The sequence below is a fragment of the Drosophila albomicans genome, chromosome 3, assembly GCF_009650485.2.
Source record: "Drosophila albomicans strain 15112-1751.03 chromosome 3, ASM965048v2, whole genome shotgun sequence".
In the NCBI taxonomy this organism is placed as follows: domain Eukaryota; kingdom Metazoa; phylum Arthropoda; class Insecta; order Diptera; family Drosophilidae; genus Drosophila; species Drosophila albomicans.
Window position 1 is genome coordinate 826,318 of NC_047629.2, and position 255,260 is coordinate 1,081,577.

Here is a 255,260-nt window from a genome sequence, read left to right on the forward strand (position 1 = left end):
TGAACCAAACAAAACGGAGGCACACGAAAATGAAAATGAGAATAACTAAAGAGCCAGCACACAAAACTCAGCCAAATGGGCAGTACTGATAAAGACAAAAACAGAGACACAGTGACAAAGCAAAGAAAAATAGAGTATTATTATTAGAGTATGGTTAGGTTTATGTGGATCAAAGGAACAGGAGTCTTCCTAAACATGAACTTTTTTACATTTTTACAATGCATTAATAACTGTTCGTTTCCTTCAAATATCATTATAAAAATTAAAAAAACTGAACTAACATTTTTAACCATAAGTTTATTTGTTCCCGATCTACTATATTGCTATATTAAACCCCAACTCTAGTTTAATACTATTTGCTCGCTTTAAAATCAAATTTGAAAAATATATTAGACTTTTATTTGGTGATAAGTCTTGAATTTTTATAAATGAAATGCATATGACACATATTCATTATATTGATTCACGATCAATTATATTTTTATACAAATCTGCAGTTCAATCGCTTAAAAATGAAGTCAGAAAACTATTATGTTAGATATTTTTGCTTCGAATGAAATTTGCATTTTTGAAATAAAGGTGGATTTAATTATATAATTGTTACTTCCCCTCAAATAAGTTAAAAAGGATTAAATTGAAATACTCTACTTTTAATGTAGCCCGATGTATTGTATTCTATTATAAATCCAAATATTCTAGTTTAAATTTAAAAATGATATCATATATTTTATTATAGATTTGGTCAACGAATAAATCTTCCAATTCTAAAACTGACATGATTTGTAGATATTGCATTATATGCAAGCATATTCACAAGGACATCCCCTCTATCTATGACTGAAGCGAGGTTCTCTCAGCCAATCTGCTGCCCTCAGCTAATCCAACCATACACATATGTGGGCGTATGTAACCATCACACATGTACATGCACCCTATATACTACTACATGTGTGTGTGTGTGTACATATGCGTGCTTGTGTGTGTGCGAGAGAGAGCGAATACGGCCAACAAATCGAAATGTTGCAAAAAGTACTCATATGTCCCACACACACACATATACGTGCACATGCACATGCTAACCCTCCCCCTAAAGCAACGCACTCGTGTGTTTGTCATTTTCCCATAGAGTTTTTCATTTTTCTCTTTTTTGTATTTTGTTTTTTTTTTTTTTGTGGACTGAAATCAGCGAGGTTAGGGGTTGGTTTTTCCGACCATCGAGTCGTTATATTTTTTTCGCATTTCTCTTTCGCACACATGCCAGAGCGAGACACACATATGCATATGCGCTGCCAGTACGTATGTGTGTGTGTGTGTAATATGTTGTGTATATGATTTTACATTTTGTTTTTTTTCCGCTGTTTCTGGAGCTGCGCCAACGTCGACGGCAGCGCTTATGTAAAACGCAGTCCGCATGCAGGGAATTGAAGGAATACAAGGATTACAAGGAATAGATAACATACTAAAAGGCGAGCACATGCGAGTGAGATAGCAATAGCGACAGCTACAGCAGCTGGAAAGGCAATAGCAACAACTTTAATAATAATAACAACAACAACAAACAGTTCGGCGCTGCCAGCGTCGCAGTCTCCGCCAGATGAGCAGAAGAGTTGTGTGTATGTGTGTGTGTGCGGCAGCAAAAAAGCTTTACATGTGAGCTCCACACTCAACACTTACACACACCGACACAGACACAGACAGACAGTGCGACAGAGCGCCACGTACGTTAGTTACATACATTCTATATACACATACATACAAACATTATATCCTTCAATATGCGCACTTTCTCTCACTCACACGCTTGCTCTCTCTCACTCACTTATTCGTTGGGTTGTTCTTGCCAGAGTGCTTTCTCTCTCGCTCTCGCTCTCTGACTCGCATCAGCGGCTGTTGTTGTTGCTATTGCCACAAATACAACTGGAAAGCAAAAACTCAACTCACAGCTTTGAGTTTTCGTATTTTCCATAAGCTGGTGCTGGCCAAAAAGGATATGTCGACGCTGGCAGCGCTGCTGGCGCCCCTTTTATGAAAAATGTTACACTCACGCGCAGTTGACGCCGACGTCGCTGCCAACGTGTGACAACTGCCGCTGTATGAGTGTGTGTGTGTCTGTGTGTAAGCGTAAACTCCATGTGAGCCAACGAGGCATTGGCGTCAACGGGGGTGGGTGACGACTCAGTTGTTGTCGTCGTTGTTGTTGTTGTTGTTGTTGTTGATGATGTTGGTGGTGGCTATTACTCTTTACGAGCGAGCAAAGCTCCACATGCCACGTATGTATGTATATGTGTGTGCATGTATGTATGTTTGGATGTGTGTGGGTGCGTCGCTCTTTCGTGTCGCTCTTCTTTCGCATTTGTTTTTTTTTACGTTTCGTTTTTGGTACACTTCGTGTCGAGGCCACTCGGTTGCTGTCTGCTTCGGCTTTGCTACGCATGTGTATGCAAATGTATTTCGTATACCGTGTACTGTGTATGTATGTATACGTATAATAAATTTTTTTGGTATACGTGACGTGCGAGGACGTCGACTGGTTCTGCTGCTGCTGTTGTTGTTGTTGTTGTTGTGATAAGGCAAAAAATATATTTTATATGACGAAGGAGTAAAAACTTCGTCGCGTCGCTGCCAGCGTCGACGCAAACGCAAACGCAGACGTTGACGCTGGCGTTAACATTACTCGTGCGTCGCATCGTTCCGTTCTATCGTCCAGCCCGAGCACCGAGCATCCTCATGTGTTTCGCATGCTGTTTGTTGTTTGTGCCTCGCCTGCTCATACGTGTGCGCGCACGTGGGCGGGAAGGGGTGCGGGGTTGGCGCGGGGGTGGTGGGGTCGCGTGTATGTGACGCTGCTGCCGGCGTCGCCGTCATCGTCGTCGTCGTTAGCGCTGCCATCGCCGCCTTTGGCTCGCATATCTGTTTTTTCGGGCCGACTTCATTTGAATTAGTCGCTTCGTGACGTTTGAACGGTTCGAAACATACACGCGACCGCAGGACACACACGTACACACACACACGACTCGAGAAGATACTAAGCGAGGCGTTACCGTTACCGTTACGATCTCATTCCGACGCCAAACCGTATACCGTTAACTCTTTTTGAGAAGTATGTGATACAATTTCGAACGCTCACATGTGAATGGCAAAAAAGACTATTTCTGAGACAGTTATCTGTGTGCGTTGCCTGAAGATGGACGTCTTGTAATTCTAACGGCATTTACAAACACTAACAACAATAAATAAAAACAATTTTTATAACTCTTTCGGAAATTCAATAATTAAATTAAACGTGAAATGGTAAATAAAAGTGTTAAAAAATATATCTAAAACTAACAAACTTAAAAAAAAATAAATTTAAAAAATATTTATTAAATTTATTTATTAAAAAAAAATTGTATAGTAATTTCTCAAAAGATTTCACATAATGAAATATAGTGTATTTAGTTCATTTTATAGACATAGAAAAACAAACTTAATTTCTTGATAAAATATTAATTTAAAAAAAATCAATTATTAACTTTTTAAAAGAAATTCTACTATATAAATTTCCAGAAAAAAACATTAGTAAATATAAAAGTGCGCAAGACAAATGAATTTTAAAATGAATTTAAAACTGTTTCAATTATGAACGGATTGATATGTATTATTGAAAAGTGTGTGTTTTGGCTATCGCGCCTATCATAAAATGCGGATTTTTCAAATGAATCGCAAACAATTCCTTGAAATTTGTCAACCAAATTGAGACTCGATCCCTCAAAACAAACATAAACGCACATTAAGGTTCTGGTTTATTGCCCGCAGCGTTTGGCCCACAAATTTATCTGTCAGCGGCCATTTAATAGCAGTTCAAAACCTGTGTGCCAGGACCTTTGTCCAGCGTTGTCGAGTACCTGCCATATTATTTACAGGCTGTGTGTTTATTTACTTCAGTGTACATGTGTCAACACACACCTGATTATCACCTGCAGAAAATGGGAAATTGCGGCGTGTCGAATGCGAGAGCAAGAGCAAGTTGAGAGCGAACACTGATCCTGCCCACACAAACACAAACAGACACAGACATGCTCACGCACACATCATATATACATATATGCAAGGGTGTGTGTGTGTGTGTGAATGTTTTGAGGGTGCGGACTGTGAGGGCTGCTCTCAGATTCTCCCTCTATCTCTAGCTCTGTTTCTAACCATATCCATATCCACATGTGAAGCGTACTTTCGACTTGCTGCGTATTTATTTGCATTGCTTTCAGTCAGTTTGTGGCAAACCCTCGACGGTAACGCGCAGTTTCTGTTTGTTATCGAACCGAACGCAGAAGAAGAACCAGAACTTTAAACGTGTGCGATCTTCCATTTATTGTGTGTGCTTGAAATAATAATACAAATAAAACATATGTGAACTGCAATAAAGCGAAAATAATACTCTATTACAATAAGCATATCTAATTTCAAATTCACAATTTGTGATTCCAGTGCTAAGCAGTGCTACGAATTGTGCCATAATTATGCAAAGCTGATCACAGAGACTCAAGTCTATTATTCATGTTTTAATACAAACAGAAAAGAGCTTCAAAGAGGATATTTCGAAATTAAAGTACGCTTTGCTTACGATATTTAATGGTATGTTTGATCACAAAAATTTAAGCTTGAAAGGATTTAACTGAAATGTAGTGAAATCTTATCAATGTTGGCCATTATTTTATAAAAATTATTAGAAGAACTAATTTTCATAATATTACTTTAATATAAATATACTTTTATTTAAAGTATTATTTATTTCTGATCGTCTACAATTTAATTCTCAAGATTTAATGACTTGCATTCAAATTTTAAATTGAAACTTTGCATCATCTCCTCCACATTTGTTAGCATTTTAAATCTGAATTGACTGACTTACTTTGACATTAATTAAAAAGTCGGGTAACTCCTTCCATCTCACTCACCATCTGCCGCAACTCAGGTGGCAAGCAAAGTGTGTCGCTTTTAACGGCGCTTGAGAGGTAAAGTGCGAGTAAATAAATAAAAATGTTGCCTTATCTCCAGTTGACAACCGCAAATGAGTTGCAAGATAAAAAAGAGTTGCTTCGCGCCGCTTGCCACATGCCGCATAGCTGCTAATTGCACATTGTTGCATTCAAGCGTGCGTGGGTGTCCTCGTGCCGCATCCTGTCGTTGACTGGCAGCAACAGCAACAGCGACAGCAGCAGCAGCCGCATGTGTTAATATGCGGTTTGGGTCTCTGGCGCCAACTTGCAACCGCTTAACCGCTGCAAGATGAAGACGCTGCAACAAACTGCAAATAAAAATGTTTATTTTGTTTTTGCCCTGCTAAAAGTAAACTTTTTTAATTTTGCATCCAACTGTCGTCGCTGACAGGCAGTTGGAGACATTTTCTCAGGTCCGTGCTATGGGCTTGGGTTTGGGGTTAGAGATTGGATTTGGCATTTGACTAGTCGTGTCTGACTTCAGATTTTTCATTGCGAGGCAGCTGCCGACTCTTTTAAAAATTCACACACGCAGCGTGCAACGCATTGTGGACCGTTGGAAGGGGTGCGTGATGCGCTGATAGGGGCATGCCACGTCACACCAAGCTAGACAGTTGCTGAATTAATTAGATGCCACGCACCGAGTCGCAAAAAAAAGCTTAGCTCGGTACAGTGGTTGCAAAACAGTTGTTAATTTTCAATTTTTTTATTTTTGTTAAAAATATTTTTAGCGACTTGTTTCAATAATTAATATCGGATTACTATGAGTAGCTGAAAAAGTTAAAATAAAAATAAAAGATAAATTTTGAGGTCTATTAATGATAAAAATAAGCATAAAATAAGCAAATTAAATTTAAAAGTTCAATTAAATTATAAATGGAAGCAAGAAATTTAAATTCATACTTAAAATATTAAAAATAAAAAAATTGCTATAAAATAAATAAAATGAATCCGATAAGTTTTAAACTAAATCGAGTTGACTTTCCTTAATTAATAATCGAATATTAATTTCACTAGCTTTAAATTACAAATGAAATTTCATTAAAATGGATCTTCTCGATGCAGAACCCACTGTGCACATGTTTGTGTGTGTCTTACCAGTAGATAAACAAAAACACAGACATACTCATATAGCCAGACAGACAAACAGATAGAACAGAATAAAACAGAGGCAGAGACTGAGATGAGTGAGCCATTATCACACATCACACATCTGCATGTGATGTCCTCAAGGATACGCGACACGACACGTAGCCGACTGTGATTGCCTCATGTTGCTCTTTGTGCTGCCTCCTGTGCTCTTAGCTTTTGCTGTGCATTGTTTTGCTTATTGTTGTGCTTGGGATTTGCCGAAAATGAGGCACAGCAATGGTGGAGGGAGGAGAGGGGGTTGAAAAAGATGATATATGCCGCGACTCATTAACATATTATCACAACACATACACGAGATGGCATATGTCAGGAGTACAGAGCTTGAATATATTATACAACGCATTATCCTCGAGCTTAACCTGAATCTTTGCCTCCATCACTGACTCCATCCTTCTCTTTCTCTCTCTGTCTATCTCTCTTCAGCAGACTGTGAACGAGGTGCAACAACTTTGAAGCACGTCACGTGAGGCAACAACGCGTTTGCCAGGGCATGTTAAAGGACGCCGAGGAGCTGATAAAACGCTGCAAACTGACGTCGCTGCCGTTGGCCCTGCACATGAACGACTACGGCCGCCAGGTGGCGCCAGCGCCGCTAGCGTTGCCACTGCCGTTGCCGCTGCCCCTGCCACTGCTGGCGAAGCCACCGACGACGATGACGACGACACCGTCCAGCATGGATCACCATCATCACCAGCAGCAGCATCATACTCATCATCATCATCAGCTGCAACAGCATCATCATCAGTTGCCGCCACCTTCACACAGCCAGAGCCACGCCCATGTCCATGCCACACCGCCCACAACGCCGCCCACGCCGCCACCGTTGCCCCTTAACATGAGCCAAACGGCAACAGCCACTGCAGCTGCATCTGCCACAGCAACAACAAATGCAACAACGACGGCAACTTCTATAACAACCGCAACTGCAACGTCGAGCAATCGATCAACGCACAGTCCGCCTGCCACGCCCACCCCTATTGGCGCCAATTCGACTGCTCCCCAGGATCATTACAGCTTGCGCTGGAACAACCATCAGAATCACATCCTGCGCGCCTTCGACGCCCTGCTCCAGACTAAGACCCTGGTGGACGTGACTCTTGTCTGTGCCGAGACCTCGATACGTGCCCACAAAATGGTGCTGTCCGCCTGCTCGCCCTTCTTTCAGCGTGTCTTCGCCGAAACCCCCTGCAAGCATCCTGTCATCGTGCTCAAAGACTTTCGTGGCTGGGTCGTCCAGGCCATAGTTGACTTCATGTATCGCGGCGAGATCAGTGTTCCCCAGCAGCGTCTGCAGACGCTCATTCAGGCGGGGGAATCGCTGCAGGTGCGTGGCCTGGTGGAGAGCTCGGTGCCTGAGCATACACCCACTCCAGCCGCCTCGCCCGATGACTTCAACTTGCTGGACACCTCGCTGCTCTCATCCAGCTTCGAGGACGAGTCACCCTCGATGGTGCGGCCAGCAGCGGGCAAGCTAATAATGCCTTCTCGACTCTTTGGTAATCCGGCCAGTGCGATGGCAGCGCTCAGCTTGCGCCGCAAGCGGGAGCAGGAGTCGGAACGGGAGCTGGAGAGTGATCAGGAGTTGGGTGGCAGTTCGCCGATGCCACGTCGCAAACAGGCGCGTCCCAGACGCAGATCGGGTGATATGCCTCATGACTTTGCGCTGAACAAGACATCGGAGACATCGCTGCCAGCGGTGGACACAATTCAGGCTGTGATCAAGCATGAGTTGCGGGACGATCAGGAACCGAGTGATAAACAGCGTGATGGGGAGGATAGTCCCATGGGAGAAGAGGACGAACCGCCGCAGTCCCAACAGCAACAACAACAGCAAAGTAATGAGCCTGAGGCAGAACATGAAACGGAGTTGGAGGATGTCGAGCGTGGAGATCGGCAACAGGATAAGACGGGGAACAGCAATCAACAGACCGAACATGAGATAGATGAAGAGGACGATGAGGATCAAGCGCACGATCACGAGCTCGATCACGAACAGGAACAGGATCAGGAGCACGATGATCATGAGCACGATCACGATCATGAGCATGTGCACGATCTAGTTGACGATGAAGGTCCCGAACAGGACGACGACGAGGACGAACAGGACATCGAAGAGCTTATACACACGACCAACGAGCTGCGTCGCCAGGCGGCCGTCGCCGCTGCAAATGCAGCAGCCATGTCCCCGTGTCCCAGCGATGGTCCCGAGGATCTGTGCACCACCAAAAAGGACAAGGACACCAGCAACTCGCACTCCTCGGACGGCGAGAGTAACAATAATAATAACAACAACAATAGCAGTAAACTGCAGGACAACAATCAACGCATCATGTTGTCCCTCAAGGATATCAGACAGCTGAACGCCAAGCCAAATGCCACATCGACGCCCAGCCACACGCCCAACTCCTGCACACCCGGCAACGGACTGCTGTCGTTTCCTCCACCTGGTCTGCGCCCACCCGGCCTGCCCGACAGTCCACCCTGTCACATGGAGGCGTTAGAGGCGCAAATGCATGCCGCAGCCGCTGCTGCTGTGGCAGCTGCTGGCGCCGGCGAGCATCCGTTCCATCACATGGAGCATCAGATGGAGATGTCGCTGGCTGCGGCTGCCGCTGCGGCGGCGATGCATCAGCGTGAACCGCGTGATCCTCGCGAGACGCGAGAGCAGGCCATGCAGCGGGAGCACAATGCATTCGCAAGCAATCTGCTGGGTCCCATGGGACTGCCACCTTTCGGGGGACACAACGGGGTGCCGCTGGGCGGACCTGGGTCCGGATGTCCGGGTCAGGCGCCGCATGAGCGGCTGGAGGAGAGCATGAATCGGTTGAGTAAGGAGTTCGGCAAGGAGTTTGGCAAGGACTTCGGCAAGGAGTTCGGCAAAGATTTTGGCAAGGACTTTTGCAAGGAATTCGCGCCCACATCGCCAATGAGCTTGCCCGGACACTTTAATCCACCGGATGGGCAACCGCATCCGCCGTCGCCGCTGCCCTTTCCCGGCATGTCCTCGGCGTTGACGCTGACGCCGCCGCACAGTAAGTACAAAAAACTTTTTTTTATCGTTTGAGGTCACTGGGTTAGCCGGATGTCCATATCCTGGCCACATCCTGACCTGTCTAAACACATTACGACTGTCCACCTCCCCCTTAAGCTGTTTGCGTAAAAAAAATAACAGACGGAAGTCCCAATATCGCAGTCCTTCTGTTTGCCTTCACTTCAGTGACTCCTATGACTACTTGACTGCTTGACTCCTTGAGCCTTGACACAGCGACTTCACATCTAATAAGCTGCAATATACTGCATGCAACATGTGGCAATCTGTCTGTCGCCTCTGCACTGACAACATCAAAGTGCCAGTGACTGCAACAGCATCCTTTGCATTCGTCATGCATTTATCGTTGCCATGGCCTAAGCTGTGGCAAAGCCTTTAAACGTATTAGGGTCTTCGACAGTACTTTTCCCAAGTACTTCCAACTCCCCACACTTCATAGCTGTTTGCCACTTTTTATTTTTCGCTTTTCATGTGTCATTTCCTCCAATTTAATACAGCCTTTTGTAAAATTTTTTCTTTTTTTGTTGATTCAAATAATACTTATAAAATTTGTTCCCCATATTTAAATTCCTGAATTTCATATATTATTTTCATCCTTGGATTCTTCTTATATTTTCTTAATTTCGCTTACATTTTATTTAAGGGCAAAATTTAGGCAACATTTTAAAATTCACATTTGCTTTTAATGCATTTGTCATAATTACTTTCTATGCTCAAATAATATCATTAGTTTTATATTTTTAATTTATAACTTTATTAGAGGTCTTGGCCTCTTTCAGTTCCATCATCCTCAGACAATTGTTTCTAATTAAGTCATAAACAATTCTATGCTGTTGACAGCTCATAAGAAATATGGAAGTGCAATTGCAATGTGGCGAGTTGCGAGTGCAGCTAATAATTTGACAGTTTAGTTATTGCCTCAACCCTATAGAGGCAAACTATGTGTCCCAGTCACAACAACGCTGTCTGGGGTAGAAGTTGTCAGCCACGGAGCATGGGAATGGAAAGGAAATGGGAGTTGCATTTGCGGTTGTTGCAAAAGTTGCAAGTCGCAAGTTGCAGTCCAAATAAATTCAATTGCGGTTTATATATGATTTTTTATATTTATGTCACCCGAGGCGAGCACAAAGGTGCAAAGGGGAGCCGGATGAAAGACGGCAATGAATGGGCTCAAGTCGCAGTCGAAGACTCAGTCGCAGTCGCAATCGGTGGCGTTGCGTGCTAGAAATTTATGTTGTGTCTGTGGCAACATGTGAGTGTGGCATGTGAGTGTGTGCCACAGTTGCGAGTTGAAACTGTCGTCAGACGTTTAGCCAAATGACTTTTAAGTTGCCACACAGACAACTCGCCTTGCCTCTGCCACGCCCACACAGTCAACAGCGTGTGTTGCACGTGTTTTGTTTAAAGTATGCCACACACACAAACACACACAGACTGTGCTGCAAATTTAAACCTTTTGGCAAACAACTTTGGCTTCGTCGGCGGCATAAATAAAAATACAGAGTCGCTCTAGAGTCCTTAGTCCTGTCTTCGTTCTCCCATTCTATCATGCTCTATCTCGTCACCCAAGTCGCTTCCCTTTTCGTATAAAACTTTGCATATAAGTCGCGCGATATTCATATTAATAATATCCGTTTGGGGAGTCCAACTCCAGTTCAGCCAACCTCAACCTCAGTCGTCGTCTTCGTCTCCGACGCGCACACAGGATATAAAATAAATTAAGGCACAAAAATATGAAAAATTGTACGAAAATGCCGAGCAGGAGTCAGAGAATCAGGGAATCAAGCAGGCAGTCAACACAGGAAGCGCAATACCTTTTAATGCGACAAAAATTTCTGCCAACATATCAGGGCAATCCAAAGAGCGGAATGAGTCGCATCCAAAAAAAAATACCGAAAAGGGAGGCCAAGCAACTCGCTAACTACTGCAAACAGGCTGCAGGCAAAGAATGCCAGCCAAGGATACACATAGAGCCCAAGTCAAGCTAAGAAATGCAGAAAGTTCATTGCTGACAATGATGACTATGCGAATACTCTGCAAATTGATTAAAGCAGTAAACTTTCTTAAATCACAATTAGAAAATAATTAACTTTTAAATCGAAAAAAAAAAAATGTTGTTGCACCGAGATAATGAGTAGTTGAAGAGCTAAAGTTATTTATTTAAATGAATATAACAGACAGATATAAAGTATAACATGAAGAAAAGGGCGGAACAAGCTGTATTGTTTAAATGAATCCAAAATATGGTAGACGGCAACAGCAGATGACGAACAAAAAGATCGTTTGGTAAAAGTTAAATTTCTGATCTAATGTGTTCTACAATGTCCTTTGAAAATGTTTGTCGCATAAGTCTCCACAAAGTGTTAATACCACATCTTCGTGCAGTCAGTCTAGTCAAACAGAGGAGCTTGCAGACAGGCGTAGAAAAAGATTTACCAAAAAGAATGTGATTTATTTTTTGGTAGTCACATTTCGGCGTGAAAATCATTGAACTAATAGCATGTGACATGTGGGTATGGCAATGAGTGTGTGTGCGTGTGTGAGTTGTGTGTGGTTGTGTAAGTCAATGGCTGTCTTGTTCTAGACCCCTTGAGGATAAACGTGAAAAGAAATCCGCACTAATTTTGCTTGCCATCAAAGCGAGTTTGAAGACCGAAACAAAAAATAAAGAAATGGAATATTACGTATACGCAGCGAGTTGTAATGTCTACTCGAACAAAACGCGGGAGCAAACAATACGCGCTCGTTATTTGTGTCATTATGCTGCAGATACAACAACATGCCCCAACAGATACAGATACGAGTATGAACGAATATCCCCATTTATTCATATGCCAGCACATTGTCTTGTGATGTGCCTTGAATCCTGAGCGCGTAGTTATGAAACAGAGACAGAGACACTTGAAGCTGCGTGGATTTCCTTGCTTATCCTTGAGCATCCTTTATGCTGTCGCCGCCTCATCAGCGCTTGAATTGTTTCACTCATGTGAAGGAGTGCACTCCAAGCGTAAAATATTAATAGAATAATGACGTTGCCATTGTTTACTATTCGCATCCACAAGCGCAAAGCATTCGCATTCACTTGGCACACTCAAGTCTCGATGGTGAATATGTATGCGAGTGTCTATTCGAGTCTGAAGCAATTCGCTAGCTGGGTAATCAGTGAGCTGGAAAATGACTCACTTATGGAAAACTTACAATTGCAATATGCTTTACACAAATGAAAATTGCATTCAACCTATAAATAGCAAGACAAAGACTTGAATACTCTATCGAATTAGCTTATAAATAAATCTATCTTCTCTTTCACAGTGTTTGGCCTGGATTCCCCGTTGGGTTTGTTTCCCCCCGGCATTGATCCTGGCAAACTCTACAATCCGCTGATGGAAATGAGCGATCCACGTGACATGCCTGGAGGTCCGCCGCCGTTTCTCAAAAAGAAAAGTAAGTAACTTAAACCTGTATAATATCAAATGGTAGCAAATCGACGACGAACTTTAAAACAAACAGCTAATTAACCTTCTGTGAGTTAGCTGCGAACTCAGCAACGAGAAACGAGAAAGGTTCGAGAATTGCCATGTCGTCTCAATTTGCCCTCCGCGGATCACTTCGTGCCTTACTTCACACCTGACTGATTGAACCCGTTGATGGTTTTGTGCCATGAGTTCAACCAAGAGTTATTCTGCTTCTTTTTCGCTCACGTCTTTGTAGGTGTCTGCTTTTTGCGATAGACTTAGATCGATCAGTGGCAAAAAGCTAATGATAGATCTATAGTATGATGATACCAAAAATCATGCATATCCTCTTACAGATCCAACTCAAAACTATTGTGATTGCCTTTCATTCCCATTCAGTACACATTGAGACTGCGATCACCAGTGATCACTAGTGCGATCATGTGAGGCGGCAAATTTGTTTTTGTGGTTTTCCTGTGCTCAGCTGGGGATCGCGTATAACAATTGTGTTTGTTTGTTTAGTTTAGTTTTTTTTTGTAGGCTGTTTTCTTTTTTTTTTTTTTTTTTTTTTCTTCATTGAACATGTGCACCTATGCATATCGTAAAGCGACGCTTTTCCAACCTGCAACAGCTCTCTTGATTGACAAATAGGCAGCTCCATAAATGCATTCGATTTTCAGCGTTGCTTTTGTTTCTTCTTTCGTTGTAGTTTTTCTTTCGATTTTTTGAAACCTCAAAAAGTTAATAATGTTTTTGTGTGTATGGGGAAATAATATATCTAGTAATATGTAGCTTAGAAATCAATAAACTGTTGCGCTTGATTGTCATGTGATTGACAATTGGTAAAGAGAGATCGTTCGATGATTGTTAACCTAAAGATTGATCCATATGAGCCAAGTGCTGTGTGTTTTGACAGATTATTTGACAGTCAGCTGGCGTTGATGGGTTAAGTGCTCCACCTTTTTTATCGTTTTTTTTTTTTTTTTTGGAAAACGCTTTTTATGAATGAAAGATCACTTAGTCTGGGAACTGTAGATAGCAGGCGCCATACGAGTGTGTACTTAAGTTCCCCACGTGAAGTTGAGATCGCTCGTTGATCTTTTGCATAAAAAAGCCATGCAGACACACTTTCAGCTTGGATCACATTTAATTGCTTAATTTTCTCATCAATACAACAAGAGGAAGAATCGTGATCAGATGTTTGGTTCGGCATGCCAAAGTGAAATACCAGAAAATACCACAACAACAGAGTTACAGAGAGATCTTCGGGCTGAGATCTCAGACTCATCCCGACCATGACAATCGCTGCTTAAATTACAACAACAACAACAGCTACAGAAACAGAAACAGTAAATAAAACTGTGCTAAAAAGCGCAAATCTGGCGTATAGCACGATATTCTTTATTGCGAATCTGGCGAAACGGGTTTGTGTGGCCACAATTGATAAGAATCTACACTTGGCTTAAACAGGCACTGCCTTAGGAGACGGGGCAGAGCAAAGGGCTAGAGGGGGAAGGAGCACAGCTGAGAGACAGAGAGAGGAGAAGCAGATTTTTCAGGGCCTGCATTCATACTGTTCGTGTGGGTGTGATTAACTGATTTGTTCACATTCATTTGTTCATTTCGCGATTGTCTTTTGCGCCGCTCTCTTCAGTTGTCTCTTTTTTTTCTATCTCTATCTCCTCTTCTCTCTCGCTGTCTTTTTCTCTCAGCTTTATGTTGTGTCCCAAAACGTGATTTGCGATTTGTTACAAATTCAAATTTCGCTTTATATGTGCTTTGCGGGGGAACGATTGGTGACTTGCCTTAGATGCCTTATTAGAACCCCTTAACAACTACTTCAACAACAACAACAACTACAACAATTACCACAACAGCAACATAAAGAGCAAGAACCTTAAACAATTGCATCATGGTCGACGGTTTCTGCCCTTGTTCTTGTTGCAGTTCATTGGAAAAAAGGTCAGACCTACGTTGTGACCTATTCGCGAAACCAAATTTGAGGCAGCAACAGCAACAATAACAACAACAAGAAGAGCTCATCTAATACAAATAATAGTCGTGTTATGTGAGGAATGCCATTTGGAAGTGATAAGAATAAAATAAGCCAATTGGTTAAGAGACTGAAGGAAAGTCACAAATGGTAACTCGAGAGCTTTACATTACTTCAAGAAATAGAATTTATTATTATGTGCTTAACTAAATTGTGCTTGATTGGTTTATTTATTCAATGAATAAGAGTTTTTACTTAAATGTTCAATTAATTAATATTTTCGGTTGCTCAATAAAGCATGCTTAACATGACGTTTATAAGGTAAAGCATTGCGATATTAGAGTCAAAGTATACTAAATTAATACACCTAAAATATACTAAAATACTCCTAAATATTCCTATTTCTTATATCGAAATACAAACAGATCATAAAGTAAAAGGAATCATAACAATCTACAATTGCATTTTTCTAGCTTTTGTCCTAGAAAAAGTAATAATTAATTTGTCTTACCTTCAACATTATTAGAGAGTTTATTTATCAATTTTTTTAATTATTATATTAAGCCAGTACAGTAATAGAGTACCATAATAATACAATTTTAGGAAAACTTCATTCAGGCTAAGCCTCATACTCATATTATAAAGACGAAAGAATTTAATTAGTAAAAAAAAACTAATGTCTCTCAGTAAGCAATATTAGTTTCTTTGACAATGACTTTCGTTTCGCTAATTTGATTTTCATATTGTTGCCCAGAGCGTAGTTTATACTATTTTCACTCTTGCAATTGAAAAAGAAAAGAAAATTTCATATCATCAGTTGAAAAGCGGCAATAAACTGTGAATTATCGCTGGCTTGAAATATTTTTGGATGCATGCTCGCACTCCACTGGCCATCAGCCGAAGGATTCGTTGTGGTTCCCCCCTGCTCTGCCAGTTGCCTTACTTTGTTGCATCAACCGCCTGATGGTGTCACACAGCGCCAGCAAGTGGAAGTTGCAGTTAAAGTTGTTGTTCGTTGATCGTTGAAAGCAATCTCAACCTGTGTCCCAGACTGCGACTTCGACTTCGACTTCGACTGTGTCTGTGGCTGCAGTTGAAGCTGCAACTGCGGCTGCGGCTTTGTGGCGCTCTCTCATTGTGGGGCAAGTCGATATCTATGGATCTAAATTGAGTTTTAGCGGCGCATGTGACGACGTTGCTGCATGCTCGTAATTTGCATATGGAAGAAGGCTGGGGCGAGGCAGGCTATAGTATGGGAACCTCCACAGCGTTGCAGCGTTGCAGCTTTGATCGCTCGCCTTTTTCTAGGTGCCACATGCAGCAACTGCGACTACAACAAAAGCTGCACTGGGTGTGTATGAGCTGTAGGCAAAGTGCAGACAATGGGCGACTCTTTCAGCGAAATTGTCTGGGCCAGCATATGGGGCCAGCAGATTGAAACATTAGCAGATGGTCGCCATGCGATAACCCCACCCGACTCCACTCGACTGCACTCAGGTGCCTTAAACTAATCAATCTCTCCCTCTCTCTCTCTATTTTAGTGCCACGCCCCAAAGGACAACACTCGGCGCCACGCGGTGGCCCGCCACGTTCGTGGACAAACACCGAACTGACGGAGGCACTGCAGCATGTGTGGAACAAGAAGATGACGACGTCGCAGGCGTCGCGCATATTCGGCATTCCCTACAACTCGCTTCTGATGTATGTGCGCGGCAAGTATGGCAAGAGTCTGAAGCTAGAGCAGCTGCGCAAGGACTGCATCAGTGGTCCGCCCATCGAGATGCTGCAGATGGGCATCAGCGGAGGCGGCGGCGGCAGCTCGAAGAGCGAGAAGAAGGAACGCAAGGAGAAGGACAAGGACAAGAATGGTTCAGGCTCCAACTCGGCCAATTCCAGTGGCAACAATGGCTCTGCCGGCAATCCAAATGCCAGCGGTCCAGGTGGTCCTCCACCCTTGCCACATCCCAACGATCTGGGACCTCTAGGTCCACTGGATCTGGAGCTGGGACTGCCGCTGGGTCCGCCAGCTGGTCCACGCAGCGGCAGCTCGGAGCCGGATCTGCTCAGCGGTCCCAATGCGCTGTTCAATCCTTTCAATCCGCAAGGCTTCTACCCGGACTTTGCCGGCGGCTTCCCTGGACTGCCGCTGAGCATGCTGAATCTGCTGCCGCCAGCTGAGCGGCATCATGCCGCGGTGGCCATGCACCATCTGGGTGTCAGCATGGATGAGGACTGCAAGTCGGTGGGCTCGAAGCAATCCTCCTCGCTGGACGATGACTTTGCGGCCTCCGGTTTGCCGCTGGCCTTGGAGCAGCGACGCCACAGCGAGGTAGGAAGCAATGGAGCGCAGGCGTTGGCGCAGGCGAATGGTGCTGGGCAGGATTGAAATATGTGGCGGGATTGGGCTGCCAACCCAATGTTCTTCCCGCCCTACGAGCTGGACGAGGCTGCCACCCACCACTCACCACCTGCCCCGCTGCAGCCACCGCCACCGCCGCCTCCGCTCGGTTGCCGTGACTTCAACTTCAATCCGAGCTTATTTATGGCACGACGCAAGCTGAAGCGTTATCGGGCCAAGCGCGTCCAGATGCAGATGCAGGCACCAGGAGCAGGGGGAGGAGCACCTCCGCCACCGCCTTCAGCATCAGCAACGAGACCACAGCTGCCTCCGCCGCTGCGAACTTAAATTGAAACTGTGAACATCGACATGTGAAAATTGAATGCAATATGTGTGTGTGTGTGTGTTTTTTTGTAAATGAATTAATTGTGTAGTTATTTATGAATTTATGCATTAATAATTATTTAGTTTTTATGCTAACGACAATATTCAATGAACAATTTTCATTTCGTTTTTATGATATGTATGTTTAATGTATATTTTTTTGGCTGGTGCTTTTAGTTCCTATTCCCGATTATAATTTCAAGTATTAATTTACATATTATACATTTAATTAATTTTTAATTTTAAGCTAAGTAACTGAATATGGCAAAGCTTACAAAGCATTTGAGGCAATACATTGAAATACATTTGAAACTTTGAAATGATTATAATTTATTCGATATTATGCTTAATTATATATTAATTATTGTATTTATGTAAGTATATGTAATTCAGAATGAAATAATCAAATCAAAAACATAACAATTGAAAGCTATTCGCATATAAGAGAGTATTGTAAATATTATGAACACAACGATAACCAAACCAAGCAGCATTAGGGGTATTCCAATTGCAAGCCAGGACACAAAGTGAATCGCGATGCGAGTATTGGAGACAATGTGCAACCCAAAGTAGTATTGGAATATTGGCATATTGATATTAGTACTTTATGTATGATATTCACGATGACTGTACCAAAATTTTTAATGTTATTCTATGAACCAGCGGCAATTATTTAGTTGTAGTTTAACTGTATTTTCCACTAGGCAATTTCTAACTGTATAAATCGCAATCGAAATCTGACAAAAATTCTTTAATCAATGCCCGACAACAAAATTATGATACGATGTCGATGGGTTCGCGCGTCATTCACAAAACATTGCATACATACTTCACGTACATAATAAATAAACATTATTTGTAGAAGTCGCTATGTAAGTGTTGTAACGTGTAACGAAGCTTGTTCGTTTTAGAAGCTGGTGTACTTGTAACGATACGAAAGGTGTACGCGATCGCTACGGCTGTTGTCTGGTCGGCTGGGAGTGGCTAAAGGGGAAAAATCCTTTCCGTTACATGCTTCCGTAGATTAATTACATTATTAATAAATTCGCGTACTTAAGGAAAGGGAAAATCGGGGAAAGACATACAAGGACAGTAAACAAAAGAGGTAAAGAGTTAGAAGGAAACTGGATGAAAGACAAGTTAGGGATCTACCTTCGACTTGGAGCACTTCTCCTTTACGTTGCACTCATTGGTGCAGACGCCCACCCTACCATGATCCTGCAAAGCCAATGGAAAAATCAATTTAAATGACAGGATCCCTTAGAGAAGCTCCTCGTTACTCAACCCTCCCCATACAAATGCTGCATGGTTCCAAATTTGCAAACTTACTCGCACATACTAAACATTATAACAAATTTATTTAAATTAAGAAACATAAAGAAAAGGCAAATAAACAAAAGATAACATGGACGGAATATGAAATAAAGACGTTGAAATATTAAAGCTAATTTAAATCTATTTCATAAATACTTAAAAACTAAATAAATAGATATATAGAAATAAATATAATTAATAGAAATAGTTAGCCAATATTTCGTATTGCAATTTGTATATGGATCGCTAATAATAGATAGTTTTTTATACACTATAAAACTATTTAATTAGGAATCCATATCTTTATATGGCAATGGACCATCGGCAAAAGCCCAGCCTTAAGAAACTTAAGGTTTCTCAGGCGCAGCGAAATGAAGCTGCCAGCAAAACAAATAAAGATAAACTTGGTTTGGTCTTTAACCTTTGCATTCAACAGATGCAATACACAAAAAAGCTCGGTAGCGAACAATACGAGAAAAAAAGCTACGTAGATATAAACAAAAAAGCTCACTTACAGCATTCTCCAGCGACGAAAGATCTTTCACAGCCGGTGATATGTGTGTGTGTGTGTTGTTATGTTGTTGTGGTTGCAGCTGTGGAACAAAAAAATTTAAAGCCCTAACCAAAAGCTTTCTACTCAAATGTTGATCTGAGCTTTTATGCCAGATGTTCCATTGTTTACTTTGCAAACAATTATAAATGTAATTTTAAAATTGCAAAGTTATGACAGAAAACAAAAGTATTTACGAACAAGACATATGTAGAACGACTTATGGTAACTAATGAAGTTCATTTACATTTGATACATAGTATATTATACAACGAAATCATATGTAAATTTACATCACAGTTTTTCTTCCATTCAACATATATGTATGAAACGCAAACAAGACTTCAAATGAACCAAATATATTACAGAGAAGCACTAACTAAGTGGCAGAAGGCCCAAAATGAACAATGTCGAAATACAAATACTGAACAACACAATCATCTATGGCACGATCATCTTCGGAGACATTTCCTCTGGTGGTCGCACGGTCACTGGCGCATATACCACATCTGGGGTAATGTTGCCGTTCTCCTTGCTTTCCCTCTTAGGGACAACTCCCAATCCAAATTGCGGGGGCGGCGGTGCGGTAGGGCTGTAAATCGCTCCTCCAAATTTGTGCCCAATTGCAGTGCTGACTCCCGCTTGCAGCTATCAGCTGATCTGCTGCAGCTTTCGCAGCAGTCGTGCAGAAGCTTTCAAAGCTTTAGTACAAGCTTTGTACTGCCGGCTGTCGAAGCGGAGTGGATGAGCTTTGCTTGGTGGCTTAGCTTCGTAAGCACCAACAACATCCAAAAGTACAATATGGAACTACGTGCCGTCTGATTGTGAAAGGAAAATCAGATCATGAATACATGTAAGCTTTATATCTGCAATAGTGCAATAGTTACCCTGCCTTTTTGGACGGCACCAGAAAATCTCCAAATTTTGTTCCCGCCTGTTGGCTATCGGCAGCTGACCGAAAAAAAGGGTGTTTTCACACACTTTCTCTATTCGCACTATGCACTTTTTATTTAACTGAATATTTCTGTTGGCTGAATATTTATGACCGTCGCACTTAATTCTCAATTTATATATGTATTTTTTTTCCTGGTGCGACTTGTCACAACCAATTCAGAAAATTCCTTTTTGAGATTGCATGACCAGCACGAATGAGAAAAAAAACTGGCTTGTCAATAGGGCGTTAATCTTTGATGCATTCTTAACTTCCCATTCTTTGACATTCACTGCCTCAAGATGCATCTATCGCAAAAATATTTTTGTTGTTGCCAAGCCCCACACACAGATGGCGCTAATAAATTTGTGCCAACAAAATACAATTATCCTAAAAGTTTCTACTAACATTAAACAATTATTATACATTTAACATTTAACTAACAAAAATTAGATTATTAACATACATAAACATAACTTTAATAAATATATTACATTAACTACTATTTTCTACATCTAGTGCCGTGGCGCTGGCATTTTTTCCTACTTGGCAAAAAAAAAAAACCTTTGCCTACTTTTAGGCCCACCAAATAAATGTTGGCGGTCCAAGCGACCACTACAATCCCCCCTGCCAAAATCACACTTTGGGGTCATAACTCCAAAGAGTGATACTCGCTTGGACGAATTTCCTGGCTACCCGATTCATTGTTTTATATCTTTAGCATGATATTTTCCAATGAATCGCCCTTGGGGTATCTTCTAACTCGTAATAACTGTTGCCAAGCTTACGCTTAATACGAGATTTTACAAAAGTTGGGGCCAGTTTTGCATTAAAGCCTTTTGCAAAATTACTCTGCTGAAAATTACGCCTATAAACTTCTTGACCAACTCTAAAATCTACTTCTCGACTTCTAAGATTGTACTGTTTTTCGTTTTGTTCGTGCTGCCGTTGTATACTCTGTTGTGCAGTTTTCCTTATTATATCAAAGGAATCTTCTCGATCAAAACTAACTGTACGGTCTTCTAGAAGTTCTAAATTTCGTAGAAGAGGATAGGTATTACCATTAACTATCATGTGTTGTCCAAAAGCAACACGATAGGGACTGTCATTGATTGCTGAATGTCTGCTGGACCGTAATGCGCAACTGATATGGCTAAGTTGCTCATCCCAATTTGTTTGATCGGGTCTAACGTAAGCCTTGATTGCAGCAATTACTGATCGATTTACGCGCTCTGACGCATTAGCTTGCGGAGCGTGTACAGCCGTATAAAAATGTTGCACATTGTATTTGGTGAGCAAAGCCTTGAACTTATGTGACTTAAATTGGACACCGTTATCTGATACAATGGTTTCAGGTACACCAAAACAATGAAATAAATCCTCTTCCATGAAGCGAATAATAGCATCAGTGGTGAATTTTTTTACAGGTTTTAAAAAATGGGTATTTGGACAAATGATCTAACACTACGAATATACCAACATTTCCGGACTTACTTCGAGGATAGGGTCCCAAGAAATCAATAAAAATCTTTTGAAATATTCGCTGCGTTTCTTTTACTGGAGCTAATGGTGGGCGTAACGAACGATTGGGATGTTTGGTACATTTGCACACCACACAACCGTTTACAAATGACTTAACATCACACACTAAATTTGGCCAATAATAATATCGCCGAATTTTTTCCAACATTTTATTGATTCCACAATGAGACGCTAAAGGAGGCTCATGACTTTGTTTTAATACCTCTATCACAAGATCTTTTGGAACCCACAACTTCCAGTGCAAATCATCAGCGACTTGATCGCCGGACGCGTGCTCTGCACGACGATAAATATATTTATCGATGACTTTAACGTCAGGTAGCTGAGACGGGTTTGATTTTATTTTGTCCTTAAGCTCTTGGTACTCTTTTGACTCGAACTGCTCAGACTGTAAATCTATCAAGGTATCCACACCTAAGGATGACAAATCTTCAGTGTGCACACGTGATAAGGCGTCGTCGGGAACAATGTTCTGGCTGCCTTTGCGATGAACGATCTTAAAAGCAAAACCTTGCAGCTTGAGTGCCCAGCGAGCCAATCTGGAGCTTAAGTCTGTTTGAGACATGAGCCACTTCAATGAAGCATGATCGGTATGAATGGCAAATTCATGCCCTTCAACATATGCTCGAAATTTTTTTACGCACATGATCGCTGCCAAACACTCCTTCTCAGTGACTGAATAATTTCTCTGACATCGATTCAATTTACGAGACATAAATGCGATTGGAACGTCATTACCATCCTTATCTTTCTGCATCAATACTCCACCAACACCTGAGTGACTGGCATCACAATGTATCTCAAATGGTGTAGCAAAATCAGGACTATGGAGTACAGGGGCCATACAAAGTTGCTCTTTCAAATTCTCAAAAGCCTTTTGCGCTTCGTCGGACCAAGTAAATGATTTTCGCTGCTTAAGGGTATCTGAAATTGGAGCAGCAATTTCTGCATAATTTTTTATGAACTTGTGGTACCACCCAGTGGTTCCTAAAAACCTTCGCACCTGCTTGCACGATCGCGGAACAGGAAACTCACGAATGGCTGCCACTTTATCGGGATCCGTTTGGATTGTACCATGACCAATAACATGTCCTAAATATTTAACCTCTTTCAGACAGAATTTGCTTTTCTCCACATTTATGGTGAGTCCGGCTTGAGTTAACCTATCGGCTAAAGCTCTCAACACTGAGACGTGTTTGTCAAATGACTCCGAAATTACCAGCAAATCGTCTAGATAAATGAATATTTCATTTCTCAGATCTGGTGGAATAACTTTGTCCATCAGTTTCGACATCGTCTGTGGAGCATTGGATAGCCCAAACGGCATAACCGTAAAATGATACAGTGGTCTTCCCGGCACTGTAAATGCGGTTTTCTCGCGCGCTCTTGGAGTTAGCGGAATCTGCCAATACGCATCCTTCAAGTCGATACTTGAGATAAATTTCGCCTTTGGCAACCTACTCAAGATGCCGTCAATGAGAGGCATGGGATACGCATTTTTGACTGTTATGTCATTCACCTTGCGACTATCTAAACAAAGGCGAACCTTGCCTGGCTTGCGTACAATAACAACTGGAGAGGACCAAGGACTTTCGGATTCCTCAATCACACCAAGTGCTAACATTCTGTCAAGCTCATCATACATTAGTTTTTCGATGGCCGGTGACACTGCATAATGGCGTTGTTTAATTGGTTTCGACTCGGTCACCTCTATGTCGTGCATAAGCCAGTTCGTCTTGCCTAAACCTTTTTCAGCAAATGACGGAAATACCTTAATAGTGGATACTAATTCCTTTTGCTGCAAATCAGTCAAAGGTATTTGTAATGGGTCATCGAAATTTAACGCTGCTAACCTGTGTGCACTTGCTTTATTCATTAAAAACAATGGCAAGAGATTAAAACTTCGCCAAAAATCGATGCCTAAATATAACTCTTGAGTTAATGACGGTACGATATACACCCATATTCTCTTGGATTCACCACGAAAACAGATAGACGTGTTAATTCGACCTACTATATTTTGGCTTTGGCCATCTGCAGTTCGTACAGCTGCACGTATCGGTTTAAAACCAATGTGCGTTTCTGCCAATTCTTGCGCAAATCTGCCACCAATGCAGCTTATGGAGGCACCAGTGTCCATCAAACCACTCATGGTTCTGTCAAATATGACGACATCAGCATATGGCCGCAAATCCTTACAACTATTTACCACAGATGCCAATAGTGCTCTGCGAGTATCTTTATTTAACTTAATGAAGGTCTTTTTACGTTTTTGGTCGCGTGACCGTGCTTTTACATGTTCGTGAACTTTCGACAAAGTCTGCTGCTCACGTTTGTGTAAGGGAATCGCTGGGATGTGGAGAAAGTCCGGGATATTTTCAGGAGTCGTTACACGATCAACTACTCCGTATTGGTCGCTTTCGATATTAGTTTGCGTGCACCTGTCAATGGTGCACGAGACCACCCGTTTTTTGACGCAGAACTTATACATTTTCTGCAAGATGGCCTGTACGTATCAGCATCACCACACCCATAGCAAAACACAGTGCGCTCGGCTTTGCAGTCTTGGTAGTGGTGACCTGGCTTTCGACAATTCCAGCAGGATATAATCACCGCCTCAACAGCAAATGATTCATCCTCTTCCCTGTCAGAGCCAGTAGCCAATTCCGCTTGCACTGAGACTTCATTAATCTGCGGGCGTGGACCAAAACGTCGTGTAGCTGGTATTGATCTAGTCGTACTTAGCAAAAATCTCTCTCGCTTCCGTACGAATTGCCGCAATTGCACTACATTATTGATTGGGACATACAATAACTCGTGCTGGACTTCGATTAAAAGATTGGCTCGCAGCACCTCTAACAATGACTGTTCAGACATGGGCTGTTCGAGCCTATCAGCCAGATTAACAATCGCCTCATAAAAATTGTCAAATGTTTCATTCGGCTTTTGTTTGCGATGTGAGATAGCAGTTCTAATTTCCAGGTCCGTTCGTCCGTCTGAAAACTGCGCTCTGAGCGCTATACTCAAATCAATCCACCGCACACGCGTTACACTACGGTGATACCTCCAAAACCACTCGCTTGCACTACCTTCAAAAAGATTGCTTGCATACCGAGCTAGCATTTCAAAATCACCACCTAGTGTCTGATTTGTTAGCGCTTCGACGCGATAAAGAAAATCCTCTACAGTCATGGACGAATGACCAGAAAAGCGTACCTTCCAGTTATAAATGGTCTGACTAATTCTATCAGGCCGTAAGTTGTGCATCTCTCGAAACTCTGCCTGCGGCGCCACCATCTCGGGCACTGGATTTCGTCTATCCACCCCATCTCTGTTAGAGATTCCAAACAGCTGCTCAAATGATTGATGCTGCTGTTGCCTGGCTGGAGACGATTGCCTAGGAGCAGAGTGAACTTGATCATTTCCACCTTGAGCCACTGAATTAAATGACATCCTGTGGAAGCCATCTTCGATCGCTTTCGACAACACATGCGTCTGCTGCGTCAGAGCGGCTGCCACCGCCTCAGCAATACTTTGCTGCAAGCTAAACATTGGTTGCACAACTGGTGCTGGCCCGGCAACCAATGCTGGATTATCATTACAACTCTGCTGTACTGGTTCTGGTATACCTGTCTGTATACTATTGCTAGAACCTGCGACTAACAGATCTTGCGCTACTGTCCTGCTCTTGGACTTTGATCGTGTTTGTATGCCTGAACTCTGAGCTGCACTTAGTTCTTCTGCCAGACTCAAAGTTGATTTGCTTAAAGCAGTCTTACAAATTGGACACACTTTACTATTTCCAGTCGCAGTACTGAAGCACACATGATGGAAATAGTGATTACATCCGGTTGCTAGCAGTTGAGCTGGATACTCTACTTCTTTTGAGCATACACAACAAAAAGTTTCTCCCCGCCATTCTTTGATATAGCGGGTTAGACTTTTCACTAACGGGTCTGGCCATCTTGAATATTTATAAATTGCTTACAAAAAAAAAAACTTATGAAACACAAAACAATATTAAATAAATAAACAGTACTTGAATTCAAACTCGAACAAAAAATATACCAATATAACATGAATAAATTTGGAACCATGCAACACTTATCGAAGGAAGAGTTGCTAACTAATAGTCGAAAGTAGATACTGAAAACAAAGAAAATAGGGAATCTGAAAAATTGCTCCAGATATAGCGGCAAGTTAAATAGTTCGAAACCACTTACTTGTTCCAAGCGAATATCTAGGAACAATATCCAAATACAGAAAGATTATGTGTTGTGATCAACACAAAATCGAAAAGCGGAAGAACTCCATTGTTTACTTTGCATTGATTGCTATGTTTCTGTCTAGCGGCAAGTTGCAGTTTTATCCGCAAGAAGACTTGGCTCCAGCTAAGACTCCACATAAGCACCAATACACTTTGGTTCGCTGACAATGTTTTCTCTCTTGTTTTCGCCATACAGCTCGTTTGAAGCTAGTATTTCTCTCGAAAGACAAGTTACACTGCAGCTTTCGTCATGAACATTCTGCACACTTTGCCTAAAGTTTGATTGTAACCATCAGGCATTCAAGCTCAAGATATTCACAACAAGGAAAAGGAATAGGAATGAGTGAAAAAGGATAGATGGGAGGGTATTTCAAATATTACTTTTTTTTTCGAAGACAGGCTAGCTAACATACAACAGTACAATAAAACAATTACGCTAACCTGGCCTCACGTTTGGGCGCCAAATAATATAATTAAGCTGTAACGTGTAACGAAGCTTGTTCGTTTTAGAAGCTGGTGTACTTGTAACGATACGAAAGGTGTACGCGATCGCTACGGCTGTTGTCTGGTCGGCTGGGAGTGGCTAAAGGGGAAAAATCCTTTCCGTTACATGCTTCCGTAGATTAATTACATTATTAATAAATTCGCGTACTTAAGGAAAGGGAAAATCGGGGAAAGACATACAAGGACAGTAAACAAAAGAGGTAAAGAGTTAGAAGGAAACTGGATGAAAGACAAGTTAGGGATCTACCTTCGACTTGGAGCACTTCTCCTTTACGTTGCACTCATTGGTGCAGACGCCCACCCTACCATGATCCTGCAAAGCCAATGGAAAAATCAATTTAAATGACAGGATCCCTTAGAGAAGCTCCTCGTTACTCAACCCTCCCCATACAAATGCTGCATGGTTCCAAATTTGCAAACTTACTCGCACATACTAAACATTATAACAAATTTATTTAAATTAAGAAACATAAAGAAAAGGCAAATAAAACAAAAGATAACATGGACGGAATATGAAATAAAGACGTTGAAATATTAAAGCTAATTTAAATCTATTTCATAAATACTTAAAAACTAAATAAATAGATATATAGAAATAAATATAATTAATAGAAATAGTTAGCCAATATTTCGTATTGCAATTTGTATATGGATCGCTAATAATAGATAGTTTTTATACACTATAAAACTATTTAATTAGGAATCCATATCTTTATATGGCAATGGACCATCGGCAAAAGCCCAGCCTTAAGAAACTTAAGGTTTCTCAGGCGCAGCGAAATGAAGCTGCCAGCAAAACAAATAAAGATAAACTTGGTTTGGTCTTTAACCTTTGCATTCAACAGATGCAATACACAAAAAAGCTCGGTAGCGAACAATACGAGAAAAAAAGCTACGTAGATATAAACAAAAAGCTCACTTACAGCATTCTCCAGCGACGAAAGATCTTTCACAGCCGGTGATATGTGTGTGTGTGTGTTGTTATGTTGTTGTGGTTGCAGCTGTGGAACAAAAAAAATTTAAAGCCCTAACCAAAAGCTTTCTACTCAAATGTTGATCTGAGCTTTTATGCCAGATGTTCCATTGTTTACTTTGCAAACAATTATAAATGTAATTTTAAAATTGCAAAGTTATGACAGAAAACAAAAGTATTTACGAACAAGACATATGTAGAACGACTTATGGTAACTAATGAAGTTCATTTACATTTGATACATAGTATATTATACAACGAAATCATATGTAAATTTACATCACAGTTTTCTTCCATTCAACATATATGTATGAACGCAAACAAGACTTCAAATGAACCAAATATATTACAGAGAAGCACTAACTAAGTGGCAGAAGGCCCAAAATGAACAATGTCGAAATACAAATACTGAACAACACAATCATCTATGGCACGATCATCTTCGGAGACATTTCCTCTGGTGGTCGCACGGTCACTGGCGCATATACCACATCTGGGGTAATGTTGCCGTTCTCCTTGCTTTCCCTCTTAGGGACAACTCCCAATCCAAATTGCGGGGCGGCGGTGCGGTAGGGCTGTAAATCGCTCCTCCAAATTTGTGCCCAATTGCAGTGCTGACTCCCGCTTGCAGCTATCAGCTGATCTGCTGCAGCTTTCGCAGCAGTCGTGCAGAAGCTTTCAAAGCTTTAGTACAAGCTTTGTACTGCCGGCTGTCGAAGCGGAGTGGATGAGCTTTGCTTGGTGGCTTAGCTTCGTAAGCACCAACAACATCCAAAAGTACAATATGGAACTACGTGCCGTCTGATTGTGAAAGGAAAATCAGATCATGAATACATGTAAGCTTTATATCTGCAATAGTGCAATAGTTACCCTGCCTTTTTGGACGGCACCAGAAAATCTCCAAATTTTGTTCCCGCCTGTTGGCTATCGGCAGCTGACCGAAAAAAAGGGGTGTTTTCACACACTTTCTCTATTCGCACTATGCACTTTTTATTTAACTGAATATTTCTGTTGGCTGAATATTTATGACCGTCGCACTTAATTCTCAATTTATATATGTATTTTTTTCCTGGTGCGACTTGTCACAACCAATTCAGAAAATTCCTTTTTGAGATTGCATGACCAGCACGAATGAGAAAAAAACTGGCTTGTCAATAGGGCGTTAATCTTTGATGCATTCTTAACTTCCCATTCTTTGACATTCACTGCCTCAAGATGCATCTATCGCAAAAATATTTTTGTTGTTGCCAAGCCCCACACACAGATGGCGCTAATAAATTTGTGCCAACAAAATACAATTATCCTAAAAGTTTCTACTAACATTAAACAATTATTATACATTTAACATTTAACTAACAAAAATTAGATTATTAACATACATAAACATAACTTTAATAAATATATTACATTAACTACTATTTTCTACATCTAGTGCCGTGGCGCTGGCATTTTTTCCTACTTGGCAAAAAAAAAAACCTTTGCCTACTTTTAGGCCCACCAAATAAATGTTGGCGGTCCAAGCGACCACTACAGTGTAGAGCAAGCATACAAAGTAAACATAATGAAAGGGAATCATATCTCCCAATTAAATAACAGTTTTGTAATTGAATTTGTAAATGAACCAACCAATTCTGGTGTTGGCATGTGACTCATTCCCCCGCGCATAGTTTTAATAATTTATAAGCTCAAAATATTTTAATTATAATTACAATTAAAGAAAATACAAAAAAGAAAAACAAAACAAATATATTGTCTAAGTTATACATATAATTAGTAAAGGTTATTAAATAAAAAGTTAAATGAAATCATTCATTAAAGAATAATTGCGTTTTAATTATATTTAAAAACAGAATTGAGATTATTAGGAAATTACGAAGCGGGAAATTGCTACTCTCTTGGCGCGCACAGTTAAATTAATATGTAAATCGATTAATTAATCGATAGATTGTGGTGGTGGACGATAGACTTATTAAATTAGTCGATGTGAATGGTTTGTGTCCAACCTAATAACAACGCATATGTGCATGTCTCTGCTAAAGCGCTTTAAGCGAAGACACGAACCATTTCGTTAAATCGTAAAATCACTCGAGCGTCGTCTCTTTCACACCTAGGGATGAAGTTGCGTGATTGACTACTTACGAATGACATGTGTTAGAGCAAGATAACGAAACATACAATTAATGTGATGTAGCATTCAGCTTATGCTACACAGCTCTTGGCGCGTTAAATCGACTTTTGAATATTTAGCAAATGCGTCATTCAAAATAAATGGCTAAGTTTTTCAAGTTCAATGGTTTAATATATGTGTAACAGTACAGTACCAGTGTACCGTCGATACAAATGCATTCTGTTTCTAATAACATCAAAGACTAACACAAATTGGAAAACTCAAATCAAATGGAATTACCTTTCTTTGACATTGTTCATTGATGTCTAGCTGTCTTAACATGTTGGATTTATCTGTTTGCTTTTGGGGGTATTTTACTGATTGTAATGGCGAAACTGGCTTTTGCAATGTGCACTCATAACTAATGACGAATCGCCCAGCACAAAAGTGTCAAAAAGGTTGTCAGAAATGTGGCAATGGTCAGCCAATAATCCAACTCTGACCTCGACTTCAAATGTGGAAAATGAACATCAGCATAGTTCTCAATCCATGCCTCTGGCTGTAGTTGTAGATGAGTGTGCTTGTTATATGTGCATGCGTTCGAGTATTTGTGCTTTGTTTCCTCAGTTTTATTGGCAAGTGCAGATGTATGGGGATCTCTCATGCTAGCGGCGAACAGCGAGAACATGGCTATCAGTTGTTCAGCTTGTCTGGTTGTTTGGTTGCGGCTTTTGCGGCGAGTTCTCCAACCATTTGTAACCCAGTTGCAATCAGACACACAGAAATGATACCTGCTGATACCTGCCTGCTGCAGCTTCCTCTCGCTCTCCGTTCCAAATCAAACTTCAATGCGCATTTGCTTAATTTGTATCGCACAGGATTGCAGATTACTGTATCGAGCAGGCAGGCAGTCAACAGACAGACAGACACGGGCACATGGCTAAGCGTCAGTCTGGCTGGCTCTCTGGCCTCGTCAGCAAGAACATCATCATCTCGTCGGGATGTCACTCAGATACCAGTTACCAGTTGCTTGGCCTTTCGCCTTTGTTGTCGACGCCGTCGTCGTATCTTAACATTTCTATGCAAATGTTTGGCATGCGACTCTATCTCTACCTCTCTGCTGGTGCCTGGTGGCTAGCCTCAATGCGCTGTGACTCAATTTTGCTGCACGAGTCATTCGATTGGCCATTGAACTTCAAACGCACTCAGTCAACGGCTCATTAACTTAAGCGTCCGAATTACAATGTGAGCTGCGTGGAGTCTGCTGCCAGAACTGATCTTGAGAGCAAAATGTCTCGAACTGCAATTCCATGTTTATCTATTGACACGACACAAAGTAACAAGTCTCATCTCCACTGTCATCCTTAGTTGAAGTCAATGTATTTGCATTGCTGGCTTTTGTCTTGTGGTTTTTCCATTTGCATTTGCTTTTGGCATCTCAAGTACTATTCTGCGAACTAGTCAGCCTTAGTACGCTTTTCAAATTGCACCAATCTGTATCTATTTTTCAGCGCCTGTCCATGGGCTCCATCAACATATCGAAATTGGCCCAGAGCAAGCAATCGCTATAAATACTAAACACGTGTCTGGCTTTCTTGCCTTTTGAGTGTTGCTCAACGCGAATCAGGTTCAGCAAGAACAAACAAACAACTTTAGTTTAGATCGACTAGCAAATACCCTTTTAAAATAAAAATAAAGAAATCTAAAAAAGAAACAGAGAGTTCAAGTCTCTCTAACTTAAATGACTCAAAAAGTTTCGTTGATGCACATGATACAAACTAATTGCCAAAAGTGTGATACTCTTTTTCAGTGATTTATTATGGGTAAAAGATTGTGTCTTGTTTCATGGCGCGTGTGTTTACCCCCCGAATGCAGTTATTTGTTATTTTTATTATATTGCGAAATGGGGATTTTGAACAACAGTTAAATACAGCTAAAAACGTGTGAAGTAACATAATAAATGCCAATTTACACTTCACTTTTATCTCTTCGTGATGATAAAGATAAATCCAAGGCAGTTGATGCTTTCTCATCTGAATTGATTCTTCACTCTAGTAGCAACCCCGAAAAGGTCTCAAGGTAATCGATAGCAAGTCAGTGGCTGGTACTTAGCATGCTCTATTATTAATTAGTTGCACTAATTGCAATCGTCCGACCTCATGTTGGGTGGCATCTGCAATTAGTTGCTAAACAAAGGTGACAACCGCAGCGCTCTGTGAGACGACGGTCACATTGCAAGACATTGACGACAGAGAAGCCACCACTCGCTGCCACCATCAGCATGTTGCACCAACGAAATGCGGACGATGCGCGCCGGCATGTGACATGCGGCAACCACACGCATTGACCCGCTGAACCCTCCTCGCTCCCCTTGAACGTGTGTGCACCTCCCAACTCCCACAACCGATTCGAGTGGCGCTAAAAATAACAAAAGCCTAAGCCCCAAGTGCAGACGCAGACACAGCCACAGCTGGTGGTAAGTTGGACACCAACAGCAACAGCAACGAGAACGAGCAAAGCTACTGAAATGGAATCTGAAATTGAAACAAGTCTCTCTCTCTCTCTCTCTCTCTCTCTCTCTCTCTCTTTTCAACGATTTTTCTCTGACATGTGCACTACAGTAAAGCCTCTTCACTACTTTGCCAATTTTACTTCCTCATAATATAAAAAATTATACTTAATGCTAAACACAAGTCAATAAAATATATTATTATTTCTTTAAATGTGAATTAAAGTCCATGATTATAGCAGTGCATATTTAGAATAAAAAGTGAGAATTATTATTTTAGTTACATTAAAATTAATAATTAATAATAATTAATAATTAATAAAATCACAGAATTAAAAATTCAGAATAAAGAATTCATAAACAAAAAAAAAATCCAAAACTAAATAAATACTACAGCTTTAAAGACTTCAGTTATATTTTTTTAATTATTCATCCTTTCATTTATTTTCTTCGTTTTTTTTTTAAACTTATTCGTATAAGTTATTTGCTTAAAATATATTCTATAATATATACATATCACATATATATATTTATACATTAACTGAATAAAGAAAATCCTTATAAAATTAAGAATTAGCTGATTTACTATAGAGTGTTAGAACCCTTTCACTTATCGACAATGTTAACAGGTAATATGATTTAATTTTAGAAAATTAAAATGCAATACTTAAAAATTATGTATAATTAAACTTTATTTTACAATAATTTTCCAATTAGATTGTACCAAATATACACAATTCAGTCGAAGGCCTAAAGAAAGAAGGCGTATTTGCTACTCTTTTTTTTTGTTAATTAAATTTTAGTATTTAATTACAGATTAGTATAATATAAAAATAAATAATAACAACAAATACACAATTCATTAGCAGAAATCTCGAATGAAGTACGCCTGCATGCGTTGTTAGCTAGTCTCCACTGTACTTCTCTCACAGCCGATGTGAGGCGCCTGCGTTTAACGTTCTCTGTTTGTGTTGCTCGCAGTTCACTTTTTGCTCTTGCGTTGTTTTCAGTTTGTGTTGTGCGAGCCGTGGAATCAGTTGCTTTTCGTATCTGCAACGAGTTGGATAACAATTCGGTTGGCGCTGCTGCCGCTGCTTTCAACGCTGCGTATCTATATCTGGCCCCGTGTCTGTCTGTGCATTTTGCTGTTGCTGCTTAGCAAGTCAGTTGCTTTAACATTCGCGAAGTCGTTTCTTGAATGATGAATATTGAATAGCTGAAGAAATATTCATTAGTATTCGCACTGATGTTTGGTTGAGTTATCCGCAAGCGAGCAACTAAAGCCAAATTGTCAACAAAGTATCTCACAGATACTCTATCCGTCTTCGTAGTCGTAGTCGTAGTCGCTCCGCAGCGCACTTTCAAACACAAATAAATATTCCAAGCGCGTGTGCACAACAACAACAGTGTCTTCTGAAAAACAACAACAACCAATTTATTGCAAAAAATGCAGCACGAAAATTAAAAAAAAGGAGAAAAAAACAGCTTTGAAAATTGAATACAAAAATAATATGAAATAAATAATACAGAAAAAATACTCAAAGAAAATACGCGACGTTTTTTATCATACCAAAAAATATTTGTTGTTTATTTATGTTTTGTGCTCGGCAACGCGCTTATGTGAGTGTGCACATCTCTGAAGTCTCTCTGTGTGTTTTCGTGTGTTTCGGTGTGTGTGTGTTTTATCTCTGAGAGTGGCACAAAACAGCTGTTGGTGCGACGACAACAACCACAATAATAACAACAACAACAACAACAACATCGAGAACGACCACGAGAAAAACAACTTCTTAAGTTGAGAACGAAAACAATTGTACAACATTGATATTCAAATTTAGTTTGAAATTCAATTTCCTGCACCCGAGTGACAGCTTTTAAGGTGAGTTTAAGAAACTTTATAAGATTATTGTGCATTCATTTTGCCGGTTAAAAATGTGCCAAATATTCCATTTACGTATTATGTGCTTTGCGTACTTTGTATTGTTATAATTCTGATAAGTTTGCCGGTTGAATTTGAGTCTCAGACAAGAGATAAGAGCACAGCGAGTCAGTCAGTGGCATTTGACGGGGTTCACTAACTGCAAAGTGCACTCAGCGAAAAGATTTTGATTCAATTGAAATTAATTTAGGACAAATTAATTTCAAAAATTATTTTTATTTGAAAACTCTCTCCTCTATTACTTATTGAGAATTCGTTTCAATTTACATTAATGTTGTTTAGATGAGAGTAAATCAGAAATTATTCTAACATCGCTGTGCATCTAGCACGCCAACTAACAACCTCTTCATAACAAGTAACAAAGTTAGCTTGTTAGAAAGAGGTATAGGAATAGGAACAGGAACTCGATGAATACACAGCACGCACACTTTTGTCTTTACTTTGCTGCTGCTGCAGAACAATAAAGAACACTTTCATCGTACTGCGGGAAAAATCAATAAAAACGCACGCGACCAGCCGCAAAACGAGGCAAACATCAAGCATAAGGCTACGGCTCCCCTCCACCTTCAGTCACCTCCTCGATTTCATCTCACAAAAAAAAAAAAAGTAAAGAGAATGAAAAATACTACGCTGTGAAAGTGAGTTCTTGTTGTTGCCAACGGCAATTGGGATTTGGCTTTTAATTAAACGAATCGCAGAAGGCAAAGGCAGACAAATTAACGAGACGCAACTTGCAAATCGCAAATATCAAGTGCAGTTAATACAAACCGGCGCCAAACACCCTTCGCATCCCCTTTATACTGCATCTCGTAGGGAAGTCATTGCCATTAACAGAAAGGAAAATCCAGCTAGCAACCAAATTGTGAGCGATAGTTTTGGCCTGAACAAAACAACAAGAAATGTGGAAAACGAGTCCAGAGTCCCGAATTGAGTATCTCTGACGCAGGCGCACAAGATTTTTCTCTCCTCCAAATATCAAGTTTTCCCCCCTCTTCCCCCCTTCGCTGCTGTTCCTGTTCCATTGTTATTGTTGTCCTATTTTTTTTTTCTTTTTCGTTGTAGCAAGCGAATTGTGTCGCTTGTGTGTATCTTTAGGATTGCATTGCGGCCCGGCTGTGCTCCTCATACCTCGCTCTCCCCTCTCAGCCTATATAAATCCTACTAATAGCAATTGCAATAACAGCAATTGAACGGGTTTTGCTTCGTTTTTTGTGCTTTTTTGGATAGACCTAAATGAAAATTGACATGAGAAGTGAGTTTTTCATTGAATCCGTGCAACAAAAAGCATTCAACTTGCAGCCGTTGCATTCAACATTTCGCCAACGCTGCTAATCTGCATATATCTGTATGTATGAATGCTTTTGGGGGGAGGCTGTGGGCGTGACACAGTCACAGTTGAAAACTGAACTTTAGCATTGAACCACTTAAACTGGCGCAAAAGTGAAAGCTGGCAAGCAAGAAAGTACAAATATCCTGGGTATCACATTTAAAAGTTATCTTTAAGAGAAATACTCTACACGTGGCGATAATATATAACAATATCCATAACTATTAATTGTTACGTGTCAGCTATTCATTAGCATTGTAATCTCAATTGCATTTGAACTCAATGCATTAACATCAACACAAATATGCAGAATATAAGGCAGGTTGATTACTGATTAATACGACATAGTTAACATATTACGACATCGCTGTATTAATCGCAGTTTAATTTAATATTATTATCCCTTAAAGATTCTTTCCTTCTTATTGATTATAGTTGCTCGACTATTCTATATTTTATATTCATTTAATTTTTCATTGCATTTGATTGCAATTATTGATATTTAATCGCAGATGAAGTTTATTTCAAATTTTTTCCACCCCACATCCGTAAATTCAATAAAAATCGAATAACAAGTGTAATTTTATATATTGAATGACAAGCACAATTAAAAAATAGTCTCTATGATTTCTGAATATTTGGTTGCGATAACATACAAATTTTAGAACTTTTTACTACTAACTGCGGATCTTAGTTGCTTGGCTAATTATCTGGTATATATAGAATGCAGTATTCAAATGGGTTGCAAGTATCTCACAGTCGAGTGTGCTCGATTTTGTTTACATTCCAATTATAGTCATTAATTTTTATATTTATTTAGAAGAGCATAAATTGAATAATGAAATTTATTTATTAATGTTTACTCTTACAGATTCTTGAATTGTTTATTTTATATTACACATTCATTCTCTTTTTCTGTACGTGGAAATATTTCATTATATATTTTATTTTCCTTCATTTAATTTGGTTTGCATCGCACTCTGCCAGAAATTTGTGCCAACTACTCTAACTCAATTTCATTTTAAATTTACTCTATTCACAATCAAGAATAAAATTGCTTAGATAGAACAAAAATACGAAAGAGCGACGTTCTTATACTAAATAAGTATTTATAAAGTGAATTATTTTTAGATCGCTGTTGGCACACGAGTTTGGTAATTCGGTCATTTCCTCAACTAAATATCTATTTTATTTGATTTTATTTATGTGAAGTGCCTGAATTTCATTATCAGGCTAAACTAAATTAAACAAACTGCAGGCGCGACAAGTTTATTGGGTCATTCGTGGCTGTTCATACATAGTACGAGTATTACAAGTGTCTATTGAGAGCATCCTCTCTCTCTCTCTCTCTTTCTCACTCTCCCTCTCTTGAACTGTGCATCTCTTTTCCTGGTACTGCGGACTAACAAGTGGCTGTTAGAGTCGAGTTCATATCTGAAGTGGTAGCTCCTTCAGTTTTTCATTCAATGGACACAAGTGGGTCACATTGAAATAATATTCTTGGCTAATATCTAGAGCGGATGTGTTTATCATACTCTGTGAGGCATTTGCTCGCGCTCTTGGCGCTTGTCTCTTCTCTCTAGTCTCTTGGCAAACTTCGGCTTACTCATCTATGACCATAAAAGACTGCGACCGAGAACATTCAGAGTGAAAATCAACAAATGGTCGGGTCAGTGGGCCAGAGAGGCTGCTGCACTCGAGAGGGGAAAGCATGAAAATAAGTTGAAGTGAGAAACACCATATGCGTTTCCACTGCTGAAGAAAGAAAAACTCTTGGCTGGCCACAAAGTGGAAAAGTGAAAATGCAATCCATGAACTACCTACTACACAAAAACAAAAAAGGAAAACAAACAACGAAAACAAAAGCTTCCGCATTGTTATTTTCATTGTCTCTATCAGCAATTGCCTCGCGGTCTTTGTGAATTGCGAACAGCATTGAGTATGGAATCCCTTTTGTTTTCACCAGACTTTCAAACAATTAATCTGTAATTTTACACGGCATTGCCACTGTAAGCCCTAGCAAATATGATGACGCTCTGTTTACTATCCGCACTCATCGTATCTTCACATTTTTATTATTTATCGAAGGTGCATTGAACTGCAGCTGGGTGCAATGCAAACAGCTGTTTATTAACTGCGACTCTTTAAACGCTGCACAGTTTTGCAACAAAGCTTTACAAAATTATCCCAAAGACAGTGCGAGTGAAAGAGAAGGCGAGAGAGAAAGAGATAGAAAGAGTGTGCGATAATTGTTCCATCGGGTCCAACTATCAAAATGCAGAAGCCGGTGCAGCAAGTTTTCCACTTTTATTTTCTCATATTTGACAACGCTTAGCAGTTTTTCACAGCCAGCGAGGAAGCAGAGTGGACTAGACAGAGATAGACTGACACATTGCGAGGGGGAAAGAGAGGGCGTGACAGTGAGGTTGTGTGTGTTTGTATCAGGGCGTAACTTCATGCATATTATACATACCTGATGTTTAGTCTGTACAAAATAATTTTCTCGCAGTATTTTCGCATATAACGTGCACGTTAGTCATGTCACAGTGGGGTAAATTGCAGTTGAACTGCGCAGAATATTGAATATTGACAACTATCTTTGAGATCTCGTAGAAATTTACGTTGTATACCAATTGCATTAAACTCTTTCCTATAATAGTATTTCTTAAAATCCTTCAAACTTGAAACTTAACTTTTTACAATTATTGTAATTAGTTCGTTTTTTATTTTATCGTTTCCAAATGTATTCTATTGTATATTGAAAAATAAATTATTTTTCTATGATGTTAATTATGAATACTTATTAATATATATTTAGTATTAATTTGTTTTATAGATTTTAAGACATCTAAGCAGCGATCATAGTATGATCATCTTACTTCCAAAATAACTAGTTATATTTTGTTCGATTTCTTCCACAGTAATTACGCCCTTAAAACTTAATTAGTCTGTAGCGTTGGTGTTCTGTCTAAATCCTTACATTATCTCCGTTGCGCATGCAATGTGTGTCCAAGTTGCAAAGCTCGAGAAGCTGCAAAGTTAAGAGTTCAAGAGCTGTCTCTATATTCCTTTCTCTCTCTCTCTCTCTGTCTCTCTGTGGCTCTCCCAACTCTGTCAATGTCTATGTCTGTCAGGCAAATCTGCTTTAAATTTTTAATCGCTTGAAATGTTTGTGTTATCGCAAGAGCCCTGTTCCAGGCGGGAAACTTACTGACTCTGACTCTCTCTCTCCCTTACTCTCTATACGTTACGTTACGTATACGTAATTTCATATGCAAGACTGTGCGTGTGAGGGAAGTATGAGTGTAAATCCATTGTGCAGTAAGCTTTGCTTTGCATTTTCGTGCCTCAGGCTTTCCACATTACATCTGACACATGCACACAAATTAAGCACTCGCTGAAAACGGAATATTTACTCTCCTTATACTATATAGTATTAATTGCCATCGGCACGATTTGCCGTATGCGTGTGGCCAGAGGTTGAGATTGGTTGAGTTGTTGAGCATAAATGCATTTTCATGTTAAGCATGAAATATTATGCATCTGCAAATTGCATTTTATATGCTAAAGTTGAGCCTAATTATTGGGTTAGGTCATGACATGACCAAGTTTTACACACTTGAATAATTAATTTAGATTGTGTCCATAAACAGTTAAGTAATAACTATAAATGTAAGAGTTGCTTTCTCGCTTTTCTATTACTCTTCAAGGTCTTCCAATATGTCGCCTTAAGTAATTCGTGTATGGCAGGCATAAAAGTAAAAATCTATTACAAATATAAAGTTGCTGGCTCATGAATATGCCAAAAGCATTCCACAGCAACAAATAAAGTCCAATGACTTCGACTCAATCATAAATCAAATAGGTAACATTATTTTATTGGTCTAAAGAGCATTTTGCCATGAAGGGCAACGCATCGCTTTGGTCAGGGTCAAAAGTGGCAGAAGAAACCAGTTTTCGTTTACCAGTTTCTAGAACCAAGTTCCGAGTTCACAGCAAGGGCAACAATTAAAATCAAATTAGCGATTAGCACACACACACACACACAGATTGATGTTTAAATAGCTTATAATAAAGATGTTTAGACAGTTGAAGAAACCCATTGTGATAAGCTTATCAGTTTCACTCACATCGAAGCATCGAAATACAAAGTTTAAGTTCAATGATTGTGCAACAAGTTTCTAAAGAAATACTATTAATTAGTGAGCAGCGGAACTTGGCGACAGCTCCACTGTGCACAGCGGCAGGGTCCGGGCTGTAATGATTTAATGTAATAAACAATTAATATTCGTTAACATTTTTATTAGAATGAACCAGACGCAGCTTGATTGTTGTTTTGCTTCAACTCAGCTCATTGTGTTTTTCTCATGTCGGAGACGCCCCAATGTAAACAAGAGGCAAGAGAGGAGAGGTGCCACACGCTTCCCACTTAATATGCATTCGTACTCGTATTCGACTCGACTCGACTCGACTCGACTCGGGGTACACGGGTATGCGCCATACCAAATCGTATTATTCAATACTTAATAAACCAGAACGTGACGATGACGTCGTCGTGGCTCGCCGGCCTTTTCAGGTTTTCGCCTGGCACTGCCATGAGGAAGTCTCACTCTCCGGATTCACATACTTCCCGCTCAGCGCAGCAGCTCGACTGGTCAGCTGGTTAGCTGAATTTCAGCTAGTTCAATAAATATCCGGAGGGGGAACCCTCGACGACATCTCACTAGACCCGACCACGATCATGTGCTTGCTTTACGCCTTTCACCGAGGCGAAGTGTCGACGTCTTGACGTCAGTCTCAGAGAGACAGACTGCAAACTAAACCAATCCAAACTGGTCAATGTCAATTGATATGTGTCGGCCATCCATTAACATATAATGGTAATTGTCGCTGGCTGTATGAAACGGAAGGAAATATTGTTTATTAAACGGAAAATTTGCAATTCTTTTAAATGAAACTCAATCTGATTACATTTTCTCTTATTAAGAGTTGTAATCTGTTGAATTATTTATACGCATAAGTATCAACTATGAATTGTAATTTTAATTCTTTTAAATGGAACACAATCTGATTACATTTTCCTTTTATCTGCATTCATTTGTCCGTAGAATTATCAACTATGAATTCTTAAGATCATTGGGAGACTGCAAAGTTCATTGCAACTTGATTTCAATTAAAATTGCATTACACTATTAATTTGCATTTGGATTTTTGGACTACATAAAACTAACCTAGAGTGACTTTTGCTTGCTTGACTTTACAAGTTGTGAGTCAGCACGCTAGACACTTGGTAATAGTGTAATTTTCAATAGAAGGCGTTTTATTTAAGTGAAAGTAAGGGGCACAAAGTCTTTCCGAACAAAACTAAAATTTATTTACTTAACTCTATAAAATTATTTTTATTTGCCCCTATATTTAGGAACCCTCATAATATAAAAGCCACAACACTGAAAATTTCATAATCACCAAAACATTTTTGTAAAATAATATAGCACAACAAATGTTATATCCAATAGTACGTATGAATATATCATAATGTATAGCTTATGGTATTAATTGTATCTGAATATTGTAGTAGCTAGTAGTATGTGTAAGCATAAGGCTAATACTTCTATTTACTATAAATTTATTCTTATTACTTTAGAATAACACTATATTTAGAGAAAAGATTGATTTTAGAAACTTATTCTACAAACTCAAAAATGCTTTTGGTGTACAAAATGTTTTTTTTTGTTTGCAATTCGTACGCGACAGTTTCGCCAGAGAATTACCCATTTATAAATAAGACGTATCGATAGTTTCAGAAATCATTCGATAGTTTGCTTGAGTTGGTAGAACTGTTCAAATAGAACAGGTTGCCAGCTCGTTGACGTAACAAACGAACGAAGAGGAAGAAACAAAAATTCACTAAAATATTGAGTATTTAAAAAACTTGCATACTTTTATACTTCAGTTCTAACACATTGTTTGCTTAATTTTAGTAAGTGCTAATAATCTTTACTTCTTTTCTGTTATTATAGTAATTTTCATAGTCAATTTAAAGGATTAATTTTTAGGAATTAACCACGTTAAATTTACCGTTCATAAAACTTGAACCTTTGTAAAAGTTCAAGTTGGCAATAAAAGTTCCGCTAGAAATGATTTAATGATCTGAGGTAATAACTTTTTGAAGCACTGTGTTTTATAGACTCCCCCATAAAGATCTATAAGATTAATACCTTTCGTCTGGCAAGCACGTCTTGGGGCAGATTTCGCTATTGCCAGCCACGTACTCAGCTATCGGGCACCTGGAAATCCAATTGCAAATCGCACACAAGTTTTCACCTCTATTTACTTTTCTCCTCACATAGAGTTAGTTCTCTCTCCATGAACTTCATTCATTTATCTGCTTCAACTGCTTACTGCTGAATGCCATGAGACTGGGCAGTTACAGAATGTAGGTAGACGCGATATAATGCTGATGATAATGATGATGATGATGGCTCATTACCAGGCAGGTGGGCGTCTACATAGATCTATAGAAATGCTTGCTTATTAGCAGTTAACGGTGAAACAAATCATTTGCTACAATAGTAACAATTACAGCTACAGCTACAGCAACAATAACAATAACAATAACATTAAAAGTTACAGTCGCATTACAATAGCAATTAAATTTAGCGCTCGACTAAAGCGGGGAATTGGGTTAAATGCAAATTTCTCAATTTATTTTTAGGTAGCAAAACAAATCGAATGCGAATAAACATAAGATATGTCAGATACTCGTATTGTGAGTGATTCACTTTCGCAGGGAGACACCCACTAACTGATGTCTCAACACTCACTCAACCATATGGATGAGTGTGTGTGTGTGTGTGTGTTTGTGTGTGCAGAGCGTGAAGTGTAAATTATGTTAATTTGAAAGCATTTTATGGCATAATTACGCAGCGGCGACGACTCATTAAATAACAGTTAAGTCAACAGCGCCGCGCTTCAAATGAAAGTAAAAATTATTTCGAGTGGAGAAAAGAATCGAACGGCATCAATTCGAATCGATCACCGACCGACTGACTGAGTGAGTGGGGACAAGAGAAAGTAAAGCATCAATTGGCAAATCAATGAAATTTCCAACACGGCGACACAGTCAAAGCATTTTAATTTTAAAATCACCCACGCCAATGTAACATGCAAATCAATTTCATTTGATTTATTGTATAAGCATCCAATCTCCCTCTATCTCCCCCAGTTACTATTTGATGTCGAAATGAATGAATGTGCAGTGTGCACTGATATTAAATTGAATGTTTATTGATGTAGAAGTGTGCTCTGCCAACCATTGTCTAAGCTGGCTCAGAGTCCACTCTATAGTTCACACGTAGTCCCTAAAAATGATTGTCAACAACACATTTTGCACGTGTTACAATTGTGCTAATTTTATGTGACTTTTTTGTAATTTCCTTGTATACCTTAAACATCTTAAACTTGGCTTTAATACCTATAATTATTGTATAAATATATTTGTGTCTTTAAATTGCAACTTACAACTTCAATATATTTGCACTTAAATTCTTGAACGTCAGTAAACGTAAACTGTATTGTAATACATTTTTCTAAATTGTGAAAGTTAAATCAGTACAATTCAAAGATACTTTTCAAAAACATTTCACGAACTTTTTAAACACCTGTTTTCTTTAGAAATAATCTATGCATATGTGACTTGCATGAACATTTCAATGGAAAGAATTGGAAAGTTTCAGAATACAGTGTAGATAGAGCTGCGAAATGGAATATAACACCAGCTTAAGAAATTCCCTCTAACATAACCTATCAATTTAACTTTTTTTACATTACTAGATAATAAAACTGTATATTGAAAATAATGTATTATGAATATTTGTTAGAAGAAACATTTATTGAATATTACCAAAAAAAGATAAACATAAAATTAAAACTACTTTCAATTCACAATTGTTGAAAAAGGGTATCTTTTGAGTACATGCTTCAAGATAGAACAGTTTGTTTACTTAATTTGAACGTTTCATTCAAGTTTTTATTAAGACACGTAAACTTGAAGCTAAGCAAATTATGTTAGTGTGAAATTTTACATTCATGTAAATACATTTTGCACTTGGGAATAATGCTTATTGAACACAGTGAGAATGCATTAATAGGAAACCTCTGACTAGTCTATTTTGTATTCTTTATATCAATTAATTTTTTAGTTAGATTACTCGTAACACCCCTTGAAGATTGAATAGTTTACTCAAGTTCAATTCTAGTCTTTAAAAATGAAAGCAAAATAATGTGTAAAGTTCGCAGTTCATAAACCTTTCAATTAACTATTTGCCAAGCGACTATTAAAGGCTCAATTGAACATTGTGAATAAGACCAGATATCAGACATTACTCGGTATTCACAATCAGTTGCCAACTGTGCTCTACAATATCAGTCATATGGCATTCCCAAGTACCCAATGGCACGACAAATCGCATAGCAAATCGATTTTTATGTTGCTTTGTGCTGCCTCCCTTACTACAAGCAACTAAAAACTAGTAGGAGGAGGGGTAAATTGAGAGTAGGGGGTGGCATGTGGGAAAAGAGACCATAAAAACTAACAAAACAGAACTGAAATCAAACCGAACACTTTCCGCACCCTGGAATAACAACAAGAACAAGAACAAAGCAAATAAAAGGAACGAAATAAAAAACACACAACGAGACACTCACACACACACACACACGCACACAAGCACACATACATACTGAGCAGCTGGAAAAGTCATTTAACAATGAACTTTAGACGAGAACAACAAAATGAAAATGTGAAACCGTTAAAAGTTCAAACGCCTTCAGCGTCGAGTTAACAACCCAGCCACAACGTCTATAACGCGATTCTCCTCACAATAAGCATCCCCTCCTTCCCTCCCCTGTGTACGTTAATGCGTATATAAGCGATATGGGAGCCAGATATATTCGCGACAAACAAACAGAGAGAAATTAGCAACGCATGTCGAGCAATTCGTCAACACGGCAAATTACAGAAATGTATCTACAAGTGCGTGTGCTCATGACCATGACGATAGGGCAAGAACGACACTGAGCACTGAACACTGAACTCTGCAGACTCAGCACGTTATGTATTTAATTTTTGGCAGCTTTGTCTATTGACGAACTCCCCCTCCTCTCTTTTCTCGCAGAGAGAAGGAAGCACGCGTTCAGTGACTTGGCTCAAACCAGTTGGCATTGCCTTCGCACAGCCACTGTGAAGTTTTCTCTGGTTTCAATCAGTAAATATCATGTGCACACATTCGAGTACTGAATATCTGATGAAGCGCTCGCTATCACTTGCCACTTGAGCTTTTAATTAATTTAAGCGCCAATTCACAATGCTCTTTCCCCAACCACGTTCTCATGCTATCTGTCTCGATATATCAACTTTCATATATACTAATTACTGTAGACACCGAAACTTTCTGACACTTTAAAATTTCATTTTTCTAAGTAATCATCAAATTAATCAAATTTGTAAGGCTTCTTTTTCGCGGTTAGGGTATTCAACTTGTGTGGTGGAAAAAATCTTATACTCGTGATGTTGTTGTTGCTGTTAGTCTGGGATTTTTTGACCGATTTAATTGCTTGTTGTTTGCTTTCGAGAGACAGTTGAATCTACTTTGATATGCACTTGCTTGGATTTTTTAGACTGCAGCAAATATAAACAAAAAAGTCAACATAACTTAACATTTATTAGAATTGATATATGTATATGGATGGATTTGAATGTTCTTGCAGATGTTCAACGAACTTTTCAGATGGCTAAGCAACCTCTTTGATAACAATCATATTGACACTCTGATCACACACACTGCGCATTGATAACAGCAATGTAAATATTGTCTAGGTAGAAGGTTTTTCATTGGAAATTGCGAAAACAGAGACTAGAGCACTGACAGACAGTTCAGAAATGAACTCAATCAATGCTGTGAGCCCAGTTGTTTTATTTTAAGTAATTTATTAAGCAAAACCAAATAGAAATATATACAAATATTTAATATTTAAACAGCTGTCTGTCTGGAACTCTTTAAACTTTAGATTTAAGTTAGCATAAGAAAACAAAATACATGCAGAGTAAATAATTATATAACATATTTGGAAAACACTGAAATGAAATTCTTACATCCTTTAAATTAAAAAATGAGAAGAATAAAGAAATAAAAGTAAATGATAAAAAAAAACAAGTTTGAAGGCTACTTCTCAAAATATACCAAAATAAAATACCAGATAAGAAAAACTAAACAAACTGCAAGATGTATTTGGTATATCAATATACTATTACATTAAAAATATACCATAGAGTACAAAATGTTCCAGATTGAGTGGAGGGTATAAAAACTTTTTAAAGTGTTCTTAGAACATCAAAGTTTATTATTTTTGCCCCAACAAATTCCATATGGCAACAGGTAATATGCATAAAAGAATCTATTTAAAAAGTGTAAACGATAATTCCTTAGAAAATTGTGCAGCCAATGCTATTTTTAGACCTGGCGCCTTTCGCAATGAGTCACAACAATGAACAGGAAAATTCGAATGAAAAAAAAAAAAAAATGAAAAGAAACGCCTTCAGTGTGCGTCAGATATCCTAAAGTTGCCACGAATCAACCACCAACGGACTCGCCTTTGGGTTGGTTTCATTCGCTGCAGGAGACGCATTTGCATGCACAGTAAAAACTACAACAACAACAACTACAAGAGTGACAACTACGACTACGAGAATAACTAGCAGACTGTGAGTCATTGTCGCTGTTGTCAGCTCCCGATGGTAATCAGACGAACTCCGCGACGCAGTGTTAATTAAAGCGACAAAAGCAAGAACGAAAACGCGACTGAGGAAGGAGAACTGGGGGATAGACAATATGGAGGGGGCAATGGGTAGGGGCTTAGAGCAGGGACCTCCCCAAAACGAAACGAAACGAAACGAAACGAAAGCACTCGAGACTCCTCCGCTCCTCTTTCCCAAGAATTGTTTTGTTGTTTTCTTTAATTTTGTTCATTGTTTTTCCAAACCAGCTGCGTGTTGAAGTGGAAAATGATCAGCGTACGTAGGCGCGTTTCTATATAGTGCAAAAGGGAAAGGGCAAGGGCGGGGAAAGGAGATAGGAGAGACAAGATGCTGCAGACGACTGACTGCTTTTAATGCCGCCAAGGGTCGCCGTCTCACCGAGCTTAAGAAAATATTTATTTTATTTGCTCTTTGCCCGTCAGCGTTATAATTAAGTGTGCGCCAAGGAGGTTAATTAGTATTGATTGTGTGAACAAATTTATTGTGGACACTCCCACAACTACATCACATCGCCATCGCCAACCCCATCCCCATCTCCAACACCAAACACGATTCTAAAACAGAAAAGCTTTAAGTGGCTGGCAAATGAGTGCATCCTCCCCGTCAGATGTTTCCCACGAGTGCAGCACTTCAGCCGCGATATCCAAAGCAATTCCGGTAATTTCTAAGTAAAAACACTCAACTTGCTTTGTATTGGAGCTTATGTTTTATATCGGAAATGGAATAGAATTTGAAAATTATTAAAAGCTAGCTAATGGAAGGTGTCATCAGAAATGGATAGAAGTTTCAAAAAGTAAATGCATCTACTATAAATACAGACATTGATTGATGCATTCCATACTATTCCTTGTCAGCAAGGCATTGCTTCGATCTATTTCTATACAGTTTCTCCCATATGGATTTCCCATATACCATCTTTAATTCATTAGACATTCAACTATCGTATTTCCATTGCCCTAGATGTAATATTTGAAATTATCTCCCCGTATTCAATCAAAACAATTTACGCAATAATGAAATGCACGCGAATAACAATTGCTCTATACTCGATGTTCTCTCTCGCTGAGAATATCATGGTTTGCTTGTAACGAGAAACCCGAGCAACTAATCACGATAAATATATGTTGTTTCTATTGCATCATTTGGAAATATGAGTACGAACATGTTTATGGATACTAGTTTATTTAACTTCCACTAATCTGATTTTATGACAGGTATTTGTGGCTGCTTCATTATCGATTATTGACTGCAATATGTGATGCAAAAGTGAAAGTCCAATGACTAGATAATGATACTACCCCAAATAAGTCTCGTCTGTGTGGGTCATAGAGATAACTTGACAGCTGGTTGAGTAAATATTTGATTAGCATTTAATGAGAATTATGAAAATAAACAAAACTATTTTAATTATGCGATTCTAACACAAATATAACTAAAACAAAAGCGAATTTAATATTTATTTATGGCACAACTTTATCACATGATCCGCTTCGCCGTAAATAAGGCATTGACAAACAAATTTATAGATACAAGATACAAAAGTGAGAGACAAGGAAGCATTTTTAGCAGACTCTTTCAACCAGTTCGCTCTGAGTGCAGCAAGCAGATATCTAAGATAAATGTTGTGTAGCACAGATCGAGCAGCCTTGCAAATAACAAACACATTCGAGTATCAGAGTATAAAGAATTGCTAACTGAACAAAAGCGAATGTTGATTTGCATAGACGATTAGCGCACAGATTGACAGTTTGACGGGGGCACTATAGGGAAATGTGTGAAATGCTTTTGTAAAAATATTGTAGAATTAATTATGCTGCTAATAATTACAAAATCATGGAAGCAACAACGCAGAAGTAATTTGTGCGTTGCGAAATATGCATAGAATTCGAATTCAATACCAAATGAATATCGATAAATTAAATAAAGTGTACACAGCGTCTCACTAATTGGATTCCGAATGCGATTTACGGGAATGTAAAATGATGTTGAGGAAGGTGAGGTGGGAGAGAGGGAGGTAGGTATAAATGACGTTAGGGAGGTTTCTGTCGATGATTAAATACCTCGTCATTCTATGAAAATCAATATTGTTTAACAATCTCAGCACGCAATTGAACAACAATAGCAGCAGTTTGTTGCCATGGCTATCTCACAGTAGATGGAGAAGGGATACATGGCATTGGGAAGGGGTTGATTGTGGGAGGGGGATGGGACTTTGGCTGGTGGTTATGGACATACACAAAGAGAACTGCCCACTAATTACCAAGTGCTAAACATTTTGACGCGCATTTCTCGCCTTGCTTCCACTCGCTTCTAATGTCTGTATTAATGTCTTTGTACTTAAATTAGCAAATGCCTTATATTCCTCTCCCTGTTTTCTTTGTTGTTGTTGCTGTTCGTTTGTTAATTGTGGCACGTTTTCGCAGCACATGACCACAAATCAAGCAGGGAACGTGTGAGGGGAGTGGAGTGTAAAAAAGCTATGCTATTAATCAGTCAAGTGTTAATTGATATGGTTAAATCGCATATAAATAGTCGAGAAACCTATTCACATCTGTTTTCACATGAATATTCGCAGCAAAGTTTATTTTGTTTTGCAAATATTACCTCAAGATCAGAAGCGCAAAGGTCTTTATTAGCCTCAAATTTAATGGCCTCTTAATTATTATGATTTTATGAAATCTATTCAATGCTAACTTAATTAGATTGCTTAAGAAATAATCTTGATTTGATTTGCCTAAAGGCAATCCGGAAGTAAGTGTGTTAAGAGGCTCTCAAATTCAACTGTATTTTCTAAATTATTACAGTGAAATCGCTCGTTATTCTTGGAATAATATGAGCTGGCAAAAACAAAACAATTAAGAAAGCTAGAGTCAAGTATTCTCAAATGAGAAATGACAGCTTCCCGATTTCAATAAAAGAAACACAGTAACACAACGATAAAGCGGTCTTATTTTTTAAATATTATATATCTAATAAATATACAAAAAAAAAAATAGACGAAAAACTGAAAAATACCATAAGGTAGCTAACGGATATAATAGTGAGATTAATTTTATCATTTACTTTCTAAACAACGACCTAAGTAAAAGGCCCTAAGCAATCATGTTTAATATAATTATTTGCAAAGCCAACTCAAATGTAACAGAATAATGTATAATTTAGTAATTTCTACCTACATTTCAAATTTTAAAATACAACAAACAGCTACAATAATAATGCAAATGAATTGCTTGGTCAATTTACTAGCTAAATAGGCACACAAGTCAAGGTTGAATGGGCATAACACTACGTATACGTAATAATTAAATTACATACATATACATTTAGATTGCTTTCGTAAATAAACAATTAGCACAGTGTATTTGATATTACTTTTGCATATGACATATTTAAATTGGTTTTTGATTATTAACTTATTTGTAATTTATTCATTTGCAGATTGACGCAGCTGGAGGCAATCGAAAATTGTGGTAAGTGTCAGAGCTGACTTTTATGGCTTTTGTTTGGAAAGTTTTTGGCATGGAAACGTGTTAGGTCATATATCATACTAATAATGTCAGCGGTTCTGACCTGTGGCTAATTAAAAATGCTATATCAATTGCTAGCCAGATGCAAAATTAAGGTCGCAGCTAATAATAAATGACGCTGTTTTAGCCATGATTAAATTAAGGCAAAACCGTTATGTAGCTGTCACATAAAATCAGTCGAAAAGTAATATTTTCTATTCTTTTTTTATATTAATAAGAAACTGAATTGCCGTCGATGTCTATTAAGAAGTAAATATAACTTTAAGAGTTCCATTGCGACAAAGTTTTCCGTGTTACTTTTACACACTTCTGTAAAAGTTTTAAGTATTTTTATACTCAGTCAGTCAATCTATCAAACTGTCAATCAGAACGTACAAAAGTACATTCTTTTAGTCAGTGCTTCCGGCCAAAAGTAACATGCTCTTTAGCAGTCAATATACTAGCATATGTTTGGTTTTAAATGGAGCTTCCTGCTAAGTAAAAGAGTGGGTGCCTCAAAAAGTGTAGGGAATAGGTTCTAAGGGCGGGTGGAGACGACAAAAGCGCGTGGCAATCCACGTGTGCTGTATTTTGTGTCACATTTGGGTTGTCGAGTGCTTGGGTGGGGCTTCGATATTCATGAAGATACCAGGAAATCCCCTCAGCAAATAAATAATAAATGAAAAGTAAATACGAAATGTACATGACAATAGCTACAAACGATTGTCGTGCCTGAAGTTCAAACGTAATTGCTATAAAAAAGTATCAATAAAAAAACATTAATCAAATTATTCGTTCATTTGTATTAAATAGTTCAGTCAACTGTCATACTGTCAGATACTATAATGGAGATTAGTAAACTCAAAGGTAATCTGTCTACTTGATGACTGTTATTGAATGCATTGTTCAACGATTTAAAACTACAATTATGGCACAATTTCAATCATAACTCGGTACTAAGTTTAGATTACACAACTTCAAATGCAGCACATTGGATTTCGACACAGCAAAACACACAACAATAGAAAAAATCAGATGCATCATACAAAGAGTCTCGAGACTGAATCGAAAAGATAACGTAAAGAGTGAAAAAGAGGCATCATTGTTTGGCCCACATCAACGACGACAACTGAATCTGTGATTCGAACTGAGACCAAGAGACTGGGAGTTGAAGGCAGTGCTTGTGGGTCGGCAACCTTAACCCAATCTAAAATTGAAAACGAAAATGAAAATGAAAATAAAAATAAAGCTGAAGTGGAATCTATGCTCTTATGCTTCGGTTCATAAGCAAATTGAGGTCAGTTTTTATTACATGCTTTTTGCAATGAGTAAATGAAAAGTTGCGCTGAAAACTGCCAAAGCATTACATATTATTTTGTACATGAAGCAAAGGAAATACATGTTAAGTTTCTTAATATGTACGTTATTTCTGAAATTGTAAAAAATCAAATCGAATAACTTGTGATATAAACTTTTTAAGGCATTGTCATTTACGTTTCTAAGATGGATTTTTACTTTTTCAGTTTTTTGTTACTTAAAACACAGATTTCTGGCATTTACTTATGCACACATTTTCCTGAACTAAAACTTAGTCAAATGTCAACAGTCTTTTGACTTTGACAAAGCGCACAGACTTGACAACAACTACAATAGGTAAACGTACAAGTCATCAGTAGTTCAGGAAAAATGCTTGCCATTGTTGCTATTTGAAAATCAATAGCTGACAACGCGCTCCTCCTAGCCACATTACTAAGGGCGTGCCAAAAGGGAGGAAGCCTTATGGCATGTGCTGTACTCCCAAATGCCAAGACACACTCACACACACACACACATTGTCAGAGAGCCATTTGCAGTTAGTAGTTTAAGTCTGAGTGCTCGTGTGAGCTTCGGTTCGTTAAGCACAGTGGAATTGACATAGCCAAAGTGCTGTAATTTCGATGAAACTGCGAGCATTTTATAACCGACAAAAGAGTTTGAATAAAATTTGTAAATGATTTTCTACATACTTTGCATAAAGGATTTTACAATTCATAACTTAAAAAATTAAAGTTTTTCACCAGAAAGAACAAAAATCTTAGATCATACTAAATCTAGATCCAAATTACAATAATTCTAGTTCGGCCATTCGTGTAATTCAATCGAAAAGTTCTCAAAAACAAATTTTTTGATTCTTGCTTTCAGAATGTTATTTCTACTCTCTGTGCAGATTAAGAAATATCTAAAGAAGTTAATCTTTAAATGTGAGTTTATTAATCTCAAAATGGAAAATTAAAATCGAAATTTTCTTATACGAATTGTTTAATTCTTATTTCAGCATTTTATGTTTTAGATTAAAAACTTCTCAAACTTAAGTTTCTGTTTCTGTGTTTCTGTGTTTATAAATCTTAGACGCTTGCGGCATCAAAGCATATTTTAAATTGGGTCAAGGAGAGAGTAAGCCAGAGAAAACAACTTGATATGCAATGATTTAATTTTTAAGCTGCTCAGTCGTTTTCTCACACTTGCCTGCCAACTGTCCTGTTAACGATATTTTAAAAGTTTTTCACCTGTAGCTGCAATCTTATGAACAGCTTTCCAAACGTTCTGCCTTCAGGCTTTAGAATATTTCGCAGCTACGCAACTGTCAATGTTCCTTTTACCCCCGTCACCGATCTGTTTTCGCGGCATTGCTGCTAAATTTAAAAGACAGATGTCAAATGTCAGGGCGAAGCATTTGCTGTGCACTTTTTCAGTGTCTGCACATGACGTCTTTTTATAAGCCAGAAGCCAAATCGAAACTAAAACAACTACAAAAGCACTAAAAGCTAAACGGACAGCGATTCTCCTCTCCCTCACCCGGCCCCGCCACATTCTCCCCCATCCACTAGACGTAAACAATTACAAGAAGCAAATAGCGGAAATCACGTTTTTAACAATGCCGACGCTCGAGTGGCCAATAAAGGTGACTGCGACTGTGGAATAGGCCTGAGCACAGTTTGGGGGATGTGGTGTGGTTGGGTTGGGGCTTGGTTGGTATCCAACAAACGCAGCGCAACGAAGCGAACCAAGCTGGTGGCGATCCAAGCAACTTTGTCGCTTCCGACTGGCAAACGGGTTGTGCTTGTGGGTGGATGGCGCACAAACATAAGGTGTTTGAAGATTTATGACGTCGTTTCAGCGCTAGCTTACACATGTTGTACCATTTACGCAGTCCGGACCCCAACCCAAGCTATAGAAACATTCCCAACCCCATCCTCAACCCCAGCCCCAGAATTGCCCCTGTTCTGTAACTGCAAAGCAAGAGAATAGGAAAAGCAGCACCGCTCTACTGCTCGACTACAGCATACCCTAGGTAAATACTAAACAATATTTTGATCGTAAATAAGAGTTATTGGAAATAGAATTTAGTTTTTGAAATATTTCTCCGGTATCTCTTTTAATAACTTACGCTACTTTAATGCTTGACTTTAGTATACCCTGTGTAACATATACACATGTGAATAACAATGTTAAGTACTAATAAACAAATAAGTGCAATACAATGAATACAATTATTATTAATTGATATAGGGTATAAATCAAATTAAGTAAGAATAAATCGTAAAATGTTTACCTTTATAAAAAAAAGATAATATATCATAGTATGCTACATTTTAATCCCAAATCGAAGAATTTGGAAAAGTCTTACTTAACCGGTATTTATTTGTGCAGAAGTGAGAACGAAATTCGAAAACTTGAAAATTTGTAGATCTCTAATACAATAGGTTCTTGAAACAACATTTTCAAGCTTAGCACATTGCTTCGGTTTCTGTATTAGTCTCTACTCTCAGAGACAAACAATTTGCTACAAATTCTATTTAATTGTCAAGCACATAAAAGTTCAATGCAAAAGCAAAAAATATAATTTCTTATTTACTTCGAGATAAAGAATGTAGAAATCGGTATGTTTTTAGAATGTTGTTTTTTTATTTAAGCAATTATATTCCTTCACTTTAATTAAGATTGACTTCAATTCATAAATTATTCAATCTGACAGAATTCATTCCTGGGTCTGTCTTAACAACACTTCATATCAGATCCCAGGGTAGCTGCAACATAAGTGAAATGTGTGTTGCAGTTGCTGTGTTATTATTATTGTGTTTGTTGTTGCCGATGCTAAACGTGACTATTGAGAACGTGATTTTTCCTGAGTTGGTTGTCGCCATGTGGCCAGCGTGTTAATATTTTCTTTTATATTTTTATGGATTTGTCTGCTACTGGGAGCAAGAAATTTATTATAATAATCAATTGTAGTTTTTATTGTTTTACATTTTGATTTCTCAAGAAGTTTTCCCCCACAGTTTGTCCACTAACTGTTTACTTTGTATGGCAATGCGACGCTTTTATTAGCTGAAGACCAGGCAAGACAACAAAGAAATCTTCAACTAGGGCTTCATCATCAATGCGAGGTCAAACACGTTCTATAAATATTTGTGTACCGCATTACGGCAGACAGTTTTCACAGTTTCTCCTCTTGGTTGCAGACCAATTTTGGTCGTCGCAATTCAAGTGCATTTCTGACATTGAGTAGGTGTGGCAGATATAACTAATTTATTAGCTAAAATGTCCACGCAAGTGATTTTTGTGCGGCAGACAACAAAGATGCCTAACTAAACGGCTAAGATGAGTTTTTATATGGTCTTCGGACAATGATTCAATTCTGAGTCACTGCTTTATTTTCATCTTGCATTATGGACAGACTTTTACGAGCTACAATAAATTTATGGCAAATAGTTTGGAAGTTAAGTAGTATGATTTGAATGAGAAATATCGAGTAAAGCATTTCAATATGAGCGTGAAATATTTATATTTAATAAGAATTCAAAAATAAACAATTATCAAAACTTTTTCTATATTAGATGTGAACAGTATTGAAAGATAATCAATTTTCTTGGATTTTACTTTATTCTTTTCTGATGTAAACTTCAATTGTAATTTATATGCACTTTATATGCCTATTGCAGTTAGTGTGTCCTTGAAAAGCATCCTAAGCTAAAAATTTGATATCCTTGGCGTAAAGTGTGCTGCATGGCAACAACTGCAATTGAAATTTCCCATTCGATAAAAACATTTTGTGTGCCATTTACGGCAGCTACTTAAACAATGCCAATGATGACATAGAAATGGTCTCCATGAGAGACGAGAGAAAAAGGAAACTGAGAGGACGTGATGAATGGCTGCGATGAGAATTTGCAGTAAAGTGACATTAAAATGCATTTGCCAAATAAAAAGCAGCAGTCGTCCAATTGGCAAAGAGCCAAGCAATTGCTTGCTGGTATCCCTATTTTGCTGAACAGCCCTCAGTCCCCCAGTTGGCAATTGGACAATTGGAGCTGAGGCGAAAGTAAAAGTACATGCATAGAGAGAGGGAACGCTTTTAATGGCCATCACGCAATTTGAATCTTTTGCAGCAGTTGTCAGTAATTAGAAACTCAATTTACGCCCCCATTCGAAAGTGCAATTGTAAGAAGAGTTCCACTTCCATTAATAGATTAGGCCAGCTGCTTTATTTTGATTCGACTTTGAGACTCGCGCATCTCTTGGCAAATTCAAATGACTAATCGAGTTCTCTTCCCATATACTGGCTTTGAACTTTTCAAGTTGCTCCATAAGTCATAGATTGTCTATAATTTGTAAAATGATTTATGAACGACTCCTAATCAAACTGGAGCACTCAAGCGAGTGTTTTGGGTATTGTATTGGGTGGTCGACTGTGGTTTGCGTTTCCGCACTTGCGGAAAACTTAAGAGGAAGTTTCAACAACTTCATTTAAACTTTTCATTTGGCCTTTTGCTCAAGCGAAGCGTTTTTCAATTTCTGTCAAAATAAAAACAAACAAAAACCAAAGAGCTTCATTCCAACCATATTTCCTGTATGCATTATTTAAAAGAACTTTACTGCTTGCTGCAGTTTATTTTCTGTTTTCACATCCCATGTAGGTCACGGAAATTGTTATGTAGAGACACAATCAGTAGTGGGTCGTAGTCGGGGCCGGGGTAGAGTCAAAAAAGGGGCGGAAGGAAGTCAACAAAGTCTGAGAGATTGTCTGAAATATTAAAATGAATTTCCAAACACATACGTATGTAGATTCTATCATAAAAGTGAGAAAAATTAATGAGCAAGCGATTCTTAAATATTTTAAAGAATAAAAAGTTGTTGAAAAATTAATCGCGCATAGCTGCTTAAGAGACAGATATTTATTAATTGACAAATTTGAAGAGCTCGCTTGCTAATTGGCAGCATTTTTTTCTTGATTGCTGAGGGGTGAATTGTTAACCAGATCAAAGACAATTAATTCTGCAATTAAGGAATTAAAGTCGTTAAAATATTTGCTTTAAAAGCAAATTCCAAAAGCACTTCGCAGCAAACTGAAGTTCAAGTCGAATGCAATCTCAAAATATGTCAAAGGAAAAGAAATGCGAGAAATGAGAAATGAGACGAAACGAGAAGAGACAGAAGAAAAATGTTTGGCTTGATATTTTTAGTAACATGTGTGTTTGTGGTGTTGTATGTGTGTGAGTTTCATAGGTCACATCGGGTATATGTGGGTGTGAGTGTGAGTGTAAGTGTAAGTGTGAGTGAGTGAGCATGTGGTGGCGTATGTTTTAAATTGGTTTCGCTTGCACAGATGTTGCAATATGCAAACAAGCGGAATATCAGTCACCGAACAAGGTGCCAGGCACTTGGTGCAGTTAAAACACAGATAAAGCATAAGGCGAGTGGTGAGAAACTTAAAGATAGTGAAAGAAAGACGGAGAGTGAATCATAAAACAGTCTTTTAGTGGAGTTTATACTCTTACAATTTCCCTGCTGGCTATCATAAGAAAAATAAAGAAGCAGCTGACAAAACATTTCTCAACATATGCACTCTAAACAAAACAGAATAAACGAAAACAAAAGTCATTGAAAACGATATAAAATTAATTCAGACGAGTATTCATTAATAATAAGCCACTGTGAAAGCAGAGCTGATAATTTTACATTTATTGCATTTGTTGTATCAACAAAGAAGTGATTGTAATATATACGCGACATATTCCCTTATGCATTTGACTCATCGTACAAAACTTTTTAAGCTTTTTAAGTATATCTGCAGACAATAATATACATGTGTTTTAAATAATTTAATCCACTCGCATTTGTCGTTGCGGTGCAATAAGTGCCTATATTTGACCTTCAGGAACAATGAAGAATGTCTTTTTTTACGCAGCATGAATAAAATTATTAATATTTATAATTAATGTTGACAATGCTATTTATGAAAATGCTATTTAGGAAAATCTTAATCTTAATCTTTTTAAGCTTAAATTTCTAAAACGGTAGAAAACAAATAATTATTTTCTACTATCTTTAGTGGTGTAGTAGTGTTTAAGATCAACATTTTTTAATATATGCGAATATGTTAAAGCTTATCGTTTATATACTTCTTCCAAGAGTTTATCAATCTGAAATTCTCAAGATTTTCATTATTTTTGTTAGAACATACTTTTCTTTATCTGTGTAGTATAGGGTAAAAAAACGTATTGCTAATCTTCAATATGAACATTATAGTATCAATGCCTAAAGTAAAGTATCAACTTTGCAAGTAAGTTCATTTCGTTAATTTGTGCTACGTTCGAAGGCTTTCTGCAGCTCGCTGCATTTGACAGCAGGCAACAGCCTGATATGTGCTAATATAGAGACCGAGTTGCAAGTGGTGCGTGAAGGAAGGGACAAGGAATCGGATGTGGCAACAGCAGCCAGTGGGCGGTCAGAGACTAACTCTGGTGCTCTGATCCTGACAGTGGCAGTCATTGGGAACAACTGGCAGCACAGCTTGGCGACATTTACAAGTGCCCACACACACAAATACAGAGAAAAATACATATATATACATATAGTATGTAGATGTATATGTGGTGCATTTCGTGCTGTGTATAACAGAGCAAAAGTTTCGCCCTCTCGGTCTCTGTGCACTTGGCAACACTTTGAGAACGAGCGTCGTTTAGCAAATTGAAATGCGTGTGTTGCAATAACATGGAATGAGGCGAAGCACTCGGAGCCAGCTGAGAGTGCGATGGCAACCAAATGGCGCAATTCTAATTGAATCGCGGCATAATTCAGTTATAGGTTCTTCGCTGCTTGCAACATGTCTAATTGTTTATGGCCACTCTTTGCTATTGCTCCACTGAATGTTATACTATATTTTTTTTGGTACAACAATCGTTATTCCGTTTGGCATTTCATCTACTATTGACGTAACAGGTGCATAAATTAAATCCGTAATCAGTGCATATTTCCGTGCTACCTGTTACACCTGTAATTTCTCTACAAATGAAAAAAAAAACCAAATAAATTCCTCTCTGTCTTTTGTGGTAATTGTATTGTTGGTTTTGTTTTCTTTTTTTTTTTTGTTCCTGCATAGAGTTCAACGAAATGCATTAAAGCCAACGAAGCGCATAAAAACGCATCAAATTCACTCGAATGGCAAAATGAAAACTTTTGAAAAACCCCACTTTGGTGGTTTAATAATAACAATAAAAGTTCCGTTGTTGGCAACACTGCAGTTTTGCAGCTTTGTTAACAGTAATTTAAATTGCTGTGAGCTCAGATGGCAAGCGGCAAAAGTTACTCGAATACATTAGAAAAGTTAAGATATAGTTCCGAAATGGTTACACTTTATATTGAGAATGCTACTGAAGTACGACAAATACAGCAGTAATGAATATCTACACTGAAAAAAATGTTATAAAATTGTCTTCAAAAAAAAGCGTTACGAAAATGTAAATCGTGAAATTGCAAATCAAATCCTGATTTCAAGAACATTTGGTATAAGACCATGTTCTTATGAATATAAGAAAGAAAAATGAACACTGTGCTTACGAAATACTTATCGCATTGCAGAGCATTTGTACCCAAGACCTTCTCTCACAGACTACAAAGAAAAATTAAACGCGACAGGTCTACTAACTGAGCTATGAATGAAAAACTTTAAAATAATATCAATGGATTCCAAAATTTTGTTACGTAGTATATCTAGTATTTTACATCTTATTTGGAGAATTTAATTTAATTTAATAATGTGATCTAAAAGAAATCTTTTTTTAAAAATGGAATTTTTAATTCCTGATTTAATATAATAATTAATAATAATACATTTTTTCAGAGTATAGAGAGCCTCAGAAGTTCCACAAATGCAACAGAAATGAATGTTTAGAGATTTATTTATTATTTTCTATAATTTTAATGACTCAGCAACTAATGCAAACAAATAACTTTGTCAAAGATAATATTCACATAAAATATAACTAAAAGCAATCACAAGAATGAACAGCAGCTAATTAAAATGCGGCATATGAATATATAAGTCTTCCTCATTGAATGCGGCACTCATTTCATACCGATTGAGTGAGTACCTGGCACACGTTTTGCATTTTAATGCTTAATATTCGTTAATCACATTTTAATTGCCGTCAGATATGCTTGAAGACTCGTTAAATGCTTTAGGCTGTGAGCATCCTTTAGATACAAAAAACGATTACAAGTACTCAATTGATAGAGAGCAACAATTCTTGAAGTTTTCAGTTTTCAGTTTCAGTTTTCAGTGTGTGCGCTTCCTCTGCTCATATTCACAAAATGCACATAAATTAAATATTTATTTATTTGAGTGAACGATAACCGCAACAACAACAACAACAGCACTCGATTTACATAGAAACAGCAACAACCGAATAAAAATAAACACACATGAAATACTCACACATTTGCACGAGTTGAGAGTATTCCCAAAATACTCGTATGCGAATTTATCATTCGTGTCACGTTTTTGCAAATCACGTTTCAGTAAATACACAAACAAATAAACAATATTGATGTGAGTGTACTTATAAGTATGAATGCGTGTGTGGATGTGTTTTCACATTCACATTCGGAATTGTCTATTTATCTCAGTGCTTTCAGTTTCTGTTTGTTTAGCGGAATTTATGCATGATATGTTATATGGTTTTTTCTATTGTTTTATTTGAAGCTTTTTAAATTATATATAAATTAAAATATACTCTAAAGAAAATAAACACAAACAATTTGCTTCAAAATGCAAATATTCTTTATAGAAATAACCTAAAAACTGCAGAAACTGATCTAAAAATAGAAACACCTGTGGATCTAACTAAATTAAGTGCTAAACAAAGAACTCATCAAATATGAACAAAATAATAGAAACTTTATTTATACAAATAAGAAAGCGAATGAACAAAAATTTCAAATCATCAATTAGTGTATACCTTAAATTAAAACGTTCATTAGTTCGTGCTAATATACCCTGTGAATAGATTGTTTAAGGGGTATTCAAAACATTTTGTATGGCTTATTTATTTGGATTGTGAAACCCGTTGTTTTTCTGGCAACGAGCCCAACAAAAATATCAAGCAAAACAAACGAAACTGAGAAGTGCAATACCGACAGAAAGATTATAAATATTTTACAAAATTAATGTAAATTGGAGAGGTGGTAAATTTACAAGTATTTCAATGTATTTATCAAGGCAAAGAAAGTCAAAAAGATTTCTATGAACAATACAGATTTCCTATGCTATAGAAATTGCTTCAAGGTGTCACTTTCTATAATAAATATAATTTGAAAAAGCGACGCAATTTCAAGATGAATTTATAATAATAATGCAATGGCACACCCAAGCATAAGCTTAAGGTGCACTCTTATATAGATTCACATGCCTGCGAGTTAATCGCAAAGCAATAAATAAATGATACAAAAATTGAATACCAAAATCATTTTTCACTTTTATTTTCTTGCGCTCCCTCGCCAGTGCTTCTCGCTGTCTCTCTCTTTATCTCTCTTTCCGACTCATCGTCAAATATATGTATGTACGCTTGTAGATATGCAAAAATTGACTCCAAGCACACTTATAACACTTTTGGCAGCAGCCAACGACACAGACAACAACAATCAGAACAGCTACACAGTCAGGGTCATTATCCTAAACAGGCAGCATGCGGTGCTCTCTGCGTTGTTGTTGCCTTTGGCAGATAGCTTGTCGGCCAAGTCCGCTGCTCGCACAGTTGTCCCCATTTAGTCGTAATCCCCTGGCAATGCCACTCCATCGATCGCTGCCCTTGTCCTGCCTGCGTTGCCGTGCCGGTTAGCCACATGCCAAGCCAAGAGCAACTGCGGCAAAACTGAAATAAAATGCAACGATGCATGCAAAATGTGCAACGAGCAATCGAAGAGCCATTTTGGCTCGACTTAGTCGACCTACAATGGGCGCTACAATTCACTCTCAGCTAGTTGTCAGTTAATAAAGTCGCCTCGTAACTCAAATAAATTTTAACCACAAAAAACTTAAAATACGAATATGATTTATCGCTTGGGACGAGTAGAGTATATAGCAACAGCGATGAGCCAGCCAAGTAACCCAGTCTAGTGCATTGAGTTAGTTACGAGCCCATAAATAGGCGTCAAAATAAAGTTTTGTATTCAATTGGTGTTAGGACACTCGATGGGTTTGTTGTTGTTACTGTTGTTGTTGTGGTTAGCAGATAGCTAAACAAAAAAAGAAAATGCAAATAAATTCATTTTTGCAAGACAACGAAAGATAGAGAAAGAATTATTACAAGTAGGTGTCCAAAGTTGTTTCGTTTAAAAACCAAAAAAAACTGGTTGCTTGCTCTTGCTCTTTGCCTGTCGGACCACTTTTCAGTGTCAGCAGCACACCCACGACTTCCAGCTGGCCATCTTCGTCCCTCGTGGACACCCAGTTGTCCCTGGCCAGCCCTGGGAATACACTCGTAAATATAATGAAATATTTAAATGCATTGCATTTCGCTGACACCGTACAGTTGCCGCAACTTTGCACACGGACATGCGGGGACATGGAACACGGCGGTGCATGACACTCGGATTGGGTTGAGGCATTGTGCATAATATTAATGGCAGCGCCTTTGCCAATGGCATTGGCCTTCAGATGGCGCTTAAATGCAGCGGAATGGCCAACGCGAAGGCTACGATGCAAATGCCTAGACAATATGCTATGCTTATGATTTATTAAATCTGGAAATTAAAAGAGTTGGGTAGTTTTCTACAAAAATATACGTTATGATAGTCTAAAAACTTATCGTCGAATTTTAAGAATTCTACTATAAACCGAGAGCTATTATGATCGTGCATATTTTGGGGATCTCCATCAGCTATTCACGTCTCAGTGTTAATCTAATCTAGAATAATAAAAATCTATTTATACTTGTAGCCGCTCAAGTGTTGTTCTTACTCGAATTGTACACGTATTAGTTAATTTAGCTGTAACCAAAACAAAGAAGTCAACTACTGTGTAATCTCGATTGTATATTAAAATTATAAACAACTGTTGGGTATTCAATAGAGTGATCGAACTATTGTTTTCTTTTGTTCTTGTTCACAAGTTACTTTTTTGATTAGTATTACTTTTGTGGTTGCTTGTCTAATACATATAAACTTATTTTATCGTTAAATTTATATTAAAGTGAATTTTATAATTTTTAAGCACAATAGAAACATTATGAAACATTTTCTATAAAAATAATGGAATGCTTACAAATAAACAAAGCGGGTTTAAGGCAAGTAGGAAAGGTAACCGCTGAGATTCCCGCTACCCATTTGTAATAATGGTATTATTCTTAAAATATACCAAATAAATATAAGCAAAAAGACTTAACATTTCGGTATATTGCGGTATATTGATAAAGCAATTAACCATCCGCTGCAGGAGCTATATTTTGGAGGATATATGTTAATTAACGACTAAAGAATGTCGGTCGAAAATTTTAGCAACAAAATTGAACGAATAGCTTAGTTCACTGATCGTAAATGAACGAACGAACTTATATAGTATTCAAAAACTCAGTGAAAACTCAGTATACCCAATATTATTGAATGTTAAACCTAATCAACATTTTCGTAGATTAAGGTAAACAGACAAAGCTATACAGCTTATTGACTGATCAAGAATTTATTACATATTCTATAGTGTCGAAGATATAGCATTCTTTTCTGTTCATACCATTCTGCTGTCTTAGCTTGTAAATCAGTGTAGACGTGATCTGCGCCTAATTCATTTCAATATCTCGAGTAAGGGATTCGTCAGCCATAAAGAAATCAATACTTGCTTGAGATAAGTCTATCAGCTGTGCTAATGTCTATTCATAAATACTAGACGGGATTCAAGAGTGTTTCCAATATGGCCGCTTATCTGCAATTAAACGACCGGCCCCACACTATGACTCTGTTAATTTCAATTGCTATTAAATGGATTTCAAATATATTCAAACACTCATACCTGCTTGTCGGCATTGCTATCATTTCAGTTGACAGACGACTTTGCTTGCCGACGGACAGGAAGCAACAAATGTTTCACCGATTTCAGTGAGACACTCGATTACGATTGCGAAGTTTACATCCGATTCTTGTTGTTGAGGAAAACACTTGAAAAATCATCCAGCCGTGTAATGTTCTGTCAGAGGATGCTGCTGATGGCCAGCTTGGTGCTCCTGTTGGGTGGTCAGCCTCATCTGATCGCCACAACAACGACAACCACCTTGGTGGCGGCCATGACCATTGCGAATCAGGATCTAGAGCGATACTTTCGGGCAGCCAATGCATCGCACACCTACACGGGTCATGTGGAGGAGCGCTCGAATATGGATACCTATACATTTGCCTTCCTCAACTGGTCGTATGTGGACACCGTGAATACCATATGCGAGAGTGAATTCTCGGAGGAGAAAGCACGATATGGAGAGGGCAAGATACTCAATGTGACAGGTCGTCTGATTCACATCAGCACTGCAGATGATGATAGCGACGATTTTGCCTGCACACCTTATATACGCGGCACTCGAGGTACGCCCCTGCCTGAGAAGGGCGTGCCTTGGATTGCGCTGGTTCGCCGTGGCCGTTGTACGTTCGAGGATAAAGTAAAGCATGTCCATCATTACAATGCTGCCGGTGTGATTATCTACAATGACAAGCAGGTCATGCAGTTGGAAAAAATGCAGATCAAGGTTAAGACTCGTAAGTAGCAATATAATACAAAAATTGATATATTATGTGTATTCAAATATGTACATTTTTTCCAGGCAACATTGCTGCTGTTATAACCTATCAATCAATTGGACTTGATTTGGCAAGCACTGTGGACAAGGGCTACAATGTAACCATTTCCATCATCGAGGGACGACGAGGCGCTCGACCGTTGGCCAGCCTAAACAAGTAAGTAGGCACATAAATATTGCTTGAACTTATTACTCGTATAACAAGATAACACGCTAAGACGCTTTAGGCGTGCTCGATTATGAGGCGCTGACGTATTTAAAACATTGGCAATAACTGCTTAATTGCTCCGTCCGTCCTATTTATGGTAGTGATAAAGTGCAGAAAAAGTGTAGCAGTAATTCTAAATACGTTCTAGTTATTAATTACGTATGTACTTATTAGGTGCGTATTTTTCACACTCAGGGCAAAAAGTGAACTACTTTTGCAATCTATAGTAAATAGTGGCACACGCAAAATTAAACAGATATTCTAAGAACGCAATTCACTTAGAAGCAAGTCATTTATGATTTGTTATATTTGCCAATTATTTTGCATATGAAACCTCTGCTGTAGCCTAGCCTACATTAACTAAATCTTTAAGCTACAGATCACTCATTTTTTGTCACACATACAAAAAAACCATATGTCAAAGAATGACACATATCCCCAAGTGGAGACGCCGGGGTTTGAACCCGGGGCTTCTCACATGCGAAGCGAGCGCTCTACCACTGAGCTACGTCCCCATTGAAAAATTCGGAGTCACATTGTCAAAGTTGATCCAGACCCTTTCTAGTACTCAGAAACAAGTACTTGGCATTCTTAAAAAAATCTGTTGATAAGAATAACAAAGATTGACCATTAAACCAATTAGCACAAATTTTCAGTTGATAGAAATTAAAAAGTAATTAACCCAAGCCAGTCTGGAGACGCCGGGGTTTGAACCCGGGACTTCTCACATGCGAAGCGAGCGCTCTACCACTGAGCTACGTCCCCGTGCAAAAACAAATTTCAATTGCAACAATTGATTATATCTGACCAACAACAGCAAACTTAAAATTCGGAATAATTTGAAAACTTTTTATAAGGAGATTCAGATTTTTAAAGATTTTGATTAAGATAGAAATTATCATATAAATTCAAAGATTCATAAATATTTAGAACAATAAAAATTTAGTCAAACGAAGTAAAATTAAAAAAAAATCAAAATCAAATATTTATTTAAAAACCAAATTACACTTCAGATAACATGGAGACGCCGGGGTTTGAACCCGGGACTTCTCACATGCGAAGCGAGCGCTCTACCACTGAGCTACGTCCCCATTAAATTTGTAAACGTCAAATGGCGTTCATAACCATTGCAAATTATTGCTGAAAAGATTGTTCCCTTTTTTCATTTTTATTCTTTATCTTTTGTGTACCCTTTTTGTTACACATATTATTTATGTGTAATCCAGAGCTGGCTGCAGCTTCCAGGTTGAAAAGTGCGTTGAGTTCTCTCAAAAAAAATAATTAATTAACATGGAGACGCCGGGGTTTGAACCCGGGACTTCTCACATGCGAAGCGAGCGCTCTACCACTGAGCTACGTCCCCTTGCTTATGTGGCATGACTATTGTCTTACATGTATACAAGCAGTGATATTCCATGCCATAACTCCTGCTTAATCGACCTTTGAAATATTGTGAACTGCTTGTCGTTACACTGCTTATGGACTGCTTTATGTATTTGATTAATTCGAATTTCTTTCTTGCAGAACTTCCGTGTTGTTTGTTTCCATATCATTTATTGTGCTCATGATAATATCGCTGGTTTGGCTTATATTCTACTATATTCAAAGGTTCCGATACATGCAGGCAAAGGATCAGCAATCGGTAAGTAATCTAAACAACGCGAATTTAATTAAAGTTAAATAAATGTCTCTTATTACTTAGCGCAATCTTTGCTCCGTTACTAAGAAGGCGATTATGAAAATACCCACGAAAACGGGTAAGATGACCGATGAGAAGGACATGGACAGTGACTGCTGTGCCATATGCATTGAATCATACAAGCCCGCAGATATCATACGTATTCTGCCTTGCAAGTAAGTGTCATACATTCTGTAAAATACATTTTACTAATTGACAATGATTTTTCTTACAGGCACGAGTTCCACAAGACTTGCATTGATCCATGGTTAATTGAACATCGCACGTGTCCAATGTGTAAACTTGATGTGCTCAAGTTCTATGGTTATGTGGTGGGTGATCAAATCTATCAAACACCCAGCCCACAGCATAATGCTCCGGTTGCATTGGCCCCCACAGGAGCAGCAGCAGGTGCTGCAGGAGCAGCTGCTGCTGTTCCGACTGCCTCCGATGAGGTGCCGGTCATCGTTGTGGGACTGCCTCAACACAATATTAGTAGTTTTAACGCTAGTGCTATTAATTACCATCAACGTAGTCCTAGTAGTAGTCAGCAGCACCATCAATCTGGAATTGCTGAACGCGGTAGACGCAATTCGGCTCCGGCGACCATGCCCCAAATCATATGCACTGCCAGTCGTCAGGTGACTGATGTTTAAGTTAAAACAACAACCCTATTTTATATATACATTTAAAATTTAAAATTTAAATTCCACATTCTACGTTTGCTGCGTACTTACCGTGTAAATATGCGTGCAAAGGTTTGGCACTGCTTGCGACAAGCAGTGTCAAGTAGTGCAAAGCAGTGCACGTTGTGTACTTAAAACTGACGCTGACCATAAGTTGAGTTGAATCAAAACAATCGTTGTTCTCTACACTTAAGACAATCAATTCTGAATGTATCTGGATACAAAACATGACTTGAAGATACATTCCTAATTGATCACTATTAGTATTGCCATCGATTGATTTGACAGCTTCAAACAGAAGTCTGTAGACAGAGGACCGAAGACTTCACAAAGGAAAATCCACGCACATTTAAAGAAAACCGCAGAGTTCTAAGTTAAATATACTTATTAAATTTAAGTTGTAAATTTAAGCGTACCAATTGTCGATAACAAAGAGAAGAACCGAAAGCAGAAATATTTACGAGTACTACAATAACTACTATTACTACAACTATGTATAACTATAACGATAACGATAACGATAACTATAACTATGATAAATCATGAGACGCGTAGATGTAGTAGCTGTAATATTCAATGCAAACAATTTAATTTGTAGCAAAATCAGTTTTGCTAGTCATTGGCAATGGCATCCAAGCTGTGCCACCCACACATAAAATAGATACCATACGATACATGATATATTCATATATACATACGCATATATAAACTCAGAACACTCATAAACAATCTTAAAAAGTAATGTCGAAGGTGCCAAAGTATTTGCTTTTAGCTTTAGTTGTTTAAACTGAATAATAAATAAACCATTAGTTATATTATTTATTTTAATTTTTCTTCATCTCTTCATTTTCATTTCAATATTTTTTGAACGGAGATTCGACAGATCTTAAAATTTCTGTATTATGTGAAATGTTGGTATGCTGAATGAGCTTAAATTGAGAGCATCATAAATGTTTAGAAATAGCTAATGTAATGCTTGATCTCCTCGAAAAGGGATCTTAAACTATTCGAACGCACAAATTACAATGGGAATAAACTATGGATGTTTAGATGGATACAATATGATATGTAGAAATGAGTTGCAGGGTTTCTGAAAATTGCTTAAGTCTAAGTAAAACATATCTGCGATTCAATGCCAAAAGAAAAGAATTACATTTGCATTTGTTTATTTTAGATTTTTAGATTTTTATTTGTGGAAAGATTTTTCACTTTTGATTTGAACATGATTCATCATTGAAAAACACACCCAGTAAATCTACTGCCCGCTTAAGAGTTAAATTGTATTAAGTGAAGTAAACGTAGGGCCTTAATTAGTTGTCGATTACAAATACCAGATATGTATGTACTCTAGTTATTGCTAAACCTTAAACAAATTGTGGACTCAAGCATATTTAAGAAACTACAACAAAAAAACCAAATAAATTGATTGAATTTGAAACCGCTTCGCTTGTTTTGCAATGTAGAAACAGCTGCTTATCATCCATATCCATATCTTATAGATGTTCCGTGGATCCATTTGCAATATTGATATCCGCATTCAGTAGCTTCTTCTTTTGCCTGCCCTCTGTTCTCTTGCAGTTCCTGGGCAGTGAGGAAAGTATACTGGAGTACGAGCCAGATAGAGCTGCCAATGCCACAAATCCTCAGACAGCAGTTATCTTAGCACATGAATCTGGACCGTCTCAGGGTCCATCCACTGCACTGGCCGATCTAATACGCAGTCGCGATTTTGTGATCGATTTTCCCCGCGTCTATGTGCTCAATACTGGCAGCGTGGTGGGTGCTAGAGAAACACTATTTCCGGTGCGTCTACCCGAGCGATCTCAGAGCTCCTTATCGCTGAGATCTCAGGCACGCGACTGGATGTCCCAGATGAGCAACAAGTTGGAGGAGCAGCAAGGACTGCGACGTCTGCGCAAGGATGAAATGCAGCAGGTAAGTTGTTGCTTTTATCGGTATACGGAATTGACTTACTGGAATCATTGTGGCACAGCAACTATTGAGTGCTCGAGACTCGCAGAGACAACGTCGCTCCCGCTCCGCAGATGGACGCTATGCCACCGGCTGCTTCGGACGCCAGCGCACGCCATCGTTGCAACAGGCTCCAGGCTTAGATGGACCGCAGCTGCAAATGCAAATGCGACGCACCAGCTCCACGCATACATTGCACCAACTGACGGATGCCTCCTATGCCCAATCCCGCCAGCGGCAGCGTGAAACTTTCGATTTTGCGCGCACTCGTCGTCGCTTCATTCGCCGTGAAAGCGATGAGATATCGCTGCAAACGATGCCGCGACGTGTGGCCACAGGAGTGGTGCATCCCATGCCACCCGCTGCACCTTCGCAGCTTCCTCAGCGGGAGCATGCGGACGCTGAGAGTGGCGATCACATTACCATACAGGTGAATGGCGAGGGTGTGGATCTCAATGATTAAAGTGATATTACATAGTACCTGAATAGTTCCGAATATACTAAACTATATATATACAATTCTACAATAGTTCTAAAGTATTACTCTATTGTAAATAATGTGGTCAACGAGAATGGGAACGAGATCTCTAATCAACGTTAGTATTATGATTCAAAATGGTTATCAGTTCAATAAATTTATGAAATTAAAAATAAAAGTACATCTTGAGTAAAAATTGGAGTAGGGAAATCCAAGACTATTCGGGGAATTGCAAACAGAATTTCTAATAACTTTAAATCTCCATCCAACTTATTGAATAACATTCTAATTAGCAATTGTAAAATTTCACATTGCATAAGCAAACAGTTATCCCATGCTTGAAATTTCTTCCACCATTGGCCAAGTTATTGTTTTAATGATTCACTCACCACATCACATGCGATATGAGTGTGGCAAGTCCCCCAACACTTTACCCTCTCCCTTAGAGTGCAACTCACATCGAGAGTTGGGACTGAATTCCATTTGGGATTTGCGCGTGCCTCGCTGACAAGCTGGACCCTGGACCCTGGACCCTATTCGCAGCACGAAAGTTTGGGGCAGACATCAAGGCAGCACCAGCAGCAGCTTTATCCGGCAAATCCAGACACTCGGACAGCTCAAGGGAGATCCCGAGTTCCCCACACCAAAGCGAAATCAGCAAATAAAACGAAAAGCGGAAAGCAAAAAGAAAAAAAATAAATCGAAAAGGAACAAGAACAAGAAAGCTGCAATTGGGTGCGCTCAACTGAAAGGCATCCGTTAACAATTTGTGTTAAAAAGAATAAGAAAATGAAAATAGAAAAAGATTTTAAAAAACTCTGAAAATAAATATATTTAAAAAAAAAATTATTTAAAATGTTTTTTATAATTCACCAGTGAATTTACATTGAATGATATTTCAGTCTTGATTAGAATAATAATTATCGATGTAGACCCCACACACCCGTTTTGGCCTTTGGGTGCCGGGTATAAAAATAGAGCAAAAGTTATGAGGAAGCCACGGTTGAAGTTTGCCGCTCATAACTGCGCAGCCGATGGATACCAAAAGGCAGCTAATAAGAATTCATCATGCAGAAGAAGAGGGCTCCAGCCGCCGATTGATAAAGGAGAGCGCAGAAGGGGAATGAAGAAGAGAGCAACTGAAGGGGATCGACTGGGTCGCCTGCACGCGCCGTAATTGCAACTCAACAGGAGGGCCGCAAACCCTCGGTTGCTGGATCTGTGGATCTGGATCTTGTGGTTCGGTTGAGCTGTGTTAAGCTTCAGAGAGCTGGCTCTCGGTAGGCAGCGGCCTGGACTCATGTTTATAAACTTAAAGTCTGTAATCACATTAGGCATGTAGCCAGAGAGCACAGAGTCGCTCTGCGCAGTGCTCTGCGCAGCGTTGCAGCTTTATCACCTGACGGACCTCTTCGACTTAGGTCTCTCCTCTGACCGCATATCTCACGATCGCGATCGATGACAGCACGTACAAATTTCTCGATTGCAACCTCGTCCTCGCCTTCGTCCTCGGCCTCGTCCACGTTCAAGTTGTTGTTGACGTCGTCGTCGTCGTTGTTGTTGGGGGCGTGTCGGTTGTGGGCGTTGCAGGGCACATTCAAGATAAAATGATTACATTGTAGGAAATGCCGCCTGGAGCTGAATTTACAGACTCATGGCAACTAAAAACAAGAAAGTACGAATAAGAAATCTTCATATAACTCAACAAGAAAAGTTCAACTGTGAATGCACATAAATATGTTATTGCAAGATAAGAGTTTAACTTATTAGCATCTGCTAATTAGATTACTCGAACAGTGCTGCTCATAATGTGAAAGTGCGGCCCATTTACAAATTGTCGCAAGCGCCATCTATCGACAATTTATTTATCTACTTTAGTTTCCAATTGCAGCCACTAGATGCGACACTGCAACTTGATTGTAACCTGAAGCAACACTGCAAGCGTTTTACTAATATCGTGTTAGTTTCGTAAACTGGTGTTGAATATATGAAATTCTTTAATTTAGCACATTAAATGTTAGATTCAACATATAATTTTAATAAAATGGTTAGTTGAAATAAACTAATACAGCTAAAATAAGTCCTTTCTTTCTATTTTATACCAAACCAATTTAAGCGAAGTTGCCAAATAATAAGTAATCTCTTTTAATGTACATCAAATCTTAAAATTATTTAAATTAGATTTCTTGGAATTCATCGTCCATTTTTGGACTGAACAAATTATCATATTGCATTGCGCATAATAATTTAATATTTCGTTAGTGAGTTCTTTGTGCGATTAACTTACTACCGCTAGACATCAGTGATAAGTACAAATTTGAAGCGACTGTGCAACCCCAAAATTAAGTCTGGTTAACCCTGCAACCAAAAAAATAATTAGACGTATGATGAAAACAATGCAGTAACTTATTGTTGGCAATGTGGCAAGTAGGAGGTATTGACGATGAGGCGCAACAAATTTCCCGATCGGCAGATGTGCGACTCCAACTCAGCCACAGAGCTCGAGCTCGAGATCCTTCTAAGGGAGATACAATGAGATTGCGTACGCCGTCGCTAATCTAAGGTAAATGCACAATATGCAGCATTCATTTACGAGCTATTGAGCCTCGGCATTCGGATCGAGCATATGCGCAAGGGATCTGCGATCCTTTCGGTCAAAGCCTGTGCCAATCGGAACTAATTGTGCCGACAATAAAATCATTTGCTCAGTGCCAAGTCGGACGTAGGACATGCGATGTGTGAAGTTAAATCCTATCACGGAGCTAATAAGTTAGCCAGATAGAGAGAGGAAAATAATGAGAGCGAGCGAGAGAGAAAGAGACAGAAGGGGAGTTGCAGGAAAGTGCTGTCCAAAAATCCCATTTTAGTGTCATTTTCGAGAGATTTGCGTCTTTTATTTTATTTATTGTTGGTTGTTTTAACGCAAATAGCAAACATCCCACAAAAAAAAGTAAAAACGAAATGCGACGAACGCGTGACAGGATGATCGCCAAAGGACGAACGACGACTATTCATAAGGACTGTGCGCAAAATGGCGATTCGTTTCGCCGTCTTGTCATGTTCGCCGAGCTCTGTCTGCAGCTTGGGTATGTTCCTGTCACCATTGTCAACCGATCGTAGTCTATTCGTCTCTTTCCTACTCTCATCTCTCTTCACTCTCAGTAGCTTGGCTGCTCGCACCAGTTGATCTTATAGTTATAGCTCGTACTATTTGGACACGGGAGAAGAATGAATCTAATTTGATATGGTACTTAGCATTTTAAATCAGTTTGACTTGCTTAAATGATGACGATGAAGAGTAAGAGTAAGAGTATCTGAAAGTCTATGCTGATTAATATATGTATTTGTTTTATAGTAAGAATTTTTACTTTTACTGATTATTAAATTTGATTGAACACAAGAGATTAACATAATAAAGTTCTCTAAATGACTTACAATGTCCTCAAATTTTTTTTTTGTATAATAAATCTTTACATTGAGTTTGTACTAAAAATACCATTAAAATTTAATATGTTTTTATGCTAAGGCAATGACTTGACAGGTTTTTGAACACAAGAGATTAACATAATAAAGTTCTCTAAATGACTTACAATGTCCTCAAATTTTTTTTTTTGTATAATAAATCTTTACATTGAGTTTGTACTAAAAATACCATTAAAATTTAATATGTTTTTATGCTAAGGCAACGACTTTCAAGTACTGACTTCAGGGTTATTATTGCTAATTTAAATTTTTCGAAATACATACTAAGTATTCATAATAAACATTTAAAAATAAATTGACTTTAAACAGTTTTTTCTTCTTTAAATAAAATTAAACGTCTAATTATATGTATTATTTTTTTATGTTACTCTTTGAATATGTTTTTATGATAATGCTTGAAAGGTTTTGCTTTTAAGTATTGTTTACGAATTCACCTTAAGCATGTTATTACTCGATTGGACTTATTGCAAATCAATATTTAATACTTGAAGAAAGTTTTAGTTCAATACACAAGATGAACATTGAACTAAATTATTTCTGTCTGACTTTTGTCCAATGTCAAATAAAACTCAAAACATAGGAACTAACAACGCTCAGCATCACTGTCTTGTTTTTCTTATTTTTTCTCGTAGCGTCTTATATTGTCAACAACAAGTAAAACTTACTTGTTACTTATTAACTTTAGCTGAACTATTCGACTTGGCCGTGCTCCAGGCAAGTTCATGTTACTAATTAAAAGCTCACATCGTAAAATTCGCTCTTTGACAATGTTCACTGCCCGCTCCCACCTTAAGCCCAACTGATATTCTCTGTGTATGTTCCCTTAAAGAGTGGCCAGCATTCTTTCATTGGGTCAACCATAGATGCACTAATGGAGAGTGTAAAGGGCATGCAGCAGATATCATCAATTAGAGGCGATGACGTCTGTATTTCCGAATCCACCCACACAACACACATCTACAGCTTTTCCTTGCGGCTGCATTCATTACCCAAAAGAGAAAATGTTCCTTTTTGGTCAACTGACTGCACACAAAGCCTGCATTGAAATTGGCATTTCGAGTTGGATGGTTTTTTCAATTTTGGCTTTTTCTTTAGTTGCACAAATATATGTATATCTTGTTGTTCGGTGTGGAACCGCAATCGATAAGGATTTCAAATGAATTTATTGTTGTGAGAGCTTAAATACTAATGCCTAAAACAAGGTATTTAGAGCAATCAATCGTAATCATAATGGGTATCAACTTTGCTAATCGGACGTCAGCAGAGTTGAGGACAGAAAGACAGCCACGTCAACGGCTAACGTTGCATGTACAGTGAGTGCTGTCTGTGCTCGCCGTGGGGGCAAGTGCAGCATCAGATACAGATACAAGTAACCGAAAGACTTCATCGCCAATGTGTGTGGACGGAGCGTAGTACGAGTAGGTTGATCTCTTGGCTTTCTGTGTGTAAGTGATTCAGTGATTCATAAGCCAGCCAGCTGCTCTCCTATGATCACCTAGGGCAATATATCTTTTGTTGTCCGTTCTGTTGATCATGTCGATTGCCTGCCGATATGAATATAAAAATGGGCGAGTATTGAGCTTATTTGTCGGCTCAACTACAAAGCATAAGTCTAACGGCAATTTACTAACTTTCAGCTGCTTTGATCACAGATCCACGATCATCGCAACTGCAACTGCAACTGCAACATCAGCTTATGATCTTGATCTTGGAGAAATGACTCTGTTTTTGCTAGTTTCATACAAGTGTCTATCTATTTCTAACTGTAGTCCATTTTAAAGCACATTAAATTCACATTAAATGTGACTTAAAGGCAATGAAAAATCTTTAACTAATCATATTCTTGAAGCTTTATATTATTGACTTGATAAGGTTCATTTAATTCCAGTTTTAGTTGTTCGAATTGATGTTAAAATCAATTATTAGTTGAATCCTATAACTCTCTACTTAAAGCAAGCGTCTGTCTAGGTTTTAGTAATTTATTATTATACCCGATACCCATAGGGGTTATAAAGGGGTATTTCAACTTTTAGAGCCCACTGGTATTGTATGTAACAGGCAGAAGGAGGACTCATAAAGTGAAGATTTTTATGTCCGTCTGTCTGTCCGTCCTAAATGTTATTGAGTAAAATATGTTGATACAAACGTATATTTGGTATATATTGTATATGTTGAATTAGTATTAGTATATTTCGAAAAATGATTGTATTTTTGGTATATAAATTTTGGTATATTTTAAAGGTAATCCACATTGATACAGTTTTTCACTTGATGCAAATGATTAGCTAGTGTTTCACAGTTGAGTCAACTCTAATGTAGCTTTCTTTCTTAGTTTAGATATGTCTTACATTAACATTAAAGGTGTCTTAAAATAATATTCACTTATTACCGTAGCTAGTGAATTCGCAATATAAATTTTATTGAAAGAGTTTTAGTAATTTGCTTCAATTAGTTTTAAACTGCAAGCAACTCAATCAGTGTTAACTCTCTGCTTCTATTCAATTCGATATGGAAAGTGCTGGATTTATTTAGCTCTACCGGATGTTGGAATGTGAAGCTGATTGCATAGTTGATAAGATGCGTTGTTAATAGATGAAGAGAGCAGCTTATACTGCATGACCAAGTGAAATTCGTTGCACCCAAGGGGGCGACAGGATGCTCGGCTGCAGACGACCGAAGGATTCTTGGTCAGTATGCCAAAGGAATGTTCGCTGAGCGATACGTATCTAAGATTGCGTCCTGCTTGCTTGGATAAGCTGTAAATCCAATAAAGCCAATAAATATTGCCAAAACTGTAGCGTGCTCAGCGCTTTGTGAGTGCCAGGATCAGAAGATCAGCAGATCAGTGCCGAACAGGTTGATGGTGCTGCCTGTTTCAACAAAGGTGCAAGAAATTGTGTCAGTGTCCTTTTGTCAGTGTTCTGGCACAACATGACATGACTTTTGGTCTACGTGGGCGTTTACTCGACTTAGCAGCGGCTTCAGCGTGTAATCCAAATTCAATCGGCTCATGTGGGTCGAAGTTGAAGTCGAACGCGATGTCGATGTCGAAAAGGGATCAGTGTCCGCTCTCACGCTGTAGTAAAACCTTGATGAGTTCATCTTCGAGACCTGCCCTTCAGCTCTTTCTTTTACCCGAGTCAGCTCTTGAACTTGACCGTTTTTAAATGTTGTTGCTTTTGTCGCCTACCCGGGACTCCCTCCCGACTGTTAACTACCGACTACCAACTACTATGTAGACTACTCTATGCCTGCTGAGTGCCTGTGCATGTGAATGTGGATGTGTGTGTGTATGTGTGTGCGGAAAACTAGAGAAACAAGTGCACAAGGAAAATGTGCCACACGCGCAACTCACGCTCACACACGCTTGGCCAAATAAATAAATAAATTGTAATCTGCTTTGGTGTTTGATTCGAATCAATATGCGGCCACGCCCATCCTGCGCTCTTCTTAGCCGACTTCCATTCCAAACTCAATGCCAATTCGCTGACTTTTGTTGGCTAAAACGAGACCCAGAGTTAAGCTTGGCCTGCGGCTCAGCCAACTCAACGTTTGACAACATGCCGTTTTCTGGTCTGGTTGATCTATATAATCGGATATTGATTTCAACAGAATTCTGCACATACACACACTCGCGCATACACACATATGCATTGTTCTTAGGTGTTAAACTTGTTGTTGCAGCCAACGGCTTAATAATTTGAGCGAAATAATATTTTGGTTGATTTTTGATTTTGTGACAATTTATGGATTAACTTTTTGTGACTTCTCTATTTATGTTGCCATTGTGTGTGCAAAAAAAAATTTTTTTTCAAATACTCGTAACTTATGAATGACATTTTTTAAAAATCATCAACCGAATAAATAGTTCACTTTAATATTCAAAAATAAAAGAAGAAATATAATTTTATCATTTAATTTCATTTAACTGCAACTATTAACATTTTACCATATAAAATTTACCATAAAAAAATAATTAACCAAATAAGTGCTTTATTTACATTAAAATGCAAAAATAAATTTAAAGAATTAAATATACATACATACAGAATTTCCGATTAATCCAAGCAGTATTTCAGTTTTAAATTTAAATTACCATATCAAGAAATAACTATTATATTTTTTTATTTGTACAAGTATTCATTCAGGGATAAAAGATGATTTCATCCATATTTAAAATATCTTTTTAGTTGGCAATAAGTTGTAATATAATCCTCAAATAATATTATTTATCCTTAAAAGTATATGTTTTTTGCATGCTACTTGAATAATTTGCTGATTAATAAACTGAATTTTAAGATGTCAAAAAAAAATATAAGATATATAATGTTATTATGTGGCATATGTGAATAATCCAAAAAATAAACTGAAACAATTTTTTTTAGAACTCATAAAAAAATATTTAAATTTAAAAAAATTTTTAAGTAAAATCTTTAATTTCCCTTAACATACTGAAGTTGTTCTATCATCCTACTCTTAGAACAATATTTATTTTGCAGGACATTAATTGGAATTTGTTGATTAATAAGCTGCATTTTATGAAGCCAATCTCATTTGATATGTCTACTCAAAATCAGAAATGCCACCATTGCATTTCATTTTGTATAGCTTAAAAGTCATAGAAATTTGCAATTCAATACGGCTGACAACCCTTGTGAATCTATATAGGGAATCATAGTTCATAGTGGAATCCTTGGTCACACCAAGCGTTTATAAGTGCCCAAAGCAAACATCCACCGAGCAGATCAAAATGAGCGTAAAAATAATCCATCTTCGCGCTAAGCAAGCTGCACAATTCCCCCTCCTGACACACAGTAGTAAAGAGGACTCTCCTAAGCGACTGCGTGGCCAGCTGCAGAGTGAGGCGGACTAAAAATAAAAAAAAGCGAAAAGTGTCAAAAATGTTTCACTTTGGATATGTTGAAAAATAATGGCAAAGCAGCAAATGAAACAGAATGGAACAGTCACAATCACAGTCGCAGTCGCAGTGTGTGGACCTTTTTGCAGCCACGATGTTTGCCACGCTTCACGCCAATTTGCTCGCCTATCAACGTCGACATCGCCATCGACATCGACTATATCCTCGCCATATCGCAGCCATGCCCAGCTGATGATCAATGGTGGTGGTGCTGATGCTGCTGCTGCTTCAAATGGTGGTGGTCGCTTCTTCCTATTTCCCGGATTCTAGAGTTGTCAATGCGTCTGCTTTACCAGATTTCAGTTTGGCAATTGCTTTTTCCACTACATCCCTTTTCCTGCCCCTGCTCCCCTTAGTTGCACTATCTCACTCTCTTCTTCCGTTGGGCCGCCATGAGAACCGCTTTCATATAATTCATTTAAATGATTGGGTTGTTTGCATTGTGTTTGAGCGAGCTGCGAAAACTCGTTTTTCAATATACTTCCCAGCGATATTTTTGCAAATAATGGATTCTGATTTTTCTCATTTGAAAATCCATTGTATTTTTCGATGGGTCGAAAAGTGATGGAAACCATTAAACAAACTCTCTAAAGTATAGTTTAGTTTTTTATTTTAGAAATGTAACATTTATGTAGCTAATATACTTACATTTTACTAAAAATTGTTTAAGCAGTTATTTTAAAACATTATTTTGAAACATCATTTCAAAATGTATTTGTGTTTAAATGTGTTTAAATTTATGAAAGTTTTGAAATTATATTTTATTATTTAAGAAATAAAAAATGTATTGCAATTGTAACCATTTCTTTGCTGTCGTGTGAAATTAATGTATTTTATTTAATTTTTATATGTAATGTTTGAATGATTAAAATAAATGTTCCAACTAAAATCGTATTAGTTTGTGTTGAATGACTACATAAATTTTAATATATTTGTAATAATGAGCTGAATATCTGGCCAAAGCGCATCTAATTGAAGATCAGAAGCCTTTTGAAAGAAATTACAAACAATTGACATAATAACAAACAACGAACGCGACGCGCCGTGTGTTCCAATCAAAACCTAAAGATAAAGAAAACTTTAAACGAAGTCAGAGTACTCGGTTACAATACTTACAATTATTGTACAATGTCAGTTGGCGCATTTGCCGGCAAAAGATCAAAGGGAAGTCACAAAAGCTGCGCTCTGCGAGAGGCGAGAGAAAAGAAAAATCACACAAATTTAACTGGCCAACACTCGCAGTAATACTAACACTAACACTAACAATAATAATAAAAATAAAAATAATAAAATATGTATAAGCCAAGGAAAAAAAATATGTAATAATAATCTACTGCAGAAACAGACTCTGTGGCGACTTTCCCAAGCTATATGCAAATACATCATTGCGGCTAGTTACCCTGATGGATGGTACAGCCAAATGGCCCATGAGTCATAGACGAAGACGAAGCGAAGACGAAGTTTCCAGCATGGAGAGCAGGTACGACACCAAAGTTACGGTTTGATCACAAGTTGAGCGTAAAATATGCTAAAGATCAGCGAGTGTCAGCAGCAGTGTGTGTATGTGTGTGTGTGTCTCGAAATGAGCGTAAAATGATCAAAGAATCTTCGCGCGCTATGCCAATCCATGGAAGAAGAACAGTCAACCAGTCTACACAGTCCACACTGTGTCCCATTCCTCAGCAACTCCATGGCGATCTCGCATATTCCATGGCTGGCTACGTGTGCGCATTTTGCAAAATAACATTCAATTTGTGCAACCTGATCAAGCAATTTCATCAACTGATCGAGCCATCGATCGCGTATTGTTGCAATAAAAGAACCTAGCGTAATCACATTTCCCCCAAAAAGGAGGTTTCCTCTCCCTCTCTTTCTTCTCCTGTCTTCGAGCAGATTTAACGCTCGCTTAAACTCTCGATCAGCAATCGCAGCATGTTCGCAGCTCAAAGCAGTTCGCCGACGGCTGTGCCACCATCAGTGATGAAATTACAATGTTGCCACTTTGATCATTTCTACAATTGGCCTCAACAACAACAATACAGATACAGTAAAGGCAAAAGCAACGGCAACAGGAAAATAACAACAACAATTTGGCGCAGACAGGTTGGCTGCCGCTTTCTAGCCAGGTGCCAGTTGAATTGACCATGAGTGGAGCTTGCAGCTTGCAGCATGCAGCACACAGCTGCAAACATTATAAAGTTGTTCCTTCTTTTTACTGTGCTTCTTATTGAATTATAGTTGCGACTTGCAACTACGTCATCAACAGGCCCAGACTCTATGGTACCACAGATCGCCTCGGGTGACTCTCCAAACTGATTGTTAAGGTCTCTGCTCAGCTCAGAGACGATATGAAGACATTGCAATGGTCAATTTACGTTAGCGCAACTGAACTGCATACAAGCAGACAACATTGTGGCAGGAGTTCTTTAGCTGAAAGTACCGTTTATTTATGAATTCCTAAAAATTCGACAATAAAAGAGTTAAAATCAAGACATACAATAATTATTACTTATGCTAGCCTAAAAGTTATAATCAAATCTTAAAGCTACAGTCGAGTATTCCGATTACCATATTCAAAAAGTACTTATATGTTTTAATATTCTTTCTAAATGAACAGATGACTCGAATCTCTCTCGAAACAAATCATATTTAATCAAAACTACTCGCTTAGAACATATCCTGATCCTATCCAAATGAATGCTAACATGTTAACATGCTAACAATGTTAATAGGGTTGATTAAACGTTGCTTAAACAATTGAATTGAAGCTAAAACTTAAATGAAAATTACCATTGAAGTTAAACATTTTCAATAAAGTCATTATTGATATAAATGATTTGAATAAAAAAACGACACAAGAACGTATATATGTAGTTGCAATGACACTATATAAATAATAGTCTATGTTCGAACGAGTTATGATATCCAGATTCAATATTTACTATAATTACACTTTGACATTGTAAAATCATTGCTTTGAAGAATGTTAATTAAGAATTTGCATAACATATATACTAAATTTATATTCATAAATTCTCCAAATATATAGTTCTAGCTCTGAGACTCTTTCATAAATAAGAGGACATGCCAACAGGCAGCTATTTGATCTAAAATACTCCGACTAGAAATAATAATTTGATTAAAGCAAAGATTGCATGCTTAAGACGTTTCTCTTGAGCTTCAATTCACACTTCACTTTAAATACTCGTAAACAAATATGAAAACGCGCTTGCCAAATTTTGATAGATCAACAAGATGGCTAAGTAGCCGAGAGACCAGTTTGTGTCTGTGGCACAATTGTGCGTGGCCAATTGCATGTGGCCAATCAGAAATGCAACCGTTAATTGCCACCACATTGCGATGTGGTAGCCGATCTCAACTAAATAAACATGTACGGTCAATATGACAGCCACAGACAATTTACAAGTGTTGAGGATGCTGATGAAATTTTCCGCTAATTTTTCACGTACTCATTCGCTTATTTGAACCACACGCCAAAATTACAAAAAGAAGAAGATGAAAACAGAAAACCACAACAACAAAATATATTTATCATATATTCATTAAAAATTATTTACGTATATTAAATAGCGCAACCAACAAAAAAAAACTAAGCCTCATCGTTGAGGAAGTGAAGGTGCGAGCGGGACAGCAGATATTTTGGGTGCAGCGAGCGTTGATAAAACATCAAGACCAATCTGATAAGGAACGCTTTAAATTCCGTTACGTAACGCAAATTTAGAGCATAACAATTGCGATGTGAGTGTGTGAAGGAGACAGATACTGTAATACGTTTGGTTCACACTGCGCTCTCTCTCTTTTCTCTGCGTTTTACCTTTTGGTGTCTCGACTGCGCTCTGCTTCCTCTTTAACACCGCAAAACGCCCAAAGGCGATTTACGCATGAATTTTGATCGATTCGTGTTGAAAATTTGATAAGCCTGGCGTTTGTGTTTGTGTGTTGCTCATATGAGCTATGTATGCAATAACGCCAGAAGCGATATGTTGTACTTCCTCCATAGAGGTGGGGTTAAAGCGTGAGCAAAGAATTATGCAGCAGGTGGCGGAAACTGAGAGGAACTCCCGAGATGTGCGTTATAAGTAAATATTTTCATAATCTAGAAGGTTCTTTTCAAACGTATATTTTAAGCTTTTAAAATATTTTAGCAAAATCAATAATGGACACTTAGCACTAAGTTTTATTTTAGATCCTCTTAAATTAATTTATGTATAATTGTAAATTACACTGAAAGGTATAAAAATATCTTATTTTTTATCTGTGATTTTATTTTATAATAATAAAAAAGCTCTGAAAAATTTATAGAATTTAAATATTAAATAACATAAAATTTCAAATCATACTGAAAAATTAAATTTTTTAATTTGTTTTTGATTTAGGATGTTCTTTTTTTAAGAATAATGTATCTATATTATCCACTTTTACAATATAAGAAAAAATACAGTTTTACAATTTTTATATCATACTCGTACAGAATTATATAGGATATACAATTTTAAATAGTTATAATTTTTAGTGAGTGCTTTGTACAACAATAAAAATTGACGACCTCCCTATATAGAGTGCTAGAAATATATTAGAATATTAATATTAGATAATTATATTTATAGGAATTGTATAATTATCTAATCTTAATATTCTAATATATTTCTAGCACTCTATATAAGGAGATCTGAACTGATTTTATTTATTAGACTAAATAACTGATGAACTGAAAATTAAACAAAATACAATTACCATATTAAAAAGATACATTACAGTACGGACAGAATTAAAAAAAAAATTCGTTTGGACTTTTGAGAATTAACTGAAATTCGAAATGCCAAAATGGTTCCCACAATTTGCGAACTGCTCGTATTTCAACCCGACCGCAATTCCACAATTATAAACGCCTTCACACAAAAAACAAAAACAGCGCGTTGCCTCGTTCATCATGGCGATCAGAGCGATCATCAATCAAAACGTGGCAATTGGAGACAAAGCGACTACATATTGCCGCCAGCTACTGTATACAGCAACAGCTACAGCTACAGCCACAGATTCAGCCAATATTCTCAGTTCTGGGCCACACAGGAAGTTGGCCAAAAACAAAATTTGCAGGCTACCGACTTGATCCCAGTGCAACTATCAAAAACACATAAATCACGATCAGGCGATCGCTCAACAACGATCGGGAGGCCTTTCAACAGTTTTGTTCAAAGTGCCGCAGTAGGAAGACACTTTCTTGGTTGATGTCCGGCTCTTGACTTGCCACACAAATTAAATTTGTATAAAAATATCGAAGTTGGTGGGCTCACAGAGCACAGGAGTTCTTGACTAAAGAACGCGGCAGTCAAAGGCAGGCTACTGTAAGGACAACGATGCCGAGCAATGAGATGAGAGAAAAGCGATCCATTATGATTGTCACAGTTGACACACATTATCACCCTTGTTGGGAAGGGCAGCAACCTGCGAAACCTGTCGTCGTTGCACAGGACCTGCCTGAGTTCTGGGTCCTGAGCCGGGGTTCAGGCACTAGCCCCGAGCGATATGAACTAATTGATGTTTTCATTTAGAGGCTCGCAGACGAGAAGTCTCAGCAGAGACGACAGAGTCAAATGTATTCATTCTAGGTGGTAAGTGCGACGCCCGCTGCGCACACATAATTGAGGGTCCTGTGGACAAGGGAGCTACCTAAACCACCCAAGAATGTCGTAAATAGTGCAGGTCCTACTCTCTCAGAGTCCCTCCCGCATTTTGTCAATGGCTTTGTCCACTCCTGTTTTGCTCAGCGAGAGAGCAAGAGAGTCGGCTCACAGGCTCTCATCTTTTTGCCAGGCCCACAAAGTCGGCATCTTGAAAGACTCTGACGATAACGTTGGTGGTCTCCTCTCTCTACTCGGGTGGCTCATATTTTGCGCATGTCCTTTTGTCAATTGCTCTATTTTGTTGCTTAGTGTCGGCTCTTTTTCAACAATTGACAATTTGGTAAATTATTTTCGTATTATCGAGTCCGCAGTTCGTGTTCTCAATTGTCTCTAATTGTTTAATTGTGAGCTCATGAGACAGGGCTTGTTGTGATCCAGTCACACACGGACAGGACTCTACTCTACTCTCGTCTTTGGTGGATCGGCCTATTGTTAGCTTGTCTGTTTAGGGGACATTGTGCTGTATGAGTTTGAGGGATTAACGGCTTGGGCTTGAACTTGTTGTGGCTCCTTGGACATGTCCACGTTCTTGTGTGTGGTCCACGTTTGTCACATTTCAAAAACTATCTGTAATGTTCTTAGCTCTTGTTGCCAGTATTGTGAGTAAGACAGGTATTTAGTTGTGTTAGCTTCTAATGAGATAAAAGTGACAGTAAAGACTTTTGAAATGAGTATGGAAAAAATTTAATACACTGGCTCCATACAAAACATTTCCAGTACTTCTAATCATTCCATTATTTAAAATTGAAATAGAATAAAATGTAATTTTTATTGATAGTAGTTCTTATCTCTGAAATAACATTTTTATTTTAATGCATGCCAAACATCACGCCACGAAAATAAAAAAAAAACGAACAATAACCATATATCCAAAGCAAGTCAATTTTTGTGAGTGGTTTTTGGAAAAAAAATCTTCAAAAATATAGACAAATAATTTTGTAAAGTAAAATCCTATTGTAACGCATGTTGGCGTTATTTTGTACTTCATGCTGTATTTGGAATGTATTGGAATATATGTTGGCATAGCTGTGGATATATTTCAGCATTTAAGGAATATACAATTAGTATATTACAACGATAATGTCATCGTACTGTTTTACACCTTGACGATTTTTTGATAAAAACAAGTAAGAAAGCAACAGTCGAGATACTCGCTATCCATTTTGAATCAAAGCAAAACAGCGCGGGATTATTCTTAAAACATACCAAAATACTAATAATAATAGTAAATTTGGTATATTAGTATATATTATATATATACTAATATACCAAATTTACTATAGAATGAAAAAATATACCATATTGTGAGCCAAAGCACCTGAGATCTCTAGTAAGTGGGCAAATTATCCAATACAAAAGTATTTCGGGAATCATAAATACTGTATATCGTCTCGGCTGTTGGCGCTGTTCAAGAATATATAGGGTGGTATAAGGCGTCACCTTCTTCCGCCTGTTGCATAAATTTCTTGCCGGCACAATGTTATAATACCTTTCTACCCTATGAGTAGCGGGTATAAAAAGTATTAAGTATTGTTCCTAGATACAATTGTTATGTAAATAAATTACTGCTCAATCTTAAAAAATGTAGAAAAAATATTAATTTCTGCAAATTATTAGAAAATATTATTTTCAAAAAACAAATACTCGTTCTGAATTTTTGATCCACTTTAAAAGTAACTATGATGACTCAGTTTCTGAGGTATTTATTCTCTACTTCATGTATGTATATTAAATTTGTACTATTCATAAAAAATAATTTCTGATATTTTCAAAGCTATTTTGCAAATAAAATAAAACAAACAAATAAAATAAATAATTCCAAATGATTTTCATCGGTATGTCTGATAATGCCCTCGTAAATCAATAACAAATGCTAATAAAAATAGAAAAACTAGTATGCTAATACTATAGATATTAATCATACCTGCCCTATCTATCGTCTTCAAAGAACAAATAGTGATTTGTAAATCAATGCGACAGCAAGGGGAAAATTCCATATTGTAATTGAAGAATGCAAGTGTTTTCTGAAGTAAATTTCCATAAAAAAGGACATTCATGTGTGCTGTGATATTAATATTTATTTTGATTTCTGCTTTTTTGCGCTTATTTACTAGAACACTTAGCTTAACAATAAACTTATTCTAAACAGTCTCAAGCTCTTACAACTACTTATTGATCAGCTAATGAAACAAAAACAAAGTTCAGAAGAATCTTAATCTACAAGATGAACTTAAAACTGGGAGTTGGATGCAGGTGCTGCTCAATGGCAATCTAGAAGCCAAAGTATGGATAAGCAGAAGCAGCTGGCACTACAGATGACTTCTGTTCAGCAGCAACGGACTGATGATAGCCACTCATGTGATGGTTGCCACTCGCGGTTGGTGGGAAGAAGGAGCCAGCGAAGTTGTAGCTATCCCAGGACGATGGATGATGCGATCCAGAGGCGGCAGCGGAGGCGAACTGCGATCTCAGCTGCTCAGCGGAACTGGCTGCAGTGCTGGGCATGGAGTAGGCTGCAGCAGCTGAGACGCCAGCGGAGCCAGCATAGCTGCCACTGTTGGGGGCCATGCCATAGGCGGAGTTCATGAAGTTGCCACTGGCGACAGCCTGCGATTGCGATTGCGACTGCACAGGACTGTGGGCAGCTGAGCTGCTGCCGCTGCTGCTGGCTGGTGACATGGACGCCACAGAGCCACCATAGCCGGCATGTGTCTCATACGCAGCACCAGCTGCAGCTGGCCACGACTGTGAACCATAGATGCCCATGCCCATGCCCATGTTAGGGGCAGTCGCGGCACTTGATGCATACGCTGTGTTTGTGGAGCTGGCACCGAAACTTGGCACTTGCTGGGTGTTCAGTTGCTTGCGCAAGCGAGCACGGCGGTTGGAGAACCACACCTGGACACGTGCCTCGGTGAGTCCTGTGCTCTGAGCCAACTCCTCGCGTGTGTACACATCCGGGTATTGAGTGCGAGCAAAGATGCGCTCCAGGGCATCGATCTGATCGTTGGAGAAGGTGGTGCGAGAGCGACGCTGCTTACGCTTAAGCTGCACGCTGGGCTCTGTGTCATCCTCGCTCTCGTCCTCGCTGTCAGCAGAAATGGCACCGCCGCCCAAAATGCCATCGATGCTGTGGGAGCCAGTGCCAGGAGCCGCTCCGAAGCCGGAGGTGGCGCGCAGCAGACGTGAAATGGAGCTGACCGAGGGAGCATTCTGTTTGTCGCAAACTCCTGCCTCGATGAGCTTGGCCCGGATTTCCCAGCTGAAGATGCCGGGCTGGGACTGCTTCAACTCCTCAATTCTGGCCTCAATGTCGGGTGTAGCAACACGTGGCTTGCTGCCACCAATGACGCCTGGGCGAATGGAGCCCGTCTCCTGGAAGCGATTGAGGATCTTGGAGACGCAGCCGTGCGAGACGCGCAATTGTCGGGAGATAACGCACGGACGCACACCAGCTGCGGCCATTTCGACGATCTGACGACGAATGTGATTGGGCAAAGGACGACCATTAATGAACACACCGCCAAGTTGATTGACGCGTCCTTGTCCTACAAGAAGCAAACAAAAAGAAAACATATGTGATTAGTGCTGGAGGATCTTCGATAGATAATCTGCATAAGCTTGAGAGGATCGTTCTGTGAGTCTGCATGTGTGTGGGCAATTAACTTTTCTTCCCTGCTCGATTGAGCGGCAGTAAGTAATCCAATTATGCAGAATGCATTGTACGGCGTGGGTCGAGGCTTAGTTGCGAGGATCAGTTCGCACGATCTATTGTTTTTTTTTTTTTGTTGGATTGCAAAATACGTTGGTCATTTGTCTGTCCAAAAGAATATAACAATGCGCAAATTGCCAATTTGCGTGGGCCAAAATTCTGCTGTGATAAAGAAAACATGAAACTACTATAAAGATGGCTTGGAAAATGCCGATCACTGTGCAGCTGTGTTGCCCATGTGCCCATGTGGACCATGCAATCAAATCAAACTAATAATCCAAGAAAGCTGAGAGACTGAGAGGCAGACAAACGAAGAGACAGACGGTCGGACGGACAGACAGACGTCCAGCTGTGCCAGCTAATATCAGCAGTGTAGTGAGCATAAAAGGCCGGCCCCAAAAACCCCAAAGACTGTAACTCAGACTGAGTTGTAGTTGTTGTTGTTGCTGTTGTTTTGGGGCGCTGACATTGCTGCTACGTGATATACAAGACCCCGAACAGCAGACGCTGAGCCAAGATCAAAGCAACAGAGCCGACCGACCTGACTGCAGAGTTTATACGAAGTGGAGACTGGAGATCGGAGACTCAAAACTGGAGGCTGCAGACTGAAAGGGAACAACAACAAAGCACAACGAGCGCGCCAAAAAGTCTGCAAAGTCTGGAATGTTGTTGTTGTTGTTATTGGTGCTGTACTGTGCTGCAAGTTGCGATCACAATCAATAAGTCAAAAAGCTGATCATGATTGCTAGCACAGCTAGTGAACGGGTAATGATCTCTCGTTTTCCAAACCGACGAGGCGGCGGCGAAAGCGCTGCCCCTCAGCATCATGATGATGATCGGGCACATTTTCTACTCTTTGTCTATGGTACGTCTTGGTCTGGTCGTTTTGTACTTGTAATTGTGGTAATTGGTAATAGAGCGATGATGATCACCGTCTTGTATACCATATATGTACATATGTGTATGATATCTATGTTGTCGCGCATGCTTACCTTGGAAGGGATATCCAGCGAAATAGGGTGTCATATTGAGTGCTGATACAGCCATGATTTATTTGAATTGGTTTTGGGTAATCCGTTTGTTCAGCCTATATAGCTGTTTAGTTGTAATGCACTAACACACTTCTCGAACAACTGCACAAATTTCTATTTCTATTTTTGTCAACGTATTTTTTTTCTTCAAGTTCTTTCAACTGATATTTTTCTGTTGTTGTTTGGCTAATGCGCATGCGTAAAACTGCTGCTGCTGTTGCTTGATGCTGCTCGTTTGCTTGACAGCTCGAAACTGATTTTGAAACGGTCAGCAGCGAGACTAAAACGAATTTGTGAGATTCTCAGACGACGACTGCGACGGCGACGGCAGCGCTGCTGCATGCAGAACACAAACAAACAGAAACAAGTTTTTTTTCTTGTTTTCGTTCACAGAACAAAAACAACAAACAGCATAACCCACGCAACGAGGGTGGCAAGTGCGAGTGAGATGGCCATAGGCATGCACAGCGAGAGCCCAACACAGACGATCACTACCACTCCAAGAGTGCGAATAGCATAGCACTACGTGTTACTCTGCTGCTCTCTCTCGGTGTGTGTTAGAGCAGTCGGCGCAGCTGCGCTAAAGAGAACCAATGAATACTCATAGCATGGCTGCAATTTCATGTAGCGCCGCCCCATTCGATCTGATGCCTAGACTTAGTTTGTCTTCTAAGCGAATTTGTATCTGGATCTCTCTACTGCATAAACATTATTTATATTCATTCGCATATTCGCTTGATTTGAAGTTATGCGCAACTAACTGCGCGACTCACATTTTGATATCTTTCCCAGGCAGTTAACTGTTCTTATTGTGGTTGTGGGCTTGCCTTTAGAGTACTTGTATTTTAAATTTCCGGTTAGTAGAGAGCCAAACTGCAAGGAGGAAGTCTAAATTATTTAAACTGTTTATGGCATTTATGGCTTTTGTTATAATATATGGAAAGAAAATACTTTTGTCCGCTCATTTTTCCACTTAAGTTAATCTTAATCACATTTATCAAATTTTGAGTTATGATATTTTATTGAGATAATCTGAGTTTGAGGACAACACTTTTTAATCTAATTTCACTAATCAATTCTGATTTGTCGGCCACTTTTTTATTGTCCACCAATATTTAATGTTTAAATATAGGACTTCAAAGCGCTCTCGCCTGAATATTAAATATTTGCAAACCAAAAACCATAAATGAGTGAAGAAGAAAACATTAGAAACAAAACCCCCCATCACTGACGTTGTTTTCGTTTTTTCTTTTGCCCTGCTTTCAAAACGGAATGCAAAAATATTATGCAGTGGCAGGCGACAGTAAAGGTTACCAGGATATTGTGGAATATGTGCCATAGCATCCACCCACATTCCACTGAGCAACAACAAGCAACGATGACAACGTCAACAGTTAACCTCGAAGTATCTTTATGCTCCCGTTGGGGCGTGGGATAGCTCACATTTTTTCCATTGTTTCCATGTACATAAGTTCCAAACGCCTTTGCAGATGCTTTTTGGCTAAAAAACAGTAAACGGCTTTGTTAGCACTCAGACATCATGGGCGAAGGACCTGCATTCCGGATGCTTTTAGACGGACATCACAAAATGCGTGAGTTGCGGCAGATACCAAAGATGATCTGATAACCACATGCGAGTGTGCAATGCATGGATTAAGGACGACTTGTCTGATGACATCAAGTTTTAGTTTCTAGAAATTACTACAATTTACTTTTCTCTCAAGTCTCTACTTACAAGCTCCAGCTGTTGCGAAATCTGTGGTAACAACACACAACAATTGACTTGGTTTTTGGCGTGTTAATTAAGTACAATCCCCACCCGCAAATGAGTCCAAGACTAAATGAATATTCATGAGAAAAAGATGGCCCAATATGAGTCGAAAAGTGGTTTTGGTTTGTTTGGGAAGCTGGCTAAAAGATTTTCGCACGAGCAGCAAAAAAAAGCAACAAAGTAAAATGACGAAAACTTAATTTCCTAGTGCATGACTTTTGGTTAATTTGAGGCTGGGCCTCTTGTTGTTTCTTGTTTGTCGGGGCGGTCGAAATCAAAGAACTTTGTCCATGTTGCGTATACGCCGCGTGTGCGCGCATGGAAATTATGCTTCGACTTCTATTTTAGCCCTGTTGTTGCTGGCCAAAAGCGCAGTCACCAAGGCAACAACAACAACGATAACAACAACAGCAGCCAGCTTGTTATTGCCTCTGTTGCCAGAGTGAGGCAATTGTCAAGTTACTCGTATTTCTCTCTGTGCGTACGTGTTCGCCAGTCGCATGTGGGTGTGGGTACAAGTATTTGTATGTGTATCTGTGCATGTGTGTATGTGTGCCATTTGGCAATAATTGTGCTGCTATTGTTTGGCCAGCCGCCACGCTGTGTGTGTGGCTTCGCTGCGGGGCAATCGCTCAAAACTTATGACAACCCAAACTGCTACTGTTGGCATATGAATCTGCGGCATTCATGTATCTCAAGCCGTCGCTGTAGTTGTATCTTTATCTGCTACTGCTTCTGCTGATATATCGGTAACGCTATCTGAATTTGTATCTCGATATTGAACTTTCGAATGGCAAGTGTACGTTCGCTCTTTTGTCTGGGGCTTCAAGACAGCAGCGCCCTTTGTCGGCGTCCGCTTATTAATATTTACACTTTCATTCCCTCCTCCTCCGCTAACCTCCTGCTCTATATTTACTGTGTTGGTACCTCATGTGTACGTTTTTCAATTCCTCGAAATAAATAAATAAATATATAGGCCTTGGCTTTAAGTTGTTACATATTTTTTGAACGTTCTACATTTTTTTCTCCATCTTCAGTTTTCTGTGGCAACAGTTTGTTTTTTTTTTTCCTTTTTTGTAACCGTTGCCACACGGTGTGGCAGAAGGGGACAAGAAATATTTGCCTAGCTGTCAGACTGAGCTATGCGAGAGTATCTAGTTCAAGTTGAAAATTCATTTGCAAGCCAAGCATGCAGCTGGAAAGTTATCGACTTGACTAATGGCTCCAGAATTCAATTTTTTATATTGGCTTTTGTCCTTTTCTCCTTGCGAAACTTTAAAGTACAAAAACTGAAAGAGAAAAAAGTGTCTTGAACTAAATATGATTGCTTTTAACAAGACAATATAAAGATAAACAAAAACTTGAAGATATAAATAAATAAATCGATTTATTAACAACCAAAAGTAATTGCATTTATAATTCAAAATCTACTGGTTAGTCTGGTCAATTGTGAAATGCAAAACTGTATATTTTGGGAAATTAAATGCAAAAAATTGTAAAAATAAATCAAATCGTTAAATCATGATGTTAAATGTCTTGAATAGAAAATTTAAAAATTTATAAATATTTTTTGAGAAATAAATTACTGTTAAAATACAGTTCTTTTTTCATTATTATAAATAAATATTCTTAAACTTACATTTTAAAATTTTAGTTTTGAACTACTCCTTAAAAGTAGTTAAGAGCGAAATAAATTGCCTATAAAAGTCGATATGCAGCTCAGTCATATGCTATTAAAAAGTATTTCCCCAAAACGCCCGACTAATGATACTTAAAACGTTCCCAATAAACTTCACTGAAAAATTAATACTAACGCCCATATGTCAGCTTAAACGAAAGCCCCTTTTGGCCCGGCAACAGCTGTTAGCTGTTGGCTGTTTGGGGGCAAAAGAAAAACAAGAAACAAGAAAACTAAATTAAAACTCAACCGCAACTGTTTACACAGCAAATGTTACCACAAAAGGGCGGCACGTTAAAGCCGCGCGGCTTCAGATCAAATCCCAGCGAGAGAGAGAGAAAGATGATTAATTGGATCGAGCTACTTGCCAGAGCAGAGGATCCACAACCGTAAGCCAGATACTGCCAGACTCCCAGACTGTCAGACTTTTGGTCAGCTGTCGGCCAAAAGGTGAGAAGAGTAATATGTACAAATATATCACTCCTTCGCAACAGTTAAAAATGAATTAATAATGTGTGATCCGATGACGCCTACAAGGGTCATGGAATGCCGAGTAGATCAGTTGCCAGTTGGCCAGAAATTAACTAATTGCAACAAGGAAGATCGCTGATCAGGTAAGAGCAAAAGTATATCTGGATGTCCAATCAAGTGCAGTTCGATTTGTGCGGGAGGGCACGCGCATCCTGGCCCCCATGATGTGGCAGAAAGGATCACGGGAAAAAGGATAGCTGCAGAGCGAGTTTGACTTTTATTCGAGAGCAAAACAAAGGATGCCATTATGTGCATGATCTGCGGTTTTCTCTTCTTCTCTTCGGCTCGTTCTTTGAGTCGATTTCAGTGTCTTGTGCACTTTTTGTTCTGCTTCATTTTGTCTTCGTTTGCGGCGCTTTGTCGGCAAGTCGACAAAGTCAAGGGCCAGTAGGACACACACGCCGTGACCACCGCCACCGTCACCGCCACCGCCTTCACCACCGCCGGTGGCGTCGTTGAAGTGTGAATTCTAACAGCCCGCGTCGGCGTTGGCGAGATCATCGTAAATAAAAATATTTGAACTGCAGAGCCGAAACATGGATCCTCGCTGAAATGTGGCGGATTCTTTGAAACAACAAAAAAAATAAGAGAAAAACAAAAGGATGACGATGATGATGATGAAGAACGCTCCTAATTGCCCTCGGCATTGAACGTAGCGCCTTCTTTTAACGCTTTCCTGCTAATTCTGGCCACGATAGACATCACTGATCCATGATTAGCACTCTTCACTCTGCATAGGGGCGTGCCAACTCCTTTTGAGCCTGCGGCCACTCGATCGCACCGTTATGCGCCAATTGCTTTTGAGCTATTCTCCACGTTGTTGTTGCTGTTGTTGTATTTTGTCGCTGCTCTGGCGTCAAGCCATAAAATTCGTTTAGCACCTGCCACTGACCCTGCCACAGCCACAGTCTCTGCCGCTGCCGCTGCCTCTGCCTCTTGAGGCGAGGTGTTATGTCAATGATTATAATTATAACGCCTGCACCTAGTATTTACCTAATGAAAGGCTTGCCGACACCACACCTAATCAATCTGCTTCAGATTGATTGCTAATATCGCTCAACTAAAACAGCCGCATTGCTTCCACGTTACGCGAGAAGAGTTAATTATGAAACCTTAAAAAGGAAGAGCACAACTGAATTTTTAGGTGATGAATGATATTAAATCTCTCAAAACTATTAAAGTGTTTTTTGAAGTGATTTTTACATCTTTAAATACTAAAACAATAAACTATTATATTTTTTACTTTTTATTATACTTTAAAAATTTAATTAGCTTCTTAAAATGTTTTATATTCGACAATATTCATTTAATTATATTTGAAACAGATATATAATTATTTCGATTACATATAAAAACTTAACTATTTGGAGCAGATTTACATTTTATTCACTTGTTATGCAAATTTTCATACCATTCGTATAATTATTTAATACAAAAGGAAGTATAAATAAATACTCAATTAAAAAAGGACGAGTATTAAAGAAATACGAACAGAAACTAAATTTCAAATGCTGAGCGAGATTTTATCTTGCTATTGACTTAATTTTTAACACAAGTATTAATTACTAAATTTTTCTCTCTTCTCAGCTCCGAGAATAAATATTCTGTCAATCCCTGAATCATTTTATTGATAACGTGCTCAATTATGCATGGCAACATAAATTCCACATAGCTTACATAATTCACATACATATTTATCACATTTTGATTACAACTAATTTGACATTGAAATATTAGCATGTTTGGGGAGATTGAAAAACCCAACGGATTCATTCCACTCCTCTCTCTTTCGCCCTCTCGTCGAAGACACCACCGACACAAGCATAAACCAAATAATCACGAAACGCAATCAATCCTTTGATGCCGCTGCTGATGATGATGCAAAGTAGTAGCAACCTCTACACAATCTCTATCTCTTTCGTGCTTTGTTCGCTGTGAAGTACTGAGTTTAGATATAGCTACAAATACATAAATAATAAAAATAAATAGACGCGCAGTTTTTCACTTTTGGTTAGCACCAAAAAGGCTACTCTCAGTCGCTTTCTCGTTTGATTTATTTTCCATAGTAAATGGATTTTCGTAATGCATTTTAGTTCTGCATTGAGTGAAGCGGCTGAAAGCAGCAGAATGTACAGCAGCCAGTGCCACCGTTCCCGAAATTATCGCCATAAAGTGCCATGTGAAAATGGGAAAATAAATAATTATCGAAAGGTTACATGGCTGCCATTTGGTTTGTGAACTTTGTGAATTGATTCTTCTACTAATTAAAGACGCATTTTCAGACACGTCTCCTAGGTTTTCACTGCCTTTTTCCACTCAGCCCCACCGAAATCGATTGGCTACAATTTCCATTTTTGTTGGTTTTTCAGAAACCCCATCTCAGCACTCCCCCTTCACAGACCCTCTCTTTCTCTTTTCCAACTTGTCGCTGCTGCCAATGCACCGGAGTGGCAATTGGCCAGCGTGATTTTCAATTATTCCCAGCATGCGGCAGGCAGGAGATTGATCGGGCGGCACATGTCAAAGCTGTGACCCAACTGGACTTTAGTTATTAATTTATCAATACATGATGCAGTCGCAGTTGCAGTTATAATAATTGTGGCATCAAGCCAAGTTTTGCCGTTAAGCCGAAGACGAAGCCGACTCGTGCCGACTACGACTTTTCCCAAAACAAATCACATCGGTTGCCCTTTAAAGTTTTCTTTTCTTTCTTTGCGACTTATTATGAACTCTTCTTGCATTCGAGAGCTGACTGTGAATAATTAAGTCTCATGTTATCTTTAGTCGATTTAATTCGATTTCAATTCGTTGCGCCATTTTTGCATTTAATTGATGTTATTTTTCTCAGAATTTGTAATTACTTTTCTAAAGATGCCGCACACTCTATAAAGGAAAATTATTCATAGGTATTATGAAATGACATTTTGATTTTATTATAGTTTCTAGCATCTAATAGAAAATATTTATATATTATTATTATTTATTATTATTTAGAAAGTCGAGCATACATTGCATTATGAATAATAGCAAATCTTTTCGGTATGTGTTTTAAAATATACCAACACAAAAAACCACAAAAATACCAAAAATATACCAACCACTATATTTGGTATATAGATATAGTACATTTCCTGGGGGCACAAAGGTATAATACCCTTCTACACTATGGATAGCTGGTATAAAAAATTTAAATTCAATTACTGAAAAGATTTACCCATTAAAATAAATTGTTATCTCGTATACTTATATCTTATTCCTTCTATCAAAATAATAATATACTATGTAGATTTCGAATTTGGATTGGTGGCGAAGACATCGTTTGTTTCGCTTTATTTATTTTTAGGATTGATTCAACACTTTGGTAACTCGAAAGTGATATTAAAATATTTTATAGTCAAAAGCAAATTAAGTTATTCAAATAAAATCTGGTTTTAGTGGGCGTAAAAAATCAATTTGCAAGAAACTAAATTGAATGATCAATTAACATATCGGCAATCAGACAGAAATCTATGATTATGGTATCTAAATTTGGATTTCGGAGATGCACAAGCTGACAATCAGTGGTCGACGAAAGGCGGCTAATTAAATTAGCATAATTTGGCAACACAATTTTGGGTAATTTTAGCAGCGCCTACCAGAGTAAGCGTATCGGCAGCTGTATTTGTAGCTCAATCTGTGGATGTTTGTGTATGTTTAGACTAAAGAGAGCTGCTAAAGCGATTGGCAATGCTATAGCAGGACATCCGCATCTGCATCCGCATCCAGAAGTTGACTAAGTTGGCGTATCAAATCGATCATTGGCACAGTTTGACAAGTCTATTTACTGGCCCTGTGGACTACCTGCCAGACATTGAGTCGAGTTAAGTCAAGTCGAGTCGAGTCGAGTTTGTAGCGTAACACTTACGATTTGTAATGGGCTCTAATCATGCGACAAAAGACAGGACCTACCGCGCTGTTGCCCAACAGGTAGCTCACTCTATCGTTCTGTCTGCATTTGTATCTCTATCTTCGTATTAGAATTTGTATCTTTTAGCTGTCGTTCTGCGGTTCGGGTGTTAATGGTTTGTTAGTGCGCTGCGAGTCCTTGAATGTTCTCTGTCTGCTCTTGCCAGACACTGTGTCACCTGTTGCGTGGCAAACATAACGAACAGCCACGCCTTCCGCCCACGCCTCTGCTCAGCCAGCCGCGAAGCGCAGCAATTATGACGCCTTAACCGCTGCCCTCTGCTCAGCGCTGCTCCTTTAATTTAGTTATCTGCTAAAAGCCGCACGCAATTTTCGCCGGAAATCGACAGTTGAATACTTGGCTGTGACTTTCGGCCTTTAGTCGGTGCCATAGATCTTTGATTTAAGATGCGCTGTTTAAAAACGCATTCGACTGCATTTAAAAATGTTTATGACCAATGCTATGCGATAAACACAAAAACGCCGACCGTCATCATAAATCTGCGAGAACTTTGCGATCGACTCGAGTTGTGCTTTCCTTTGCCTCTGCGCCTCTCATTCAGCATTGAGCTGGGCTGCATGTTTAGCAAATTACTCAACACTTCGACATTGATGCCTCCCAGTACTCCTCCTCGCTCCTCGCTCCTCGCTTTTTTGCAACAAGCCATTAAATAAATTATAACGAACTGCCCCGAAGAAGAACACCCTCGAACAGCGAACTCTGAATGGTAAGCAATTCCGATTCCAATGCGTTTGTGGCTTACAAATTACTCAGACCACAGTCAGCATGTGGGAGACGACGACGACGACGACATACAGTCTGCTGCAGTTGCTCCAAAGATATTGCCCGGAATCGAGGGGTGTTGCTGCATATGTCAGCAGCCTGCACAAAGCAATGCCGCGGGGAGTTGCCCTTGCCTGGGTTTTGAATTTATGTTATTGATGTGAAGATATATGGCAGACACTGTGCAAAACTCTTGCGATTCAGTGCGAAAACTCAGCGAGCAAGAAAACACTCCTTAATTAAGTAATTATAGCAACGATAAATATAAATATGTATTTTAAAGAGCAGCAAAATAGTTTAGTATTTTAGGTAGTTAAAACTAACACTGATAGTTGCAAAAAATGTACAAAAAAATGCGCTGAAAAATGTTGTGCTTGGTAATGAGTAAAATCGGGAAAGAAATATTTAGAGGGGCATGATTAATTGTGCGAAGAAAAGATATTACGAATAGTGAACAAGTCAAGTGTGCTCGACAGTGAGATACTCCTTACCCACTTCCAATAAAAACCAAACAATGAGAAATATGTTAATTCGTTAAAATTTACTGAATTAGCATTCTGAAAAATACTAAAATATACCAAAAGCTGTTTTTGGTATAATTACAGACTTTCGCATGCTATAAATATAAATCTGTATTAAAAAAATTTTACTAATAAGAATTCTATTTACTTTTATTATAGTCCAATGGATTTGAAAACTCACTTGCACTAGAATGGTATCAATAGTTATTGCATTAATAATTATTTGAAGTCGAATTTATTGATATTATATTCTGTCTTTTTATCTAATCCTTTTCTCAAGATTAAAATTCAACGATTTTTGCAAGGTGTAAAGTATTTGGCAAGAAGTAAACAGTTCAGTTAGATAACCTAACGCCTCAGTCCCTTTCTCAAGGCCCCAAAAGCATGATCGATGCGTGTGCGTGTGGGAAAATGAGCGAAATGCAACATACGATGATGCAGACAATGCAATTCGGCAGTATCGTTGAAGGTTGTACAGACAAATACACGAGACAAAGCCCCATCACAAATCCAAGAGAAAACCCCAAACGCAAACGAAAACGTAAACTCAAAATAAAAATCCAAATTTGTTTGCAAGTATTTAAAAAGAAGGCGAATGAGTTACGGATTTGCAATCGCTTAAGTTGAGTGCCAATCTGCAACAGGCCGCCCTCTGCCCTGAGGCCGAAGTCGACATCGGAGTCGCAGTCGCAGTCGCAGTCATATAAACAAATGAACATATGCAAAATCCATGTTCGAAACGCCACAAAAAAAAAAAAAAAAAAAAAAAACAACAACAAAGAGAAAAAAGCCAAATTCAACTGACGGGAACGCTGACGTTTTTAACGACTTGACACAGAGCCTTCAGGATAGAAAAGGGCAGCGAGAAAAGGAGAGAGGGGGAGAGTGACACAGGAGGAAGAGACAGAGGGAGGGAGGGAGATGCAGTGGCTGGACAAAGTGGCCGACAAAAGTCACTGACAAACAGATCTGCATCCGAAGAAGAGTCGAAGAAGCTGAAGATCACAGCTGGAGCTGACTGAAATGGCTTTGAAGCGCACATTTGCCAAAGTGATCGTAAAAATGCCAAGCCAAATACCTTGAGCACGTCAAGCGCGGCAATTAAAATTGAACTTTTATGTTACAATGACATATAGCCAGCCAGCAAGCCAGCCAGTCAGGCAGTCGCCACGTCAGCCAGCAGTCCAGCAGCAGTCCGTCATTCGAGGAGAGTCGAGGCGGTCAGCCAGGTCGGGTGACCCGACTTTCAAATGAGATGCGATGCAATAAGACGAGATGAGTTGGATTTGCAGCCACTCACTGGGCAGACAATCGCAGAGAGAGAAAGAGACACACACAACAAAGGGAGACAGCTGGCCAGAGACTGAGCGAAAGAGAGCGCTTTGGAGGTGCGTGTGAGCGGTCAAAAGATCAAACGCTAAAGCCGCGAACGCACTTGCCGTTAAGTGGGCTAAGACACTACTACCACAACTACTACTACGACTACTACTGGGAACGTTGCCAGCTCAACAACTGAGCAGCTGGGAACGTCGACCATGATCCAAGTTTTCGGCTGGACAATGTTTAAACCGCCTCAAAAGTTGTGCATACTTTTTTTTTAGTTTCACAATTTAATTGCAAATAAATTGAGTTTTTGGTACTTCATTTAAGCGAGACGTTTAACACTCACACACACACACACACACACAGCTTTCCTGTCGGCGGATTCATCAAAGTCAGCTAAAAGTTTTTTTCAGTTTTATGTTTCTACAGCCCCATTTTTAGCCCTTCACCGTCCTTGTTTACCTCCCCATTCGCAAACGTAACGAAATGACAAATGAAATTGAAATTATTTTATTTTTGTACTTTACCGGCAAAATTCCATCACATAGACATGGGATGACTAAATTTGCATAAGGCTCAAGTCTTGTGCTATAATGACAACCAAACTTTTTTTAGTTTAAGAAATATTTTAAGGGATAGAGTTGCAATTATTAGTCGTATATTTAATGTACTTGAATCTATTGTAAAGTATTCCCTTTGAAAATGACAAAGCTAATTAATATTTAAAATATACAAAATTGATAAATATATACTAAAATATACTAAAAAAAATATACCGGATATTCAGTTAAATAATTAAGACTCGACAGATGCATACGTTTTTGTCTTATAAATTTATTTATTTAAATTAAATTTTTCGTATACATTTCCTGTGGGCACAAAGTTATTCACATTTAATTTAATTAATAATTTACTTCACTATATTATTTTCGAAAACTTGCAATACTTAACTATTATTGTAAATAAAAAAGATAATGGCATTAACAGAATATAAAATCATTTAATATATTAGAAATTATTTATTTATTTTCAGCTAATAAATTAAAATTCTTAGTTTAGTCAATTTCTAATATTACATTTTTTTTTTTAATAATTATTACATTTGAAGATTTAGAAATAATTTACAAAATTCCTTAGCAAAGTCTTTTTTAATGCTGTAAAGTCAAAAGGGATATTGATTTATTGACAAAACAATTGCTGTACGAGAATAAATGCAATTCCAAATAAGAACAAGTAAGAAAGCTACAGTCGAGTGTACTCGACTGTGAGATACCCGCTACCCATTTTTAATAAAGGCAAAATATTGCGGTATCATTTTCAAAATATACCGAAAATACTAAAAAATACTAAAAATATACCAAATGGTATATTTGGTATCTCGATATAGTACACCATTCAAAATATACCATAAACGGCACAATGTGCCAGATTGTCGGCCAAAGCAACTCAGACCCCTAGTAAGTAGGCGTTTTTCCCATACAAAAGTATTTCCTAAATAACTTCGACAATTTTTATTTGATCGCAACCAAATTTTCAGAAATCATAACTACTATAGTAATTATTGTATATACCAAAATTCGTAACTCTAGCTTTAAAATTACACTTGTTATTCGATTTTTTTGATTTGCGGGGGCGGAAGTGGGCGTGACAAAAATTTGAAACAAACTTGATCTGCGTGCAAACATAACAAATGCTGTCGAAAAAAAATTATAGCTCTATCTCTTATAGTCTCCGAGATCTAGGTGTTCATACGGACGGACGGACGGACGGACAGACGGACAGACGGACAGACGGACAGACGGACATGGCTATATCGTCTCGGCTGTTGACGCTGATCAAGAATATATATACTTTATAGGGTCGGAGATGCCTCCTTCTACCTGTTACATACATTTCCTGCCGGCACAAAGTTATAATACCCTTCTACCCTATGGGTAGCGGGTATAAAAATAGATCGAGTTTCAATCGAATAACTGAATACAGGCGAAAATGTGTGAAAACGAATTGACTTAAATTGTTAGGAGTTTCCATTTAATATTAAACGTACAAAGCCCCCCAATTAGTGTTCTATAAATGAAATATAAAAAAACAAAAACTATCAATACAAAAAGAATAATCGAATTCCCTCAAAAGACATTATGTGAATGGAAGTGCTACAACACTGTTCCAAGTATCTATAATCTGCCAAGGAGCACATGTTCGACATCGTCAATGATTTACTAGTGGCTGTAAATTGTGTCGTCTTTTGAAAGTGAGAACTATGTTAGGTGAAGATATCATCATATGCGGCAGTTAAAGTTGAAGTGCAAACAGAGACAAATTCATTCAAGCTGATAGAATCATAAAAAACACTCGGTAACTGGAACTGGAGTGTCTCGAGACGTGTCCAAAGTGTCAGACTCAATTGGGATTCCCAAGAAAGGTGGAGAATCTCTCTTCACCTCTCAAACATATCAGACACTTACTTTAACTCTGATATTGTGTTTAGAGTTTGTTTATGACTACCGAATCGGTAAGGAGTAGCCAAATGTCCTTGCATCCTTACAGCTATTGCCACTTGCTGTGCTACCGTTGCACACCGCACCCCGTCGACAAGTTGAATGTATTCTGTACATCTGTTGGCATTTGCCTCATGCTAAATCCTGCGGGATAGCACCTCAATGTGAAGCGCAAATTTAGCATGAAGGAGTGAAAACTGTTTGTGTGACAGTCTTCGTGTTTGTCTAAATTTTGAGTTATTCTGGCTGGCAATCCGTCATGTGCTCACCTTGGGATTGTTCAATATTTGATGTTATTGCCAACTTGTCCATGCATTTGTTTGTTCTGGTCAGAATATTGTCAGCTACTGGCGGCGTTTGGTGATTTGTATACTTGTGAATATGCGCATATGAATATTTTTTCCAGGTTTTCGTTGACAGTTTTTCGAACGGTTTTTTGATGGATCAGTTACGGGAACTTCATTATAATATGTATTTCCCACAAAACTGTTGACTTTACTGTTAGCAAATAATCGAAAGGATTGAACGAGGAATTTCATTAGAAAATTCGAAAAAGAAGTATTTGGAGAAACAGTAACGGTAGTGACAACGGGTTCGGTATAACGCAAGCATGTACTTGAAAGAATTTAATAATATATTCCCTGAGTTATAGATTAATATTCGAAAAAAATTAAACAGGCAGTCAAATATAGACAATTGCACATTTTAAACATAATAGCAAATAATTTAGTTATTTAATTATTATTTATTTATTTTATTATATTTTTAAAAGTTGAAAAGATTGTTAGAGCTGTATAATAAGAACAGATAGAAATGAGTTCATATGGCTTCAGTAGTGATATATTTATAGGGGCGAATAATTTTAAGATTACAGTAGAATCCGGTGCTTATAGCGTCCGTCCGCTTATTTTGACGAAAACTCAATGACTTGGTGGGTCCCCATACAAATTAAATTGATTAAAAAATGAATTAGTTGTGTTTTAAAAACCTATGGCAACCATAAAATAAGCAAGATTTTATTTTTCAACTTTTGGTTAGTGGGTGTTCCGGATATAACGACGGTCCCTTGAAAGTCGCTATAACCGGATTATACTGTATTTGTATGTACGAGATTAAAAATAAAAACGAAAGCTATATTTCTATCGAAATGGATATTTTAATGTAAATATTTTGTTAAGTTTTCCGTATCGTTCTTATATAGATTTCTAGTATTATTTTAGGTCTAGATTATTATTCATTTAAATTGTTAAATTTCACTTGAAATATAAAACCATTAAAAACAAATACTAGGAATATAATTTATATGAGAAAAAAATTAATTTGTGTGATTTACAATTGTTAATAATTGTCTTCGTAGTCTTTTAATTCATAAGATTGTGTGTTGTTAAAAAAGTTATGAATTATGCTAAAACTCGTTAGCTAATTATCCAAATCATATTATTCAATAGTCGGCTACCCAATTATTATGCGTGAAATTCAATTTCCTGGCACGTGTAATAATGCGCAAGTCGAAAAGGAAACCAGTTTACGACACCCACAAGAGCAAAGAACTTCCGTTTGAAAAAAAGGACAACATAAGCAGAACCTCAAAATGTTTGACTGTTTATCGCTCTGGGAAGAGGTCGGAACCTCGCGGGCAGAGCCACGCTTGAGTAATTCCAATAATTGAAAACTGTCAATAGGCAAATTAGAAAATTTGTCATGTTTATCGTGACCAAGTTTTGTGGTTGCGATGTCAGAGGCAGGCACAACTACAGATGTGGAATTAATGGCGGGTTCTTTGCCATGTCCCTTGGCTCATTTGCATTAGCATTCGGAATGTAGATGAGCCATGGTGGGTGCATTCAAGTGCTCAGTGGTCGAGCCTCGTTTCGGGATTGCACAACGCTTCATTAGCACCCGAATTTTATGCTGATTAGGCTGGGAATATATGTTATGTGTACCTTACATTCGATTGAACCAACTGAGGACCCAGCAGGATTTAGCTCCAGTCTCAATTGCTGCAAGTATTTTTACAGACTGACGGGCTCATTCCGCTCAATTCCATTTACTCAAAGTGTTTATTTCAGATTCAATTTTGTATACGCTACACATTTGCATTTGGCCTGATGCCACACACAAACATATACACACATAAAGATAGTCTCTCACATTCACATACGAATACATTCTCACATACAACGGCCATTTTTCAGGGCTGGTTCTATTGGTTTTCCTTTGGCCAGATGCAGGCGGCGTTCGCATATGCGTATCCTTAATATGCGTAAACTTCACGCTTAATTCAGTATATTATGATGATGTCCTTTCGTTGCTCTTTGGCTTTTGTTTCGTTAGTTTTTAGTTTTCAGTTTTTGGTTTAACAATTTTTCATTTCAAAAACGCCATCGGCTTGGGCCAGGTGTGACTTTCAATTTTGAACTTCTATATCGAAATCGACTGCAATTAATGGCTGTTGATAGATTTTTATGTTTGTATATCGGGTAAGTCATTCGCACAGCTGAGGGTTGCACATGAAAATGGGTCTTTGGAGCTAAACTGACATATGTGATGGAAAGATGAACTCATTTGACAGTTTCAAGTTGGGCATAAAATGTAATTTTTGTACATTCTGAAATTAAATTGAACTTCGAAATTAATTTTTAAATTAATATATTTATTTTAATATTAAATTTTTATAGAAAAGATATTTATAATTTCAGGAATATAATAAATATAATATAATATAATAAAACATAAATATGAGTAATGTTTGTAGTTACATAAGTATATTAAGAATTATGAATCTTTTTAATTTGATATAGTGTAAGCACACTAGAATAAGTTAAATGATTTTAATAAAGCTTTTGTAAAGTAAGCTTTAAAGATATTTTATATCTTGCAAATAAATTTTGTATTTTGAGCGTCTTTCTAGAATAATCCATTTCGATAAAGGAAATCCAAGCCAATTATTAAGTGCTTAAAAGCAATTGTTACCCCATAAATCTGCCAGATTTGATAATGTTATATGTTAGGCATGCTAGCCAATTACCATCGTAGCCAACCCCATCGAAATGTATTGCAAACACAACTTTCAAAGTTTCTTATCTGCTAACGAAACATCGATGGTACAACAAGAGTAACAATGTGGTTAGATAAACAAAATGACATGATGTCTGGACAAAAAAAACGTTGCACGTAAATAGGCATAGACTTGCATTGTGCGTGTGTGTGTGTGAGTGTGTGTGTGAGTGAGTGTGGCAGGATAAGCCAAGCAAGTCAAAGAAACTGGAACCCCCATAAAACTTGATGATGACAAACAACAATGCGGGAACTACGCAATGCCTATGTCTATGTCGAGTTGCTCTTGGACCTAACCCAACTAACAACCCATCAAAATTGCAAATGAATACAACAACAACAGCAACCAAAAAGACGACAGCGAAGAAGAAGAAGAAGTGGAAAAATGGCATAAACATACACACAAACGTACACACAGACGACCGTGGGTGCTAAAATGCCAAGCGGAACGATTGATAATATAATGCGCAAAAGGTAAAATCGGTGGCCATGTGTCCTGTTCTATCCTGTGCCATTGCCATTGCCATGCCTTGTGCCCTGTGCCGTGCCAGCCGCCAGCCGCCGGCAGCCTTCACGCTTTAATTGGCTGCCAGCGACAAAAGTCATCCATTTATACAAAAGTGTCACATACACAAGGACAACAATGAAGGGCTGAATAGGAGAGAGCAAGCAAGAGAGAGAAGGAGAGAGCGAGCAGTTGCAACAGCCATGACAAGACTAGTGACAGCTGCAGAAAGATCGCTGATGATGCCGACGGGCAACGGCAGCGACAACGGGCAACGGCAACGGGCAACGGCAACGGGAACGGGAGGGGGTTGATGTTCTTGATTATTGTTGATATCAAAGCGCTGAGCACGAACCGCCCCAAAGCAGTCGGCCAATCAGCGTGCGCAGACAGTTCAGAGGCGTGCCGTGTGGTCGCAATTGATTAAAGCGCACACAGCGAGAGAGCAGAGAGCAGCGAGAGAGTAACGACTTATCATGCTCTCTCACTCGTGCTCGCGCTGTCGCTGGCAACTTTTTGATCGTTGCCATATTGTGGCGCCAGGCAGCGGCAGCAGCACAAAAGGGCGGACGCGAAAGCTGTGCGCAGCTCACTCTCTCCCTCAGCTTGTTGTGTTGTATTGTTTGGTGGGAAACCAGTTTATAGCCGCGATCTCATTGTCGGCCGCATTCGTCGCCCGGCCGGCCTTCGTTAATTTATGCCTTTAGTTGCTTTGCAAGTCTCGTGCTGTTTGATCGTTGCAAGCGCGCGCAATTCCAAGAAACGAGAAACCACGTCGCGTTTTCAGCATCCACTCGAATCATCGTCAACGTCAACGTCAGCATCGTGCCTCGCTTCCTTCCGTCGGAAATCGCGTGCGCGCAATTTACTGTTACAGCTATAGCTCTGGCTAGAATATAGTTATATTTACTATAGCTTTAGACCAGCATGTGAATTGTGGATTATAATTTGCATTTTTTCCTAATTATTGTATGTGTCCGTACTCGTATCTCTTTGTGTGTGTGTGTGAGTGCTGGTGTATGCTTATCGACCACATGCATCGACCCACTTAAGCCTTTGACTTGTGGTCCACGCTATTCGTACTGCCAAAAGTTGCAAAACATAGTTTCTAAGTTAACTGTTAAGCAAAACATTAAAAAATGGATATGTCCAGCGCCAACTCCTTACGACCTCTTTTTGCCGGTTATCCTTTTCAAGGTAAGCTATCATTTATTCTAACAAATATGCCATACAGATCAAACTTTAAGAGGTTTATTCTCAATCTGATCGTCGTAATATCTGATCGTCTTAATACAGATGAAATATTAAGCGGTGAATTCTCAATTTGGTCGTTATATCTTATCGTCTAATACTCTAACGCCTGATTCAGATTGGTTTAATTTGTTTTGAGCACTTCAAATGCGTAAAATTCCAAAAAAACGCAAAACCATGTCGCATTTGCGCAATTTTGAATTTAAATATTTTCTCATAATTTGGTTCTTGAAACGAGCTTATCACATGAAATCATTCACTTCATAATACTGGCTTTATTGATTTCCTTCCGAATTTAAAAAAAAAAAACATTTAACGCTTAGGTAGACTAGATATTGACACCAAAGTTGATCGGTTTGCTGGTAAATATGTATCTAGATAAACTTTGACTCTCCTGATCGTTCAAAGTTTCCTTCCCAACAGACATGCAAACTATGACCAATGAGTGTAAAAACTTTACCATTCTTTATAAAATTAGAAAATACGCCAATTACTCCCTGAAATACTTGCCAAGGTTGAAGGTACTAACTAAATACTTATACTAAAATTACTAATATTTAAAGAGAAAGCTATCATTCACATTAACTACAATAAAGCAGACTACATAACGTATGTATATGATTATGTTACGTTAATAGACACTCCATCTAAAATTTGTATATAAAACAATAACTTATATTCTCAAATATAGAGTAATTTATTAATTGGCTGGCTTGATTCATTACGCAAATTGACCCAGAATTGCCCCAAGATCTTTATTTAATCTAATAAACTGACACTCTTTTCTAATATGTACAGGCCAAGGACGCGTTAATCAACTCGGAGGCGTCTTCATAAATGGTCGACCGCTGCCCAATCACATACGCCTGAAAATCGTGGAAATGGCGGCCAGCGGCGTCCGGCCATGTGTGATATCGCGACAATTGAGAGTATCGCATGGCTGTGTGTCAAAAATACTGAATCGCTACCAGGAGACAGGCTCAATAAGACCGGGAGTGATTGGCGGATCGAAGCCCAAGGTAACATCGCCAGAGATCGAAGGACGTATCGATGAAATGCGTAAGGAAAATCCCGGCATATTCAGTTGGGAGATACGCGAGAAATTGATCAAGGTGAGTTCATAGTGCGAGGCTCTATTATTCTATTTATGTCTTTTATGCACCTGCGCAGGAAGCTATAAAAATGTGAGAGCGTAAATAGGATAGGGATTTACGCAGGATCCGCCCAGTAGCTCTAACCACATGACATTATGTCCATTCCTAGCCGCAATACAAACACAATCGAAAGTCGTCGGCTTACTTCCGTTTTCCGAAAAGTCACGTGGCACTCTCGGGTCCGACTTCTCCTTCGATGCCGAGTCCAGTTTTGAGTCCTGTTGCACGCCCGCTGGCTTTGTTTATGGCACGTTGCCAGTTACCGGTGACATCTTTAGGCCCTTTTGCATATGCCGTCTGCCCTTTTTGACAACAAAAAGCAACAGCAGCAACTTGACAATTTTGTTGTACAACAGCGACGACAAATTTTCGCAATGCCACCCAAACCGTTAACAAATCGATTTAGCCATGAGCCAACGCCAACAGTCTTCGTGCTGACCTCCTTTCCAAGCGGCACTGTTTTATCCTTATGGCACACAAGGTGTAATTTTATTTTGTTGTATTTTCCCCTGTTTCTTCCGGTTTGACATGCATCTCAACATGAAGCAACAAGCCCCGACGATCAGTCTATGATTCAGGGCACCTTGACTCGCTCTATACTCATTATACATGGTGAAAATTGTACTTCTTTTTATACCCGCTACCCATAAGGTAGAAGGGTATTATAACTTTCTGCCGGCAGGAAGGAGGCATCTCCGACCCTATGAAGTATATATATTCTTGATCAGCATCAACAGCCGGGATGATCTAGACGGACATGGGTCTGTGTGTCTGTCCGTACGTCCATACGAACACCTAGATCTCAGAGACTATAAGAGATAGAGCTGTATTTGTTATGTTTGCACGCAGATCAAGTTTGTTTCAAATTTTTGCCACGCCCACTTCTGCACCCCGCAAATCAATAAAATCGAATAACAAGCGTAATTTTCAAGCTACAACTGCGAATTTTGAAGTATATATTAATAACTATAGTATTTATGATTTCTGAAAATTTGATTGCGATCAGATAAAGATTGTGGAAGTTATTAAAGAAATACTTTTGTACTATATGAGCAAAAACGCCTACTTACTAGGGGTTTTAGTTGCTTTGGCCGACAATCTGGTATATTGTGCCGTCTATGGTATATTTTGAATGGGGTACTATATCGATATAACAAATATACCTTTTGGTATATTTTTAGTATATTTGTAATTTGGTATACAGTAGAATCCGGTTATAGCGACTTTCAAGGGACCGTCGTTATAGCTGGAACACCCACAAACCAAAAGTTGAAAAATAAAATTTTGTTTAATTTATGGTTGCCATAGGTTTTTAAAATTCAAATAATTAATGTTTTAATCAATTTAATTTGTATGGGGATCCACCAAGTCATCGAATTTTCGTCTCAAAAACCGGACGGACGCTATAAGCGGCGTCGTTATAACCGGATTCTACTGTATTTTGAAAAATACCGCAATATTTTGGTTTTATTCAAAATAGGTAGCGGGTATCTCACAGTCGAGCACACTCAACTGTGACTTTCTTACTAGTTTTACTTTAATTTTACGGCTTATATATTTTAGACACCAAGGAAAGGGTATCCTGGTTTTTAAATATCTATGCAACACGCACCTGTACCCATATCCCTCAGTCTGTCCTTGTAATTGACGGGTCCGGATGTCATCTTCCCATTTTTCTAGGGTCTACAAAAATATGATTAGTTTGTATTAATTGAGAAAGAATTATTAATATTTGTTATTTTATAGGAAACAAAATTGTATAAACTAAGTTTTATTTCTCATCATTTAGTTTTTTTCGCAAACCAAAATACATTTCGGCGAAACAAAACAAACCAATCATGGCCTCAAACGTTTTCTGAACCTACGCCAATGTTGTTTGCTCTTGGGGAACAGTTGTTGTTCCTCCTCTGATTTATTTTGGGAATGCTGCCTACTGGTCAGAGGCATAGGCAGCTGACCGTGATCCCCACTCCTTACACACTCGGTTTTGCCTTCGGCGGCTCATGTCTTCTTCCTTATGCTGGTCTCTTTATTTGAAGCCGCAATTAGTTACAGTTTATGTGGCGATACCAATTCGAGCGACCATCGATGCGATCAAGCTAAGAAATTGCATCACATCTGAAATGTATCTGTGTCTCAGCATCTGCATCTGTTCCTTTCTCTCGTTCTTACTCTCTTCATCATCTCTTTCTCACTCGCTGTCTCTCTGTCCATGTCTTGTTTATTTCTGTGGTGCACGCTGCATGGGCTGGCAGTAGGCGTCAAAAGAGCCTCCAGGTGCGCTTCACGCTTAATTAGAATACGCCATTGGCGATCTTCGCTTCAAGATCGCTGAGTTTCAATCTGTATCTGCATCTGATCTCTAGTCGTTTGAGTTTTTACTGTGGTTTCGACGGCATTATGATTGATTCAGCTGGTATTAATTACATAAATCAATCGATTAATCGTTGGTTTTCAAATTCACATCGTAAAAATCGTCGCAATCGTTTATTATTTTAGTATTTATAAAAATTCTTAATAGCAATTCATCTCATTATAGATTATTCGGTTTTTTAATTCTTAAAGATTACGATTAAAGAAAGATTATGCATTTTTGCATACATATGTTAGCCACATGCAACAATAACTCATCTCTAACTTTAACCTTCGCTTTCTGAGAAGAGAACAAACCACACCTGTCAGTCAAGCAAGAAGTTAGAGTCGAAAATATATCCAAAATATAGAAAATACTTTTGTGCATAAAGCGCGCTCAAGTGTCAATCCAACTGTCAACTAATTAATTAAATTTCAATTGAATTTGTGTAGCCTGAAATCAAGAGTAGGAATATAAAAAATCAAAGAAAAAAAGGTGTCGCTCAGTCGGGGGGCAACGATTTGGCGTCTGAACGGGTTCGGGACGGGTTCCAGTTGTCAGTTCGTACAAGATAAGCTGTCACACATTCCAACTGGCAACTGACAACCGGTAGGCAAGCCACCACAACTGACCAGGCGGACTCAGAGCCATGTACAGAGAGCATTACCCAAGGAGCACACTCATAAATAACGCAACAAAGTCTAGTTGAAAATCAAAACATACTTCGCCAGTTGTTGTTGTTGCTGTTGCTGTTGCAACGTGTGTTGTTGTTGTTGTTGTCATTTCCATGACACATTCAATAGAAATAAGAGCCAGTAGCCGGAGCAGCTAACCAGACAGCAAAGTGAAGCGTAGTTCCCAGCTCCAATGCTCGCACTGGACAAAATGTCAGTTTTGGTTGCAAGTTGGCTCCAAGCGGCGTCTGGCTCTTGTCTCTATGACTATGAGGTGCCAGTTGTGGCACCATTGTTCGTTCCGAAATTATAAAACATTACGTGGACGGGTTTTTGCCGCATGAATAAAATATATGTTTACTATTATTATTAATCATGAAAATGTTTGCGGCACATGCCACTCCATTTGAAATGCTGACGTTCAACTCCAACTCCAACTCCGAATCTTACTTCTACATCAGCTCCAATTCCATCCAGAGATCAGACAGATCGTCTGCGTCAGACTGCGATTACATTGCGCCTTTAATTTGTGTGTAGTTGAGGCCGATACTGCGGTTGAAATGGCAGTTGAAGTAGACGTGTTGCTCTAATGAAAACTGACAGTTTTTAGATGCATTGCATGAGAAATTGGTGAGGACTTGAAGCATTTTGATTTGATTACGTTTTAGAATTTCCATAAATTTTGGTATCACAATTCAGAAGAAAATAATTCAAAATTGCAATTATATCAGATGATGATTTGAGCATTTAACAGTTTTGACTTCTTATGTTATCTTCTTATGATATTATGTAATATAGTAATATACATAATATATAATATGAGCAAATACAAAATATCTATACAAGACCTAAAGATAATTACATAAATGCATTTATTGTTATTCATTGTAAGCGTCAATATTTTGATCAAATTTAAAAAATTGACTGACCCATAACATTTTTATGATTAGTGCAACGTGGTTTTGTTTCAATGCTATTTCATTTCATGATATATTTTCGTAGTAAATATAAAGTCGCAATTTTAATTAAAGTGAACAATTGAAATGCGATTGTGTTAAGGATTACGAAACTGTCGTTATTGTTTCATTCACCTTTTTCTTCCTGAATTTTACAAGTAAATGTATTAAAATTCACACCTGCGATCTGTCGCGGTATTTAAGACAACTCGTGACACTCGGACAAATTCTTAGGGCTTGTCGCCAGACGCTTGACATTTCTCTTAATTGGATTACAACAGTCAGCCAGAGAGATCGTGGAAAAGCAAAAGAGTGGGGAAAAGATAAAAATTGTCCAAACACCAAGTGGGCAGCTGCCGAGCGTCTGTGGAATTAATGTCCAAGTGCAACATAAATCCGCATCCAAAAAACCAAAAAAAAAAATATATAATGAAAAGAAAAGAAAAGCTGAGTCTAAACCGAAGTTGAGCGAACCAATCCCAAAAAGCCAAACTGACTCGGAGCTACCTATCGTAAAATTTATAGACCCAACCAGTAGCCCAAAAAGATATTTATGCGGCGATCACTGATCCTAATTGGATTTGTGTGCTTTATTTGGTGCGATAGCGTGAGCTCATTTAGATAAGATACACAGTTACAAGATACAACAAGTCTGAGAACTGCAGTTTACTGTGCTCGACTGTGAGATACCCGTTACCCAATTTTAAAATAGCAAAACAGTGACGATGCCATAGTCTGTACGCACCAAGTTTTAATACCTTCTTACCCTACGGATAACGGGTATAATAAGTAGGAAAACTGCAATCAAGTGTGCTCGACTGTGAGACACCCTTTATGCAATTTTTATAAAACCAAAAATGCTAAAGAATACCAAAAAAATTGGTATTGAAAATATATTACAGGCAGGAAAAAAAACCATTGCATGTAAGCACAACCCTTCTACTCTATGTGTAACTGGTAGAAATACGAAGATAAATTACATACATACCCTTACAAGTCTCTAGCTCATTGTCCACTATTTTTCTCCAACAGGAGGGTTTTGCGGATCCACCGTCGACATCGTCGATCAGTCGACTGCTACGAGGAAGTGATCGAAGCAGTGAGGATGGGCGCAAGGATTATACCATACACGGGATACTCGGCGGTAAGTAATGAATCTCTTGCAAACGAGGGGAAAAACGTGCTACAAAAATTACAGATCATTTGATATGTACAAGTAATTTCGTAAAATCATTCTCAAATCATTTGTTGATCAAATCAACAAAATTGTTTGTGTGTGTGTGTCGGCAACTCGGCTTTGATCGTCTTAGAACGAGCGACTTAAACTTAAATCAAAGCCGCTCAAAATATTACAATGGATGTGGCTGCCCTCGCTCGATAACGATCGTTTCGTTGTTGGCAACACAACAGCCTCAAACACAGATCAAATACACCAAATAGGTGTAGATGATGACACCTGAGAATCAAAAAAAAAAGTACACGAGAGATTCGATATTGGAGTTTAGAGATTCTCCATCGCAACGTACAGCTAATAACCCGATTTTCACTGCCTTTGCGTGAGACCTCGACGCTGTATCTGACTCTGACTTCGACTCTGACTCTCAGTTTGAGCATTGAGTCTGTTTGCTGACTCCTACTCCGTCACTCACTCAAACTCTGAACGGGGCCAATAATCAGGCTAAATATGCATAGTCATTCGATAAACGATCGGCGGGGGTCAAAGAGTTGGCCTGTTCTCTTACATATATAGGAGGCATAGTTTACGAGTCTCGGCCACAAAATTGACTAGATATTTTTTGTTGCATCATTAGACGTACATTTTCACACATTTGAATTTTCTGATTTTTTCTTCTGGCCTTTATGCCAATTGTCCGTTTTTGCCGACATCCTCTCTGATATTTGGGCTACAATTCCTGTCACAACACGGCCGAAAAGGTGACAATGGCTCAGTAGGTGCCTCAGCTTCCTTCAGTCACCTTGAGACGGCCAATGTCCTATGTTGCATTTTGCGGCTTGCACTTTCTGAATGAATATTGATTATGTTTTGGGTGTCCTCTAACCTTGAACTGCTGACATTCGGCAGATAATTCATTCCGTTTTTTCTTTCATCCTGCGGCGAGGCGAATGTTCTTTATGACTCCAGGTGAAACTGAGGAAACTGAAGTCAGGTGAATAGTCAAAATTTAGTTTGTTGTGCACCCTTTTCCAAAAGCATTTACATATGTTTATGTTGTCATAGGTCTTAATTTACTAACTAAGCCTTTTACTATAACTACCTTTATCTACATCTTTCGAAGTCTTCAACATTAACTGACTATTTTGTAGACTAGTTTATTTTCTCGCTCGAAGTTGAATGCACGAACATACTAATTTTAACAAAAATATAAAATTGCGCAATCTTCTATTTACCTGGAGCAATTTTGTATGTATCTTTTTACATGTTTTCCAAGTTTAAATCCCAAATTGAATGTTAACTAATCTCTTTTCTAACTCAAAGTTGAATGCAAGAAAATACTAAACAAAAATTTAACTGTAGCAATTAATGTTCAGTTCTGTCTTCGCAATTTAAATTATGAACTCAACGAACCCTTTAGCTGCTATATGAGCACCTGTGTGCGTAAGCCATTTAACTATTTCAAATTGTACAAATGCGAATTACTAAACATAATCTATATAACTTCCAAGACAAGAGCTATCATTATGCTGTCGAAGCGTATAATAAGCACACGCCCTCCCATCATCATTGCCATGCCCAATACCCAGTCCCTGTTCCCATCTCCATTCCCATTCCTCGTAATCATGCAGAGCAGCAGCAGCAGCAGCGGTATCAGAGGCACCGTCATTATGTTTAGTTGGTCAGCTGGACCCATTTGCAATCGGAACAGCACTCACAGAGACACATTCACAGTGAGCATCCATTCCATTTGACTCTTGTGATCCAGAATCAGAGCTCTGGAGTCGGTGTCGTTGCCTGTAATCAACGCCTTCTTTGCCGTCGTGTGGTAGGGTTAGGAGTAACCAACCAACCGTCCGTGGACCCGAGCCCTGGTCTCAGCTGTGGCACCCGAAAAAAATTATGCATTATTAAATATATATTTCTTCGTCTCGTATTTCACTTATAATTTCGTTTGATTTTGATTTTCATTTTGTACAATTTATACAACTGGCTCCCAGGGCCACTGCTCGCATCTCTCGTCTGTCGTCTCTTGGCCCTCAGCCCTCAGATCCCCGACCCTGAGATCCCAAAACTTTAGCTCTCATCTGGGCTCATTGTCGCTGGCTGTGTTTAGCGGCGGCTCGCTTTGATCTTTTCGTATACACCAAAAGCGACGAAAAGATGTGGAATATCAAATAATAACTGAAAATACAAAAAGAAATTTTTGTGTGGGGGCTGCAACTGTCGTTGGGAAGCTATTGGTGACAAACAAAAACAAAAAACCAACACTCAATACTTACTGAAATTCATCAATAGCGATTGATATCACAATATAAAGATGTTATTAGGAGCATTGATAGTTTTATTTATAGTTTGCCGACACGCGTTTGAACTAAAAACCAATTAAAAAATTCATTACATTATACAAAAATAAATATGATTCAATATGTTGCATAGATAGTTTGAAATTAACAAAAAAGCAAAAAAAAGGGTTTCGAGCATATTTTTTTTTTTTTTTTTTTTGACCGACTAAATGTAATTTGCCGTCATCAATAGCAATTCCGAATTCGAAGAGACACTATATTATAGTTATTTATACTTCCATTTAGAATATCTCTTAATAGGAAATTTATCTTTTTTTATTGGAGTCACAAAAGTTTGTAATTGTATTTATTGATTTCGCTGGTCACCAAAATTATAATAATAATTATTATGATTATTAGAATTATATTAGCATTGTTTTTCATACATTTTGAATCTTGACAAATTCTGTAAAACATTGAACCGTAGATATTAAAGTATATTTGTTTGTGCTTTATTTAATTGTTATAAGCTTAAGATCCAATTTGCCCAATTTTAGATTACTGATAATAATTATCATAATTATTTGTCTGATAACATGATTCTCATGGATATACTTATATAATCTGTTAGTTCAGGTTTTAAATTAATATTATTATATTTTATTTTTTTTGGTATATGCATTTTTATACCCGCTACCCATAGGGTATTATAACTTTGTGCCGGCAGGAAATGTATGTAACAGGTTGAAGGAGGCATCTCCGACCTTATAAAGTATATATATTCTTGATCAGCGTCAACAGCCGAGACGATATAGCCATGTCCGTCTGTCCGTCTGTGTATCTGTGTGTCTGTGTGTCTGTCCGTCCGTCCGTATGAAACACTGGATCTCAGAGACTATAAGAGATAGAGCTATAATTTTCGACAGCATTTGTTATGTTTGCACGCAGATCAAGTTTGTTTCAAATTTTTGCCACGCCCACTTCCGCCCCCGCAAATCATAAAAATCGAATAACAAGCGTAATTTTAAAGCTAGAGTTACGAATTTTGGTATATACAATAATTACTATAGTAGTTATGATTCCTGAACATTTGGTTGCGATCAGATAAAAATTGTCGAAGTTATTAAAGAAATTCTTTTGTATGGGCAAAAACGCCTACTTACTGGGGGTCTTAGTTACTTTGTCTGACAATCTGGTATATTGTGCCGTCTATGGTATATTTTGAATGCGGTACTATATCGATATACCACATATACCATTTGGTATATTTTTTTAGTATTTTCTAGTATATTTGGTATATTTTGAGAAATATACCGCAAAATATATAACTTTTATTCAAAATGGGTAGCGGGTATCTCACAGTCGAGTACACTCGACTGTAGCTTTCTTACTTGTTTATTTCCATTTTATTTCTGACATTTAGCAGAAATTGATTGAAGGGCAGATTAAAGTGTACCGAAAGATAAGTATCGATCGGTTGGAGTGAAATTTTGAAACACATTTCTGTGAAATGTGCCTCATTTGATAACACGCCTTATTTTTGTAGCGACAACAAATGTTGCCGCTAAATGTTGCAACGCCTTCGCTAAACGCGTGCAACAATAGACTGATCCCAGTTTGTGATGCCGACCTTGTGTCTGATAAATACGCGTGCGATTTGTATTATCTGGCATGGTAATAGTCCAACCCATGTCAGGTCAAGGCCCCACTCAAAAGGAAAGTGAGAGACGCAAACAAAAACATTTACAAAAAAATCAAATGACAAAACACCGACACCAGCAAGAAGTCAAGTCAGGGGAAACACTTGTGGTAATTAGTGTAAATGAAAAGCCGCGCTCTGGACAATAGATGAGAAGGCATCAAGCGAGACCGCCAGGACACCTCGACGCGTGAGAATGGTCAGGGCCCAGGGGCAATTTACCAAAATATTTTCCTTAGCCAGACAATGCGGCAACAATGGCAAACAGGGGCCAGATCCAGATCCATAGCTAGCGCAAATACAAACAGGTTCAATTATTTGCAAAAAAAAAAAAAACAAGTAAAGAAAAGAGAAAAGAAAAGAAGAGACAAAGAAGAGAAGTCGCAATGGCTACAGAAGACAAACGGTCGCCGCTCGATGAAACTCAAGTTCGGGTTTGGTAGTGTTCTAAAGCAGTTCACACCTTCTCTAATGGCAAGAGAGAACTTAGCAGTGCGAAAGAGACAGACACTGACGCAGGGAAGAACGCGAGTGAGAGCGAGAGGAAGGTAGATGTTGCATTCTTGCAGTGTCACATGACAAATGACTTGTGAACTAGCGGAAAGAGAGATGGAAGATGCGTAGCCTCTTCAGTGATTGCGCAAAAATATCCTGGTCCTTTTCTTCAGCGCATGTGTGTGCGGTCTACACACACGCACGCACTCACTGTGTAGTAGAGATGTGGTCGTTGTCTGCCCTCTATCATCCATATGGTCTGGGGTCTTCGTGGTGCTTGTGGTGTGGCTCATTTGTTCGGCCAGAAAACCCATTAAAATCGTTCATGCCCGAAAAAAGTGTCAACGTTAACAAAAGCAGCGCTTCGACTTCAAATGCACCGATCGTATGCGGCATCTTTAATGCCCACCGGGGTGTCCTGTGCGTTCCGTTTGATCTCATTGTGGGCCCATGAGCCAATGGGCTTGACTGTTTTGCCGCCGAGTCGATCCAACTCGACTCGATGTACCGCTGGGCTCGTTCGTGTTGATGAGTTACAAAATATTTTATTAACGTATTATCGCACTTTAGCCAACTCCGGGCTACCCAATGCAGTATCTGTATCTGTATGTGTTTGTGTATCTGTGTCTCTGTATCTGCATCTGCATCTGTGTGTCTGCTGCTGTCGCAGTCGCTGTCTTGTGCTGTCTTGTATGTCTGCTCATCTCGGTGGGGATTTGTTTTGATCAAGTGTTTGTGCGCATTGTTATTTAAATTAGTTTCATTTCATTCTGCATTTTCTGATCTGCATTTGTATCGTGGCATCTTCGGGGGGCCCTGGCTTCATACAATCGGCTCTTTTGCCGCCGGATTATGATTATAACTAATTTTTGGTCTTTTCTCAATTTTCGTGTCGTCAGTTAACAATTTTGTAAATTAGTTTAAATGTTCTTCTTTGGATGGAAACAGGGTCGCTCTTCGTGCATCGTCATCGTCACAAATAATTTGCTCCTCATTTGTATTTCAAATCACTTGGGCATTGCGAGGGCGTTGATAGCATAAATTGTGGATACATTATAGTTAATATATTCGGTAGAAGCATTTAAATAAATGTTTGTTATATAATTATACGCTCTTTGACATCCGTTTACTTACAATTTCTAAGCTGGGCGGTCTCACAAAGAGAGAGAGAAAGAATTGGGGTAACTTTTGATCAATATCAAAGTCAAAATGAGTTGCCGATGTTTGGAGGATGTCTTATTTTCTAATAAGAAATGAATTATATTAGTTTTGATTTTTTCTCTTTGGAGCTTTCAACGCAAAAAGAAATGAATCTAGACAATAAATATTTATGGAAAATAAATATAATATACAATAATAAATATAACGATCACTCATTCAATTCACTTGAAATGTCTGACAAAGACCAAGAATAGAATATAAATAAACAACACAAAAGAATTCCAACTCAACGCGTGTTGTTTTTCAAATCCAAAATAAAAGTGGCATATTTTTTAATGCTCCTGTAATCCTTTTGCTGACAAGAATCTTAAGCCTTATAACATAACCGAGGCAAACACTGAGTCCGCTTCACGTATAAGTCTGAATCGGAGTCTGATGTTGAAGCCAGCGCCCCATAAGCCATGTTATATGTCAAGAGGCAGCAGATGAAGGAAGGCCCCAAAATGAAACTCAAATGTTTCCCAAATCTGTCCGGTGACAGAACCGTGAGCCGTGAACCGCGCGTGTCTCCATGTCTCTAGCTGACAGCTGACAGTGGGCCTCGTCTCACATTCCCCAACAAATAAAATGTCATATGCCCAATCCACAGAATTCATTTGCTTATGTCGAGCATTGTCGAGATCTGAGCAAAGAAAGAGAAACAGGCGAAGTGAGAGAGCTTCAGCGAGTCTCTCGCATAGTTTATTAGATGCAGGCAATTTAAATTGTGTCAGATTCTTGTTGATTGATGACTGTAGAATTTCAGTTATTCGGGGTCTCACTTGGGGTATTCCAATAATGTGCACTGATACGCACAGATAATAGACCCCCTCCACCGATTGATCTTTGCCCTCTCTACTTGGCCTGGACAGTCTATCAAAAGTGAATGGTGTTAGGGCATTTGCACTCACTACACACTACCCAATGACCACACATTGGAGCAATCCAGTGTTCCCCCAGTTTCAGGGAGTCCAACATTTACTACCTGCTGTTTGAAACTGCAGCTCAAAACGTCGTTGAAAATGATCGATATCCCGGGTTGGATTACAAAACCGCAGCAATTTATCACAAGGCGAGTCAAAAAGAAAGCCACTGCCGCCAGTAGCCACTGTGGTGCCAAAAAGTGGCCTTTTGTTTTGTTATGTTTTGTGTTGGATTGTTTTTTCGACCACCAGAGCCATGGTGGCTGGCTCTTAGTTTCTGTCTTTCTTTGTGGTGGTAGCAACAAATTAATAAATTGTTTAACATTTAAAAACTAATTGATTTTTCTTTTTCTCATATTTGTATTGCCATCCCTTTCTGTTTCTCTCTTTCTATTTCACTCGAAGTCTGTTTTCCTCTCGCCAAGTTTGTTGTCTTTCTCACATATCGTTTCGTTTTGTTGAACGGCTTCTGCAGTTTAATTTTTTGTTTTGGAACCCGTTTCGTTTAATTAAGTTTTATTGTTGTGTGTGATGAAAGATTAATAGTCTGACTTCTGTATTTTATATTTCATCTTATTTTTTATAAGACTGTGAATTTTCGTATTTCGATTTCGATGTCGATTCACTAAACAGTGGGCGTTCCAAGCTTTAGGATTTCTTTCCATCACACACTCTTGTGTTTTTGGGTGTGTTTTATAGCCATTAAAATTGGTTTCTGCAAATACGATTTAAGGATTTGCATTGATTTCCATATATAGCAGGTGCATAATTCCATTCATAAGGCGAGTAAAGCGTTAATTTCAACAGATTCACAAAAACTGTTACTTTACATTAAGAGTTTAACTATGATCTTCTTTTATATATTGATAAATAAGATTTATTTATTGTCCTACTCTGAGCTAAAATAATACGAATTTCGTCAGAACTTCATTGATGATCACTTTGCAAATTAACAAAAAATCTTATGAAGTATAAAAATTGAAATATTTATTCTTTTATTGGCTTGCAAGTGAATGGAATAACTAAGATTATATTATATTCTTAGCTATTTTTCCAATATTTTTGGTACCAAACGATAATATTAAATCATTAGTTTAGTCAGTAATTAAGAAGAGAATTATTTAAACACTGCAGTTTTGTGTAATATTTCACTTAAAATAAAATATCACTTAATTTATTTTATAATTTTTTACTTACTATATAAAATCGAATTAAAAACATAAAATTGAAATTGTCACTTACTGTAAATCTTACAAAAAATCAGTGTGTAAAAACCAGTTTCTCATGCTTATCTGCAAGTTAACTTTTTCACATGCTGCCTATATAAATTTGTGTACTGTACTACATGATGATCCCAAAGAGAAGAGAAAATTCTACGAATTCACTTCCTGTTAAGACCCTTCGACTAGCTAAAACTATTTATCACACGATCGCTATCAAAGTGTTCTAATCCAGTAAATCAATTAATAATTTCGGAGGATGGACAGACCGGAAAAGATTACACTGACCGCAATCAAAAGGAAACACAGATACACAGTCACACACATGGAACTTAAGGACGATCAGTAGAAGGGAAAGCAGCGCGGAATGCGATGAAAGAATTTCCTCTTTTGCGGACAATAGCAGGATCAAGTCGAACTGTGTGTGTGGTGGGTGATGGTAACTCTTTTGAAAAATGATCTTGCCATCTCGTTGAATAATTCGAAGTGAGAGAGAGAGGAAAACGAACCCTATTACACTTTCCGCCTGTCAATCTATTGTGTAATGAGCTCTCCAAATAATTGTACATGCCACTAGCATAACCAACACTCTTGGAATATCTGCCACACGCCGCGCTTCATGGCCGATTTGACAACGATGTCGGCATTCGGCTTTCGTAAACAGATGCCGAAGTTAATTGGCGCACTCCTCCATGTGTGTGGGTCTTAGTTATATAGTACTATATGTACATAGTAAGCGTAGCCTCGTTGACAACTTGCCGATCATCTTCTTGTGTAATTTGATATATTGTGTCAGTTGTCAACTGTGGTGACTTTTACGAGCTGCCTGCGGCAACTCCCCCTTTTGCCCCAGTTGAAGATCTGCCGATCGCATAATCTGCTGCCATCTGTGATGCGATGGCGGTGGCGGTTGCGGTGGCTTTTGACAGATTTGTTGCGCTCCCTGACGATTCAATTAATATGCAATGGCGCGCAGTGAACGTCGACACTCCCATTGCTCCTCTACGGTTCCATTCACATTCACACTCGCACTCTCATTCGATTTTGCAGGGGGAATTCACACGATCAGAGTGAGAACCACGTCGGTGGCCCCATCGAATATGATTTAGTCATTTTTGGTTCCCTTTTGCCTCTGTGCGGCTGCGCGGAGCGTGAACAATTTTATGACTTCTTACGAGCCGTTTATAATTTTAGTAGTCTTTTAATAAAGTTCGAGTTGACACCCTTTTCTCATCTCATCTTTTCTTTTCTTTTCCTTTATTTGCTTCTTTTTGTTTTTGGCAGGCCGCGACTCGGACATCAGTGACACCGAATCGGAGCCGGGTATTCCTTTGAAACGCAAACAGCGACGCTCTCGCACCACATTCACCGCCGAGCAGCTGGAGGCGCTGGAACGGGCCTTTGCCCGCACCCAGTATCCGGATGTCTACACCCGGGAGGAGCTTGCCCAAACCACCAGCTTGACGGAGGCTCGCATCCAAGTCTGGTTCTCCAATCGTCGTGCGCGTCTACGCAAACATTCAGGCGGCTCCGGTTCTGGCCTCTCGCCCATGAACAGCAGCGGCTCCAATGTTGGCGTCGGCGTCACTGCCAGCAGCGCAGCTGCTCCACTTGGCTTTGGGCCACTTGGTGTTGGCTCCATGGCCGGCTACAGTCCCGCCGCAGGCACTACTGCGAGTGGTGCAACGGGCATGAGTGACAGTTCGCATCATCATCACACCACAGCGCATGCACCCACCTCTCACAGCGCAGCAGCCGCTGCGGCAGCGGCTCATCATCACACGCAAATGGGTGGCTACGATCTGGTTCAGAGCGCGGCGCAACACGGCTTCCCAGGCGGCTTTGCGCAGCATGGCCACTTTGGCGGCCAGAATTACTATCACCAAGGTTAGTGCTGTTTTTTTAATACATTGTATTCCCCACTAAATTATTTTTACATCTATCTATTTCCTATTCAACATCCATAAATATCTTATCCTTTAATTCTATTACGAGCTAAATCTTTTACTCTTCGTTTAACTTTAAGTCATCCATGCCGATATTTATAGTACAATACAATATTAATAGAAAAAAATTGTTGATATATAAAGACTGTACTGCTGAAAAATTAGTTCGCAAAAACCCCAAAAATATGTTGCAATCAGTTCAATATTTGTGGTTCAGAAGGACAGTGTATAAGTTCTTGTTTAAAAAGGATACATCCTTACTACAATTTTCCCAAACAATTTGTTTGTGAACAGGTTAATGTATTTTGCTTTAATGTTTTTTTAAGTATTCCAAATTTTTTGTATTGTCTTTTTCTCAGTAAATGTGAACTTTACATTATTGTTTTATTAGAGAAATTTAAAGACAGTCAATTACATGTCGAGGTACTCTCGCATGAAATTAAAATAGGCGGCTTAAAAATCAGTTATTACGATCTAGCTGATTATTTTAATGAACCAAGAATATTTCTTGAACTAAATGGGTTGGCAATAGTATTGCAACTTGTGGCTTACACTCGCTTTCATTATTTAGAAGCTGAACCTAGAATACGAATGTCAGTGTGTAAGACTCATAATATTGCATTCATACTTTCATTAAGTATCCCATTACAATTATTGTTCATTCGCAGTGCATATTTTAGCCTTATTTTATTTTCTCCACGCCAAGCATCTTTAACATACGTATCTATCTCTAATTATTCACTCTAATCCTAAATATCTCTTTTTTTTCTACAAATTTGCAGACTACTCCAAGCTAACTATTGATGACTTCTCGAAGCTGACCGCGGACAGCGTTTCAAAGATCTCGCCCTCGTTGCATTTAAGCGATAACTACTCGAAGCTGGAGTCGCCCTCCAACTGGTCCCAGGCCGCCTACCATCTTAATCAGTCGGCGGTGGCGGCGGCCAACTACAATGCGGCAGCAGCTCACCATGCAGTCGCCCAGCATCAGTTGACTGATTATGCGGCAGCAGCGGCACATGGCAATGTGGCCGCTGCCTACAATCATCCGCTGCCCGCTCAAGGTCAGGGGGCCAAGTACTGGTCATGAGTTAATTCATGGCCAATAAAAGGAACAACAACCACAACAACATCAACATCAGAAGCCAGTTAGCTGATGATTATTATTTTTTTATGCATTTCAATTAACAGCAGAGAGGCATGTGTAAATCGTAGGCATCTATTTATTCGCCCAATATGAAAATCAATCCGCTTAGCTAAATATAAAATATTATAATTTTACTATTACACGGCTTTCAGAGGCGCATTCAGTTAGCCTTTGCCAGGCAACGTATTTACTTACCACTTAAGTATATTTATTTGAACTTTAGATACAACGCGATATTATTCATAAAATACAGAGATCTATCATAAAATCAAAACGTATTTTTATTGAGTTTAAATAATTGCAGAATAAAAGGCATGTACATGTGAGTAATTTGCAAGAAATATCTGAAAAGAATGTTATTATAACTTTGTGCTGGAATGTATCCCGGAATACAAAGGGTATAATATATATCTTAATCAGCGTCAACATCCAAAACGATATAAAATTTATATTTTAATAGCCGCTACCCATCAAATAGGAGGAAATGTACGTTACAGGCAGAAGGAGTCATCTCCGACCCTATAAAGTATATATGTTCTCGATCAGTGTCAACAGCCGAGACGATATAGATATATATATATATATATATACATATATTTATATATAGAGGTTATTTTCGTCAGAATTTGTTATGTTTACACGCAGATCAAGTTTGTTTCAAATTTTTGCCTTAGTTGCTTTGACTGACAATCTGATATATTTTGCAATCTATGGTAAATTTTAAATTTTGCAATTTGGTATATTTTGCGATATATTAATTTAGTATATTTAAAAATTCACAATGGTTACTATTTTGCTTTAATTGAAAATGTGTAGAAGATTGCCTTCTTTCTGAATTATATTTTGATCGCAAAACTTTTGAATTAATAATGTGTACTTATACTTACTTTACCATACTTATACTTTACTTTACTTACCAATTCTTACTTCTGTCTAAATCTCTAAATTTATTATAAATCCTGATCCAGCCCGTTAAATAAATGAACAACATAATTCAGTAGTTTAGGAGCAAACTGATAATAAGTATGTATATATATATATTGTTTGTTAGTATTATTTTAGGTATTTCATATAATTTGTATATAGATATAACATCTTGTTAGGTGTGTACTATATTTTACAGCGCCATTTCGCGTTGAGCATCCTCTTGTTTTATGCAAAGATACATGTATAGATAAACGAAGTAAATATGTATATTATATATATATTTTAAAATATATATAATATAGATCTAAATACAGTATTTATTCTTTGTTTTCAGTTTTATTTTTTGCATATGGAATACGTTAAATCGGAAATAAATATTTAAGTTAAATATTGACAACATCAGACTTATAATTACGCACATTGAATATGTTTTTTTTATTTAGGATTTATATAATTGTTTCTCTTATTTTTTTGGGGTTATTTTTTGTTATATGACAAAGAAATGTTTAAAATGATTGAGTACATTTTTCTGCTCGATATCTTATTGTCAATTCAATTATTGTCTGTTTCGCTGAAATCTTCTCAAAGTTTCTTAATTATTGTCTTTGACGCAGTTTTTCTTCCAACATTCTCTTTCGTATATACGAGTACTAATATCATAACATACTTTCGTTCGTTATTCGACTTATAACGCTGGTACATTTTTATTGTCATATTGAACTACACACGTATGATAATAATAATAATAATAATTATAATAAAACAATCTGTAGGGAGTTGAAAATATTTCAAAAAGGATTCAAGCTAAACACTTTGTGTCCAAATAACGGCTTTGGCACTAATTTGCAGTTGGGTTTTCGTTTCTGTTTTTTTGTTTTTGTTTTAGGATTTTTATAGTTTCGATATGGTTTAGTTTAGTATTGATATTTAAACGTTCTTTTGCTTTGCACTGTGACATCAGTTACCCAGTTTACATTGATATTAAGATATACATAAATATTTATGGTACGCATCTATACGTATTGGGTGGCACCGAAACTACGCGCAAAGTTCATTTCAAATTTCACATTTGCTCTGTGTAGCCGCGAGTGCTGCAGGTGTGTGTGTGACGGTGACAAGAACTACTCGTAGTACATTGAAAATCGTAAGTCGTAAATCGAAAATCGAAAATACTCTATAATTAACCGTTAATAACCATTATCTTGTATGTGATATAATTCTGTTTCGTTATTGTATAGTTCGATTATATAGTATTGTCTTAATAAATCTTGTTGTGTTTAGTATTCGTATTTGTCCATGGACTCACCGTTGCGTCGATAGACGCCTCGTTGCAGTGCTGTAATACGCGGCGGAGTGCCCCACGAGTGGAAGGGTGGATAGGATGGGGGACCGCGGGAGATGGCGGCCGGTCCACTGGGCAGCGAGTTTGTTGAGATGCTGCGCTGGCGTGCAGCAATCGCTGCCGATGAACTGGCTGACTCAATGGGATCCGCATAGATTTTGGACAGACGACCGCGTATGCCAGCACCGCTCCAGTTCATCATCGGTCGATTGGGTAGGAAACATCGTTTACAAACGGCTGCGATTGGTTGACGCAGTCGCTCGTGTTGGGGGTAGTACTCGACCTGCAGTTGCCAAAAACACACATTTTGCATTAGTTTGAAGTCATTACACTTGCAAGTGTTTCAACAGATTATACAATAACTATGAGTATGCAATGCAATACGCTTCTCTGAAATTTAAAAAACAACCTACGATTATGTGTTTTTACCAGAACACATGCAACTATTGTGAATGTTTCTATTCAATGTTCTGTCAGTCCTAGACACAGACATTTCATAAGACGACTTAAATTAAAGGTATTACACTGAAATTACAAAATAAATATTAATTCCAAACATGCCAATGAGTTTTCTGTTTGAGCAACATGCCAATGTTTAAAGTAATCATCAAACACCGCAGACAAAAGTAAAAACAAACTTAAATGATACAGTAAATTTTGTAAACATAAACATCATTATTAAACAATACACACCGAAATTATTAATTTGGCTAATTTAGAGCCCTGCGCGACTCTCGCTAAATTCAATCCCATAAAATATGAAATTCCTTTGTAAATCGCTCACAGCAAGAAATAAATTTGATATCAGCTTAAAAGTATGCAACAGTATTTTATACAAAACTTTCTGAGCACCACCCAAAAGTATGCTACGTATTTTACGTTGCCAGCGGCTACTGGGAACAGTTTAGTTGTTGCAACAACCCTCCTATTACACAAAAAGAACAGAATTTTTTCAATTTGTATTAAATGCTTAAAATAGCTTGGAGTAGCATAAAGCAGCAACAAAACTGCAATAAAGTTTGAAGAATTAAATTGTTTAAGTGCTAAATTCGCTCGGATTAGCAATAAAATACATTTGAAAAAGCTCGCCAAAAACTTTTAAGCAGCAAATAAACTGCAGCCAAATGAAAGTTGTGAGCCGACAGCTAACAAAATGCCGGAAATTAGACGATTATCCCCATCTAAATTCGGGTGGAAAGTACTTATTTGGCAAAGCAGACGGAAAATCGAATTTCCGTTAGGCAATGTGACAATCTCTTTGAATATGAGCACAAATTGTACACAGCATTTGAATGTGTTGAAGGAAATGTGAACAAAAATTGGATTGTTATAGCAAATGAATGGCTTTTGTGCACATTTTGATGGATTTACTATCGATTGTTTAGCCCTGAAACTATGAAATCAATATTATTTTCACACACTTCGATATTTAACAAATCACATGCTTGAAAATACGTGTCTCCTTTATAAAAGCAAATCAACAGTCTGTATAGATGCAAGAGAAAGACAGAGAAGAAAAGAAGGTAGCAGTTGAACATGCTCCAACCTAAGAACAGATTATATATAGAATATAAGTAGACACGCGTGATAATTACATTCATTCTATCTGAAGTTTACGACAGGCGAAAGTCAACAGGCGGCTGATCTTGAGTGTGTTTTGAAGCAGGCCTTAACTCCAAAAATAAGAAAACAATAATACGAGATCCACATTCAAGACGCACACACGAAATGAAAACGATTGAACAACAACGAAATGAATGAGGGGAAATTATAAAATTATGCAGCACACATCGAACCATCGCCATTTACTCATACAAATTGCCTGGCACGTCCCGAGCGACTAAAGCGTCCTCTGGCGCCGTCGAAGCCACCTCCGGTGCTGCCGGTGGGGCTGCGCAGATAACGGTAACTGGGCAGAAAGCCAGATCGATATACGGCGCCAATGTGACGCTTCTGTGGCAACGCTGTCTGCTGCTCATGTTGCTCCTCCAGCTCCTCTGCAACGGCAACGGCATCAGCATCAGCATCGTCCTCTGCATTGGCAACATCAGCATCATTGCCATGCTCAATGCCAAACAATTCGGGATCCTTCGAGGTGTCTATTTGTTGCGGTGATAGTTCGTGTCGAATAGGTTGTCGGTATATATATTTATATACATACAAACAGTGCAATAGAGAAAAATATAGCTAACTGGGTGCAAGGTGCTGGGTTGGTGCATCGGATTGCATCTTCGGTCTGCCGAAGAACTTCGTGTCTTGCAGATATTTTAGTAAGATCGTAAGCAATTCAGATTGGAAATCGGACTCTGCAAGACTATGAGCATAGTTTTTTAATTTGCAATCGCTACTCACCTAGGAAACGCTTCTCGGCACGTCGATAATCATTCCAATCGAGATCAGCGTAGCCAGCATAGCTAGGATACCACCAGTAGCTTTGCATGGCATCAGCATAGTCGGGAGCGGCAGCAGGCAATAGCATCTCCTCCTCGTCCCGCTTCTGCTGTGCTCCATGCACCGGGGATGACTTTAGAGCACCCAGATTACGTTTCTCGGCAGCGCTGCGTTGATTCTGATGCTGTTGCGAGTTGTAGCGTGCCACGGCGGCGACATTGCGTTTGGGTTGCTCCCGATGCGAAGTGGGTGCACTCTGGAGACGGGCCATGGTTGCCAGATTGCGTTTGCCAGCTCCGTTGGGCAGCTGGAAGTCACGTGCCAAGGTGCCCACATTACGTTTGCCGAAGCTCATCAGACCACCAGCTCGGGCCAGGGATCCAATGTAACGCTTCTGTTCGCTGGGCTCACCGGACTCGGCGTCGGCATAATCATCTCCCGGCTCGGCCGTGGGCAGTTGTCCGTTCTTGGCCAATGTGGCAAGGCTACGCTTGGGTGCATTCAATAATCCCTGGGCAGCTAAGGCGGCAACCGAACGCTTATCCTCGTCCAAGTAGTCAGAGTAATCGCCCAATGGTTGCTCTTCGCCCACAGCCAGTTGACGTTCTCGCAGCAGATTCTTAAGTTGGTTACGTAAAGCGGATGCCTTCGGAAAAGGAATGGAAAGTGGGGAATAAAAATGGCAATTTCAATTTAAAGCCACAGCAGCTGCTGCCAGGGGCAGCACATCCTTGGAACGGGCAGGTGACTTACGTGTAGCTGATACTCCGGGCTGGGATTCATGAGTTGATTTATTATCGACTCCATTTCGCAAGGCGATACATTGCCAATATCCTCTGTGGCATTTACGGCAAAAGCGCGTGGTTGCAATGCCTGAAATAATGTTGTTTGCGAGAAGAAAATTGAAGAAGAAAAGAACACAATGAAAAATACGCTCAAATCTCGTTGAAAACATTTCAATTAGCTATACGCGCTTTTTTCCTTGCTTGGCCTCTTCTTGGGTAATTCTTGGGATTCACTTAATTGCCACATTTATTTACGCTAAATTAAGTTCAAAATGTGTCGAAGTTTGGCGCATTTGCGCCTCGAATATTGGCTCTTTCCTTTACTCTAACAGCATAATTTATTGTTATCTTTGTTTCACATTCGGGCACCATTTATCAGCAAACAGTATTTCGCATTTACTAAACTCTGCCAAACTGTTGCTATTTTTAGCATCTTTAAATATTTGAGAGTCCCATTTCAATTGAGCATATTTATCCCTTATTCTTGAGACTAATGCTTCATAGCAACAGGCCAATAAGATCTCAAAAGACTCTTCACGTCTAACACATTGACTTGGCCAAACAGACGACGACAGCCACAGCTAAGCACATAATATTTTTTGGTTTTCATAGACTCACATGCTAGAGAAAACATTTTGCTAAGGAAAACTCACTTGTAGCGAAAGGATAATGCCCAAGAACAAGTCGCTAGCGCATGAGAATGTCCTTCATCCGCCGGGTAGGCGTGAGTTTGCCTGTGTGCGATTGTGTGCATGTGTGTGTGTATTGTGCGCTTCCTCAGAGGCAAAGACAAAACTTCCGTTTTTAATAACTCACCAGGGCGCGTGCAGGGCTGAGGATATGACTGAGGATGTGCTTGCCGGCGGCGTAAGCACCGTAAATCTCAAACAGAAATTGACAACTACTTATGTGCACTCATGTGTACATGTGAGTGCGATATGAGTGTGTGAGTGCGTGAGTGTGCGAATGTTTGTTGTTCTTTTAGCTTCGCCACAGTTGTTCTTGTTATTAAGCTTACTGACTGCATGTCAGAGCCTTATCGCTTATTAGCACTCCAAATAGTGCCCCCAAGGTGTTTACTAAGTCAACTGAATGATATCTATTAGCATTTGATTCACTGAATAGGTCTTAAAGCTTTCGCAGTTGGTGTAGCAACTTTTACGTTAACTAACCCACAGCGTTATATAATATACGAAGAAGAAGATCTCGATATAGTTATTTTTACTGATGGCATATGTGAAAGACTTTCACGAGTATACGCAGAAAGACAAATCGATTCGCTAACAATATAATATTTACAAGAGAAGGATTAAGATTCAACTTTCTAGGTGCATCAACCAGTTTGCTACAATAGCATTTCGAAGGCCCTAACTTGATTGTTAAATTTAGATGTCGATAGCATTTTCATATTAAACTTGAATTGAATGAAAAATATATAAGCAACACTTTGAAACGCTCTTATAAACAGACTTTCAAATAATTACTTCAGAAATGAACTAAATTTAATCAGGTTGACTAGAATATTATATACTCTGGGATTTTGTTAAAGAAGTGCTCAAAGTGAGTAAGTTTCGTAATTTTAACTTGCTTTGTCCTGCTGTCTTTTACTTGTACGGATTCTCTACTTCATAAAGAAGTAAATGGATTTTGATTGTAACTGTAATCAGTTTACAAACATTTAACAAAATCTTATAAATAACGTCTTACAATGACATTTCTACAATTTCTTGGAAATTATGCAATTTAATGTGACTTTAACTACTTGGTTACTGCATACATTATTATTACAGCGCACCGCAACAATACAATTCCACTCAAATTGTTTATGGTTATTGAATTCCGCACTTTATTGCAAATTAATTTCCTCTTCACGAGTGTCAATAAGCCAATAACCAATGACAACAACTTGTATAGTACATATCCGAGTACATGCTCAAATTGAATTTCCTCTTGTTGATTTTGTTGTCCCATCCCGATGTGGAGCCCTTTCATCTTGTGGAGCGTATAAAAATATTTGCAGAATCATAAATGATTGCCATAGTCGTAAATTTGCACAGGAATACCATAAATCGCCACATGACAATGCTGAAAATGTGGCAAAATATTAGTGCATACTTTTCAGCGCACCCGTGATTTTTTGTCTTTGTGTTTATTCATGTGAACTGCGTAGATTGCAAAAACAAATAAGAGATAAACAAGAGCAACAACAAAGAGAACAACAGTGCACTATGGGCAAAAAGTCCCGAATTGCGGCATTTTTACCATTTTTGAAGATAGAAACATGAAAATTTGTACATATACCTAAAAAATAAATATCGAATTTCGGATTTTTTCTTTTTTCAACTGGACCACGCCTTCCTTCCCGCCCACCTTACCATGAGGTTATATTTTCGATTTTTTTTCAAAAAAATTGTTTTACAATATTTTAATGTAATATATTTAATAAAATTAAACTAAATTTATTAAATTAATATATTTTTGTCAAATTCGCATTTTAAATTTAATTTGGATCTATGCAAAATTAAATCAAAAATGTATTAGAGCCCAATATTATGTTTTGTGACTCCATACCTTGGTGTCCAGTTAATAATTTATTCTTCACTAAGCTCTTCCTCCAACTCCAGGGATCTTTGCCCAAAAATTTCGAGTTCATTATCTCCGCCTTCTTCTACCTGATTATCATTATTGTCTACACATGCCCATGTTATTGGGGGCTCAATATCAGGAGATTTCAAAAGAGCTATAACATCTCTTGGTAGGCTTTTTAATAGTTTAATCTTTGGCGTTCCTTTAGATTTATAGTTGAAAGCAGTGGCTCAGAGGAATCCAATGCTCTATTAAACACATCTAATATGGTATTCAGACGGCTGTTTTTCCTTGCATGAGAAAACATATTGAGCTTGTATACTTTTTTGCGCTCTTCTGACGCATTTTCACGGAGAGCCCCTAGAAGAAGTACGGAGGTTTCCATAATTCGGTGCCAATGTAATAGTACTTTATGCAAAATTTGAGACATTGGATAGCACTTATAAGTATTAACGTATAAGTACATCAGTACTTTAACTTTTGATGGGCATACCTCAAACTCACATTATGTAGCAATTAAAATTATATAAACACTTTTCAAAACGTCATGCAACAATAGCATTGACTTTTCTGTTTCATAGACTAGTTTAAATGCTAATTTTCACTTTAACCTTGGTCCTGCCTCAGTATACGTGAAGCGTTTACGACCAGGCTTTTCGGGTGGAACATCATCTTAAGAAACTCAATTATGAACGAGGATGTAAGCCATTGCGCAGGCTTTTCTGTTGCATTTTCGTAAATTAGTGTTATTCAATCTGAAAAACTGAATAAGCTTATCTTTTGTTAAGATTTGCTGAACATCACTTAATTCATTTTCATCGATATTTTGCAAAACAAACAGCTTCACAGCAGTTTGTTGGCGGTTGTTGTTGCCCCAAAAATCAAACAACGTTGCAAAACAAGACGTAAATACAACTGCAACATTGAGTTTTGCCGTAAATCGGGCAAAAACGGGCAAAAATGTTAACCACTATTTGATTGTTAACAGTTTGGTTAATAACATTCAGCTTTAATATTGCCTCGACCGGCCTAGACGCACTAGTTACACTCCACAGAAACACAAATACCAGGGACCTTAAAATATACCAACAACACATTGCATGATTGGACAATATATCACATGTACTAAAAATTTAGTGCCAATAATTAAAATTACATACCTTGACAATTAAATTCCATATTCAAGCTTTTTTGTTTGATTTAATATTTGAATATAAAATTGACAGAAAAAATCACAAATTTTCTCGCCAATTTATTTTTTTAGAGGGTCCAGACCATAGTCTTTAAATATGGGCGAATAACAAATTACCAACGAAGTCTAAAATTTTTTAGATATATGTTTCAGTATTCTTGAAGTATTCTAATTCAAAAAATAAAGTCAATTTAATAATACCGAACACAAAAAATATGTAAAAATGCCGCACTTTGCGACTTTTTGCCCATAGTGCAGTGGCTGTGAAAGTGACATGCTCTGCTCTGTCTCTGAATTGTTCTGGAATCTCTCTGTACGCATAAAACTGTCAATTCATGCAAATGCGCGAAAAAAGCATGCAACAAAAATTTAATTTCAAAATTTATGCCTTGAAGATCTTGAAGCCCACATTTTCGCCCCTAAGAACACAGAACCTCAGTGACAGTCCTTCTCATTCCATTCTGACAGTCTCGACGCCCAAATAAACAAAGGCGCTATGAGGCAAAATAAAGCATTTTCTTTTACTATCAACCCAAACATTTTTGTACTATAAAATGAAGCGCAGAAGCCTTGACAAAATTCTTAAGGTTTCTGCACTTGTTCTTCTTTCGGGGAAGATAAGGAATTGTCACAAAAAACTTGGCATGATGCTGCTCTGAATACATTAAATTTATGTACAGCTGTCTAAAAACTTAGCGGATTAGTCTTTTCCGCCTGCTTGGATTAACACGACGTTTTAATTCATAGTTTCAGCTTTCTCTTTGCTACAAATAACCAATTTTCTAAAGTTGTTTTTCCTATTTATATCTTAGTTTACTATTACTTTTAATAGGCATAAAGTTTTGAAACAACGTATTTAAAATAATTTTCGAGATTTATAATTAATCAGAGGAAATCATATTAATAGTATGCTTTTTATTATAGACTTTAATTATCACTTTTACATTTACTTTCAAATCTATTTTAATGGAAAGTATTTTTATTTAAATGATTTTAAATGCTTTTCAAAATACTTGAGTTTTCATTAAATGTTGAAGAATGCGGCAATCAATTTGAATTTTTCTTTTTAAGAATAAACTTCTGGGTAAAGCGTGGTCAAAAATTACTATTTAATATTGTGCCTGCTAATTAAAATGACAGCGAATGGAAAGTGTAAAGTGGACAGGTGTCAAAAGCAGCAACGTCCGCATTCACCTGATAATGAATTCCTCGCAGCGTAATAAAAAATTAATTAAAGTCCACTATAAAATGTCAATTAAATTTACCGTGAAGTGCAATGAAATGAAAGGCTGTCAGCGGGATATAACAATTGACTTTAATTTGTCCGAAGCGATTTATTTCATTTATATATATATATATTGTTCACTAATTGGGTACGTCGCCTTTAACTAACTACTTTCATGCAATCCAACAGATTAATCATCTTTTGACCAAGATTTGTTGGTTTCTAACGAGCTTAACGACAGTCTGCTGTCGACTTCGCGTTCTCCTGATTACTCCCGTACTCGCTATCATCTGGCTGCCTGTTGAGCCGCTTATGTCGCTATGCTCCTGCCACAGGATACAAATTTTATTATCGCCAACGTCCGAGCTGGAATGTTTCCATTTGTTGTTGTTGCTTTTCTCGTTTACTTGGGATAATTTAATGACGCAGTTTGTTGCTATTTTCGTTTGGCTTTTCTTTTACTTAAATAAATATTGTGAGGTGGCATTAAAACTTAAGTGCTTTGGCCTCTCCAACATTGTTCTTCGTACTTTGCTCCGTATTGTGCGCCACAGCATCGCGTAGTCCAAAGTGAGCTCAGTGTTTCAGCAGTTTCTTTACAAGGGACTTAAGAAAAGGTTGCAAATTATGGCAGTAATTATTTTTACGCTATTTCTTTTGAAAACATATTTGCTGCCGTTGCTTGAAAATGCACAAAGAAATAATATTAACTGAATAAAAAAGGGCTTCTTCTTTGAACAAATTGTTTCAAATAGACTTTGCTCACGTTGCATAAATACTCTTTATGTTTAATAATACTGCGTAAGTCGAGACATGGTCCATTTCGGAGCAATCACATTAATTTGAATATCTGTCTACTACAATTTGAAACCAAAGGCGTCCATTAAGCAATTGTGCATGTCAGAGCATTATCTTTATATGGTGCACTACCCACATAATTGTAATTGTAATTACCCACGAGAATCCGCTCGATGTACCATTGTTACATGCCTTTATGGGAATGTGTGCCCAGAAATACCAACGTCCTTCACTGACATATAGAAATCTACATACCATGTGGACAATACACAAAGCGTTGGGGGAAGGCCAGCAATTACACACATTAGTAGAATAGAATGCCAGAAGTGGAAAGGCAACAAACAGTGACAGCATTTGCGTTAATGTTACTGAATGGAATTCAATCTGAAATCCTACGCACCACACAGAGCAAGTGGTGATTGATTGTGGCGATGATCCACTCGGAGTTAAAGCACAGCTGTTCCCTTAGCTGGTCTCTGCAAATACATTGATGTCCCTCTTTATACCAAATCAAAGGTCATCAATCAATAAAATGGGACTCAAGCTGAAATTGCTTTTTCCTTTTTCGTATGCGTAATAAAGTTGTTAAGTCGCTGGTGAAATAACAACAGGTCGCATTTTATGCATATAAAAAACAGTTCCTTAGCTCGGATATACAATATCTTTAATCATTGACCTTTGTCAAATAAAGCAAATGAAGTTGAATACATTTATGAAAGTATTAAATAAATAATATTGGAACTGAAACCCTAACTTAATGTGCACTTTAATCTTTCCACGATTTAAAGCCGAATATTGCTAATGAAATGCACACGTGGCGTATACGTATTTTATCGCAACGCCGAAATGTTGGCAACAGCATTTTTACATCCATTGCCACATAACAAAGGCCATAACAACAAATGCCAGCCAGGACCGTAAAAGCAACAAATGTTTTTTGTGTGCTGCATAGACATGATAAGAGGCGGAGCTTCCTCCTTTCCCCCTTTGCAGCACTTTTTTTCGTTGATACTTGTTCTGTATAATTTGAATGCGAGGGCGTTCGTTGCTGGTATTTTAATAAAAATGTTAAGTCAAAGCCAGCTCAAAAACATGACGTCATATTGATATCTCGATATAATACTTTTTTAATATACTTTGACAACAGAATTTTTATTGAATTGCATAATATTGAGCTCATCTGTTTCTGATTTCAAACATAATACATTCTTAGAAGAGCATAAATAAAGGAAAATATTATATTTCAAACAGCAGTCAGTTTATCAGAACGCTTTCTGAACTATGCGTTGAAGTTAGTTGAGAAAAGTTATACAGCGTTTTTGCTACTACTATTAGTTCACTTCATAGTTTGTTAGTTGTTTACCTCACAGCATTCGCACTGCAAATGGTAATAAACATGTAAATTGAATTCGATTTTGTGTCAAAAACTAAAGTCCATTATTTTCGATTTTATGTTCGAACAGCGAAGCAACAGATAATTGAATTTTGGATTTTAATTTAGATTCAATTTTAGCTTACCATAAATGAAACTATATGTAGGTTATTAAATTTGACATCTATTTATTTTCATCCTATTCAACAAGTTTGGCTGACATTGTTTAAAATAAAACATAATCAAGTGAAATTATGACTTCTTTTTATTTACTTGCAACAATACAAATCATTTAAAGTTTGAATCGAAAAAGTTCAAGGACAATCAGCCAAAGTACATTAGATTGTTTTATAAAAAGAAACTTAATTAAAGGTAATATTTACCAAACATTGAATGTACAAAACCTGCGTACCCCAAAACTTTTCATAAAGTTTCTAGACAGTTCCCCCAAGTTAAGCAACAATTGTTTGGCCAATGTCTGGTTGATGCGGTTCGATAAGTAACCAAGCTTCAAGTTCAGTTTTCATCTGAGCAAATACAAATACAAATACAAATACAATTGCTGTGCGGGAGGCGCATGTATGGGGAAATTCTTATTCAGGTGTGAATTCTCAATTACGCGCAGCTTACAGTTGTCTTCCCAGTTGGCGCTTGAATTCCGCTTTGATATTTATGGCTCAAGACAATGGCAACAACAACGGCATGAAAAGTCTCACATACATACTTGCAGTCATAAAGTTGAGAGTGTTCGAGTGTTCAAGAGTCTATGTGGGTGCCTGATGTTTGCCCAAGATAATGAATATTTGCTAGCACTCAGCGTACACATATATGCTCACCATTTGCATTTTCATGAATGTTGATTATTTTTATAACATTTTGCTTGCCTTGGTTAACGTTGCGTATGAGCAACATTCAGTATTTAATGAGACGCAATGATACGATATCATAGCGCATAGTACAGCCTAGTTCCCATATCGATCTGCTGTCTAATTCGATTTGCATTCCGCATGCAACCGCCAGCATTGTTATACAGTCGTCATAAGTGCCTGCAACATTCATGACGCAGAATCACAGCATAATACTGCACGCTTCAGTTACATCAGACAGAACAGACGGCATGCCAATCCGAATACATGTGCATGGCGTTGTCTTTGTCTTTGTTCGCTTATCGGCGCATTCTTCACACACACAATAAGGATGTGCATCCTCGCCAAGCGTCGAACAGTAAAGGATTTAATAAGCGTCAGTTGGCATACGCGCCAGGATACGTTGAGCAACATGCGCGCATTGCAATTAACTTGACGTAGTTGCTGCTGTCAGCAGCAGCATTTGAATTGATACATATATCGCCTGCAGTGCTTTGATTTGCGTCAGCAAATCTTGATGTACAACTATAGTGTGTGCGATATTACTAATTATAAATCAATCCATTGCACAAAGAATTGAATACTATATTTTAAGTGCCGAACATAAGCTGAAGGATATTGTATAACCTTTGAACTTATTCAAAAGTATTTAAATTACTTATATAGTAAGTACTAAAGCTAAAGTCAAGTGTGACTCTACCCATTTTTAATAAAACAAGTAAGAATGCTACAGACGAGTGCGCTCGACTGTGATATACCCGCTACCCATTTTGCATAAAAGCAAAACACTGCGGTATTATTCCAAAAATATACCGAATTAATACACCGCAAAAATACTGAATCAAACCAAAGGCTATGACGTATATTGATATAGTATTACATTGAAAGTACACCATAGAGTTCAAAATGTACCAGATTGTCAGCCAATGCAAGACAGTTTTGCCTATACAAAAGTATTTCTTTAATTATTTCTATAATTTTTATCTGATCGAAATCAAATTTACAGAAACCAGAAGAAAAAATGTATTATATGTACCAACAATTGCGAATCAGGATTGAACTCTTGTTATCCCACTTTTATCGATTTGCGGGGCGAAAGTGAAGGTGGCAAGATTTTGAAACAAACTTGATCAGCGTGCAAACATAACAAGTGCTGTGGATCTAGGTGTTCATACGGACGGATAGTTGGACAGAAATAAAAAAATTTATAGTAAAGTAAATTAACCCAAACTTTTTGTGGTTATTCTTTGATTATTTAATATATACCATTACGTTCAAAATATAGCTCAATTTGTATTTTATCTGGTCCAAATTAGGGATTCAGGGATTATAACAACAGTAGTTATGATTCTTTGTGACTCTTGCTTAAAAATTACGCTTGATTTTTTATTTTTTTCAAATTGTTCACTTAAAGATTACGCTTGCTTTTCGCTTTTTTTTCAAAATATTTAATCTTACGAATGTAAAGATATACATTTTCCATCCACATATTTACACCGTTTGCAGAAAACTGACCTCCGCACAAATACAGATAGATACCTAAGTTGATTAAAGTAATCAATCAACTGAAAGTACTGTTTACTCTCGTTATGAATGTATTTACAAGACACCATAGCAACAACTTTAACTAAGACAGTTTGATAAACACTTTATACCACTGCTAAACAACTTTAATTACGCGCCAGATAACCGCAATTAAGCTTCTTTCTTCTTCTACTTCTCCTTCCCTTTATTAGTCCTGTCACTTGAGCTGTTTCTAAGTACTTCTCTTACAGTTTTGTTCGTCCTATTCCTTTGTTGTGGAAGCTGTAGTTTTAGCAACATCTGTGTAATTTAATGCAATATCAAAACGCTTGAGTCGCTTCATTCCGAGTAATAAGTTTCAGCTGGAATAATGTGGCACATGAATTTGAAGACTGCAAAACTTTAATTAAGCCGAAAGCAAAAATGTGCAACAAGCAATTTGCGAGAAAAACAAAACTCAGATTTGGAATGTTATTTTTCAAGCACAATTTTAATTTCACCCTCAGTCACGCATTTATGACGGACAGCTGTCTAGAGGTTTCACACGGAAAAAAGGATTTGGACAGGGACACAGACACGGACACGGACAGGTCACAGGACCGCAGGCAGCCGCTGACAAATGCCAACAAATGTCAGCAGGCAACAATAGAAAATGTTGAGCTTACCCCATAAATTGTTCAATGTTGAACTGCAGTATGAAAAAAAAACAAGCATGAAACTTGCAAAGGAGTTAGTCGACTATGAAATACTTGTTACATAAATCAGGAGTTTTTAACGAATTCATTTTTAAGCAAACCACAGTAGAGATAGAATGTCTATTCACTAGAATATTGATTGAGATAGATAGACTGTTAATCAAGAACCAAAGTAAATATGCATTTCCGTTTTGATTGAGATATTGCATACCCTGTATAATAAATACTGAACAGAGTAAAAAACAAATTGCACTCTGGGCCAGTTGCACGTGGCGCCTGGACCAAGAGCAACTCGTCGTGTTGAGAATGGCAATGGACCAGTTTGTGGTCGGTGCAGCCATGGTAGCCACAATGGCAACTGTTGCAGCACTTCCTGCGCCCCGGGGAGGCGTGACAGCAACATAAATTACTGCACAGCGAAGGCGTTTGCTGAGTGCAACTGAAATATTGCAGACAATACAGTTCGCCGTTAGCTGAACAGCTGTAGTAGCTGTAAGTCAAGTGCATTCTAAGTAAGTGCTTACTGTACTTGGGAGCGCACTCAAGTGCCACCCATTGTTAGTTAAGATTTTAATTTTGTAATTGTGTGGGAAAACTTGCACTGACTAACAACAGGAATGTGTGGCAAGCCAAATGCCTGCATTTATGTGATTAGATTGTGTCATTAATTATAAAAGAGTTACAGACATGAGTTATAAAGAGTTATAAACATGACAGACAAAAAAAAGAGTATTTTATTAACTAAATTAACATGTATGCAGAAGTTTAATCTAATAATTGCAATGGATGAGCTAGGCTACTGCTTCCCATAAATTTTGTAATGTATCAATTGCTTATTAAGAAACATGTAGACAAAGTGAAATACAAATTTAATCACTATACTTTACATCTCTTCGTCGTATGACTATTTAGAAATTTTTAAGTTCATTGCAATGGATAAATATGGCTATAGCTATTGCTTTGATAAAATATCTATAGTGTTTAAATCTTTTCCTAGTCACAATTATGAATTAAAAATGTTGAGTTGAGATGTATAAAATCTCTTCGTAGTATTTCTAATTATATTTTGTTGGTTTGGGAAGGATCTAACTTAAATTAAATATGATCCAAAAATTTGTAATCATTTTGTGAAATATAACATACAAATTTAATTACAAAACTTTAATTTTTTTATTATATTACGTAATACAACATTTTTGTATGCTAACTTTTTTTTAAGAGTTCTATTTAATAAACTATATAATTTGTAATTCATTTTTTTCTTTTGAATTTATAATACATTGAAGTTTTTTCGTTTTTAATGTGATAATTTTTATGTGGGACTTATTTGAGATTTACTGAAAGTGTATTTTAACACAAATATTACTCAATTCCTAAATAACAGAATATAATTTTGCAATTAATTAATTTTCGGATTTAAATATATTTTAAAAATCTTATTCATTTAAATATTTTTGTAATATACTTCTGTAGCTCAATGAACGCCTACGCAGTTTTCATTTTTAGAATGACAAACAAATTTGTACACAAAATACGACAAAAAACCTTTTTGCTCTGGTTACTTTAGCTGATCCCTTGGCAAATTCAATTGAAATCCGCATTTATTTAAATACATAATGGTATACGCGAGTACGATAAAAAACTGGTTGACGATTTTGCAGGAAATTTACGCCTCAACGCACACACGTCCATGTCCATTTGCTAGGACAGATAAACAAACGCACACACAAATAGAACAACGAAACATTAGAAGAGACAGCACGAGGACCAGAAGAAAAGCCCTGCTGAAGTTGCGTGATAACTGGGCAACGCGGTAATATGAAATTGCATCCTTGCATCCTGTATGACCCCCATCGACTTACAGCATTGAGTAGCATTGAGAGCAGCAGCAGCAGCCACTTGCTCCTCTGTGCAGTTTTGTGCACGGCCTGCATTGTCCTGGTTGTGATGCAAAGTGCTCCTCGTTGACAGCTAAGACCGAATTAATTGGTTTTTTTTTTGGTTTTTATTAGCGACGCGGCAAGACGCGACGTGAACGTTGAGCGTTGAACAAGTGGAAGAAGAGACGACAAGGAACACACTTGCAAGTTAAAATGAACGCCTAAAAGTATGCAACGGTGAATTCAATTGTGCACAATCACTCTCAAACTGTTTGTAACTTAAAAACGGACAGCGTCTCAGCTGAGTGTCAGCTTAGCTCCGAACACGTACGCAAGCAAGTCTTTCGTTTGACTGTATCCTGCACGCAGGACACGCTGCTATTTATACTGGCCCATTGTCGAACACGAACCGAACCGAACACAATTCCCGGATAAACTGAGAACGTTCGGCACCTCGAATTACTCTCTCGGGTCGTAACGAGAGTCGCAAAGTTCCACAATCGGCATCTGTTGCTAGTTGGCAAGCGGCTTGCAGACTTGCTCCAGCAGCTCCTCCTTCTGGCTCTGTGTGCTGCTTATGTAGGTAATGACGTCATAGCAGCTCGCTTTCAAAGTGTAACTTGTTGGCATATTGAGGGCAAGCATGCAGCACAGTGGCAACAACATAGCTTTGCAAAATTATAAACCCAAGTTGCACAAAGCAACCCAAATATATAGCTGAAGCTTACACTATACTCATAGGCGATTCACGACAATATAGTAAACCCCTTTTGCATTACATTCCGTTAAATCGTAATTCAAAACATATTTTACATTCTCACATTATATTTTCCATTTTGACCAACTGTGCGAGTGACTCTTTGCCTTCGGTTAAAGAGAGTTAAATGTCAATTCTCTTGCGTGCCTATTTATCCATATGCCAAGGCTCTCTAAGGACCCGTTTGTTATCCAGTCAGTTACAGCACTTGCGCAACGCTTAGCACTCAATTAAATGAGAAATGTGATTTTTCAAAAGCATTGATATACCGCCAAGCTTCCTCCATTTTCATTAGGCAGTCATAAAATTTTCTCCAAATTATATGTGACACTTTTCTACTGGATTTAAATTCCAAATCGAAATTCAATATTGTATTCCCATGTGCAATGAAAGTCAAAATAATTTAAATATTTTAAAATTGATTAAGTTTTAATATTGATTTGCGAATCTTTTAAATAATTATATATATATATATATTATTTCAAGAATATCTTAAAATTCCCTTTGATTAATATTTTGTCGTCATATTTTTCTTTCGATTAATTTTAAATATAATTTCATTCGGTTATTGCATTATTCGCATTATTTAACAAATTCAATTAAAACGTATATGAATTACTTAAAATAATTTTCTATTAATAAATGGGGAAGTATTAACATACAAATTTGTTTTGTAAGGGCTTTGAGCTTTATTATTATTTTACGCATTTTTTAAATATCATTGACGTAATTTATTTTTATATCGTCACATGTAAAATAAATACTGAGAAATCTAAATAAGAAAACAATGTGCGAACAGCTGAACTACCATAAATTATTCTCACCACATGCATTAGGGCAAATCAAATAAAGATACAAACGTTTTCGGCCTACAGCTGTTGGGGATTTTCGAATAAAAGTCATACCTATATAAGCTGGAGTGATCTCGATAATTAAAAACAGTTTAAATTATTTCTTTGCAAAGTAACATTAACAAAACAACAAAATGCGTTTCTACATCGTGATTGTATTGATTGGATTGGTTGCTGTGGCTGCTGCTCAGGGACAGCAGGAAGAGCAGGATAACATTGAACTATCTCAAGGCGATCAGCAAGACCAGCAAGATCAACAAGATCAACAAGATCAACAAGATCAGCAAGATCAACAAGATCAAGATGATCAGAAAGATCAGGAAAGTGGCTCCCAAGGCGATCCAGAGGGTGGCTCATCTAACTTCGAAAGCTCTGGAGACAACGAATCAAGCGATAACGCCGATGTTGCTGATAATGCTGAAGAGAATACTGATGATTCCGTTTAAACACCTTTAATCTTTTCCTGAAACTTATTCATTAAATGTCCTGTTTATAATATAGTTAAATCGATTTACTTTTCTATAGGTTATTTACACATATGACGGGAGTAAAAGGTGAAACAGTCAATAGTCAACTTAATCCCAAAAGAAATAAATTTCTTAGCCAACATAAGCGAGTTTCACGCCATATGTTAGGCACTCGTATCGTTTCCCCCTGCTTCCGCAGTGCAAAGGATACAGAATATTAATGCAAATACTTAAAAAAAATTATGAAGCGTAAACACAACGTCAGCGGAGCTGCGCGTAAATTGCACAAAGTGCACCTTAGGTTCATATTGAGAAATACAAACACACAGACACACACACAGACCCTCGCACCTCACATACTCACACTATGAGAGGACAGCAGGCAACCGCGGGCTCTCGTCACGCCTCAATGCAGATTTCAGATTGCACGCCGATATGCAAGAGGCCACGAAGCTGAAAACCGGCCGGGACTAAACTAAATTCAGTTAACGCACGTCAAATAGAAATCCATGCGAAGGGGTTGCAGGTGGTTTGCCGGTCGGTGCAAATGCTTTTTGCGGCGGTGCGGGAGCGAAGGCAATTGTTTCAACGTAGCGAAGCATAAAATTCGGTTAGTACAGCACCAACGCCAGCAGAGCACAGCGGCCCAGTCTGCTGTCCAGGATGATTTCACCTCATCCTCAGCAGCATCGTCAACTGGGCGCATAAAATATGCAGGCTGATTATTTGCGACGATAAAGTGTTCTAAAAACATTTGCCATTGAAGTCAATTTTATATTAAACCAAGGCAAATATTTTATGAGAGTTCCACAACGGGTAGCAGACAAAAAGTTTTTAATTTTAAATATCACATGACTTTGGTAGAACGCCTTCTCACAAACCGTTTTCATCGTAGCAAACCACAAATACTTTTAAACAAAATGTTAAATTTCAAAATGAGGTGAGTTGCATGATTGAAGTAGAAAAGAAAGTATTTTACATGCATTTAATAAGAGAATTAATCAAATTAATAAATTAGTGAAAAAATAAAATTAATTTGAGCAGTATATTAATTTCAAATATAGACAACACAATTCAATTCATGTGTGGAAAAATACTATTCTCATTTTGTTCATAGTTGAATATTAAAAGCAAGTAATAAAGCTTCAGCCGATTGTGCTCGACTGTGATATACTATCTACTCATTTTCAATAAAATAAAACAAGACAGTAAGTACTGACTACCCAAGGCAACATGTCTGGTATATCTGATATACCATTACATTCAAAGTATACTATAAATTACACAATATACCACATAGTAAACCGACAGCAGCAGCCGTGTTTTACCTTTTTCTGTATATAACATACATTTCGTCTAGGCACAAAGTTATGAGTTAAAAAATACTAACAACTCTATCGACAGAGACCCTTCATGAGGATTATACGAAAAGTAATTAATTGAATTTTAAAATTATATTTTAATATACATATAACATACAGAAATGCCCACTTCACAGTTCACAGGTTAATCAATTTTGGAAAACTTGTTGCCGCCTCGAAAATTGGACAACACTTTAACAAAAACGTGTAGCGTAAACGTGAAACGTACTCTGTTCATATTCATAATACTCTGGAGCAGCCCTCCCCATTGTGTACGCCCCCTATAATAACAACATCACTAGTTCAATAGGCATCAGATGAAAACTCGTTTTGAAATCGCCTAGATGAGGTCACGCTTTAAAAATATAACACACACGCTTACTCTACTACATAGAAAATAATTCTAATGCAAAAATTCGAATTTTAAATCATTAAATAAAACCGCTTTCTGGCCGCTATTGTGTTTGATGGCTATGGCATCAAAAAGACCAGAACCAACAGCATTCGAATTGATGAGTAATAAAAATCATGGCAGTGGCTGCGATAAGTACGTGTACGCCAAAAACTCGTCGAGTCGCATATATCATTATCACAGCTAAAGCAAGCAGTGCCGACGTGTTTTGCATTATAATCGAGGACCCAGCAGACTGCATGGCAGTTCCATTGCTAATTTGTAATTTAAATTAACAATGAGAATGACAACAACAACGATCGCATAATATATACAGAAATATAAAATAAACAACTTCAGTCTGCGTGTTGTTAATTAGCTGGCTCTAAGAGCCGGTCTGTGATCTCTATACTCTTTTTTTATTTTTGCCGAACACGCCCAGAACTGGTGGCACCTCGGTCTATACTGAGTATGAGTAATAGACGGGAATTATCTGACAGACCCCATCTGGCTTTCGCTGTTCTATTGTTTAGCTGTCTAACTGTCTACCGTTTGCTGTAATTGGCTGCCACCGCACATATTCGTAAGTCAAAATCGAAATCAAATAAACTGAAAAGAATTGCAGGTGACACATGAGATGTAATTGGACATTAAACGTTAGGCTAATAGTGCGATGTGTCGCGCATATTTCATAGAATTAATTAAAGGCGACTTTTATGGCATTGGGTAACCGTTTCAAGGCGTTTACAGATAGTACATAAAGTCTTAAGAAATGCATAGAGTGTTGAAATATATATAGTAAGTTAATGCATGTTCTGTCAATAAATATATTTTATGGTCCTCTGTTGCTGTCTCATATTCTGAGCTCAGCTTTTCAGTTAAGTTATTTGTCAGCATGTTAAATAAATTCAACCATCCATCAATACAAGTTTTTGAATACCAAGATGAGAAAACACAGCAATTGTTTATCTCGCAAATATGAAGGTATTTTGATACCATATAACATATTATACATACTAGCTACAATTTGAACAGCTTTCTGAAACTTGTTTGCTGTTTTTTATAATCAATGCTAATTAAACAACAAGTCTCAGCTGTTGATATAGAAATCTAGAAAGATCGTATACAGTATATTTCGAAAGACAGTAAATAATATCAAGAGTTCCAGTTCGCCAATTATAAATGATAAGGTAATCCACACTGAAAATCGATCAATATTAATTTACAAGCTTTATTTGATTTCAGTTTTTACGAAATTATAAGTTAGAGATTCTTCTTCGTTTATCATATCTCAACACAGAATTGAAAAAAAACATAAAATTTAACTTATAGAAAGAGAGGAGACAGAAAAGTAGAGCAAAGTATATTTAAAGTTAGTAGTGGAAATGAAAGTTGTAACTAATTTACATATATTTGGAGTGTTTGACTTATTTTATACATAGATACTTATGTTTTACATAGATTTTACATTTTAGACATACATATACATCATTATATCATTGAACGTACGCTATATAACGCATGTACACACATTCTTTAGCCCTAATTTTTATTATCATCTTCGTCATCATCGCCAGATCATTCAATTAATTATTTTCCTACAGTTTATTGTGAATTCATTTTGCGCTCTCTTAATAAACTAAAAGACGAAGCAAATATTAAAACAAATCTGCTTACAAAATGTAAATATTTTTTTTTTTTGTTAAAGATATATATGGAAATATATATATATATATTTTTATATGTATATTTTTTGATTCATTTTTCATGTGTGAGGGCTAGTTAGGAATGTTTTATGTTGCTTAAAATTCAATTTGTTCGCTACGTACGTTATATGCTTTATATAGATGAAGAAGCAGTCATGGGAGAAGTATAAAAATATCAACTTTTCTTCTTCGCCTCATACATCTATTGAACCACGCACCCACACACTGGAGCCACACAAACCTCGATCCGGTTTCATTTCATGCCATTCTATATCTATTCCATGTCTGTCTATCTTTCTGTTTCGGTTTCTATTCGCATCTCACGACATGCTCTCAAAGACGGGTACAACAGGTACAACAACAACAATTAAACGCTATGCTAATAGGGAGACCTTCTTGTCTCAGCCCTCTTAAGGCCTGGCATGATTCCCATCTACAGATTTATTAGCGTCACAATTAGATACGTGAATAGAGCTCCTGTTGCTGTAGTGATTGTTGTAGCTCCCGATTGACCGCTCACACCAATGCCGGCCAGCGCTGCATCCTTTGAGGACATGTTTTCGGGCGCATCATTTGAGTTGACTTCGTTGTTGGCATCATTTAACGTTTTTTCCAGCGAGTCCGGTCCGGAATGCTTCACGCCCATGTGCTCAATACGGACTTGCGGTGGCTCATTGATGGGCGTAGGTTCGTTGTTGATGGTTGTAGTTGCATGTGTCGTCGTTGACGTTGTCGATGTAGTGGTTGTTGTCGGCACCACGGTACCATTTTCAATCCAGTACACTGGACTGAACTCCATCTTCACATCCTTCAAGTAGCTCTTACGCACCTGCAAAATTAATATACGAATTAATTTAGTTTCCGCTTTAATATAATATGACTAACTTACCTCTGCGTTGATCAAACGTGAGACGCTCTCGCTGTCATAGTAGAAGGCAGAGAGTTTGGCAGAATAGGGCGAATCTAGAGTCACGTAGTTGCCACGCAGGGTCACATTAATGGCTGTTCCCGGCCAGAGTTTGGAGTAGACGGCTTTATTTTCCCGCCGTTTCTCGCCATGCTTCAGGGCCCAGTTGATCTCCGCTGGAGTGTCAACATTCTTTTCAAAGATCTTGGTAGGCAAGCCCTTGGCGACACCGTCATGGGCTCCCCAGTACTGCATGTAGTCAAAGCTGTAGCTCATCACCATCTCCACGGTGTCGTAGGTGTCACCGCGATTTTCTAGTTTGCCAGTAGCTATATGGACAATTCAACGTAAACATTAATTAGCATACAAATTGTCATAAGTACGATGTGTTCACTTACCCAATTCGGTGGAATTTTCGCGCATAGTGATACGACCGCCATCTAACTTGATGTCACGCAGCTCGTAGCGGAAGGGTTCCGTTTCAATGAGAAGTTCACCATCATCGTAGTACTTCTCCATTCCGTTCTCCACAACCTTGATTTTGCCAAGACCCACCTGCTCCAAGCGGCCCAGATAGTAATCAGCCCCGTGTTGTGCTCCATCGCTGGTGTCATGCTGTGCCCGGTGGCGTGCAACATAGGTGTCGTCACCCACGCGAATGGCACCCACAGGAATGCCCACATTGAACTTTCGCCACGGCTTCCAAGCGATCTTGCCGAGATGTCCTTTATTCATCAGCACATCGAAATGTTGGTTGACACTGCGCTTGGCGAGAGCTGCCACACACACATGCTTCTGTTGTACTTTCTCGGTGTGACCAGATGTGGGCACGCCATCGATGACCACACGGCAAACGTAAATGGGATAATGCTCATCCTCCGTTATGAATTTGCCACCCTCGACGGCAAATTGCAGCTGCTTGGGATCCTCATAGGTCTCCCACACCAAGGTGCTGGAGGTGACAAGTTGCCCAAAGGATGTCGAAGCATTCGTGAACGTGAACACCGAATGCGTGAGACCCTGCATGGGTGTGATTAAATGCAATAATGTCAGAAGGCATCCAACAATTGCAGTATTGGAGCGGGAGGTCATTCTCCTGATTGTACTTCGTTTCGTTTGGTTTTTGGTTCTGCTCATTGTGTTTAGGTCCACTGTGGTTTGATGAGAGTTCTGCAAAAAAGGAAATACAAAAATGTAATAAGTAAACATAGCATTTCATTCTGGCTTAACAATTTATGTTGAATGTAACTATTTTCCTTGCTGTTCGTAGTAAGTTTTTAGCTGTTTTATTTAACCTTTTTCTTCTAAGCTATGGTAAGAGTCTAACTTAATCAACAGTCAAATCTTTTATTAATAGTATTGACGTAACTGTCCAATTATCTTAGCTTGCCATCCTTAATAGACTTTCTCTACCCGTTGATATGGCTTTTAGTTAACTACAATGCGAGCAAGTGCCAATGGCAATCAGCAAAGCCAACACATACTGTCTCGCACCAAAAGATTAATCCAACTAGACCGAAAACCATGTCGGAAGTTCGCTTGGACGACTCGAACGCCATTGGCAAACATTTTTTGCCTTTACCGAGCGTCCACATTCGAAGCTTAAATGGGATAAACAATGGTCGGCAAAGATGTAACGGAACCACATTGTGAAACGAAAAACAATTCACTTAGCATTTTACAACAAACACCAAACTTATTTGCTTGTGCAGCGGGTTGACCACGTCCGGCAGACATCTCTGATCATTAGACGCGTCAATGTCAGCGACAGAACTAGCACAGACCACTTCAGACCTTAGTCAGGGACACAGTACATGAGTCGAGACATTGTTGTGCTCGCCAGGGGACTTTGTGCTGTCCTACCAATAAATTTGTCACTTGTTTGCGCAACTTCATCGGCAACTGACACATGGAGCGTATACGTAACATGGCAAGCATTTTAGCCAAAGTTGTGGACTAGTAACCACCCTGCACATCATTCTAAGTATATTTGCACATTCTATCGATACAGGGTATAGGGAAATGCTGCTCCGGAAGTTGATACGACACCATGTTTATTCATTAGCAGCCATTGTGAATGGCTTGCATCCTGTCAGTGGCCAACAGAACTCTTCGCTCCGTCTTCGTCACGCCCCCTTTTCGACACTCTGCATTGTGTGCTGGCTTTCTCTGCAAGGCATCGTCTAACCTTAGCGCTTGACCTTAGGTGTGCTGTACCTCGCTTTGTGCCTCCCTTTCTCTCTCCCCCCTCTGTGTTGTAGTGTCCGCTCACTGTCATTGTAGCCACTGTCTGCAACGGATATGAGATGATAAGGTTACATGCAACATCATTTGTTTGCCTGACAAATGATGTGTTATTGTGATAGTGTTTCTAAAGCCAACGTCGGGGCATGCAACTTTCGAGTGCCTCGAAAAGCGAGGGGCGTTGAGTTCAAGTGACGTGAGTCAAAAATTTAAATAATTCACACAACTCGAGTGTGTGTGTGAAGTGCTGCCGGTTGCTGCAGCGATTGTTGCAGCAAGTGATGGATGACGATGCTGCTGCTTCAGACCTGAAAGGATTACAGCGATTACGAGATACATTTCAAATGTATCTACATTTATTTTGACTTGAAGTTCACTAACAGAGACATCGAATGTTCGTTAAATAACTTAATTTAATTAGATAAAATTACTGTTTGATGGAACACCGAAAGTTTTCATTTAATGAATACAAGTAGAGAATATTTGTGAAAATTGAATGTTTTATTAATATTATTATTTATATTTATTTATAAGTTATAAATTTAATTAATCTTTTATAAAAATCTCGAATTTAATGCTGTTTTGTGTGAAAATTTAACAATTTATTATTCATTTGGTAGTAATTCCAGTGACCAGAAAGTGACCAATTCAATTATTCTATAATAATTTAATCACGAACTTTATAGGGTGTCGTATGAATCACACAGTGTACATTAACCTTTAAATTTAAGCTCAAAAGCAAACAAAATTAAAAGATTGTACTCTTAAGCTTTGGTCATGCTCCGGAATGTGTGCAAAACCATAAGATGTACGAACACTCACTTTGCAACTCGTTACTTAATGCGCTCAACTACTGTGACGCATGACTGAAAGAGATGGAATTGAAGAACTCTTGAGCGGAAGTAGCTGTCATAAAGAAGCAAAGGGAGGGAAGGGTCCACGTAGTTGAGTTTGTGTTGGAAATAACAAGACCATAAATTGACCTCTGGTAACCGCAGAGTTTGGCCCCCTTTTCTGCGCATGGCAATAAATATGCTAAAAATAGCAAAGCGAATTAAGTATAACCCAAGGAAATTTACTTATACCAGTATACGAATATTATTTAAGGCGCAGTCAATGCAATATCGCTGCAGTCGGTCTCAGCACGTTGCAGGCAGATAATGACCCGAGTGTAGACGCAGCCTCGCTAGAATTCAATTGAGCTAGCTGCTGGGAAAAACTCCGGTGAAAGTTCATGCTGCCTTTTATTAAATGAAATAGCTGCAAGTTTGCAACTTTTCTGGGCAGCTAACGGAGGGGGCAGCTGCAGGTTGTAGTTCATTTAGATTTACGAGGCTGGTTTTGTTGAAAGGTCTGCGGGTACAACATACCTCGAATAAAGAAGAGAAGGCAGAGTGCAGTGAGGCAACACTGCGCCACTTTAATTGGATTTTATTGAACTTTGACTCTGACCCTCATAGTTGCTGCAACTGCAACAAGTTGTTGCTGATCGGACTGTCCGATAGGCGAGCGTGTTGCATATGCAGCAAACACAAGTACACTCAATTATGATCCGTTATGGATACTGTTCACTTTTCATAATGTGCTATGAGGGCGACCCGCGCTTCAATCAACTCAATTTGCCACTGCACAAAAGGTTTACCGCATTGACTCTGCAACACACTTGATTTCTCACTTCTCAGCTGAGAATTAGACACTCGCCAAAGTTCAGTGCACTTGTTGGGGTCATTAAAGAATCGCTTGATTGCTTCGTAAACAAAAATTAATTAGAAAGTCATTAACAACTATTTGACCCCAGCCAAATCGAAACCTTCCTCCCAACAGACTTTGCTGTACGTGCTGACGCTTGTCGTTGGGCGTGGGAATGTAGCAAAAACATAATATGATGGCATAAGAAACAGAGATAGAAAGAGAGAAACACAAAACACATTTCCAGATTTACGACACTCGGATAATTGATGTAAAGTGAAAAGTTGTCTGTAAAATTCAATTACAATTGAGAGATGGAAGTGACCAAAAGGTGGCTAAGCTTTGCTGCTTTGATTAAGCAATAAATCAGACTGCAAATGTAAGAAGCAACAATTGAAAATGTATCTTCGAATAAAAGCAGAGAAAATGCTTTGAGCAAAGAAAGTAATTAAATTCGATTGAAATCAGAGCATAGATTTAATTAAGATTGCACGAAATAAATGTGGAAATAATTAAATATTTAAATATGTCGAATTTCTTTGCACGCAATATTAGTGTATTGTTTTAATGTTGCTATTGGCTAAACTATAATTAAATATGTATGCGAGGCAGTTAAGTTGCAACAAGTATAAAGTGAATAAAATGAATATTTACACAACTATCGATTGTGTAATTGCTCGAGTGTGCTCCAGTTGAGAAAACTAGGTGTACAATCAATTCAATGATTCCATTCAATACTCGTAATTGTGGCCGACTGTAATCTGTATCCGCAGTCTATTGAGCCACTTTCAGGCCAGGCCTGATAAATGTTTTTTCAATTTGCAGTAGAAAACTTAATTGATAGTTGAGTCTGGAATTTGGTTGCTGGTTTTGCTCTGGCGTTTCCTCAATTATGGAATGCCAATTCCAGGCAAAAAAAAAGCAAACGACAAGCCAACGACACGACAGTGTCATAATTGAGCTTGAATATGAATTGAGTTGAGTTTCGCTCAAAGACTTAACAAAGTGTTTTTGCATTTGTTTTGTTGTTGATCATCAATTGGAATTGTGGGTGGCAACAGCAGTCAAAAGTGCATCTTGGGTTGGGCATTGTAATTGCTTTCTGCTATTAAAAGTGCCTCTAGGCAAACCTGCTGGATCATTCACCAAGATTTATAATTGCTTATTGGATTTACAATAGTTGATAACAGGTGATGATGATGATGACGATGTCGTTGCCTGCAGTCGCCTTCTTACCACACCTACGCTAATCGCCCAAATATAGTTATCGATTGTTTATGCAACAGTTGCACAAGGCACTCAGCACAGTCCACAACCGTTGCCCCAAGCGAGCGACGGAGAGTTGTTCAAGTGCCGTGCGGCATGTGCCGCAGTTTTTCTGTGATGTTTTGTCTGTGGCAGGCAAAATCAAAGAAAAAACGAAATTACAGTGTTGCTCGCTTGTTGCTCTCTTGGCTCAAACAGTTGTTAACTTAATTAAAGTGCACAGCGTAAAGGTAACAAGAGATAAGCACCAAAGCAGCACGTGGTCCAAGCTGAGGCGACTACTCAAAATCCACTTCGTTCCTAGGTTGAATATTTGACGAGGTTCTAAGTTAACAGTTAAAAGGGCACAAACACTTGGCTGAGTACGTGTTCATTTCATTTTACCTTTTTATCACACTTTTTACTTTCTGTCGTTTTTATGACATACATTAAATTCATTTATATTCCCTGCGTATAATAACACTGCCTATATAGCATATGAAATAAAATCAAAAAACCAAAAATTACTGAACTTTACTTATTTCCATTTTTAAATCGACAAATTCGTATGCTCTAGTGTATAGAAACAATAGATCAATTATAAATGTGATATAATAACACCTTTTTGCTCACGTTGTGACTTGTTCGTAAAACAAAAGCAAATCAGAAAATAATTGATGACATAATCCGCTCACGCAATAATTCGCATTGCACGTGTTTTAATTAATCTTGTTAATTGTGTGTGTGGAAGTATTTATTTGTATTATTAAGCGATGGGTACGGCGTACTTTGTTGTTAAATTTATATTTTCAGCAAATTTTTTAAATATTTTAAATTCTGCAGCAAAGTTTGCTTAAATCTTTCAACAAGTTTTAAATTGTATTTTGTTATTTCATGTACTTGCCTTGCGTCATCTTTAAGTCTTGTTTATTTATTTTCATTATTCAACACATCTTCTTTTAGCTTTCGTCGCATCTTTTTCTCTCACCTTTTGTGCTTTCATATCAATCAAAATATTTCTGTTCATATGTCACGATTTCGTTTACTCTCATCTATTTTTCTTTTTTGTTTACTTTTGAAACTTTTTCAACATTGTTTTTTTCTTTCGTCATCTGGAGGCCACTTCAGAGCATCGCAACTGTTTGGCCAGCTGAGCCCCAGCTTTACTGCCAAACAATTCACACCATCTACCGTCTCCCTCCACTGTATTGTATTACAGTAGCGTCCATTTGCATGTGCAGCCATTGCAGTTGCATTAATTAAGGCGTCTGGAGGACTCTGAAACACTCGTTAGCAACAGATTGAGCCAGGTGCAGCCCATTAAATCGTCTGCAGTTTGCACGTGACGCAATTGACAATGGAGTTCCTCCCTCGGGTTAAAGTACATACCCCTCCCCTTCCTCGATTAAACACACAGACTCTGTCCAATGTTGGTCATCTGTCTGGTTCTGTTGGCAAAACGTTGTCACTACACTCAATTAATTTAATGGATCAATCGATCGTTTTATTTGACGACATGCGGTAGAAAGGTCACATATAGTAGGAGCTAGGGAAAAGGTGATTGGTTGGGAGTCCAACCATTAAATTAACGAGTTGGAAGCCTAATTTGAAACGCTTTTGTGTGCCATTGTATTACCGATTCAATTCCCATCAATTACCACCTGAGGTGTTGCAGAGCTTTAAGTCAATAGAAAGTTAAATAATCTTTAATTAGTTTATGCTCCAGTATAAATATTGCATGAATTTAATCACCATATTCAAAATTCATTTATTTATCATTATGTTTACAATTTTCTATGCAAATCGACATCACATAATTTGATAGTCCAAAACATGCTTGCTTCCTGCCGCTAATGAGAAAAACGTTGACTGACATTTAATAGGCAAAAGCGCTTAGTAATTTATACAGATTTGAAGATTTAAACAGGCATCGCATGCCATTGAGAAACATTCAATTAATAGAAAATTAAACAAACAAATGAGCGGATAATTAATTAATTCGTTAAGCCCAATAAATTTGTCATTAATTCCAATTCAAAATTAAATAAATATGCTAACAAAAAAATGCATATGGGCAACAAAGAGGGCCGCATTCGTTTCATAATTTGTTTTACTTTATTTGTAATTTAATTTTCCTCGCTTGGTAAAAAACGTTCACATGAAAGAAAAAATAAAATCGATGATTCCGTTTCAAAAAAATGTGCGCAATTAAATATTTAAATTGTAGTCGATAGACGGCAACTTTTTGATGCCTTTGCATGTTTCTCATCAGCCGCAACTCAAACTTATTGAAGGTCAAAAAATGTTTCAATTGAATTACAAATGGAAAATATTATGGACATTACTAAACACAATGTTCAATTTAACTAATGGCAACTAGAAAAAAATGTATTTAAACATTTAATTCAGTTTTATAAATTTATAATAATAACTTTACAAGCTCACTGATAAACATTTTATAGAAGACAATATGTCTCAATGTACAGCATGTTTAACATGAGTCTTTAAGCTGAATTTAGAGCTATTGATTTGACAAACACAGTTCATTGAGAGACGTGCCTAAGACGTGACTTTCAAATATTTAAATGTATGTAAATGCCAATTCTGATAACCTTTGAAACCTGTTTGCCATACAAATGTTTGACAGTTTTATCTGATTCAATTGTTTACTTGTTCTCTGTACAATATTCACACAAATTCCTAGTCTTACTTCTACAACTTTGGGTATGGAGAACAGAAGCGATACTAAAGCAAAGGAACTGCCAGAGGGATATAAGGAAATCGACCATATCAAATTATCTCCGACTAATAAAAGTCGCGAGACCGACGACGATGATTCGGAAAGTTCCGATTCGGGACGTTTGACTAACATACATCGAAATGTTAAAACAAGTGAGTTCCGATGATTCATTTATTCTACAAAATAATGTCGGCAAATTCCATATCCAGCTGAGAATCAGCCTCGTGGCATTTGGGAAACCATTTTCATAGCAATATCTTATATCTTGGTGATCGTGTTTTTCCCAATATCGGTTTTCATGTGTCTCGTCGTACTGCAGGAGTATCAACGTGCTGTGGTTTTAAGATTGGGTCGTCTGCGTCCGGGCGGACCCAAAGGTCCAGGTTTGATATTCATTGTACCCTGTGTGGATCAATACCAAAAGGTGGATTTGCGAACGACATCGTTGGATGTGCCACCGCAGGATATACTGACAAAGGACTCGGTGACCGTCAGTGTTGACGCCGTGGTCTACTATAGAATCAGTAATCCGCTAGACGTGGCACTCCAGGTGATTGATCCCGCATATTGCTGCCAGTTGCTGGCCATGACAACATTGCGCAATGTCACCGGTCTGTATATGCTCATTGAACTGGTTTCCGCTAAGAAAACACTATCCAGGCAAATCAAAAACATGCTCGATTCCACTGGGGCAACAGATCCCTGGGGCATACGCATTGAGCGAGTTGAAATGTAAGTTGCGATCGAATTAAAAACAACCTCGTTTAATCAGCAATGTAATAGCACCGATATTCTTATGCCCGAGTCCCTGCAACGTGCCATGGCCGTGGAGCAGGAGGCAAGACGAGAGGCCATGGCCAAGGTTGCTGCTGCAAATGGCGAGCGGGATGCTGTGAAGGCTCTGAAGGAAGCAGCTGACATTATGGAATCGAATCCAATAGCATTACAAGTTATTATCGATTTAATATTAATATTATTGCGTAACTAATTCCTAATTCCATTCCTACTTAGCTGCGTTACCTGCAAACCTTGAACACTATTTGCAATGACCAAACCGAAGCTATCGTCTTTCCACTGCCGATCGACATATTGCAAAAACTAATGAAATAATGAAACACATTTTGTTTTAAGATGTAAATTTTAAGTATTTTAACATCAATGTATGTCTATAATTGTTCATTGTTAATTTGATTTGCTTGACTATATTGTAATTGGGGGAATAACACAAATGTAGAAGCTGAAAAAAATTTTAAATATTTTGTACTGCGCATACAAAAAGCATTTTTTATTGTTACTTGCATCATTAAAATCAATTAAATCTGTTGTAATACGAATAACAATTAATTTTGAGCATTCAAATGCGCACTCGCTTCGATGTCGAAATGAATTTCATTTGATTGACACAAAAGATAAATGCCTCAAGAGGCAAGCGCATATGGGAACAATGCAACAGCAACTCATGTGGCACATTTCTGCACAAGGCCAAAACAAGACATAAATAGGGGATTTCACGGGACGGAGACTGAAGTGTTCTTGAATCTCTGTGTGTGCACTTGCAGTAGAATACACATATCGCATATTTCATTATAATGACATTTTAATTATACACGAAAAGATGGCAAAAGCACTTAAAACCTCTTGAGTGAATTAATTAAGTTCAATAATTCAATAGGCGATTTTTCCATTAAAAGCAAATTTCAGTATGAAAACAATGTGTAGCTTTTATTTTACATTTTTTTTATTCTAATTTTAGTTTTATTTTCATATATGGAATATACATATATATGTAATATATCGAATACATTGACCCCACTTTGCAGCATGCTGTGGCGACTGCGAAGTTACTCAACTAAATTGGTCATGGGCCGTTTGACTTTGAGATCCACAGTTGCCACATGTTCCAGCAAAAGAACTACGTCATCGGGCCCCAGCAGAAATAAAAACTCACAACTGAAACCGGTATTCACAGAGGGTCCAATGACAACACCACGTGCTCTTCCCATTTGCCGCCAAAAACAAAAGCCAACACAGAACTGAACTCGTTTATTTTTTTGGCGCTTCCACAGTGAAAACAATGAAACGCCAAAACATATAGTGAAGTTATAAATTTGCCAGCTAACTGAGTTATGAAGTGCATATAGCCCTTTTCTAAGCAGAGTATTGTTTTGAATTCAATGTTCATTGCCATGTTTCAATTTGACTGCCTCAAATAATTAATAGGCAGCAGCGTTCTAAGCTGCGTTACAAATATATCTCTATCTGTATCCATACCCATGTATTTGTGTAGCTGAATATTTAATTTATGAGCCCACTCTCAAGGTGACTGTGACTGTGACGTAATACCCAAAAGCTGGCAGTGCGCCGTTACTACTCTCAGTATTCAATCGGTGTGATTGCCATCAAAGTTAATCAATTTTCAGATTTATCTCGTTGTTTACAGAGCTGCCAGCAAACAGCCGGTTAGCGAGCTCATTGTCACAGATATTTTTTGTAATTTTGACTTGTTGCTTGCGCTTCGAGTATCTAAATTAGAATCACAATCAGAATCGCATATGTCAGCATTAAAAAGCATAATACATATCACAAATCATTTTGACACCCAACAAACTGAAGCTGAATACAATAAGTACTTCAATGCTGCTTCACAGATCTCAAAAAGCTACACTCGCAATAAAATTGCGCGTCTGAGTCATAAAAATAGACAAAATGTAAGGTTGTTAGATTTAAAAAAAAAAATTGCAGAACCAGTTACACACTATTGTTATTTGAGTATTTGTTGTTCCAGTGTAAAGCATAGTTTTGAACTTCCAACGGTTTTCGTTTTCTTATTTTGTAGCGTGATCATGTCTCATTATTTCAAAAGCCAACAAAACTTCACACAACTTTTTCAGGCTATATAAAATTAATTTTTATTATATCAGCTGCCGTTTATTTTGCCATTGCAAATTTAATGGAATTAATGTTGATGATAAGAATTCTTTGACGTTAATTAGATTTCATTCTTTATAAATACAACCCGTATAAAGATTAAAATATTAAAAATGAATTCGCACATTAAATTGATATTTAATTGAATTATTTTTCTTAATATTTTTAACTACTAACAATACTTAACAATTAACTTAACAAGTAAGAACGCTACAGTCGTGAGATTCCGTTAACCATCTGACGGAAAGGTCATCCCAATTTTAACATGAATATACCGAAAAAATATGTTTGGTATATCAATATATTACCACTTTTAAAATACACCATTGATTACTATTATATGTAGATAACATAAATACAAATACAATAAGTATTAGACTATTCCTCAATATCACGTGGTATGTTTGTACACATATTCAAAAAATACTTAGACAATGTTGATCTCTTGCAGTAGAGTTGATTAAAGAGTCGACTTAGGCAGAAACCACATGAGACTTTCAAGTTCCCTTACAAATTTAATGTACAGCCAACAGATGTGGGATTGGATTACACTCTAAGCACACAACTTGTGGAACGGAGCGAATGCTGGTGGTAATTGCAACTTTAAACAGAATGTTTTTAAAGAGGCAGCAGGCTTTATCGGTTTGATGCATGATAAATCATGACTTGATTGTGGTTTGCTGTTGGCCAGGTTAAGCTAACTGTACATCAAAGTTATGGTTACGCTTGTGTGGTGGTTAACTGCCGCTGAGCTGACTCGCTGAGGGTTGCTTGCCGGTCATGCGATGACAACATTTCAACGCCGGCTCCATTAGCACCTCATTGACAGGCAAGACAACTCGCATCTAGTTACGCACCGCTAACGCTACTGTTACTGCCACCTAAAGTTGGAGATGGAGATGCAGATGCAGCTGCATTGTGGGCACTTAATATGCTTGGATATCACATTGAAACTAGATTACACATTGATGATGTGCTCCAGTAAATGCTGCTGTTTACTGCATATCGCGTGCCGCACTTATTATGTATCTTCAAGATACATTTATTCATGTATCTTGTGGTTGCCTTCATGGCCTATAAGCAGAACCTTCCTCACATCTGAATTTGATATTGCTTCAACATAAGTAAATATCATCGTAGAGTGTTTGCCTTAGCTTTCAATGACGACTTTTTGACAGGCCATCAATAAACAACACTACATCTCTCATACCTGACTCCATGTCAACGTTGTGTGTACATCAAATGAAATTTGTAAACATTATAGCGCCAAAGTGCATAATTCATCGTCTGGATTGAAGTGCCTTACAACACATATGAATCTTAAAATTTCACTGTCAAACTGTATAGCCGGCAGTATCTCATTATCATCGTCTTCATCATCAACTACCAGTACTTTTCCGTTTGACACCCATTTAAGATATGTTGACAAAGCTCTCTTGTGCCCCACACTCGATGGTGTTGATGGTTCTGAAGTATTAACTCAACTTTTTTGCGCTTACTGTCAGCTCGAATTGCCCAGTTAAATGACTAAAAAATGTCCTCAAGCTAAACTCGACACATTTGTCATTCGATCCTTTGGACAGCCCTAAGTTCAGCTCGGTCGAATCATCCCCAAAAACACGTTTAAACTGCGCCGTAATTAACTGGCAATTTGCATTTTAACGAAGCCTTGTTATACCGTAGCACAGTTAAGTCATATTAAGTATAGCTCATTCTTCAGTATGGTAAATCGATTAATCTGTTCGCAAAGTCATTACAGGGCATTTCAGATTCCATCATTCCCAATAAAAGTGTTAGCTTTCCTCAAAGCTTTTGTCTTTCATACTTTTTTATACCCGCTATCTATAGGTTAGAAGGGTATTATAACTTTGTGTCTGCAGCAAACGTATACAACAGAGGACAGGATGCATCTCGCACACCATTAAGTAACCAAGAAAAAATGTGATATGTCATAAAACAGCTACTGGTATTGTGACTTCATTGTTTTGGTTGATAATCTGGTATATGTTGTACTCCATGGTATATTTGGAATGTATGAGTATATCGATATAACATATTTTTGTATATTTAAGTATTGCTTTTGGTATATTGCACAAGCATATTTTAACAACAATTATTTTTTGCTTTTATTGAATATGAATAGCAGGTATTTCAAAGTCGAGCACATGCGACAGTAACTTGTTTACATTTCGACAGGCCGCATTGTTGTTACAAATTTGTGAATGGCAATTGTTTGCTGTTTACTTTGTCTAATTTGTTATTGTTCCCTTTTTTGCAGTGTTTCGTTCCCCTCGCTGCTCCCATCTTACTTTTGTCTAAGACATCACAGTTTCCGGGTTTCTTATCGCGTATATAAAGTAATTTTTGTTTGGTAACGGGAAGAGTGGAAATGTGGGACGGTGCTTTGCAGTCAAGTCAGGCTATTTAATTTGTTATAATAAAAACGAATTTCTATTTTAGATTGTCTATTAGTGTGTGTGGCCCACAAGCTAGCTTGTCATTTGTTCTATGCGTTCAGTGTCACTTTCAATTTCTAGCAATTTAAATCGCGTTTTCAGATATTTTTGCTGGCTCTGGCTTGCGGCATGGATCCGCTGAATGAGGTCAGCATTGGACGAGGGAGCTATTAAAAAAAGGCTGATATCGCCCCTACACTGTCTGAAGTGAGATATATTCGCTATAGCAATGCGTTTATGCGTTTTATCAGCTTAAGGAATGAATTAGTTATGTCGAAATGACCATCTGAGACAACGGACAACGCCCGAGTGACCAGTTTTGTTGGCGCCACTCACACAATCAGCATAAATTTTCACAAAAAATGCAAATTACTTGAGTCTGTTGACTGAAAACGAATAAATAAAGCAACTTGTACCACGACATGACTCTAGGAATTCTCTCTCGTCGTTTCTCTACCAATTTTTATACATTTATATAAGAATTTATATGTTGACTACGCAGTGAATATAAAGTACTGGACATTTCAGATCTTTAAATCCTCAATTTCTATTAGCCATTTCAGACAGCAGTAAATCGCTTATATATTCGCAATTTCCTGTTTTTCAAAGCAAGAAATTAAAAATTATAAACGAACAATTGGTCAAATTTATTTTTATAAGAACAAAAAACCAAGCGAATGTCTTTTGCCTTTTCACAATATTCGCCAAAATCATGAGAAATTAAACTCAATTGTTAAATTACTTTTAAATTCATTTTCTGAATTTTTATTAAACATGCGGAACCAATTTTTTCTTTAATTAAATTTATTTTCAACTATGTATCTATTCGCGATTTTAAATTAAAGTGTTTTTTTTTTTTAAATTCTACACCATATTCGTAAATTTACATGAAGGAAATCAATATCATATTATATTCATTTGTAAGCTTTTTTTTTTTAATTTGCTAGTATATGGTTATTGTTCTGGAAGAATGAAAAACGCAGCAAATAACATAGCTAAATTAATATAGGAATATCGTATTTCAGACAAGTTTATTACACTACACAAATTTGTAATAACAATGCTCTCGAGGCCTTGACCAGATACATGAGTTTCAAATGAGAATAAGCACAAAACAAAATACATTACAAAAGAATGTTAATGATGCCGACTGAAAACTGTGAAATCATTTCGAGTAATTGTAAAAACTGAAGAATGTGGCCAGGAATTAGCATGCAACAATGTGATGATAATGAACAGTCCGTAAAGTGGATAAAGATGAGTCTAATACGCCGTAAACGCAGTTGAGAAATGCAACAAACGGCCGGCAGGTGGCGTTGCTGCTTGTGGCACGCCCCAATTAATTGGCGATGACATGCACGCTGCCGTTCGCTGTTGCAATTACGAAAAATGTCAGCCAAAGCAATTATATAATTGAGTTGGACTGAGGCAAACAGTCATAGTCACAGTCACTGCATTTGCTAATTGAGGTTGAAAGCGGGCACAGGCCAGGAACATATCCATGATCATCTCGTGATATCATGCAGAGGCCAATAAGTATCTATCTAACATATGTCTGAATGTGTGTATACGCGTTTGCTCCGTCTGCTCACACTTGACATTAAATGGAATTAAATTGCAGACATAATGATTTGCTCCACATCTACATCTGAAGCTGATGACATCGTTTGACAACATTGACACGCATCTTGACAAAACGCATCCAATAGATGTTTTACCCAGATAAATTATGTAATGTTGGCCACAGCGAGCACCTAATGGCCCGGAACTGAACCCGCCGCGTTCTCCCAGTGGAGTGTGTTCCTCAGCCATTGTCTTAATGATGCGATGCGTGTGTGTGGGTGAGCTTCAAAGCACATGATATGTCGCATTAAACGCGATAAGCGGCATCGCAAGACTGGAGTATGCACTTCAAATTCGAGTTCCCTTTCTAACGAGTGCCACGCACTTCTTGCTACTTGCTCTTGCTGTGCAGCACGGCAGTGGGTAAGTGGGTTAAGTGGGTAAAGTTAGTCAAGTGCACATATAATTATAGTTTAATTTTTAAATGCATGGCATGGGGGCGGTTTCTCGATATCTACATACTTAGTTAAGCGATAGTTGGTTAACGATAGAACTAATTTATAGATCAGATGAAAACGATTTGACTGTCTCAATTTATTAAACCAACAAAAAGAATCACCCTGTGCATCAGCTGTTTTGGCTTTGTTTACCATTTGATAATGCCAGTTAAAATTGGTTAAAATTGATAACTATGTATATCCACTTTGATGTTGTGTCAAAAATAGTTGATCAAATAAAAAAGTGATGCAGTGGCATGGAAGACTAAAGCGAACTCCTGGCAAACGACACGCCCATTTTCTTCTTCATTTGATAATAAGTGACATCAGATCAGATAAAAAGTAGGCCGATAGCTAACAGTTAACAAAGAGAAGAGCTGCTCGAAAACGGTTCACTAGAGATTTAATTACTTTATTATTTTATCGATTATAATTAATTTATTTAAATTTTATACTCTTTTATAGCCTATTGCCAAAATTAAATTCAACTACAAGTGGTTGATGGCTGATATCATAAATTCCTTGCTTTAGTACTTGCAAACATTTCATTCAATTGTGCTAACCTTGCCGGCCAATTTCTTTGGAACCTCTCCAGAGACTGTCCCATTTTGCAAGCCGTTCTCAATGGGCTCGTAAATTTTATGTGTCCATCAAATTGTTCAGAATTCGTGACAAGCAGCAAAAAAACATGCGAGTATATAAATATATGTTGTGTATAATATACAAACAAAAAATTGCCCGTAAATTTGAATGAATAAATGCAAAGCGTCGCCACATTGAAATTAATCACAGGCAGCAGCTGTCGACAATTTGGTGGTTCGTTTGCTCTCCGCACTTGTCACTTCCCTCCCTTCAAACAGTCCAACAGCCATCCACAAGTTCAGTTGCAAAGCCTGTCTCTGGGCTATTTGTTTAAGCAATTGGATTTATGTTCACGCGAGAAACAATAACAAAAACAAATTGCTATAAATAAGAGCAATAAAAGCTGCAAAATGTGTGGAAAAAGCAAAAATAACAAACGCACAAAGCATGCAAATTTACCTATGAAAAAGCGAACAAAAGTCTAAAAACAAAATGCAAAATACTGCAACTAAAAGCGTAAAAAGTGTTGGGCGACAAATAAACAAACAAGCAAGCAAGCAAACAAACAAACTAACGGACAGACAGTCAGAGAGACGGACCGACAGTTTAGAAAGAAAGAGAGACAGACACTCATAAAATCGCAGACAAGGTAAATAAAAGCGCAGAAAACCCCTCAAACGACCCCATCATCATCAACATCTCCAACAGCAACAGCAACAGCAACAATAGCAACAGCAACGATAACAGTCTCGTGTGATCTCAGCGCTTGGATAAGACCCGCTGCGGGCACCGGCCCCTAAGCTACCGCTGTCTCCGTTAGCAACACCAGTTTGACATGCACACGAAGTCGGTTGTAGTTCAAGGTGCGCCTACAAACGGTTAAGAGACAGCTACAGCTACATCTACAGCGACAACAATGCGGGCACAGTGAGGCTTGACTAGAAAGCACTTAAGTACTGCGGAAATGCAAATCCAAATGGAGTGGATAAGGAGTCTTCTATTGATACAGCATAGCAAACTGGTTGAAGAATGTGTCAGACAAGTGAAGTCAGCTTTTATGTTTCAGTTCTATATCTGTCGAAGTTTATAAACTATGTTTAACTATTTTTATAGTCGGTTGTCAATTTTTATATTACTAATAATACCTGTTTTTAGTTAACGTTCTAGAAAACTTCGTTTCATTGACTCATGAAACTTTAGTAGCTACTCTGAGTACAAATTTTGGGATCCTAGAAAGTTAATTTTTATCTGTTATTTTAAAATGTAGACATTAAATAAGAATTGAAATGAAAAAAGCTACTGTTCAATAAAAGCAAAACAATGTGAATATATCGTTTAAATATAGTCAAAAGCTGTGTTTAGTATTAATATACCGATAAAATGCTAAAATATTCCGAATGATATATTTGATGTGTTAATATACTACTAAATTCAAAATATACCATATAGTACTGAATACATTAATTATGTATTAATGGTTTGCCAAGCTCACTTAACCTATTTTTATTTATTTTCTCAATCTTACAAAAATCTGGTTTCTCAAAAAAATCAAAAGAGTTTACACAATTTGTTCTAAAGAAAATATTGATAAATATAAAAATATATTGATTAACTTTTCTCGATGTCGTTGATATTGCCAAGGCAAACACCACTGTAGATGTTTACTTTCTTTTGAGTGGGGACAATCAGAATCAGAAGTAGAAGGCATTTTGTGCTTGCATTGTAAATTGACAATGATTGCCCACAATTTGCTCAACACAAAACGAGCTACACAACAGCAGATGCAGATACAGATAGAAATGCAGATGCAGATATATATAGACATGCCCGTTGTAGACACTCTGAGACTTGACTGTCCGGATCTGGCTTGACTGTCTGTTTCATAATTCATACTACTTAAGTTGTCGCACGGTCAACTTTACACGCTCCGAGGGCCGCAAATAATCGCGGAAATTCGCAAAGGATAGACGGGTCGGATAGATGGAACGGGAAGAACAAGCCTTGACGATTCTCTGGCATCTTCTCACTGAATTTATATGTAGCCTCAATGATTATTCAATTAAGATTGATGGTAATGAAGTCGTTTGAAACGCGTCGCTAATTGACAGACCAAGTGATGTAAGTCCCAGCAAATATAACTGAAAAAGTTGGAGTGCGTCTGCGTAACCGTTGAAAACTTCAATTATTTGTATCTAAATTTCTAAACATGGCACCGCATTTGAGGTGAGTTGCGTAAAAGGTGCGACTGAAACTGATGGCATCAAATTGTGGCAGTTGATTGAGTTGTTAGTTGGGTTTCGTTTAAGGAATCTTATAGAAACTACCTAACAGAGAAACACACTCTCAACTCAAAACGAAACTGTGAAAGTCTCCTATCCATTTATAAGCAAGTCTATCATATTTTATGGCGAAAATAAAATGTATATAGTATTTTTTATACTTACGACTCGATTGTCCAAATTGCAAATGCAATTAATCTGCAAATAAAAAATAAGTAAATGATCATTAATAATATGTTAAATCAGGAGCTTGAAATAACAAACATGAAAACGCCATTAGTGAATTCTCTTCCATAAAATACCCAAAATCCCCAGCCCATGGAGCCAAAGCAACATTGTAATCTATCAGTTCAGCCGACATTATCGGTGTAAATCTCACGAGCTTGATGCGATTATGGGTCATAGTTTTGAGGTATGAGACTAGAGAGGAGGTGGGATTTTTAGATGGCAGATAGAACATTATGCTTTTACCGTTAGGCCACGACTTTAGCCAGACTAATTGCAATGCCGCCGCCAACAAGCAACATTTTGGAGTCGCTCGCTGTACCTCTGTGTGGCATATGTGCTTGACTGTTGTGTTGTGTTGCTATTGCTTTGGCTTTTGATATGGTGAAACCCGTTTGCGCTTGCTGCGCGCGCGGTGGCAAGTCTAGCAAAGCGACTGCACGTGGCTTTTGTACCGGGGCCAAGACACATTAAAGAGCGCTAGAACAAAAGAAGCCGCCAGCAGGAAATTGGAGCTAACCGACGAAAAGCAATCGGGCCAACGGAGGCCGGGCCGGAGAAAGGTTCGCGAGTCGCGTTTGCTAAGATGCAACTTCAACAGAACGTGGCGTGCCCCCGTGATGTGAGGCAGCAACGTTAAGTATCTAATCGGATCAAGTCAGTAAACACAGACCAGAAGCCAATCATAATTGAAGTCAAGAAATTCAATTGGATTGCCCGAGAAGCTACAATTACATTGGCTTTGAAATTGGCATTGAAACACAATAGTGGATACCTCAATACCTTCTCTTCATAAGGCCACATTCAATAAAAACAATTTCAGCTCAAGAACATTTGCCCCTTCTCATGTTATTTTTGCTCGAATTTCTGCTTTGCAAATGGTATACAAATACCCGTACGTACAACAATTTTTAGTGAATTATTAATTGGTATGCAATTATCAATAAGAAGTCGATAGTAATAAACAATTTATGTTGATGTTTCATGCAGTAACTATACCCTACATACTACTGTGGGCAAAAAGTAAGGTGAATTTTCAATTTAAACTTCGCGGGCCTAACAATTCGGCCTAATTCTTTTTTTCTTAAGTTGGCAAGACTGTTAATGACATCTGGGCCAAATTTCATTTGAATGTCATTATCAGAAATATATTTACGCTTGTGTTTTCCAAACGACCAAGAGTGCATTTTTCGATTTTTTACAATGTCTGAATGAGAAGTGCCATCAAATTTTGTTTGCCGAATGAAATTTCGGCTGCGGAAACGTTGAGGATGTTGCGGAAGACCTTTGGTGATTCTACCATGTCACAAAAAAAATGTTTTTAAGTGGTACAAAGACATCAAAGAGGGTCGAGAACGTGTTGATGACTTGGAGCGCTCCGGACGACAATCGACGTTAACACATGGCCAACACGTCAACAAAGTGGAGGCAAAAATCGTCGGTTGACTATTAGAGACCTTACTGATATGATCGGAATATCAGAAAGATCTGTGAAAACCATTTTGAAAGACCATTTGGGCCTACGAAAAGTCAAATCTCGTTTGGTACCAAAAACGACCAATTTCTGTACACGTTTTTCTTGACCATTTCGCAAAAAATTCGACGCATATTGTTCCAAGACCACTGTATTCGCCTGATTTGGCTCCGTGTGACTTCTGACTATTCCCAAAACTGAAGAGACCACTTCGGGGAATGCGTTTCGAGTCGATTGAGGAGATAAAAGCTAAATCGAAGAAGGCACTGATGGCTATACCGAAAAGGGACTATTTGGCATATTTCGAGGATAGGAAAAAAAAGTGTGCATAAGTGTATTTTATCGGGAGGGGATCACTTTGAAGGGAATGATATTGATTTAGAAGAATAAATAAAGATTTTTCATTTTACAAACAAATTCACCTTACTTTTTGCCCACAGTAGTACATTAAAAATGCACGTAAGTGCTTGTAAAAATAAATTGCACAAACGATTAAAAATGGTTTATTGCTTCTTATTCATTCGACCTCTTTCTCTTTATTTTGTTAGCTTTGCTTTTACGATATCAGTTAAGCTACTTTGATTACATTGTATATTGAAAACAATGTAGCAAGTACTTGCGTACGACAAAAAGGTATTCTATTTTCAAATGTTTCAATAGGCTTTTCAGACATTGAAACAATGTACGTACAATAATTGGAACACACCTTTTTGTCGCTAATTAACGACTCTGGTCATAAAATGACATAAAACATATTTACTAATTAATTATGGAAATGCGAAATGTGTCTTTTATGAGCGAAGTCCATAAAATTTTATAGCGTTGCAGGTGAATGAAGACACCGCAAGACCGTTAACCGTTAGACGACCACAAGTTTACAGGCTTACAAAATGGCACCTGGGGACTCGTGTCAGCCATTAAGGCGTGAAAAGTTCATAACTTTTGCGACATTGATTGACATACTGAGAGACTGACTAGAACTGTGCATAATATTGTGATATCCATAAATAATAATATTTCCAATTTGTTGACACGCCTCAAAAAGCAATAAAGATGGTTACGATGTTTACATATATCGATTACGTCACGAGGGAATGAAGTACTTATTAATTACTTTCTTATTTACGTAACTGAGTGTAGTTGGCTCACCTCCTACACAAGATGTTGTAGATGTACCTTTGAAATTTGTCTGGCTGTTTGATTGCTTGGCGTCATACTTTTTGCTTGCACTGTGGCAACGGATGTTCATTATTAGGTTGCCCCCGTCAGCACAACAAACAAACGGCATTTTAATTGAGATGACACTAGCCCAAGTGCGTATGTGTAAAGTGTGCTCTGCTTGTGATTGTCTGTGTTTGTTGTGTGTCTTGCTATTTTGTGGTATTTATGCGAACTGACCAAGAATCACTTGCCTCACAATTTAGAGCTATCAGCAAATGCCCGAAACATGAGCTCACATTGTTTGTTTGTGGATGCTAGTTGCACTCGCCCCTTTTATGGGGGCGGGGCAAGAGGCAGAGCTATGCAAAATGACAAGACGTCAAGAGTGGATTAAGATTTGTTGTGGTTTTGCTCGAGATTTTCGAATTGTTGTGGTTAGCTCATGAGCCTCAAATTTAGAGAATGGAATTGCAAATTCCATGTCGCACAGACTGCAGATGACAGATGATAGCAAGTAGGAAGATTCATTGCAATTGAAGTGCTGTAAGGCCTGAAACGTTTGTCCTAAGCTTATGTAAGCCTCTTGTAGCTAAGTTAATGGATAGTCTTATTGAGTTTTGGGGAGATATTGTGGAAATTATACTCATAGTTTATAGAGAAACACTTAAATTTCAATTTAAATATCGATGAAATCCAGAAATATTTAAAAAGCAATAGAGAAATTTAAATTAGAGATACCTTTTCTAATTTGCAGTTTAAATCCTTTTTTGAAACTTGTATTTTTTGGGACAGAAAATACAATTAAAATTTTTTTTTTTATATATATTTGCCAACTTTTGTTGTTATATGTAAGACATTAATATAAATCAGCAAGGGAGTTTTATATTATTTGTAGATTGAACAATTGTGAACAAGTTAATATCAGAGAACTTTAAGAAGAATTGTAATCATACGGAGAAAGGATTATTCCAATATGAACAACTCAGTTAAAATAAAAAAATTATGTTTTTGCAATATGAATAGTTAAGCTTAAAGGTTTATTATTTGGGAAATGCTTTTAGCTATTATTAGCAGATATACATTACTGAGCTTCCCCTCATATTATCAATTAATACTCCCAATTGTTAACCAAACCGTATTCGATTTTCGTATATTGCTTTTGCCATAAGAGCATTATTGTCGAGTTGCGGTTGCCACAAGTTACCCACCACAAAATTAATGAGCTGCCTAACTGTCGCCAGTCAACCACATATAAAAATCAATATTACACACGCACACACTCAACGCACAAACACTCGCAATTATAGTGACCCAGCCCATTTTCCATTGGCCACAAGAAAATTATAGGACTCCAGATGCCGGGTCAGGTCCAATTATGAATACTTATAGAGGTTCAATTCTACGTTAAAAGAGAAATTGTTTGTGCCATAGAGCGCAACAATTGTTGGCCAACTGCATGGAAAATTGGCTTAAGAACCTGTCTAGGCGCTGACTGTGGGCTTGCTCCTAAAGGGAATGAAAAAGAGGAGTTGGAGGAACTAGAGTTGGGAAACCTGCACATTTAATTTGCGGCGACAAGAAGTCCGAATGCCAGCAGGATTCACTTTACAAGCAGCCACCAAGTGCCAGGTCAGCAACAAAAAAAGGAAAATAGAAATAACAACATGACATGACATGGACATGGACATGGCGCCAACATTGGAGAGTCCATTTTAGAGCCCATTCAAACTGCGTAGAATGAGTGTTGCAACAGTTCGCATTCGAGTTTCCAAGAGTCCGACTATTGATTTTCCCCCCACAACAATTGTTGTTTGCTGCTCTGTACATTGAGTTTGATCTAGCTAAACATAAGTGGGACTATTGGTTGTTAAAGGGTGTTACATGTTATCAGAAAACCACTCGAACGCGCTGCTTAATGTTGTATCCGCTTATCAGAAAAGCCAAGGCAGCAGCTGCAAAACATCTCCAGGTTTTCACTCCCTGTGCTCACCTTGGCCCTGGCCATGGCTCTCTCGCTTTTTTTGCTGGAGCATTCATAAATCCCATTTGGCGGCAGCAATTGCAGTCGTCTGCGGTCTCTGCGAAAATGCAACTCAGCATAAGAGCAAGTCGGGGGGCAGATTGGGGGAGTACGATTATTCTGCTGGGGGGAGGCATATCGAATTCAGTGCCTCCGGGCTGAAATTGTGGGTGAGTCTCGCTATGAGTTGGCAACAGCTGTGCATACACACACCTTGATGTTGGATTTTAAAATGTTTCCTGGGCCATATCGGGCTGGGCCTGGGCCTGGGTCTGGGTCTGGTTCAGGTCTGGTCTGGCCTGCGTTTGCTTTTTCTTTTGTATACTTTAAATTTAGCGTGAACTTTACAAGCTTCTGCTGCTGCCTCAACTTCATCTTCTATTTGTTGTCGTTCTGCATTCTGTGCGCCAGGATTTGTCGAAGGAAAGTGAAAAATCTCAAGTTCGTATGCTCGTCTTTTGTATTATGGCTTTTCGGATTTGCCGCAGTTGCTTGCTGGAAATAATCGCAGTGCAAGTTAAATGTGCCATAAAGTGGTTAGAAAAAAATAAATGATGCGGTGAAGACGTTATTGAAATGTTTTTTAGGGTTGGGTTCTACATATGATAAATCTTAAATCTTTTCTTACTTGAACTCTATATGAAAAGCAATACGTTTGCATTTTAAATTAAAATACAATTATTTTACACAATTGAAGATAAAAAAAAAACGATTTTTATTGTTAGGGAGAAAAAAGTCGTAAATAAGATTTATATTTCGAAGGGATCAATATTGAGTTTGGATTTAACATGATAATCTTTGAAAATTTAAACAAGTAAGAAAATTACAGTCGAGTGTGCTCGACGGTTATATACTCGATAACCAATTTCAATAAAACCATATTATAAAAATAAACCGAATAAATACTTAAATCAACTGAAGGCTATATTTGGTATTACTATATAAATTTACCATAAAGTTAATTTTTATCTGATTGCAACTAAATTTTGAGAAATCATAAGGTATAAAAAGAAAAATAAGACCTCAATCACAGGAATTAATACGATTATTCAATAAGTTTGCGTCCATATATCTATTTAGAATCTCGCTGGGGAGAAAAGATTACCACCCACTTGAAGTTTGCTCCCAAGTCAACAATAACATCGTCATCTTGCTTTTACAATATACCCATAACAGGCAATTATTTCCATTTGAGTTACGCTTTTCCCAACTCGTAAAGCTAAACTGTTTACGCTTCTTCAACTCGAAGGGGAACACCAACAATTTCAAAGGCACGTCAAACAACACTTAAAGCTCTCAAGAGTTAGAGAGTGTCGAGTATGTTAATTGCAAGAATGCAAGCGATGTGACCTCCTGTCCAAAAAGGTCCCTAAAAAACCTAAAGGTATGAGGGACGCTCGCACGCAAACCCGACCCCAACAAAAGAAACGCAGCCAATAACCAAACGAGCATAATAATAATAATAAAGGTAAAGTAAAAACAAAACCCAATGTGGGTAATTTTCACAATTTATTACAACAAAAAAAGCGAACCCAGTGAAACAAAGCAAAAGCAATAGAAGACAAAGGCATAATGCGGGGTGGTTTTCATTAACCGGGAACAGGACACCGCAGGACAGCGGGGGACAACGCATTTTATATTTGAAAACGAGACTCGTGACGGTGTCGAGCGATTTCACGCAAAATAACAATTTCGTCGCCGACTTTTGAGTGTAGAAATTAATTTTATGCGCCTGTTGTTTGTTTGTTTATAGAACGTGAAGTAATTGCTGACGGGCGCCGCTTGGGTTATCGCAACAGGATCAGGATCAGGACCCGGACACACTGCAGTGTGGCGTCGTGTGGCAACGCGTGCGGTTTCTGCTTTTCGGATTTTCATTGCAAATGGCGCCTGCGGCTTGCAACTGTGTATCCTGGGAAATCGCTGCCAAAAAGTCAACAAACCAGCAAAACAGACTCTGACAGCGGATGATGCTACTGGGTGGCCCCTCCCTTTCAGCAAATACTCATCCCACCTCTGACTTCTAACATCCAACTGTTTCTAGAAATGCTGATTTCTTTTTTTGGCACTTCTCTGGATCCGGAAATTTCATAATTTCACAAGAACAGGAAATGCAGTTCAAAAAGATGAAGACATTACGTTGAACTCGTTGAAAAGCCAAGCGGAAGCTTGGCAATTGACAATTTAAGAGTGAAATGCTACTCAATGGGTGAAATGAGTGAACAAGAGTGTGGAGAATTTTTGAGAGAGTTCATGAAAAGCATCATTAATTTAGTGTGTAAAATATGAGAGGTATTTAAAGCTAAGAATCAATCAATATTTCCTGTTTAAAATAATAGTTTTTTTTGGTAAATGTAAAAAATATTTAAAGTTTATAATCAATCAATATTTCGTCGTTTTTAACATAGATTTACTTGCAAAAAATTTGGTAAATATAATAAATGTTTAAAGTTAATAATCAATCAATAACATGGGAAATATGACAAATCCATCAATGATATAAATCTCGTTTTGGAAAACCTACAAGAATTGTCTCAAACGCACTGAAAGGGCATGCCCATTATCTTGGACACCACTGTTCGCCTTGGCGTTGAGCTAGAGGCAAAATTCCACTCAACTCGCACTCGACGCAACTGAAAACGTGTGAAGGGACTCATGAAAAGGACTTTGCCTCCCCCCAAAATGGAAACAAAACGAGGAAAACTGTGCGAATAGGCGAACACAACAGAGAGGCCGAAAGCAGCGAAATGCGCACAAAGCGTAATAGAGAATGAAATAGAAAATAAATAATAAAATATAAGCGCATGCCGTATGCCGTATGCCGTATGCTGCATGCCTCATGCCGCATGCCACCGCCACCGCCACTGCCGCAAGCCGATGCCAACCCCCGAGTCTACGAATGTAAATGGGATGAGCGGATGGATGAGTGCGAGAGAGAGTAAGCGCGTTGACGTTGTCCTCGGCTGCTGCCCGACAGTCCTTGTTGTCTGTCCAAAAAATAGAAGCAACGATTTCTGCGAGTGGCAACAAGCAACAAAACAGGATCACGAATAGCAAGGGGAAGGGGAAGGGCAAAGGGAACGATGCGAGCGGCAGGCAGAGTGGAGGATTTGGCAACGGCATGAGGAGGAATGTGTAAATGCTGTAAGCGAGAGGCCAGACACCAAGCCAGCCGAAGCCAAAAAGCAGTGTAAACCACCCCTCGACGCAGCAAGGACAATGCCACTAGAAGTTGAAGAAGAAGAAGCAGCCTCAGCAACAGCAACAGCAGCTGCTGTCGCCAGTTGTTAGTTTGCTTGCAGGCATTTTTTGCGTACTTGTCTCGACGCGTCATCCTCGGTACCGTCGTCTGAATCTTCGTCAGAGGGCCAAGCTCACGCGCGCCCATTCCAATGCAGGTCCTGGAAGTGAACTCACTCACTAAAACACTCACACAGGCACACACACACACAAGAGTGGCTGCTGTGTAAGGCAATTCGTGATTCATTCTTGGGGATTTCGCTCCAGTTTGTGAGACATCAAGAAGGAATTCAACACAGACACAAAAACAAACCCGTTCAATTCAAACCAAAAGCAAACACATCAGTGGCAACTAATGAGGTTACCAATTCTTGGTCAACCGACTTAGTCTACAGCTAAGCCATCATAATTATCATTATAATTTGGCTAAAAGCAAAATCTTTGTGGCCATTTATCATCCACGCAATCATAGCGCCCAAGGGACGATAATATCACAAGATTAATAACATAGCCGCATGCTAATAAACTCTATCAATATGAAATGATATAAAATGAATAAATCTACAGTCTGCGAATTAAATTGCTATTAATATTTTTTATTTACATTAAAAGCAATAATTTAATGGAGTTAATTTTGAATATATGTACATTTAAGGTTTAGGTTTTCCAAGCACTCCACATTTTATTTGTTGTTTGTTATAAATTTTCTATTCACTTTTAGATTCATTCTTACGTTATTTATATATCATACGTCTTCCTATAACTCGTAATTTCCTACTTTGACGTCGACCTTTATCCATTTTACTATAATTGAATGAATACAGAACAATTTTTCACATTGACTGATAAAAAAGCATAGCTCTCTCCTAATCAACAGCAACGTGGTGAGCAATTTTACTGAGTGATATCATCAAATTTAAGATGTTTTATTATGTTAATATGGTCAAGACCTTGGGCCTTGTCTACTTCGTCATCGGTCCGGCAAACTAATGCTGTTCTCATGAGTCACTCATTGATTTTCTCATACGGCTTAGCTTTACACATTTAAGGAATTTGTTGTAAGTTCATTTATTTCACTATTTTAGCTATTATGATTTTTTTTAACTGATTATTTCTGTTATAGACTTCTTTTACGATTGGTTTTGATCTCCATAGGAGTTCGGCTTTATACTTTCCTAAAGACAGCTTTCAAGTAGCTAATAAGAATTAACTAAAGTACAGATTCGTATACTTAGATATTTACATATAAGTAGTTTCATAGTCATAGTTTTCATACTTTTTATATCAACTTGTCAACTTGTCCTATATTTGATTATCGCTCAACTAGTTCATTAAACCTATTGTTTTTGATCCACACTCACTTTGGGGCAAAGAAACTACATTAACGCCCTCGAGGTTGACCTTTGACAACTAAAAGCATGCTCACATGACATCAAATCGATTTGATTTTCGGACGACACCACACGCAAAAAAAAAAGCCAACTTGGCCAGGACACTTCGTTGTCTCTGAAGGTCCTTAAACCCATTTGCCGAACTTAAATGTACATTTCCGTTTGCTGAGGAGGCGTTTGGAGGGCGGTAACAGAAACTGCGCAAAACTGGCGCCACATTTAAAAGGCCATTAAGCGAAAACGAGAAGTTCAACCTTCCACACGCCGAATGCTTAGCGACGACGCCATCAAAAGATACACAAACTATATATGTATGCAGATATATGGTAGTATTATATACTGTATGTGTCTAAACGTTAAAAATTGTATATGTGGGGCAGCAGAATCGCGTGCGCGACGCAAGTTAATTGGGCCCCAAATGAAATTTCATAATCAACGAACGCGAAAATGGAAGAAAAAAACAATGCTCAAATGGAACCAGCGACAAACACAATAGGAAATTTACGACTTTTTGGGCTCCTTCTTGGAGCCGGCTGGACAATAAAGAGAATAAGGCGAGCAAAGAGGAGAGATGTAGGTGGAAGCGACAGAGCGGCAACAATGTTATAAAAGTTATGCCTGCAGCAACAGCGAAAGCAACATGCTACGCACTCTGTGGCAAGTATGACTCACGACTTTGGCGACGGCCTTCAGAAGGATTCAATCCTGTCGGGGCGAGGTCGAAATGAAAAAACGAATCGCGGGGCTGTCTTCAGGATTCGGATTTCGTTGGCGTGGCTTTTGTTGTGACAACAATAAAACAAATTAACTCTGAACTTTATTCATATGACTTTCATTCCGTTTCCTCACATTGTTAGCCCAGCAATTGTCCTTTTTACTTTTTTGTTTTAGCTGCTCCTTGAACAACCAACCATGTGTGTAGACTTGAGCTTGTGTGTGTGTGTGTGTTCAGTTGTTTGTTTTCATGCGGCTGTCCTTTAGCTCAGCTGTTTGCGTGGCGCAAATAGGTTTCATATACTTGCCGCCCACTTTTCCATTTCCCGACCAGCCAAGTGAAGGATAAACAGACCAATGGCGCCATTGTAGCGCCATCCTAGCCAACTGTCAGCTACACATGACACGAGGCAATCAAGAGAATACAATAGTCGATACACAAGGGTATAAAAAGTATGGTGAGCATTTAAAAGGTGAAAAACACACAAATTCGCAATTGGAATTGGCTGAAGTTCAAAAAATAAAAGTTTGTATATTCATTTGTCCCATTCTGAATATACATTTCAACATAGATTTGACTACGACTACAATTTAAAAATATAAATTCTATAAATAACAAAATATTTGTTATATGTACATATATGCTTATACTCAAAATTTGACAAATATTTGTCGCGTACTGCAAATTATAAATCATGATTCTGAAATCAATAAATAAGAAAAAATAAGCCAAACTTCTCTAACTAAATAAGATTTAAGGAGTCCTATCAACTTAAGCTTTTTATAAAACTTTTGCGTGCAATAACCTTATTTAAAGATTATCGAGAAAGCTCCAGTGATTTTTCCTTTCACTAGAAAACTTTTTCAATTTTGTGCTTTTGTCAAGCAATTTCTCATTGCAAATTGATTATTGAAACGCCCACTAAACAATCGTTTTAACCAGCCAAATTCACTCTGATCCCAGACCCGCAAAACCCATCAGCTTAAGCCCAAAATCGGCTTATCGCTCGACCCAAAGCACTTAACTTTCGACCAAGGGCTCAAAGCGCAGCGACAACAAGAACAACAACTACCATACTACAGCAATCATTTGCACTCTACGAGCTGCTGGCGCCATTAAGTGTCTATTGTTTCGGCCTTAAAAAGCGAGTGGGAGAGACAGAGAGAGAGAGAGAGAGAGAGCGGTACAAGTCGCAACCCGACTCAAAGAATACAAGAAAAATGAATGTCAAAAATGTTAGAAGGTAAAAACATGAATAAAAATAGAGCACAATTGGTAAGTAAATAAAGGTCGAAAAGAACAACAACAGCAGCAAAAAACAAGTTTCTGAACAAAGTCCCCAAAAAGAAGAACGATTGCCAAAGAAGACTTGAAGCTGACTCCATAGCCACCGTCACAACGCAAGAGGCAATAGGGAATTTGCGATTCGTCGAGACCTTATCAGATATCAAGAGCGAAAAGTGCGTGGCAAATGCCAAAAAAACAAACTTTTATTACTTTTTCTCAGTCTCGAAACGTTGACGCGACTTGCAGACGGTTTTTGGTGATGATATCAGAGAGAATTGAAGTTCGCCACAAAGTTCAGCTTGTCAGGGACAAAGCAACCCCTAAGCAATTTGGTAACTGCTCCAAAAACTAAATCCAATTTGCAGTGCATTCAACTTGAATATCAATAAAAATCGATTTGGCCTCCAACACGGAAGCACTTTGCTCACCAACCGCTTGAGAAGTATGTTGGGGAACCTTTCGCCCCATTCTCCATAGGGTTCTCCCCACCCCATGTGTCTCTTCATGACCCGTACTCCCCTTTGTCCCTTTCCCCTTCTCCCTTCCCGCATGCTTATTAGGTCGAACGTGCCCTGTCACGAGGCGCACTAGGCAAATTGTCTGTGCCCGGTTTCCGGGCGTTCCTTAGACTGGCCTAATAACAGTCTCTCTTTTTCCCTCTCTCCAGTCTCTTGTAGAGAAAAAAGGCAATCGTATCGTTTGTAGACTCCCCTGGAACGCTTGAGCCAACAGTTTTCTGGTTATTTAATGGCGCCATAAAAGCCTTTGATTATGATGTCCCCTTATTCCTTTGAGATTTGTTATTTTCCATGTACTCCAAAGCGAGGGGTTTCTTCTTTTTTTATTATTTGAGTTTTTGCACGTGTTGTTGTTGTTGTTGTGCAGTCTGGTGCTTGTCTGGTGTTTCATTATTTACAGCCTCCCAACGGTGTGCGGCATTTCGGTGGTTTGCCATTTCGGAATTTTCGGAATACTGTTGTTTCTTATGTGTATGTATGCGTATCTCTGAGTTTGCTGCCCGCATTCACATTCGCAGTATAATTTATGGGAGTTTAAGTTCTTCCGGCACGATTTCTTCGTCTTCCTCTCGGAGGAGTCGCGCACTTAAGAGACCCTGATGCCACAGGAGATTTTTAGCACGCATTAAAAATTCATTAGCTTGAAATCTTTGAAGTTTCAACGCGCTCAAATGCAATTTAACTAAAAAGTTCCTCAAAATACGAAAAAAAAAAATAAAAAATCTGCCCAAAGCTGCAAAATGAATTAACATTTTCCAAATGCGTAAAAAAGGATCTAGGACAGAAATATTTAAAAGATGTACTCACCAGAAAAAATTTTCTAATATCCTTGATTTTATTTGTTTGTGTATATTCAAATGCAAGTTTTTGTTGTTTAATTTCTTATTGTTAAAAAAGTGCTAAAAGAGGAAGGAAACAAATTAAATAAAACACAAGCTTCATTAATTCAAGTTTCAAGAAAATTTACAAAACGAAACGCGTTTGCAATTCAATAAAGTGCGAAAACGAAGAGATGAAAATTAAATAGGCTGATATGAATGCCAACGGTATTTGGCCTTGGCTTCCTTGGTCCAAACACACACACACACAGCCCGTTCTAATTTCTCTCACACAGTCAAGCTCACTAAGCCTCGGCCTCGCACATACACTCTCGCACACTCACATACAATGTATACACACAATGATTGCGAATTGTATGTAATGTAGCGCGCGAATGACGTCATAAAGCAACAAGGATGCTGAACTTCGTATCTAAATTGGCCAATCTTGCAGTTATCTTTCAGCTGATTTCCAAATACACGTTTTGTTAGTTGCACTTTTTGCACCACACATCAAAAACGGCCAAATAATTTATACACTTTACTATAATTATAATATAACTGTCATTTCTTTGAAATAGTTTCACAAATTGTTAATAACTAGATCGTATCAGAAAATCCATTTGCATTTCGCAGAAAAATAAAACTGCTCGCGATTTTTTGTATATTCCGTCAAAATACCGACCTGTCGAAGACGATTTAAACGCTATTCGTTATTCGCAAATTTTCAACTTCAATTTAACCGCGGACACGTCTTCCCGTCTACCGAAGCTCGTTTGTTATTAGACTGAGTTTCAATCGGTCAGTGTGGCCCAAGACGAATTTTGAAATATACCACATGATTTAAAAATATACTAAAATATGCCTTAAATATGACACGAAATATCGAGATAATCTGCAGTGCGCAAAAAGCCCAACATCATGATTTTCTATATATACATACATTCTAATTTAAGGTATCAGCCAAATAAAATAGTTTTTCTATCTTCTAAATAGCATTCACAAGAAATTAACGAATTGGCTTTTACCGAAGTCAATTGTTATCGAAACACGTTTCTATCGATTATATTAGAGACTCAAATTGGCGTTAACATAACCCAATACTGTTAACAGATGTTAAATATACAATTGGGTTGTCAGTTTACAATTTAAATAAGCAGAATTAGTTGAGCAAAAAGAGAAAATACTAGTATTTGACTAATTCACAAAATTGTTGACCTATGGCAATGTCATTAACAACGAAACATCTATTTCATAAGCCCTTTTGCGACCGCGGCTCAAACGCAACTTCGATGCGACTGCGAGGCCGCCAATACTCGAGTAAGCGTAGCATGAAATGGCCCACCACGAGGAAGGCTAGAAACCAGGCACCACATTGATACACCGCATAGATTAGTTCACTTAACGTAAATGCTCGCTCCTTCATCACCCTCTCATATACTTTAGCCGTGCGCTGGGCGACATCTTCCCAGTTGTAAAGCGTTTCCACTAATTCGTTACATCGATATGGGCACAGCACTGGTTCTGTCTTATTCTCACTATCAAAGCCAGGAGCGATTGCAGCCATTTGGACAGTAGCAGGCATGAAAGGCACATCATTTCCTTGTTTCTTGCGACGCTTTGCTCGCTTGGAGCGACAATTTGTCTCAGTCTTTGGAGGAATGTGCCCATTGGAAGACGCTGCAGATGGCGATGTTGTTGTTGCGATATTGCGAAGCCTCTCGATGGCCACCAATATGGCCGAGTAAATGGCCTCAATGTCGGGCTCCGTAAGCAGGATTAGACTATTGGGAAGCACCTCGGGAATACCGCCCACACTGGTGGAGACCACCTGCAGGCCACAGGAAGCTGCTTCGACAATGGCCATGCAATATGCTTCAGTCAGCGATGTGTTTACAAAGATGTGGCCGCGCACTAGTACCTCACGCACCTGGGCATGCTCCACTGCACCGAGAATCTCGACACGATCCTGCATATTGGTCTTTTCCCGGATCTCCTCGAGTAGATCCCGCTTGGGACCATCGCCTACGATAATAAAGTTGACATTGGGCGTCTTTTTGAACCTGGGAATCACTCCCGCCAACAGATCAATGCCCTTTCGATAGACAAGACGCGATGCGACCACAATATTGATGACACCATTGTCAGGCCGTCGATTAGGATCTGGCGTAAAGAGTGCGGTGTCCACCGCATTAGGAATTACCGAGACGCGATGCTTGGCAACCCGAGCACGTAGCACCGTGTTCTCCTTGCCAATATGGGAAACGCAGATAGCATGGTTGACCATGCTCAGATTGATCTCCAGCAGCTTGTTGGTTAGCGCCGCCGACAGATCCGCAAAGCCAAACAGACTATGATCCGTGAATACAGTCTGAAAGCGGGGATAATTTAGAATAGAAATCGGCAATGTGATTAATTACGACGCTCACCTTGAGACCGAGCAGCGAGCCAACCATTAAAGCCTCATGCGCCAAGGCACTAAATGCAGAGTGACCATGAACCACGTCCACTTGCTCCCTCAACAGCACCGCACGCAGCATGGGCACATTGCAGACTGCGGTGGGGAGGATGCATTGATTGTAGCATACCTTGATGGGCAGGTAGTACACCTTAAGGCCGTGGGTCACGTAACGAACGCCACTACAGTCACCATAGGCATGGGTTAGCACAACGACCTGCAGCATAAAACTCGGTTAAAGTAGATATTGAAGGATATTGAGTGGCTTCTCTAGTTTAATTGCACCTTATGACCCAAAGCGAGCAGCATTTGTGACAAGTTGTAGACATGCTCTTCGACGCCTCCAATACTGGGGTAGAAAAAGTCGGATACCATGCAGATACGCATTTCACATGAACTGACATCACACAAACAAATAATACTATAAATTCATTTATTATCGAAGAAATTGTTTTCCGAATTTCATGGTGTGACCACCAGCACCATTTCTAAAATATACGTTTTAGCGCTGATATACCAAAAAAAATAGAATCCTAAATGTTACCGCATGACTTAACATGGCTGGTTACACTTTCACGAAGATTTCACAAAAATTATATTAGCAAATCAATTGCTCCAAAAAATAAGGAAAATATTTATAATAACCACATAAATGTTATATCAATTATAAATTTTACATTCGATTTTGGTTAATACTTATCGATTTGTGTATTCGATATCAATGAAGTTTTTAAGCGCCCTGGCACGATATCCACCAATTTATGTGGCGGCATTTTATGGACACACTGGTCGTATTTTTGTTTTGATCGAGCGAGTACTTTGTGAATTTGTTACAATTCTTATTTCAATGAGCACAGTATCATGCCAAATAATTCAAAAAAATCAGACTTGTCTGAACTGAAGACTCCTACAAGACCAGCAGCAGCAAACAGCACCAACAGCAGTGTGAACTCCACGCCAACAAACAGCAGCCGGCGACCATCGCGAAAGCGGCGTCGATTGGAAAAGGATAACAATGGACAGCAGCGACGACCGAGCTTTGAGCTGGATGAGTGCAACATTGAGGATGTGAAGGAGATTGATCGACGGCTGCGCAAGGTGGCTCGCGTGAATGCCATCACCAGTGAGGATATGCACAAGGTGGTCCGCAGTGTGGTACGCAATGAGCACGTGTTGGCGCTGGTTACGCTCAAGGCTGAGGACGAATTGGCACGCGAAAAGCGTGAGGCGGAAGCCCAAGAGAAGCTGCAACAACAGCAGCAACAGCAGCCGCAACGTGGTGCCATTATTATCACCGAGACCCCATCGGTGGCCAAATTAACGCGAGCCAAGGCAAGAGAATTGAATCGCACGCCAGGCATAACGCTGCCTCCTCTGAAGGATACTTCGGTGGATAATGATATTGAAGCGTTAATACGTGAGGACTTGCACTCAGACGAGGAGGACGAGGAGTATACATTCAAGGAAGATGATTTTCATGTGAGCAAACTTTTGTTTAGGTTTTTTGATTCATTAATAATGCTATTTATATGAATCACGTAGTCGGATGAGGATCCAAATACAACTGCTTCGGATTTCGATTCGAATCCTTGCACACCACAAACACCGATGACTGCCAATGAGGACTCGCCAGTAAAATTCAGCTCCGATGGCTGTTTTAAGCTTCCATTGGATAAAAATACCGAGGATCCGCGAATTGCAACGCGAACTCGTTCTAAGCTATGTCTTCAGCAGACAACTATTGAGGATTTGCAGTCGGAGTTTGTGCCCCCAGATGTCGAGGAACCTAACGATGTGCACGAGAACGATATGACAGCCAACGATGCGGACTGGATGCAGTTTCTCAACGACTTCTCCAAACCATTGAGTAAGTTGTCGACGCACCTTGCTGTATGTTGTATTGATTGTCCTTTCTCTTTAGGCAACAGCTTCCTGGGCGACGATGACGATCCCATTAATGATCCCGAGTATGTGGCCGCCGAGATGGTGCCCGTAGATGCCGAGGAACTGCGTGATGTGAATATATCAAAGAAGGAACTAACTGACTTGGTCTCGGAACTGTTTGCCGGCCTCTTGCAGGAAGGCGTTTCACTCGATTCCATAGAATTGGAGACGCCTCAAAAGTTTCTCACCAATCAAGTGGACTCACAGCCATCTGTAGTCCTGCCAAGTGATCCCGTGGAGCAGGTGACACGTCTGATCAACTTTGACAGTCCACCCCGACTTGCGCCAGTCAGCCATTCAATAACACCATGTCCAACTCCGGCTGCAGCACCAAATGCAGCTGAGCTGTCGGTGGTATCGCACACGGAACTCGCCACTTTCCAGCCGGACGTGATGTCCACGCCCAGCACATTATCCCATGTGGTAGCAGACACTTCTTTGAATAGCTCTCACTTGGATGCAACCGGCACTCTTAAATTATTAAGCGTACCAACGCATGATTTGGATCAGCCATCCGAGTTCATTGCAGTGCCACTGCCAGGACAACCCAACTGCTTTCAGCTGGCCAAAGTGTTGGATCCCGCACCACCTCAAGCGGAGCTCCCATCAGAGACCGTATTGGAGGAGTCCACATCAGAAGAGCCATATGACCTCAATTTCTCATGCAAATATCTATCGGTTCGCAAGCATATTCACTCCGAGTACGAAGAGCAATTTGAGAGTCTGCGGCACTTGAATCCAATACCCTCATATCCGGCCACAAATACCATGGGCTTCACTCAGGATATGCACGATATGCTGCAGCAACAATTGCGCCTGCACACGCAGCTGCTGACGCAGTCGTTCGTGCAAACTTACTCCCATCCCACTCTGTATTCCATGGCCCATAAGCCCAGAGAGATGTTGCAGGAGTTACTGCAGAGATCGAGCAAAGATGCGAGTTTCAATTGCTGGAATTTGAGTAGAGCAATTGAGCTGGTTAAAAAATGGGAGCATGAGCTAAGCAGCGACGAGTTTGAGGAGCAGAATAAAGCCATGATGCAATTCATTAACCGGGAGGCGCAATTGACGTAAGTTCTCACAAAACTCTCACGCTAAGCTGATTAACTAACTCACTACTTCTATTGTTAGCGAATCGAATCATCGGCAGGTGCCACGCCTGCCGCCCCGCATCATGGACCTCATGCTGGACAGTCCAGTGTTTATGTATCCACAGTATCTGCCTCGCATGGCTTTCCAGCCAAAAAATGTCCAATTCACCGCCTATGCGCCGTCGGAGTATCAGCTTATTGCTATGGGACTGGAGAAGCATTTGAATGTGATAAAGAGCGCCAAGAAGCCACTGCGTAAGCACGCAGATCCAGTGCGTGTGGCATGCAAGCGCATGGCTAAGGATTTGATACATGGCAAAGAATATAGACGAATCTTCTTTAAAGTCAACGAACTATGCGAAGGAACGCATTATAATCCTATTAAGTATTACTTTGAGCATCAGCGTGCGCCGCCCGTCAATCGCATGATTTTGGGATTCAAAGACGGCGTAGTGCTCACCCCTCGGGAACAGTATCATCTGTTGGCTAACGCCTGGAAATATTATATCGGGGTAAGTTTTCTTTTTTCTGTTTAAGGGATTACAAATCTCGATTTATTTTAACGGATAAAGGGGAGTAAATTAGTTTAGTGACCGACGCGATCTCGAGGAATCAGACGCAGCTCGGAGCCGTGCTTGAGGAACACATTGCCAGCTGTCTGCTGTGGACTGATTCCAATGCCGTCGTCTGTGATGATAGCACTCGTCTCCGCGGGCACCTTGAACTCCTCGGAGGCGAATTTGAGCACGGCGGTGAAGGGCGTCGCCTCTGGTACGCTGAGCACTTTAAACGGCAGTTTAGGATCCGATGTTAGCGTTATTTTAAATGTCACTTTGCTCATTATGTTGCGTTATTGTTGTGTTTTTGGTCGGAATGCAAATACTTTGTGACGTGGTCAGTTTCACTTTGAACTGTAAGCTGTTGGCACTATATACACCGCTTCAGAGGTTGTTGGGAAGGAGTGTACTTGCTGCAACACCTGTTTGAATATTGGGTTTATTTATTATCGTCCATTAAGTGAAAGTATTTGCAAAAATTGATGAAAACAAAAAATAAATGCACTCTGCTCTTACTCACAGTGATGGGCAAATGAGCGATATCTGCGTAATCGATAAGATTTCAAATGTGACTATTTAAACGCGTTATCGATATACGAGTAATCGATTATATTTGAAATAAGAATATTTTTGACCAGCTATCGATATATCGATAAAGTAACAACAAAACAATTACACTGTTTACAAATCGCGGACTGTAGCAAAAACAAGAAAAAACAATTGTATATGCTATTTTGGCAATTAAATTACGTTGTATTTGCGTAATCATTGCAGCAAAAGTGGGACAACACAAAACGACCGCGCCGCTACAGCAAACCCACGATTCAAGCTTCGCCAGCAGCAAGTGCATCATTCTTAGAATTTGTGCGCGAAGCAGTTGGCGAGGATTTGGTGCTACCCGATAGTTTGGGCGAGGCTGCGGTGCCTCATGGCAGCGCTACAAGTCATTTGTCGCAGGGCTCAGTTACCACATCATCAGCACCAAAGATATGCAAAAACAAGCCCAAAAAGAAATCCCGCGCTCCGGCCAGAAATCAAGCCAACGCGTCATCACTTACCATCAATGTTAACTACGTTTTTGGCGGTGGACTAACTCCGCAGTCACAATGCGCTGGTGTATCCGTGCCACTGTTGCCTGGCCCTTTTGCTGATAACGTTGCCAATATAAATCGAACACTTCACACCAATGAAGAATCTACTGCCTTGGATCTTCCGCCTCCTATTCCACCATTGCCCGACGATGCGCTGCCGGCAGTTAACTTTAACTTCGATCATGTATCGCAGACGGTGCAAATCATAGAATTGGATAGATCTGCAGAGCGGACAGATAATATAAATCTTAAGGATCACACAACATCTGTCAAGAGCAAAAGGGCGCGTTGTTGCATTTTAAGAAGGGGTATCGTTACCTGCTATAAACGACGCAAAGGATTAAAAGGACGAAGTCGCTATCATTTATTGCGCCAACGTTTGCACCACAAGCTCAGGCAACGTTGCGCGTTCCTAATTACCTTGTATACCAGCTACCTGCAAGAACAGCGCAATCTATATGACCACGCCGAGGCTGTGCAGATTTGTCACAGACGCTTCTTGGCACTCGAACTGTACACACAACTTTTGGTCGATTTGAAGATGTTTACTCAAGGCAAGCAGCAAGAGGAAGCTGTGGCAGCAACGGCAAGCTCGCCCCAGCAACAGCAGAAGCGACAACGATGCGAAGAAGCTGCTCGCAATCGCAGAATCAATCGGCAGGAGGAAATGCTGCGCCATATGATGCGCCCAGATAGTGCTGAGGAGCGCAATCGCAAAGATGCCAGTAAGTCAAGAGAATACAGTTCAATGCATCACATTAATTTCGTGGTCTTCTATTTAGCATTTGCCTTTAACTTTTACGACAAAGTGGAGGAGGCTTTGTTTTCATCAAATCGCTTGGAAGATTGCCAAAAGTTCAATCAGTTGTTGCAAACGTTCGATCCCAAGAAGGACAAAGTATCGGATTTATACTTGGTAAGTACGACATGTCTGTTCTCTAATCAATTGATTTAATAATATTCTTAAAATCCTCAGAAAATAGAAAAACTATTGCTGCCTGAGCATCCGGAGTTGGCTGAAGTGTTCCTCAACTTTCTGCTACCTGAGGAAGCCGCCGAGCTAGGCAAATTTTTTGAATACTTCATGATCACCAACTCCAGCAATTTTATAAACAAACTCAACATATATTTCTGCAAGCAACCGGCACAAATACGCAAAATTTATGCATGCCTTAGCGAGTTGGCCGAGTTGCCAAGTGTGAGCATTAAAAAGGTTGAGTCCAAAATCTTGCCACTGCTTAAAGGTAATCAGTTCCTATGTGATTGGTTTTTGCAGCAATTTCCACAGGCAAAACCACCCAAAAGGTAAGTTGTAAGACTTTCTTTTTAACTGTTTAAGTAATATTAATTCTTTCTTATTTATTAGAATGATGCCACCTGTGGAGACAATCAATATGCATGAGGTGCTGAACAACAACAGCGGCGAGTTTGTGGAGACTGTCAATGAATTGTTGGAAGATGTGCCTGCTCAGAGCAAGCCACCTGGTTGCCAACTGCGATATCTTAATGGTCGCATATTCTATGGCTCCAAAATTATGCTCCCCGCAAAATTATCCTTTCGAGCTGCCAGCATCTACAATGAACAACATAATGATGCGCTGATTGGAGAGAATTTCACTTGTGCTCATGGTGTGCGAGCCCAGGGAGAGAAACTGATTAGTGCTGCAGCTGCTGTGGATAGTGATGATGCCGCTGAACGCAGCGAAGAGGATGATGTGAGTCGTGCCTTAGTCATTGACACTACAACGGGGGACGAGGAAAACAGCTGCTCCTCCCTCGATATGTGCGATGATGTGGCATTAAGAGCACATGCAATGCGACTGAATGCCAGCTATTATAGCAACAACTTCAACAGTGCAACCACCAGCACACCAAATGTTAGTAGTGGGCATCATCATGCTCAGCATCATCCAAATGCTAAGAAGACGGCCATTAACTTTGGCGAAATGTCGCCACGTCGTCAAAATTCGTCGAACGTTTCGCCTTTGTCGGGTGTGACTCCATTTGGAGCAACGGCATCAACAAGCAACGCATCGCCGCAGTCGGATAAAAGGAAATCACCAAGCAAGAAAGTTCGCTCGCCTTTGGCTCAGACGCAATCGCGTCCACGTTATAACAACCAACCCATGGTGGTAATCCACGAGCCTCAAATGCGTTCATCGGCGCCCGTCTCGCCAGCTATCGAATGTGCCAAACGCTTGCGTACTCTGATCGATCAGGAAAGTGTTATTCCAGATGAGGTAGACAGCAAAGTTGGCATTCGTATCATTGCACAGGCGAAACAAAGCCCAGAGCCGCCAGTAACTAAAGTAGAAGGGGGAAACGATAAAGAGCAAACTGTACCAGTAATTAAAATGGATGTGGAGAATTCTGGTGATGAACTGGAGTCATTAAGTGCCTGCAGTACTCCACAACATGTGATTACCACACAGTTTGACAGCGATGAAGACTGCAAACTGGATGTTGTGGCTACGCTAGCAAACTGTACAAATAAGGAGGATGATGAGACCTCGCCAGCTGAGTCAACTGCTGAAAAAGCAAATACAGCTGCATCGCCAACTGCAATAGCAAGCACTTCGAATGCCTGGAAGCGTGAAGAGGATAAAATCATATTGATTGAAATGAAGATGGGCGCAAGAGATCGCCAGCATCTCATTCAGAGGATGGTCGCCAAGCTTCCACATCGGAATGAAACCGAACTGCGAGCTCGTCACCAATTTTTGATGGATTTTCTGTCAAAGCTTCAGGGCAAATAAATAAAGAATGTTACATAGAGATAACAAATTAATTTATGTGGAGATAGGTGTACATAATTTTTGAATTGCTATGAAATTAAGTAAAGCTCCGTAACTGTTAACATTCTGTTATGTAATATTAATTTCTATATCTGTAATACATAAATATAAATTTAAGCTATCTAAGAACGTAATTATGGAAATGAATGAATTACAATGTACATAATAAATAAGTGAACTAACAATATCCCAAATACTGCATACTATTTGTTCAGCTGATGTAGGGTCTCATGCTCTTTGTGGTTTCTTTATCAGTTCTACTTTGACACTGCTGCAATGCGAAGCTGTTTGTACCTTCTTGTTCTCTGTCTGCTCATGTCGCAAGCAACGAGTAACAGTATATCGAATAGTGCGTTTCGCATTACCATTCATAAAGTGCTCCCGGATGATCCGTTTTATAGAATCTTCAATGGTAATGCAACAGCGGCGCGAAGCTTCACCAATACATTGTGGCGACGTCTCTTGGCGCATCACGATAACATCGTCATATGACTGCAACTAATTTGTTTATTATTCGAATAAATCTATGTAATTACAATGAAATTGTTGGGAGAATACATACATTCGGAGGGCAGCATGAGAGCACTGGACTTGGTAAGGAAGACTTCTGGTTGTGGTTCCTGCACATCTTCTTGGCAGTCGAATTCATCGACAAAGGCAAACGTCCCCGTTGCTGTCCTGCAATGGGCGTCATTTTCACAGCCCGAATCGCTGCTCCAGCTTTCACAGCCACAGTTGGGTGCCTCATCCGCAGGCAACTGAAGTGGCGCTGCACAACTGACCACGCGTTCCTCTGCAGTTGCCTCATCCCGCTGTCGTGCCCAATACCAACAACGACGGCAGCCACGCGACAGCGCTGGCAAACAGCACAAATTGAAGCAAATGTCGGAAGTGTTGCGCATGCATAAAAAGAACTCTGGCATGAAGCTAGGATTGATGACACCGTAGACCACAATGTTGAGGCTGAGCTGGAGTGCGTTTAGTGTAATGAATATAACTTCCAGTTGCTCCATCAGCTCCACATTCACTTTGTTGGCATCGCCGCCAAAGAGCAGATTCAATGAACTTTTCCTCGATGTCATGTGAGCAGGCAACTCACCCACCATATATAAAGTGATGACTATAACGATGCTGATTGTTAGCTTCATTTGATGCTACAGAAGTTAAAGATGTTGTTTAATTCATTTATTAATAGTAGTCGAGGCTTACCTGATAGCGTTTTTGCGTGGTGCGATCGTTGTCATTGTTGCCGCTTTGATGGCACAATTTGCTTTGCTTGGTCCAGCGATGAAAGACAATAATGGTGACAATGTTGCCCATCAACAGAAACACAGCCGGTATGAGGGCCAACAGGGCAAAGGAGAACCAATTGTGCCACTCGTATATTCTACGAATGAAATGAAAGTAATCAAGATGACTTTGCTTTGAACTTGAAAGTCTGTCACCCACTTGGAGTAGTACAAATTGGTGACATAGCAGGTGGCCGTATCCAGATCGACGACGAATACGAAAAAGTATGGCATGTTAACAATAATTGAGACGAGTAAGCCACCACAGATCATATAGCGAGCAACCTTTCGACGACAGAATCTTGGGGCACCATTGTTGCGCTTGAAGCGCGACAAATAGACTAAACGATCCAGGCTGAGGCCTGCCAAGATCAGATTGGCAGCTCCAGTGCTAATTCCAAAGAGTGGCGTTTGCCACTGATAATCATAAGCTATCCATGCGGCATCGTTATAGAAATAGCTTCTTGAGAGCGCTGTCAGTGTGATGAGCATACAGGAGATGCAATCCAAGCACGAAAGTGCCGCCATATATGAAAATGCCGATGGCGACATCTTTGGTCGCATGAAGACCACGCAGTTAATGAAATTGGTGCACAACCCAAAGGATGACAGAGTGGGAACGGCCAATCCATAGATTAGCAATATGGTTACAGTCGGTGGAGTTCTCTGGAACATGCACTCATGATTTGTTGGGTCCAAATTGCGAAAGTCGCTGTTGCCACTGCCCGTGGGGCTGGTAAAGTTCAGGACAACTAACATGACTGATAGTCTGAGTGATTGCTGACTTACTGGATGGGCTGTGGGACATGTTTATCTAATTGTTTGCAAATTCATACGATAAGATTATCTAATGCTAACGTGCGCATAAATGTTAATTTGTATGCAATCAATGATAAAGAGCCAAACAGTTCGAGTACCTAGACGCCCCTGACTAACTTACTTTTACAATGAATAAACACTTTTCTCTAAATATTGTGACTACTGCATCCCCTACAAAGTTGTATTCTAAAAGTGAATTTTAATAATTTGATTTAATTACTTATTAGCAAAGCCATTAACTATTTAATAGTAAATAAATAAAAATGAAAAATAAATTTATATTTTGTAAAAGGCTTGAATGTACTCCTAAAAAAGCATTAATTTAATATATTAATTTAAATAACAAAAAATAAAAATATAATGTTTAAAAATTAACATTTTAAATTTAGGAGTTAATTTACTTTTATGATGAGAAAAAAAATTAATGTTTGTTTTCAGATTTTGTAGGGGGATAAGAATTCGGATACATTATGCTAACTTTCGATAGATTTGCGTTAAATTTATTTATTTTATATGTAATATATGAGTACATACCATTCCCAAATAAATAGTAGTATTTGTGCAGATAATTCATTTTAGTTTAGTGTTCAGTGTTTTGTTGCTGAGTCAGTGGAAAATCGATGACAACATAGCAAAAATATTTTCGACGAATACAAAATATACAATATTTATTTTTAGAATTGAGTGGATTTCAGTTCTATAGACAGGGTCCAGTTCCTTACCTTTTATAGTACTTGAGCCCTGCTACTCTATTTCCTATTTAAAAGGTATTGTTTTGGTTTTTTGAAGAAATTTATTGAGTTGAATTTATGTTTTTAATATGCTTACGGCAAACATCGAGATTTGTATTTGATTTTGATATACATATATTATATTAATATTTGTAGTTGAATTTGTACTAAATTAATGCTTGTTTTTATAGTAATATTCGATAAAAAAACACATACTTGAGTTGTTCAAAAATATTACCAAAAAAAAACAATCAATTAAATATGTTGTAAAATGCTTATCATAAATAACAAATTAATATGCAATAATGACTAAAAGGAAATATATTCAAGTATATATAAACGTATATACTTATACATATTTGGTTTTTATATGTATATGTCAATAATAAATATGCGATTTGTATAGTTCAATAGTAAAATTAATTTTATCTAAACTTTAATATTAAGTTTAGTTGTAATTTTAGATTTAATGCGTAAATATTTTCAATATTTGAACAGACTTGGAAATTTTGTTTTGTTACCATCAAATTCATTAAAGTAATCAATCATCTTATATTCGTACTACACACACATACATATGCATATTAATCGTCATATTAAATATATTATATTCATATTTTAGGTCAATATACGAGCAAATACAATCTGTTGAACTTGAACTTTTAGTGGTACTCGTCGTAGTCATAAGTAGTCACAAAATTAGTTTATATCAAATTAAAATAGTATCATATTATGTTATGTTATTTTTTATTTAGCTTACAATACGTATATATGAATATTTGATTTCATTTATCATAATATTTCGACGCATCATTTTGCTATGAAATAAATGATTTAAATGCTTCAAGTTCGGAGTTATACATCTTTTATATAAATATGTGTCAAATTACTTTAGATTTTCATCAAATTCATACTATATTTTCCTTATCTTCCTTTTGCTTTTATCATTTTGTTTAGTTAAGTTTAGTTTAGTTTCAATCTATCGGTTTTTGTGCCCTACTTTTTAGCACATAGCTTGGCTACAGAGATATCAGTTGATTAAATTCTATACGTATTATGTAATATTTATTAAATATGTAAGTTACAATTTTCTTGTATTTTGTATTATTCTTTTTAAAGTTAAATTTCAGAGTTCAGAATTTCTTACGCTTGCTGAAAGAAAGATAACTATAAGAGGCACAAAAGCTTAGCTTAGGTTGCGCTACCAAAAATGTTAAGTTTGAATTTTATTTCATTTAACTGTTGCTCTGTTTACTTTTCTTTGTTTTTTTGTTTAGTTTGTGTAACTCAAGGTATTTCATGTGCTTATAGTAGATTGTCTTTTCTCATTGTTTAACAGTAGTTTTAGCATCTAATTTTTGATAGGTACTAAAGTGTCAAAACAAAGACAATGGGTATATTTCCTTCCACCTATAAGTAAGTACTTTAGAAAGCTACACTTCTGGCGCAGTTAATAGCAATAATTTATCTTTGACATTATCATCTTTCTTCCTTTTGATATCGTTATTTACTAATAGACTAAACTTAGACATTATAGCTTTAACTTATTGCTATGCAATCTGTTTGCTACGTGTTTTTTGTTTATTTTTATTATGGTACATTGAGACTCTATGCCGATCATATATTCCTTTCGCTATATATTCGGCTTATACATACTGCTAAGAAATAAAACTTTTATGTGAATTAAAAATGTTTCCGAATAATGAATATTCATATAATATAATCATAAGCACACATAAAAGGATGTTTTAATATTATTTGTTGACTCAAGAACACTTGAAATATTTGTGAAAAATTATGCAAAGATATTTTTGATATTAGGTTTGTGAAATTTTCCTTCTCAACATAGTGAAACGTATATTTCGATTTGATGATAATGCAGGGGCCAACATTATAATCGAACAACGTTACAACTCTGACCCGAATCGTAGAATTCTTTTGTAAGGTATTTGTATTCATCTATTTGCTGAGATTGAGTTCAACGTTTGTTGCTTAGTGCTTTGGCTAAAAATATATAGTGTATTCAGAGATTTATAGATTATCTAATTCAACGGAGTGAGTTTATAATTTTTCTATGTATTCAATGTGTGAGATAACATTCAGATGTTTTGCTAAAAATTACTTCCCTTTTATTATATTATGGACTAATATTAGTATGCATATAAATAATTTAGCACAAATTTAATACTTGCTGAATCCGAGAGTTTGGATTTATCGTGAGAGAAAGTTGTCAAATGGGCCAGGAAAATTGAAATATGAAAATGAAAAAAGGCAAAGTGCAAGGAAAAGTTTTACAACTTGTAGTGAATGTTGAAAGCAGAGAAAAGCGTTGGGTAATGGTATATAAAACAAAAGTTTTTATTCCATAGTTTATTCTTTTTTGTTTTTTTTTTTTGTTTTGTTTTGTTGCTTTTTTTGGCTTCGAGTTGCTGTTTCAACGTGGAGAATTGCTTAACAGTGACATTGAAATATGCAACTAAATTTAGATACTGCGGTTTGTTAACTTAAAGTACTCATGAATTTCTAAAAATTAGTTGTATATAATTAAATAAGCACTAAATAAAGCTTAAGACAATATTATTGCTTTCATTTAGCATAGATAACAACAAGATATAAACTAAATAAACATGAGCTAACAAATGTCTTTTGAATTAACACTTAATATCAACTGATGACACAACTCGCTGGGTAATTTCAATGCCCAATTAAAATTATTCGTTAGCTTTTACTGCTACTGCTTATGGGCTCACAATGTATTCCGGATTCACGTAGGAGAAGCCAACAAATTCCGATTGATCCAGGTTCATCATAAATACTTTATCCGTTGGCGTCAAGTCTGTTTTCTCTGATGTGAATTGCTTGTCAAAATTGGACACATCCTTTCGGTGTTTCTGTAATGTAAATGATAGAAAAGTTAATTGCTTCGAAGTTTAGTTTAAGGCTTTCTTAATTATTTACAATTTTCGGCTTGAATGGAGGCTGCACTTCGCGATTCTCAATCTTCTCCCAATCGATGCGTCGGAAAAATGGATGCAGACGCACATCTTCTTCACCTGAAGAGCCACAACCCAGTCGCTTATTGGGCTGCTTTGTTAGGAACTGCAAGGGAATATTTATTTAAATAAGCACATTGAAAGTAGAAAATTTCTTATTCTACTTACGCCTTTGCACGCCTCCTTGGCTTCCTTGCTTAGACTCTTCGGGTAGGAAACATTGTGATCTGTTATGGCCGCAAATAACTCCTCTTCGTCCTCGCCGTCAAATGGTGGCTGTCCAACCAGCATCTCATAAAGCAGCACACCATAAGCCCACCAATCCACAGACTTACCATAGGGTTGATAAAGTATTATCTAAGAAAAGACAAAGAAGTTTCAATAAGTTTTCAATGAAGTAAATAAGACGTCAGAAAGCTACGATCGAGTGTGATTAACTATGAGATACTCGCAACCCATTTTCAATAAAACCATATTCTAAAAGTATACCAAAAATACTACCGAAAGCTATGTTTCGTATATCGATATACATAGTTCTAAATTCAAAATATACCATACAGTACAAAATAACCGAATTGCAGTAGGTCTTTTTTACCATACAAAACAACTAAGAAAGCTACAGTCAAGTGTGCTCGAATAAACGCAAAACTGTGTGGTATTAATTTAAAATATACCGAATTAATACACCACAATAATACTAAAAATATACCAAAAACCCATATGTGGTATATTTATACATTCAAAATACACCATAGGCTGCAAAATTTTCAAGATTGTCAGCCAAGGCAACTAAAACCCGTAGTAAGTAGGCGTTTTTGCTCATACGAAAGTATTTCTCAAATGACGTTTAGAACTTTTATCTGATCACAACCAAAATCTTAGCAATCATATAATGTAGTTCCAAAATTACGCTTGTGATTCGATTTTTGGGGCGAAAGTGGGCGTGACAAAATTCTAAAATAAATTTGATCTGAGTGCAAAAATAACAAGTACTGATGAAAATTATGCCTTCACCTCTTATAGATGAAATCTACGCGTTCGTACGAACGGACAGACATGGCTATATCGCGTCGGCTGATGACGCTGATAATAATAATTTGTAGGGTTGGAGAAACATTCTTCTGCCTTTTACACACATTTCTTGCAGGCACAAATTTATAATACGCTTCTTCCGCTACGAGTGGCGGACATAAAAATCACTCACTTCGGGTGCAATGTAGTCGGGTGTTCCGCAGAATGTTTTGGTCGTCTTCTCGCCCATTATGTTCTCTTTGCACATGCCAAAGTCGGCAATTTTCACATGTCCATCGGCGTCGAGCAGGACATTATCCAGTTTGAGATCTCTGTAGAGGATGCCCTTGGCGTGCAGATAAAATAGACCCGCAGCTATTTCGGCAGCATAGAAACTATCGACACATAAAATAATATAGTATACTCGTGTTATTACGTGTCTGTTTTTCCAAATTGTTAGAAAGTGTTTACTTACACGGCGACTGGTTCCTTGAATTTGCCAAATTGTTGTATTTGAAACATCAAATCGCCGCCGTTCACATATTCCATGACAAAGAATAGGCGGTCCTATATACGTGATACAAGTGTAAATGAGCGTATTATCTTGCATGATTACGTATACGCACCATTGTCTGAAAACAGGAATGCAGCTGGACAAGGAACGGCGGCTTCTCGCCCAGCGCCAGCACACGCTTCTCAATCATCGTGCATTCCACATCATCGTCCTGGATAATCACATCCTTCTTGAGTATCTTAATGGCGTAGAGCTCCTCGCTACCCTTGCGCTCTGCTAGCAGTACCTGCAACATTCCATCAAATACATTTAAGCAAACACTATTGAGCTTGTGATGTGATGTGTCGATTACCTTGCCAAAGGATCCCTTGCCTAGGACCTTGATGAAATTAAAGTCTGTGGCACGTATCATGTCCTTTTTGGACTGTGAGTGCGTATGAGTGTCGCAGCGCATCACCGGCTGCTTCTTTTGCGATGGCTTCTGCTTCAGCTTCAGCAAATCCTGTTGGTCATCCGCGCAGGGCACATTGTAGTATTCGCCCTCCTCTTGGGTGAGTAGCTTGAACCAGCCGTTGGTTGGATTCTTGATAATCTCCGAAATGCCAAACGACAAGGCGCCCATAAAATCATTGCGTGAAGTGCGATCCCAGTCCCACACCTCGATCAGAATGCGTCGATCCTTATCCTCTGGCTTGAGGTCACTACAATGTTATCGAAGTTTCGTATTATTCTTTTTAAATTCTTCAATTCTCCTTTTTGAACTTACTAGCTGATGGTCTCATTCCAGACAGGATTCAAACACGCCTTGATTGTGCGCGTCTTCTTCTTGGACTGATCCTTGTCATCTGGTATCAGCTTCACCTTCACGTACGGATCGCTAAGTCCGTTGGGGTCCATTGGTATGAGATTACGCCCTTCCTTGACTGCAACGATGCAAATATAAGTTTTCAGCATCTCAGCCAAAGACGAACGCAATTGTATGAAAGTTGCCAAGGAATTAGCTTGGCCATTGTTTGTTATTGCTTTTGTGCTCGCCTTCACTTAACATATTTCCCAGGCTTTTGTCTTGCTACTGCAGTGGCTTATTCATTATGTGGTCTTAAAAATTATGTTTTCTTTATGGATGACTAAGAAGCAAAAGCAGTTTGCCAGTGTTGATGCAACGACTTGAATTTTAAATATTTTCTTGCACGTTGCATAACAAATACATTTGTATTTAAAAATGTGGGAAAAATGCAAAGTAAATTTTAGATTAATTCCTTCTCCTTCTAACTAGCTTAAAGTCGGAACATTCCTTTCCAAAATGTAGAATTTTGTTTAAAGCCTAACACAATGGAAAACAACTTGAACATTTTAAGCGCCTTGTTGAAAAAGTTCGACTTGCATTTTTATTTATTTTTTTTTTTTTGGTATATGTGTGTAAATTTCGTTCGTAAACTTCGGAGTTGGAGGCTTATGGCAATGGTATTTGGTTGAAACTTAAGCGCTTTACAGTGGTATGCGAGTATTTCAGTGGAGAAAGGCATGACAAGGAAAGGAATGGAAAGTTTGTGTAACAAGTTAAGAGCTGTGTTGACCGTAATACGCATTGAATTGAAGTGGGCATTATGCCGTACTTACTCTGAACGGTGAGTAGATTCTCTTTGACATTTATCTCCAGATTGATGCGACCCCGTCGCTCAGTATGATCACAGCCGCAAAGGCTGGGCACGTTCTCCTTGCAGCGGGCATGAACATTCATATCGCATGCTAAATAAGCGCCATGGTTGTGTCCGGTCGGGTCAGGTCAGATGTCACGTAGTGGAATAAATATAAGTCGCTTGTTAGTGGCCACTTGGCAATCATTGAAATAGATGGGCAGGCAACTCTGTGGGAGGCCGGAGGTTTGGATTTGTGCCAGAGAAAGTTTTTGGCATAGATTGAAAGTGTTTCTCTTTTGTTGTTGGTGGGGCAATATGTGGGTAAAGTGATAGAAAGCAGGGATAAACGTACGCACAAATACACACACTCTCACTCAGACACACACATTGCAGTATATAAATATAACACACAGGACACGCGACATGGCACGCATACAAAGTGAGTTTTGATGTGCCTCAAGTACTTACCCCGCCACTGCAGTGGGAAGAGAGACGAGCAAAAAGTGTCGCTTACTTGACAGACTCGGCAAACAGCTGCGTTTGGTTATCAATCAGCACGACAATCCAATAAACTCACCCGACTCCAATATTACCAAACGGCAATTCTATTCATTTTGCCTTCTTCAAGCCAAGCGGAGCCCAGCCAAGCCCACAATCCCACACAGATGGCACATACAAAGTACATATCCACCCAGCGCTAGATACAAATCAACGCCCAATTTGCGATGTCAACTGCAATCGCAATCAATTTGGTAGCAACAGCAACAGCAGCAGCACCAATAGGAAATGAACCGCAGCGCGCCGCAAAAACTGTTGCACAGTTTGAGTCGCATATGCCGCTGACATGTGAGCAGGAGTTGGCACAGGAGCGAAGCACGGAGAAAAGTATTCAATTGGAAATTATTGCAAATGAAATTGTAATTCGTTTTGAAGGCAACGCAGAATATTCAGCATTGCCAGCTATTAATTGTAAATGTGGTTCGAGTAACAGAATTGCCAACTGAAGACGTATTATTAAAAGTCAATAGGTTTTCAATTAAAAACTGTTGAAACTGATGAATTTGCTCTGCTTGCATTGAATTCGTTATTGGCTGCTGTTCACTTCATTGAGTCCGTTTCCACCGGTCATCATCATCATCACGGTTTGGTCCTGCGGCGTTGCATCATTGGCTTGATTTCATGGCGGCTTTTCCTTTGTTTGTTTATTTTGCTTTCTTCTGTCGCTTTGCTCATGTGTAAAATTGCTTTGACCATTTGGACACAATCCTAAAGTCCCATCCCCTTTCTTCGTTCCGCTTCCCCATCCCCTTCACATTGCCCTGTGAAGTTCTGCAGCAACGTCATTGGACGCACGGCACATGTGCCGTATACGTAACATTTGAAATTTTCGCTTGTTGCTCGCAACACATGGAAAAAGTAATCATTTTTTGATGTCCACAAGCACATTGGACAGGGCTCAGGGCAAACTGTGGGCTGTGGGCGTGGCAGGCTGGTCAGTTGGGCTGTTTGTGTTTTGTGTTTAATGAAAATATGAAAGAAGCTTTTTTTGCAGCGCACCAAAAACAACACAAAACACAACGAAAAAACAAGCAAATAAAGAGTAGAAAAGAAAAGGTTTTCCCTTTGCGTGCCGCATTATGTTACACAAAAACAACAACAACAAGTGTAAATGAAAGTGAGTGTGTGTGTGTGCGTGTGTTTTCATTATGTGGCCCAGTTTTGTGTGTTCTGCTTTTTTGCGTAAAATTATTTATTTATGTAGCTCCATATGCAAGCTTATGTAACCGACTCTATGTATTATACGTTAATATTAACGAAATGGAGGGAATTTTATACTTAAGCCAGGCAAGTCAGGTGGATGATAGTTGTGTACAAGTTTTCAGGCTTATTTTGGTTTTAACAAAGTTTTTGAACTATATTTTATGACTTTAATTTATTGCACTAAATATGTTTAACAAAAGGAACATTATTAGCTGATGCATTTTTAAAAATGTATAATGATAATAACCCTGTTAATTCCACAGATTTATTCAATTTTCTTTTCTAAAGATAGTTCGCAATATTTTTCGTAGTAATGTATAATAAAAATTATCATTAAATTTATTCTCATCTACTTGATTTCGATTACTCAAAAAATGTGATTACCCTTTTATTTTAGTCACAAAGCACTATAGGAATAATGCATAATTTTAATAATAATAATACTCTGAATATTGATATTCGCTAGTCTTGTCAAAAAATGTATATTCAAATTGGTCGGATCTGGTTATTGCTGCAGCGCATAGTAAACAGCATTGCAATAGAATTGCAATCATTATTGAACAGACTGAAACAACTAACACACACATTTGTGTATACGCGAACATGAAATTGTCGCTCGATAATGACAATTACACACACCCATGCACAGAAGCATACACTCACACAGACACACACAAACACATAGACATTGCGACACGCACATCCGGTTGTGGTTGAGCCTCTTTGTTGGAGGATTTTTTGTTGCCACATTTACATTTCCATTCGCAATCTGTTTGCTCGTCGGCCATTTCATATTTGTTTTTTGGCCTGTCTCTCTGTGTGTTGTGTCCTTCTGTGTATGTGTTTTTGGGTGTATGTGTGTGAATGGGTGAAGTGGTCTATTTATCTATTGTTTGTTGTTATTGTGGTTATGCTGCCTTGTTTGCCTGGCCGAGGCAATGAGGCGTAAGTAAATTATTTGTTTGCCAAGGGCCAAGCCGGATATTAAAGGCGGCAATTTGCGACTTCAAACAAATGACTTGGAAAATTGCGCACTTTTTCGTCAAAGTAAAAACCAAAGCAAAGTAAAAACTCTTAACAATCAAAGAAAAAGACAACAGTACCAAAAACAAAACCGAGAAAGAGTAGCGGAAAGTAAGTAATATAATTAAATGCCTTTGATGACAAAAATAATAAACATTGCAATCCTAAATCGTATAATTAGCGGTGTCTAGCGTTAATTTTCGAATGCATCTGAAAATGTGAATACAAACATTTCTTATACATATTAACAAACTGTAAACTGTAAAGTGCAAGCAAATAGACAAACGGAAAACGCATGAGAAACGCGAGAGGTTAGCGGAAAAGTCGTCTACTTGTCAACAATGGCAACAATAACAATAACACCAAGAACGAGAACAAGAACAAAAACATGGGCTCAAGTATATCTCACAGTGCAACGCATACTTGTACAACTAAACACACACTTCACACACACACACACACACACACTACAACACACAATGCGCGAGACAAGTGTGCACTTGAGTTAAAACAAAGCGTTGCAAATTGTAAATTGCAACCATCCAAAAAGAGAACTCAACCGCAAGACATCACAAGGCGATTGTTTTGGATGTTAATCAAATTGAAGAGTGCCATTTTAAGTATAACACTTGATTAAATTGCTAGTCAAATGCCAAAAACAAATATAAATTATAAATTAAATTGAATTAAAATGTTATTAATATTGTATGTAATCTATTTATAATTTATTAGAGACAATAAAAAAAATTTAATTGTTGAATAGTTATAGTTGTAACAAAAGTCCAACTAATGTATTTTGACTAGTTGTCATTTAATTGGAGGCTTTCTTTCATTTAGAAATTAAAGCTTATTGTAAATTTTACAAAGTGTTTCACTTGACATATTTTTTCAAATAGTTCCTTTCTCTTTTCAGTGTGTACATAATAATAAAAATACTAAATTATGTCAATCGATATACATAATTTCGCTATCGATAATATGTGTCGTATAAATTTATCGCATGCTTGTTTTCTTGGTTTACCTGCGACAATATTATGCACTTAATGAATTCTTTGATATAATATGAAACGCACACGCCATTAGATTCAATACATACAAAAACACATAAAAAGCCACGCAAAAAAAGACAGAGAGAGACTATACTATGTGGGCGAGAGTTAGGGACTGTCCTTTGTGTTTCTCAATCGATCAGTCTGTTAACCATTACCTCGACACTTAAGACCCTTGTGTGTGATGCCGTGCAAGAGCGAGCCGCAATGATCGCAAAACATCGGCGATAGGAAGGCAACGTTGTGCCATTTGTGTGGCATCTGGTGTGCCTGAGAATTGGAACAGTTGGAGAGAGCTAATGGAAAATTAACGCAAGTTTTTCGCTATGAACGCGTAACACATTAAACACTAAAGCATTTGCACAATTAAACGTCTAAGTAATAAAAACACATCCAAGCAAAAAAAATACATTGCAAAACTTTCTTTGTGAATTATTTGTGATAAATGAATCACGACAATATATAAATTTTCTTTCAGCAAAATGAATATGGGAGAGAGGTTGAGAGTGCATATGGATATGGAAATGGAGATATGGGTTTGGTTATGGGTATGTGCATGAGGGCAGGTTAAAAGTGCAGGTAAAAAATTGAGTATTTTATTGTACAAATGTTTCAAAGAAATGTTTCGTTTCTGGCGTTACTTTAGCAAAAAATTAAAACATTTAATTTAATTCGGTTTGTCTTGAAATTTAAACACACTTCTACAAAATGGACAGTTGCAGGACTTGAAGCTTATGCTTTAATGCTTCATTGGGTACATCGAACATCATTTTATTTTTCCTTGAAGGCTCAACAAGAACAGACAATTGTTGTCTAATCCGTGCAAAGATACATAAGCGACAAAAAAGACGAACACATACACGCAGTGCTGCACAAGGCCAAGGAAATATTGTACGAAAGGCTTATTTATACCCTGCAAAGTTGAGCAGTTAAGAACAGGCTAAGCTGATGCAACATGTTAGCAGCAGATGTTTACAGGGCATGCTTAAGTTTAGTATATCGCTATCTGATGTTGAACTCGCAATGCCAGAGCCTTGAACTCATCATCAGTGCCAAAGTCGCTCACACACAGACGCAGTTAGTTGTGCCTTTGCTAGTATTAGTTTTCCAAGGCAGCTTTCTTAAAGTGGGCAAGGACACACACACGAGAATATCTATGAATGTATGGGCAGCATATTATGCGCATGCATGAGCATCATTTGGCTGTCGCTCTTGCTTGCAGTGATGCTCAGCCGTTAATATGGACGAGTATCTGGCAGGGCCGAGACACCCACACACACACACACGCACACACATACAAAATAGAGTCGATCCAAGAGCAAAACTCAAGAGCAAAAGCACACACGCCAACAAAGAAAACATGTTGTGGACAGAGATGGGGGCAGATCGCTTTTGGGGTGTCCTTGCTTTGTGGCTGGCATTGCCTTTTGGCGGGCAAGGCAAAGGGAAGAGTGCGGCCCAACTACAAAGACACACAAAAAGTGTTGCCCAAGGCTGAGAGAGTGTGTGTGTGTGAGGGTGTCTGTATTTGTATTTGTGTTTGGGTTTGGGTTTCGGTTTTTGTGTTTGCGTATTTGCGCTTGCACTAAATGTAGTGCAGTGTTGCAAGTTGTTTGAAGGTGAAATTGAATTGCCAATTGCTCTGCGATTGTATTTGAGTTCTCGTGTGTGTGTGTGTATGTGTGCTTGTGTATGGGTGCAACCTTGGCTGTAAAATTTGCCCCAAATGCAGCAGCGACAGGTGGTGTTAACTGCCACGTGCCACTCGGATGTTGCGCGTTGCAAAGTTTCGACAGCTATTTTTTGCACTTGAGCAGCACAAACAACCAGCCAAAATTTAGCAAACAACTTCTAAGGGCGAACAACATCATTTTTCCATTAAGATTCCCCAAACGCCAAGCGCACAGTATGGCGAGATTTTATAATTTCTATAAACTTTGGAATAACTGCGCAAAATTTAAATATTTCTTAAGCTTGTCTAATGTTGCGACTTATCCAACATTGGGTCAGTCTGATATTGTGACACTTTTACTTATCCCCCAGTTATATTTGCTGTGTCAGTCGCTCACATATAAAAACAACAATTTTATTAAAAAACGTCCAAGAGGAGAGACTGTGTGTGTGGCACGTTGGTCTCTGCTCCTTTTGCCACGTGCCACAGAGCATTAAAACGAAAATTCAAAAATATTTGCAACAATTTGTCACGACTTCTTTTGTACATTTTGGCATTTTCTGTTGTCACTTAACAAATTTGTCGCCTCTTTACTGTAGACACCGCTCACTCTTAGAATGTTTCGTCATCGCCGTCGTCGTCCTCGTCCTCGTTGGGGGTTCGCTCTGTGCTCTATCAGCATATCTTTGCCAGCCAGCAATTTTCCAACTCCATTTCGGAGTACTCATTTTCAGTAATTCATGCGCGTAGACATATAAAACGTATGCGACATAGTCGTATAATATAAGTGGAATCATATTAACAACTGATGTCCTGATAACGTGGCCAGGAGTTGGCAGCTGGCAGTTGGGGCTGCATTTATAAATTGCCGTGTCATTTATTATGACAGCCAGCTTGATAAGGAGCGTATCGCAGAGTGTCTGCTGTGTCTGTGTCTATATGTGTGGGTGGGGATAAAATAGATGTGAGACACACACACACACTCACACTACATCGCCTAGTCGCATAATCACACATTTTATTTGAATTAGATGCACAGATGAGACGAGCCAATCAAGTAAATCAAATAGCAGAACTGCAAACTAATTTCGTTTTCAATTTCCGCTCGTGCAAAGCGAACATAAATTAACACACACACATCGACATCGACTCAATCAAACACATACATATATGTGTATGTACATCTATCCATATATACGCAATAAAATGCACAAATTGACTTGGCAACAATGAACTGAGATTTCTCAAATGGAGTAAATTCAAACTTGTGCCGCCTACAAAAAGAATTTTTTGCTTAAATTCGAAATGATTGCCAAACCGATAGAAACAAAAAAAAAAAAGTTGGCAAACACTTGAAAAATTGCTCTGTGGCCCCAACAGGTGCGTGAGCAGTCGACCATTGCTAAATTGATTGCTTTATACGAGTATCTCACACAGTCTATCTGTGCCAGTCGCCAGTTGCCAGTCGTAACAAATAAAATGTATATTTGATCCGATTTCTAACAACAATACCACAAATCGTAAAAGTAGCAGGACGTCTAGAGAACTTCTACGTCCTCAAAGCAGTTGTCGAAGTTATCTGCAATCACAAGCGATTCAAACATGTCAAAGGCAACACTTAAGCACTTGGATTGTATTACAGAAGAAGAAAAAAAACAACACTCATACGCCCTGTACGCCATATGTGCTTGGCTCTCGAGGGTTCAGGGTTGAGGCCTGAGTGCAGGGGGCAGGTGGCAGGGGGCAGACGGTATGGCGACGAGAACCATAATTGATAACATTGTGTTCATTGTGAGCTGCAAATGTGGGCGGGAAGCCGCACAGTTGCGGCATTGCGCTTACTTATCAGACACGTGTTGCAAGTGTATTTAAATTTATGATGAAATGCCACCAACACACCCACGAGTTGAACTTCTTTTTGTTATGCGTTGTTTGAGTGTTCTGCTTCGTAGAAAACTTGTATTTACGCTCACATTTGCCTTCGCGCTGATTAACAAAACAAGAAAACGCGCTGCAAAGTATGCAAAGTTGCCATGGCTCGACGTCACATCGTCTCTAACACACATATTTCCCCATCGATTTTCCTTGATTTTTTCTAGCACAGACAATGTGTTGCCAGTTGGCCTCGGCAGCACATAGCACTTAAGAGCTCTACTAAATTGCATCCTCAACCTCAACTTTCAGCTTTCGGTAAACAAACACATGTGCGAGGGTTCTATTTTAAGTTCTCGATAAAGCTTAGAATTCAAAGTGTCACAAAAAGTCGAAATTAATTCTAAATATATTTTTTAATTGACTTGTATTTCTTTCAAGTTCCAAGAAATGTAATTATCAGAATACTAGTAACTCGAGAAGTTATTGCTGAAATTTAAAGCTTATTTTCAGTCAAGTGTTTATGGTACACTTTTCGCATGAAAGAAAGATTTTCAGTCAAAATATATCACGTTTGTTTATGCAGAACTTAATTAAAAATAAAAGACCTTGAAAATGGTTTCCTGAGTTCGTTTATAAATTGCCAGCAAGACAGAAATAGGCAGAAAATTATATCGATATTTGATATTAGCACAAAAATATTATAAAAATAATTTCAGTGTGACCATTAACTATTTTCACAATTTTTCCGCGTCAAACTTAGGCACATAATTATTAAACGGCCTCACTGAAATTTTGGATGCTGACAAATTAAATAGCATTAATTAATATCGCAAATTTATTTTGTCTTGAAAATTTCAGAAATTTCTCTCGCATTCGTGTGTTTTGAGTCGCCACTAGAGTAGACGAGTTGGTTAAAACATTAAATTTGTGCGACGAAAACAGAAAGTGCATTAAATATTTGTGCTGCATGGAAGCCGAACAAAAGCTCATTTTAGTACGTCTCACTAAGATTTGGGTGGATAGTAGCTAGTAGCCTCTTATCTGATGGCTTCCACAGCATTCTCAAGCGGCCTGTACAAACATTAAAATTTTAATTATATCATGGCTAAAGAAGTTTAGACAAATTAGATACGAGTATATAAGGCTGTATCACATAGCATATTCAATATTTAAAGGGGTAGAGTGCTTACTCCAGGTTCAGTGCTATCGTGTGCATAATTCTGCAAATGAACCGGCTGCCCATTGGCTTGTTGGTTCAACGACGTTGTTGGGGAGTGCAGGCGTGGGGAGGGAGGAGTATATAAATTCTGGGTATGTGCCAACAAAAAACGAAAACTTTCAAAATGGGAACATTTACGAAACACATGAAGTTAGCCAGAGATATGTTACAATATATTTAATGGGTATATACACGGGTAATTACATGTTAAAGAATGTTATATTCTTGTTCGAACATAAGTATATATAACATACAATATATATTTATAACTCTTGTTAATTAAGTTTTGTGCCTGCACCTTTTTCTTGGTTTTTCTTTCTTTTTCAGCTGCGGCGTTGTCCCTTTAAGAGCATTTAATTTATGGCGCAAATTGTTTTAAAATTTTATGTTTAACTTCACCCATACTCTCATCCACACACACATACTTATAAACACGCTAGTTTGGGTAGGAAAAGGTTTAGATTGTCAAAGTTAAAAAGGGTTTAAAAGGGTTGTAAGCAAATAGCAATAGATTAAGGCCCAACAGTGATTAGCCAACATAGCATTAATAAATAGTATTTCTTAAGAGGAGTAAAAGAAGGGAGAACGTAATGTACAACAGCAGAGAGGGGCAGATAGATAGATAGAAAGAGAGAGATAGAGAGATAGAAAAAGAGCGGGGACATAAAGGCTAGTTGAAAGTTGAACGACTTTACCTGAACATTTGAGACCCTGATGGTATATGCCATACAACAGGGAACCACAATGGTCACAGAATGTGGGTCCTGCGTATGTGAATGGTTCGAAGTGGTGCTGAGTTTTTGGTGAATCCTGCGGTTTCGATTTTGTTTTTTGTTTGTTTGTTAAATTTTGAATGCGTGCCACAATTACGTTTTATTTTTTTTGGTGAGCGATGAGAATTTGATAGTATTTTTTGTTTGGTTCATGAAAATACAAAATACAATTTATGATAAATAAACAGATCACAATGAAGACGATAAAACATTGCTCGATGACATAAAGCATAACCAAGTTTAACACTACAGTTTTACATTTGAAATTGTGATATTATCTTTAATGTATTCTGTTTTCTTTTAAATAGTTATTTATTCTAAGTGATTACTTAAACTATTCAACGGCTGCTTACGGCATTTTCAAGTCAAAGTATTTAGTTACTCATATAGTGATATTATAATATCATCTTAAATGAAATAATCATATTAAATATTTAAAGTTTTACAGTGCCACTTCAATAAATATTAAACTATTTTACAGTTTATTTAAGATCTAACTAAACAAAATGGTATTTTATTTTTTTAAATATATCAAAAAATAACTCCACCTGCGTACAAATATTTATTTATTATTTATATTCAGTACGCATATGATAAATACTTGGCATCTTCTGCATAAATAAATATAAGTTTAATCAGAGCACACACACATTTTGGCTTGACAGCATTGAAGCTCAGGTAATATGAAAATCGTGGTATGCTAAAAAGCCAAAATGACACATTTATAAGCCAAGAGCAAAGCTGACAGGACTGTCGTCAGCGTGGCAGGGGCGGTCGAAAAATGTGGATATATTAAAGGAAAGCTTTAAGCATTTCCGCAAAAAGAAACCTTGAAGTGACAGCGCAACACAACAGAAAATTTGGGCAACCAAATAAATTGAATTTTGTTTCGTTCTCTTGAAAATGCTGAAGTCGGCGCTTAAGGCTACAGCTAAATATTTAGTTATTGACTCTAGGTTGACTAACTCTGTGTAGTAGGTATATATGACAAGGGAATACTTACGGAATCGATGCCCTTATCCTTGCCTGGGCATATGAAGGTGACGTATTCATGGCACCGCTTGTGCACCACATAGGAGCAAACTGCAAAAAGAGTTAGACTCACTTTAGTTAGATGCTCTGTGTTTTAATCCGATGTCTTTACATACCTTGACACTGGAATCCTTGCTTGCCGAAGCCCCTATAAAATGTCAAATCGAAAACAAATTAGTTAAAGGTCAACCCCTTGGGCAATGCAAGCACTGCTCAGGGTCGTCGTGAACAAGTATCCCACCCAAATTATTTTTAATGACAGACAGCCTATTCAAGCAGAACCGAATGTGAATGTAAGAAACCTTTTCAACAAACGTTACTCGCGTCAAAAAAAAGGATCGTTCAAATTTTTAAATCAACAATAAACACCATTTTCTTGTATAAATAAATTGTAATTATAATTTTCAAGAAACGGTCACTGTATTAAAAAAAAGGGTTAATAAAGATAAACATAAGTAAGGATGGCGTTGAGCTTCTGTTTTTTATTAGGTGATAATTATTTTTTAAATTATAAATTAATATATAAATACAAAAATTCTATATTAGTAATTACAATATTAAGTACAGTACTTATCATCATTGTATGAGATGGAAAAAACGGCTGCTACAGTCGGGACTTTGTGTTTTTGGAGAACAAATTGGCAGATTTTGTACTCTGTGGTATTCTTAATGTAAGAGTAATAATAATAATAACCTATGTATATACCAATTATAGCCTTCAGTATAATTTAGTATTTTATATTATATTAATTTGGTATATTTGTAGTATAATACCGCAATGTTTTCGACTGTATTGACTGTAGCTTTCTCATTTTTTTTTTATTGGTTAGGAAAAAATAGCTTCAAAATAAATAAAAATATAAATTATACGAATAAATAAATGAAGATTATCTCTTTCAATTTAATCATTTTCATAAAATTCAAACTATGTCAGTCCAATATCTTTCAAATTAAGTGAAAATAGAACAACTGAACAATACTTTAAGAAATAAACGATTTTCAATTTAATTATATATACAAAAGTTGTACTGTGACGAACGAATTTGCAATGCAAAACATTTCCCGTCATGTTGTCATTGACTCAGCCAACTTTTTCAGCCATCACACACATTTGCCTTGTGTATGTGTGAGTGTGTGTGTGTTAACTTATTTATATTGCCTACTTTTCAGCTTAAGCGTTACGTTGCATGGTCCAGTTGTTGTCGGGTTGGTAGCCGGGTTGTGGCTTACGTGCCATATGAATACAACGAGCGTAGTCATATTAGGCATATTCCATATAAGCCATAAATGCCTTGACCACAAGCCGCTTATCGACTGTGCGACATGCCCCCGAGTAAACTGAAATCGGGCCACGTAAATTGCCATTACAATATTTGTTATTCCGCTTGGCATTTTTAATGCATAACATTACGAAATTAAATTGAATGCAAAACGCATATAGTTAATATCAATGTATATAGTTAATATCATTGCTTATTTGTCAATTGAGATTATTCGATTTGGCAACATTGATTTGGCATTCAAATTGAAAATTACAATCAAATTGCATAGTTTTAGACGGTTTGTTATTTACAAATTGGTTTCAATCACATTTCGTTGGTTTCGCTTACAGTTTGCACATTTTATGATTCTTTTTGTTTACTAGATTTGCATTTCATTTTAGTTTTGCTTGCGTATTAAATGAACTAAAAATGAAATTTCCATGCGCCGCGCCTGTAGTTAGGCTACACTATTTTTGTTGTTGTTAATTTTCTCAGTATTTCCATTTTTTCCGCATTTTCTTTTTGTGTTTTTTTTTTCAATTTTTAATTAAGCGCATTTTCGCCGCTCGGGTTTTCAGCGCATGTCAAGCGTGGCGAAAATAAGTAAAAAAAAAATTATATGCTGCAAATTTAAATGGATGAAATTAAAATGAAAGAAACGGAAAATAAAAATGTTGGCAAGGAGAGTCAATTTAACACGCAACCACGAAAAAAGTAAAAACGCACGCAAGAGATTTAAGATTAAGTTAAAAAGTTGCACAGATAAAATACTTAACATGCTCGTGACTCATACATGAAACTTGTTCACTGATTTCAAGTAATTAGAAATACAGTAAAGATTCTCTCAGATGCAGCTAAGAAAAATATCAATACAACTGCAATTTGGCGGCAGTCTAATAATTTGAATATATGCTTTTGTGGCTTAGTTTTCATGGAGTGTAGCTTAAAAATGTTTTAAGTTGTTTTTATCTTCTAATTAGAGTCTTTATTTTACAAAATAATAGACGGAGTCTATTAGATTTGTCAAAATTATATTGTTGAGGGAGTAATAGTATATATATTCGGAATCTGCAACAGTTTTCGTTCGAACAGATAGATTTCAACTATAATAATAGTTAAAGTTTCGTTGGCCCTCATTAGAAACTAGTAAGAAAATGAGATACCCGATACCCATTTTTTAACAAAAGCAAGACAGAGCGGTATTATTTTTAAAATATACAAAATGCATATACCAACAATACTAAAATACACCAAATCTTATATTTTTCATATAAATATACATAGTTCTGCATTCAAAATATACCACAGAGTGCATCAGACATAAGGTTATAATACCTCTTTACCCTATATGTAACGGGTATACAAAAACTGAAATTCATCTTATATTCATTTTTCATAATTTAAATTAATTAACCAAAATAAAATATAGTTGAAAAGTCTGAGATTTAACTTGTAATTAATGATCTCGACAGACGAGCGGCCTTAATTTTAGAAAGACTAAGTGAAAGGGGTCTTATTATTAAAACTTGTAATATTGCTTTTGCTTTAAAAATAATCTTTGAATATTGAATTCATTAAAATTCAAACTTTTTGAGTATAATTTTTTGGCTTCTTCACACTATTATTGACTTAGATAATCGACTAAAAATTCGACCACTTTTAAAATTGGCACTTTAATATACCATAAAATATAATTATTATAAGCTGTCATAGCAAATACTTTGCTTAATCTAATTCCTTTCAAAGCGGTAATCTATAAACTAAGATATTAATTAGACTAATAAAAAGAGGATTGTCTATTATGTTATAAACTTGATTTTAGCTTTCTTAATAATATTGCTTTTGCTTTTGAAATAATATTTATACGTAGTGTAATAAACTTAAAGAATCCAGTTGAAACTTGACGACTTTTATTATGGCATTTAAATATATATTCGAGTTATATCCTTCACCATCTAGTATATATAAGCTAATTTTAAGCTGTCATAGCAAATACTTAGCTTAATCTGTTTCTACAGTTATGTAAGAAAGTAGCACAAGTTTCACTGCATTTAACAGAAGATACTTAAGTATCTCAAAGAAGCTGGTATTTCAAAATTTGTCAGAGGCACCACATTTCGTTGGGCGTTGTTATGCAAATGATATGCCATAAACGCGCCGCCAGCCACGACTTGCTTGCTACACGAAACATTTGCCCACGTGGGCAGTGGGTTGGTTGAGGTGTAGACACAAAGCGAGCGGGAAGAAGCGAGAAGCCACCTGACACAGCTGTATCATCGCAGCTCGCATATTTGCAACCCCATCGTGTTTGGATCCTGTGGCGCCTCACTTTGCTTTGCGTTGCGAGCGTTGCGTTGCGTTGGCTACGTGCTTGCAACGCCTTTTGTGACGTGTGCACCCAAAGAACCAACACTATTAATTAAGAGCCCGGCTGAGTTGAGGTGAAGTTGTTAATTAGCTGCTGGCCAAAAGAGGCGTACACAATGTGACCAATAGCAACAACAACATTGTGAAACGCTGCAGTGCCAGCCGCTTATCTATATCTGTATCTCAATCAATGCCTCGAATTGTATCTGTTGGCAAACTTGACTCGTATCTAAAAGTATTTTCACATGGCTCAGTTACTTTTCAAGTCTCATTTTTTAGCCATACTCGATTGTCAGAATCGCACTTTAAGCAGTAATTAAATTAATTATTGTCCAAAACACTGTTTTGTAGCAATTAGCTAAGAGCTTAAGCTAAATGTATATATAACAATAAGAACAACAATAATGATTAACGTCACACCCAAAGTCTGTCCGACTGTTCGGACACTTTGGGCCAAAACTCCAATAGACTTGTTGACATGTGCTCTGCTATTTACTGAGCAATTTTCCAATTAATTTTCATGTCACATTCATGCTATATAGCTTTAAACTGTTAGCTCTCTGCTTGGGTCAAGCATTTCAGAGTATTTTGTTGTTCTCTGTGCATTTTAAATGTGAATTAATTAAGCCAAAGCTGTTGACATAAGTATATTTCGATGGACTGGCCAAACTATGCATTTTAAATGAAGCTGACAAATTATTAGAAAATGTCAATTAAAATGATAATGCACGCTTCTGTATATTATAATCCCTCGATTTAATAACTTGTCTATGATAATTATGAATGATTCTACAAGTCAGTATTAGATATACTTGAAGAATACCTACATCCACGCATATCCCGATTGATAGCCGCTGTAAGAACCAAAAGAATTAACATATTGCGTAAAAGAGTGTCGCGTATAATTTTGTTGATTCTCTGGCATACTACGCAAATATTAGCTGAGGTCTTGCAGTGTCAACATAATCCAAATGGAGTCGAGAAAATGAACTGAGCTGACCCAAAAACTCTACGGTGTGCCTAATGCGCATGAGATTGGTTTATAATCCACAAGTTTGGGACATAAGCGAGGACCAGGAACAGAGGGAAATACGAGTATGCCAACATTTATATTTGCCTTGTTTTTGGTAGGCATAACATTGGATTAAGCAAGATTTCTAGAGCGGGTTTTACCAAAATTAAATGTTATACACGAGCAGTTCCCCAATACTTGCTCTTGCTCTTGTTCTTGTCGCTTGCTTTGGCTTGTGAATTTTAAGTTCCATTGCAATGTCATTAGCTTGTTGTTGGCTTGTGTGTTTTTTTGTGTTTTGCTGCAATGTTGTGTCGATAGACAAAATATCGATTGCTGCTTTGCCCGCTTTGCAGGCGGCTTAGTTATGTGGCCAATTCTGCAGTCACACTGCGTTAAGACCCACAAGTGCCACAAGCGCTGCACATGAAACATAATTTCCACAATATCAAGTAGACTTAGCAACGGGCTTAAAAAATATCGCAAATTCTTTCGAATTTTCGGAAAGCCACAAGGTTTTCCGAAAGTTAAAGAGTATTCAATGAAATTATAGGGTATAGAAATGAATTTAAATGCAATTTCAATTTCAATTTTAATTTCTATCTCAAGCTAAAGTTTGAATTCTTCTTTACTTAAGGATTATTCACTAAAGAGCTTGTAAGCATTTACTACATGCTTAGCTTGATAATAATCCTTTAATTAAAAAGTCGTATGCAAATGAAGAGCCTTGTCTTAATAATTTAAACAGTTATTTGATTATTTCTAGAATATAACTAAAACTACAATATCAAAAGCATAGAACAAAAATGTGTTTTTTATAAAGTATAGAAATTAATTTAAATAAATTTCAATATTAATCTCAAGGTAAGTTGAAATTGTTCTTTACTTTAAGGTTTATTACTGCAGAGGTTGTAAGGATTTGCTATATAGTATAGTAAATGAAAAGCTGAGTACGCTTAGCTTAGCAATAATCCATTAATTAAAAAGTTGCATGCAAATGATGAGACATGGATTAAAATGAAAATAAGTTCTTTGATTATTTCTAAGACGCAACCAAAACTAGTATAGCGAATGTATATAAATCTAATTTATTTTATAAGAATTAGAAATGAATTTAAATAAATTCAAAATTTAAATTTCCATCTCAAGCTAATGCTTAAATTTTTCTTTACTTTAGGATTTTTACTAAAGAACTACACCATAAATGAAAATCTGTGTGTGCTCATCTTAGCAATAATCCTTTAATTAAATAGTTGTTGGCAAATGATGAGCCATAGCTTAATGTGCAAATAGGTTGTTTGATTATTTCTAAGGCGCAACTAAAACTAGAATAGCGAAAGCATTGAACAAACGTCTAGTTTACTCACCATATAAAGTCCTTGCAGTGCGAGCAGAATGTGGGCTGCTTAAAGAAACGTGCGATGAAACAATGATCCTTGACATTGAAGACGTTTTTCTTCTTCAAGGCTCCTTTACGCAGACGCGACTTCATTTTATTCTCACCCACGGCCTCGCCCTCCGCCCCTTGGCCCTGGCTTTGCTGTTCGCCATTATTATCGCTGCTCTCCGACATGTTGTTGTTGCACTTCGCTTTGTAGTAGCTGTTGTTGTTTATTTAGTTGTTGTATTTTGCAAATTGCACAGATTATTTAATTTGTTGTCGTCGTCGTATTGTTGCTGCTGTTGTTGTTGTATTTCGTGTTATTTGCTGTTGCTTTAGTTGTTGCTTCATTTGATTCTTGGCTGCTTTGTTCACTTGTTGTTGTTGTTGTTGTTTTGAATTTCTTTGGCTTTTTTTGTCTGTTTTAGTATTGATTTTTAAATGACTGGCAAAATGCTTAATGCTTTTGTTTGCTCTTCGGAACCGCACCAGAAACTGGAGATATAAGGTAATTATATTTTGCTTACATTGATTAAAATGCAAATGAGATACTTGGTCGAGTTTGTGCGAAACGAATAACGAAACGACACAAGGCACTTAAATCTACATATATCACACAAATATATGCGTTTAATTTCATGTATTTATGTTGTTCGCCTTTTGACATTTTACACAAGATTTTTAATTTATCGGCGAACGAAATTCATAACTTGAAGATTGACAAACAACCACAAAACAAGACAGTTTCATTCAATTTCTTTTAATTTTAATTAGAGTTCAGTTCATTAACTGCTTGAAACAACAACGTAATCATTTTCATTGTTGCTTTCATTACATTTTTTTATTGCTTGTGATTGAAAATGAATATTATTATTTTATATCGTTTTGTTTTCGTTTAGCTCGCGTGTGCAAATAAAAAAGCGAAAATAATTCGATTCTTATTAATTTAATTTTGTTTTTATGTTTTTTATTTTTTTATGTTATTTGTTTTTTTTTTTGCATTGCCAATTTCGTTCGTTTAAATAGACACGTTCCGTCGCTTCAGCGCTAAGTAGCTGCCCACACAACCCCCTCCCACAACCCCCACTACAAATGCCACCCTGCTGTGTATGTGCTCGCACAGTAAAAAATCTATAAAGTTTATATTGAATTTACAGGCGGTCAGGGAAATATGTTAACATATGCACGCCTGCCACCAAGTGAGCAAGTGTTAGTGTGTGTGTGTGTGTGTGTCAGTGTGTCAGTGTGTGTGTGAGTGTACATGTTCCAATGGCAAGCAACAGTTTCAGAAAACAATAAATGGATCTGTAAATTCTGCTGTAATTATTCGTGTTTGCATTTCGTTTCGCTTCAGCTTATTTTTGGCAGTTGACAAATTTTCGAGTTGCTGTTTTGGTTTTGATTCTCTTTCTGTTTGCACGCGACGTGTCGCTGTTTGTTTACTTTCGTTAGCACTCGCCCTCTCCCTCTCTCTTTCTCTGTTTCTTTCACTCTCACTCTCACTCTCACTTCATGGCTCGCAACTCGCACTTCGCGCTGAAATTCCAAGAGGAGCGACCGCCCTCGCGTAGTGGCCAAGATGTTGTGAATGTGCAAATATTTTCACACGTTGTAAAAAGCACAAAATGAAAGGCACAACACTCTGTGTGTGTGTGTCCCCCTTAGTTGTATCAACGTGGTGAGTTTTGCCACAAAAACACATAAATACACGCACTCACACACACACATATACACACATCGAAAGAAAGAGAGAGAACGAGAGATAGAGACTGAGCTTCGAGAGGTTGAAAACACACACTTGTTGTTGGCCCCAGTTAAAGTTGTAGGGGCGCCTCTTTTTATGCTCTCTGTTGTGTCCACTTCAACTGCTGCTGACACGAGTTTTGTTCACAGCACGTGCGCTTCGCTCGAGTTACAAACGCGTTCTAATGCCACAGGCGGCCATTTTGTGCTCTGTTTGCCATTTTCCATAGCGAGCTTTTGAGCATGTCGCCGTCTCTGTTAACTAACAGCCAGCTGTAAGCTCGCGCTCTACGAAATTACGTATACGCAGCCAACTGTTATACTTATGTCATGCGTCTGCGAGCCTGCTAATTTCCATACGACGACCACAAACGTTGACTTTGACTGGCGAACGGTGATGCTGCTGCCGATGACGATGATCGCGTTAGCATCATTTAACCGCTAATTGACGATGCTTGTGGCAATTGGCCGAAACGTGTTAATGCCGCGCTGCGTGTTTTTTTCGCTGTCTGCCTCGCGTCGCGCTGCTCAATTAAGCTCATAAATGCATATGAGAGCTGTTTGGGAAGTGCTCAAGTCACTTTTAAATACAACCACACACATAAATATCAATTCGTTTTGCTACAAATTATATAAAACACAAGCTACCGAACTTCATATACCCTTGGCTGAAGCTCTTTCAATAGCTACTAAAATAAATCATTAAATGAAAATAGTTGAAATTATGCAATTATTTTGCGAAAATCAAGGTACCAAAATTGAAATGCACTTGACTGAAACTCTTTCAGCAACTGAATTTCTGTCTATAAATAAGTAACACATGTTTTCTGGAGTTGTGACGTTATTTGGGCTATCAAAAGAATATGAATGAAATTCTTAAACTAGAATCGAGTGGTTCGTATCGATGGCTCCGAGTTCGGATAATATTTTCAAAGTCAATTCAGAGCTTGCTTTTGTTTTAACCAAAAATACCGATAAACCAATACCGGAAATATCTTTGAAACTCTTACATTTGAAACCCCGAAAAGTATTTTTACTTATATTCATAACGAACTGAGCTTCTTTATCGATAATGTGTTATATATAACAACTAACAAAATTAATCATTAAATACACATCGATTGCTAATCATTGGTTAAGTGAATTTAGCACTGAATTATTTTTAGCATTGGATTATATTTAATTAATGATGAAATACACTTCGATTGCTAATCATTAGATAAGTGAAATTAGCAATGGATTATTATTTGCAAACCAAAAAAATGTAACTCTCTCTAGCAGCTTTGCTAAGCTACCCAATTGGTAAATTAGTTGAAATCAGTTATTAAAGACCGGATGGTTAACACAATTTATTAAAAACTGGCTAAGCAATTGCCTTTTCGAGTGCTGCTGCAATTGTTGGGCTGGTCTGATTATCAACGGGTAACTGCAACTCACTTGTATTTACGACGCTGTTAACTGTGTGTATTTACGTGCCACAACCGCAACCTTCAGGTGTTTCGTGTTTTTTATTAGCACCCAAGTGCAAAATCTGATAGCAAAGTGTCACGTTTCGGCTGTGGAGCACTGAGTAACGGCAAAACTTTTGTGGCTAATGCAATAATTATTTATGCATGTATTCTACACCCAGATAGAAATGGAAATATCTACAAGTTGTAGATATAAAGAGCAGCATAGACCATAAATAATCAAAATATTTTTGGTTTTTTTTTGTGCTGTGGGTTTCTACATAGAGTTTGGGTCAGTTGCTCAGATTGTTTTGCTCGGTTCGTTGCGATAAACTCTAATAAAAACGCCAAATATTTGTATAAAACTCATAAACTATGCACACACAGAAAGTCACAACACACACGCACATACTCGATATGCATATGCAAATTGTAATTTGTGACTTAAATGTTGTGGTAATCATTTTCTTGCTAATGGATTTTGATTTCATGCTGGATAAATTGTTTGCACTTACAGTTGGCATTATAAAGTATTTTGTTAATGTAACGAGAAGAGGAAGAGTACGTAAAATCTTTCGAAAAACAGGAATGCTGAGCATGTTGATGTAGTAATAAATTTCAATAAAAGCCGCAAGCCAATTAAAACCCATTTAGAATGTGATGAGTGCTTGAATTAAGTATTCGAATTGCTGTCACATGTTTCATCTCATTCTGCATGTATGCACAATGGATTGATAGTTCAAGGACTTCCGATGGCACTTGGAAAATCCTCAAATCGAAAATTACACAAAGCTCTAGCAAACTTGAAAGTGAAAGTGGTGAAAAAGTTAGCTTTGTTGATCTGAATTTGAGTTAAACCTTTCACTTCTTCAATCTCTTTAAATTACCATAAAATTTGAATATCATTTGCATAAGGTTTTGGGTTTTTTTGAATACAGCATTGTAAACACAACTCTTTGACCCAATTCAAGTTGTGCTTTTATGGAAGAAATGAATCTCAAAATCGAGGGCAGTTCGAAAAGTTCAAACTAATTTCTTTATTGATCATATTCTAAAATAATCGAAAAAAAACTATGCAAACATCTCTCGCTGATCAACACAATGCAAACATATTGTTTCTGCGAATACGGCGAAAATATAATGAATAAAACAGTATTTCGTATGTGACGTCATTTGTGCACCTGATAAAAACAATTTGCTAATTACTGTTTGCGTTTGGCAATAAATTTATTTCAGCATGTAAATGCAACTACACAAATGCGAATAACAAAATTATAAATGCTCGCACACACAAAAAGAGAACGAGGCATAAAATGTTAACAAGATAATTGGTGGCAGAAATTCCGGCAGAGTAATTAATATAAATTTTACACGCACAACAAATATTTTGGAGAAATAATCATCACTTGAATGCGGTCGTAGGCCTGACTGAGACACACACACACACACACGAACACATGTGCACACACACCCGCATAGAGAACAAATTGATACAATTAGGACAATCAAAGCAACGAATAGCGATAATAGAAATAACATAGTTTAATTTGCCTTGCATGAATGGTTAGAATAACTTGCACATTTTTCATTGGTTTACCACTTATCATGTGATTATTGATTAAATTCGTGTTTATGTTTGTTTATTGCAATAAATAGATTTGAGTCGAATCAGATTGTGGTTATTTATTCATTTTAGTATATACGTTAGGTGTGTCAATGTAGCGACTGTGGGATTAATTGAATTTACGCGAATAAATTGAATTCTTTTGTTAGGTTTTTGCCGCTTTGTCAATTGATGCTGAGCAAATTATACACAAACACCCAGAAAAAGAGAGTCGACAGACATTTAATTAAATATGTAACATTCGCAGTGCGGCAGCATGCAACAAATGTTCCAGCAATTTGCCTCGGAATCGAATCAATCATCGATCGCAGATGGATCGATGCTTTACCGGTAGCCGTTATAAAAAGCACTTAACGAGAGCGCGAACCGCATCAAAAAAACACACACCACACGTTGCCCCACTTTTGTTTACGTACGTCGTCTATCTGTTGATGGTGCCCCGATGCCACTTCGTATCGTTCAGATACAGATACAATTCAAGTCTGTCTGTGCCATAAAAACGAACGCTGGTCAGTCGCTGTGATCTTCACAGCCGCCAGCGATGAGCTTCGCAGTCTGCTTTAGCGTCTGCGTCTGCGTCTCAGTCGCAGTCGCAGTCACGGTCGCTGTTTGCGTCAGCGTCTCTTTTTGTCGATTTGTTATGACAGGCCACACCGGTTCGGTTCGACGGTTACGATGAACGGACGACGAACAAACTCGACAACGACCACGATGACGACGACGACGACGATTGGGCCACTGTGCCACCGACAACCGGCAACGATCAAATGCGATCTGACTTTCAGCTTGCCATGCGAATAAATGCGAGAAGTTAGAATTCATAAGGTAAGTACGAATGAAATGGGGTATATCTGTTATGTGAATGATTATTATTATTATATCCCTTATCTAATAAATCATTTGAATTTTAACGAGATCAATTCAATGAATGCTTTTCCTAGAGTAGTTTGATTTCGATAAGCGAACTTTTGTTTTGTTGTTGTTGATGTCGTTGCGCTTGTTGCTATTGTATACTCAAGTACGTTGCTTTTTGGTATTGCTTTTTTCTTTCATTCAATTTGCAGCTACTATGTTTGCCATGCGTTGGCGTTTCCCGCTTTCTGAATGATTGCAGCTAATCACAGCATCTGTTTTGCTCACTCTCTCCTTCGCTCTCTCTCTCTCTCTCTCTCTCTCTCTGTCACTGCCTCTTTCGAGAGACTGTTTTGGCAACTGCTCAACACAAACATCTGCTGGACCGGCAATTGTAAATGGATGCAGTTACAGATTCATCGCAAAACGCTTCTGTGCTGGCTGTTTGCCAGTCATACTATTGTATTTATTGATTCTGCTTTTATTTAATGGCTGCTTTTTTCTGCTTTGTTTATTCTGTCACATTATTAAACTTTGATAAACGTTTTTTTAAAATTCTATGCACACATTGCGAGCCAAATAAAACCTATCCCAATTTTAATTTTTCGACACACGTCATCACGCATATATTGTATAATAGACAAGGCCCAGTGCAATAAATTGAAATTAAATTGTTTACTGTTTTTATCTCTTCAGTTCCTGAATTCTGGTTCTGGTTGTTCTTGCCAGCTAGAATTGTTGTAAACATTTAAGGCGTGCTTTTTTTTATAAGCCTGTTTGCCTATCGTAAAGTTGATGTTCTTTTTGTTGTTTTTTACTTTTCGTCTGCAGAGTACACTCGAATATGGGTTGGCTGAGTTTTGTTTTTCTTTATTTTTATGTTCGGCCAAGTTATCAGCAACGATTCAAGTGAATAAATCAAATGTTCTATAAATAATTGAGTGAAAATTATTAAACATCTGGACAACCTCACAGTGTAATGGAAGTTTCGCCTATTTAAATACAACAAGTGGAGAATTTCAATCGAAAGCATCTGATATGCGAGATGAAGGTCAAAGTTTTATCATTGGAGAAATATCGCATTGCAAGTTTTGCTTGAGGGTCGAAAGCAATTTTTATTTTAATTGGATATCGACAGCATTCATTTCATTTCATTTTTATTTATTTGTAAATTACATACTTATTTCTTGTGAAATTATTCTACTTTTCATTTTCATTACTGGGTAGACGATTTCAACATTCAATTTTAAAGTCTTTCTTGACATTATTGCTGTCGAATAAATCGACGAATATATTTAACATATTTGGAACTCATGACGACTCGGTGTTGCTTATTCAAAATACTCGGACCAGACTTGAAGTCCATCGCCGATGGCCATGGAATTTGTGTTTTGATTGTGGCCGAGCTTTTAATTTTTTCTCTTGTGTTTTTTGAGTTATACTAATAACATTTCTAGCGGTGCTTTTCTGTGGCGCCGTTTCTGCCGTGCCGCACGAGTTTGTTATACTTCAGGTTATGCCCCACTGAATGTTCATTTAATATTTATTTATGCACATAAATTAAAATTATTTTTATTGTTGTGAAATTTCCCAGCGAAATGCTGCTCAATTCAGTGTTGCGTCTTTCAGTCGTGGATAGTTGTGGCGAAATAAATGAGGAATTGATAACCATTTCATTATTCGCAGCTTCGTTGATTGCGCTATAAATGTTGCATACATTTAGGTGTTCGTTTAAAATCTCCCTCATCTTACCATATTGTGGGAATTAAATTAAATCAAAAGTGGCACAAAATTATTGTGCAAAAATTGGAAATTATGTGTACAATTTTTCATGCTGTTTCACTCTAAGTACCAATTATAACAACAAGTTAAAAGCGGTGTAAGGCTCAAAAACTTTTTACAACTGTACAAAAAATGATAAGCATTAAGAATTAATAAATAAAAGACAATTTAAAGTTGAGGCTCACTTTACACAAAAAAATACGTGCCATCCAGCGCTGGCAATGCAACAGCGAACGCTGTTACCACTTTGTGAAAAGTTTCTGATAAAACCTGGCAGCGTACTATGTATTTCTACTATGTACCACATCTGGGGCTAACTTGACGGTTGCTCTTCCAGAATGGTTGGCAGACAAGTTTCGAAGAACTTTGACAACGTTTCTGGGCACGCTTTTTATTCCTTATTAAATTAAGCAATTCGCGATGATGGCAGAAAGGGAACCCAGACTTGGCCAACTGTTGATCAAAATTTATGTTTCTTAATTGGAGCAATAGAAAATTCTGATGACTTTTTCCCTAATCGACGGAGACTCAGACAAAAGTCTTAAAAGCAATCATAAATATTGCAATGTATAGTAAATCGATATACGCAGATTTTCATGCTCATCGAGTGTCAGGCGCATAAATCAACACAACGATAGCTAAGCACATGTTCAGAAGTGCGAGGCATTAAAATGGAAAGGCAGAGGTCTCCATTAGTTGCACGACTGACCCACTCGAAGCACGCCCAGTTTGGCCTAAACAATGGAAAATCCGTAGCGCCCCGGCAAGCAAACAATGGCCGCAAGTGTCTGCGTTAGTGTTACGTGCTATAACGCCAACCAGCTGATGAGGATGAGCATCCTGATGACTGTGCGGACTGCACATGACAGACAAGACGAGGGTAGGTAGCAGTAGGAGTAAAACCAAGTAAGTAGGGGAAGGGGGCATGCAGGCAGGCAATGAGCAAGATCAAGAGTTGCCGGGCTTAAAACAATAGCCTGGCCAACATTGGAATTGACTATGGACTCAGTGGTTCAGTCTTTTTCTGAAAAGGGCTCAACAACAATTGAACTGTGGCCAGCTGCCTTGTAAGTGAAACTTTTGACTTATGTGTGTATATGTCAGCTGCTGGCCTCTGAAATGAGCTGTCAAGGATCTGTCGCTCTAGATAAGAAGAGGTTAACTGAATTCATGCTGATATCAAAACGGATAGTCCTTTTAATCAATTAGTGTTCTATAAACTGAGATAAAGAATTTATGTTGGAAAATGAATATTATGTTATTGTAAGCTAAGCTATTTAATATCTCTTTAAACTATAAATACTAACTTATCTTTGAAGCTATAATTGACATACATTTTTTATAAATATATCCGCTACACATATGGTATAAGGGAAGAGCTTTGCACTTACAGGAAAGATATGGAATAGCTGCTACATTCGGATCTCAATTGCTTCGGATGGTAATCTGGTTTATTTTGGTAATCCATAAAGTATTTCCAATTTATTGTACACCAATATTCCAAACACAACTTTTGGTATATTCCAGAATATTTGTATATTAATTTTATATATTTGAAGAATGATATCGCACTGTTTTGCTTTCACACTTGACTTTAGATTTCCTTATTTAATTTATTTTATTTTAATTGCATTTCAATTCGCTGAAAAAAGAATTACTTTTTCATGCTGACAATTCTTAAGGGAATAAGTTTTTAATAAAATTATTAATCCTTATTCAACTGAAATAAAGAATTCATGTTGCCTTTCGTGTTGTAATAATTGTCGCAAATTCTTTTTATACCCGTTACTCATAGGATTGAAGGTTATTATAACTTTGAACCTACAGAAAAAGTATGTAACGGTATAATCAGGTATATTTTGTGCTCTATAAGGTATTTTAATAGTTATAGTTCAAAGATATACCAATTATTGCTTTTGATATATTTTAGTATTTTGGGTATTTTATTTTGATAGATTAATTTATTTTCACATTTAAACAATACAATCTTTACAGCATCCTATAGTAGTTAAGATTATTAAATAATAGTATGTAAATTATAATAAAATTATAGATTATACATGAAATTAAAATTGGCGAATTAAAAGAAAAAAAAACTTTTCAAACATAATATATGTATAAAACTATACGGATAAAACAGAGGAACTAAGAGAAACCAGTTAATTTATATAATATAATGCCTTCATTCATTTCATTTAATTGATATGATTTCGTTGGTTATTAGGAATTTTCTTAATGTGCTAAATTTATTTTGACAAATCGGTTTTGGGCTCACCTTAAGTGTGCGAAATGCGGAATGCATTAATTACACGGTAAATCAGATAAATTGATTTAAATTCATATGACAGTGTGACAGATTGGATTAGCCGCTGGGAAACCCTTGAAATTCCAAACAAATTGATATCCTTTACATATTGCCAACGCCTCTCGCTTGTGTGTTGTAGGGTTGGAGCTGTCACTTTCTTTGTTTGGCCACCTGAAATACCAATTTATATGCAAAGTTCACACAAAGCTGGAATGGCACTAAGAGTGAAAGTCAAAAATGAAAGTGGAAAGTGAAAAAGGAGAATATCCCAAAAATTAATCCATGGAAATGTAAAAGTGAAAATATTTGCACATTTCACATTTGTAACGGGCAGCTAAATGTTTCGGCCGTCACAGTTGTTGTTGCTGTTGCCCCCAAAGGGCACTTCGTGGGAATTTTAGGCGTCGTCATCGACGCAGGTTTTGCAGCTTTAGCTTCTTTCGACCCTCTTGTCAGTCATAAATGATTCAACACGTGGCAGCTAAACGGACCGACCGGAGCAGAAGCTTGATCGGGAGCGTCTCCCAATTTGCACGCAAAACAGTTGGTGACTTTGCGGCGTGTAATTAAAAGGAAATTGTAGCGCGTGCCAGGGCACCATAAGGACGTGGCAACTGCCAGACGCCATTTGATAGTAGATGTTGAAAATGGGTAAATAGCAAAATAGGAAACGCCATAGGGAGACATATACCGCTACCGCATGCCACGCAAGCTCAGCGATAAATGCTCCAAAATGCAAACTGTCAGCACATCTGGCAAAGGCAAAAAAAAAGAAACGCGCATGGCACGATATTTGAGATGGCATCACGTAAACGCAACGTATGACTTCTCTGAAATGTGTTTCGCGTTTTGCATCTACTCCTCTTCCCTTTTTTCTCTTCTTTTTTTTTGCTCCCATTTGTTTGCTTAATTAAAACTTTTACTCACCCGGACTAAATCAATTGTACATAAATTCAACTGCAGCTCCCGACACGATGGCGATGGCGTTGGGCTGCTGTTGAGTGCTAGGAAACTAAGAGAGGGTTGCAAAAATTCCCCGAGCTGAGCAAAACTTTCAATGGGTTTTAATTACGAACCAAACAAAAAGCTGCAACAGCAGCGCTTAAGCTGCCAGCAGAGTTGAAAGCATTGAAGGCGAATCGCCAGCTCAAATAAATGAAAGTACAGAATGGGGTCGTCGATGTGGTATGCTGTGGATTAAATGTGGGCGTAGCACATAAATAAGCACTTAAAGTACATGAAAGAATGCTGATAAAGAACACGAACTATGTTGGGTGGGTCACCATTTATATTTATTATATTTGTACATCTATAAACGATACAAATATTATCATGTGTATTACACTTGTGGAATTCATTGGAGTAGCTGTAGAATACGTTTTCTTCCCTCATATCCCAATCGCATTCTGCAATTTGGGGCATTTCAAAATTGCGACTTAAAACAATTGAGTTGTTTTGTGTTGAAATTTCGATTTCAAGGGCCATGTAACCAGAAACAAATAGATTCATTAATTCCACGTTGAGTGCAAATTAATTAGGGCTTCCATTGTGGGCTTGGTACACTGGTCACTAATCCAATCATTTCCAGCTCAACGCCCAGCCAGATAAATTTTCGTCTAGTCATGTGCGTTAATTATGCTCATAGACGTTGTCGAGGTGTGAGGGTGTGTGTGAGTAGGTGTGTGTGCTTAACGTATTTAATTGGTAATACTCTGCGTATGGCGCGTCATTGAGGTAACCACGGAAATAATAAGAGAAAAAGATGGAAAAAGATGGCAATGGTATTGGCAAGCATAACAAAGAACATTTTTCTGCCAGCCGCTGGCAATGTGAGGGCAAATACGCAACATTTTGAGGAGAAAACAATAAGAGTTGTTTGCGTAATGGAAATGGTAAAAGAAAGGAAAGACAAACGAAATAAAGCCAAAAAGTATGCAATAGGCGTTCATTTCATTATACTCTAGAATCCTGTCTTACATATAGCTGGCTGTAGCTTTAATCTTCAATGTAAATACGGTAAGTGCTTAAGTTGTTTAAGTTGCCTTACTAAAAATAAATTAGAAGTAATAAAAAGTACAACAAATTGTTAACACATAATAAAAAAAGGTGTTTAAGATATGCAATAGAGATTCAGCAAGTCATTAAAAGAAGCCCCACTAGAAAAACATGAAAATAATTATTATTAAAAACTATAAGCTCAGTTGTCTGATAGTGTAAATAGGTTTCACACTGTGAAATATATTTTTTTACAATTTAAGAGTTTTAGCCACTACAATATGAATTAAACCTACTAGTAATAATAATGATAATTTTTATATTATGTTTTGTTTTATTATATACAGATATAATAATATGAATTCCGCTCAATATGTAATTTTGTTTATAAAATAAAATCATTTTTCAATAATTCCTTCCAATAATTCTTGTTTTAATTTAAATAATATTATGAATTTTGGTTAATTATAGCCGATTAAAAAACACGTTTTTAAATGTTTGTATACGTAGTATCTGAATATTATTTCATTCGCACGTTCCTTTGGCAGTCACGGGAGAACGACTCCACACTCAATTTTTCTGCCGTATCACTGCGGCAGTTTAACGGCACTTTTTCACAATGCTATTCAAATCGACAAAGACAATGACAATGCCAAAGTAAGATAAAGGCAAAACAAAGTCGTGAGGCACTCAAGCAAAAGAGCGTGAAACAAATGCCTAGCACCCGAAAGCAGGCAACAGCTGCTTGACTCCTCGATTGTTGGCAGTGCGGCATGTGCTTAGCCTTATTTGTTCTCCTCATGCCTCATGCCGCATGCCTCATGCCGCATGCCTCATGCTTTTTCCTTCTGCTTTCGCCATTGCTTATTTGAACTGTCAGTTCCGGTATCATTCGCTTTGTTTTGTTTACCATTTCTTTTTGGGTTCGAAGCTTAAGCTCCGCAAATTAAGCGCGAAAGGCAAATGCAAAATGTCTGAGAGCACCGAACGTTTAAGATTAACAAGAATCCCACAAAGAAAATGACGAAACCAAAGTAATTAAGTGCCTTTCTCCGCTGACCCACACCCAAAAGTGAAATTGGCAATTTTTGTTATTTTTGTGAATAACTATTTTGCATATAATGAATTAAGTACAAGCTTGGCCACTTCTAATTACGTCTTTGCTGCCTCTTACTCAATACTTAAGTTCTGTTGCTACCTTTGCAACTTCTGGTGCTGTCATTTTAGAGTTACCTCTCCCCTGCCAATGGTTAAGTGAAACGTGAGTGGCTTTCGACCATTTTGGTTTACTTACAGAGATGAAGAAGTCACTTCGTGACTTGCGATGTCGGTAGTACGTTTTAGTATGAACAATGAATAAGAAGCATCCATGTAAAGTGCACTGTGCCAAGTTTATTGTCCTCCTGCGTATACCAAGAGTACAGGAATTTTTGTTGCAAAAGCTCATCATAGCAAATATGTGTGCTAGTAAATTTACAAAATATGCAAATTCTTTCAGGTAAAACAAGTAAGAAAGCTACTGTGAGATATACGCTTATCATTTTTAAAATATAACTAACTAATATTAATATACCGAAAAATAATTTAATATAACAAAAATCATATTAGGTATAAAAATTTTCTTTTAAATTCAAGATATGTCAAAATTATAAAATTGTCACTATTGTCAACAAAAAGTAATGAAAAAATAATTGCAGCATCTATTTTATCGAAGCAGAGAAGTCTTCTTTTTATTTTCTGTAGGCATAAATTTATATGATCCTACTAAATTAAACCAACTAGCAACAACAATCAAGTACAAACTTTATCAAATCGTTCCTAAAAAAAACCTTCAAGAGTGCTACACACTAAGATTTCAACTTAAACGTTATAAATGTTTGGTGTAGGTCTAATAAAAGAAAATCGATTATGTGTTAATATTTTATTATGTTTATGGATGGGGCCACCCATCCATCAAGTTCATAGCATTTTATTCTAAACACCTTTAGCTTACTTATTTACTCAAATTTCCAAAAGTCTTTCTCATTAGCTCTCATAATCTCTCCTGTGGAGCACGTATCACATTTCGCTTTTGTCTAAATTGTGCATATGTGTGCGATAAATGTTTATAATCGGTCTGTGTCGTAATATATGTTCGCTTCCCCTTCACACTCATCTCCTTCCCCGCCAACGAGAGTTGACTTCTGTATCGGCAGGCTAACACAAAATCAATAAAGTCGTTTTAGAGCTCATTGAATCGTTAAAGGACAAACAAGGAACCAATGACTTATAAATACATACTCTCAGATACATAAATACATACAAACTTATACATACTGCTATACATATGAACGTGCACAGTCAGTAAGTAATTTTAGAAAGTCGAGAGTTTGTGAACTTTGTTGGTTTATTGTTTATGGTATTCTGTGGCTTATTTTATAGAAAGTTAATTAACAATTTCAGAGCGTTACGCAGCGTCTTGAGATTGCGTTTCTTTCGCTGAAAATGAAGTAATGAGCAATATAAGTGAATCTGCTGATGGATTAGATTCAATTTCATGGTCTCTAATTACGCTTAATTAAAGCTATTAATTTATGTCCTCAATCTGATTAATCAATCATGCAACATTGGCTTTAACACATTCAATGCCTTCAGGCTGAGTGCTGGCATGTGTGTCTCTGTGAGTAGATTACGTCCAGGATAACTAAGTAGTTCGCGAGAAGCTGATATAAGACGCATAGATGTGGCAAAGTTGCTTTCATCGTACTTAATACTCACAGTCAGTAGAGTTAACGGCCAACTCAGAAGACTACACTAAAGTAGAGATAAACTAAAGAGGAGTGAGACAATGGCCACAAAGACATTAGATGACAATAGAAATTGCCATTTTGTCTGGCTGATAAATGAAATGCCTTCTCTTTCACAGTCACTAAAACACTTTTAGAAATTAAGTAAGAGTAAATAGTAAGCGCAAACTAATATCTTCAATCAAATAAAAATTTTAAACATTCAAGAAATATATAAAAAAATCAATATTTATATTTATTATTACTTTATTTTCTTAAGGGATTATAAAAATAAAGAAATACATTAATAAACAAACAACCATCTAAAAAGGTGAAAATTTAACCGAACCAATATCTGAATTCATAAAGAAATTTGGTTTGAGTAAATAGTAAACGCAAAGAAATATATTAAATGAAATACAATTTTAATCTATTAAAATCCCAATTTTCAAAATGTACTAAAAGAAATTGTAACATTTACTTATATTCTTGATTTTGATTAACTTTGTTAAGTTACTAAAAAACATAACTTAAGTGATTAAAAAAAGAAGAAGTCAAAAAAGTGAAACAAACAAAAAATTGGAAATAAATCAGAAATTTAGTGTGCAGTTGAAAACTTTTCAAAATATTAATGTCATGAAAAAATATATATCGACTAAAGACTTAATTAGTTATTTTTTGTGTTACTATATTGCCGACTTTATGCGAATTGTTAAGAGTTCTTAAGATGGACAGTAAATTAAAAAAATAAAAAACGGATCTACCAAGCAGACCCTCTGTCCGTGTGCTTTCTTCACGATGAATTCAACTTCATCACGACACATCGACAAATAGTATTAAGAAATATATTACGGACAAATATCGATATATCAAAATAAACGCTATTTCCAATTTCAATATGAGTAAATAAATAAATAAAATTACAGACAAATATATATGGTTTTTAGAACAGAGCTAGAAAAGAAAACTCTGTTTAAATTTATTTCAGTGTAATTAGTAGTCAAGTTAGCTTGTGGCCATTTAAGGTCGAGCGTGTAACAGCTATGTCAATTTGTGACTCTGATAATTACCCCGTGATAGCTGTTAACTGTATATTTTGCAAACAGAACCGTAAGCATATCTCCATGAGAGTCACTTACACCAAACTTGAACATGTGGATCGCGCACACGCGCACAATGTATTAAGTTTTACGAGTGCTCGTAAATTCGGAGTCTTCAAAGTATTCCCCATATGGCCACATATGAGTCTCAGTCTCAGTCTGACTCTGAGTCTGAGTCTGAATGTCTCCCATTCGATTGCATGCCAGCTTCTTCACCATTCCATTCATATTCCCATTCATCACTCACTTTGCTAACTCGCTTTTCGAACTGGCATATTCACATTCTGCCGTTGAGCCTTTTGGACCCTCTGTTTGTCTGGTATGTGTGTGTGCTTCGATGTTGTCCTGCCTGTCAGCATCCTTGACAACATTTGCACGCACATTGTCATTGTTTATTATGCCAATTTCGTCTGGTGTGGGAAGGCATACAACAACTGGGTACCGTTCACATTGAAACATTGGCAAAATTTAGCGGAAAATACGAGAATGATGTTCGTATTCTGCACCCGACTCCAACTTGTCTTCTTTTTTCTTGTTCTCGTTTGCTCTGGGCCAATTTGGAAAGCAAAAAAAAAAAAAGAAAAGAAAATATTACAGAACATGTTATGGGGCGGGAAACAACAGATAAAAAGACATTGCATGAAATGCCTTCCAGGAATTGTTGAAACACACACACACACATTCACATACCAACTCACACACATTTCAAATTTTTAAAATGCAAATTCAAATTGTACTTGTATCTGAGGCTGTGTTTTGCTATTTGAATAAATTTTCGTATATTCTCTTGTAACATTGGCGGGATGTGAAACTCAGTGCGAAGAGCCCTTTCAGTGATTTGGCCAAGATTTATAACTGAAAATCAATGCAGTGGCAGCTGTCACATCGAAGTGCAGAGAAAATGCTGAGTATTAGCGACTAGATTGTGAATGCGGCAGGAGCACACAAGATTCGAATGTGAACTAACGCAACCAGACAGAACTTAAACCTCAGCCAGTACAATGCAGTGAAACCGAACAAGATTCAATGCGGTTTCAGTTGGTTGGGGGTATAAACAAAGTTTGTTCGGAGCATAAATCAAATTTATTTTTCTATTTTCCTCAACAGTCAACGAGAACAAAGAAAAGTTCATGTGTGTGTATGTGTGTGTGTGTGTGTATGTAAAATAAAAGCTGCTGAAAGTTCACGATTGAATAAATATTGAAAGAGCAACAGCACCCACAACTTCTGCAGAAATTCGATAGCAACAGCCAGAGTAAACCAGCAGAACCAACAACATCGTAAAACTTTTGCTTAAACGTATTTCATTGAAATGTAAACGCACCCATGATTGCCATTTCCATTCTACAGAACAACAAGAGCAACACGTGATGGAAAGAATGCTATATTCAAATCACTTGACAAGGCATCTTAAGTGCAAGCCAGATGCAACGGGATGTGATGCACAGGGTATTTGAGGAGGTGGAACAAGAGGACAAGTATTACTTTTCATGCGGCCATTTGCTAATTACAAACAGTTAAATTGTGCACGCAACGAATGCTGTGTGCTCTACATTTTATAAGTCAATAAACTAATCTAACAAGCTCAAATTATTTTTATTCTTTTAGTTACAACAAATGTATAATTGTAATCTAACTATAATTGAATTAAAGAAAGTATATAATTAAACCAATCTGATCAACTAAAATATTTTTAGTTTTTATTGGATGTAAGGTAATCGAACAAATATTTATCTTACTTATTTTAGGTAATCCATAATTAAAAATTGTATTCTCATTAAAACTTACATAAGTACAGTAATTAAAAAACTAATCGGATTGCCTAAAATATTTTAAATATTTATTTAACCATAATTAAAACTTGAATTCTCATTAAAATTTAGTAAAGTACTGACTTTGTACTACAAAGAGAAATATTCGGAATAAATGCTCATAATAAATTCTCCAAATTTCGGACGTCGTAGTCGTAACCCAAAAAAATAATATATATTTTAGATCCTGAAATTCGTTAATTCATAAAAATAGACTCAAGTATTTTGCAGGATAATATTTTAGGCTTACATTATGATTTTAATCCTTAAACAGGATTAATTTAACAACTTAATTCTAAATGCATACACAAAATGATTATTTTCTAATTACTTTTATTCGAACTTCGAAATAGAATTTTCGATAGATTCGAGTATTTTCTCGACTAATATTTTAGATTTATTATGTAATTTGAATCTTCAAACAGGATTACTTTAACAATATAATCTTAAATGCATACTTAAAACTTCAGGATTAAATGTTGATTAAAGGACTACATACAAATGATAATAGTGTATTGCTGGCGTCGCTAAAGCAGTAAAAGAAATTATGTCAGTGCGTTCGATAAGATAAATGAAAGTGTTGCCCAAGTGTCTGTTAGGGTCTCTTCTGTCCGACATCTGAGTACGAGTATGTCTGTCTGTGTGTGTTAGTTAGGTGCCATTTATAATGACCCGACAAGCGGCAGCTGTTAAACTTTTCAAAGTGCTCTCTCTTTCCCCATGTAACTGAGCAGTAATCAATGAAATATTTGGCTAACTTAAAGCACCGAAAGGACGAAAGGGCTGCTAAAGGAGCTGTTTAACTAATTGAGCGGCAAAGGTGAAATCGGTTGGGAGAGAAAAGTGAATGATGAATCGCCTCGTCCACGTCCAGTTTCAGCCACTACCACAAACACGGAATTGCAATTAGGGAAGTGATGTTTGGTAGTATTAGAAACTACTATCCGGTGTTGAGTGGCTATGGGATAGTGCACTGTCTATTGCCATGAATCGAAGTGTCTTAACAATTGATTGCGAAAACATTGGATGCTCATTATGAGCTGTCTTTAAATTGAATTGCAACTAAGAACGTATAAACGTCAATAACAACACATTCAATGCGTAAAAGGTCTGTTGCGTGTTTAATTTCCAGTTTTCGATATGAGATGCGACATTTTCTTCGTCATTGAGCTGATTCAATGGGCAAAAGCGTCATCTGCAGCCAACTCTGAAAATAGCATTGGGTTATGATGCAAATGGCATTGGCGATGGAAATGGCGACGGTTAAAGCGATGGCGACACTTGAGATTTGTTTACGTTGCTTGATTGCAACTGAAAACTTCTGTTGACGATGCGATATCATATTGTCCGTATATACTTTTCTATCTCCTGCATCTTTCACTTTCTGGCAGGGATTTAATTTCCTGCAAGTTTTTCATCGAATTTTCTGTAGCTGAAAGCGATGATTGTAAACTACCTCACCGTCAATCGATTGATAAATATTGTCTTATTGAATTTATTGCAGTTGAATTGAAGCTTAGTGGTAAATTCTGAAAATGCTTGTTTTTAGAACATTTATTGGGAAATCAGTTCTTTTATAATCTGTATGCATTAAAAATAAAATTTTTAAAAAATAAATTCAATGCGTTGAGCAATGCAATGAAACTTGAATACTTATTGAATTAATTGAGTTAATTTTTTGTTTTAAATCAGCATTTTAACACTTAAGCAAGATTGCATAACAATTTAGTAATTTGTGAAGATTAAAGATTTGGTATTAGTATATCCTGTTTTCATTTATGTGGGGATAATGTTATAGTTGGTAAATCAGAAAACTTTATCAAAGTTCATTTTCATGATATGTCTTACTTTTAAGAGGTGCTTAGTCAATATTATGTTTAGTTTGTGAAATATTTGAATTGTATTTAATTTAACAAAATATTTCCAAAGTTATTCTTCTTTATTGAATACTATTTTGAGAATTCAAATTCTTAAAACTCAACTTTTATTTGCCGTTCATGAACTGTATTGTTTGCAAAGAAAATGATTTAGCTGAAAACTTTACATTTGAATAATGCTACAGAAAGTAATAAGTTTTTTGACTGCAAAGAGACATTGAACTTAACTCCAAATTCGGACAAGTTCAATGAGATAGACAACAGCAAAAGCAACCGCAATCGGTCAACTTTAAGTAAACTTATGTTAAGGTCAATCGCACACCAGAATTGAGCTGAGGTTGTTAGTTTTTTTTTTTCTTACTTGGCTCAGCTCCAATCACATTATTGATTATCGCTTGTGTCAAGTCCATTCAACCAGTTGGCAAAGCGAGTCGCGCCCTTTTACACTTTGCTGACTTTAAGTGCCGCGCCCCCATCTAAGTCCTCGGGTTTCAGCCCATTGGCCTGGGACAACCGGGTGTCTGGCCAAGTCTCAGCGTAATTGCATGGGCCAAGGCTATAATTATGTGCTAAAAGTAATGCCGGCCAGCTAAATTGGCAGCAATCAAAACGCTGAAGCGGGGAAGCAGCATTTGGCTGTCAACTTAACTACCAAGACATATAAATTCACATTTGTTTAACGTACACACTTTCTTTGCCTCTCTCTCAATCTCTCTCTCTCTCTCTCTCTGGTTGACTCTCGATTTTGGTGTCTTCTTTTCGTTTTTATCGCGCTCTGCCATATGACAGCCATTATTTTTATCAGGCAATTTCAGCAGTTGATTCGAATTTACGATTGTCGTGCATCAGCGCAAAGACTGTAGTCGACTTCTAGGCGCAACAGCTGTAATGTTGATGTGTGGGTGCAGCTATGTGTGTGTGTTTGTACGTGTGTATATTGATTACAGCACATAATTACGCATGCTGCGCAGACAAGAAATAAAATATCACATAGAACTCCATTCACAACGAGAAGTTGATTAATCGCCAGCGACTCCCACACTCAATGGCCGAGATGAAGGTATTCAGCTGAAGCAGAAGGAGAAGGAGAAGGAAAAAAAGAATGACGATGACAAAGAGCAGCAATGATTGTCACATTCCCATCACATAACATTTTTATGCATGCGCCGCAATTCAATTTTAATAATTCAAAGCAGTAAATTTCACATACGACAATTAATTTCATGTCAAAATGCTGAGAAGCTATAAGCATCTTATTATCTCGAGATGAATCTCTGTATAAACTAAAAGAGGCAATAAGAGCATTTCAACATCGGCGTTGTTATTTTCATTCTTTATGTTAATTTCCTTACACAGTTTGTTTGTATTCTGCGGCCCGTTTGCTTGCCAATTGCTGGAGCCTCTCGAATGCCTGGCAAATCCTTAATGGTTAATTTATATGCGCTTGCTTATTGAATACATTGCCACAGGGCTGCCCCCATGGAGTGTGTTGTTTGTTGGGGAAGAGAAAAGGAGAAGGTTCATTGTTTGTAATGCTGCTTGACAGCTGAGAAATCTGTAATTTTCATTTAGCAGTACGCATTTTTAATTGCCTTTATTCCCAGTTTTCGGCCCTATGGCCTTTTCCAGGTGGTTGTAATTCCACCCACTTGCAAAACCCACGTGAGCTGAGCTTGAGCTGCCACGATGATTCCCAGAATGTTGGTCTGTCTGTCCCTTCGTCTATCCGCCTGTTCATTTTCCTGTCCGTCTGCCTGTTAGGCTGATAGCTATAGCCTCTGCCTTAAGTTGTCAAAGTTCAGCCGAATCTGAGCCGCACTTTGCTGTAGAATGGAAAATGGAAAATTGTAAACTTTCCATTGAGGTCAGCACAAAACACGAGCACACACAAAACTGTCTATGGCAAAAGTAATTAACAAATGTAGCTCACACACAAAAAATGAACGCCTCCTCTTATTTCGCATTTAAGGTGAAGTAACTTTTTCTTGCTACCTTCGCTCATTTAACATCAGCGTTGCGTTGCCTTGACTACAGCAAAACACTTTGGGGTTCTTGGTGCTATGGTGCGTATAATTAATGTGGGCATTTAAATGTCAGCGTTTCGTTAAAAGGCATAATGTTTTACCTTTTGCACATTTAGTAGGCACATATGTATGTATTCCCTGCCTATTATAACAGTGTATTTACCTTGTTTAAGAAACATTTACTCCTTCAGCGTCGTCGGAATGTTTTTCCTCTTTGATATTTTATAGTTTAAAAATTTTACAACGCTGCGTACATCGTAAGGTAAGCAATGAATCATCATCATTCCTGCACTGTTACTTGAGGACATTTTTGACAGCAGCCGAAGGCTATCAGAAGCAGCTGTTTACCACATAAAGGTTTTTGTACAGTCATGCATCTGACGGTATTTTAAAGTTTTCTTTTCATTTTTATGTTTTTTTTTTTTTCATGGTACACTTATTTATATTGATTTTATTTGTGCGCTGTCTCTCGTTGCTTTTCTTTTTCCTGGCCAAAATGAATTCACTAAAAATTCGCTTTGTGCTGGCAATTCCCTGAACCTTCTGCTGCTGCTGCTCGTACTTGCTCAGTTCGTTTCCTTTATTAATGCCAAAATTATGTGAGGCATTTACCGAAACTGCTGTGCCAAGGGCAACAGCAAAGGGAGCAGTTACTCACAACCACATGATCCATATCGACATCGACAGGCTGCCAGCAGCTTTTGGTTGTGGGTTCTTTTCTTGACCTGTCAAACACACACACACTCACACACCCGGGCCACACACTCCAGCCAAGTCACGCCTCCACACGGTAGTAGTGCTTGTGCTGGTTATGATTTCGATTATTGATTTTATCTTGAGAACACACCGTGCCATGCCTCGTGCCTCGTGCCCATTCTTGAGCTCATGCTCTATTTGTGCCACTACTGAAAGCGGAAGCACTTAAATTCCTGCGGTGTTTCCGTTAAGCAATAGCAACAGCTACAGCTACCAACCATCCAACCACGTGACCGCGTTACAGTGTTTAAGCAGCTGCCAGGCATTGACTATGACATGCACAGTGGCAAGCGACATCCTGGGCAGCTACATCCTGTCTTGCCCAGTCCAGTCCAGTCCAGTCCAGTCCAGTCCAGTCAGCTAGCCGGCTTTGGCCTCAAGGCAGCCAAAAATCACAACGGCAAAATGCGTCCATTGTCAACGCCATCACTGAAAAGCAACAGCAGCACCAAACTGGGACAGATCCTTCTGACCACACGCGGCGCTTCGCAAAAAATTTAAGAAAGCTAAAGGCTAATGTGCTCGACTGTGAGATGCCCGCTACGCATTTTGTTAAATTAATAAGCGTATATTTGAAGTAGTTGTATATTTGATATGAATATTATATACATTTGCACGACCTCAAATTACTTAAGCCAGTGATTTTTGCTTTGTCACATTGTTTCTCGCTTTATTTTAATTGTTTTCTTAATTGCGGATTCTCACTATTTAATGAAGTTATGTTATGATTACTTGATCTGCAATATATACACAAATATAGCCAAGTTTGTTTCGTCTCTGCTTTTCTTGTTGCCACAAAGTTATAGTAACCTTCTACCGCATCGGTAGCGGGTATAAATACAAACAAACCCATTGAGCACGTGCTGCGATAAAGTGGCCAATGCCAATCGCATTTGGTGGCATTTGACGACGTGGTTGCTGTTGCATTTGGCTTTAACTATGGTGTAGGGCAAAGCAGTCGACTGGTTGAGTTTTCCAGTTTGCCGCGTAGGCAGATGTGGTTTCTTTTGGATACAAATATTTGTATACTCTCTAACAAAATAGAGGTAGGAGAATGCCTATCATGCAATATAAATACAATGTTCTAGGATACACATAAGTACCAAGGTTTAACCAAAGGGTAAGGGTATTATAACTTTCTGCCGGCAGGAAATGTATGTATGTAACAGGTAGAAGCAGGAGGCATCTCCGACCCTATAAAGTATATATATTCTTGATGAGCATCAACAGCCGAGACGATCTAGCCATGTCCGTCTGTCCGTATGTCTGTATGAACCACTGGATATCAGAGACTATAAGAGATATAGCTATAATTTTTCGACAGCATTTGTTATGTTTGCACGCAGATCAAGTTTGTTTCAAATTTTTACAATGTGGTATATTGTGCCGTCTATGGTGTATTAAATGTGGTACTATATCGGTATACCAAATATAAAATACCATTTGATATATTTGTAGTATTTTGTAGTATTTTCGGTATATTTTGAAAATAATACCGCAATATTTTGCTTTTATTCAAAATGGGTAGCGGGTATCTCACAGTCGAGCACATTCGACTGTGGCTATCTTGCTTGTTTATATAGTGAACATGCGTACAACTATTTCATAAAATACAAAAAGCATCCCTTAAATATCTACTATAGTTAAGAGTAGTCCATTTATTTTCGCGACCTTTGGAAACTAAGCAATTAGATTTCCATTCACACGATCAGTGAACAGGTGCGGTTAAGCCATTTTAAAATGGCTTTCATAATATCTGAACAAAAAAATGTTGGTATAAAAAAAAAATAAACAAGTAATATAATAAGTCATAAATTTGTATATTAACATTCTATTAATTACCTTAGAAACTTATTTTGTTTATGCGTTTATTATGTGTAACTTCAACGTTCGTCTATAGCTTTCTTACTTATTTTCCTTTCATTTGTGTGTCTTTATATTGTATATGTGCAATATGTTATTTTAAATAAAAAAAAAAGAAATGATTAAATTTGTTTTACGTTATTTTAAGACACAACATAAGCAGAATTCACAATATTCTTGCTGGAAAGCGAAGAAGTAAGACAGTGTGACCATTTCGTCCAATTTAGGGATTCTCATAATGTTGATTTTTGATGACCTTATATAAACGATGATATACGATCGTATACTACATTTGTTTATATGTCAACTAAAAATCCTTTAAAAAGGGTTGCTTAAAGAACACCGCGATACACAGGGTATCACCACAAAATGTATCCGCGACTTGCGCCAGTTTCGAACATGTTATTTTTATTCCCATAACATGGCTTGCATGTTTCTGCTTCCTTTCGTTTGTCGTTTAGCCTTGAAGCTTTTCAGTGTTTCTTTGGTTGCTGTGACTTTGCCGGTGCCTTTGCCTCGCACAGAAGGCAGAAGTAAACATTAATGTTAGCGTTAACATGTTTTGCTTACTAACATGCCATTGCCTTGTACGCTTAGTTTGCCCTATAGCCACAACACACACACACAAGCACACTTTCAGATAAAACGAGGAAGAGTACGAGTGTGTATAGAAAACTGCCTCAACTTGGCTGATTTGTTTGCCTTTATGCCAGTGCTCCCCATTCTCATCTCATTGCCGGTCTGTCTTTTGCATTCAGGGCAGTTTGTTGTACTCGTATTTTAGTATCCAGCAAAAGAGTGAGTCTCGAAACAGTCACAGCCCATCGCCTCATTTTCGTTTAATATTTTACAGCTGAACTGTTGCTTCGGTTGCTTTTGTGTCTGTTGCTGTTTCCGTTTTTTGTCCCAGTCTTTCCGTCCCGCTCTTCTCTTCCTTTTGCGCTGTTGCTAAACGTTGTTCACACAGTTTCTCTTTACTCATTTCCGTTTCCGTTGCGCGCAGCCTGCAACTGTTTTTTCTGCTCCTTCGTCTTGCTCTTGCTCTTGCTCAGTTTTGCTCTTTGCTGTTGCTGTTGTTTATGGTGGGCAAATAGCAGCAGCGCCTTGCGCCTTTTGAGTGTGGCTCGCTGACTTTTTGGCAACAACTGATTAAATATTTGCCCGCCCACGCTTTTGGGTTTGAGTGGGCGTGGCTTTTCGGTCGTTGTAATTTATTGAAAATTATGAAAGCTTGCCAGCAATGTTTTGACAACCCGGAAACTTGGTCGCTCCTTCTGGCCCAAAGCTGATTAAAATAGTTGTGCAATTAATGTTGGCTGCTTTGCGGCTGCGAAGACAACAACAAACAAACTTTTCAACCAAAAGTAACAGCAGCAGCTGCCACAATCAATAATTAAGGTATTTTTTAAGCGGACTACTTAAGTATCAAGATATCTTTGTAGTCTCAAATCATGTTTGATAATATAATAATTAGGACACTTTATTGAAATAATGCAAATATAAATTTAGCGAGTGAGCGTTTTCAAAATGAAAGGAAAAACAACTTAGCTCAGCGACAGTGGAGTGTGCTCGACTTCTTAAAATAAATAATATTCCAAAAAAATACTGAAATATGCGCAATGTTCTAGCCAAAAAAGCGTTGTTTTGCATCTAATCCCGTAACTAACAATCGAGAAGTGTCTTCGAGTCATATAAATTAATATCGCGAGGTAGTTTATTTTAAATGCCAAAAACGAGAGATGCGAATAATTATCAACGATCGCATTCAACGGATCCTTTTAATGGCGTGGTTAAAATAAAATCACAAACTAAACATAAACTGATTTTTCAGAAAATTAATTCCGCATTAATTACGATTTGTAAGGGAAAATGTGTTCTCAAAAAATTTTTAAATCTGAAATCAAATGTTTAAAATTTTTTAAACAAATTCTGAAAACTCGAATATAAACGATTATCTATCAGTGAATAATGTTTGCATTAATTCTCTATACATTTTTTTAAGCATGTTAATTTTTTAAATTTATTTTTAGTGCAGCTTTTATTTACTTCAATTGTTACAATTTTGCTGTCAGGACAAACACATACCAAGCAACTTGCATACACGCAAGCGCCCACAAGAACCTGAAAAAGTTTTCTATTGCCGAAAAGTGAAAAGTTTTGATGTGAAAGGCCTTGATGGCGGCGCAGCGTTGACGTCCTTCTCCCATTGCAGATGCCTTTTTCCTTTTCAATTGAGCAATTTTTGCTTATAAAGGGGAACGCAAGCAACACAAAAAGTTGAAACCGATTGTCTTTTATATATACATATATATTTTTTGTTCTTCTCTTCTTTATATTATTTCTTGTGCCTGCAGCTGATGCAGTCGCTTCAGAACAGAGTCGATCCATGATGATGATAATCAAGACGATAATGACTACTGCGAAGGCTATTTGCTACTGATGATGATGGATACGATTACCAGTTGGCAGCACATTCAATTTTCTGTCTGAGTCGTAGTTTCATTTCCACTATGCAGTCTGCAGTTAAGACCTTGGCACTCATTGTTGCTATTTTTGTTGTTATCAACTTACAAATTGGCCTTAAAGCGATTATCCTAAGTAAATGGCGATTATGCTCAACAGAACAGTTGGTTAACTTTTCAAAAACAATATGGTAAACTTTGCCTTGGGTCAAGTTTTCTAAGCTGCAGTTAAACTTATTGACTTAAATTGTTGTATGGACACCAGTTGAATGCATTCCATTGTATTCTTTGCGGTAAATTGAGAAATTATTACATGCACTCTTGTAATTAATATTTAATTGAATATCATTCTTAGTATCAATGAATAAAAGTCGTTTTTATCAATTTTAAATTACTTTTTAAAGGCATTCAGTGAATCTTCTTAAGAGTTGGTTTCTGACATTGCTCCCTATCAATAATATTACATTTGTTTTTTGATTATTCTCTTTCCTTGTACATCGCATATTGCGCATACGCCCGAGTGGTCAAGCAGAGCGGCTGTTTACTCGTTTATCGCATCATTCGCTTTTCCTTGTATTTACACTGGAGCTCTTTTCATCTTGTTCACCTTTTAGCGACGATTTCCCTTACAATTAAGGAGCACAAATTAAGCGATTTTCCGTTTTCTTTTATGGAGGATGCCATCATCTTCAATCCGATTATCTTCATTTTCATTTTCATTTCCATCTTCATTGCACGCTCTCTCACTCTCTTTCAGTCTCCATCTGTTGTTTGTTGTTTGTTTCGCACTTGACCTTTTTGCCACTCTTACTTTTGCTTGCCTTTGATTATGGCCTACATTATTTACACGCAACATTAACAACAGAAAAGAATAATAATAACAGCAACAGCATCAAGAGAAATCCGTAGCCAGCTGCTTCATTTGTCAGTCAGAGATTCCAAATATGCCATATAGTATATACATAAGTATTGTCGTATAAATATGCCTGCGACTCGTTGAATTTCGTATACGACATGAATTTTTAATCAAAGTTACGAAACGTATAACACACCTGACTTCTGCCAGAGGGTGGAATCGCAGAGTAAGCCAGTTGGCTTATTGAAAAGAGCAGAAAGAGTGTCAGCACATAAAAGCGAGTACACATATGAATTTAAGAGGTGTTTTCCAACAATTAATTCTTTAATTTTATACAAAAATATCTAGACTATCAAAGAAATTGAATTTTCAATCATCTTTACTTATTATACAATTTATGATATTAGTAATCCGATTAGCACTATTTTATGCATTTCATTTACCTAATTTCATTTATTTTATTTTACCCAAACCACCAAAAATTTAAAGAATTATTTTTGTTAAGTTTGAATTGATAATTTAACTTTATGACGAGTCTTTTGAAATCTCTCTTTGCTCATGGGAAAGATTCTCATTTTTAGAAATTTCTCTGTACACCCTCGCATATTAACATAGTTGTATATCTCATGGCTCAATCTGTCAATCTCACGACGCTTATATTATTCTCATTGGTATGCAACAAACGCAGCAGCGAATCACTTTTAGCTTCATCAGCCCTTTACCATCCTCAGCATTTACACTATCAGATGGGAATAATCTTGGTCCACACATTCTATTGTGTTCTCTTCTAGTATTTTCCTCCATTATTTGAGCTGTGCTCTCCTGGGCGCATGTTTTGTCCCGAAATTGACAAAAGAAAGAATATGAAATTGTCTTTCGCTGGCATTTTGTCAATTTCAAATTGGCAGCTTGAGTCAAATGAAGTACTTAGGGACAGCGAAAAAGAGTTCTTCTAGTGCACTGCGGGGAGCAATTAATGGTTGAACTTGCGGACCGTTTAATATTGCAATAATTTAAATAAGTACAATTTACATTCCCAATATGCAACATTTTATTCATGAAAAATTCACTTAAATATATTACAATTTGGCATTATGTGGCCACATCAACGCCCTCAGTAATAACTGTAAGAATAACATTGCAAAGCGGCAATAAACGCCGAACAATTTGGCACTTAAGTTAACATTGAAAGGTGGGCCAAAAAAAAAATTTATGTGCATTTTTATTAAAAGCTCATTGGGTTCCTTTCCCCACCTTTTTCCAACTCCATCGTTTTCTTGATTTCTTTCTTGCCATTTTCGTTTCCTTGCTTCATCCCTTAATGAAAACGCACACGTAATGCCATAAACATTTCCACGGTTAGAACCGAAGCCAAACCAAAACCTTATCGCCGTGCTTAGTATGCGATTGAAGGTCACCAAGTTAGAGGCAACAGTTTGGGCTGAAACCATGAAGTCTTTATAGCCCAAAATAGCCTTTTCATGTGCCTGATTAAGCACCCAAACACACACGCATACCCAAATCGGCATGGCCAACCAGTTGCACAAATTGAAAATAAATTAAAATAAAGCGTTTCAGATGATCGACTGCCCAATTATGTTTTCTGTATCTTTTCTTTGCACCATTCTTCTAAAACTCGAGTACTAGCCTTTTTAATATGCAACATTTGATACGTTTTAAATGACCAACTATAAGATTACTCATTTCGTTTTTGTTAAGCCAATCCCCAGAATCTGTGTCTGTTTCGCTTAAGTATCATTTTAAAATATGCACATATATTAAATAAAGTGGCCTAAAATCATAACAGTCGTATAAATTCCTCCGCAAACGCATTACTAGCATCTCATAAGCATAATATACCCCTAAAACCGTCTGCGTACTAGTATAAAAAAGGCAACACATACGCCGCGTTAGCCGCGCGGGCAATCAAATGAAATAAAAGTGAGCCAAATAGCTCAGGACATTGCTTTGATGCAAGCATCGCCCATTGCGCCGTTAGATAGCACAGTCCACAGCCCACAACCAACGCCCACACACCAGCACACACACATACATATACACACACACGCATACATCAACGCCATCAGAGTGCGCTTTTAAAGTGCGCTGAAGCGTAACGAGCGCAACGACCGAGCAACTTAGTCGAGTTACTTTGTCTATTCTATTGACGCTTTTATGCTACAACAGAAAATACTGCGAAGTTGGTCTTTTATTTTACTCGCTGTTGTTGTTTGTGATTTTTTTATTTTTATTGCAGTTTATAACTTTATGACGGATCGTGTCATAAATTCGTTTATAGCAATCGAATGAGCTGCCTCGGACAACGTCTCCATTTTTACATTGCCTACTTTAATTAAACACACGACTGACCACCAGCTGGATATATTCTGCGCTGCACGTCACTGCAGCAGATAACAATAAAATTGTTGCTGAGCTAACTTGCTCGAACAAAGTCGCAACAAAACGAATCGTGCGGAAATTTTTAAATGCGCCTAAAGTTGCCCAAGTATAAAGAGAGCTGCCGTGGCACACTCACACGCACACACTCACACTCAATACACAACATGTACATAGCTGTGTGTGCTTGTGTATTCGTGTAGTTGGCTTTGGGACTGCCATTGGGACTGGGATTGGGGGTCTACTACCTGTAGCATATATGTATAAAGTAAAGTCTGCATAATTATTTCATGCGCGCTGTTTGACTTGGGATTGGGAATAAGAGACGCACAGCAGGCAAATATGCAAAAGGGGGAAGCTGAGACTGCTCTCTACGTACCAAACCAACTACATATATGTATGTATGTATGTATGGTATAAATCTAACTATACAACAAATGTGCACATGTGCGTGTTAAAAGCAGCCAGAGACATCCTATAAAATACCTAAAGAGGGTGCTAAAGTTAATACTCGTTAGTGTTGTTCGTTACTTATTTAACGTTCCTCCTTTTCAATTCGCTTTATTTGTAGGTATACTATTATATTTATATATAGTATTATATTTATTATTTATTCAGTTTCGTAAATGTTTGCATTTTTACATTAAATTTCTATGGTGAAAATTAAATTTACACAACCTATGAACGCTCGTGGAAGACATAAAACCCCAAATGAATAAAATATGGAATAGTGAACTAGTGCTGGGTTGCTCGAGAGTGACTGAAAAAGAGTAATCTGCTCACTTAAGAGCTTGTGAACAAGTCTTTTTCTAGTTATTCTTTTCAGTTCACTTCACTACTCACTGCTCATTCGCTTACATGTTCACTTGGAAACTTGTTATTCATTGCTAGATTCTTTGGAATCATTTGGTGTAACCAATCATTTTTTGTGTGTGTTCTGTAATAAACTTTTAATATTATTCTTCCTGTCTGAGTTTGTTTACTTTTCCACCCCCAAACAGCTGTTTAAATCATACGTCTTTGATGTAAAGTTTATACTGTAAACCTTTGCATTATAGAATGACATCAAGCAGATGCGTTTGGTGTAAATAAGGTATAACCATTAAAAGTTAACAACTGAAAAAAAACTGAACAAAAGGAACGATGAATGGAAACTTCAATTCGTTCACTTCACTGGATAGAATATCTTTAATACTAGTGCAAGTGAGTAGAATTGAATATCCCCTTTTTTAGCTGCGCCACTGTCAGTAGCAAGGACTTTGTGTGTTTGGTTTACGAGTCGCCAGAGTGTCTGAATTGATGACTTGTGCGTGCTTTAAAAGCCATGCTTTAAGCGCAACTATTTCTTCTTCTAGTTTGTTTTCGCTTCCAGCTACTATACTACGCACAATTGCATATCCCGCCTCTCGAGCATATTTCCATATAATGTATACTGTGGAATAATTTCGGTTCGCAACCTGCATCTCACATTTCAGGTCATCAAATGCGTAATCAAATGAAATACACGAGAATAACAAACGTAGCAGAAGCAAACACGTAAATAAAAGCAAATATGCTACAAATAATTCCACTGAAATCTGAAATCTTTTCAGAATTTGCATAATTTTTGCCGACATGCGTCCACGTGTCGTATTTTTTTCTCGTTCAGTTTTCTCTCCTTGCCGTGTCCAGGTCGTTCAATAAAAAAATAAAAAAAAATATAGATATAAAAAAATGCCACAAAAATGAAATTTCAAATATTGCTTGCGTATTTATTCTCAACATTTCCGCCGCAGAACTACTTATGGCATACGTTGCTTACTAGACCAAGTATTTTATGTCTTGCCCAAGGGCTTCTGTTTATGTTTCCATCTCTATGTCGAATTCATAGTTGTAGGGGAATAAACTGAGAGACACAAAAATTATTGCCTAAGTTTTGAATGTACAGCACTATATTTATGAAATTTTAACTGCAGTATCTATAAAGGTTAAGTGAATTATTAAATTATAGCTACGCGAAAATGTTTACTAAATTAATTAATATGAAAAAATAAAATAGAAAGAATAAATTCATAATAAGAGAAAAGGTGAATAAATTATAGGATGGAAGATAACTACTTTAAGCCGTTACATAAATTCTATTGCCAAGGATTTTATATAAAAAAATTAAAGGTATACATTTCTAATTAAAAGTCTGGATGTATGTATGTAAATATGTAAACATAAATATTACAAATGTTTTCTTATGATAATTTTCTGACATTTTAAATTTAGCAACCTCCGAATAACAAACTTTCTTGTTGATGGTGCTACAGGAGTATGAGGGAAGAGAATTTGCGTCACGAATTTAAAGGCATTGCAGCAAATGACAAAAAAAAAACTGAAAGCGTTCTATGTTTGTTTATATAATAAAATAGAAGAAATGCGCACCTTGTGCATATTTTGTTGTTGTTTTTTCAACTGTTGAGTTGTGCTTTTGACAGGAGGGGAAAATGCAAATCGTTTTGGTCCATTGATGGGCACTGAAGCCTGCCGAGTCCCGGCTTAAAATTGAAGCTGTGCACTCACCAAATTGCCGGCTGTCGCCTGACGACTGCAAACTGCAACAGCGAGCGTATTGTGCTGCCTCTGAGGCAACTAAATGACAGTAGCAGAAACAAAAAAAAAAACAAAAGCAATAAGAACAACAAAAAAATGGATAAAAGCAAACAAGGGCATACGGCAACAGTTTGTTTGTCAAAGTGTTGAAAGCGCGCAACGCATGCCCGAGGGAACCGTGAAGTGGGGCGAAGATGGGAATACAAAGAACAGTCGTAGAAAGAGATACAGATACAGATACGTTTATATCTACAGATAGAGATAGAGATGCAGATAGGAATAAAAAAGACTGAGATACATTTACAAAAACAAACACTGGCATAGGCATGTTTGCATTGCAGATGAGCAACTGGAGGCTGGTGGGCACGGAGCTTTAAATATTTAGGCAGCACTTACAGAGGATAACAGCAAGAACATCAACAACTAGCGTAAAGTGTAACCAATGAAATTAACCTGAGAGGATAAAATTCATTGTCGCAAGAACACATTGAACTGAGCTCGGCTAATTTTGAGCAATATTTTGTGGCTTTTGTGGGCCTTCAGAGTGGGAAGACCAACCATCAACAGCCCCATAAAGAGGGAGGGTCTGGTCTGGTCTGGTCTGGTCTGGTCTGAGAGTGGTGTGCCACAAAAAAAGACAATCAGTCTGCCACTGGCAGAGACCGAGCCCGAGACTGAGACCGGGGCCGGGTGCTCATGCGGAAACGGAAGTGACAGTGTATGAAAAAGATGGACGGGCAGCACTCGCAAGGACGTCAAGGGAACGAGAAGTCTGCAGGGCCTGAAAAAGGCACTGGGACATGAATATGAAACGCACTTCGTAAATCGTAACAATTTTTATCTTTATCGTTATCGTTATCGCTGTCCCTGGCAAACGAACTGACAAAACCATATGCATAAATATCTAAGTATTTATATGCCATATGCGGGCACGCTCCTAATGTGCCTCTCTACCAGAATGTGTGAGTGTAGCTATGTGTTAGATAAGCTATTCAGCACCCTGCACTTGGCTGCTGTGATATTTTCTTTAAGCTTTGCCATTTCCAGCCTCTTAACGACAAATACAAGCTTTATGCAAAGAACATTAATCATATAATTAAAAGGAAGTATTTTAATTTAATGCATGCTAAAACTAACTTATAATCAGACACTGCATAGAAATTCAATACGAACAATTCATGTAGTTCATAGATGTTAATAGATTGTACGTAATAAATTAAAGTGAAAATATTGTTAAGAACAAATTCAGATAATTGATGAATTTCCACAGAGAAGCGCAAATAATGATTCGTAGAGAAATGTTTTCTTTTCGACTCTAAAAATGTTATAAATTTGAATTCCAAATTCATTAACTTTAGCATGTCCCGTCTATCTATTATTTATTGTTGCTCGGAATTCAAGTTCGTTTTAGATTTTTGTCATTTGCCGTGGCAAGATCTGATAATCTGGAGTATTTTGTACATATATATGTATACCAATTATATTAGTTTTCGTAATTTTGAATGCAACTGAATATCAGTATACTAACTAAATGTATCATTTGGTAAATTTCGTTATTTATCGATATATTTATTATTGTTTTGCTTTTATTAAAAATGGATAGCGTGTATTTTACAGCCGAAAACACTCGATGGTAGCTATCTTACTTATTTTATCTAAAACTGTAAAATTTAATGGTTATATTGTGTTGTGGTTATATTGATCTCCTAGCACAATTAATATTTTTTTGAGTTCGAAAATAATTATGAAAGTTCAGTACTAAACGAGTGCATATAACAAAATCAGATTGATAATTCACCATCGTTGATACCCCACAACTATGTTATGTAATATTCACATTAAAATGTATAAAATTATATAACTAATCATGTTTATTGTTATACATGCATTGTTTATACATGCATTTTCACTTCCCTATTTACGTCGACTGCTACTCATCACGGAGCTTTGCTATGCTCGTAATTGTGGTTTATGTCTTAGTTAGCCTGAGATGGAAATCTTTGAGTGCTGATTTATGCATGCTGTACTCTGGACTAACTACTTGAGTGTCATCTATCGGCGCATTTATCTTGTGGCAGGTCAAGGCTTCCTAAGCATCAGCAGAAGCAGTGAGCTTCAGGGTTGTGCGAGCTGAGGAGGATATTCCACACTCAGTTGTGTCCCATATTATTATGCAACAGCTTCCAATTGCCACAGCTACAGCTACTGCCACAGCCACAACTATTGCCACTGCTATATACATCCTCAGCCATCCGTTGTCATCTGCTATGCTATTATTTATATTGTGTTAAGCACTTTAGTACATCCTAATGCGTAGTGTTGTCCCCGCTTCCCTTCTTCTACTACTTCTGCTCCATCTCTCTTTTCGCGTAAGTCAAAAGAATGCCTCAGGCATTAGAAGTGATAGAAAGAGAGCTGCAGACAAAGCATTCGGCAGCTCGTCACCCAACGCTTCCAATGCAGCATTATGACAAACAGGAAATGGGCAACCAGAGCAATGCTCAGCCAAATACATTGAAAAGCTTGCAACGTTCCTAACAGCCACGAAAAGTGCACGTAAAAGCTGTAAATTGCCACTAATAGAGTGCAAATAGCTTTAAAGTCGAAAGACGCAAAGGGAAAAGGACGGAAAGTGAAAAGTGAGAGCAAAAGCATTAGACAATCGAAACTAAAATACCCTCACTGATATTGTGCTGTATATTGGAAATGCCAAAAATTTATCTTTCTTTTTAATTTAATACGGTAAGCTAGAATAATTTATTAAGTTCTTAAAATGCGCAAGTACTTTAGTGTCTCTTTTTAATTATTTTCTTTTCGTTAAATTCTGAAATAACTTTTTAAGAAATATTTTAATATGCTTGCATCAATATATGTTGTGTGAGTAAAACAGCCTCCTAGATCTTACAGTCGATTTATAAGGGGATTGACATTTTTATCAGTTAATGGTTCACTCATTTAGTCAGTTAAAACAAAGAAGTTAACATACAATACAGTACAACTCTACGCACTTTTTGATATATAATCGCTGATTAAATGAATCGATCTACAATTTTGAAATCTTTATATGATGATGCACGCGTCTTGAATAACATCAAATAATTCTCTTTTCGTTATTGCACAATCCATTATTTAAAGTGAATAGTGCTATCAAGATCTAACTAGCCAAATACCTGTCAAATGGCTATCTCAAATTGGGTAATTTCATTGCGAATTCCCACTTTTATAGCATACCACAATTTCCACTAGCTTATTGTTGTTTTTTTCTAAAGTCTGACCTTTAACGAAGCAGCGTTGTGTGTCTGTTGGCTGTGCCAACATTTTGGCCATGGAATTTGTATTAAAATGTCTATGGAAGACGAGCCAAGAAATATTTGTTCTGCCGAAAACTATTGCGAGGGTCCACGAACAACGCAGATGCCATAGTTTTCATGTAAAGCCACAATAAAGCAAAAGGCATCTGCCCCATGGCATGTGTGTGTCTATGCCTTAGTATATATGTAAGTGTGCGTGTGTGAGTGTGTATGCGTGTGTAAGTGTGGGCGCCAGGAAAACAATTTTCGAAGAATTTTACAGCTGAGCGCGCCACTGGCAGCTATTCGTGGCTATCAAAAAACGGTGGAGGACTGGGAAACTGGTGGTCGAGTGGCAAAAATGGCAACTAAAGTGCGAAATAAATTTAATTTACTCAAGAGCCTTGACTAATTGTCATGGTAAATCAACGTGTGATAGATGCAACAAGTAAGGCCCAAGGACCTGTCCACCCACCACTGCTTTCTCAGCAAATGATTAAATTTGACAAGAACAGCCAGTTCATCATTTAGCAGCAAGTCACTCAATTAGCCAGCTAGGCTCAGACACAAGTACCGCAGTTGTTAGTTTACAACACCGACGCGTCGTCTTAAGAATTCAAAGCACATGGTGAGTTTCATCTAGCGTCTATTCCCCTGACTAATTTCATATGCGAACTTCCCCTTTGAAGGTTAAAGTTCAGTATACATACATACATATGTATATAGTAGTATGCTACAGGGGAAACCGTAAAAACCTCATCGTTAGCTTTCACCTGGTCATAACTGGGGTGGAAGCAGCTGAGCAGCTTCAGCTCGATGCGACTGGGTAACTGGGTGACTCTGAGCAGCTCGGAGACTTGGCGACTCTATTCAGAGACTGCTCGTCCAAGAGTGCGGGTTTGTTTTCATTTACTATCTGGGATTTGAAATGTTAGCAGTTAACAGCGAAAAGCAGAGAGAGCAAAGCCTGCTCTCTTTTTTTTCTCAATCTAAAACTGTTATATTGCCAAGCTTATCGATTACACAATAGCTTTTAAAGCTTGAAAGCTTTCAAATAGCTTTACCTCGTGGTTTCTGCCTCAAGTTTAACGCAAAGTTTTATTATCCAGGTATTTTAGAGCTTTCAAGAATTCACAATAGAATCAAAGCTTAAATAATGGTTATGAATTCTGGATTCATGAACGAAAATCCAATGAAATCATTTTGATCCAAGTTCATCATGAAAAGCTTATCTGTGGGAGTCAGGTCGGTTTTCTCTTTGGTGAAAGCATCATCAAAGTTGCTAATGTCCTTGCGATGTTTCTGTAAAAAATTAAGGAATTACTTAAAATAGTTGATTATTATATCGGTCAAGTAACACACAATCTTGGGCACAATAGGTGGTTCCATTTCTCCAGCTTCGGCCTTATCCCAATCAATCAGACGGTAGAAAGGATGTGTAGTAATTTCTTGCTTGGCATAGCGACCAGCTCCCAGACGATTGTTAGGTTTCTTTGCTAGAAACTTTGGCAGAATATTACAACTTTTAATAGAATATTTTTAGATTTATGCTTACACTAGTGATAATATCCATGGCTTCCTGTGAAAAGTGCTTGGGGAAGACAGCCTTCTTTTCCTTGATATTTCGGAAAACGACGTTATCATCCTCACCTTCAAAAGGCGCCTGACCTGCCATTAATTCGTATAGCAGCACTCCAAATGACCACCAGTCAGCCGTAGTCGAGTAAGGATCATAGCTCACAATCTAGAAGCAAATAATGAAAAAAAAATGCATTCTTGAAAAAAATTCATACGATTCTAATAGAAGCCCACCTCTGGTGCCATATAGTTGGGAGTGCCACAGAAAGTGCGTGTAGTATGTCGATCAGTGACGCCTTCTTTGCTGAGCCCAAAGTCCACCAGCTTGACGTGTCCTTCGGCATCAAGCAACACATTGTCAAGCTTTAGATCGCGATAAATAATCTCACGTTCATGTAGAAAGAACAAAGCAATTGCAATTTCCACCGAATAGAAACTATAAAAGAAAACTCAGTAAATATATTAAACCAGTAAGAAGTCTACAGTCAAGTTTGCCCGACTGAAAGGTACTCGATCAAATAATAAGATTTAAAATACGTGCTTTGATTAATAATTGTAAAAAGGAGATATTTCAAATGTTTCCAAAACAAATGAACCCACAGAAACATTTTTTTATAAATAAGATGTGATATACCCGCTACCCATTTCAATTATTGCAAAACAGTGTGGTACTATTGTTAAAATATAGTAAACTAAAAAATTATAAAATATACCAAAGCCTATTTTTGGTATATCGATTGACTATTACATTCGAAGTAAAAAAAATATACAAGATTGTCAACCAAAGCAACTAAGATCCGAATGAAGTTTTTCTGCGATATAAAATTATTTTTTAGATAACTTCTATGACTATTGTTAATATTTAAATCGTGACTATAGAAAAAAGTCCTTAATCCACGAGCAAAAACATCTGGTTCTTAGACGAAAGAATTGTAGAAAAGTGGTCGGAAAAGAAAAATTTATATAACTTACACGGCCACTGACTCCTTGAAACGTCCGTATTGCTGCATGTGATACATGAGATCGCCTCCTTTGCAGTACTCCATGACGAAGAACAAGCGATCCATGGTCTGGAAACAAGAATGCATTGCAACAAGGAAGGGAGGTCGACCGGACAGAGCAAGGATGCGTTTCTCATTCATTGGCAGCTCCATGTCATCTGTTTGAATGATGACATCCTTGCGCAACACTTTCACTGCATATAATTCGTCAGTGCCACGGCGCTCAGCTAGTAGGACCTTGCCAAAGGATCCTTTTCCGATGACCTTAACAAAGTTAAAGTCCGCTGCACGTATCATGTCCCGTTTGCTCATGTTATGTGGCATGTCCTTGTTGTCCATGCGACGCTTCTCATTCGGTTTACGCTCATGCTGCGCAGGATGCGACAATATACTGGTTGCAACTAAAAAATCAGACTCTACTCACTTGGACCTCATCTCGTAGACGTGCCATGTCATTAATGACATCCACGCAGGGAATGTTGTAGTGCTCGCCCTCCACTTGGGACAGAAACTTGTACCAGCCATCGATGGGCTCCTTTTGCAGCTCCTCCAAACTGAATGAGAATGAGCCCATGAAATCATTGCGCGAGGTACGATCCCAATCCCAGATCTCAATCAGCAGTCGCTTCTCCCTGTCCTGCGGCTGCAGTTCACTTTAAAATAATAAAATAAGTATAATTTCTGAAGCTATCAAGTGTCACTTACAAGGTCAAGGTTTCGTTAAAAACAGGATTGAGGTTCTTCTGTATGGTCTTGGTTTTCTTTTTAGTGCGACCCGAACGATCGGGATGCATTTGAACCGCCACATAAGGATCACTGAAGCCGTTGGTATCCATGGGAATAAGATTGGCAGCTTCTTTGACTGCAATAATGTACAGAGATAAGTTAAGTTCAATAATTTTAAGGTCACACTCACTTTCCACTTTGAGATTGTTACCCTTGAGCTCCACATAAAGCAGCAGCTTGCCACGCACTTCACTAATGTCTGCACCACACATGGGCGGCACTTGGTCCTTGCACTGATGATGCACATTCAAATTGCAGTCTGCGACGCAATAGGATAAATAGGTAAGGATTTGTATAGGGCAGCTTTATTTTATAATTAACGGTTAGAGTAGGGCACCTTAAACCTCATAAATTATACATATATATCCTTGATCAGCCAAATCAGTCAACAAGTAAGAGAATAAAATCAGTATGTTTAAATAGATAAACAAGAATTATAAAAACTAGAACTAGTGTTTTTGGTAGATCAAGTTTTTTTTTCAAATTCCTCCAAGTTTGAGAGAGATGGAATAATAAAATACATACAACTTTTAAAATAAATATATATACATATATATAATAATAAGGAGACACTGTTGGATTCATCAAAGCGCTATTTGGTTCTAACCCTAACATTTAAACTTCCTAAGCCTAAACTAGTTCTGCACTACCAAAAATGTTGCATTAAGCTCTCACTCTTCGCCACACTGGACTTGCCTCATTATTTCACTTTCATCCATCACTTACTTTCGCACTTGACGCCTTGATGGGCAACACCATGAAGCAACATGCCGCACTCATCACAGAAGGTAGGCGTTGTGTATGTGGTCGAGATCCAGCCGTGTTTCACCTTCGCACAGTCAGCATCGAAATCGGTGTCCTTGCCAGGACACTTGAAAACCACAAATTTGCAGCATTTCTGATGAATATTAAAGCGGCATTCTGTGTAGCAAAACTGTTGAATTTAATTTTGAATTGCTAGAAATTCTTTAACATACCCTCGCACTGAAAACCTTGTTTTCCAAAGCCCCTGAAAATTATCCACGGCGCCGCATGCAACAATGCAAAGAGCAACAAAACGTGTCAACTTACAGAATGCTAATTAAATTAGGCGACGCAGCGCTTGCAAGCAAGCGGCAAAAAAAAGAAACTTGCACAATCCGAGGGTCGACAGCACAAATAAATGGGTCGTGGCTATATTTATCTTTTGCGGTTTTTGTGGTCCTCCAGCTCACTCACCAGATGAAGTCCTTGCAGTGGCCGCAGTACATTGGCTGCTTAAAGAAACGCACTGTGAACCGATGTCCGTTCACAATCTCCAGACCCTTCCGCTTCATGGCGCCCTTACGCAATCGATTCTTCATATAGTTGACAATATTCGCTTCCCCTGCGATTTCCACCAGGTTAACTGGTGCTTTTCCACCAGCTGCAGCTCCTGCTGTAGCTGCCGCCGATGCTTTTGGTGCGGCAGGACCTGCTGGTGCAGTTGCTGTGGGCAGCACTGTAGCGCCAGGTGTTGCCACTGCTGCGGCCGCCATGGCTCAAAAGGATACTCCAAGGATGTCAAAAGAAATATTGCCTCAAGCAATACCGCGCTATTCGACGCGCGACTGTCAACTGACCCGCTGCAGTCGATAGTTAAACGCTGTTGAACAAAAGAAGCCATCCAAGTTTTTACCCAGCAGTTGCAATGCTTCTCCAGGTCTAAAGGTCAATAAAGTACTTATGATCGGACTTGCATTTTATTTTTGTATAGTACTGGTATGAATTGCACTTTTACTAATTAACAACTATGTAAAATATTGCAGAAGAAAACAAGTAAGATAGCTACCGTTGAGTTTTCTCGACTTCCATGGAAAAATACCAAATTAATATATTAAATAATAAAATATACAAAAAATATGGCTTATGCCAAAATATCACATATTCTGGTATATTTATTTTATTTTTCATTCATAATACAACATATAAAACAAGCAATACAAAGCAATTAAAACACTGCAGTTGTAGCTGGTTTTTGCCATACACATGTGTACATTTAAAAATAAAATAGAATATTGATATAAAAAGTTGATATGTATTTGATATATATTGATTTGATATTTCAATATATGTACAAGTTGTATGGAGCTTTTATTGATAAAAGTCCAAACTTTTTTTGGGAAATAGCCAATTGGTCCTAATATGGCTAGAAGTGACCTAGGCCAGAAACTTAAATAGCAACCCTCGTATTTATTAACACAACAATTTATAATGTAATTTAAATTTTCATTATTTTGGTTTTAAACAAGTAAGAAAACTACATTCGAGTGTACTCGACTATCAGATATCCGTTACCCATTGTGAATAAGAGCAAAGCCAAAAATACTAAAAATATACGAAATGGCGTATTTAGTAAAAAGAATATACTAGAATGTTAAGTTCAAGTTCAAGTCGTGTTAATTAGAGTTGAAATCACAAAGCTAGTTTTTCGCTCAAAATTACAGCCACGAATTGCTGCAAGTACGCCAAAAATTGGTAATTGGCCAACGTTTTGTGAAAGCATTTGTCATGATAAGTGTAAACAATTTGAGGAAGGTCAGTCAAGTGTAGCAGCTAGCTGATGCTAGTGCTTATGCTTGTGCCTCAAGCATCATTGCAATGCGACAATCGGAGGCAGCAATCACTGAAATCACCAGCTGGCACCCGCTCTCTATGTGTATGCGTGCTGAGCAGCGTGCATGTGCAGCTGTGACGTCAATGGTTTGTCTGTGAACGAGGACGTCAACAAACTTGGACAATGCCAAAGACAATCACAGAGGAAATGTCTGATGCGGGTGGGTGTGTGTGTGTGTTTGTGTGCTAAGTAGCAGACTGTCTAAGTGTAAGTGTGTGTGTGCGGATATTCGCCAACAATGTCGATTATTTCTATGCCATTGTTGATTAATTTATACATTTTTGGCATGAAAAATTGCTGCTAGGGCAACAGAGAGAACGATAGAAATAGAGAGATAGAGACAGTGAGAGTGAGAGAGAACGTGAACGTAGCACATGGCGTATGATTGATATAGCAAATGCTTTGAGCCAGTGTTGGCTAAGAAAAACCATTAACCTTAGCGTGGTAAAAAATGTGTGCAACGAGCTGTGCGGCCTAAAAATAGAAATAGAAACGCAAACGCAACAAAAAACCAAATTGAGCACAAAGTGCAAAAGTTTTTAAGGACGCACACAGAGAAATATGAGACACTGAGTGTGAGCATGTGTA

The 255,260-nt window shown here is 38.0% G+C and overlaps 14 protein-coding genes, 1 long non-coding RNA gene and 4 other non-coding genes across 31 annotated transcripts in view; 7 read left to right on the plus strand and 12 right to left on the minus strand.

Annotated features, from left to right (window-relative positions):
- Nucleotides 1-289, plus strand: part of LOC117568949 (uncharacterized) — a 1,233-nt gene extending 944 nt beyond the window's left edge. For both annotated transcript variants that reach the window (XR_004572211.2, XR_004572212.2), the window contains exon 2: nt 1-289. This exon is cut by the window's left edge. This is a non-coding gene — a long non-coding RNA (uncharacterized LOC117568949).
- A 2,537-nt stretch (nt 290-2,826) lies between these two features.
- Nucleotides 2,827-18,224, plus strand: LOC117569692 (protein jim lovell). The gene is made up of 5 exons (XM_052005359.1): nt 2,827-3,291; nt 4,465-4,611; nt 6,555-9,160; nt 12,490-12,621; nt 16,167-18,224. Exons 3-5 carry the CDS (start codon nt 6,619-6,621, stop codon nt 17,009-17,011), a joined length of 3,519 nt encoding a protein of 1,172 aa, XP_051861319.1. The 5' UTR covers nt 2,827-3,291; nt 4,465-4,611; nt 6,555-6,618; the 3' UTR covers nt 17,012-18,224.
- Nucleotides 18,225-33,051: 14,827 nt separating this feature from the next.
- LOC117567838 (E3 ubiquitin-protein ligase goliath) lies at nt 33,052-68,900 on the plus strand. Its single transcript, XM_034248086.2, has 9 exons — nt 33,052-33,923; nt 49,565-49,596; nt 62,985-63,690; nt 63,756-63,888; nt 65,464-65,581; nt 65,642-65,793; nt 65,853-65,949; nt 67,882-68,238; nt 68,297-68,900. The coding sequence occupies exons 3-9, from the start codon at nt 63,126-63,128 to the stop codon at nt 68,735-68,737; spliced, it is 1,863 nt and encodes a 620-aa protein (XP_034103977.1). The 5' UTR covers nt 33,052-33,923; nt 49,565-49,596; nt 62,985-63,125; the 3' UTR covers nt 68,738-68,900.
- Trnaa-cgc (transfer RNA alanine (anticodon CGC)) lies at nt 64,383-64,454 on the minus strand. Its single transcript has one exon. It is a non-coding gene; the product is annotated as a tRNA-Ala (tRNA).
- On the minus strand, nt 64,633-64,704 carry Trnaa-cgc (transfer RNA alanine (anticodon CGC)). Its single transcript has one exon. It is a non-coding gene; the product is annotated as a tRNA-Ala (tRNA).
- Nucleotides 64,959-65,030, minus strand: Trnaa-cgc (transfer RNA alanine (anticodon CGC)). The gene has a single exon. It is a non-coding gene; the product is annotated as a tRNA-Ala (tRNA).
- Nucleotides 65,231-65,302, minus strand: Trnaa-cgc (transfer RNA alanine (anticodon CGC)). Its single transcript has one exon. It is a non-coding gene; the product is annotated as a tRNA-Ala (tRNA).
- Nucleotides 68,901-84,923: 16,023 nt separating the features above from the next.
- LOC117571486 (protein gooseberry) lies at nt 84,924-87,899 on the minus strand. The gene is made up of 2 exons (XM_034253652.2): nt 87,563-87,899; nt 84,924-86,406 (listed from the first exon to the last, which is right to left on the minus strand). Exons 1-2 carry the CDS (start codon nt 87,615-87,617, stop codon nt 85,130-85,132), a joined length of 1,332 nt encoding a protein of 443 aa, XP_034109543.1. The 5' UTR covers nt 87,618-87,899; the 3' UTR covers nt 84,924-85,129.
- Nucleotides 87,900-104,943: 17,044 nt separating this feature from the next.
- LOC117568661 (protein gooseberry-neuro) lies at nt 104,944-122,939 on the plus strand. The gene is made up of 5 exons (XM_034249463.2): nt 104,944-105,411; nt 106,264-106,577; nt 111,635-111,746; nt 120,883-121,485; nt 122,327-122,939. The coding sequence occupies exons 1-5, from the start codon at nt 105,354-105,356 to the stop codon at nt 122,632-122,634; spliced, it is 1,395 nt and encodes a 464-aa protein (XP_034105354.1). The 5' UTR covers nt 104,944-105,353; the 3' UTR covers nt 122,635-122,939.
- A 1,413-nt stretch (nt 122,940-124,352) lies between these two features.
- Nucleotides 124,353-140,639, minus strand: LOC117570251 (neuropeptide-like 1). Of its 4 annotated transcripts, XM_052005360.1 has the most exons (6): nt 140,566-140,621; nt 140,257-140,495; nt 128,105-128,224; nt 127,313-127,997; nt 126,776-127,059; nt 124,353-125,243 (listed from the first exon to the last, which is right to left on the minus strand). In XM_052005360.1, the coding sequence occupies exons 2-6, from the start codon at nt 140,326-140,328 to the stop codon at nt 124,896-124,898; spliced, it is 1,509 nt and encodes a 502-aa protein (XP_051861320.1). In that variant the 5' UTR covers nt 140,329-140,495; nt 140,566-140,621; the 3' UTR covers nt 124,353-124,895. The 4 variants fall into 4 exon arrangements, with proteins under 4 accessions (XP_051861320.1, XP_034107651.1, XP_034107654.1 ...); XM_034251760.2 differs by having other exon boundaries at nt 140,257-140,639; XM_034251761.2 differs by having other exon boundaries at nt 125,161-125,243; nt 126,770-127,059; nt 140,257-140,639.
- Nucleotides 140,640-142,016: 1,377 nt separating this feature from the next.
- On the plus strand, nt 142,017-142,328 carry LOC117566798 (nucleolar transcription factor 1-like). Its single transcript, XM_034246340.1, has one exon. It carries the CDS (start codon nt 142,017-142,019, stop codon nt 142,326-142,328), a length of 312 nt encoding a protein of 103 aa, XP_034102231.1.
- A 2,990-nt stretch (nt 142,329-145,318) lies between these two features.
- LOC117568496 (protein unzipped) lies at nt 145,319-178,578 on the minus strand. 2 transcript variants are annotated; one of them, XM_034249186.2, is made up of 6 exons: nt 178,472-178,578; nt 177,776-177,867; nt 165,103-165,135; nt 147,113-147,884; nt 146,697-147,043; nt 145,319-146,636 (listed from the first exon to the last, which is right to left on the minus strand). In XM_034249186.2, the coding sequence occupies exons 4-6, from the start codon at nt 147,849-147,851 to the stop codon at nt 146,241-146,243; spliced, it is 1,482 nt and encodes a 493-aa protein (XP_034105077.1). In that variant the 5' UTR covers nt 147,852-147,884; nt 165,103-165,135; nt 177,776-177,867; nt 178,472-178,578; the 3' UTR covers nt 145,319-146,240. The 2 variants fall into 2 exon arrangements, with proteins under 2 accessions (XP_034105077.1, XP_051861321.1); XM_052005361.1 differs by lacking the exon at nt 165,103-165,135.
- On the plus strand, nt 154,563-155,818 carry LOC117566796 (band 7 protein AGAP004871). Its single transcript, XM_034246339.2, has 4 exons — nt 154,563-154,784; nt 154,842-155,364; nt 155,416-155,581; nt 155,644-155,818. Exons 1-4 carry the CDS (start codon nt 154,619-154,621, stop codon nt 155,740-155,742), a joined length of 954 nt encoding a protein of 317 aa, XP_034102230.1. The 5' UTR covers nt 154,563-154,618; the 3' UTR covers nt 155,743-155,818.
- Nucleotides 178,579-178,948: 370 nt separating the features above from the next.
- Nucleotides 178,949-180,755, minus strand: LOC117567547 (uncharacterized). Its single transcript, XM_034247605.2, has 3 exons — nt 180,530-180,755; nt 180,216-180,461; nt 178,949-180,157 (listed from the first exon to the last, which is right to left on the minus strand). Exons 1-3 carry the CDS (start codon nt 180,629-180,631, stop codon nt 179,039-179,041), a joined length of 1,467 nt encoding a protein of 488 aa, XP_034103496.1. The 5' UTR covers nt 180,632-180,755; the 3' UTR covers nt 178,949-179,038.
- Nucleotides 180,756-180,889: 134 nt separating this feature from the next.
- Nucleotides 180,890-187,919, plus strand: LOC117567546 (uncharacterized). Its single transcript, XM_034247604.2, has 8 exons — nt 180,890-181,723; nt 181,787-182,111; nt 182,166-183,258; nt 183,320-183,791; nt 184,611-185,652; nt 185,710-185,843; nt 185,904-186,232; nt 186,294-187,919. The coding sequence occupies exons 1-8, from the start codon at nt 181,106-181,108 to the stop codon at nt 187,681-187,683; spliced, it is 5,403 nt and encodes a 1,800-aa protein (XP_034103495.1). The 5' UTR covers nt 180,890-181,105; the 3' UTR covers nt 187,684-187,919.
- On the minus strand, nt 183,797-184,307 carry LOC117567550 (ubiquitin-fold modifier 1). The gene has a single exon (XM_034247608.2). The coding sequence runs from the start codon at nt 184,118-184,120 to the stop codon at nt 183,866-183,868; it is 255 nt and encodes an 84-aa protein (XP_034103499.1). The 5' UTR covers nt 184,121-184,307; the 3' UTR covers nt 183,797-183,865.
- A 325-nt stretch (nt 187,920-188,244) lies between the features above and the next one.
- LOC117567548 (uncharacterized) lies at nt 188,245-189,770 on the minus strand. Its single transcript, XM_034247606.2, has 3 exons — nt 189,172-189,770; nt 188,932-189,109; nt 188,245-188,876 (listed from the first exon to the last, which is right to left on the minus strand). The coding sequence occupies exons 1-3, from the start codon at nt 189,768-189,770 to the stop codon at nt 188,247-188,249; spliced, it is 1,407 nt and encodes a 468-aa protein (XP_034103497.1). The 3' UTR covers nt 188,245-188,246.
- Nucleotides 189,771-190,930: 1,160 nt separating this feature from the next.
- Nucleotides 190,931-218,702, minus strand: LOC117567663 (protein kinase C, brain isozyme). Of its 8 annotated transcripts, XM_034247781.2 has the most exons (16): nt 214,942-215,073; nt 213,132-213,640; nt 211,580-211,606; nt 207,240-207,271; nt 207,095-207,174; nt 206,014-206,128; nt 196,700-196,828; nt 195,846-196,002; nt 195,432-195,780; nt 195,192-195,365; nt 195,041-195,132; nt 194,759-194,960; nt 193,723-193,911; nt 193,520-193,660; nt 193,312-193,452; nt 190,931-192,565 (listed from the first exon to the last, which is right to left on the minus strand). In XM_034247781.2, the coding sequence occupies exons 2-16, from the start codon at nt 213,335-213,337 to the stop codon at nt 192,554-192,556; spliced, it is 2,046 nt and encodes a 681-aa protein (XP_034103672.1). In that variant the 5' UTR covers nt 213,338-213,640; nt 214,942-215,073; the 3' UTR covers nt 190,931-192,553. The 8 variants fall into 8 exon arrangements, with proteins under 8 accessions (XP_034103672.1, XP_051859777.1, XP_034103673.1 ...); XM_052003817.1 differs by lacking the exons at nt 190,931-192,565; nt 214,942-215,073 and adding an exon at nt 218,377-218,702 and having other exon boundaries at nt 192,923-193,452; XM_034247782.2 differs by lacking the exons at nt 190,931-192,565; nt 206,014-206,128 and adding an exon at nt 200,711-200,822 and having other exon boundaries at nt 192,923-193,452; nt 214,942-215,075.
- A 31,041-nt stretch (nt 218,703-249,743) lies between these two features.
- Nucleotides 249,744-253,628, minus strand: LOC117570406 (protein kinase C, eye isozyme). Its single transcript, XM_034252030.2, has 11 exons — nt 253,256-253,628; nt 253,015-253,046; nt 252,764-252,958; nt 252,168-252,296; nt 251,957-252,113; nt 251,676-251,904; nt 251,223-251,620; nt 250,485-250,686; nt 250,228-250,416; nt 250,035-250,175; nt 249,744-249,974 (listed from the first exon to the last, which is right to left on the minus strand). Exons 1-11 carry the CDS (start codon nt 253,552-253,554, stop codon nt 249,822-249,824), a joined length of 2,124 nt encoding a protein of 707 aa, XP_034107921.1. The 5' UTR covers nt 253,555-253,628; the 3' UTR covers nt 249,744-249,821.
- Nucleotides 253,629-255,260: the final 1,632 nt, after the last annotated feature.

What these genes read in the sequence shown, in the direction of transcription:
- LOC117569692 (XM_052005359.1), top strand. Translation starts at nt 6,619, where the DNA reads ATGTTAAAGGACGCCGAGGAGCTGATAAAACGCTGCAAACTGACGTCG. An exon ending in GACGCTGACGCCGCCGCACA is followed by an intron (nt 9,161 to 12,489) that starts GTAAGTACAAAA and finishes TCTCTTTCACAG; the next exon opens with TGTTTGGCCTGGATTCCCCG. An exon ending in GCCGTTTCTCAAAAAGAAAA is followed by an intron (nt 12,622 to 16,166) that starts GTAAGTAACTTA and finishes TCTCTATTTTAG; the next exon opens with TGCCACGCCCCAAAGGACAA.
- LOC117567838 (XM_034248086.2), top strand. Translation starts at nt 63,126, where the DNA reads ATGTTCTGTCAGAGGATGCTGCTGATGGCCAGCTTGGTGCTCCTGTTG. An exon ending in GCAGATCAAGGTTAAGACTC is followed by an intron (nt 63,691 to 63,755) that starts GTAAGTAGCAAT and finishes CATTTTTTCCAG; the next exon opens with GCAACATTGCTGCTGTTATA. An exon ending in GCAAGGATGAAATGCAGCAG is followed by an intron (nt 68,239 to 68,296) that starts GTAAGTTGTTGC and finishes ATTGTGGCACAG; the next exon opens with CAACTATTGAGTGCTCGAGA.
- LOC117571486 (XM_034253652.2), bottom strand. Translation starts at nt 87,617, where the DNA reads ATGGCTGTATCAGCACTCAATATGACACCCTATTTCGCTGGATATCCC. An exon ending in CGCTGGATATCCCTTCCAAG is followed by an intron (nt 86,407 to 87,562) that starts GTAAGCATGCGC and finishes TGCTTCTTGTAG; the next exon opens with GACAAGGACGCGTCAATCAA.
- LOC117568661 (XM_034249463.2), top strand. Translation starts at nt 105,354, where the DNA reads ATGGATATGTCCAGCGCCAACTCCTTACGACCTCTTTTTGCCGGTTAT. An exon ending in TACGCGAGAAATTGATCAAG is followed by an intron (nt 106,578 to 111,634) that starts GTGAGTTCATAG and finishes TTTCTCCAACAG; the next exon opens with GAGGGTTTTGCGGATCCACC. An exon ending in CCAGAATTACTATCACCAAG is followed by an intron (nt 121,486 to 122,326) that starts GTTAGTGCTGTT and finishes ACAAATTTGCAG; the next exon opens with ACTACTCCAAGCTAACTATT.
- LOC117570251 (XM_034251760.2), bottom strand. Translation starts at nt 140,328, where the DNA reads ATGCAGGCCGTGCACAAAACTGCACAGAGGAGCAAGTGGCTGCTGCTG. An exon ending in TCTCAATGCTACTCAATGCT is followed by an intron (nt 128,225 to 140,256) that starts GTAAGTCGATGG and finishes ACATTATTTCAG; the next exon opens with GCATTGCAACCACGCGCTTT. An exon ending in TGCCGAGAAGCGTTTCCTAG is followed by an intron (nt 127,060 to 127,312) that starts GTGAGTAGCGAT and finishes CGCAACAAATAG; the next exon opens with ACACCTCGAAGGATCCCGAA.
- LOC117566798 (XM_034246340.1), top strand. Translation starts at nt 142,017, where the DNA reads ATGCGTTTCTACATCGTGATTGTATTGATTGGATTGGTTGCTGTGGCT.
- LOC117568496 (XM_052005361.1), bottom strand. Translation starts at nt 147,851, where the DNA reads ATGAGCAGAACCAAAAACCAAACGAAACGAAGTACAATCAGGAGAATG. An exon ending in CGAAAATTCCACCGAATTGG is followed by an intron (nt 147,044 to 147,112) that starts GTAAGTGAACAC and finishes TTGTCCATATAG; the next exon opens with CTACTGGCAAACTAGAAAAT. An exon ending in CACGTTTGATCAACGCAGAG is followed by an intron (nt 146,637 to 146,696) that starts GTAAGTTAGTCA and finishes TTAATTTTGCAG; the next exon opens with GTGCGTAAGAGCTACTTGAA.
- LOC117566796 (XM_034246339.2), top strand. Translation starts at nt 154,619, where the DNA reads ATGGAGAACAGAAGCGATACTAAAGCAAAGGAACTGCCAGAGGGATAT. An exon ending in CGCATTGAGCGAGTTGAAAT is followed by an intron (nt 155,365 to 155,415) that starts GTAAGTTGCGAT and finishes GCAATGTAATAG; the next exon opens with CACCGATATTCTTATGCCCG. An exon ending in CGAATCCAATAGCATTACAA is followed by an intron (nt 155,582 to 155,643) that starts GTTATTATCGAT and finishes ATTCCTACTTAG; the next exon opens with CTGCGTTACCTGCAAACCTT.
- LOC117567547 (XM_034247605.2), bottom strand. Translation starts at nt 180,631, where the DNA reads ATGCGTATCTGCATGGTATCCGACTTTTTCTACCCCAGTATTGGAGGC. An exon ending in TGCTCGCTTTGGGTCATAAG is followed by an intron (nt 180,462 to 180,529) that starts GTGCAATTAAAC and finishes TTTATGCTGCAG; the next exon opens with GTCGTTGTGCTAACCCATGC. An exon ending in GCTCGCTGCTCGGTCTCAAG is followed by an intron (nt 180,158 to 180,215) that starts GTGAGCGTCGTA and finishes CCCCGCTTTCAG; the next exon opens with ACTGTATTCACGGATCATAG.
- LOC117567546 (XM_034247604.2), top strand. Translation starts at nt 181,106, where the DNA reads ATGCCAAATAATTCAAAAAAATCAGACTTGTCTGAACTGAAGACTCCT. An exon ending in CGACTTCTCCAAACCATTGA is followed by an intron (nt 182,112 to 182,165) that starts GTAAGTTGTCGA and finishes CTTTCTCTTTAG; the next exon opens with GCAACAGCTTCCTGGGCGAC. An exon ending in CCTGGAAATATTATATCGGG is followed by an intron (nt 183,792 to 184,610) that starts GTAAGTTTTCTT and finishes TAATCATTGCAG; the next exon opens with CAAAAGTGGGACAACACAAA.
- LOC117567550 (XM_034247608.2), bottom strand. Translation starts at nt 184,120, where the DNA reads ATGAGCAAAGTGACATTTAAAATAACGCTAACATCGGATCCTAAACTG.
- LOC117567548 (XM_034247606.2), bottom strand. Translation starts at nt 189,770, where the DNA reads ATGTTAGTTGTCCTGAACTTTACCAGCCCCACGGGCAGTGGCAACAGC. An exon ending in ACCAATTTGTACTACTCCAA is followed by an intron (nt 189,110 to 189,171) that starts GTGGGTGACAGA and finishes TTTCATTCGTAG; the next exon opens with AATATACGAGTGGCACAATT. An exon ending in CCACGCAAAAACGCTATCAG is followed by an intron (nt 188,877 to 188,931) that starts GTAAGCCTCGAC and finishes TAACTTCTGTAG; the next exon opens with CATCAAATGAAGCTAACAAT.
- LOC117567663 (XM_034247781.2), bottom strand. Translation starts at nt 213,337, where the DNA reads ATGTCGGAGAGCAGCGATAATAATGGCGAACAGCAAAGCCAGGGCCAA. An exon ending in CACTGCAAGGACTTTATATG is followed by an intron (nt 211,607 to 213,131) that starts GTGAGTAAACTA and finishes TGGTTCTTACAG; the next exon opens with CGGCTATCAATCGGGATATG. An exon ending in ATTCCTGTTTTCAGACAATG is followed by an intron (nt 195,133 to 195,191) that starts GTGCGTATACGT and finishes TCACGTATATAG; the next exon opens with GACCGCCTATTCTTTGTCAT.
- LOC117570406 (XM_034252030.2), bottom strand. Translation starts at nt 253,554, where the DNA reads ATGGCGGCCGCAGCAGTGGCAACACCTGGCGCTACAGTGCTGCCCACA. An exon ending in ACAAGGTTTTCAGTGCGAGG is followed by an intron (nt 252,959 to 253,014) that starts GTATGTTAAAGA and finishes TTTGCTACACAG; the next exon opens with AATGCCGCTTTAATATTCAT. An exon ending in GTCTACGAGATGAGGTCCAA is followed by an intron (nt 251,621 to 251,675) that starts GTGAGTAGAGTC and finishes CATCCTGCGCAG; the next exon opens with CATGAGCGTAAACCGAATGA.